General features: G+C 35.5%; 9 protein-coding genes and 1 non-coding gene across 15 annotated transcripts; 6 read left to right on the plus strand and 4 right to left on the minus strand.

The window, feature by feature from the left end:
• Window positions 1-7026: 7026 nt before the first annotated feature.
• LOC127975417 (G-protein-signaling modulator 1) lies at window positions 7027-12194 on the minus strand. The gene is made up of 5 exons (XM_052579461.1): window positions 11867-12194; window positions 11064-11576; window positions 8835-8991; window positions 8517-8755; window positions 7027-7466 (listed from the first exon to the last, which is right to left on the minus strand). The coding sequence occupies exons 1-5, from the start codon at window positions 11927-11929 to the stop codon at window positions 7332-7334; spliced, it is 1107 nt and encodes a 368-aa protein (XP_052435421.1). The 5' UTR covers window positions 11930-12194; the 3' UTR covers window positions 7027-7331.
• Window positions 12195-14123: 1929 nt separating this feature from the next.
• On the plus strand, window positions 14124-24444 carry LOC127974690 (pre-B-cell leukemia transcription factor 1). Of its 2 annotated transcripts, XM_052578146.1 has the most exons (9): window positions 14124-14606; window positions 15235-15308; window positions 17186-17430; window positions 18204-18394; window positions 19167-19302; window positions 19439-19580; window positions 20637-20731; window positions 20872-20922; window positions 22532-24444. In XM_052578146.1, exons 1-9 carry the CDS (start codon window positions 14362-14364, stop codon window positions 22610-22612), a joined length of 1260 nt encoding a protein of 419 aa, XP_052434106.1. In that variant the 5' UTR covers window positions 14124-14361; the 3' UTR covers window positions 22613-24444. The 2 variants fall into 2 exon arrangements, with proteins under 2 accessions (XP_052434106.1, XP_052434107.1); XM_052578147.1 differs by lacking the exon at window positions 20872-20922 and having other exon boundaries at window positions 14127-14606.
• A 2990-nt stretch (window positions 24445-27434) lies between these two features.
• Window positions 27435-37110, minus strand: notchl (notch receptor, like). The gene is made up of 11 exons (XM_052578144.1): window positions 36835-37110; window positions 35309-35453; window positions 34267-34599; window positions 33274-33500; window positions 31723-32035; window positions 31475-31611; window positions 30618-30676; window positions 30328-30457; window positions 29693-29790; window positions 28710-29044; window positions 27435-28631 (listed from the first exon to the last, which is right to left on the minus strand). The coding sequence occupies exons 1-11, from the start codon at window positions 36890-36892 to the stop codon at window positions 28115-28117; spliced, it is 2352 nt and encodes a 783-aa protein (XP_052434104.1). The 5' UTR covers window positions 36893-37110; the 3' UTR covers window positions 27435-28114.
• Window positions 37111-38455: 1345 nt separating this feature from the next.
• tap1 (transporter 1, ATP-binding cassette, sub-family B (MDR/TAP)) lies at window positions 38456-47547 on the plus strand. The gene is made up of 13 exons (XM_052579037.1): window positions 38456-38635; window positions 39144-39478; window positions 39597-39792; window positions 40543-40657; window positions 41039-41169; window positions 41275-41480; window positions 42386-42583; window positions 43009-43137; window positions 43347-43535; window positions 43805-43978; window positions 44289-44448; window positions 45108-45244; window positions 46640-47547. The coding sequence occupies exons 2-13, from the start codon at window positions 39152-39154 to the stop codon at window positions 46868-46870; spliced, it is 2193 nt and encodes a 730-aa protein (XP_052434997.1). The 5' UTR covers window positions 38456-38635; window positions 39144-39151; the 3' UTR covers window positions 46871-47547.
• A 792-nt stretch (window positions 47548-48339) lies between these two features.
• LOC127975327 (bromodomain-containing protein 2) lies at window positions 48340-62726 on the plus strand. 3 transcript variants are annotated; one of them, XM_052579290.1, is made up of 12 exons: window positions 48340-48480; window positions 50279-50585; window positions 51482-51619; window positions 52198-52345; window positions 52599-52774; window positions 54488-54919; window positions 55384-55512; window positions 56336-56587; window positions 56733-56977; window positions 58553-58869; window positions 60004-60132; window positions 61575-62726. In XM_052579290.1, the coding sequence occupies exons 1-12, from the start codon at window positions 48449-48451 to the stop codon at window positions 61703-61705; spliced, it is 2436 nt and encodes an 811-aa protein (XP_052435250.1). In that variant the 5' UTR covers window positions 48340-48448; the 3' UTR covers window positions 61706-62726. The 3 variants fall into 3 exon arrangements, with proteins under 3 accessions (XP_052435250.1, XP_052435248.1, XP_052435249.1); XM_052579288.1 differs by having other exon boundaries at window positions 48341-48480; window positions 56336-56599; XM_052579289.1 differs by having other exon boundaries at window positions 48341-48480; window positions 50282-50585; window positions 56336-56599.
• A 691-nt stretch (window positions 62727-63417) lies between these two features.
• Window positions 63418-67565, plus strand: LOC127975328 (H-2 class II histocompatibility antigen, A-U alpha chain). Its single transcript, XM_052579291.1, has 4 exons — window positions 63418-63802; window positions 63916-64173; window positions 66037-66321; window positions 67315-67565. The coding sequence occupies exons 1-4, from the start codon at window positions 63703-63705 to the stop codon at window positions 67446-67448; spliced, it is 777 nt and encodes a 258-aa protein (XP_052435251.1). The 5' UTR covers window positions 63418-63702; the 3' UTR covers window positions 67449-67565.
• A 3500-nt stretch (window positions 67566-71065) lies between these two features.
• Window positions 71066-166305, minus strand: LOC127974776 (raftlin). 3 transcript variants are annotated; one of them, XM_052578280.1, is made up of 10 exons: window positions 165879-166305; window positions 153710-153881; window positions 131473-131650; window positions 121592-121700; window positions 118023-118434; window positions 102927-103130; window positions 94083-94198; window positions 86373-86476; window positions 81503-81578; window positions 71066-77928 (listed from the first exon to the last, which is right to left on the minus strand). In XM_052578280.1, exons 2-10 carry the CDS (start codon window positions 153852-153854, stop codon window positions 77443-77445), a joined length of 1830 nt encoding a protein of 609 aa, XP_052434240.1. In that variant the 5' UTR covers window positions 153855-153881; window positions 165879-166305; the 3' UTR covers window positions 71066-77442. The 3 variants fall into 3 exon arrangements, with proteins under 3 accessions (XP_052434240.1, XP_052434241.1, XP_052434239.1); XM_052578281.1 differs by having other exon boundaries at window positions 118206-118437; XM_052578279.1 differs by having other exon boundaries at window positions 118023-118437; window positions 165879-166303.
• A 6597-nt stretch (window positions 166306-172902) lies between these two features.
• On the plus strand, window positions 172903-178399 carry LOC127974761 (cysteine-rich venom protein ENH1). The gene is made up of 8 exons (XM_052578256.1): window positions 172903-172980; window positions 174083-174086; window positions 174193-174293; window positions 174386-174476; window positions 176115-176257; window positions 177064-177149; window positions 177235-177317; window positions 177406-178399. The coding sequence occupies exons 1-8, from the start codon at window positions 172903-172905 to the stop codon at window positions 177546-177548; spliced, it is 729 nt and encodes a 242-aa protein (XP_052434216.1). The 3' UTR covers window positions 177549-178399.
• A 1647-nt stretch (window positions 178400-180046) lies between these two features.
• LOC127974713 (inactive phospholipase C-like protein 2) lies at window positions 180047-226559 on the plus strand. The gene is made up of 6 exons (XM_052578180.1): window positions 180047-180610; window positions 198382-200868; window positions 206193-206396; window positions 213630-213705; window positions 221582-221691; window positions 224161-226559. Exons 1-6 carry the CDS (start codon window positions 180386-180388, stop codon window positions 224371-224373), a joined length of 3315 nt encoding a protein of 1104 aa, XP_052434140.1. The 5' UTR covers window positions 180047-180385; the 3' UTR covers window positions 224374-226559.
• Window positions 226560-231941: 5382 nt separating this feature from the next.
• On the minus strand, window positions 231942-232105 carry LOC127975587 (U1 spliceosomal RNA). The gene has a single exon (XR_008157557.1). It is a non-coding gene; the product is annotated as a U1 spliceosomal RNA (small nuclear RNA).
• Window positions 232106-250530: the final 18425 nt, after the last annotated feature.

A 250530-nucleotide genomic window follows, 5' to 3' on the forward strand; every position in this document is an offset into this window, starting at 1 on the left:
ACCATATCTTGCATTTATGGGTAATTCATAATGAAAATAATGCAATATAATAAAAAAATTATTCTGGCAATTGACCGTTTACACCTGACAATTATTTATATCATTAAGGAACACTGTTTTCAATATACATTTGGAATATATTCTAATCAATATCGACAATATGGATATATGCTTTTACATAAATCTGTGTTACCTTGCTTAATGCAAAGTCAGAAACTGATTTTACAGTCGTTCTCACACAGCAGCTGTATCCAGACTGAAGACATTGATGCTGACTCTGAATCTGCTGTAAATCAGCAGCTGTGTTCACATAAATCCGCCTGTGATCAGTTCAGAGGCATGTAAATAAGCGGCAGGAGCTTTCATTTCTGCAGATTTACTGTGTGGTTTTGACATAGAGACCCGTGGCCACCGTCAGCCAGACATCAGAGCGCCAGACTGAGGATTTCATGAAAAATAGCCTGCAGTATGTTGGGATACCAGCAGGCCATAACACAGCAGGAAATCCAATCAAATACCTCACAAAGAAGCAGATTAATATCTATGTATGGAATATATTACTGATATGTGATCACTGCTGTAACCATATGGAGGATAGATTTCCTTTATGAATATAAGCAGACAAAAAATTGAGTTCTGTTTCAGAGAAAATTCAAAGTGTCATATCTTGCAAAAAAAAAAAAAAAAAAATGCTGTTTTGTGACAACATGCCCCAGTAGCAGCGATTGTCACAATGGAATATAATAAATATATCAATACATTTCCGACAGATTGATCAGTCTCGGATCAGTTGCTGGACTCTATTCTGCCTTGAATTTATAATTGTTAATTATCATATAATACATTCATTTACAAATCCGCATTAAAAGAAACATAGCAGGCAAATTGATTAAAATGCAAATACATTTATTTGACAATTGATTTATATATTTTATAAATATTTAATAAAATGTATAATTATAATATAATTATCTATTACATATGTTTAATATAATTCGCTGGATTGGATTCATCCATCAATTATGAACATTCAGCCGCAAACATGAGGTGCGAGCGGTCGCGACCGCGGATGGGAGAATGGAGGAAGTTTTTTTTTTTTTTTTTTTTGAGGAACTGGGATGGTGCCCTAGGCATATTGAGTCAGTTCGGGAGTTCGGAGCGGGATCGCGAATCATTTGAGTCAGTTTGGGAGTTCGGAGCGGGATCGCGAATCATTTGAGTCAGTTATGGGGTCGCGAATCATTTGAGGCATTTTGGGAGTTCGGAGCGGGCTCGCGAATCATTTGAGTCAGTTTGGGGATCGCAAAGCATTTGAATCTGTTCGGGAGTTCGGAGCGGCTTCGCGGATCATTTGAATCAATTCGAGAGTTCAGAGCGGGATCGCGAATCATTTGAGTCAGTTAGCAGTGGTGGACAGTAAAGGAGTAGCTTTACTTCGTTACTGTACTTAAGTACATTTTTCAAGTATCTGTACTTTACCGGAGTAGTTTTATTTTAATTAACTTTTACTTTTACTTCACTACATTCCAAAGCTTAAGATCGTACTTTTAACTGCACTACATTTCATAAAACATATCGTTACTCCCTATAATATATCATGTACACAGAAGCGGTGTCTGATTCATCATGAACAAACTGAGTCTTTTCAAAATAAACTTTAATCGGATCGCGAATCGCACCAAACGATTCGTTTACGAATTAGAATGATCCGATTGCAGCTGTTCTGTAGTCGAGCACTCACTGATTCAAATGAACCGTTTAGTGCGAGTCTCCAGAAGTAAGAACCGGGAGATCTTGTGAGCGTGCGTGCGTCTGAGGCCGGCGACACACTGGATGCGTGGCGCAAGCGTCTCAGCCGCGTGGCGTGTCGGTTTTTAATTCGGCTCCCATGTTAACAGGTTAGAGTTTACAGACCGCCTGCGTGAGACGCGCGTCTCAGGCGCGGCTCGAGCCGCGCGGAAAACGCTTGCTTGCTAGAAATAGAACCGACGCCTATTTTTACCGCGACGCGCGCGCGTGTTGGAAGCTTTCCCGATCAAAATATAATATGAAAATGTGTTTAAATCTCATTTTGTACACAAATACATATGAATTCCTGATATTTTGATATTTGAAAGTCTATAGGTTGACATAAATTCAGATATAAATGTAATTAAAAAAATAAATAAATAATATCGATTTTCAAATATTGCACCTATCAAACATAATCTATTTCGCCGTCAATACTTTTGTATCAGTAGTTGTAAAGTATATATTGTTGTAATGAAGACTGGTCTGTCAACGGTCTCCCTCTACAGCAGCAGCGCGCCAGCCTGATATTTGGTAGCACAACTATTAATAGTTCTAATAATAAATCATCATATTTTCATGATTTCTAAAGATCATGTGACACTGAAGACTGGAGGAATAATGCTAAAAATACAGCTGCACATCACAGAAATAGATTATATTTTGAAAGGTTATTAAAATAGAAACCATTATTTTATATATTTTATTTTGATAATTTAGAATTAGCCTACTGAAATACAACCTTTTTTGTTTCAAACAGTTCATTGAACAATAATAAATGAAGTACCTGAAGCTGACAATGAAGTAAATGTATAATAATTAGCAAAGATGATTAATTTAGCGCTGTAAAGGCGCGTTTGAGGGACGGAGACGCGCCGCGGAGCATCAGACGCGCGTGAGGACCAAACACAGCAGAATGGTAGGAAACTTCACTCCTCTTATTATTTCTCTTTTACTATAGCGATTTATTTTTCGATAGGTGATCTGAGTCTTCATAGATTTATAGAGTTATTAGCCTAGAGTATAGAGTTATTAGAGAAATGGAGTTATTTTTTACATTCTTTGGTCGAAGTTTTCAGATCGGCAATTCGGAGCCTGTTCGCGACTCTATTGATTCAGATCGGCACTTCGGACCCTGTTCGCGAGTCTGTTGATTCAGATCGGCACTTCGGACCCTGTTCGCGACTCTGTTGATTCAGATCGGCACTTCGGAGCCTGTTCGCGACTCGGTTGATTCAGATCGGCACTTCGGAGCCTGTTCGCGACTCTATTGATTCAGATCGGCACTTCGGACCCTGTTCGCGAGTCTGTTGATTCAGATCGGCACTTCTGAGCCTGTTCGCGACTCGGTTGATTCAGATCGGCACTTCGGAGCCTGTTCGCGACTCGGTTGATTCAGATCGGCACTTCGGACCCTGTTCGCGACTCTGTTGATTCAGATCGGCACTTCGGAGCCTGTTCGCGACTCGGTTGATTCAGATCGGCACTTCGGAGCCTGTTCGCGACTCGGTTGATTCAGATCGGCACTTCGGAGCCTGTTCGCGACTCGGTTGATTCAGATCGGCACTTCGGACCCTGTTCGCGACTCGGTTGATTCAGATCGGGACTTCGGAGCCTGTTGGCGACTCGGTTGATTCAGATCGGGACTTCGGAGCCTGTTGGCGACTCGGTTGATTCAGATCGGCACCTCGGAGCATGTTCGCGATTCGGTTGATTCAGATCGGCACTTCGGAGCCTGTTCGCGACTCGGTTGATTCAGATCGGTACTTCGGAGCCTGTTCGCGACTCGGTTGATTCAGATCGGCACTTCGGAGCCTGTTCGCGACTCGGTTGATTCAGATCGGCACTTCGGAGCCTGTTCGCGACTCGGTTGATTCAGATCGGGACTTCGGAGCATGTTCGCGACTCGGTTGATTCAGATCGGGACATCGGAGCATGTTTGAGATTTTTTAAAATTCAGATCTGGACATCGAAGCAGGAAGTGTTTGTCAAACAGTTAATTGCTGATAAATTAATATTTGGACTTGAGGCTTTTTTTACCTGTCAATTCAGCATGTACATTGACCCACACACAAAGGTGGACACACTCTAGACTTAATCATCAGTAGAGCTCTAAACTTTTCATCCATTGTTATTAAGGACGATATTCATAACCGTACTGAAAATAAGTAAATATTGTTAGCTGATGCTTGCTGGTGCTAACTTGAGGTAATTTTGATAAATAATGTCCAAATATTTTTATTCAACCACACACACACATCAATTAAAAAAATCATTATGAAAATATTATTGTATTTTCCTTAAAATCTTCAGGCCTTATTATCATGTCATATATAACTGTGGTGTTCTGTAAAACAACAAACTTTAAAATACTTTGTTCTTACTGGTGAAAATCAGATGGTCATCTCTGTTTTCTCTCAGGAGTAATATTCTATTAACGTATCTGTACTTTTACTCAAGTAGCTACTTGATTTGTGTACTTCGTCCACCACAGTCAGTTCGGGAGTTCGTAGCGGGTTCGCGAATCATTTGAATCAGTTCGGGATCAACACATAACAGTAAAAAACCCTTTTTGGTATTGCTACTCTTGCTTTTGTGTGTGTGTATGTTGTATGCTAAAGTCTGATTTTGTCTCTGCTGCTGATTTATCTGGTTGCTCAAGTATTTGTACAAAAACTAATGACTGTTTAGAAGAAACCATACTGAGTCCATGTTTCCTCTTCTCACACAAATACGGCAATAAATCATAATCACGTTTGGTTCAGGAAACACAGCTGCCGCTGACAGGCTCCGTCAGAAAGCGTGATTGTGTTCAGGGCCATCTAATCTTCCTGCAACAGATTTCTTTCATTTGAGGAAACATGAAGCAGCTGTAAGAGTCTGACAGAGCCTCCTCGACCGTGAGCACAACCCGCTCACTTATTTGAGCGACTGATGCAGGGGTTTGGATGAGGACAGAGCGTCCAGAACAAACCGTAATCTGATTACTGTCTGATACAGGGAACAATCTCAGATGAACTCTGACCTCAACATCATCTGGATTTAACATTTTTAGTTCCTTTTGTAATTCCCTTTTTTCTTTTTTCTTCTTCTTTTTTTTTAAATATAAAATGTACAGTAATAAATAAATAAAAATATATTGTATTATGGTTAATTATAGTTAATTCAAATGTATTTGTATGATAAGTATTAATAAATAAATAGTAAATAAAATTGTTATATAATAATATTGGTTTACAATTACATTTAGTCACTTTACATATGCTTTTATCCAAAGGGACTTACAACTGAGGGACACATAAAGCAATTCTTCTTTAAATTTATATAATAATATATTTCTAATATAGTAGTATCATATTTTGTATAAGAAATTCTACAATAATATAATAAAATATAATTTATTCATATATAGATAGATAGATAGATAGATACATTTATATACTGTTTTACTGAGCAAATTCATTAAGTGTTGCTATATATATATTTATTTAATATTTTAATTATTAAATAATTAGATATCAAATCAATAATAAAATAACATGCATTTTATAATTGTTATTTATTTTACAATAATATTTCTAATTTAATATACAGAATTATTTACTGAGCAAATTCATCGTATTTCTTTGACAGTTACAGTTATATTACAGCATTATTTTCATGAAAACATTATTTTAGCAAGCAAATTCATTAAGTGTGAACAACTATTTTGCAGGAAGGCGTGAAATCAGCGATAAGATTTGTGTAATGCAGGAGCAGTTTAATAAAGCGGTTTTAGAGCGCTTCATGAACGTGGCACAGATATCGTTGTGCTCGATTAAGCTTGTTTCAGTGTGCTAATATATTCAGAGCCAGTGACATTCAAAAGGATATATAAAACTGTGCATGCTAAAACAGAAAACTCATTCTAATGCATCTCTTACACCCCACTGACTCTCTCTCCAGCCGGCCGTCATGAATCCAGAGCCCTGTGGGACGCCACAGAGGTCACAGGTGAGCAGAGAGGTCAAAGAGGGTCAAGGAGGTGAGCTCAGGCCTGTGCTCTCATTTACTACAGGACAACATCTTCAGCACAAACGCTGACTGTGGGTCTATAGCGACTGAACTCAGTCAGAGCTTTCAGAGCGATAGAAATCACTGGTGTCCAGAATTCAGTGGAGGACATGTGTAATACATCCTCTTTTAGTGTTTCAGTGAAAATACCTAACATTTACATTGAAACACACTGAAAGCATTTCCAGAACCTGTACATAATGACCCTTTTTTCATGCAAACATTTTCTGCCTCATGATCTTGTAATTGAGCACAAATTGCTGGTAATGCGCAGACAGTGTCATGTTCACAAACCCGATCGCCGCAGGGGAAGCTCGTGTAAAACCAGGCATGAAAAATGCTAATTACCAATGTTAAGAGTATAGCTGGTGATTAGTGAACAACACCTGACAAGTATCGAATGTGTCTCAATGAAGCACCTCATTAAGCTGCAATCCGAAGAGAAGGAGCATCATGTGTGACCTTCAGCGTGTGCTTTAGTTTGAAGTCACTCTCATTAGCCTTCACGTCTGCTCACCTCCATCACCAGAGAACAGGAATCTAATGAGATCTGACTCACAGAAGAGGCCTTCATCTTTCCTCATGCCGCTCAAAACTCGCTTTTTGTCTTTGAACAATGCATGCACTGGTTTCAAGATCTAAAGCTTAACAAAGTTCTTTTATTTTCTGAAATACTTGGTTTAAAAAATTAGCTTTCTTTTAAAATAATGTCATTTTGTGTCCTGTTTTATTATCTAAAACAATCATTTTTAATTGTACAAATACTTTTTGGGCCTACCATTATAAGTGGACTCACCATAACTGATTATACACTAAAATAACACTTAATATTCCTCAATATAAAGACCCATATGGCAAAAAAATAAATATTTTTTTTTTTACAAATTATATAAAAAAATGAACCCAAAATATATTAATGATAAAATGTATTTATGATATATTTAAAATATATGATGCAACAAAATATATTGTAAAAATATACTGGTGATAAAATGTATTAATGAAACATAAACTATATATATATTTTTTGTGCAGTATGTGGTTTCTTCATGATACTCAAGTGAGATTAATATTGTTAGTCTCTGTCGCCATCTGGTGGCTGAATCTGGGATGTAAAACAATGGAACTACATCTGAAACATCTTATGGCCCTGATTATTTCTTCGTAATAAAATAAACTTTATAATTCACATTTAAACATTTATTTCCATATTTTTGCATATACATATCAGGCAGAGGCAGAGATCCTTCAAAATGACCTTTATGTTTAAAGCAAGAGATATTCTGTGAGTCTCCCATTCATTATAGAACTATGAATTCAAGCGCAATGAATGCAGCAATGTTGAGAAGTAGTGCAAGTGTTCTTATACTGGTAGTCTGATCTTAATAGATACTTGTACAGGAAGAGTCTGACAGGATAAACTCACACACTGTAACAGACCCAGTAAAGCAGGAACCTCCCGTTTGATTCTCAGCTCATCAGAGCAGCTATTAATGACCAGGTTTGAGCTCCGTTCTCTGTTCATCCATTCTTCCGCCCTGGACCTTCAGCAACAAAGAAAAGAAATCTTCATCGTCCATCGGTCCTGGAGCTGCACTGCGCTGCTCCTCCAGCCGCCCCTGGGCCTGAAAAAAAAAACAAAAAAAAAACTGTTTAATAATATAATAAATCTAATGATAATAACATTAGCCTTTACCAATCTTACATTAGTGACCAGAAATAATTGTACTGATTATAAATGTTTTGTGATTTAAAAAAAGGGGCAAAACAATACTTTTTAATATTATAAATATTAATAATTCTAGTAAGATTAGTATAAACAGTAGTATTAAAAAGTTAATAATATAACAATAATTTCAGAAATCAAAAACATTAACCAATTTGACATTACTGACCACAAATTATCATAATATTCATGAACATTTTGAAATTATTATTGTTCAAATTATTATTATTGTAATAATGATTCTTTTTTATGGAATGATATATAATTATAATTATTTTAGAAATCAAAAACATTACCCTTTACCAATTTGACATTACTGACCGGAAATTATTATATTGATTACAAACATTTTTTTATCTTAAAAATTATATTTTTTGCGTTATAATAAATTATTATTATTATTAGTAGTAGTAAAACTTAAGACAATAATAATAAAAATAATTTTAGAAATAAAAAAAATGTGCTTTTACCAAGTTGACATTACTGACCATAAATTATTATCTTAATCAAAAACGAACAATTAATAATCATAATTATAATAATAATTGTACAAATTAAAAATATTTAATATAAAAAAATAAAAAACATTTACTGATTTGACATTACTGAGCAGTAATGTTATTCATTGTCTTTTTGTATTGAGTTTTCAATGGCAAGAAATAAAAATAAATAAACAAAGAAACAAATTAATTCATAATAATAATAAATAAATACAAATCTAAAATAATGTTTACTATTTTTCTCACACATGCAGTTTAACTGTCTTTTTGCACATATACAGCTGCCTATGTAATATATATTTGGAACGGGGTTCCTCAGAAGAGGATTTGAGGCCCTTGGCATCATCAAGTTTGAAAACCTCTGTGTTGACACACAGACAAACATGCCAGTTACAGACTGTGTCTGTTCCCGCACTGTTGAACAGCGTCTCATTCTCAGCAGCGCTCACTTGTGAGTTGACGATCATGTGGTAGAAGTCCTCTTTGGGTGTTTGCACGGGGGCGGCCCGGGTGACCTCTGGGATCTTCCAGCTGCTCTTCCTCTGTTTGGCTTTGGACAGCGGAGGTGGGGGGGCAGAGGGAGCGTTCTGGAGCTCTGCTCGCTGGTCATCCAGTCGCCGACCCTGAGAGGTGGCCAACAGATCGAAGAACTCCTCTTTCTGCAGGGACGTCATGGAGGAGAACACCACTGTATGGAAAGACACGGTTCATGAGAGTTCTTGTCTGTGTTTATGGTGAGGAGATGCATTCGGATGGTGTCTCCTCACCTCTCTGGCTGTGGCGAGGTGTGCCTGGCTCTGAGTAACATCTCCTGCGGCCCTCCAGACGGAACGAGCAGCGCTGGTCATTGAGCCGCCGGCCCTCTTGTAACGCGAACAACAGCTCACACAAAGCGTCTGGGAAATCTGGAGATGTCCTGTGAAGCTGAGCACATCATCATCATCATCAAATCCTTTCACCCAAGATGAAAATTCTGTCACTGTTTATCCATCCTCGTGTTGTTCCAAACCTGTATGAGTTTCTGTCTTCTGCTGAACACGAAAGAAGATATTCTGAAGAACGCTGATGGTAGCCATTGACTTCCATAGTATTTTTTGGCTTCTGCCAACTGTTGGTTACCAATTTATCAAAATGTATTTTCTTTCATGTTTAACAGAAGAAAGGAGCTCATACAGGTTTGAAATGACACACAAGGATGAATGAATGGTGACAGAATTGTAATTTTTAAGTGAACTATACCTTTAATTCAAAAGAGTCCATCCATAAGCATCTAAATATGGCTTAATTTCCAAAAGTCAGATGCTTAGAAAAGTAATATTGTCTCCTCAACACAATCAGTTCCTGAAGGATAAAATCAAGGCCCTTTTCTTGATGAATGTAATTTTTCACTCAGAAATGTTTACGGAAGAATATTGTATTTATATTAGAAATATTAGAAGTATTACAGAAGTTGTGTAGACTTTTTTTATGCTGATTTTAAATTCTTAATGAATAATTAGATATGTCAGTTTGCATGTTTCAGGACTAATCTTTTGTATTTTTGTCAATAATTTTTAAAAGAAAATAATCCCATGTAATTCCATGACAACCAAAGTAAAAATCAGTATTATTATGTGAAGCTTTTTAAATAATATTAGTCCATGCCTGATAGCTTTAATGCTCCTTTACAGTACCGGAGTTAACGTTTGGAGTTAAAAAAGTGTATTATTGTTATTATTATATTAATACTTTTATTCAGCAAAGGTGCATTAAAATATTTTAAAAAGTGAGTATCAATGTTTCCACCAGAATATTTTCTTTCTCTTCGGAGAGTCACAAATTCTTGGTGCAAAAGGAAGATCTGTAAAGTTGCAAAGACTAAAGTCTCAAATCCACAGAGATATTCTTTATCAAAGACGAAAGCAAAATAACTTTTTTATTTGGTCTTCTGAAAGTAAATGCATTTAGGAATCTTTAAGAGCAATGCATTTTATGGACGACTGTTTTGTGAACCTAAGAGACAAGGTCATTCTGACTTTGCTACGACAATCTGGTGCTTCTGAATCAGCTTCTGTATGTATGTTTTGTTATTAGTTTAAGTATTTTGATTTTTTTTAAGTTTCAGAGTTCTGCACGCCGCCGAGATGGTCACACAGTGGAGTCAGCTGTCTTAACCGTTCGTGACTTGTGTACTGCAAACACATACGAGCTTCATCACTGTGTCTGTCACTCCTCTCTGTTCCTCTTTTGAGCTTGAACTGATGGTAAAACTAAGGACATTTACATTTATTTTGAAAGATGAAGCTTGCAATTATGGAAACGGGCATTACATTTTCCAATGAGTGCTTGCAGTGTTCGGCCAATCAGAGCGGACTTTGTAGAAAATGACACGTTTGAGAGAGGCGGGGCATAGAGGACCTACAATAATGTACAGTATTAAAAAAAATATGTTTTGTGAACATTAAAGCATGTAAGCATATTCTGTTACACCAAATACACAAAATAAGAATTTTTTAAAAGGCATCACATGACCACTTTAAGCTGCAAATCAGCATATATTAGAATGATTTCTGAAGGATCGTGTGACACTGAAGACTGGAGTAATGATGCTGAAAATTCAGCTTTGCATCACAGGAATAAATTACATTTTAAAACATATACAGACAGAAAACAGTTCTCTAAACTAAAATAATATTTCACAACTTTACAGTTTGTACGTTATAAAAATATTCAACTAAAAAAAAAGTAGTGTGTATGCTAATTAAATAATAAATAATAAAATATTTATTTAATTTTAGTACAATTATTAAAATTTCTAGAAGTAAAATTCCCTAGCTGTAACTAACACCTATTGGCTTAAAACTAAAAAAGAGGAGAACTTCAAAGGTCCCGCCCACTTAATGATTCAATAGGAAATACATCAACATAGGAATAACTGCACTTGTTAAGCCATTTCATGGTGTCTTCTCAATGCAATTAGACACACTATTAGATTTGGCATAATTATTAAACGTTACCATTAGTTTTGCATCGTCAGGGCTGAGCCTGTCTTTGGGCCGCAGTTTTACTTCTCCTTGAGTGCTTGGTTTGTCTTGAGTCTCTGCTTGTAGCATCTTCTCTGGTCCCGCAGCCGTCCCGTCTGATGATCCCTTGTCCGTTTTCGCAATATTTTCACAGCCTGCGTGATCTTTCACCATGTCCTCTTGTTGATTTTCCAGAGTCACATTCCTCTCCTCATCTAGTTCGGCCTGCATTGCTTCACTTTCACCTTTTCCTACTTGGACACTGTTGTGATCATGTGAACTTCCCTCTGTGGCTTCTCTATTGCCATCTTTTGTGTTTTCATCAGTCGTTCTAACTCTCAGTACGGTCCTCTCTCTCTCTATGTTGTTTATCACATCCGAAGTTTCATCCCCCTCTTCGAGGATGAGAAGAGGTTCCAACTGCTTGTCCACCGAGGTTTCAATGTTGACCTCTGAGCCGTTCATCGTAGCTTCTGCCAAGCCGTCCGTTGAAGAAAATATGAGAGCCTATAAAAAGTATGAAGTTAGAGATCCCTCATTTCCATATATTGACCAAGTCGAGAGACACTGAACAGTCATGCATGTAATCAGCATATATATCTAAAGTGTGCTTATCATTTATAATGCCACTTTTTATCGAGCAATCAAAGTGTAGCCTGTAGTAGAACGACACATATGACAACTAATCTTATATAACACGTTTTCAGCACACAACATAATTATTAAAATATAGTTATAACATGTAACTGCACTTATTTCGATTTAGATAGTGGGTGACATTTTACAGCCCTGCTTACCTTCTCAAACTTAGACGAGTTCAAATGAGGTCCTCTCAGCGGAATGTCAAGTAAAGCCCACATGCATCTCACCTCCGTGTACGGACATGCATTAACTCCCACATATCTCGGCTAAACTTTGAGTGTTTCTCACAAACGAATCTGAAAAGAGCTAAAAGCTGACACGATGCATCGACAGCTTTACTGCTTCACAGTCTGCTTGCTCTGTCTCTTCCTGTTCCTCTCTTATGGCCCTGATCCACCCCTATTTATTTGGCATGTTTCAGTTAATCTAGTGAAATAGGTTTATGTATAGAAATGAACTATAGAAGTGCATGATGCAATGTGCTTCATTTGAACTCACTTTTATTCAAATGCTAAGCTATTTTATAATCGTGCGTATGGGAAATGCGTGCTGCTGACGCTCAACAGCTCTGAAGGTCTAGCATGTTGAAACTGGCTGCCTGTTTGTTTAACACAGTATGTGGTTTTGCAGATTTCCTGTTGACTACCAGCAAAACGAGAAGTAGACTTGGTGATATACTTGAGCACAGAGGAGAAGACGATTGAGCGACTAGAATTTAAAATAAGACACTTGACATTCAAGAAACACGTCCTGTTTCTCCCGCTGTTGATTATACTCCAGACCTAAAGCCTCCAGGCCGTGACATGATGACATGTAAACTGTGCACTTGCAGAAAGGAATTTTGTATATGTTGAGCAACTCAGTGCATGCAAGAATATCACATTTCATAATTCAGAAGTAAAACTGTGCCTTAATAATAGTGAATATCATGAAAATGGTCGAGAACATGACCAGACTTCACATTTCACCCTTAAAACAAACAAACTAATGAATGAATGAAATAATTAAAAAATAAAAATAAATGTAATTTATTTTATACTATTTTTATTATAATTAAGGCAGTTTCTACCATTTTCATTTAAATAATCTCAATGTTTTACTTTTTTTAAATACATTTTTAATTTAACTTATAATTCACGTCATATCATTAATGTAATATGTTTTTCTTCTTTAAATTGGCATAAATTAAAGCATAATCACATTTACATTTACCTTGGTATTTTTTCCTTTAGATTTCAGAATGAAATGTAAACTGAACACGTTACTGACATGTTTTGTGAGATTTATTCACAAAACCCCTGAGGTTCATATTTGTGCATTTAGGCTGCATTTTCATGGAAGCATAAATCCATGTTTCATGGAATTGGTTAGATGAGTTTTCATTTCATTTTACCTCTGTGTGTTGTCATACTGTTTTTGACCCATGCAACAGACTGTGTGATCACAATGTAGTCATATCTTGACTTTTGCATTTGCAGAATGTCTATTTCCATTCAAGGGCACGTTTTTTTATGTGTCAATCGCTAGGGGACTCTAGAGTGGTGATGCATGGACACACACTCACTCACTCACTCACAGTCACACACACACACTCATCTAGATTAGTGATGGGATTTATGGCTCTTTGAGGGGATCCGGATCTTCGCGATCCGTTCCTTTCAAAGAGCCGTTCAAAAGAATGGCTCTTTTGGCTCTTTTTAAATATTTAGTCAGTTTTAAGAAGCCAGCTTGGGAGCATCTCAGTTTATCCTGGAAATAATCACTGGGAGGTATTATGAGGTGAGATTTGTAGTCAAATAATTAAAGCTCAGATATCACACACCAATATCTGAGTTTGAATTATTCTGAAATATTGATTATTACCTCATTTCTCATGTGTCGACTATATTCCATAGGGTTGTACAAATCCCTCTGCTTAGACAGTGACATCATTATTTTGATTTACCTTTAGTACAAAGTGTGTGTGTGTGTGTGTGTGTGTGTAAAACTACGTTGACTTATGTTATTCATACAATACCTACTCACAAATAAACATAAAAAACAAAGCCGGCTGCAATGAATTTCTGTGCAAAACAGCTTTTACTACAAACACTTCCACACAAGAACATTGTTATCACACAAGAACATTTTGATAGAAAACTAATTTTTTTTTTAAGTAGATAAAATTAGAATAAATAAAATGGAAATGTCTACATACTACATACTATTACTACTGTAAACTTTGCAAATAGGACATCAGCCCCTTCAAGTCAATGAACAATAACAAAGTGGGCTGCAATGAATGTCTGTGGAAACAGCTTTTAGTGAAACATTTCTATACAAGTACAGTATCACAAAAGAACATTTTTAATGATTTTAAAATAAGTTTTAAATGAACACAAAATGCATTGTAAATGCATGCACAACTAATAACTAATATCATCACGCTATAAAGGGTTGGCCTGCGCTGGGTGCGCCCCTCCCCCTATAACTGTTCTGTCTCCTGGAGGAGCTCATTTGTATGAACACGCATAGGAAAAAAGAACGATAGAAAGAACGGCTCCTCTCCAGTCGCGACTCGGCTCCCATCGTTCATGTTTATGAGCCGTTCAAAAGAATCGGTTCGTTCGCGAACGTCACAACTCTAATCTAGATTAATGTACAGCTCAGGATGTTGCAGCCACAGCAGCCCATCACAGGCAACGGGCCCAGCGCAAGCCGCGGTCTCGGGTTGAACGTACACCCTGGAATGCATCCCCTTAACCCGGTACACCCGACTTCTCAACACCGCCCCGATGGAGACCCCGCGGGCCTCGAAGGAACCGAAAATGGACACAACAACCGCCGAGACATCGGAGATATCCTGCAACAGATCATGACGATCACCGACCAAAGTTTAGACGAAGCGCAAGCAAAGTTCGTTATTTAAAATGATTTATTTGAAAACTTACAAGTTTAGCATTTAGCTAACGGTCGCGTGAGACATGGGTATGCTAAAACATAGAAGAATACATTTTAAATATCTTTTTAATGACATTATTGCGTCTTTAATCCACCCAAATACATTTTTATTTTATTTAACAAAACCTAAAATATAAAAAAGGTATCACTCTTAAGATAATTATTAGACTGTGTGCTGAAGTTCACGGGCTTAGCTGCTATTGTTTACGTTTTTCTCGACTTCAAACTAACTCTTTTTCTTCGCAATATATACGTAGCAGAACAACGATTCGCTATTAGATATACATAAATCGATTTATTTTTATTTATCTTATTACAGGAGTAACTTTATTTTTATTAATTTCACAAAAACACAAATCACTGCCTGAAGCTAAGGTGAAAGGCAAATGTGTCATCAAAATAGAGTATTTATTACTTTGAAACAATCTAAGTATTATAAATTGTGAGGTGGTTAAATATTCTATTTTCACTAGCAACGCGATTTCAGCCTTTTATGTATTTAATACGAGTCTTATTGTCTGTTACATCGGTAGCATGCTAATATTAGCCAACTGACTTGCTTTTGTATGTTATTTTGTGACAGAAAACACGCTTTAAACTGTCATCGGATGAAACCGGCTTTATTCAGCGTCCTGTGCGAAATTAAGGAGAAAACTGGTGAGTAACTGGCATGCATTTTATTTTAGAAGCGGTAAATATCATAACTTCAACTTTATAATTGGCTTAAAAGTTGGCATTGGATTTGACACAGGCGCCATGTTCTGCAAGAACAAAGCCAGAGAGTGTACACCTAATAAAAACACAATCATTAGATTTTTTTTTCTTAATAATCGTTTATATTTTATTCTAGTTCAGAAATATATTTCGAAAACAATGTCGTTTACATGCAATTTTGCATGGTTTAACAGCACGTTTTATTCAAACAATAGCATAATGATTATGGTTTTGACAAGGTTTGCCGCTTTTAAAAATAAAAAAAGTTGCTTTCAAATAATAGTAATAATCTTATACCAAAAAACTGTCTCAGACTGTGTTATTTGCATGCATCATTCTATTTGCATGCATTACTATTATTTATTTTTTTAATAGCATAGTAAGCACACCAATAACAAATGGTTTCTGGTTTGTGTAAAGATCACATTTGCAGTTCCTGAATACCAAATGAAAATTTTTCTCAGCACTATTTTAGCATTTTGCATTTGCATGCATTAGGATATCAGTGCAACAATAAAGTCGTAACTTGCTTGTATGAGAAGGTAAATAACCATCCAGCATATTAACACAAACCTTTTTACACGCATGCAGCTTCCTATTATTTGCATGGAAGAATTGAACTATTAATAATTGTGCAATGTCTTTTGTTTGTATGGAGACTAAGTGTAGGAAGTCCCCTAAGGGGACTGTAATGTTTACTGTGATGGTTGGTAATTAAATGGCGTTGTGCCTAATGGAGTCTTTTAATTTTCGTGGTTTGGCATGCTCCCTTACATCCCGTGGTATTGAATGCTGTGCACCATTAATCAAACAGTACTGCCCTGCTCTATTCACTGTTTATTGCACAGTGCTGTATTGAACCATTTTGTAAAGTACATGAATACAAATAAAATCTCTCCTAATCAGACTATGTATAATAGAATAAAGCATTATTTAGGGTGGTTGCAATGTTAAGCAGTGATGACACAGGAACTGTCAAAGTGAGTCATCCTGCCTCATGTTTTGCCCTTGACTGAAGCACTTAACCTTGTGTTGCTTCAGGGAATAAATTAAAATAAATTCAAATTCATATTTATCTTGTAGGTCATTGACTGCCATTACAGTATCAAACATAATGGATTGTAATATTTCTACTCCTCTGAGAAAATCGATATAGTGTTGACACCCATAAAAACCCAAATTTAGTTTTAAGAAATATGGGTCTTGAATATCTAATTTTTAATGTTTTACATTTTAATAACTCCAAAGTAGTTTTCAGTATGAACATAAACAAATAATTTGGTATTGCCTTCAAATAAATAATGTTATTACGGAAAAATGTGTAAAATTATGTTTTTATTATATCTATTAATGTTTTTTATTGTTATGCATACTATTCATAGGCACAATTTCTTACATTTGAAGTACTAATACCAGTGTTGTACAATCTGTATTATTAAATGTAAACATAATTTGGTGAATATTAAAGTGGTAATTTTTATTTTTGAATCATGATGCATGACTAAAGGAACAGGGCAGAGATGAAAAAAACATGGAAAAACGTCATTACCCATAATGCATAAGTTCGATCAGACGATTCCTTAATCAGGGATACAAAAATATGAAAGTACAATCTGTAGTTTTCATAAAAGTTATAAAACTTGTTATACGGCAGACCTTTGCTGACAACTAAAAAGTGTTTTTTTTTTTTTTTTGGTGTAGGCAACACATAAAAACAATACAAAATGTTTTATTTATACTTCCGACATTCTAACAATACAAAGCTGCTTGTAAATCAGTGAGTGGATGAATCCTTTAATGGATTAATATCTTATTTGCAGGTCTTGCCATGAGAAATGCTCAGGAGGAGGAGCCTCCAGACCCACAGCTCGTACGATTGGACAACATGCTTCTGGCAGAAGGTGTGGCCGGTCCAGAGAAAGGGGGCGGGGCCGCCGCCGCGGTCTCTGCCGCGACCAGCTCTGGCGGGATGTCACCTGACAGCTCACTGGAGCACTCCGACTATAAAAGCAAGTTGAGCCAAATTCGGAACATTTACCACACAGAGCTGGAAAAATACGAGCAGGTACATATCACTGTCATTGTGCTGGGTAGCCACGCCCACAGCAAAATCTCATTGGTCCAGAATTCTGAATCACAATAATAGAGTGCAGCAGTACACACACACTTTTTTTAGCAGCTTTCTTTCTGGAAGTATTTTTCTCATTCATTTTTTTCTCATAATGAAGTAAAAGTAAAAAAAAAAGTCTCCCATTACAAACTTTGATTTGAAGAAAAAAGTATTTGAAAATTGGACAAAAGACTAATGACATTAATGAGGAAAAGAACTGCAAGAACTATTGATTTAAAGATGTTGATTAAATGTAAAAAAAACTATATATTCATTTTATTGCAAAATAAGGATATTATGCTTACAAATATTTTAAGGTGCAGTAGGACATCTTGGAAAATGCTAACTTTAGCTTTCCCACCCGCCTTCCAAAGCCACACCTCCTGAACACCTGAACGAGAACAGATCAGACGACTAGAGACAACATCAATACAATACCTCATATGTCGTTAACGAATAATCGAAAGAGTATACCAATGATTAACAATCTCACAGTTCACAGTAGATCTGACTTTAATGGTTCATAAGTTATTGTTCAAAATCAGTTGTTTTATGGAGAAAATGAATGAGATTCTTACTTCTGGAACCTTACTGATGCACTCTATTGAGCCTGAAATACATCTTGACCTGTTGTTTGCACGGCATTGTGGACAGAAATGTGTGTCTGACACAGGAAGACACAGGCTCTGTGTGTCCTCAGCTGTTTTCTAACCTCAAGCTGTTTCCAGGCCTGTAGTGAGTTCACTACCCATGTTATGAACCTGCTGAGGGAGCAGTCTCGCACCCGTCCCGTGTCTCCGCGCGAGATCGAGCGCATGGTGGCCATCATCCACCGCAAGTTCAGCTCCATCCAGACGCAGCTCAAACAGAGCACCTGTGAAGCGGTCATGATACTGCGCTCGCGCTTTCTGGATGCCAGGTGGGATTTGTGATATGACATCTTTGCTGTAGTGCACTAATGCATCAGTTTCAGAAAGTGCAATTTGTTTTAGGGACCCTAATAAAAGGTCTCGAATTAGAGCAGAAAGTCTTAAATTCATAAAGTCATGGCATGCATTGCAAACTTATTTTTCTATGTAGTTTTGTTTCCAGATACAAATATTTAAACATACTCAGGAATTACTCAAGACGTCTTGAAAAACTGAACAAATTTAAGTGAGTTCATGCTTAAAGCAAGAACAAATATATGTCGATAGGAAACGAAAACTTGCTTCCTTCTTTGAATTAAATAGATTTTACATTAGTTTGTATTTTAGTCATAAACTCACTTAATTTTGATCAGTTTCACAGAAAACAAGACTCCTTATGTCATGTCGTTTTTTCTTCTCAAGTTAATGTTTCGTGATTTGAGAGAACAAGACAAAAACACTGTGGAAAATTTTTGTTTGTTTGTTTTTGCAGTCTGATCAGAAAGTGCAGTGTTCTATCTCCATGTTCTAATCCCAAACACTTTTTATTTTTGATAAACCAGTTAAAAAGAGATCAGCTGGGGTTGGGTGTTTTCAAACTTATACAACATATTGTTAGAATGTACATATTGTGTTCCCTACAATTTATTCTTTACTTGGTCTTAAAAGGATCTTTAAAAAGTCTTAAATTAACTTTATAAAACCTGCAGAAACTTTGTGTTCTTCACGTGGATGCTGATTGCACTTTTTTTTTTTTTCTATGATATTTTCTTGTTTTGTCAGGCGTAAACGGCGCAATTTTAGTAAACAGGCCACAGAGGTCCTAAACGAGTATTTCTACTCGCATCTCTCGAACCCTTACCCCAGCGAGGAGGCCAAAGAAGAGCTGGCCAAGCAGTGTGGTATCACTATGTCTCAGGTACCAGCTCCTCTATCAGATCTATTTTCTCTATCTAATAGACCTGTTTTCTTTTGAACCTGGCTCTCAGTCCACTACGGGAGCGTCCGGTCATCAGAGACGGATCAGTTTCATTCTGGCTCTGAAATCATGACAGGTGTCCAACTGGTTTGGCAACAAGAGGATTCGCTATAAGAAGAACATTGGGAAGTTCCAGGAAGAGGCCAATCTGTATGCCATGAAGACGGCCTTAGGGGCGACACAGAGCGAGGAATCCCCCCACACTCCAAACTCTACTGGTCAGTTCAAGTCTTTAGCTCCGACAGGGCATTTTTACACTAGTTTTGGAGATTTTAAATAGTCCTGAGCGGTATATATTGTTGGCCACCACTGTATGTAAATGTTTATGTATTTGCAAAGAAATACTCTTTACAGTGGCATGCGAAAGTTTGGGAAACCCAAGCTTTCCAAACAAGATGCATTAAGAGCTGGGGGGTGAAAACTTTTGAACATGATGAAGATGTCCAAGTTTTTCTTATTTTGTTGAAATATATATTTTTTCCGTTTAGTTCTGCCCTTCGTAATCAACAGAAGATACTTGTATGTTTCCCGGAACACCAATTAAGTAAAATTTAGCTTGATCTTCAAATTCCAAAAGTTTTCACCCCCCAGGTCCTCCTTAATGCATCTTGTTTCCTTCTGTAGCATCAGAGAACGTTTGAACCTTTTTTAATAGTTGTGTTTGAGTGCCTCAATTGTCCTCAGTGTAAAAAAAAATGGATCTCAAAATCATGCAGTCATAGCTGGAAAGGGTTCAAATATGCAAAGATGCTGGAAAACTGAAGAATCTGCAGGACCTTAAAGGTTTTTCTGAAAAACAGTTCTCAGTTTAACTGTTCAGAACAAACAAGGGATTCATGCACAACCATCACAAAACAGAAAAACAGTCGAGGATCATCAGGTAACAGCACACAGTATTAACAACCAATAATTTCAGCATTTTTTTTGTCTTGTGGTCTATATGCAAAAATCTTTTATGTAAAATATCTTACTCAGGACAGTACTAAATAAAAAAATAACATGCATTTAGTAAGATCTCTCTTATTTTGTTAAAATGATTTACATTTTCACCGATTCTTCAAGGGGTCGCAAACTTTCGCATGCCACTGTATACTACTGGTAACACAGTGCAAAAACCTTCTTAATTCATTACAGTTTATATAAAAATTGTAGTGCTCGAATACAGGGGTTCCCAAACGTCTCAATTCCACAGTACAGATTGAAAACCCGTGCTCCAGTAAAAGGCATTGTAGTAATGTTTTCCAAGGGTTTTCATATACGACTCGTTCTTCCAGGCTCAGGGTCGTTCTCGCTCTCAGGGTCAGCTGACTGCTTCCTAGGAGTTCCTCCAGTGAACGGAGAGCAGCCGTCCTATCACATGGGAGCTCAGGTACGACTCTCTCACACTCGATCAGCATTCCTGCGACCCGCTGCATGTCTTCGTCTCTGTGCATGAGTTTGGTTCTCACTGTGTGTTTGCTTTGCCATGCAGCTCTGCCTAAATGTCCTTCTCCTCTCTCTCTCTGGTAGGACGCTCAATCACGCTTCTCAGAAAGACTCTGTAGTACCAGAGAGAGCCGGGTGAGGAGCTCATCACATGCTCGCTCGTCTCTGCCGTCTATCAGTCTCGCTCTTTAAGTGACTTCACTGTGATCTTTACCCGGTTTTGCTTTTATGCGAGAATTCAAATGCTCTTCTGATTATAATTAAGGCCTATTCATATCAAGAGCGATGTGTGAAGTGGCACATGAATTTTTATGAGAAGCATTCGCACAAATGAACAAAGGTGAATTGTACATATGTGGTCTTACATACAGAATATACATTTTCTAAGCTCTTTGAGTAATTTTTTTTATTTAATTTTTTTTAATTAAATTTAAATCTGCTAATACAGATTCCACATAATAAAATATTTCAAATGTTCAAAATATTATTATCTAATAATACAGATTTTAGGCTACTTCAAATAAATGTGAAATGAATGTATCTTAATTATAAAGATATGGTCTATTATCAGTATAGTAAATAAGGTGCTGTGGGAATGTTAAAAATAATTATATTTATTATCTAATAATACAGATTTCACTTCAGTCAAGTGTGAGATATGAATATCTTTGTATAATGATAATAATAGTGTTTTATTATTAATAATATAAAAAAATAGATAGTAATAAAACAATTTAAGTGCTTTATAAATGTTTCAATTATTATTATAAAATGTGTATTGTTGTTAAAAATGTTCATTTATATCACAATTTAGATTATTATCAGATTTCACTTGCTTTAAATAAGTGTAAAATAGCAATATATTGGAATAATGATAATATATTATTAGTAATAAAAATATAGTGTGGTATGAATGTTGAAATTATTATTATTATATTTATTATTTAACAGTATATTTCACTTGCATTTAATAGGAATATATCTTGATATAATGATAATAGTGTTCTTTTGTAATTAATAAAAAAAAAGGTAATTTTACAAAAACTTTTGTTTATTAAAAGAATTTACAATATGGCTTCTGCAGTGAAATCACAATAAAATATGCCAATATACCGTATTTTCCGGACTATAAGTCATACTTTTTGTCATAGTTTGGCTGGTCCTACGACTTATAGTCAGGTGCGACTTATTTATCAAAATTAATTTGACATGAACCGAGAGAAATGAACCAAGATAAATGAACCAATAGAAAACATTTCCATCTCCAGCCACGAGAGGGCGCTCTATGCTGCTCAGTTCTCCTGTAGTCTACACTGAAGACAGAGTGCCCTCTCTTGGCTGTAGATGGTAATGTTTTCTCTTGGTTCTTGGTTCTAAATAAATGCGACTTATAGTCCAGTGCGACTTACTGTATATATGTTTTTTTCCTCATCGTGACGTATTTTTGGACTGATGCGACTTATAGTCTGAACAATATGGTAAAAGGTGAATGCTTCTATGTTACTTTTAAGTACAATGCGAACAACATTGCAAAATCTACAACAAACAGCAAAATGTGAAAAAAAAATGATCTAACTTTAAGCCGGATCATTGTAAATAACATTTTCAGCATTATAAGATGTTTTTTTTTTTCACTCACTCACTGTGAATAGGCCTTAAATTCTGGCACGTATGCTAGTATTTTATCTCGGTACTGGACGACTTGTGTTGTTCTGGTCTGAACAGCAGTTTTCTTTGTCTGCAGACTAATGGTAGCTGGCAGGAGCAGAACACGCCACCCTCCGCCACTTCACCCAACAGCGATCACTCCGACAACTCGGACTGATGAGCTCCTTCCGCTCAGATCCCGGAGGACACACGAAATGACGAAAGAATGATCACTCTTCTACCCAAATGCAGTTTTAGTTTTTCGCATTTATTTAGTTTTTAGAAGCTCATTATCAGACTCTACATGAAACACGAGCAGAGATCTTCCATGTACACCGTTCATAAAGCTGAGCATATGACAATTGTCGTATTCCATTCAATACGGTAATTTACCAGAATGGGCCTCATTCATGAAGCATGATGTAAATTGTTTGCAAAATCTTAAAAAGAAAAATGCATTCAGTGCTGTGCGAGCAGAACAGATTTCTGTCCAAATGTCTCGCACACACATATATATTATATATATACATTTGTGACCCTGGACACACGAAACCAGTCTTAAGTCTCTGGGGTATATTTGTATCAATAGCCAAAAAAACATTGTATGGGTCAAAATTATCAATTTTTCTTTTATGTCAAAAAGCATTAGGATATTAAGTAAAGATCATGTTCCCTGAAGATATTTTGTACAAGTTGTCACGATCATTAGCTGGTGCACCCATAAACTCCAATAGAGGGCACTTTACTCAGGGCTCTGACATTTTTTTTTTGTCATCCCCTTTTTCGAACTCCATTTCCCATCGTGTCTCATTCCTGGGACTGATTGCACACACACACACTTATAAGCAGCACAATCACTCTCAGTCTGGGCGAAGACTTGTTTAGCCCCGTCTAGCAATTCAGAGCATTTTTCCTGTGTTTGTTCTTCCCGTTTTTGATTTTGGATTGTGTATACCGCCTTTGCTTCTCTGCCGCCTGCCCCGACCTCTGCTTGTGACTGTTGATTATTGATTCTGGATATCCCTGACGCCATTCCTGATTAATGCCTGTCCGACCAGTCTTATATTAAAGTTCTGCATATGGATCCGAACATCTCCGACTCTCCTTGTAACAGAAGATTTCGCCCAGACTGAGAGTGATTGTGCTGCTTATATGTGTGTGTAATTAAATTAAGTTGCATCTCTGCCAAATATTGTCCGAATCGTATAAATAAATCATCCAAACATCAGTGGAAAGCTTATTTATTCAGAACTTATGCTTAATCACACTTAAGACTGGTTTTGTGGTCCAGGGTCACATATATGTTACAGTTAATGCATACATATGTGCATGTGTGTGTGTCTGTGTGTGTGTGTGTGTGTATATATATATATATATATATATATATAGGCACACACACATGCACACGTATATGGTGTTAGAAAAAATGCTAGCTAATATTAATATACATAAGTTTTAGTTTTGCAAACAATTTATGTTTTTGTTGAGTTGTATGTTTCATGAATGCCCTTTTCTCCGTTTGGATGAATGAGTGTGTTTGTGTGAGAGAGAAGAGTTGGATGAGTTTGTGGCGTTTAGTTGCCATCATGTATTTTATTTGAGTTTTATTTTCACTTTTCCACTACATTACAGCTTCCACTATTTGTTACTGCAATATCTGGATGTTGAAAGGGGAACTTTTTAAACTGCATTAAGACTGCTTTCATTATAGTTATTATATTATTGTTATCACTGCTCTATATTGTTTATTCAAAGCTCAGATAGAATTGGCTTGGGTGACGGGGGCAATAGAGAAAAATCCAAAGATTGTTTGTTTGGCTTTTTTGGTGTGTGTGTGTGTTTCTCTTTTGTACTGGGTTTGTGTATGTTTCAGTTATATGAATGAGGTGTGTTTGCTGTCTTTATTTCTCGTTTGAATGAGTATATCAACAGTGCTGTCTTTTCTCTGTACAGTGAAACACCTGTATTCTCTACCTCTTTTACAATAAAGACTGTCTGTGTACACATTCACCATTTGCGCTTTAATATTGTTTTTCTAACCTTTATTTTTATCACTGAAAAATGTTTACTCCGTTATCATAATATGGCACTTGAAGCCTATTTTACTTTAGTAATCTGGTAAATGTTATTTGGTGGGACTGAATGGTATTTCTGTCAAGTCAGAATCTATGGAAGTAGCATCTAACTATATGTATGTGTGTGTATATATATATATATATATATATATATATATATGTGCATGTGTATCTATATTTGTTATGTATATATAAATACACGTACAGTATATAATTAGAAAATACATGTGTTAATATATATTCATAAGTTTATATTAATATATTTAATATTTATATTAACATTTTTATTGAAAATATACATGCATGCGTGTGTATTTATATAGACATAATAAATATATACGGTACACAAAACTTGGATGCAATTAATCGTTTGGATGAATATAATATGTTTTGTCAATAGCATGTATAAATTGTGTTTCAACTCTAGATCAAAATAGGTCACGGTCAGTTTATTTATATAGCAGATTTAAAATAAGCTAGTGTATGCAAAAGTGCTGTACATAATACAAATGAAGTAAACATAGATATTAAGAGAATAAAAAGAAATGACTTTTCACAATCCATACAAAAACACATTCACAAACATAAAACATACATTTCATCCAAATGCCAAGGAATACAGATAAGTCTTCAGGCGGGATTTAAAAACAGGAAGGGAAGCCGCAGATCTAATGTGTAGAGGTAAACTGTTCCAAAGTCTAGGATCGGCCACAGAAAAAGCCCGATCCCCCTTAAATTTCAAGTGAGAGTGATATGCAAGAAAAGTTGATCAGAGGATCTGAGGGAGCGGGAGGATTGCTGATATCTGAGTTCGGACAAGTATGATGGGACTAAATCATTTAGTGCTTTATACCAGTGCTTTAAGTGGCCCAAAAGAGGTGCCGGTACTCTATTATAGCCCCCCCCCCCCCAAAAAAATGTTTGTTTTGTTTTGTTTTTGTTTTTGATGACTCCCCTCATCCCCTGAGGTAACAACAAGTATATTGAAGGGGTTTTATATACAGCAGTCAACAGGCGCCCTTAATAATAAATACTTTTATTAGTTTGTGGATTTGCTTGAGCTAGAAAGAACTACTGAACATAAATAAAATATGCAAAATTATTTTTAATAACTCCCGAACTGATTGAAATGATTCGCGAACCCCCTACGAACTCTCGAATTGATTCAAATGATTTGCGATCCCCAAACTGATTCAAATGATTCGCGATCCCGTTCCGAACTCCCAAACTGACTCAAATGATTCGCGAACCCGCTCCGAACTCTCGAATTGATTCAAATGATCCGCGAAGCCGCTCCAAACTCCCGAACTGATTAAAATTTGCGATCACCAAACTGACTCAAATGATTCGCGAACCCGCTCCGAACTCCCAAACTGACTCAAATGATTCGATCCCCAAATTGACTCAAATGATTCGCGAACCCGCTACGAACTCCCGACCTGACTCAAATGATTCGCGAACCCGCTCTGATTCATCGAACTGATTCAGATGATCCGCGAAGCGGCTCCGAACTCCCGAACTGATTCAAATGATTTGCGATCCTCAAACTGACTCAAATGATTCGCGATCCCGCTCCGAACTCCCAGACTGACTCAAATGATTCGCGATCCCCGAATTGACTCAAATGATTCGCGAACCCGCTACGAACTCCCGAACTGACTCAAATGATTAGCGAAACCGCTACGAACTCCCGACCTGACTCAAATGATTCGCGAACCCGCTCCGATTCCTCGAACTGATTCAAATGATTCGCGAACCCGCTAAGAACTCCTGAACTGACTCAAATGATTCGTGATACCGCTACGAACTCCCAAACTGGTTCAAATGATCCACTGCTTTATACAAAAATAATAAAATCTTAAAATGGATCCTATGTTGCACTGGTAACCAATGAAGAGATGTCAGAAGAAAAGCTTTCTTTCCTCTTAGTACCAGTCAGCAACCTCGCTGCTGCATTCTGGACCAACTGCAAGCGATTCAGCGATGAATGCTTGAGACCCATATAATGTCTAGAAGTGATGAAGTCATGGGTAACTATCTCTAAATCCTTAACCGAGAGCATAGATTTTAATTTGGCTCTCTGCTTTAGTTGAAAATAGCTGCTCTTCACCACAGCACAGCACTCTATTTTTCAAAATTAAGATCAGTGTCAAAAATCACACCTACTGTTTTATTGATATTGATATCTGAGACAGCGCCTGGGGGTCCAAAGACAACAATTTAACTTTTGTTCTCATTTAGTTGTAGAACGTTTCTGCCAGTCCAGCCATTAATATCTTCATAGCAATTAAAAAGATCAGAAGCGTGATCAGAGGAATGTAGATCTGAATATCATCTGCATAACAATGATATGAAATATTATATTTCCTCATGATTGAACTCAAGGGGAGCATATACAGACAAAATAAGATAGGCCCCAAAAGGGACCCCTGAGGTACTCCATAAGTGAGCGTTGCCGAAGAAGAGGACGAGTGTGTCCAATCATCACCTTAACTGATCTATCGGAGATATATGATGAGAACCAATCCAGTGCTGTGCCCCTAATGCCAACTTCATCCCTTAGACGATTAAGAAGCGTAGCATGATCAACTGAATCAAATGCAGAACTAAGATCGAGTAGCATTAAAATAGCAGAATCAAAATAAATAAATAAAAATTTCCTAGAGAAAATTAAACCAATTTTGAGTTTAAGATTTTATGATTATATATATATATAAATATATATTACACAAAAGCCTATTTTTGCATCAAGGTTTCATTAGGATATTGTATTATAAATATTATTATTTTTTTTTTTCCCACAGAATACATTTTTTTTTGCATCTAGGTTTCATTATATTGTAATACAAAATATATTATATAATGTCACTATTTTCATGAAAATGTCCTATTACTGTAGTTAAAAAAATCAAGTTCTCACTGCTGTAGGGATAAGATTAGTTTTTATTTGTATATTTTGTGTTGTGTTAGAGTAAAGTAAACCCTAAATCACAATAAAGCAAAACATCCAAACATTCAACACTTATGTACGGAGCCCTGCACACGACATGCAAGAAAAAATAAATAAACTGTTACTTATTCGTTCCCTCAATGTACTAAAACGTGCACTCGATTACTATTGCATTCCCTCGATTTACTATTGCGTTCGCTCGATTAGCTAAATTTTAGCAAAACGGGGGAACAAATTAGTAAATCATATGCACAATTTATAAATCGACGCAATAGTAAATCGAGGGAATGCAATAGTAATCGTGTGCACGCTTTAGTACATTGAGGGAACAAATTAGTAACTTGTGCGCACGATTTAGCCTTATATTTTTTCCTGCATGTCATGTGTGGGGCTCTGTACTTATGGGGGAATAATAAAAAATATTCTTTATTGTCCTGAAAATAATGTCAAAATGCAAAGTGAAATGCAAAAAGAAGATCCAAAAAAAATTTCTAAATATATTTTATTTTCTTCATGCAAATTTTTATTGCTTTTGATTTTGGGGGCGAGGACAAGTTTTCCTGAGATTCTACCAATAATATTAAATGATCTTAATAGTCAATAGAGAAATTGATGCATTTTTGAGTTGCCTAATTTCTTTTCTCTGTATCTTCTCTCACATGCTGCTTTGGATGATGATGGGAAGCTCATTACTGACCCTCTCACTCATTTTAGAGTTGATGTTCCTCATACTTTCCCTCTCAGAGTCCATCTGAGCTGCACTGAGGCTGTTCCCTGTGGTTTTGTTCTCTGATTGGTTGGCTGCTTCTCTTGGGTGTGGCACGATCACTATTTCTACATGCTCATTGGCAATTTTTTCAGCTGGCACAGCTACGGACAGCTCTGGTTGGTTACCACTGGAGCGGCGGTTCAGTGCATGCTGGGTACAGGAGAACGAGCGCTGTCGAGGTGCGGGTTGTGGAGACAGGAAGTAAGGCGTTGCCGCTCGAGTAACGTCATGGTTCATCTCCCTCTCCTCGTCCTCCGCTTCTGATGTCACTTCCTGTAGAGTGCTGATAGGCCGAGATGGGCGGCCTAGGATCCTGGGGGTGACCAATGCCGTTGCTGACTGGTTGGGGGATGGACGCCAGTTCTGGGGGGAGGAGCACTGCGTTCTTCCCATCTGCCAATCACTGTTGAGAACAAAACATTAGAAAATGCTGGTAAAATTGTATATGCAAATGGAAGGAACAGCTGCAGAGCTGACTTACACAGGCGGAGGTGTTGACATCCCCCTGTGGCTGATCACTCCTGAAAATGAGGCACTTCTTCCGGGTAGACATGGAGGTGAAGCGACCCAAGGAGAACAGACATACGTGCGATCGTCCCAGAGCACCTCAGTGCTGGGATCTAGAGGAACTGGTGCCCTGTGAACTCTGTGAGCCAATAGGAGCTCGAGGACCTGATGACGTAATCCCTCTCGAGCCACATCCAGTGGCCGCCGCCCCTTGCAGTCAGAGAGATCCTGATTGGCCCCGTTGAGCAGCAGAAATCGTGCAGTGTCATAGCAACCGTGGAGAGCCGAGAGAAATAAAGCGGTTTCACCCTATCGAGAAAAATTGAATTTTATTCCATTATTATTGGTGGATTATGATAAATGATTCATCAACTTATTGTTCATTCTCTCTGTCATTCAATCTACAGGACAATCTATCTATCTATCTATCTATCTATCTATCTATCTATCTATCTATCTATCTATCTGTAGAGCCCTGGTGGTAGATTTTCAATGTTGAAGCTCTTTTCTTACAGCCACTTTCTATTTTGTGAAGCGCAACAATCTTGTTCTGTACATCATAACTATATTATTTGGTTTTACTTGTGATGTCCTTTGTGTTCCTCATATTGACAATTCTGTGGATAAATATGAATGGGAATATACTTCAGAGATAAGAATTTCTAAGGGTGCCAATACTTTTGGACAGCATGCAATGGAGAAAAACATTTCTTTCATCCTAAAATATTCTCCCCACTTTAAATTGTTTTACTTCAATGAAAGGTTAGAATATTTTGAATGAAAGATCTAAAAAAGATCAACGATGCAGATTTATTTTCACAGCTGTCTTTGCTCATATTTACCAAGGGAGCCAATAGTGGAGAGTACTCCATCTATCCATTCATCTACCAGAATTCAAATTCTGAATGGTGCATAACCCTGGTTTATTTGATTGGTTACAGGTGACTTTTTCTTTACCTTATGGTCCTGTAAGTCCACTGCAGCACCGTAGCGAATGAGAGTCCGTGCCAATGGGAGGTGGTTTACTGAGCATGCCCAGTGGAGGGCAGATCTCCCTGGATGAAGAGAACGGAGAGAGAGAGAGAGAGAGAGAGAGAGAGAGATGCAAGAAGGAATTGACAACAAAGGGCAAGGGTGATCAGGAAATGGCGTGTTGTGGCGCACAGAGGGGCCAGAAAGTAGAAGACGAAGCCAAAAAAATGGCATGCAAGTGTGTGTTATGAGAAAGGAAAACAGGAAGCAAACATTCAAGACAATAAAAGAGGGAAATTTAGAGAGATGGAGAGAGAAACAGAGGCATGGAAGGTTAATACATTATTTCCACATTGACCGGGCGCTACAGCACATTAACTGTGTTCTGAATCAGATGTGTTTATCAGGGGTGCTGGAGTGATGTGAGGGAAGCAGGAGGAGGAGACGGAGGACGGCAGTGGGGAGTTCAGGACAGGACAGAGACAGTGACAAAGACAAAACCAGAAAGGACAAAACACATTACTCCCCAACTGCAAAGGAAACAAAAACTATTCCTGTAATGTATTTCCACTTTGACTGAAGGGCCTCGTTGCACATGCAAGGGTTAATGGTGCTCTTACCCGTGTGGTCGGTGTTGTTGACTGGCACTCCGGCTCTCAGGAGCTCCAGAACCACTCGGTCAAGCCCACTTCTGACAGCTCGGATCAGCACGACCGAGCCGTCCGGACCGCACCACTGCACCGGAGCGGCCTGAGAGAACACATTACAAATGATCAGCTCTACAGAGAGAATTCTTCATATGCATAATGATGCAGCATGCAGAAATCCTTTTAATAACAGATATCATGAGAGTTGTAGTATAATAGGTTTTTAAATGTGCAGGCAGATTGTTAAAATGAGATCAACTCACTGTTCTTGGTGGTCTTTGAGGTGTAGGAACCGCATTTCTTTCCCATCCTCTAGGGGGAGCTAAAGGTAAAACAGAGAAACACAACTGAAGCACAGTAGCTGTGTAACATCTCTCCTCCTAGCTGTGCTGAATAGTATGCATGATTAGAATTGGCACTTTTTCCATTCATGATGCATTGAAAATAATATGCAAATGTTATTCAGATGCGCATGATTTTCAAAGGTTATTCTGGGGATGTAAAACAGTTTTTCAACATGAATCTGTTGAAAGATTTGCTTGAAATATCACTAGGAGATGAAGTTCCCACATGGCATTTACATACTTTTAAATGTTTAAGTAAAAAATAATGTATATGTTTATATAGATACATTTAATATATTATCTAAATTAATCCAAAAACTATGCTTATTAAATCATTTTTATTAATTGAAATTACAAAAAATATTATTTATTAATTAAAATAAAATATAAAATATATATTATTAATTAAAATAAAATATAAATATTAAGCTTAACATTTGCCTTTGCAACTAACTAAAATAAATTAAATTGAAGTAAAAAAAATAAATAAAGTCTAATAAAATATAAAAAATTACAAAAGGACATCAGAATTACAGAAAAAAAACTAAAAACTAAATTTAAAATGGAAACTGAAAATCTTAAAATAAAAGCTGATTTAAAATAGTAGTAGTAGTAGTAGTAAATAAAGTAAAACTGAATTAGTCACATTAACTGCTGTAATCTTTTGAATTTGCTTGGCTGTTCCAAAAAAAAAAAAATATATATATATAATTATAATATTTATAATACAATAACAACATATATATATATTGCCCTCTCATTCCAGCAGGTCTCACCCAGCATGCGAGGCTGTTGGTGGGTGAAGTGTTTTTGGTCTGGTGATCTGTGGTCACAGATGGTCTTGTTGATGTCCTCCATGGAGCTCTGGGTCACATCGGTGTCACTTCCGATGTCCAGTTCCTTCCTCAGGGGTCTATAATCAGAGTAAAGGACATGGACAATTCCTCCCCATTAGTGCGGTTTCCTCACTCACAGTATGAAAACTCTTCAAAGACCCTCGAGTTCCTCTGAACATCAGACTCACCGCATACGGATCGCATCCTCACCGAGGGGCTCCTTGCGTCTTTTTCCTGACTCCTTTCCTTTCTTGTTTTTCTTCGTCCCATTTCTGTCTTTATCTCTTCCCGATCTGCTTCTTTTCTCCTCAGAACGGCGGCTCCAGGCCTTGCTGCCGTTATTGCTGTCGGTCACCGTGGATCTGTGACGCACTCGCTCTCCTCTTTCTCGTCTCTGTCTTCTTCTCTTTAACCACAGAAACACCACAGTGATGATCACGGCAGCCGCCACACCGAGTCCCGCCGCCACACCGACCACAGGCCACATCCAGACAGGAGAGGCTTCAGGAAACAAAACCTGACATTAAGCAACTAAATAATGCTTAGGAATACAAGAAAACATTTATCACAACTATAAAGTTTTAAAACTCTCTTATTTTTTTGCAGTGACTTTAATCAGCAGGAGATTACTAATACATATTTTAGTGCATGGAGGGGAGGATGATTAGTGAATAATGATTCAAATTTGAGTTAATTTCTCACACAAAGCTATCATGTTGTTTCAGAAGAGTACTTTTATGGTGCTTTGTTGTTAGTTAAAAATAGTGTTAAAAATAGTGCTGATTTTTTGTTTGACAGCATTGTTGTTCTTGTTGAAATAAAGCTGAAATAAAATAAAATATCAGATGAACAACTTAAAAATAATTAAATTAAAAATTGTGTTGTCTTGGAAGTTGAAATTTGCTTAAATTGAAGTACTAAAAAGGAAATAAATATAAAGATATAGATTTTTTTTTTTATTCTTATAAAAATGGAAAAAGCGCAAGCACAAATAAACAAACAAATAATACAATCTCTAAATATTAAACCATACTATGATAATAATATGTAAATAATAAAATAAATAAATTATTAACATTTAATTTTGCAATAAAATAAGTCAAATTAAAGTTTAAAATGTAGAATATTGCCTTAATTATTTTTTTTTTTCTTTTATAAAATAAGTAAAATAAAAGCTTATAATGTAGAATATGGCCTTAATTTTTTTTAAATATAAAATAAGTAAAAAATACAACTTAAAATGTAGAATATGGCTTCTTAATAAAACTAAGTAAATATAAAGGTGGATAAACCTAAATATGAAAACTTAAAAATGTATTGTCTTAGCAACTAACTGAAATTTGAAGTAATAAAATTACTAAAACTGAAATAAAAATAAACCTATATAGAAATGAAAATTAAATGGAAATGTAAAAAATTTTTTTATCTGAAAATCAAATAAAAGTTAATAAAAATGTTGTTTAAATAAGTAAATAAAATATATAAAACAAACATTTAAAATGTTAAATATGGGCTCTTTAAATAAAATTAATGTTACATGAAAAACTTAAACCTAAAAATAACCCTCAAATAATTTCAAAATCAAAATATCATACTAATACTAAAATAATACCTTATGCAGATAAAATAGTATAATGGTTTGAAACAATAATAGTAAGTAAATAATAACAGAACTAAACAATTTTTGTAAGTGTCTGAATAACATGCTTATGTTTTGGCAAAGTACAAAGAAAACACACCCTTGTGCTCCTCCTTTGGTAGTTTCACCTCCTCTCTGTCTCCTATTTCCTCATCGACTCCACGTACACTGATCACAGCCTCCAGGATCTCTAGGATCATGGGAAACGAGGCATGATTTTGTGCCAGGATGGCATGCAGGAAGTGTGCCGCCTCGATGGCATACTGGAAACAGGTGGAGGGAAGACGGGAGCAGGGTCTGTTATCCAGCTGCAGGAATAACACTGACCTGTGATACAAAAAAATATGCATGCAGTCAGCACACGTTTGAAAAACAGACCACTGATTATTGAAAAATACCTGTATGATATCATTACTGAAGGCTGTCACAAATAATATCTTACTAACAGTAAAACAAAATGGTCTTAAAATCAAACACTGAATTGTATTAAATTAAATTAAAATAATCTAAAAATAGTCCCAAGAGAGGCTCATAGAAACGGTGTAAAATAGCTGTACAAATGTTTACATTATTATGTTTTTTTGTTTTTTTTTTGCCTTTTCTTTATGGGTTATTTATGTCATGAATATTTTTGGTGCATAATCCCTTGATTAACATGAAAAAAAAAATGTAGGATCTTTTTTTTTTTGATTTACTTTACATTACTTTTAATTATATTTTATGCTTTTTACAGTTTATTTATGAGTACTTTTGATGCATAAACTATTTACTAACACGGACTATATATATATATATATATATATATATATATATATATATATATATATATATATATATATATGTATGTATGTATGTATGTATATATGTATATATATACACAAATAAAGAGAATTGACCCTTTTTTATTATTTAAGTATATATTTAAATTTAAATATAGTTTATAGTTAGATATTTTTGGTGCATAACCCCTTGATTAACATGAACTGTAATTATATATATATTATTTTTAAAAGTTACTATTTCAAAATTAAATGAAAGCTTGAAATGTAGAATATGACTTCTTCAAATGAAAACACGGGACAGTATTGCTAACCCATTGCTGTCATAGGATGGTGTTTGAGTGTACAGCTTGTCGAGCTGTTGGGGGTCCAGTGAAAACAGGTCTGTGGTGGGCAGGAGAGGGGCCGTCCCTCTGAGTTTGACGCTGGTCTGCAGGACAGTGCTTAAGGGCCATAACAGAGAGCTGTTCTGGGGCTGACCCCTCTGGAACGGGATTCTAGTGTGCAGTATGAGGCTTCCTTTGGCCCAGACGGGGTAATGCTTTTTTTGGCAGTCCGAGCCGTCCCACCCACAGGGGGCGGTGTTGCATCCCTGGTCGCAGTGGCCGTTGTCATAATGATTTCGGCAATACTGAATATGCCCTAAACTGAGAAAACAAAACATTTTACTTCAAGCATGCATATAACAAATTATAAATATTTGCGTTGCACTGCAACAGATTAATATGCATATCAGTGGTAGGTTCTCGTGAATGGTTTAATAACAACTGCATCCTGTTATGCTTTATACTTTTTAAGGCGTGCAATTTGATGCATTGTAATGGTTACAATTATTCATGACAAATATTGAGTTTTCGAAGGCCGAATTATTTTTACTTCGTTATTGTAGACCTAACGTTACTTAAACATTTTTCAAGTAGGCTTATCTGTAGCCTGAGTATTTTTTATTTTGAGAAACTTTACCTCAGTACATTCCAAAGCATGATATTGTACTTTTTACTCCAAATATTAGTATTTAAGCTGTTATTGTAAATTAAAATCACATTTAGGTAACGACTGAGCTGCTTGTGAACTAAATATGCTGTAAAAAAGTGAGCCATCTATATATTTAGGCCCACCAATGTATGAAATGCACACATTTGTTTATCACCATCTCAACGGGGTAAGTTTTCCTTGCTTTTAAAAATTTATCATTTATTTAGATTTTTTTTTTTTCAATTATTTGCACATATAACATATCAGGAACCTAAACTGATATTTTAATATATTTTTATATATTTTGATATATTTTAATATAAATTGAGTAATTTGTATTTTTAAATTGTTTTATGTGATTTTAGCATGTTGGTTTCTTACTTGCAGATGCGTTTGTCTTTGAGGCAGTCGAATCCATCTCTCAGACAGTCAGAAGCGGAGCACTCCTCATCACAAACTCCATTCCCAAACTTGGCCTGGCACATTTTTCCTGACCTACAGTTGCTGTATGGATCACTAGGGGAGCCTTTTTAGGAAAACCCAAAGTAAGTATGATTATCATGTCATAGAAAAGCTTAGAGTAGCAATGTCGAGCATATTTTTTGAGCTATTAAAAGGGCCCACATCACTAAAGAGGTTCAGCATCATCCTGGCTGGAGGGGGCGGGGCCTTGACCTGAATTCCAAGAGAAACAGGAAACGAGGAGCATGACACAAACAGGAAGTGTCCAGAAGAGTTGAACAGCAACAGGAAATGGGGTGGAAGGGGGGTGGATGAAGGCTGAGGGCATAACTGCCGCGATGAGGGATGTAATAGAGAGGGACAATAGCTTTGACAGGTGTGTGAAGCAAAATCAAGCCATTATGGCTAAACAATAAACCAGAATTTTGTAAAACAAAACACAGAAAGTATAAATGGGTTTAATTTTACACTGTATATATTTTTAAAATCATACCATATGTGTTTATGGATTGCAGTACTGCAAGAATTATGTTGAAGCAATTTTGACATGACAACCCTTATCACACAAAAATCTTCTCTTCTCTTCATTACACATTCAATATCAAATTTTTGTTGTCTGCTAAAAATCCTGTACATTTAGCATTTTCTCTATTAAAGATAGGCCATGGACAATACCTTTAAAAAAAAAAAAAAAAAAAAAGTTTGGGTCTGTAAAAAATGTTCTATTCAAAATAGAAAAAATTAATATTTTTTTTTTACTTTCTATTCATTAATCAACTTTTTTTTCTGTACAGCAAAATACAGAAAGTACATATGGACAAATGGACATATCAAGTAGATAGATAGATAGATAGATAGATAGATAGATAGATAGATAGATAGATAGATAGATAGATATATAGATAGATAGATAGATAGATAGATATAATAGATAAAATACAAATAAAATACTGATGGGTTTACTTTCACACACACACGCACACACACACACAATAACTTTCTTTTTTTATAATATTCTATTTTTCAATACAAATATATTTACTTTGCGGGTCTGAGATTAAAGTTTGTGAATTAAACCTGAAAGTAAAAAAAACAACAACAACAAAAAAAACTTACAGTCGATACATATTTTTGATTTTATACAAATATTACACATAAAAAACATAAACGAATAAAACTAATAATAATAGAACTAAACTAAACTAAACTAATAATAATAATAGAATGTTTAATTAATTTGCTTGTTTGTTCACGTCTAATTTAATAAAAATGATATACATATAAAATATCTAATATCAAGTTTCTATTCATTTGCCTTTAAATTCAAGTTCTTGCAGCTAATTAGTGGTACAGTAGATAGTAGACAGTGCTATTAACCATCACAATATCATGCAGTTATCTGTGTCCATCCATTCATCCATCCATCAGTTCTGAATTTGACTCACCTTGAGATAATCTGCAGAGAGTCCATATGATGAAGGAGAATCTCACAGTCAGGTGCATCTCTGAGCACAGAGACGAGTCAGGAGTTAGTCAGGTTCCTCTTGATTGGACACAGCAACCCCCTCGAGTATGAATCACCAAGACCAAGAGCTGGTGTCTTCTCATTTGAGGCTGCTCTTATGTCTTCAGGGAGTCTTGGATGGTTTCTTCAGATGGATGCAGCATTATCCGTCCAGTAAGACTGTGTGAAGTATGTGAATGTTCATGGCTACACCCTCAGCAGCTCCCTCCCCAAATTTGTCCCTCATTCTTTTTCAGAAGCAGTGCGGATATCTGGACGACTTCCTGCCTCTGTGTGGAAAAGAATAGGAGCGAGTGTGTGTGTGTGTGTGTTTGAATCTGAAAGGTCGGTATTATCGCAGGAGTTTGACCTGATTATGAATTATTTTACTGCATGAATTGTGTTGAAGGAAATTTGACAGGACAATTGAACAATACCACACAAAAAAACCTTTACTTCCTTGTGTTCAAACTAGACATAATATCTCATTTTTTATATACCTGCTAAAAGTCCTGCACATTTGTGTTAATTTTTTTTCAGTAGTTGAAGACGGTTATACACTACTGATTAAAAGTTTTGGATCAGTAAGATTTTTTTATGAAATTCATACTTTTATAAAGCATCAACACATTAAGTTGTTCAAAACTGTCAGTTAAGACATTTATAATGGTATAAAATATTTATATTTCAAATAAATGCTGTTCTTCTGTACATTCTATGCATCAAAATATTATAAAAAAAATTGTTTTTAGCATTGATAATTGTTGGTAATGTTTCTTAAGCAGTAAATCAGCACATTAGGATGATTTCTGAAAATCATTTAATAATACTGAAAAAAAAAATCAATGAAAAAAAAAAAAATATATATATATATATATATATATATATATATATATATATATATATATATATATATACCTTTTTTATATATATACCTTTAAATAGATACTTTTTTTTTCCTGCAGTCATTGCTAGCAAGACACAGAGAGACAGAAGGTAGTATTGCAATATATATATATATATATAGGCCTATATAGAGAGAGAGAGAGAGAGAGAGAGAGAGAGATTACTCTCTCTCTCTCGCTCTCTCTCTCTATATATTATTACAGTAATTACACTAAATATTTAGGAATATTAATTAGGTCATGCTGACGTTGCTCGGTAACATGTTTAGAGATGTGCACACAACGCGCAGCGAAACGTGTGTAAAGAGACCAGAGACGGGTTCCTAAATGCTGAACTATTTTTAAATAATTTAAAAACACAGCGTCTTAAAACTATGCACTCAATACGCCAGAGCCTTAATAAAACAGCGATATGAGTCGCAGCCGTCAAAGACGCCTATTTACATAAGGGGACAGAGAACAGCGAAAACCGACGTAAAATACGTCCTGTGCGGGATTTGTACAGACGTTCAACGTTATTAATATGTAATAGATGCGCCCTCCTTGATTGGCCAGTTGCCTACCAACGCCTGCCTACCAGCCAATGAGGTAGGACAACGTCGTTACGTAAGTGACTTACGTAATTAATATTCATGAGTGGATGGGGTTTTTCCTTGCAGTTAATACTTTCGGTTTCAGGTGTATAGCCCCTGTGCAGGCTACACGAGCCGCACTCTTATTTATCGTCTTCATTTTCAGTTTTTAAACTATGCTGTATTAAATTAATGTGACGTCGACACTGAAAACATTACATTCTTACATTTTAAAGCAGATTTTCAGTCGTCATCTACTAACAAGGTACGTATTGTCCTTCTTTCTGTCCATTGACGTCAACATACAGTGTTGGACACTCTTTAATCTTATTTTACACAATACTTAAATAATTTTGTACAGTCAATAATTATTCACTAGGTTTTTATGAAATGGAGTAAGCTAATACTTATTAAACATAAATGAAAAATTCTTTTAGAGTGAAAGTGAAAGTTAGTTACACGAAACCAATAGCAAAAAAAAAAAAAAAAAAAAAAAAATACCATTGTCTTACGTTGAACATGGCAACATGATGATAATGACATGTTGTGGTTTAATAAAAGCTGTTTTTTGCACATATTATCCTGGGATGCGTTTCCCAAAATCGTAGTTGCTAACCTGTTAATGGGAAATTGCATTGCAACCAACAAAGTTGCTAACTTAGTTAGCAACTATGGTTTTGGGAAATGCACCCCTGGTTGTTTGTAATAGCCAATGCATTTGTTCTGTGATAATACTCAGATATTAGTTTTAAATGCTGTTTTCTCTTTGCCAGTGCTGGAGATGAAGGATAAGATGGCCATCCCTCTGTTCGCTCTGTTGGCTGTTTGTGTGGACGTGAGTGCCGTGATGTTCATCAGTGCCATTCAGCTCTCCCCGTCCTTCATCAATAACACCTTCATCCTGCTGTGGGCCGGTGGACTGCTCCGAACATGTCTCCTCCTCTTCGTCTCCTTCACTTACCCTGGCAGCCCGGCGTGGATGAAGGGATTCGAGGGGGTGCAGACGGCAGTAATTCACGGTCTTCTCTATCCAGTGTATATTTCTGTCCTCTCGGCTTGCGAGAGATCTACAGTGGAGCTGGTGTGGGGCTGGCACACCTTTCAAGGGGTATGTTGTATTTTAACTCGTTTGGTAGTACAGTCACCTGGAAGAGTACTTTTAAATGTCAGGTGTGAAGATACAGGGCTATTTTGTGTGTGTGCATTAACATCTAAGTATATTTCAGCTCCTGCAGGGCTACGCGGTGTTGGCTTTGTCTCTACTGCTGTGGAAACGCCATGTTCCCACTCTCCTCCCGACAGCCAAAAAGCAGAAAACAGAGCAGAAGGGCCAGGCTTCACTGCAAAGGCTGCTGGGATACATGAAGCCTTATAGAGGACGTTTTGCACTAGTCTTCTTCTTTGTGGTTATTTCTTCATTAGGTAAAAACGTGCTTATGTATTGTGTCATACATATAAATACACTTCTTCTGTTTAATTTTATGAGTCAAAGTTGGATTTGGAAATACTTTTATAGGCCACAGTCCCCCAATATTAAGATTCTTCTTCAAATGACTCCAATTCTAAAATTAAAAAGGCAGCTATATTTTTTTTTTATTGTATAAAGACCCATTTTATATAGAAAAAAATAATATTATAAATACGTCTAAAATATTATTTGGCAAATAATTACTTTCTATTACTATGCTGTTAGATGTACTATTTATTAAATCAGTTTATCAATTTATTTATTATTATAATCTACATTTTCTCTCTTACTGGCCATTAAAAAAATAATTTCACATGACATGTCTGTTATGGCTTTATGATCTGTAAATAATTTCCTTGAAATCTAGCCTACGGTGTCATTTAAAACTATAGTCTGACAAATGAAAGAAAGTTAAATGAGATCTAATGTTACTTTTACTTTCACTTTGGTTACGTCTCGTCGGATAATTGTTCAGTACACAAAATCATCCCAGGTTTGCAAACACAGTAAATGTTTCAGGACTTTTCTGCCACTGTGTTGAACATATTGATTCGTCTCCACAGAGATAAGACATTTTAATGTTTTGATTGCAGAATAATGTGGGCCACTGATCATAAATCTTATATATTTTGTCTGTAAGCATATCAGAAGATATAGACATGAATGAAATTAACATGCACATTTGCATACATATTGTCCTGCAGGTGAAATGGCGATTCCTCATTACACCGGTAAAATGACAGACTGGATCATGAACGAAGATGAACCCGAGGCCTTTAACCATGCTATCACTGTCATGACACTGATGACCATTATGAGGTAAAACCAGAAGAAGGACAATCTTTCACACCACTGTCAGGACACTGCAAAGAAAAAACACATTAAACTGATAGAAAGTGACAGTAAAGACATTTATAATGTTACATGTTACATATAATGTTACATTTATAAAGTTTGCACAAAAACATTAAGCTTTTTACAGCATTAATGATAATAAGAAATGTTTCTTGAGCTGCAAATCAGCATATAGGAAAGTTTTCTGAAGGATCATGAGACTTTGCATTACAGGAATAAATTACACTTTGAAATATATTCAAGTTGAAAACATTCCTTTTAAATTTTTCACAATAATACTGTAAAAGCTTCTCCAATGCATTAAAGAGAAATGCACATCTCAGGATTTCTGCCTGTTTTCTGCAGCGCTGTGTGTGAGTTTGTGTGTGACCTCATCTACAACATCACCATGAGCCGAATACACACGTCCATCCAAGGACTCGTCTTCCAGTCTGTGCTGAAGCAGGAGATTGGGTTCTTCGATAAGGCTTCCACAGGTAAACCTGCAAACATATTCAATAAGTGCTGGATTTTTTGAATACACTGGTGTCTTTTATCATAGAACTGTTGCTATTCTTTAATGCACGCTGTTTCCTGTTCAGGGGACATTGTATCTCGCATCACCACTGACACCAACACCATGAGTGAGTCTCTGAGTGAGAAGCTGAGTCTGCTCATGTGGTACTTCATGCGTGTCATCTTCCTGTTCGGCTCCATGATGCTGCTCTCCACCAGGCTGTCCTTCTTCACCGCACTCGGCCTCCCCATCATCTGGATCATCCCAGAGTTTTCCGGACGGTTTTACCAAGTAAGGTTATTATATATGTAAACAGTGTGAAGAGTTTTAATACACAGTAGTTATTTCTTCCATACAAAATATGTCATTATTTGGTCAAAGCATGATCATTTTCAGTGATAAACTTTCATTTGAATAATAATTGACACTGTTAATATATAACTATGTTAACCACAGATAAATAGGTTAATATTTAAACTAATAGATATCACCATTTTTACTCAGTTGATTATTAATCATAGTATAAGGCAATTATTCTTTGTATTAAAAGTTTTCTGAAATGGTATGTTTAGATTTGAAAAGGGGTATTGTGTAATTAAATATGCCATAATTTACATACATCTAAAGAACAATAAAATAATATTGAATAAGACAGGTTTATAATTTTTATTTCATTTTGTGTAAATAATCCACAGCAGAAATCTTGAGAATATGGAATAATAATAAAGATAAATAAAACTGTAAAGTTCGGTGTATGTAAGTGGCTGAAACTGATTTATGTATGTGGGGAAGGTTTTCTTTTTCATTTTCAGAAAATAGCCTTTTAAGATATGTAATTGAAATTGACTGACGAAATAGAAAATGTAGTAAAAAGGCATTTGTTTTAAATGTTTTCTTTTCAATGGTCTGTAAGAATACTTGTCATGGAAGCAAAAATGAGAAGTGCATGAAAAAACTATGGTTTTATCTGTAGGAAATAAATGTTCTATGGAAAAAATCATGCACCAAAAGACAAAAGAATGTGCATTAAAAATAGGTTATTTTGCTTAATTGTATCGGAGTAAAATAAAATGAAGCAGCTTTTTCCTAAGGTTGGGTATGCAGATGTTTGTAATGATGCTTTCAGATTTGCTGTTGGTTTTTTTTAGTGCATCGAGAGCATTTGTGTTGATGTGTGATAATGTTTTTCCCCATAGAAACTTTCTGTACAAGTGCAACAATCTCTCGCCAAGGCCAATGATGTTGCCACGGAAACCTTTTCTTCCATGAAGACAGTGAGGAGCTTTGCAAACGAGGATGGAGAAACCGAGAGGTACAGGAAGTGCTTAGAGGACACATATGCCCTGAATAAAGTGGAAGCCGCAGCTTATGCTGCCTCAACTTGGACCAACAGTGTAAGTGTTTTAATGCTACACCGATGACCATATTACAAGAGGAGAGAGAAAATAGTAATAACATTTGCCATTGAAGCATATCTTCATTTATAATGTAAATGTTTGTTTGAACCTTTTCGTTTAATTTTTGCATTAAAATGTAAAAAAAATATTAAAAAAAAGCAATATAAGTGAATTTGATGAAAAAAATATTTGACCATTTTCCAAAAATGTATATATTTTTTTTTATTTAAAATGATTCAAAATGTAATATATTTTAATATTATATATTTGGTTATAATGCAACATGTACAATTGACCCAGCGGTGCTCAGTCAAGTTTGATTATTGGACTTTTTGTATTAAAAAACTTCAGAAAACTGCGTTGCATGAATATCCACACTACATTTCTAAGTCAATGTTTGAAATCAAATGTGCATTTTTCAGATGTCCAGTCTGGCTTTGAAAGTCAGTATTCTGTACTATGGAGGGCGGCTTGTGACAGGAAGTGATGTCAGTAGTGGTGATCTGGTGTCCTTTGTGCTGTATGAGCTTCAGTTCACATCAGCCGTGGAGGTAAGACTTCAGATGCTGTCTGTTTGACTGCAGGCATCATGTTAAACAAGTATCACTGTTTAAGCAAACCCCTAACGCTTAGTATTAAACTTTAGGAATGCTCTGCATATACCCCAGACACCCTAACATCGTTGTGGCAAATTTTGCAAGGGAAAACACCACTTTTAGTTTGCTTTTGTGGCTTCAAACCAATGCTTGTTCAATCACAGGTACTGATGTCATACTGGCCGCATGTAAAGAAGGCAGTCGGTGCTTCAGAGAAAATCTTTGAGTATGTGGACCGAAAGCCTGAAACTCCTGATGATGGATCCCTCACTCCTCAAAAGCTGGAAGGACATGTGCAATTCAAAAATATCACATTTGCTTATCCAACACGACAGGACACAGATGTGTTAAAGGTATGTATCGAAAGTCTCTGTAAAAAACTTATATTTCACAAAATAAATGCAAAAATAAGAAATCATGCTTTGATCAAAGAAAAGGAAGTCTGTTTTGCATTGTGACAATGCAACATATTTTTATTACTTTATTGCAATTAAAAATTAACATCTTCGTACTGTAATGGCAAAAATATGTGTATATTAAAATTGTAAAATATTTATACAATATTTATAAATTTTATGTATTATATATTTATATATATTTATGTTTTTGTTGGTCTTTCTAGAACATTTCTCTTGAGCTGAAGCCAGGTCAGATCACAGCTCTAGTGGGTCCATCAGGTTCGGGAAAAACCACTATTGTGAGTTTGCTGGAGAGATTTTACCAGCCTCAGAACGGGGAGATTTTACTGGACAAGAAGCCACTGCTGGACTACAAGGACCAGTATCTACATGAGAAGGTAATCTTATTCTTATCTATATACTCTCGGAGAAAAGGTACAATAGCTGTCTCTGGGGTGGTACCATCTGAAAAGGTACACTTTTTTACCTTATTTATGCCTAAATGATGCATATTAGTACATTATAAAGTACGTATTTGTACCTAAATGGTACATTTTAGGAGTCTTTTGAAAGAGTGCCACCCCAGTGACAGCTTTTGTACCTTTTTTTTCTGAGACTGTTATAATAGCAGCATCTACTGTATATAAATACTTTTCCTTTGTCTGAATTCTTTGTTTGCCGACCTTGTTTAATCTCCACCCTCTTCAGATTAGTGTGGTGTCACAGGAGCCGGTTCTGTTTGCTCGGTCGGTGCGGGAAAACATCAAATATGGCAAAGAAAATGCCTCGGATGAAGAAATGCGTGCTGCTGCCAGGCTGGCCAATGCAGATGACTTCATCAACAGTTTACCTAAAGGATATGACACAGGTGAGTCTTGAAGTCATAGTCCACCCAAAAATTACAATTTGTGGCAAATGTATTCACCCTCAGGTCATCCAAGATGTAGATGGGTTTGTTTCGACATTGGAGCAGATTTGTAGAAATGTAGCATTACAGTACATCACTTGCTCACCAGTGGATCCTTTGCTGTGAATGGGTGCCGTCAGAGTTTTTATTGGTAAACTGGTTGCTTCTGGCCAAAATACAAGTCCATAATTCAAACCAACACTTCATCCACTGAAAAAGTTGATTTCCTGTTGTCCTCTCACATCAAAGTCCTCCCAACATATTTGTTTAGAGCTATTTTGGACAGTTTTTACATGTATGCTTTGTTTTATCTGTGCATATTTCTCTCCTGATTCAGAATTTTTCACTGGAGAAGGCACTATTATGGATAGAGGACTCATATTTTAGTTAGAAGCAACAGTGTAAATGTTAAAAGCATCTTAATTATATATTTCTCTCTTTACAAGTCATTAACTGATGGACTGGAGTGGTGTGAATTTCTTGTGGATTATTGTGATGTTTTTATCAGCTGTTTGGACTCTCATTCTGACGGCACCCATTCACTGCAGAGGATCCTTGGTGAGCATTTCAAGTTGAAAAGTTGTTTGAGAAAGTAACACATGTTGTTTTGTGTTTGTCAGAGGCTGGAGAGAAGGGCGGTCAGGTCTCCGGAGGTCAGAAGCAGCGTATAGCCATCGCCAGAGCTCTGATTCAGAAACCACAGATTCTAGTGCTTGATGATGCTACCAGTTCCCTGGACACTGAGAGTGAACACAGGGTAAGAGGCACACTAATTGCCACCATGAAAACACCTGATGTGTATATTAGGGCTGGGTGATGTATTGAATATTCACGGTACAAGTGCAATAACTTGCATTACACTTAATTATGAATAATCCAGTTACTTTTTATTGGAATAACTTTTTATTTTTAAATTTGTCCATCAAGTTTACTAAAGAGCATATCACTATTAACAAATGTTTGTGATTTACATCTGATTTTAAGTTCAATAGTAATAAGCTTAATTCATTTTTGTGAAACGGTTCAGACTGCCTTAAAATATCCATTCAGAACTCTGTTTAATCAGTAATTTGCATCATATTAAATGCAAATGTTTGTAAAATAAATGTGGGTATATATATATATATATATATATATATATATATATATATATATATATATATAGTCCAAAAATACGTCATGATACGTCATGATGAAGAAAAAAACATATATAGGTCACACTGGACTATGTCGCATTTATTTAGAACCAAGAACCAAGAGAAAACATTACCGTCTCCAGCCTCGAGAGGGCGCTCTGTCTTCAGTGAAGACTACAGGAACACTGAGCAGTATAGAGCGCCCTCTGGCGTCTGTAGACGGTAATGTTTTCTGTTGGTTCATTTATCTTGGTTCATGTCCAATTAATTTTGATAAATAAGTCGCACCTGACTATAAGTCGCAGGACCAGCCAAACTATGAAAATAAGTGCAACTTATAGTCCGGAAAATACAGTTTATATTTGTTGCATCTATTTAGAAAAAATGGCCAGATGGTTCAGATGGTGGTTCCTCATTAAAAAAGGCCATTTAAGAGCAAAAACCTAAATTATAAATGCATTTATACCAAATATCAGCTAAGTTTGAAAAATATTGAAATTGATCTGTTTAATGATGAATTTGCATAATATTGTTAGTGAAATACATGTAAGTATTTTTTTAGTTTTAAGTTTTATTTCTTACAGTTGAAAATATACATTTACATTTATTCATTTAGCAGACGCTTTTATCCAAAGCGACTTGAGGACAGTGGAAGCAATCAAAAACAACAAAAAGAGTAATGATATATAAGTGCTACAATATAACACTGAATCTGTTTATAACTGTTTAATTATTATTTTTGATCATATAAAATAATTAAAACACTTTTTAGCTAAATATATGTGGGTCAACAAGTCTTTTTGAGGTTTTATTTTATAAAACAATTTTACAATTTTACAAATGTCTGCTTGGTTAAAATGATGACTCCTCTGAAGGAATGAAAAAGGCATTTAGGAGCATATTAATAACTATGTATTTATACCAAACATCACCTAAGTTTGAAAAATATGGAGATGCTTTGTGTGTTCTTGGATGTGATTTTCCCTGATCTTATGTTCTCGTGCACTTCTTCTCAGGTGCACAGCGCTCTGAAGGAGCTGAAGAACTGTACGGTGCTGCTCATCTCTCACAGACTGAGCGGCGTGGAAAAGGCAGATAAAATCATCTTCCTTCAAGATGGTAAAGTGGCCGAGGAGGGGAACCATGAAGAACTGAAGGCCAGAAATGGACTCTATGCAGAGTTCGTGAAACAACAGAATACTTCAATCCATCGCAACACAGAAGACGTTACAAACTCTAGCCAGTGATCTAGAACAGCTGCTCTACGTTTAATCTCAGCCAGCACAATTCAGATCACAAATCTATGCATTCTTTTTCCATTAGCACATATTTCTCAGCTTTTCAGTTATGTAAATGCTACTAGTGTTTTTAAATTAGGTGTAAATATCACAAAAAAATGCAAGAAAAGATATGGGTGAAAAATATTTCCAGGTCTCGTACTACATCAAAAGAATAGTATCTGATTGAAATTATTTGTTGCATAAATTATTTTTAATCTATTTTTAGGGAACTGATTTGACTATAATGTGGTTTACTTTTGAGCTTCGCATTTCTCATTTCTCTTGTTCATGTTTCTCATTGGAGAAGAATGAACAGAATGATATACAGTGCCTAACAAGCATAATATGCACAAAAAGTAACTAGTACACACATATTATTTTTCATAGTGTTTGTAATAGTAACCACTGGACATGTATTGTATTTCCCATGTATTATGTAATGCTTAGCATTAAATTACATGGATGTATTTTTATAAATGTATTGCATTTGTTTAAATTATTTAAAAATAGGATTAAAATTAAAATTTGGATTATTTTCTCCATAATTTCCCCTATCATTTCTGGATAAAATATGTCCTGTTCTTGACATTTTTCCTCACCCATATACTGTTAGCCAAGGCTTAATAAATCACTTTCCCAGCAAAGTTCTTCATTCATGTCTTTATTTTTGGGGGTTATGGCATTTGTGTTTTTCTAAGGTTTAAATTGTCATGTAAATAAACATAGTGCTTTGTAACTTACAATAATATGGTATTTTAATAAACATTATTGCTTTACAGATGTTGATTATAGACATTTTATGTGTTTACCCAATAATATTGATAGATGTTTGTCAAAAAAATTATAATTATCTATAAATGAAAATTTTAAGAAAGTCCTAACAATTCACTTTTTTAAAGACTGTCCATAATCTTTTACATTTTGCTGTTCATACTCTTCTAATATTTCTTGGGACCATTGATCATTGAAAAAAATCCTACAGTGCAAGAATAACACACGCTCAAATAGACTTGCAATGTAGCACACATCCATACAAAATAAAAGTTTAAAGTATTTTACAGAAAGAAAAACATTTTATTATTTAAAAGGTTGAAAAAGCTTTCGATATCAGTAGGAATTTAAGGGTTATGGGCCTTAATTAACATGCTAAATAAATTATGTAGTGGTTTGTATCATAAACTTTATAAAAATATTATAAATAACGTTTTTAATTATTAAAAAGATTCGTTTAGTTCCTCACAAATTCATCACTAGATGGAAACCGTGAATCATATATAATAAATTCTCTCAGAGCACATTTGTACATAGGCGGTTCTAGCGCTGCTGAAGGACTTGACCCTAAACCAATAAGAAACCAGCTTCGGAGGAGGGACGAATTCTGATTGGTCAGTGGCGTTCTTATATAAAAACCCTGGAGCGGAAATTGAAAGCGCCATTTGCTTGTTGGACGGCGCTGGGAAGATCAAGCACAAGGAGTTGAATGATAAAAAAAACAGCTGCAAAAACGCAGGATTCCGTGTCGCAAAACAACCCCAATCCATCCGAATGGAGGCGGCCATCAACCCGTCTCTTGACAGGTATTATCGGCGTGCCCTCGGAGCCTATAAACTAATCCTGTGTGGCTATTTAATCACAAAGGATGAGCAAAAGTGAATGAAACGTTAATTTTCCTCCTCAAAATAGGGATGTTACTCGTGTTAAAACAGCCTTACGTCTTTTTAAATGAGTTCCAGCTATTAAAACAACAGAATGCAGCGAGCATCTCTATGTTGTGGGTCTGTACTGCATCATTTTTCAACCGCCATCTTCAGCGTTTAAAGGGCTAACGTTACACTATAACACACATACACACACACACACACACACACACACACACACACACACACACACACACACCATGGTAAAAACTTAATTTTTGATATAAACGGGCATGTAATTATGTTAACTTGATATTCACACGGTTACAGTGTCATCTCGTATCAATAAAACATTGCTTTATTTAGTAACTGTGCTATTTGGGTGCAAACTGTTTACATTGTCGTACAGTTTTAGTGCTCTTTACATGCATCTCAGCGTTTTGCATGGCTTGCATCTGTCTGATGGTGCTTGTGCATGCAGTTGATGTTTGTGTTTGAGCTGTGTTGTTAAATGTGTGTGCAGGGATAGGGAGGGGTTGATGATTCATGTGGCTGCTGTCCTGTGCTGATTGGGCTTGAATGCACTGGACGCTTGTTTACAAACAGAGCAAAGGCGGGACAGACTTACAGTGTTTCTTACAGTGTCTTTTATCATGCATTGATGATATCGTCTTGCTGCTATTGCACAATTTCCCTCATGAGATAAATTGTCTACTGACTGAATGTGTTAGTAATTATTTTCTAAATTGTCTGATCCAGTTCATGTGTTATTATTCATTGTAAACGATTAGTTGACTTGAAATAAGGACAGTGATATTGGAAGAATAAGAATCGAATGATAAACAAATCAGTAGTGTTCAATATTGAATGTTATTGTTTTTCCGTAAAGCTAGCATGGAGTTAAATAAGGATTATTATTTTAATTGTTGTGATATGATGCAGTATTACTCATGCATTTTAATACATTTTGGACAATGTTCTTGAGTTTCAAACATAAATGCCTGCATTTGACAACATTTGTGCTGACCATGTTATAAAACTGTTGTTAAAACTGTTGGTATATTTTCACTCAAACTTAAAAATATTGCTATTTATTTCTTACATGTTTATTTTATCCGTGTGTATATAACCAGTTGCATCTATAATCAAAGGTTTGTGGTCAGTATTTTATTTATTTTTTTATAAATTAATATTTGTAATCAGCAAGTAAATGAACGCGCCAAATTTAGCGAAATTGACAGTAGATAGGTACCATCATAATGTGACATTAAAGATTTGTTTTAAATGATGTTTTTTAAATCACATGAATAACTTAAAAAAAATCTACATTCTTCAAAATATTAAATTTGTAATTTTAAAATGTAATAAAAAAGAAAACAGTTTTGATATATATTGTAACAATATTTAAACATTCTACTCTTTACTCTATTTTTTATCAAATAGAGGCAGTTTATTGTTGGCATGTAAAAAATATGGAGATTATTTTATTATACACAATACATAATATGTAATAGCTTTTGAAACTGACATGAAGTTTATCACTACTGGTATATACCATTAAAATTGCCAAATATTTGATTATTAATTCACTTAGCCGATATGTCAGTCTGGTTGTAGATTATGCATGTTTTATGTATCTAATGTAGATTACACGGTTTGTGCAGACACAAAACAATGCAATATCTGTATATCTCAACACTAAATTACATCTTTTGTGTTTTGTTGATGACTCCTGCAGCAGCTCTGTGGGAGTAGGGCTGTCTGTCTTGGGTGGGATGGAGCAGAGTTCGGGCAAGCGTATTCGGAAACCCTCGCTGCTCTTTGAGGGCTTTGAGAGCCCGTCTCTGCCCCATGTGCCTCCGCCCCACGTGCCTCTTCCCGGACCCCCTCCGCCCCAGCAGCCCCCGGTGACAGACCCCAGCCGACTGGGACGCTCCACCAATCAGCTGCAGTTCCTCCACAAGGTCTTGGTGAAAGCGTTGTGGCGCCATCATTTCGCATGGCCCTTCCATGAACCTGTGGACGCGGTCCGACTCAACTTACCTGTGAGTGAACGCTTACTTCCTGAGAATAACTGTACGCTTGATTGACTTGATGCACTTTGTTATAGTCACACACCACTGACGAACTGCTCTTGATTGTAATGTAAAAACATAATTTTTCTGTTAAGCTGCTTTGCAATGATGTGTTGAATGAAAAGTGCATGCAAAATGAATTGTCATTGTCAAGTCAATCAAATGTTTTGATTTCGCTTATTTTTTCTCTAGAAAGACAAACATAAGTAGTAGTTATGAAAGCCTAAATATTAAATGTCATGGATGTATAATTACTGAGTAATCCACTATTTTATAGAGTGTCAATTTTCACCTGAAATTCTTTTTGGAGACAAATTACAGGGGGGTCAAAATTATTTTAGAAAGACGGCAGAAATGTTATGTTATTTTTACAGAGAGATTGATATGTCTATTGTAAAACCTGTTGACTTCAGCAGTCTTGGTTGTATTATATGCCAATGGCTACAGTTCAAAAATGGAAAAAATGCACTTTTCAAGTTTTCTTTTACAAAGTTTGCCCACCAGTAACTCAAGAAGTATTAAAGATATCAAAACCCCCTTTTAGACGCTGGGTCTTAGTTAACTTTTCTTTTAGTATCTTAGTTTGTAACGCCCTGTGTGGTTCAATTGCAGTGATATTGGGATCTAAATATGACTCCAAGAGTAAATTTGTAACTTTCACAACCTTCAACCTTTGCTTTTATTTTTTCTTTGGTATTGCATTAATGCACAAAGACTTTCCAGTTGGAAGTCTAAAGCATGTTGTTGTTGTCTTGTGACAGAGCATCTCATATTACCAGTAATCTACAAACCTTGATCTTGCCTATTATATTCTTATGCACAGATAATATGATCTCCAATGACACTATTTCCTGTTTTGCCTTCAGGACTACCATAAGATCATCAAACAGCCGATGGACATGGGCTCAATCAAGAAACGACTGGAGAATAACTACTACCGCAGCGCCAGCGAATGCTTGCACGACTTCAATACCATGTTCACCAACTGCTACATCTACAATAAGGTGTGCTCCTTTGGCATTTCCTAATGGTTAGAGCACAAACATAGTCATTTCATATAATTCCTGTGTTATTAAGCACAAAAATTAAATGTGAGAGATTTAAATGGTTGTAGGTGACATATAAAGAACATGCATCATTTAGAAATATGATGTTTAAACAGATGTCAGAACCATGCATGTATTCATATTTATATTTCTAATGCTACAAAATATTACATAAATAATACATGCTGTTCTTTTGAAATTACTATAAATAGTTTCCACAAAAAATATGAAACTGCGTTTTCAACATTTATAATAATCGGAAATGTTTCTTGAGCAGCATATTAGAATGAAGGATCATGTGACACTGAAGACTGGATTAATGATGCTGAAACTACATTCAGATTTACTTTTTTTTATTATTATAATAATATTTTACAACTTTACTGTATTTTGATCAAATAAATGCAGCCTTGGCGAGCATACCGATTTCCAAAACCTCCAAAACCTAACTTTTGAATGGTAGTGTACATTTACATAGCAACTGTTGGGGCTGTTCAGGTTTACTACAGAAGTGTATAATGTGAATTGTCTTTCAGCCTACAGACGACATTGTGCTGATGGCACAGTCTCTGGAGAAGGTCTTCTTACAGAAGGTTGCCCAGATGCCCCAGGAAGAGATCGAGTTGCCTCCTCCTACCCCTAAAGGCAGAGGAGCAAAAACAATCAAAGGACGTAGAGGCAAAGGTGAGTTACACAGTCATATAGGCTTTAGTGTCACATTTCAAGTCAAGTCTGCTTTATTGTCAAATCTTTCACATGTACAGTACATACATACAGAGAATCGAAATTGCATTACTCTCAGACTCAAATCTAGATAATTTGTAGCTAATTCTGGCCAAGAACCACCTATTCAGACTGGAAGATCTCACCTAACTGTCATGTAAAGCGATCAGAACCAGTTCGCCACTTTTGTAAAAAATATGTTTATATCCACCAGGAGGAGGAAGTGTTACATCTGCGCACCAGGTGCCTGCCGTGTCCCAGTCAGCGTACTCTCCTTCCTCACCCGACACTCCAGATTCCCAGTTTTCCACCCCACCACAGACCCTACTGAGCAACAGCGGCCCTCCTCCATCGCTGATGACCCCACCACCCACCCAACCCACTGCAAAGGTACATACACACTCGATTCAGAGCATCACTCTTACATGGCTGAGCCTGACGCTGGGCATTCATCATCATCTGGCTCACCTGGAGTTACTTGTTGATCTATTATATTATATTATATTATATTATATTATATTATATTATATTATATTATATCATATCATATCATATCATATCATATCATATTATATTATATTATATTTTTTTTTCTTTGTATATTTAATATATATATTTAATATATATTTTTGTATATATATATATATATATATATATATATATATATATATATATATATATATATATATATATATATATATATATAATTATTTTTTTACACACACAAATAATTAAATATATGCACTTATTTGCTTGTTTTTTCTGTTCAGTTTTTTTCTGAATGAAATGAATATTTTTGTTTATCAAGAATGCATTGAATTGCTCAAAAGAAAAGTTTTAAAAAGAAGTGGTTTCAAATAAATGCTGTTCTTTTAAATAAATAAAATAAAAAAGCACAAACTATCATAATTTCTACAGAAATATTACAACCATAATCAATAACGGTTTTCAACATGTATAATTATAAAAAAAACTTGTTTCCTGAGCACTAAATCAACATATTTATCAGCATATATAGGATTTCTGAAGGATCATGTAACTCTGAAGACTGGAGTAATGCTGCTTAAAAGCTTAACATTTAGCTTTGAATCACAGGAAAATATGACATTTGAAATTATATTCAAGAAAAAACATATGTACAGAATGTACATCAGTAATCGTAACTGGAAAGAGTTTGACTGGAAAACAAAAACTACGTTTTTTAGAATACCATTGATGATATCAAAACGTGTTAGCAGTCCAGAAACAGAAATGTTGGAGAAAATAGAAGATCACACTCACATTTTGGGAATGTCTGAAAATATCTACATTTTGGCGAGGGGTAAAGGTTGAGATTAGGAAAATTTTACTCACCTGTTTTTATAGCCTGAAGGGATATACCCCAGGATTTGTGTAAAAACCAGAGGTATATACTGTATATAATCTAATTAAGTGCAAGAAAAACCAAAACAGTTAACTGGATGAAGCCACACCCTCCAAAAAAGGAACCTTGATTTATTCCCCGTTGTATTATTTGACAAGTTTGTATGTGTTTACTTTCTGCTCCTCTTATTTGTATTTTTTTTTCTTTGAGTCACTGCTGCTGTCAAGGAATGTTTTAATTCATTGTTTGTAATTTGCTTTAATGTATAAAAGTAAAGAAAAAAAGAAAAACGCATTCAAATAGAAAATGGTTATCTTAAATTAAAATAAAAGATTTCACAGTATTACTGTTTTTACTGTATTTTTTATCAAAAAAAAAATCACAATGTTGGGTGTTGTATATGTAATAAATAATTATGTATTGTGTATATAATATGAATTTGATGTGTTATATATTTCTATTTATTTAATGAATTAACTAGTTTAATTAACATATATATATGATCAGTATTTAATGCACTTGCATATTATACTGCACTTAGTCTATGCTACTTGTGGGCACTACTCCAAGTCTTCTGAAGCTTTTTGGTAGAAATGTGTGCGGAGCAGACTGAAATTTAATGAATTATTCACTATAAAATGTTGCCTTCTTCAAACATTTCCAGCTAGTGGTAGGTTCAGTTGACTATGTAGTTATAACTACCTCTAACTGAAAGCCTTATGTCTCTGTCCTCTCTGCAGAAGAAGGGAGTGAAGCGTAAAGCCGACACCACCACTCCCACCACACTCGGCTTCCCCGTGAAGGGAGGCATGGGGAAAGGTCACGGATCGGCCGGAGAGATGCCCCACTCGCTCTCCTCAGTGCCCGTGGATTGTTCACCCAGCATGGGTGTGAATGAGCCCACAAACCTCCAGCCCGTCTTGGGGCGACCGCTGTCTCGTCGTCCAATCAAACCTCCCCGTAAGGACCTGCCCGACTCAGTGAGGCCCCATCAGCGGCGGGGAAAACTAAGCAAGCAGCTTCGCTACTGCAGCGGCGTCCTTAAAGAACTGCTGTGCAAAAAACACGCAGCGTATGCCTGGCCCTTCTACAAACCTGTGGACATATCAACACTGGGCCTGCACGACTACCACGACATCATCAAACACCCCATGGACCTCAGCACCATCAAGGTGACTCACATGAACTACACACACAGTACTGGTGCTGTTTGGATGGTCATGTATTCATGGTTCTGCTGCAGTTTTATGACTCTGGAAAAGTCCTCTGCACAATCTGACTTTGCTGCAGCCTGGAATTGAACTACTGGTTTGGTCTGGCCAGAGGAGACCTGGTTCCCCAACTGAGCCTGGTTTCTCCCAGGTTTCTTTTCTCCATTATGTCACCGATGGAGTTTTGGCTTGCTTAGTTAGGGAAATTTAACATCCAGCAACATCGTCGACTTGATTGCAAAGATAATATTTAAACTAAACTAAGCTGGATGATGACATCACTGACACACTATTTTTCTTATTTTAAACTGTAACGTTGCTTTGACACAATCTGTATTTTTAAAAGCACTTTATAAATAAAGGTGACTTGACTTGACACTAAAGTAATCTGAGGTAAAACTGTGCCTGTGCTTTGTGTTCTTCAGAGGAAGATGGATGAGCGTGAGTACAGAGACGCCCAGCAGTTTAGCGCTGATGTCAGACTCATGTTCTCTAACTGCTACAAGTACAACCCACCTGATCATGACGTGGTTGCCATGGCACGAAAACTGCAGGTACATGAACTCAACTGCATCTGCTGTTTTATATAAACATACACCTATATAGAAATGCTTAATTCTGCTTAAATTTAAATAATAATAAAAAAAGTAATGTGTTTTTTTTAATGTCAGTTATTTTTATTATCCTTTTTTTATCGTATACTATATATTTATCAGTATTACTATCTATTTGCGTGTAGCTGTTACTTTCTTTGACCTTATCTATGTTGCATGTAAAATTTAAATATGTAATGTAAAATTAGGGGTGTTTCTGAAGCCGAATTACATATTCGGAATGGCACGGATAATGACTTCAAAAATGCAATTGTTGCATACGGCTATGAATTAATAAGCGTTTATTGATAAAAAAAAAAAAAAATACAATTTAATGTCTTTTCATTTACAATAGCATGAACCACAAGTAGTGAGTATTTTTTTTTTTTAATTCGACTAGTAGAAATCAGTAGTTGTGCACCCTAATATATATATATATATATATATATATATATATATACAATTTAAAATGTTTTTTTATTTTTTTTATTTTTTATAATTAAGAATAATTAAGAATTTTAACATTTTAAGATTCTGGATAATATCAGTTAGTTTTACGTTTTAAATTTTAAATAATTTTAATAAAATAAAATAAAAATTTACTGGAAAAAAATATTATGATATTAGCTGCCTAGTCAAATAATTGTAAAATAAATTTAAATAAAGCCAAATCTATAAATAAAAAAAGATATACAGTAATTAGATAATAAAAATATTTGTATTGTATTTTTTCTTTTTTTTCGAAGTGTCATTCTACAGATGTAATATTTTTCACTTTCCACAGGACGTGTTTGAGTTCCGCTTCGCGAAGATGCCTGACGAGGTTTCAGAGGAGGAATTGTCTCCAATTCCATTAGGTCGGAATATGGGCATGCTGGGAATGCACCACTCCTCCTCTTCATCCTCCTCTTCCTCGTCCTCTTCCTCCTCGTCGGAGAGCGAGCCGAGCAGCGACAGCGAGCCGAGCAGCGACAGCAGCCCGAGCTCAGACAGCGAGGAGGAGAGAGCTCAACGCCTGGCCCAGCTGCAGGACCAGGTGTGTACTCAGGTACACAGACCTTCCTGTTACTCCCTACTTCATACATGAACACAAAATCAAAGACCCTTTTTCTTTGATAAATCTCTCTAGTCTTACTGTGCACGATTCATCCATTCACACATAGAATATGCCTGTGTTTTAGCTCAGAGCGGTACATGAGCAGCTGGCAGCCCTCTCCTCCGGCCCGATTGTCAAACCCAAAAGGAAACGAGAGAAAAAGAAAGACAAGAAGAAGAAAAAGAAGCCAGAGAAACGCAGAGGAAGTCGAAGTGTGATGAGTGATGAGCGGGACAAGCCTGCCAAACTGCCTAAAAGCAAATCCAGCCGTGCTTCACTGTCATCCACACAGAGCAAGAAAGGCCCCGCGAACAAAAGCAGCAAGAACAAGTTCGTATTTTTCACTTCACTTGTTCTTGTTGGGAGTGGAGTAGCTAATATAAGCCCTAAAGAACTTAGCCAAACTAGTGTTGTAACTAAACTAAGAATAAAATCAAAATAAATCTGAAATACAATACAAAAATAGATATTCGATGAAAAAAAAATAAATCTAAGAAATGAGAAATGTTGCCTCGTCAACTAACTGAAATAAGTTTAAGTACAAAATTTATTAAAACTGATACAAAAATAAAGTTGTATAGAAATTAGGGGTGTCCATGGTTAACCGGTTAACCGATTAACCGTTAAAAATCGTGTAACCGAGTGAAACATTTTGCTCGGTTAAGTGACGTCAATGGCGTGCATTGAATTTAGTTGTAATACATTTTTGCACCACCAGAGACCGCCAGAGCGCTCCCAGACATTTGTAATGTCCACAAGAAGAAGTCATTTTTCTAATATGAAGCGGGCTAATACGAGTGACGGGGCAAAATGCAAGTATTGCAATACAGTGCTTAGATATACTTCAAGTACAACCTCGTTGTTGTAATCTCAACAGCCAACACCCGGGCATCATTAGGCCGGTCAGGACACACTGGATGCGTGGCGATGGGCGAAAGCATCTCAGCTGCGTGGCGTGTCTGTTTTTAATTCGGTTCCCATGTTAACAGGTTAGAGCTTGCCGACTGCCTGCGTGAGACGCGCGGCTCAGGCGCGGCTCGACGCGTGCATGCTAGAAATAGAACCGACGCCTTGTTGGAAGCGTTTCCAGGCAAAGTATAATAGGAAAATATGTTTATATGTCATTTTGTACAAAAATACATATTAATTCATGACATTTTGATATTTGAAAGTCTATAGGTTGACATAAATTCAGATATAAATGTAATTTAAATAAATAAATAAATAATTATCGATTTTCAAATATTGTACGTGTCAAACATAGTCATAGTCATAGCCTTAGCGAGGCGGCCGCGGAGTCTGCTTGTTACCTTTTGCCTTATACATTTTAGGCTTATTCTCAAATTCAGATTGTGTTAATGGGCGGCATTATTAGGCAGTTTTAATAGGACAATTTGACCGGAGAGATTACATTTTGTCGGACATTCCTTTTTTTTTCGGCCAATGTCCGGAAATTACTATGGTTATGGTTACTATGGCACACTATGGTTAACCGACTATTAACCGCTAAGGGCCTCGGTTAACGGTTAATGAAAAACTTGAGAACGTGCAGCCCTAATAGAAATATTTAAAATAAAATAAATTTCAAATATATTAAAATATACAAATTTTAATACAATGTACCATTGTCTATGCATTTCATTTTCTAAACTATCATTTATCTGAAACAAAAAATATTTTAGCCAAATATTATAAACAACCAGTTTTTCACTCTGATTCTGACCTATTCAGTTTGGGAGTTGTTGGATTAATTCAGTAGACTGATTCAACACAATAACCTGAGATGTTGAAGTACCATAGAAGCATTTAGTTAAGATCTATATAAGATATCTTCACTTTAACCAGTAGCTTCACCCTCCCTCTGTTCAGCATTGCAAGTCTCTCTTATTTGATTTACTCTGGCAGGAACACAAAGAAATCATCCTCACCTTGTTTTGCGGCGGCTGCTGCCGTCTCCTTACCGCACTACGACTCGGAGGAGGAAGAGGACGGTCTTCCCATGAGTTACGATGACAAGCGGCAGCTCAGTCTGGACATCAACAAGCTGCCCGGGGAGAAACTGGGCCGCGTGGTGCACATCATCCAGTCACGGGAGCCCTCGCTGCACGACACCAACCCCGAGGAGATCGAAATCGATTTTGAAACGCTGAAGCCGTCCACGCTGCGTGAGCTGAAGCGATATGTGATGACAGTTCTGCGCAAGAAGCCCCACAATCCGTACGGTGAGCAGAGAGTTAATGCTATAACCTATGACATCCCAGTCAGATGAGAATGCTGGAAAATATCTACATGTCATGGCGACACACACACACATGTTTGTTTTTGTGAAAAGTGGGTTCATCCCATAGGCGTAATGGTTTTTATACTGTACAAACTGTATATTCTATCGCACTTCACTAACCCTACACCTAAACCTAACCCTCACAGGAAACTTTGTGCATTTTTACTTTCTCAAAAAAACCTCATTCTGTATGATTTATAAAAGTTTTGAAAAATGGGGACATGGGTTATGTCCTCATAAGTCACCCTCTCCTTGTAATACCTGTGTCATACCCATCTCATTATACAGAGTTGTGTCCTGATATGTCACAAAAACATGCCCACACACACACACACACACATTTTATATATTTACAATTTATTTGTAATTAAGTAAATATAATGCAAAGTAAATATACTTTTAATTTACGTTTTACTTTATTTTTGCTGTCAAACGATTAATTAAGATTTATTGCATACAAAAAAAGGTTTTTGTTTGCATAAAATGTGTGTTCTGTGTATTTATTATGTTTATGTAACATATATTATAATACACACACATATAGAGCATATATTCTGAAGATATTTACATGTATTTGTATGTCTACATTTATATGCAAATAATCTAAACTGTTTAATTGTTTAAATACATTTTTTTTCTGAAATGTGTGCGTATTTATACAGAATAAATATACTCCGCACACATAGATGTATTATGTAAACAAAAATGGTTTTGGATGCGATTAATCATGATTAATCGTTTAACAGTGCTAATATATACATAATAGTGTACAATATGGCATCGACCATCAAAAAAAAAATTATGATAAATAAATTCTTAATTTGCTGCTTATTAATAGTTAGTAAGGTAGTTGTTAGGTTTAGGTATTGGGTAAGATTAGGGATGTAGAATAAGGCGTTAATATGTTCTTAATTAGCACTAATACATGGCTAATATTCTAGTAATATGCATTCTAATAAACAACTAATACTGTAGGTGTTACCTATTCTAAAGTGTTACCTAAATCAACAGTAGTTATAATGCATGTTTTAGCTAGAATTATTTCAAGTGTAATCTAGATCTGTCCTGTGTGCAGTGGTGAAGAAGGGAGGAGGTGGGAAGAGCCGAGAGGAACTGGCTCTGGAGAAGAAGAGGGAACTGGAGAGGAGGTTACAGGATGTGAGCGGACAGCTGAACTCTGTCAAGAAACCCCAGAAACCTAAAGGTAGGGCTGAGAGCACTCTTCAGATTGCTCTATTATGTCTCTGTGTTCAGGACTCAACAATGAGTCTGGTCTGATGGCCCGAGGCTGGTGTAAGGCCAGTGTTGCCTTTATGGGATCCATTTATATTGTGTATAGAGCTGATGCTGAACAAGCACACAACCACAGAGCGAGCACAGGTGAAAACAGTACAGATGAGATCTTATGCTCAGTAACTATTAGAAAGAAGGGGGGAATGCAACAGACATGCTGCAAGATACTCAGGGCTGCATGATTAATCAAAATAAAACCAAAATCGTGATGATTATGGTTTTGTGATTATGGTGTTTTTCAACAGCTGAGAGCGGCTTGGTTTCTAGTTAATGCCACGCCATACAAACGTGCAATTTGGGAACGAAACATGCAGCAACCATATTTCTCTGTAATGAGAAGTGCTTCTAAACCAGCTGTCGTCAACAAAAGAAAAGGCTTTAAGGGCGTCCTGTGGTTTTACAACAAAACAAAAAAGCTTGATGGTTTAACGTTTGAAAATGAAAAAATTTAGACCGCGATAAATATAAGTATTGTAATGCTACAGCTGTATTGTAACATAAATTATAAATTTTTATTATTATTAAGTACATTAAAACAATGAATATTTTAATTGTATTAAAAATAAGAAATAGTGAAAAATAATTATTACTATTATTAAACAAATTATTAGGAAAAATGTATTTTAATAGTATTAAGAAAGAAATAGTACAAAATATTTATTACTATTATTAAATAACTTATTTGGAAAAATATAATATTTTAATTGTATTAAAAATGAGAAACTACATTAAAGAAAATATTAAAAGTATTTATTATTATTAAATACTTTTTAATACTTTTTTTGTTAATTGTATCGCAGTAGTCATATTTCTTGGTTTAATTATTTATTTTAAACCAGTTTTAGAAGTTATTTGCTAATAACAACAACAAAAATAATAAGTAATTATTATAGTCATATTGATATAGACCTGTTTTCAAATCACTTTTTAAATCATAGTTGTTGTTTTGTTTTTTTTAATTGCTGTTAAATTTTGTTCTTTCCCAAATCATGTAGCCTTACAAATGCTCCAGTATAATACTGAATATTGAAGTAATATTAAATTACTCTCAAGTGCAGACAGATTGTATACATCCGGTAAGGATTTATATAAAATTCTAGCAAAAAAAAAAGCTAGGTTTTCATCTCTTGTATTCTTAACCCTTTATGAAAAGTATTTAACCTTTTGAGAACAAGTTATTTGTTTGTAGTCATTTTAAAAATACAAAACCTACTTCCAGTCTTCAAAAATATCTGCCATTGTTGTCTTTTATCTGGCCAACCATCCCAACCAAGACTGTTGAGCCCTGCTGAGTGACACCCGCAAAACCAGTTTCCTTCATGAGTGTAAACCGGTTTGGTTTTTATCTTCCAGTGGAGAAGCCCAGCGGCTCGGAGCCTCAGGCCATGGCGTCACGTCTCAGCGCCAGCAGCTCCAGCTCAGACTCTTCCTCATCGTCCTCCTCCTCATCCTCATCTGACACCAGTGAAGATGACTCCAGGTGAAGAGGACTCTGGGAAGGCACAGGAAGCGGGCTCTCTGGGGCGCATTCACAGTGCCTCCTGAATCCAGGAACTCTGTTTACTTCAGTGTAAAAAATGTATATACTATCATTTTTTTTCTTTTATAAAGAAGACTTTTACCAAGATGCCCATAATGGGAAAGAGTGTGTAATCATAACTACTTTTCTTTGTTGACTGAATAGCTTATTGTTTTGTTTTGCATCCATTTTGACCATTTAGTTAAGTCTTGAAACATTTCTTGCTTCTTTTTGCATTGCTTTAAAGATCAGGACTAGTATTTAAATCAACCAAAACTTGTATGAAGGACCTTCAAAGGGGAAATTAGAGAATGAAAATTAAGAACTACTTTGCATTTGCATCTGCTTTCAAACGTTTAGGCTTCCATGCTGTGATGCACTGGACTGTTTTGGGATTTGTTATGTACGTATGATATCATTCTGAATAGTTCAGTAACTTTCCATGTGGCTTCGCAATATGCTCTCTAGTTTCATTTTGCTATTGCGTTGATCTGTAAGAAATGGATTTGACTGAATCCATGTTTAATGACACTTTTTGTCATAAATCTTTCTGATTAGGCATCTGTTAAAATTGTAGTGATCATATGCATTGAAAATATCAGCCATAATAACGCCTCACCGGACTGGAGGAGATTTAATGAGCATACATAGAGAAACGCTGCTAGATTGAGTGGTTTGAATTAGTTATTTAAGTTGAATGTTAACTTGAGAGATCTGGTTGTAGATGAGACTAAAGGAATCACATTTAAGCAATAGACTGTCATTTATTTCTTGTATATAGAGTCCATAATACCATGCTGCGTTCTCGGTTGTATTTATTTGCATTGCTCTAACCTCTCTCTTTTCGTGAAAATTCTTTTTTGAATATGTAAGACACATGGCAGACTTAATACTCCATATCTGCAGTATTATAAAGAGTTTATGCGCTCTGGATTATACGTTGGTTTTTATTTGGATGGAAATACAAATACAACAAGTGAATGGTGTGAAGTGGTGTTTCAATGTTTTATTTCATATTTTATTTCTTGGTTTGTTGGTGCAGCTCAGTAGCATTACAAAACAGGATATACTTGGTTGAACAATGTGAGTGTTTACAAGTGAACTTAAAAAACAGCACGAGTGCTTTCGGTTTAGCACAAGGACATGAAGAAGATCTGAATGCTGGTGTTTTATGAGCGCAAGGTTCCTACACTCATGTAACATTTCAATATCAAGGGATTTTTATTTTATTTTAATTTTTTTTATGGATTTTTTGGAAATTTGTGCTGTAAAATATCTCTATGGCAATTTACATAACTAATCCATCCGCCAACTATCCTATCAAATTTAATAAGAAGAGCTTCTAAACCAAGCTTTAAGGACTTCCCATGTTTTTTTCCCCCAACAATATAATATTTTAAAAATTAAGATAAAATTATCATTATCCCTTTATTAATAATAATTTATAAAAAAAAAAAATTAAAAATAAATAAATAAATAATAATGTGTGTACGTGTATGTGTGTGTATATGTATGTATGTATGTATGTATATTATGTGTGTGTGTATATATATATATATAATTTATTTATTTTTTTATTTTATTTTTTTTTATGTTCAACTATATATTTACCTTTTACATTCCTGTCATCATCAGCTGGAACCAATCATTGAATGATGTGTTGATCGGTTTACTGATCATGTAAAAGACTAGTAATAATGTCATTTGATTTACTGGTTCTTAACAGATCTTGGTCCGAGCATGTTCTAAATGAATTGGACACCATGTGTTTCTATTATCATTGATCCTGTTGTTCAGTGCACTGTGGTTATTACAGAAACAATACAGTGGCTTCATGCATCACAAAAGAAGTGAAACCTGATTAGCTGGTGGAATCCAGTGCTCCAGTTTCTCTCTCAGGCATGAGGAAATCATATTGTGCACAATAATGACTTGGGATGAGGAAGTAAATATTACCAGTAAATGCCCCATTCGTGGCATTCGGCTGATGGCCTTGAAATGTGGCGCTTGTTCCCTCTCTTTTGCACGTTTGGCTGTTTTTGGAGTTTTTCAAGAGCTCAAGGTAATGATTTCATCTTCCTAGAACTTCTTTTAAAGCCTGCTGGACTGAAATATGAGTTGTTGACGTTGTGTTTATTGTTTGTAATCCTGAATGTTGATGGTTTTCTCTCTCAGGTGTGAAGCATTCAATGCGTCAGCTGACATACTGTCATATAGAGATGATGGACGCTGGTTTTGAGCTGGAGTTTGACGGAGAGGAGCTCTGGCACGTCGACCCTAATGATTACACAGCAAAGCAGCGTTTGCCGGAGTTCGCAGGCGACTGGACCCTCGACCGCAATCTGCCTTCTCTAGCGCACCTCTCCATCGGCACCTGCTTCTACAATATTCCCCGCTGCATCACAGGAGAGAAAAATCCCCCCGAATCCATCGGTAAACTCTCCATATGAATAGAAATCCTAATGAGTAAAATCTGGATTCAATTATTTAATGCATTAGTGTGTATATATTTCTGGTTTTTTTAAATAAGCCTATCAAAACATGTTTAAGGCAACTTTTATCTCAAAATCAACAGAAAATGTCACCTATTTTATGGCTGTTTTGTATTCTGATGATTTATATAACAACTAAGCACATCTTGCCCTAAAATTCTTATTACTTATATCTATTGCAAAAATTTATTTTAGTTAACCCTAAAGCTAAAACATAAATAAGTTAACCATACATAGTAATATTTACTATAAAAAGAATCTAATAAAAAGCACACAACCGCATGAAAAGTAAAAAAGATGCAAAGATAAAAGCAATAAAGTTATATAAATAATAGAGACTTATAATACTATATATGTACATATAATATATATACAGTTATTATTATAATATTATTAATAATAAATATTTTCATAATTAAGCAAACTTTGCTCTTAATTTCTCATTAAATAGAAACTATAATACATATATAAAATAACTGCTAATTTGTCTGTAAAATCATTACTTTTTTCAGTTAATTTTATTATATTTTATTACAGCAATATAAAAATATTTAAATGTATTTTTTTATACATAATAGTATTTGTTGTAGTGTGTTTTTAATAAGACTCATCATTGAATTAAATCACCATTAGAATTACACACAATAAAAAGGAAAATAAATTAACCTTAATTGACCCTAAATAGTAAAATAAATTCATTTTAAAATACAATTAAAAGAAGAAAAAAAGACACTAAAAATGAAAAAGTGAAAGTATAGAAATAAGCCAATTCAAAATATTCATAAAACTATAATATTATATAAATACTAAAATAACACTTCTCAGTTGTCATTTAAAATCATGATGTATTTAAAACCCATTTTTCTTCATATTTTCTTAAATCTACTATTTATTATTATTTTTTTTTTTTTGGAATGGAAAAGATTAATACTCTCATAATAAGTTGCTTGAGTCAGTCAATCAATATACTGTATTTTTCGGACTATAAGTCGCACCTGAATATAAGTTGCATCAGTCCAAAAATACGTCATGACGAGGAAAAAAACGTAAGTCGCACTGGACTATAAGTCGCATTTATTTAGAACCAAGAACCAAGAGAAAACATTTCCGTCTCCAGCCACGAGAGAGCGCTCTGTCTTCAGTGTAGACTACAGGAGAACTGAGTAGCATGGAGCGCCCTCTGGTGGCTGGAGACGGTAATGTTTTCTCTTGGTTCATGTCTCTTAGTTCATTTCTCTTGGTTCATGTCAAATTAATTTTGATAAATAAGTCACACCTGACTATAAGTCGCAGGACCAGACTCTTGTCTGCCATTGGTCGGCCAGACAAGCTGTTTCCACACACCTATTTTTATGCACATTTGGGATATAACATAAAAAACGCTGGATGAAAATGCCAGGATGTGCATACATCCTAAAAAATGCATAAAAACATATGCGCTCAACTAAGTAGGATAAATGTCTAATCCAGTTAGACAACATGCACACAAACTATGGTGGAAACACTTTTACCAAATAATGTTGGGACAGCATGAAACTGGACAAAACAACACATTTCATCTGTACACTCTGAAGCTCATAATTTACTATATATCAAAATTATTATATATGCATCAACTCACTGTGTGGAAACAGTGCTTTATTCGCAAATGTTTTATCCAATATTCCAATTTTGCACAAAAGCTTCATTCGTAACTTTGGATGGAAACGTAGCTACAGATAGTCTCGTCCTAAGCTCAAACACACAAACTGTGCTTTAAGTTTTAAGCAGTGTTATTTCATATCTCACCTATATCTGTCCACAGTTCCTCCTTCCACACAGCTGTACTCCAAGAGCGACGTGAAGCTTGGTGTTGAAAACACCCTCGTCTGCTCAGTGACTGGCTTCCACCCGCCGCCGGTGAACATCTCCTGGACGAAAAACGGTGAGCCGGTGAGTGAGCAGGACGTCAGTGAGACGCAGTATTACTCCAACCCAGACTTCAGCTTTCGCCTGTTCTCCTACCTGAACTTCCGTCCTGAGCGGGGAGACATCTACACCTGCAGCGTGCGACACAGAGGACTGGAGCGGGACATCACCAGGTTCTGGGGTGAGCACTTCTCCTTTGTGGGAAAATCAGATGTTGGGTAAAGATTTCCAACCGCTTTCAACTATGATCTTAGTGTGTGAGAATTTTCCACAGTCTGTTCCTTTTTTAACCCAATGAAATTGACTTTTTAAAGGAAAGTTTGTGAATTTTTTATTAGTATTTCTGTGCAGCGGGAACAAAGGAATCAAGTCAAAAATTAATCATTAAGAACTAATATTTAATGTTTTTTTTTCTTTCTGTTTGTAATGTTTTCAAAATTCTTTACTAAATACTAAAACTTATACTCATAATAATAATAATAATAATAATAAAATAATAATTATAATACTTTCATACCTTTTTTAATATAATAAATTAGTAGTAGTAGTAGTGTTTTTTGTCTTTTAATTAACAGAACATTAACACCCAAATGAGTTAAAAATGCGTTATTGATGCCTTTATATTTAATCAAAAATTTTACTTATTTATTATTAAATATAAATCATTGCTTCAGAAGTATTCAATAAAATATATCGATAATATACAGTTTCACGTAAGACAATTTTGTGAAGCAAAGGAATACTACAATCCATATTATTGTTATTATTTACACACTTCTGAGCAATAAGAACAAAAACATGAGTCAAAAATTCATCAATAAGAACTAAAAGCATGCTAATTTTTTTGTTTTTATATTATTTTATTATTATTATTTAACTAAAAGGACATTTTAAGACCCGAATGTAGTATTAAAAAGACCCCCGTAATGACTTTACATTTGCATGATATTTAATAAAAGATTTCACTATTTTTTTAATTTAATGCTTCATTGGTAGTCGATAAAAATAAACAGACTTTATACATGGACAATAATGCACAAACATGAATTGTGGAGTAAAAGGATGCTAGAACGTATGTTGTTGTGTTTTATGTCTAATATGAATCTTTTGCTGTATATTTGAGATGTTTGGATGCTGTTTAGTGTTGGTGATGTGCTGTTGTCTGTGTTCACAGAGGTGGAGGTGCCAGAAGACTCTCAGGAGGTGGAGACAGCGGTGCTTGTGATCGGAATTCTTGTGGGGTTTTTGGGATTTATGATGGGACTCATTATAATCGTAATGAGCAAGATGGAGCTGCGGGCTGTATGATCTCTCACAACATCACAGAAACTCAGACAGCCTTCTGTTCTTCTAGCACAAACTTGACTGTAAATCATTTGTTTATTCTGATTTTTTAAATTAATAAATGTAACTATTTAATATTGAGTTTTTTGTTATTTGCCTCTTAATTTTAATATATGTATTGTATGCATGTATTTTATTTTATTTATTATTAATTATTTTTATTATTATTATTATTTTTTGAATAGCTCTTTCAGGTGTTATAAGCAAGGACAACCTTGCAAAAGCTGAGAATGGAAAAAAATACTATGCATACAGGATGAACCTATAAATTTACCATTTTAAACATTTTCTTTATACGTTTAGATTATAGAAAGAAAATATATAAAATAAATCACCGGTTTAAGGCATCTGTGCATCATCTAGTACATAAAAAAAAAACTATTTCTTTTTCAAAAAACCCAATTTTCACTTAAAAGTATATTGATTTTTTTTATATATATTTCCATTATTTAAAAAAATGACAGAGGGAATGACCCATTTAAAGACTCTTACTCCTGTAGTGATTGCTGTTGCACTGATGCATGTTCACACTGCCGTTATGAACTAAGCAGATCGAGGTAGTTAATTAATTTACAGTTTGGGCTCTGACAGCAGCAGATAAGCAGGCATGTGGGGAGAGCAAAGCTTAATTGCATTAATTAAATGAGGGTTGGATAATCCGCCTAGACTGTGTTTACGTTTGCAGTGATTCCTGATGTGAAGTGCTGCAAAACTTCAATTTTAACAGAAGATTTAAGTGCATATGCATGCATAAATTACACACTGGTGGCATTAGATGGAAATACTGTAATGTGGTCGTTCTTTTGAATGATATATATAATAATATAGTAATGTTGTATTTACATGAGCAGCTTTTATTTTGTTTCAGGTGAAGTGCTGACATGCACGAACCACTAGATGGCACTGTGTTCCTTCAGTCAGGCTTTGCATGCTAAGATACTTGATTTGTTACCTGATTTGGCTTGAGTAAACAAACCTAACATGTTAATCCAAAGATCCAAGGTTATACGGTCGTTTTGTTTTTTATCCCCCTTAATCTAAATCCTAAAATGTGGCCTGTTTTAAGACAGCACGGGAAGTTAATGGTGCTCTCTCTGATGTTGCACATGAAACGTCTATACATTATTCATTGTCCTCGTCTCTCTACATCACTGAAGTGTCATTAGTGTTTTCTGGTAATGGAAGCCGCATTGATTTCATGTGCTGTGGGAGTCTCTGCGTTTGTGCTTGTAGTCTGTGTCTCAAAGAGCTTCACGGAGGTCATTTATACACCATCCGATGATTTCCTCACATGTGCTTCTGGTTAGTCTGACAGAGCTGTTTAGGACTGAGGCACTGCGTACCTGATACCATCTGTAATGCCATATGTTTCAAGGTATGGTATGTTGTTGAATGGGTGCCGTCAGAATGAGAGTCCAAACAGCTAATATAAAAAACGTCACAATAATCCACAAGTAATCCACATAACTCCAGTCTATCTACTAACATCTTGTGAAGCAAAACGCTTCATGTTCAACCAATTTGATCATTAAAGGGGGGGTGAAATGCTATTTCATGCATACTGAGTTTTTTACACCGTTAAAGAGATGGATTCCCATGCTAAACATGGACAAAGTTTCAAAAATTAAGTTGTACGTTTGAAGGAGTATTTTTGTTCCCAAAATACTCCTTCAGGTTTGTCACAAGTTTCGGAAAGTTTTTTTCGAGTATGGCTCTGTGTGACGTTAGATGGAGCGGAATTTCCTTATATGGGTCCTGAGGCACTTCTCCCGGAAGAACACGCGCTCCAGTATAGCAGAGCACTGAGAGCACAACAGACTTCGCAGGCTGAGCACAGACCATCACTGATCAGAGCGAGAGCGTCCCGAAATGTCACAAAAGGAGTGTGTTTTTGGTTGCCAGGGCAAGACAACCCTGCACAGATTACCAAAGAAAAAACAGCATTAAGGGACCAGTGGATGGAGTTTATTTTTACAGAGCATCAACGGAGTTGTGCAAGTGTTTTTGTTTGTTCCCTGCATTTCGAAGATGCTTGTTCACAAGGCCCAGTTTGACGCCGGATTTGCGTATCGTTTATTTCTTAAGGATGATGCAATCCCAACGAAAAAGGGTCACGATTGTGTGTTGGAACCGCAGGCGGTGAGTAAAACTGCTTCAAATATCTCTGCCTCCTTGTTAGTGCGTCCCCTCCCATGCCGGAGACCCGGGTTCGAGCCCCGCTCGGAGCGAGTCCTTGCTGCTGCTGCTCTCGTTCAGTTTCAGCCTCGGGATCTGATTCTGGATCATAAATAAACGGCTGAATCTGACTGTAAGCCATGGTTTGTTTTGGATGATGGTTTTTCCCTCACGATAATGTCACAGCTTCCAAACGCTCTCAACGCAAAAAGCCTACTGGCGCTCGTGATTCTTTAGCTCCGCCCACACGTCACGTCACGCCACGGTACAGACTATCTTTCTCTTATGAATATAATAAAACTAAAGACTTTTTGGAGTTATGAAGGATGCAGTACTACTCTATAGGTACTCAAGATTAACAGGAGATTGAGTGAAAAGGAGCATTTCACCCCCCTTTAATGTGTTTTAACTTTAAAGTTAAAATAGCCCTCTGTTCATAATATTGCTTTGTCCAGTGAAAATGACATCTCATGTGAATCAGGAGAAATATACAAAAATAAAGCATGCTTTAGTCAAAACAGTTTCAAACAAATATGTCCGTGGATTTTGATGTGAGAGGACACAAGGGGATGGATTTTATCACTGGAGGAATAAGCGTTATTATGGAGGTAAATTGTCCAGAAGCAACGGTTTAAAGTTAAAACCATTTAATGATTGTTTTGTTTGTTGCAAGCTCACAGCTTTTACTTCATAAGATGTTGATTGATAGACTGGAGTTGTGTGGATTACTTGTGGATTATTGTGATGTATTTATCAGCTGTTTGGACTCTCATTCTGACGGCACCCATTCACTCCAGAGGATCCATTGCTGAGCAAGTGATGGAATGCTACATTTCTCTAAATTCAGTTCTGATCTGCATCTTGGGTGGCCTGAGGGTAAGTACATTTTCAGCATTATTTATAGATTTTTTCCCTGAAAATCTTAAATGTTATGTGCCATTAATGGAGTTTTTAAATACAGACTAAAAGCATATAACTTCCTGTGGAGCACATGCTTCACCCTAAAATCATGTAATTACAACTTGCATGAAACAAAACGCATATTTTAGGACCATTAAGATTTTTTGCACATGGTAACAATTAAGCAAATTCCCTTTACCTTAATTTGTCCAGACATTTTAAGTTTTTTGTAATTAACATTTTTCTTAAAGATGATTCTCATTAGATTATCATTTGGAGAAATGCACCAAATTCTCATGAAATTAGTGCCTTGATGCAAAAAAAAAAAAAAAAAAACCCTTCATGATCCTAAACACAAGTTTTCATTTTCTTAATTGCTAAATATAACTTAGTATTTTAAATGAAGTCTGACCTGTGCACTATTAGAAACAGTAGCTTTATCTTGAGACTTTTCAAGCAATAAAGAAGCTAACAGATAATACATCAAATAAAACCTCCAAAACAAATCAAATATAAATCATATTTATTATATTATACAAATTGTACAGATGACATTATTATGTTGCTTGTCCGTACAAACGATGGAAAACATTGATCAATGTTCACAATGGCACAACAGTGGCTGACAATCAAAGAAGCGACCTGCAAAAATATGGAGGCAGAAATGGCAAAATCCTTTGAGATATACAAGCAGAAATGCAGCATGTTTGACTCTTTTGTTCTCTGAAAAGCAAGAAAACCGTCAGTAAATGGACCACAAAATGAGGTGCATGTGCTTAAGTGTGCATTAGTAGCTACAAAGATCCTCCCCTGCCACTGCAGGATATTAAAATCCATTATATAACTAAGAAACTGGCACATTTCTTAGCAAAACAACAGCGGACCAGGTCAACCGCTGCATGAGTCACGGGTCACCCTGTCAATACTAAGGGGAGGGTAAATATTACTCGGCATCAGTTTTGCTGATCCTGCCTCACTTTCTTCCACAACCTTGTTTTTCTCCAACAGCTCGTTTGACGTGGCTTCGCCAACCGCTCCGACTGACCCTGTGGACCCAGACCGGACTTACCGTCCATAACTTGCTGACGTCATGCCAGCTATTGTGTGTATTTGAATCTACACGGTGGAGAGTGGGTGGTAAAGACCGTGCATGCTACTTTCACACACTAACCATTCATCACTGCCAGCTAGTTAAACCACATAAAGTGTGTCTACATAGAAATAATAATTTAACCTTCAAAACCTTTAAGAATTGTGTAGCTGATGTGTGTATTTGTTTAACAGGGTTTGAGTTCGGAACAAAGGCTGTGTTTGAAAAAGCATACTATTATACTAATATTTTTATATAATTATCTGGATGCACGTGTATATACAGTACATGGATATGCATGCTACCATACTGTTCAAAAGTTAGAAGATTTTTAAAAATACTTTTAAAAGACGTCTATTACGTCTACACCAATGCTGCATTTATTTTATTAAAAATAGAGTTATATTGTGAAATATTTGTACTATTTAAAATAAGTATTTTAAAATGTAATTGATTCCTGTGATGCAAAGAGGCATTTTTCAGCATCTAAACTCAGTGTCACATGACCCTTCAGGAATCATTTTAATATGCTCACAGAACATTTCTTGTTCAAATCAATGATAAAAACAGTTGTGCTGCGTAATATTTTTATGGAAACCATGATAGATTTAGTTTTTCTGAATTCTTTGATGAAAAGAGAGTTCAAGAGAACAGCATTTATTTCAAATAGAAATCTTTTGTAACATCTTCTACTGTCACATTCGATCATTTAATGTGTCCTTACTCAATAAAAGCATTGATCTCTTTCTACTGGACATGAACTTTTGAACAGTAGTGTCCATAATGCATATCCCACCATGCAATGCACTTAACTCGATGCCATAAATTTACATTTCCAATGAGTCATATTAATAGATGTTACCAAATACTGCTGTTGACAGTGATTTTTGCTCTTGTAGAAGCAGTAAGTCAGTCAAGTTCATGTGTAACTGTGATTTACCTCACTATAAGTCAGTTTTTGCTCTGAAGCTTCTGGCGTACAGCTTTATTTTCTGCTGTTTGCAGTAGATACACTATGCAGTATGCACTGCAGTACACTAGTATTCCATTCCGAACACAGTCGCAGAACTCAATCTAGATAAGCCAAGCTTATCAGAGCAGATGCTGACAGCAGAGCTATATGCATAGCAGCACATACTGTAACATAATTGCTATCCGTCAGTGATAAGCAGGCCCACACACAATCAGCGCCCACAGATGCCCGTCATTCACCAACTTCTACAAACGGTCTGTTTCTTTATTAAGTGTTTTGACTAATTTGAATGTTTTTGTAGAACTCTCTGCTATTGTTCAACACCGTCCACAGATTTTACCACCTCAAAAAGTCTACAGATTCCACCTGTGATACACAACAAGTGATGCTTGAAAAATGCATCTGAATGTCTTTTTGTCTCTAGTTGAATCGTCAGCGCAGCTCTGTCTTTCCCCTGTATTAAAACAATAAACAAGGCCTTTCCCCTGCAGCTACAGTCTAACAACAGCACTGTGACGAAGCACAATTATAATGACAATGTGTCAGAAACCGCTCGGAAAAAGAGCGAGAACCGCTGTCGTGTAAGACGGAAGTGCAAAATGAATTTCTTTTAAATGTACGTGGACAGATTGAAAATGGCATCTTTTATTAGGGAGTTGGGATGTTGATGTCCTTTCTGATGTTTGTCCCAGCAGGAGGGGGAGTGGGAAAGCCATTATGATTTTAAACGTGACCCCTCTGGCCATTAGAGCTAATGCAGAACCACACATACACCGTCCCTCAAGACCACATGCTGGAAAACCCTGACAATGCGAACCCAATATTACAAATACGGCAAGACGCCAACACAACAATGCTGACTTAATGGAAACACAGATGTTGCTCAGGTGAGGTGTAGAGTGGGCAAAAAATTCAGCATTAAACTCAAAATGACCATGTTTGTATTTTTAAGGTGCATTAGTGAAATTTTGTGTGTATAAAGGGGTCCATTCATTGTAAGTAGCGTAGAGATGAGTACGTATTATTGCTTACACAGAAGTCACTTTAACTTTTGAGCAACCAACTTGATCATGAGTAAAATCTGTGTGTGAAACTTTTTCACTCTTACCTAAAACAGCTGATCATTTGATTCCTGAATTTCATATGCGAATTTGCGTTAATATTAAAGGGTTAGTTCACCCAAAAGTAAAAATTAGGCCATAAATTGCTCACCCTCAATTCATCCTAGGTGTATATGACTTTCTTCTTTCAGATTAATCCAGTCAGAGTTATCTAAAAAAAAATTATTTCATCTTTTTAATTTTTGTAAGAAAAATATCCATTTATTATTTTTGGGTGAACTAACCCTTTAATGCTGCCCGCACCTTAATGTGCATTTCTTGATGTGCATGATGGATTCGACCCACTAACATTTGACGACCAGAAAGTGGTTTTGAATTATTGTTTTGTCAATTCAAACATCCTTCTGTGAAATATTTTGCTTGTAAAGATTGCATCCCTGGCTAACAAAGTAAGTTCTAAGAACATTTTTTAATGGTCTCATTAAGTTATGAATAATTAATTATTTTTATTGGAATGTTTCCTGAACATTCCGAACATCCAATTTATTTATTTATTTTTAATGTTTAAAAACATTTTCGGTAATGTGAATGTTAAGGGAACATTTTAGCATTTTACAGACATTATGGGAGTCACTTTTGAATGTTTGCTGAAGTAGTAACATTTAAAAAGGTTAAATTAACATCCAACTAAAAGGTTTTCTGAAAAGAGATCCATAAACAATGTATAATGTTTTTGCACTAACATTTTGAGAACATAACATCACCAGACAACTTAGAACGAACTTTCTATTAACATTACTGGAGGAATGTCAGTTCATATCATTAAGTGAACCTTGCCAGAACGTTTTGATAACGTTCCCTGTTAGCTGGGTTCTTTTGTTTAATATGAATGTCAGTTAGTTTGATATTTTAACTAATGAAATGAAATTTAAGACCTTTTTCGTGTTCACGTTCACTGTTGTTGACTAAATTTCCCTCGCAAAATCCAGTCATTTCAACAGGATTGTATGCGATCAGGAATTACGTGTGAGGGCGAAAAATTTCCACATGCAGAATTCAACGGGTTCAAGCACAAATATTTTTTTTTACCTCCTTTTGTTTTGAAAGTGACTTCTGTGTGAGCTGGGTTTCATTGGGGCGAAATGCTATACTGACCGAAATTTCACTAATGTGAACACCTTTAAGTGTCAAAATGCTTTTTGGCCTATTCTGATATAAAAACACGATGTGTTACCAAGTAGTTGTTTATTGGACAAGTAATACGTCAAATAATACTTGAATATTAATTTCTATGAAAAGCCTTAACCATTAATCAGACAGGATAATACTTTCTATCTGAAATCATAGTCTTGCGATTCTGCTGCATTAAGAGATCTGATTTCTAAAATACAAGACATTGGCCAAAGAACCGTGTGAACCGCATTATCATTGTCATGAAGTAACCCCTCTATCCCATCACAACATTCTGTTACGGATTATCCACGTATCCGTTTATTTTCTTATGCAAATTGAAAAGCGGTCTGTATAATAACACCATGAAGTTTCACTCTCATATTACGTCCTCCACAGAAAATGCAATTTTCGTAATAAAAACTGTCAGTATCTTTATGAATTCTGTGCAGTGAAATATTCTAAAAACACGTTGTTGTTTTTTTCATTTCGGGCTGTAGGCACATATGTGCACATCGGTGGCATGTTTTTCCAAGTTTATTTCTGTAATTTGATGCATTTTTAACTAAATTGGGTCGATTTTGATTTCATGTTTACTCATTAGTTACAAATCAAATTGCTGACTGTTTTAAAGCATGGCCATCGGATGAATCAGGGGCCAGAATGAACGTCTTGAGGTGAACATTATCCAGTGTCTGGGAGTTCATGTGCATATAAATGGACCTTCTGTTGTTTTTAATACAGGAGAAAGGTCCAGTGTGAACAGCCTCTTAGTCGTCTGCTAATTAAAACAGGGAAAGGATCTGTTCATGAGCGTATCTCATCTTTCTGGTGTTGTCTTTCTCAAGCAAAATCACTTGTGATGTTTTATTGCCTCTGAGAGCAATGTTGAAAATGTTTGAATTAGAGCTAGAGCAGATTGTCTCCAAGAAAAAGTCAACTGAAGCCCAAACAGACACTTATTTTGCCATCTGCCTCTTTTAAAAGCAATAATACACCCTGTAAATGATCATTCTGTCATCATTTAATCACCTTTTTGTTGTTGTTGTAGCTGTTTGTTTTTCGCACATATTCTATGCCCACAAAAAATGGGCAAATAATATATTTCTAATTAAATGGGCTACTTTTCTGATGCTTTTATGGAGTATAGTCAAAAGTATAGAAGCCCATTTCTGCAGTTGGAGAAAAAAAATGCTTTGGTTATTATAATTGTCATCATGACAAAAAAATAATATCAGAATTATGGGTTTAAATTGACATTAAAAGACATAATTATGAGATAAAAAGTCAAATTTATGACACAAATCAATTATGAGATTAATAGTAAAAATTATGATATACTAAATAATAATTAAGATTAATGTTGAAATTATGGCATAAAAAGTCAGTTATTTGATTTTCTACTCTATAATATAATAATAATAGTTATACATGGTATAAAATGCCATCATACTTGTGAGAAGAAAAAAAGTTACATTTATGTCATAATTATGACATTTTATCGCATAATGTCAGAATTATGGCTTTATTAATCTGTGTCGACTTGAATGGAAAGTTCTTCTATTTATCTCTCAGTGTGTCAAAATGTTGACTTTTTATGAGTTTTACCTTTCAATGGTGATTTTTGTCAATTTCTACCCTTTATCTCATAGTTATGACTTTTTATCTAAGAATGATTTTTATTTACTAATGCATTATTGTCTGTTCTTTTCTTATGTGGCAGACATTGGCTTCCATACAAACAGCCTTCATTCGTGTATTCTACCATGAAGTCATACATATTTGAAACAGAATGAGGGTGAGTAAATGATGACCGAATTTTCATTTCTGTGCAAGTTACTCTTTTAAACCAGTGGTGGATCTGCTCCGAATGCTAACAACTAAACCAACAAAAAGTCGCCCCTACTCCACAACAAACTTTTTAAATAGTAATATCCCAGTATGTTTCTCTGTCAGGTGCGCTTCTTCCCCTAACTTTTGAGAATCTTTTGTTTGGACAGTGTCATGAAATATTCTTATAAACGTAAACAAAAACATACACAAACATATGCACCTTCCATCACAATAGATTGCTTCTCGCAGCAGTGACCTTCTCCTCGGAGCGCGTCTGAGATGCCGTCTTTGAGTCTGTCTCGGCCCTCAGGGCTCATTGAGTTAATATTAATGTGGTTTTCCCATCCAGTGCATTTACTGATAACAATCTCTTCTCATCTCTCCTCCCTCTTCCTGGATACCGGAGTCCTTTCGGCTCATTGATGGGGAAGGGATGTTATCGCCCGCTCACCGGCGGTGAGTTAAATGTTCAGCATTGGTAACAAGAGGTGGAAATGTCAGGTGAGGTGTTTGTGCGACAGTTCACTCGTCTTAAACCATAATCTACAGGACATCAGCCAGTAGTTTTGTCTTGGGCATCTAAAGATCAATAAAACAACTCTTGCTTCCTTGTTTTCTATATTGAACTTGTTTCAAGGATGTTTAGATACTGGAAAACAAGACACAATATTGATAAGCAAACTGATTTTTTTGCAGGGTAGCATTAAGAACATTCAGATGTCCACTTCCATTGGCTCGGTGGGTATGAGTGCATCCTCAATCCTGATTGGCTGAGCTGTCTTCCTGTTTGTCCACCTCTTCATCCTGTCGTCCTGTTTCTTGTGCTGTAGGTGAAGGCTTGTCTTGACACGACCCCAGTTCAGCTTCTGTTTTCACGCCACACTCTTCCTCTTTAACATCTACCTCATCTTGAGCACTTCCGTCTGTCTTGCTATTTCCGCCCGCCGCCTCTTGTTTTTCCCTTCCTGCTCCTAGCGTCCCTTCCTCTGTCTCGTTCCCTTCCTCTCTGTCCTCTTTCTGTTCACTCTGCACTTCAGCATCAGTCTCATTATTCTGGTTTTCCTCCTGTCGTTCACTCACACTTGTATTTGTCTCTTCGGTGCTCTTCTCAGCTCCATCACAGGGCTTTTGATCACTTATCTCTTTCTCTACGGTGGGTGTGGAGTCTTTCTTCTTCTTGTTCTTTGGTGCGTCTTTGACCGAGTTCTTGTTGGACTTGTTCCTTGCTTTAAAGATGACTTTCTGAAACAGAAAATGTCGTCATGGAGTCTTAGTCCATTTTATGGATATGCAATGAGATACAGATAACAGTTTTATGGATTACCCTTTTTAAAATAAAAGTATGCTTGGTTGTAATGCTGCTTCATCATTTGATCATTTTATGAATCACTGCTTCCATGATAAATAGCATAGTTTAAACGTGTTGTCCCTATTCTCTTAATGAGTAATGGGTGTTTTTTGGGTGTAACGTGCAATAAACCAATCAGAGTGACATCGCCCATTCCCTTTAAGAGCCAGTTGCACTCACTCCATGGTGGATTTGCTGTTTACATGGCAGGATTTGCAAGCGCAAAGACCGAACGCGTCTCCAGAGATGAAACAGAACTGCTTGTGCGTGAACCAATAGCCTAATTCTGATACATACAATGGCCATTATGACACGTAGGCATTTTTGTGACTTGGGACACATTGCGCGGGGTGTATGATAGGGCTCTATGTAAGTTGAATTATAACTAGGGCCGGGACTCGATTAAAAAAATTAATCTAATTAATTAGAGGCTTTGTAATTAATTAATCGAAATTAATCGCATTTTAATCGCATATAAATATTTTACTTGAGAACAGTGAGAAGTAATTTTTTTTTACATGGATTTATAGTATACCATTGAATAATGACTGAATACATAAGCTTAAGCAACAAAATATTGTTTATTTTTGTTCAACCAAGTCTAGCAGACCAGTGCAATTTTTGCCATGAAGTGTAGCAATAGCATATTTAGAAACAATTTAGAAATAGTGCATTTCAGAAATTCAGGAAGCTTATAGGTGCTGGAACCTTCTGTAAAGAGTTTTTTTTTTTTTTTTTTTTTTTTTTTTTTTTAAGTAAAACACAATACTGTCAATTACATTCAGAACATTGGAAACACTGACTATTAGAAAACATCTCTCTGTTGCTTCAGAGGAAATAACATACTCAAGTCCAACTCTCAATAACCTTGGCCAAAACAATAAAGAGTTCAACATAAACTTTTGCACCAACAAAATAATACATAGTTCAACATAAAGTGTAAAGTCCACGCTAGCTGCTATATGTTTTGTGTTGATACTTGAGGTTCGATGTGCTGCGGTGATATGCGAACGCTAGATGGTGCTTCTGTATAATCGGTCCGCCGAAACTCATCCAGTGAGAAACGTTCCGTGGTGCAAAAATAAGTTATTAAAAATGCGGGAAATTTTTTTCTGTAATTAATTCATCTTAATTAACGCGTTATTTTTTGTGTAATTAATTAATTTCAATTAACGCGTTAAAGTCCCGGCCCTAATTATAACTAACTGGAACAAATGTAAAAATGTATAGATAAAAGATGATTTTATTTTAGTTTAGTTTTTGAATTTGGCCAGCGGTTATGAAAACCGCTTGTCATTTTGTTAATGCGTTGTGCTGTCACCCTTTCTATGAAAAAAAAAAAAGAAAAGTCAAATCATGCAACCTCAATGTCATTCAGTGTCTTTAATTGAGACAAAAAATATATATATATAAAAAAAATTGAAAGCTGACTGCCTCTGAAAGATGAAGGAGATTTAAGTTTTGCGTTGGGCACCCAGAAGTCTAGGATCGGCACTGATAGCAACACACAAATGTATATATATATATTCCAGTAACAAATGATATAACTAGATTTTTTTTTGGTATTTGCAAAAACAGTGCAGTAATATCTATATTCAAGTTACCTGAGGTACATATATATGTAGTGCCAGTTTCAGTTACCCGGATGAACGGATGACAGCATTCCTACAGACAACAGCGACATTTGGGTCTTTTTTTTTTTTTTGCATTTATTTGAATTATTATTTTTTTTTTAAATATATTTCACCACTATCTGAAAGCTGAATTAATAATAATATAATCAGCTTTCCATTGATGCATGGTTTGTTAGGATAGAACGATATTTGGCTGAGATAAAACTATTTTAAAATCTAGCTTGTCAGTGTATTGTATCTTCATGGAACATGATCTTTACTTAATATCCTAATGATTTTTGGCATAAAATATATATTTTTTTATTTTGGCCCATGCAATACAATGTTGGCTGTTGCTACAAATATACCCATGCTACTTGTGACTGGTTTTTGTTCTCCAGGGTCACATATTTGGAAACTTCTGATCATTGGATGCCACGATTAATTCATTAAATTGAAAATCTCCAGAGAACCGTGTAACAAGGATGATTAGACGTGTTATGGTGCCTCAGCAGGTGCTTTCATACAGAAACACTGGCAGCAGCACCTTCGGTCATACCGCCTGTGAATGAGTTTGTGCCGCTGTCAGTTAGGATGTACTGTGTGAAGGAAATGTCAAAAACCTGTCATGATTCACCATAACTAACCCAATGTCAGAAGACCTTCACCCAGATCATGTTTGATCACTGATAAACAAACTGAGGAAGCATGAACTGTTCACGGAGAAACTATAATCACCTGCATGAAGTCTTTGCTTTTTATTTTTGTGCAAACTGGTAGATTGCCATTCAGAAGTTTTGTATAAGTGATTAAAAAAAAGAAAAAAATTAATAGCTTTATTCAACAAGGATTTAATGAAATGAATGCAGCTTTGGTGAATATAAGAGACTTCTTTCAAGAGTGTGGGTGTGTGTGCATTTCAAATCTGAATTAAATATAATACTATATAATCAAATGCTTTATGCTTTTTTAATCTTTATTAAACCTGTTCAAACAGCAAACTGGCATCATCATTATTAAACAAACTGACAATAAATCCATGTTTATCCATTTAAGCACTGAAACTCCAGGAGTAGAAACATTTCTGACAGACGTCACTGCCTCTCCTCACAGTGATTGGCTGCCACTTTTCTGTTCTTCATTTGCATTAAGTATTTTTTAACTTTAGTTTTTAACCCTGTAAATGCCACTGATTGTTGCCGTATTGCACTTGTAAAAGTGAGAGATGATGCTTACATGACAGAGTACTCACAAAGCTGTGGTGTCCTCATGCAACCACGAGATGTATGAGACAGGAAGCTCAGGGCTTGCATGCCACATGACATTTTTGTTTTCGGAAAAAAGTTAATTTAGATTCTCTCCTCTGTTATGGTTGTGAATACAAATTCCCATACTGAGTTACATATACAACTGATGACAAGTGTGACAGGTTGATTAAAGCTTAGCTCAGTTCATTTGCTTTGGCCCTTTCTTCCCAAAAAAATGTAAAAAGTCTACACTGGCGTGTAAGTAAATATCATCAGGAAAGCCAAACACGCAGTAACACCCACTAAGCGCACACTCGCTCTGGTTTTCTTTGAAGTGACATGGAGCTAAATCTTTGTTTAAATTATGCATTGTTCTGTTCAAGCATCTTGTGCTTTCTGCCCCATTTTATCTGGTGCTTTAAAGAAATGCCTGATGCCTGTACTGAACCCTGCAAAAACACTTGTGTGTGTGACTTTGGCTGTTAACATGTTTCAGCCGGGAAGCAAAGAGAATGTGAGGAACATGATATTAACCGTGTGTGTGTGTGTTTGTGTATGTATTTGACAGCTCTACGTCAGTAATGCAGCTGGAATAAGAGGTCACACACCTTGGATTCCTTCTTCTTGCGAGCCAACATTGGTCTTTGGAGGAAAACGATCTGCTTGGTGGCCAAACTTCCATCACTGGATAAGAGAGACGAAGCATTTTAGATTGTGAGGTATGATCATAGGTTAAACAATAATAATCTCACTTCCCGGTCCATGTCCAACCATTTTGACTAGAGGTGGACAAACTTTTACCCAGAGGTGTAAAAAGTACAAGTACTCAGTAAAAATTTGACTCAGTGAAAAGTACAAGTATCTGGTCAAAAACATACTTAAGTAAAAGTAAAAAAAGTACAACTTTAAATGGTACTGAAGTATTAACACAACTTTGCGACCTCAATATGCTTCCTCAGAATTGATGGTGAACTTTCGAAGCCAGACATTTACCTGATGAAAGTCATAACTGAAGTAGAAATGTGTGTGTTCTCACGTCAGGCATACACGTTTGAGCTTCTGTTTACCATATTTAACGTGCATAAGATAAAATAAAAATATAATGTACTTTTCAAGATATAATAAAATTTGTAATGAGTAAAAAATAAAAAGTTTTTTTCTTCAGAACTTTAATCAAGTAAAAGTACAAGTAGTCAGTTTAAATTGTACAAATCCCCCAAAATAATACTTGAATACAGTAATAAAGTAAAATTACTCAAGGACTTTACACCTCGGCTTTTACCAAAAAAAAAGTTGTATAAAAGTTCTATACATTTATTTTACTTTTACTAAAGAGAACCAAAAGTCACACTTGTATTGTAATTTAATTCTGTAAATAATAATAATAATAAAAAAATCCAATATATGTACATGGACACATGTAACATTTATTTTATAAATATATAATTTATATATATTTTTTATTTATATTATTTACACTCAATACACACATACGTGTGTGTGTGTGTGTGTTTGTGTGTGTGTGTATACATATATATATATATATATATATATATATATATATATATATATATATATACACACACACACAGGGAGAATACAAGTACAAAAATATAATTATTTAATATTGCACATAAATATATTAAATATTTGAAGATGTGTATGTATATATATATATATATAAAATGTATCAGTGGCAAGTTTTTTTCCCCCCATTTCCCCCCTTTTAGTGAGTGGCATGGGTGGCCCTGGTTTGGGCATCTCTGATCTAAACCAACTTTATTGACCAGCTAGTTTCAGTTTTTTTTTTCCCATCTTGCCCGAATCTTTCCAGAGCAGTCGCTTCATGTTTATTAGAGTGCGTTTGGATATTCAGCATCTTATCTTGTATTTATAGCTCAAAAAATGCTGGATGGTGAAAAAAAAAAAAAAAAAAAAAATCTTTGGAGATCTGTTTAAATTTTTAGCTGTGAGCGCTGTGGGAACATCCGGCTTTGAAAGGGATGAACAAAATATCTGTTTTGTGAAATCCTGTGAAGACTAAATCTCTCTTTCTTGCTGTCTTGTCAGGGTCTTATCGCAAATATATTTAGAGAAGGAAGTTTCACATCATGGAGCAAACACAGAGTGCTGTGAGTTTTGGGTGTTTGGTGTAAAACCACGTTTAAACCGTTCAGATAAGCCGTTTAATCTTCAGTGGACATGGAGTTGTGTTACTAAACAGTCTCAGTCTCTTTCTCTCTCATGCTCGCCGTTTCTCTTTACAATTCTGCTACAAATCTCTTACATCAAACGGGCCTCTGCATCTCCGGTATATGCTGACAATCAATACCAAATGTCTAATTCCCCCTGCTTTTTGTTCCCACTTCTTATTTTCTTGCTTGTCAAGGAACTGTATATTTATTCAAGTGCTTCCTGCTTAAATCAAAGAGGCAAAAGTGGATTCCTGCAAGCCTCGGTCCATTAAAATGTAAACGAGTGGCTGGTCGGTGAAATTACAGCTCTGGTCTTCAGTCTCGCCAGCATCCAATCTAGTCTGTGTCTCTGCTTTATAGAGGACAAGACACCCCCATCATTAAGGGCTTAATTGAATGGTAACTTTTTGGCAATTTTGAGAGTAATGAATGTACAAGCCTTCAGTACGACGTGCTGCATAGCCGTGAGAAGTGTGTGGAAATACAACAAACAAACTCATCTGCTTTCAGAAAAGTGCTGTTTGTTTGGCAAGACGACTTCTAGATGATTGTGATTACTAGAAGACTTTTTAGTCATTTTCTAGACTAGAGATTATACTTACAAAGAGTGGATTTCTAGCTCATCAAGAATTTTAGATCTTTGCATAAAAAGATTCAGTATAGAAATCTCGTTTGCCTTTGCCATGACAGTTTGTGGTGAAACACTGCTTGTAAAATAAATGGCAAAATATTCAATTAAGTGCAGGTACAATTAATTGCAATTAAATAAAAAATGAAAAAGTTTTGTCTGTCATAATTTTTTTTTTTTTTGAAATCACCAAGGCTGGGTTTATTCGATCAAATATACAATAATATTGTAAAATATTGTTACAATTGTAAAAATAGCTGTTTTCTACATAAATATATATTTTAAAACGTAACTTATTCCTGTTATGCAACGCTAAATTTTCAGCATCTTCAGTCACATGATCATCAGAATTCATTCTAATATGCAAAAACATTTCTGATATCAATGTTTTGTCACTTGTTGATTCATATTTTTGTAGAAACCTTTATACTTTTATTTTTATTTTTATCAGGATTATTTGATAAATAAAAATGTCAAAAGAACAGCATTTTTTAAATATAATTTTTTTTACACATAAATATCTTTCCTGTCACGTCTGATCAATGCAATGCAACCTTGCTGAATAAAAGTCTTAATTTCTTTCAAAACAAACTTACAGACAATTTGAACGATAGTGTACTTTTTAAAATAGTAGCTTGTATTAGTAAATAGTAGTTTTATATCATGAATAATAAAACCGGATCTTCACTAACACTGGTATTCGTAGTACAGCGAGTTTTATATGTTACCATGTTATGCTCCGCCTCCCAGGAAAACAAGGCCAGCCGTCTCCAAGACATTGAAAAGTGACAGTTCTGTAGTATCTAGGACAGCGTTTTGATTAATTAGCCACATTGCTGCTGTTGTGTGTTGTGGTATTTTGTGAAAGTCTAAAATAGGCCCGTAATTAATCAGCAGGGGCTGCAGGACGGATAGAAACTACAGAGTGACGTGTGAGAGAAAGGCCGAGGCGGGATCGGGTATGACAGATGGAGATTACATGCTGAACCTCAGTTCGACATCGCCGGAAGCGTCCGCTCACCATTACAGGAATCATCAGTTAGCTCGTATTGACAATCCATTACAGCGAGCAAACAGTGGAGTTCTGTGCCGGTCATTACATCTGACTCCATGAGGCCCGCAGAGCGCTTTATACCCCGAGCACTTCGTCACAGTTGGAGTCTGGGACATACCCTTACTACGTGTGGGCTGTACCGTTTTTTTTGGTGATGGAAATGATGCCTCATGAGGTGTTTACACAAAATCAGTTGATGGTTTCATGTTTCCTCTAAAGCCTGTTCATGCTGGAAGACTTCAAACCTAGTCGTTTGTTGTTTGTAGTTGGTATATTTATTATATATATATATATGTGTGTTGTGTGTGTGTGTGTGTGTGTGTGTGTGTGTGTGTGTGTGTGTGTGTGTGTGTGTGTGTGTGTGTGTGTGTGTGTGGATTTTGTGTCCATAGAAAGCACATTAAATGTAAGTAAAATGTCTACTTTAAAGGTTTTAGATACGCTTTTGGAGAATAAAATGTCAAAATTTGGTTGAAATAATGTTACATTGTCATTCAGTGTAACAATATTTATGCAAAAATTCAAACAACATGCTTATTCTGACGTGTACATATTAAAATATCTAAAAGAATAATGGAGCATACTAAATTTGATTGTGTTTTAAAGTAGTACAAAATTCTTACTGACAAATGGGCAAAACCTAGGATAGTGGTAAATGTTAAAAAAAAAAGTAAAATTCAACTCATTAGTGTTTGGGGTGAAAGTAAGTAGTCTTTTAATATGTCAGTTCTTTTAAAATACAACAGTTTAAAGCAGTATTACACTTTTTTTTATGCTTGAAACACTTTTTCGTCTTTGACCCATATATATATATATATATATATATATGCATGTATATATTTAAGAAAAATATGTTACACTTACACATGTATAATTTATATGAATATAGATAAAAAAATTCTAATAATTTACATTTTTAAATACGAAATTTATAAATGAATATTAAGTCATAAATTAAGTCATGTATAATTATATTTTAAAAAATACATTTAAAAAAGTGAATTGGTTTAATATGGAATCGTGTATTATTGCCACTATGAGCATATTGCAGAGGAAAGCGTGTTGAATATAAATTACGGTAGTGCATCATGTCACGAACATGATTATCAATGCATGAATCAAACTCACTTTAATTCCTTGCATATTTTACCATGCTCTGCTTTTTTTTTTTGCCACACTTTTTTATCTCACAGCAGACGGATCACGTGACCTTTGCTGTCATCTCCATTGGTAGTTGTTGCATTGCTTTGCTGATCATTTGCAAAGTACATTTTTCTCTACTTTTTTGTTGAATGCCCAGTGATCGCGCATGTTTCTGCAGATCACCAGCTTTAATAGAAAATGCATGATTTTTGCAGTTAATCGCTGTCAGTAGATGTGAATTCCCGGAGTGCTAGAAGTCTAGCTGAACACACCACAAGTCTATGGCTGCACTCCAATTTGCATACTAATCCTAATCTCATGTACTATATAGTACAAATAGTGAGATTTGGATTAGTGTGTGCCAAATCCTTGTATAAGGGTGTCTGGGTAATATTTCCAGTGCATTCTCCTTAAAGCAAGAAGTTAAATAATAATGAACTTTAAGGCATTTACTTTACCTGTTAGTCTTGATGATGGGTGTAGGCAGCACACAAGTGAGTCTCCATCCAAATGAAGCCAGCGACTGCAGCAGGGGAATATAGTCTGTCTTGACTTGTAAACCCTGAAAATAAAAATGGGTTACCATGAAAAAATGCTTTCAAGAGAGAAAAGTCGAAACATATCGCAAACAGTTTATTTATTAAGGCATAAATTAAAACATTTTTATATGGTGACTCTGTTTATATGCACCCTCTATTGCATTTGTGTGTACGTTTTAGATACTTAAAAGGAGTCTGTTTTTAATCATTTCGTATATTTACAAGGTTTTAAAGGTTGGAAAACATAATTTATATATGAAAAAAACTGCTTGTCTATATTTGGAAGTTTCATAATAAAGAATGTATATGACTAAAATAAAATAATTTATCAGAAATGTGTCAGATACCGAGGATGTGGGTTTAGTATGATAGAAAACAAATCCTATTTACCGTAGTTACCCATTCACTTACTATGTGTATAAAAAAGAAAGCTAATTTTATAGAAAAAAACTTTACTTGAAACTTGGACCCCAGGGTCTCGTCTGATTCAATTTAGGTAAATTCAGAATGATAAAAACGAAAGTTTAATATCTGTTCTGTTAGTATAACAGATGTTAAAATAAAAGCAGTATTGTATGAAGAGCTGCTGAATGTGTTTCTGCAGCGTTAATCAAACAGGGTTGTTTTGAGCAGTTAGGGGTTGTACTGTGGTTTCAAAGAGAACGCTTGTCTCTCATTTCAGGAGGAGCATGCAGGAAGTCAGAGCGGTTTAACGGCACCTGTCCTCAAAAGGAAACCATGTCGCGTGTCAGCCATGTACACACTTATAATGATAACACAAGACAGTGCTACATGATAATGCTTCACTTGCAATAATGTGCCATGGGTTTTTTGGCACGATGCGCTGTACGTTATACATGAGTCACTGTGGAAAGTTGAGAGTAGATGGTAACACTGGAGAAACAGAATCGAAGGGCTCTGTTCTTAAAACAGTAAGCTGACTTCCTGTCCACTGCCTACAGAGGCAGCAGTCTTCTAAGGCAACAACTGAAATAATAAGTGGCTGTTTTGGACAACTTTTCATATGCATAAAAAGATAAAAAGTACACACACAATCATTGGGTAAAATTGGGTAGACTGGTTTAAGTATTATTATTTATAATTGTTTTGATGCATTCAAAAACTGTGTGTTATTATAGTATATTTATATCAAAATATCTATAATTGATATTTTAAAGAATTGAACATTTTTAATATGTATAATTTTGTTTGTGTGTATGTGTATGTGTATATATGTGTGTGTGTATATATATGTGTGTGTATATATATATATATATATATATATATATATATATATATATATATATATATATACATACATTATGGAATATATATAGATTATAACTGTTAATCATTATAATTCATTGTATTTATACATTATTTGTGTGTGTGTGTGTGTGTGTGTGTGTGTGTGTACCGTATAATGCAAATATTTTAATACATAAAAATACATATGTCTTATTGATTAAATGATACATTTTCATTTATTTCATTAATAAAAATAATATAATACTATATTACTATTATAATACTAATATATTACTACTTTATAAAAACAGAAGGAAAAAGTATTATATGATAAATTATTTTTAATTTGTTGTATTTACATATTGTCATCAGTTGTTGTTGTTGTTGTTGTTGTTGTTGTGTGTGTGTGTGTGTGTGTGTGTGTGTATTGACTTTTTTTCTCACAATGCATTGTGGGAATGCCCTCTTTGTGCAGAATACATGTGATGCTGCCTAAAATCTGCCTGCCTCTCAGAACTAGCCTACACAAACGCTGCCCACGTTGGTTTTGGGACAGAGCCAGAGTCTTAGTTTAGTCCTTTATGGAGGTTTTGTTTCACACCCTTCCTAGTTATGAAGCCCTTTTGCCCAGATTGGATGACATTGTTGTGGGTCGTGAGTGGAGACCTCTGAGGCCCAGGTTTCTGTTGAAATGGTTTTTGTGTATTTGTGTTGGCCAAGACCACAGCGGCAGACATTGGGGAATCCAGATATGTGAGAAGAGGTTTTTGTTGGAAGCGGTCCCAGTGGTGGACTCTGTAAGCGGAACCGCAGATTCAAAAGTGGAGGAGAATTGAGAAAATATGGCGTGTTTAATGGCTTTCCATTGCTGCGGGATTGTGTGAACTTCTACACTCTTTCAACATGGAGGACTCCTCGAGTAAAAGAGTCATAAAGTCAACATGAATGCCAGCTTTTGCAATATGGCACATTCCTGAGAAAACAGATGATTAGTTATAAAAAAAAATAAAAAAAAATAATAATTTTGGCAGAAACATCATCATATTACATCAATAATTGATTGGATTGTGACAGAGAAAATGGAGTCAGGTGGTTTGTCTTGATTTTACGTGTTGTTTAATCTATTGTTATTTTATTTTTTTCCAATGAAAATTGGTTGTTCTTTGTTTTAAAAGGACAACAAAATCAAGATCTTATGTGTGATTTTATTTATTTGTTAATATACAGTCTTTTGTATTAATTTACACTGTAATTTATATGTTGGTGGTGCTTACATATTTTGTAGGTTGGAGGAGTGTGGTGCTTTCAAAACCTGTAGAAAACATTGCATTTAGGAAACCTGTTCGATAGCAGTAATAGTGCTAAGTTTTAAATGCAAAAATGAAAGTTTTAAATGTTTGGGAAGGTTGCATTAAATTAAAGGAAACTTTTTAAGACATTTATAATGTTACAAAAGATTTCCACAAAAAATATATTAAGCAGCACATCAGTTTTCAATATCGCTAATAACAAAAAAAATTTTGGCAGTAACATTTAATAATATCAGAATATTAGAATGATTTCTGAAGGATCACATGACACTGAAGACTAGAGTTATGATGTTGAAAATTTAGCTTTGCATCAAAGAAATAAAATACATTAAAAATATATATCCAAATAGAAAACCAATTATTTTTATATTTCACTATACTGCTGTTTGTACTGTACTTTTGATCAAATAGATTCAATTTTGAGAGGAAGATACTTCTTTCAAAAACATTACACATCATACCAACCCCAAATTTCCTCTAGAGCATCATTAAAACATTTCTAGGGAAAAAAAAAACTAAAAACAAGGATTGCACCAGAAGATCTCAGAGATTGTATTAACCTTTTCAGACAAAGAAGCAGATTGCAGCTCACAGACTTCCATTCTCAACAACTAAAAATAGTCCAGCCTTATTTTACACCTATATCACACTTTTCTACCCAGGGTCTACAGAACGGCATATCTGTCATGGATGTTCGGCTGCCGCTGATATATATATCCTCACAGCCAGACAGCAACCGTCTCCCTGTAGCGTTAAAATCACACACACGTCATAAACTTACTATAAACTCAGTATACTGGAAATAGACTAATGAAAGTCACAGTTTTTTGGTTTCAGAGCCATGTAGTTCAGCCACATTCAGACAGACAAAGGGAAGTGTTCTTTGAAACGGCAGGTCGCATGTTTTTCTCACCTCCACAGGAACCATAAAGGTCACATTGCCAAAGGCCGTGTTTTAATGGTCTATCTACAGTCTACATATCACACCGCTCCACTGACTACACTGACCTTCAAACTTTACCTTCTACTCTAACTACATACTAAATATATATCACCCGAGGAAAATTATATTGCTCAGAGCTTGCTCGGGCAAGTTTCTCCTTTGATGCTTCTCCTGTAGCTACTTGAACTGACTTTGAGCAAAGTTTAAGACATCTTTGAGCTCTGTTATGAAACTCCAGAGTGTTTTTCTCATGCAAAACTAAACTTCGTTATTAGCATCCTGATGCAACCATGTAATAGTAATCTTATTTGAGCTCTAATTGGGTTTCTGGTAACTTTTTAAAACAGTTATGCAATGCTTAACTTGTTAACTTATTCTGCTTTGTTAGATCTCTCTCATCTCACCGATTCCTGTCCTTTATAGTTGAATAAATCCAATCCGAGCAGCAGAAGAACTGCGATCGGGGTAAAAGTGATTAGAGTTTAGACTGTAAGACGTCGACACGCTTCAAGACATGCGAGAAGAATCTGAGGCTGCTGTAGTTACACAAGCTTTAGATAGACATGAATAATTTGAAAAGGAGCTAGACAGGAAAACCATAACAAGATCGGTCTAAATTTCACATTGGGTCTTTAGATGCCACGGGCGAGGGATTGTTTTGAGCAGTCGTCCCCGGGCCTCGGTCTGTCTGTGTTTACTCACAGAATGTTCCTGAAATAGGACGCAGGGTTAAAGCACAGCGGTAACTGTTTTCATATTCATGTGATTATCATCCAATTTCCTTTTCTCTTAGTGACCAGACAATGTGCAGGACACTTTATTCAGTTAAAGCAGTGTTTATACTTCACAAACATCATGATTGTCACCACCTGTGGTTTTTAGTATTACACATCTGAAAAGCAATGCAAGAACACAATTAAAGCCAATTTTTCAACTCAGTTTTTGCCTCAAAGGATTTATTCTAATTAAACGAGTGTGTGTGTGTGTGTGTGTGTGTTTGGCTTAGTTCCTAGCAATGCATGTTACTAATCAAAAATTAAGTTTTGATATATTTATGGTAGGCAATTTATAAAATATCTTCATGGAACATGATCTTTATTAATATCCTAATGATTTTTGGCACAAAAGAAAAATATATAATTTTGACCCTTACAGTGTATTTTTGGCTATTGCTACAAATATACCCACGTTACTTATGATTGGTTTTATGGTCCGGGTTCATATATGTATGCCATTTATCTGTGAGTGGAAAAAGATCATTTATTTCTGTTTTTTTTAACATATAAATGCACTACATTTCTTGTAATTTCATTTTTTTCTTGTAATTTATATTTTCTTGCCATTTCAATTTTCACTTGTGCCTTCTCAAAGCTCTGACAGTATTTCTTATTTTAAACTTTATTTTGTCATCACATTTTACTTTATAGGTGCCTATATTTTTTTATTATTAATAATTATACAGATACATTTTAAAATATAGTTATTTCTTATATTTGGTCAATTGTATCTAACAGTTCTGACTCTCTTTTCTTTTAATGTATTTTTAAGGCAGTTACCTTTTAAAACATTTTTATTCAATGCGTTTCCATCTGAGAAAATCCATTTGACTATATGACTTTATATCTTTCAGTTGCACCTTTATTTCTCATAATTATGGCTGTATTTCTTATTTTAATAAGTCAGCATTACCTGTTTTACTTTATAGACATCCATACTGTACGTTCGAGTGTCGCCACTGCACTGCAGCTCTCTCTGAAGTCTGCTGCTCTTCTCTTAATAACACACCCTTATATACGGAGAGAGCTCACTGCGACTGATAAAAGGCTGTTAAGGCAATTTCCTTCTCAGTGGATCAAAACTAATAAGTGTTGCTGTGAGTAAATCTTCAAGGATTATTCCTCAAGGAAATCTAAAATGGAAAACAGTTTTTTTAGGTACGTTTCAGGGGCTGAGCTCTACCGACAGAGCGCCCTCATTACATTACATGTCCAAGGTTACACTGCCTATTGATTTTCCTTTACGACAAGAATAGAGTCCTCGCTCAATTTGACTCGTATTGAACAAACATGGCTGAGTAACTCCATACAAGTGCTTTGGAGATTTATGCGTGCAATTAAACATTTAATTAAAGGTATAATAATAAATTATATATTACATATATAATCAAATATATATACATTTATATATTTAATTACTCCCTTTTGATTATATTCATTAATTTAGTTGCTTTTTATGTATACATTGTACTGTGTGAAATTGAGTAAATAAATACATAAAAAAATTACTGGATTTATTAACTAACAATTTATTATGCAACTAAAAAACAACTTGTATAAACACTGCTTTATACATAGTTAAGTAGAAATAATATTAAATAAAAGCAAGAATATTTTTAACTATATATATATATATATATATATATATATATATATATATATATAAAATAAATTGTAGAATATTGTAATTGTAATAACTACATAAATAAATATATTGAATGATATCATACATTTTTATTTGTTGCACTACATTAAAAAAAGCATTTCTCAGAATGCCATCATTGAGTGAATGACTAATGTGCAGTGATTGTCTGATGCTGTTATAGAAACATATTTCTTGAGACGTTTGAAATAAACATGCAGGCTCATTGAAGACTATCACTGACAGAAAATGTTGAAGGCAGACAGTGAGTCAGACAGCAGCTGAACAGATCAATTCAAAATGTCTTACTGCATTAGTGAGAATCCCTTTCTGTCAGATGAATCTGTATGATTCTGGGGTCTGGTATATACATCAACCTGCCCTTACACAATATGAAAACTGAATACCATTCATGAAATCTTAAATTACAATCGTGTTGAATGCTGGGAGATGTGGAGCAGACTCGTAGATTTAAAAGAGGCACTGGATAATGCTGGACAGAAACAGAGTGTCCTTACTCTCCACTACAGAAACACCGTCATGGCCGAGTAGAAGAGAGGAAATGAGAGAGGACATCAGAGAGCGATTGAGAGCTGCAGGATTATAGAATAAAGCTTAAAACTCGATTACCCTGATAGCATCAGTACACAGTGCTAACTAACATGATGGTGCACGCTTTGCACGCTCCTAACACACACGCACACACACCTAGCCCAAATAAGCCCAAGCTAGACCAACTTGAAAAGAATCAATGGCAAACTGGCACAATATCTGATTTCAGCAAGCATGGCTAAGACTCTCTGAGCAGCAGGAACCATTACTGTCACTCAAACGGGGGTTTCCTGCTTTTTCTGTGCATTTCGTGCTGTGCTTCTAGACATTTTTTTTTCTTCCAGTTTTTGCCTAATCTAAGTTTGTGCAACAAATGAAAGGAAATAGTTCTCTCAAAAATCTAAACTGCACATTTCTTCACCCTCAAGACATTGAAGATGTAGTTTTTTTTATATACATCTGAACAGATTTGGAGAAATTTTGCATTGCATCCTTTTCTTACCAATGCATCCTCTCCATTATCTCTCCATGAACTTTCTTCAGTAAAAAAAGTCCAGAAATCCACTCTCGTTTCTTTAGCACTGTTTTGCTTGTAAACAGTGCTTGATCTGTGCATATTCTTTTCCTGATTCAGACCAGACAACTTTTTCACTGAAGAAAGCAATGTTTTTGTTTTTCATATTTTACCCGGAAGCAACGGTTTAAATGAAAACATCTTAATGACTGTTTGACTGCAAACTCACAACTTTTCACTTCATAAGATGTTAACTGATGGACTGGAGTGGTGTGGATTATTGTTGTTTTTATCAGCTGTTTAGAAGCCCATTCTGACGGCACCCATTCATTGCAAAGGATCCATTGGTGAGCAAGTGATGGAATACTACATTTCTCCAAATCTGATGCAGAAACAAACTCATCTTCATCTTTGATCGGCTGAAGGGGAGTATTCAATTCTAATACATTTCACAAATAATTACAGTAAAATGAAAAGTAATGCATTGAAATGAAATAAGAAATTCTGAAGTAGAAAGGTTAATATAGTTTTTTTTATTGTAAAACATTCTCCAATTACCTTATACTCTGAATAATCATTTTTACAGTGTACATGACAAAAGTATTCTGAATGACTGAATGCAAACGTGTTTGAGTGTAACTCACATCAACGATTGTCCATTGTTCCACCACTATAGCGTCGTACGCAGCAGCTGCATTGGTGTCACTCTCCATCCCCTCCTGGAACACAAACACACTGTCCACAGTCTTGACGAGAAAATCTGCAAGAGATAGAGGAGAAATCAGTCAGTGTTCTGGGTTTAATATGATGGCTATAGAACATCAGTTGGGTTCACTCTTGGATATACTTTCGCTTTAACATCTATTATATCCAGAACATTCCATGAAAGCTAAATGTACGAAAGCACAGGAAGAAAAGGGACACCAACTATAACTGGAATTCTAGGTGATAAAAATATAACTAGAGAGAGAGTATGTGCGGATGGGGAAGTCATTTGAAATATTTCCAAGTGTCAGCAACAAGACAGACAGAGACTAATGAATGACCAGCCTAATTAGCCAACACATCCATGTTGGAATGTAGAACATTTCGGGCGAAATAAATAAAGCTCTTTCAAATGCACATTTTAATGGCCTGATGTCGCTGCCGCCCCATGTGGTTCCTGCGTTTGGCCCTGTTTTAGAGTGATCTTTATATATGGCTGGATAATAAGCTCTGCTGAGTATTGAAGACGAGCACAGGGGCATCTGGGAGCCGGCTCACATCCCGTGTTATTTCTGCTCTGTGTCCTCTCATGGCTCAAGAGCTTCCTCCATTTACACACTAATACTGTTTGTGCTGCCCCTGTCTGCTCTGGGAGACACTCCAGATTACATTATAGGGGGACTGAGGGATGGGCGACCGTGGGCCGGCCCCGATGGGAAAGGGTTTTTTCTCGGGAAAGGGAGGGGACCGGTGTCTGTTGCCTGCATCCTTCCATCAAAAAAACCCATTTAAGACTGCACTTACTCAATTGAAGGCATCTCACCGGCCTTTCAAACAAAGCCATTGTTCTGGCCACCTTGCATGAGATGTTCCCACTTGGGATAGTGATTGGAAAAGTCAGAGGGAGATTGCCTCAGCTGTCGAGTCTGTCTGCGGTGTCTCAGGTGAGCGACTCCGACAGGGAGACGCACCAGACATGGGCTCAATAAGCCGTCGAGTCTGCGAGAGGACCGTTTATGGAGATTGACAGAGAGAGATTGTCCGTTTGATGGAGTGAGACTGTCGGGGGTATGTGGAGTTAGTCTGGCCAGGTCCTGCTGACTGATAGCGGTCAGGTTTAAGGAGCTGCTAATGCTCAAGACAGCTTATGTATATTTTACGACGTGGGGCAGAAACGGGCCGAGACAGGGAGGAGGATGTGAACATATTAAATGTCAGTCACTTGAGCAGACAAACTACTTCAGAGAAGCTTTACTGTCCTGACAGTGATGTTGTCTTTGTTAAAGGTTAAAGGCTACCAGCACCAAACAAACGCAAAACTAATGATTAACTAACATTCTGTCTATCAGCTGTTCTATAGTTCTATCTATCATTCTGTCAATCTGTATCTCTCTCCATAAATCTGTCTTTATCTATCTATCTATCTATCTATCTATCTATCTATCTATCTATCTATCTATCTATCTATCTATCTATCTATCTATCTATCTATCTATCTATCTATCTATCTATCTATCATTTTTATTGTTCTGTTATTCTATTGATTTGTCTGTCTTTCTGTTCATCCATCCATCTATAATTTTTTATCAATCTGTTGTTCCATCCATCCATCCATCCATCCATCTATCTATCTATCTATCATTTAATTTTTCTGTTCTATTTGTCTGTCTGTCTTTCTGTCTATCCATCCATCCATCTATCCATCCATCATTTTTATCGTTCTGTTTTTCTATCTATCTATCCATCCATCCATCGTTCCTGTTTTTCTGTTCATCCATCCATCTATAATTTTTATCATTCTGTTGTTCTATCTAACCATCCACCCATCCGTCCATCCATCCGTTCTATCTATCTATCTATCTATCTATCTATCTATCTATCTATCTATCTATCTATCTATCTATCTATCTATCTATCTATCTATCTATCTATCTATCTATCTATCTATCATTGAATTTGTCTGTTATTCTATTTATCTGTCTGTCTATCCATCCATCTATCCATCTATCCATCCATCCATCCATCCATCCATCCATCATTTTTATCGTTCTGTTTTGCTATCTGTCCGTCCATCCATCCATCCATCCATCCATCCATCCATCCATCATTTTTATTGTTCTGTTTTTCTATCTATCTGTCCATCCATCCATCCGTCCATCCATCTATATATCCATCCATCCATCCATCCATCCATCCATCCATCATTTTTATCGTTCTGTTTTTCTATCTGTCTGTCCGTCCATCCATCCATCCATCCATCCGTCCATCCGTCCATCGTTCTATATCGATCTATCCACTGATCTACCCATCTATTTATTTGAAATATACTTCATGACATTCACTTTGAAAATTGAATTTTGCATTCTTTTTATAGCCATAATTCAAATTCACAATCTAAATTGGAATTTCAAAAGCATTTTAAATTCCATTTTGAATGGCGCCGATGTTCAGAATAACACTTGAACAGTCAGAAGAGGAGTGACATCCGTATTTAGCTGCAGTGTGAATGCGCTCCATAAGACCAGGTACGTGTATTAAGAAACTAAATAGGATCAATTTGGATTTCATGTTGACTTTAACATTTAAAAAATGACGCTCTTCACTTTAATGCCGTGAATAGGTATGTCTGTCATTCTCTCTCCCTCATGGACCTGTTCAAATACTTCCATTCATTCTCTGATTCTTTTGTGCATCAGGAAAATGACAGTGGAGGTATCTCCAAAATCCCTTTCATACCGAGATAATACCTTATTGGAAATTCATCCGCTGAATATCTGTGCCTTCGTGCATCTGAATATAGGCAGAACAGCATGAATAGTCAGGCGCATGAATGTGTCGCAGCTGCGGGTGGATAGTCTTTTCTGAGGAAGGGGAAATTCAGCACCGGAGCAAAAGTCAGACAAAAGAAACCTTTTAGTCAACATTGTTGGCGTCTATTCACCGGGAGCTAAACCTGGAACAGTGATGAACCTGTGGACCACCGTGTTGCTTTCCTGTGGAGCGCATGAATCTTTAATAACGATGGCGTTGAGCTGCAAATTCAATCCTGGCCTGATGGGCGGCACTGGCATGCCACACCCATCACATTAATCCCCAATTCCTGCCTCCCACCTTCTCTCACCATGGAAACCCGTCTCTAAGGGCGAGAGAGGCGAAAGGAAAGCTTCCTTATAAAGGACATTCTCCTGGACAACTCCAATGTCAGTGAAGCAAAGCTAGACGAGGACACAGGCGAGGTGCACAAGTAAATCAGTGGAGCAGAACGCCACACCAACAGCATCGACAAAGAGCAGAATCCATCAGGAGACTTTAAGCCGCCACAAACCCCCTTCCACCCCTGCACCGGTGGATAAACTCATATCAAAGCCACCTGGAGGGCAGTTTCTGAAGACGGAGGAGGAGGAGGCCGTGCCACCGCTGATCTCGAAGACTATCATTTTGATCTTCTATAAAATAGGACCACAAATCTCACAAAACCTGTCAAGAACATGTCCTGGTCATTTTTCACCTCCAAAATCAATACAAGTTTTTTTTTTTTTTTTTAACAACATGGTGACTACAATATTTCAGAATCATCCAGTACTTTACATTTGACAAATATTCGCGAATTAAACATACTTTGCATGCAAATACTCATTACCATAATAATAATAATAATAATGATGTTTTTTATTATTTACTATTATAGTATTTTTATATATATATATATATATATATATATATATATATTGAATTAGCTTTTATTTTTATGTATTCAGTTTAAGGTTACACTTTATTTTAAGGTGTCCTTGATACAGTTTAATTATAAAATTGAAGTACTGAGTAATGTTAATTAACTACATGTATAGTTAGGGTTAAGGATTAGGGTTTGGTTTAGGGTTACTTGCATGTAATGATGCATAATTTATTGTTAAAAGAATAGTTTTACCTTAAACACCTTAGAGTTTATATGATTTATGTTTTTATGATTTTTAAAGTCTCTTGCTCACCAAACCTGCATTTATTACATACAAATTACGGCAAAACATTACATTTTTATATCCATTTTGCTATTTAAAGTAAATATATACATATAAACATTACATTTTTATATCCATTTTTGCTATTAAAAAAATATATATATTTTTATATTTTTATATATATATATTATGCTTAACTTTTATAAAAAATTGTGTCATAATGCAAAACATGTTTACAGTCTTAAAATGAGCTTCATTATTTTTATGCAGAATATGATTAGTGTAAATACATTGTGAAGGAAAGCATTGCTATTAGCCTTGCGAGGTTTGTGGCATGAATATGACTATTATTTCCTGTTGATTTTGGGGTGAAACGTAACCTTGCCATGTTTTGGAGAGATTCTCCCAGAGAATCTGTCTGGGATGGGGTTGTGTTATGATTGTGTGCATCCCTCCTCACATATTCCGGACGTGTTGATGTTTACAGCGAGAATGAGAAGACACTGTGGGAGTGCATCACCATGGAGTTCTCATTATGCATTCGCAGGCCAGACTCAAAGTGGAGCTAAATTTGGAGAGATCTGGCCCATGTGCTCACAGGCCTGATAATGAATGCGTCTCCAGCCTTTCATGTAATCAGACACTTATGAAAAGTCTACATGCTGCTGTTGCTTTGATATCACATTGTTCCCGGTCTCCACGGGGCTCTGCCAGCACCTCGCCGTCCTCCTGCTTTAACACGGCCCTCACTTCCTGTTGTTTTTCTTTCACACGTGTGGTTGACATGAACACCATCATTTGTCTCGACTCATGAAACATATTGTGTTTTACTTTACATATTAATTTAGTGCTGCTTATGAGGTTATATATTCTACTTTTATTTATTATTATTATTATTTTTAAATATTTATAAAGTCAAGTTTTGTATTTAATATCCCATGCATATATATATATATATATATATATATATATATATATATATATATATATATATATATATATATTCTTTTTTTTTTTAACATTTTTATTAGTGGTCTTTGTAATAAAAAATATATATATATATATATGCACACAGTGTTATTGTAATATTATATTATGCCCTGCTGTAGCATTTATCAACATCTGAATTTTATATTTATATTTTCTGTTAATGTTTTAGTAAATTTGTAATGCAATTTAGTCAATTTTTTTGTGGTATTACTGTTTAGCTTTATTCTTTAATTCAGTTTTACTAGTACTTCAAATTATTTATTTCAGTTTCTAGTTTCATCTAATTTTATATATTTGATTTTATTTGAGACTGATTTAATAGTTTTCTTTTATTGTGTCCTACTTTGTTAGTTATTCCACTTTATTTCCTTTTTTAAAATTGTATTTTAGTTTATTATGCATTGCATTTTAAAATATTTTTGTTAGTATTATTTGAAAAAAAAAAGTTTTTCATCTAATATTTAGATATTGTTTTCTTTATACACTTTTTAATAGTTTTATAAATATTTGTGTTCTACTTTACATTTTTATTTGGGTATGTAATATACAGTATTCCACCTTTTTTAAAGTCATGTAAACGTAGTTTTTTTTTTTATAGTCATTTGTACAGTCACTTTTTTGTGCATATTTTTTAGTTTGTTTATTCATTGAGAGTATTACATTTTTAACTCTATTTATTAGTGGCTTTTGCAAAGTCAAGCATGGGTATTATTATTGGCCATAGTCACGGTTCGTATTAGTAGTTTACAGTGTTGGGCAAGTTACTTTTAAAAAGTAATTAGTTACAGTTACTAGTTACTTCTTCCAAAAAGTAACTAAATTAGTAACTCAGTTACAAATTTTTAAAGTAACTAGTTACTTAAGAAAGTAACTATTGCGTTACTTTCAAGTAAAATTAAATTTTAAATGCTCAAACGTGACCCCACCTCTACCCCTCTTTAAAGGAACTTAAAATACATGTGCATGTTCAATTATTTATGATAAATCTGAATATTATAATGAAATGGACACTTAATACAATACATTATTAACAGAAACATGAAACATTGTACACACATCTAAAAAAAAAAGTTGCTGTGGGACAAAGTGAGACTAGCCTCCAATCAAATGGCATGTATGTAGATATTATGTTTATATAGTGGATCAATGCAAATAACACGATAGATTTTTGGGAACTTTTGATATTTCCTTTTATTGTTTCTTTAATTTCTTGAAGGAAAAAGTAATGTATATACTTCTATTTAGAGAAGGCTACTTTTGGATTATTTGGGCTCGTCGCCATACCTGTCTCTCGTTGACTGACTGGCTTGTGTTGTTCGTTGTGTGTCCTGTCCTGTCCGATGATGGGTCGTTCGCGAATGAGCGTTAGTGATGATGGATCGACTCGTTCGCGAATGAGCGTTAGTGATGATGGATCGACTCGTTCGCGAATGAGCTTTTGAGGAGTCGTTCGCGATTCGCGAATGAGCCGACTCTAAGAGCCGGCTTTTTTAGTTGAACTTCGGGAGCTGGCTCGCATATCTGAAGAGCCAACTCTATTTTTTCAAATTTAGCCTATAGAAATTAAATAATTATGTAATAAAAATTGAAATATTATAGTCAAAGTCATTTAAAGAGCCGTTTGTGAGCCAAAGAGCCGGCTCTTTTCAGTGAGCTGAGTCAAAAGAGCCGAATTCCCATCACTATGCGTGCTTTCGAAAACCCGCCCAACTCTACCTCTGATTGGCTTACAATGAAATTTTACTCTACCTCAGCCAATCGTCAGCATTTATGCGCTTGTCTCGTGCTCTGCCCACTAACCAAGGAAGAACAGTAAAAAAAGTATTTGCCTCTCGCTCAGAGATCTAACGTTAGTTGGTCTGATGAAAAAAAAAAAACAGCTTCATCATCAGTTATAGTAACGCGCCGCATTTTTTGGCAGTAACGGTAACGGCGTTATTAAGATGAGAAGAGTAATCAATTAGATTACTCGTTACTGGAAAAAGTAATGCCGTTAGTAACGCCGTTATTTATAACGCCGTTATTCCCATCACTGGTAGTTTATTAGACTTGATTGCTTGTCCTGCCTTTGTCTTAAGGACACGAATAATGTCTCAAGTCGTGTTATTTGGTAAATAGATGTCTGCTTTTACTGTTTCAGACTTGGGTAGAGATAAAACAGGCAATTTGTATTGAATGAGGAACTTGTGTCACATCTAGAGGTCAGAATACAGACTTTTGTGACATTGGGTATTGCACAGGCCAATACCACTCTTATTTTCCTCAGAAAATATAATAATCAAATTAAATCTGCTTTTGCTCAGTAATTACCTCAGGACGTCTTCCCTCAGTAGAACAGCACAGAACTTGGCAGGGGTTTACTGACTATACAGGGGAGTCATTAAAGAAAATTAATTAACTAATAAGAAGCTTGGGTTTTGCATCATTGCTATCACTGCACACGTTCTCTTGCCACACCATTACCACCTGAAGACCCAGAAAGCTCTAAATGATGACAAATACCCTCCTCTCCCCATGTCCCCGATGTCATAACCCAGCCACAAAACGGCGTATATTCAGTTAGCCATCAAAGAAGAAAGCGCAACTCAAAGCACCAGTGCATTTCCCTCAGTGCTGGAGATCCACAGCACAGATCTCTACTGCGCTTCCTGAAAATGCTTTCAGTGCACTCAAGTGAGCCAAACCAATAAGCTGTTTTAATAACATGATTAATTAATTAGTCAGAAAATAAAATATGGCACCCTAGTATAATATCAAACTAATCAATTTTCTAAATAATGCTCATCCATTTATTAGAAGACGCATTTAATTCAGTCATTTATCATCTATAGGATGAACATATATTAATATTAATAATATCGTAACACTTATTTATAACCTCTATACAATTACAAATGGTATATAATATATATTAGAAAAATAAAACAAGTTTTTACCAAATTGTATTATTTTATTTTTATTATTTTTAATTTTTTTGAACTGTGTTATGTTTGTGATTTTATTTCATCTATTTATTTGGTCAAGGTTGTCTTGAGTTATCTGCCAGTAAATATATTAAAACTGTCACCCCATCCTGAATACGGGACGCCTACATTTACTTCACTATATTACAATAAAATCTAATCTAATCTTGACAAACTATATATAGTTGGAAAGGTCTAAGACTCCAAAGTATATAATTGACCAATGTTTTTTGTTAAAAATTATGTAGCAAAAGTAATAGATTAATTTTTGACAAGAGTGCACCTTCAAAAATTTAAATTATAACAGGAGTTTTGACCTTTTTTAAAAAAAGACTTCTTCGTTGACTTTTTTTCTCATTTGAAATTATATATCACCTGAAAACTTAAAATCTCAAAATTAATCCTTTAAAACCCATTTTAAAATCAGACATTGCATTACCATGTAAATGGTACATCATTATCATGTTACAAAATGTTTTCAGTCATGAATTATAAAAAGTTAGTTTTGTATCATGGACATTCAAGTCTTCAAAAACGTGAGTGACCGTTAAGGGGTTAATAGATTTGAACTATACTTAGTATGAAATAAATGTATTTTTAATATAATTATTATTATTTTATTTTTTTACTAGGGAGGTCATGTATTTAATTTTATTTTTGTCAAAATAAATATATATGTACACACACACACACATTCCACCATTTAATAAGTTTTTAGAAAACCATAGTAATACAAAGTTTGGCTCTGATCACTTTCACCATGTAGTATATTTAGTGATGGGATCAAATGCTAATAGCATCACTGAATCATGGTACTACCATAGTATTTTGTAAAATACACTAGTGTGATGAAGTATCAGCACTAACTCACCGTTGTCTCTGGTCAGCTGAAAGTATCCGTCCACTAGTGAGGCTCCGTTGTTGAAGTGTTGAGTCATGTGATCGAGCCAGTTGGCCTCCATCGTGCAGATGCCCTCGCCCTGCGGCTGAACTCGAAGAGGCACTTTAACTGTGTAGTACTTCAGCTGACCCTCACGCCGACCCGGGTAGTTAAACAATCCAAAGAGCTCGGCTCCTGTGCAAATAATAAACACTGATTTTAATGAAATACATAACAGTTACTCCCCCAATTTAATATAAAATATATAATTTTAATGGCAGAGTAAGTTGTAATGAACTTCTCATTAAAACAGGAACTGGCAATGATGAACAGTAGATATATCTATTTACAGTATATATATATATATATATATATATATATTAGTGCTGTCAAATGATTTATTGCGATTAATCACATCCAAAATAAAAGTTTTTGTTTGCATAATATATGTGTGTGTATTGGGTATATTTATTGTGTGTATATAAAGACACACACACACAGTATAAATTTTGAAAATATTTACATTGGTATAATTTATATATATATATATATATATATATATATATATATATATATATATATATACACATACATACATAAAAGTAGTAAAGTAATAGCACAAATTTGAACCATTAAAATTTTTTTATATGTATAACACTGTTTTTTAAAAAATAATAATTTGATTTAATGGACCTTGAGTGAATATTTAGTCAGAGGCTGAGACTAAATTTGTACTAACCTTCCAGAGACTAAAATAACCGACCATCATAACCCAAACTCAGACTGGTCTCATCAGCACGGTTATGAGATTTGTTGCTGCCTGTTCCTACACTGTGGCCCTTCACACTTAATTAATTAGCTTGTAGATGGGCTTAACAACTAATTAGCTGGTGTCCTGGTCTAGTGGAGGTGAGTAATTAAGGAATGATGTAGTGGTAATCTGAAACGAGTATTTAGGACCATCGTTTCTCACTAGACCGGTCCCACTAGAGAGAACTGACCATTCGTTCTTCTCAATGAGATTATGTTTGGCTGGAAAACAAAACACAATTTACATCTGCCACAAAGAGAAAGAGTGCAGACCTAATGGATTACGATAGTCGAAGATGAATTTGTTTGTGTGCCTGCTTTACCCAGTAAAGCCTCCCTAGTTTCGGACCTATATTAGAACTAATGGGAAATTGACCGAAAAGATAAATATGGATGCACTTTTGTTCTGGCAGCGATCATTTAGATTGCTGCTGACTGCATTGAGTCATTAACCTCCTCTGACAGAACCAAGAGAAGCCAATGAGAGAGCGATCTCAACGGCTTGCATTTACAGCACAAATCTCAGCAAGAATCAATCATTTATTGTTGTTTTACTTCAACTGGGGTACAACAGGTTCTTCCTATAAACACATTTCCTGTTCCATTCACAGTACATGTGCATCACTTTATTACAGACTGATTTTTATTTCGGCCATTTTTATGAATAGAAGCCAGAGCGAGAAGGAGGATCTGCATCCACCACATGAGGAGAAAAAGGTAAAGTCAACTCATATTTGGAATAAATAACAATTTTATATATATATATATATATATATATATATATATATATATATATAATATAATTTTTTATAGTCTCAATAAAAAATGTTTACTAAACTATTGTTGCTATTGTTGTTTACTTAGAATATATATATATATATATATATATATATATATATATATATATATATATATATATATATATATATATATATATATATAAATTTTTTTTTTTTTTTTTTTGCGACTCAGTTGATTCAGATCGGCACTTCGAGCCTGTTTGCGACTCGGTTGATTCAGATCGGCACTTCGGAGACTGTTCGCGACTCGGTTGATTCGGATCGGCACTTCGGAGCCTGTTCGCGACTCGGTTGATTCGGATCGGCACTTCGGAGCCTGTTCGCGATTCGGTTGATTCGGATCGGCACTTCAGAAGCCTGTTCGCGACTCGGTTGATTCGGATCGGCACTTCGGAGCCTGTTCGCGACTCGTTTGATTCGGATCGGCACTTCGGAGCCTGTTCGCGACTCGGTTGATTCGGATCGGCACTTCGGAGCCTGTTCGCGACTCGGTTGATTCGGATCGGCACTTCGGAGCCTGTTCGCGACTCGTTTGATTCGGATCGGCACTTCGGAGCCTGTTCGCGACTCGGTTGATTCGGATCGGCACTTCGGAGCCTGTTCGCGACTCGTTTGATTCGGATCGGCACATCGGAGCATGTTCGCGACTCGGTTGACTCGGATCGGCACTTCGGAGCATGTTCGCGACTCGGTTGACTCGGATCGGCACTTCGGAGCCTGTTCGCGACTCGGTTGATTCAGATCGGCACTTCGGAGCAGGAAGTCTTTGTCAAACAGTTAATTGGTGATAAATGAATATTTGGACTTCAGCATGTACATTGACCCACAAACAAAAGGTGGACACACTCTAGACTTAATCATCAGTAGGGCTCTAAACTTTTCATCCATTGTTTGTGTGTTACCCAAATAAAATAATGACTAAAAGTAACGTAAAGTCTTTGAGAACTGGATTCTCAAGACAGGTGGTGCATTAGACCAGGGGCTCATCTCCTGTTTCCAAAATATGACGTTATTTTATGGCGTTATTGCCCTGTCAAATGTCGAGAGCGCAGAATTGTTGCACGAAAGTACATTAATATAATGCGCAAATCTCTGTCCTCGAGCCCGGAATATAATGTGCAGAACGCGAATGTCTGGGCTCGCTCATCAGAGAGTGTTGCTCTTGTAAGAATTTTCTCTGGGCTCGCTCATCAGATAGTATGCCTGCACTTAAAACTGAGAGCGTGCGCCCAGTTCCCGCGCGCAAGCAGAGAGATTTGCGCTCGCGCATTATAGGCTAGTGACAAATGGTCAAAAAGTGCTTTAGTTTTCGAGATACCCCTACCGGAGGTAGAACTAAACCCAACAATGTTTTTCTTCATCTCTAAGGTCTCCCATATATGAAATGGATTCTTGGCTAAAAATATTTTACTGCTAAGATTGTTAAATTTAACAGATATTGTTATACACCACAAAACCAATAAAGGACTAAAATATAGCCTGTCCGTATGGGAGTTAAGGCATATAAACTAATGCAGATCAATCGCACAAGCTCTGAGAGCTTTGAAACTTGAGATGTTTGTAGTCAGGAAGTTGATTTAACTACTAGAAAAGACTGGATGTGAATATCTTGATGTATGGAATAAATAGATCCATGTAAACACATATCTAAAATAAGCGGACATGCACAAATTTAATATCTATGCAGAATGTTTTCATTTACTTTGTGCTTGCTTTGCCTGGCATTATCATAGAAACACATATGATGGCTTGACATTATCAGTGGTGAGAAGAATGTTGACAAATTCATGGTTACTGCAAAGTAACTTACATTAGGTAAGTGCTGATCTATATTTATGATACATTTAATAATGATACATTTCATAAGGCACAGTATATTATACAATTCATATGAACCACAGATCCAATTGAATCAGGTTAACATTGGAATGGAACACCTTTATTAAAATATCGTCACTGACGGGCAGAATCTTTGCATGTCCAAATTTTGTCTATTTCATATTTTTTCACAATTCAATGCTATTGGTCAAACAATCTAAAGTGGTAAACAATCTAAAGTGTTTAAAATAGATTGAGAGCAAATCTCTTAACTCCACTGGACACTTCAACTGTCTGAGAATCCTCGTAACGCCACCTCTTCTTTTCTCCGCGGCAAGAAGTTCCACGGCATTTTGTGTCCTCAGGATTTAAAGTCGCAACGATTGAGAAATCATCATCGAGCAACACATAAAGCAAGCCTTAACTCTGATTTTATCTTTTTTAAACTATGATATCAGTTATTGATGTATTTTAAATGTTTACTTATTACTAGGCAAGGCAAGGCAAGTTTATTTATATAGCACATTTCATACACAATGGTAATTCAAAGTGCTTTACATAAAATAAAGTAAAATAATCATGAATAAAAATAATAAAAATAAAGACAAGCAATTTTAAAACTTTTAAAATTATGAAAAAAACTACTTTACTAAAATGAATTTAAAAACAGTTAGAAAATGATTTTACATAAAAAAGGTGAAAATATAGTGCAGTCAGTTCGGACATTGCACAGTGCTCATTTAATAAATGCACAGCTAAACAGATGAGTTTTGAGTCTAGATTTAAATGTGACTAGTGTTTTAGCACATCTGATCTCTTCTGGAAGCTGATTCCAGCTGCGGGCAGCATAGTAACTAAAGGAGGACTCCCCTTGTTTTGTGTGAACCTTCGGTATTTCTAACTGACTTGATCCTAGTGATCTGAGTGCTCTGTTAGGTTTATATTCAGTGAACATATCTGCAATATATCTCAGTCCTAGGTCATTTAGTGACTTATATACGAGTAAAAGTACTTTAAAATCAATCCTAAATGTAACTGGAAGCCAGTGTAAGGACCTGAGGACTGGTGTGATATGCTCAGATTTTCTGGTTCTAGTCAGAATCCTGGCAGCAGCGTTCTGCATGAGCTGCAGCTGTCTAATGGTCTTTTTGGGAAGGCCGGTGAGGAGCCTATTACAATAGTCCACCCTGCTGGTGATAAAGGCATGAACAAGTTTCTCAGTGTCTTGGCTGGAAACAAAACCTCTAATTCTTGCAATGTTTTTGAGATGATAGTATGCTGATTTAGCTACTGCTTTGACATGACTACTGAAACTCAGACCGGTCTCCAGAATCACACCAAGATTCCTGACATGATTTTTAGTTGTTTGACCCCTAGAGTCAAGGTATGCATTCACCTTGAACACTTCATGTTTGTTTCCAAATGCAATGACTTCAGTTTTTTCCTTGTTTAGCTGAAGAAAGCTCTGGCACATCCAGCTATTAATTTTATCAATGCATTGGCAGAGGGAGTCAATAGGCGGATCTTTTTGTGACATCATTGTTTATGTTTGTCGCGTTGCATCATGGGAATCGTGTGGCAGGAAACACCGCTAGATACCTGTAATTTGATTGTTTTGCACGTTTGGAGGAGGATTTAGAGAAGAGGATGGTTCACTCTTGCTGTGTGGTCGATTGTACGGTTAGTTGGGGGCCTGATAAAAAGTTTTTTCGAATTCCCTCCGAAAAGGATAGCGAAAAATGAAAGAAATGGTTGCGTGCAATTAGGCGATTGAACCTGGACGCTCCGAAGAAAGCCTGCAGCTTCTGATCGAGTTTGTGAGGCACATTTTGTTCATGGTAAGTCTTAGTGACTATGTATTTATAGAAGATTGAATAAAAATAAATAAAACTGAGTCAAATCAACCGAGTCATATGTTTTCGCTTTCTGATTCAGGTGTCCCAAACCGCAATCCACAGCACCCAGACTATGTTCCTCACATCATTCTGTAGCTGTGCTTTGCTGCAAGCCTCACTAGTACATGCAGCATTTGTAAGTCCTATCCTGACAGCTGCTTCTACTTTAAACATTAAAGCTGCTACACGACTGCATGTTTCTCCAAGACTGGATTTGAAAGAAGGAGAAATGTGTAAGCTGTGATATACAATTTTTCACCATTAGTACAGACGCCATTGAAAGTCTCACACTGAAAACAATTGAATTGGTACAACAGTCACTACATTTTCAGTAAATAAATAAGTAAATAAGAACACTGATCAATGAAGACTTACCCGGCTTTGCAGTCGCAGTGAGCAGTGATTATTTCGCCGTTCTCTCTGGCGATCACCCACGGGAGATGCGAATCATGCTGTGACTCTGCTTGGCCAGGTCTAACCTCTGCTTTTAGCATGATCACTGCTTTCTGTTTGGCAGAAAAGATTGGCCCAACTTTTCGAGAAACAAAATAATCATAGGCCTTCAGACTTTTGAAAGCCTTTAATCTTTCATGAGTGAAGGGTCCAGGGGTTTCTATTAAATAAGAATAAATGTCTCCCCAGCAGATTGGTGGCCAAGACACGGGCGAGTCGGACCAACGTTTGGGCTTTGAATAGCTTCGATTTTGTCACCAATACAAATTTTGAGCTTCTCTCCAAACCTCCTCCGGTCTTCAGATGTTAAAGTGCTTATATATTGAGGATTTTGCCCACTTAAGACCCGTTCACACCAAGCACGATAACTATAAAGATAACGATAAAGATATAGTTCTAAAAATCGTTCTCAATATTAAAGAATAGCAGAGTCCACACCATAACTATAACGATAAAGGCACAGAGAAACGATATCGTTGGAATCACTTTCAGAACGATTTTTCCCCCTGATGAACGATAAAACATTGCCAACCAATCAGAATCAATCCTGCTGTAATGAGCTCGAGAATTTAAAGCAGCAGACGTGCCGCGTCCGCTTAAAATACACAGACAATATCGTTCGCTGGTGTGGACGCTAATATCGTTATCTTTATAGTTATCTTTATAGTTATCGTGCTTGGTGTGAACGGGCCTTAACTCACTTGAAAGTGCTCATTGCGTCTTTACAGCCCGCCATACTGTTTGTTTTGTTGCCACACAACCACTCGCGTGTGCGTACAAATATGTCATCAAAGATCCTCCTATTGGGCTGTAGTAATTTGGAGATAAGGCTAGGTAAATCTGGGTATCATCAGCATAGCTGTGATAGGCAATTTGGTTCTTTCTCATTATTTGACTTAGTGGAAGCATATACAGGCTAAACAAGAGCGGTGCAAGAATTGACCCTTGTGGCACTCCACATGTCATGGACGTCCACTTAGACTTATGCTCTCCTAGACTCACATAATAGCCTCTCCCTTCTAAGTATGACCTGAACCATTTGAGTACCATCCCAGAAAGCCCAACCCAGTTTTCCAGTCTCTGTAGAAGTATGTTATGATCGATAGTACTAGAGTTATTATTACTAGGCTTATTATACATGTGCATTGAAGTTTTAAAATGTATCTAATTTCTAATTCTACTTGTATTGAATTAAATGTTTTGGATACCAGCATTAAATTATTGTTTTTATTATTATTTTACTGACTCAAAGTTGGCACTGTGCATGTAAAATGCCCCAAGTAGGCTAACGGGTTTTATTTATGGGAGAAAAAAGGTCTGTCTACTGGCGCCAAGTAAGCCTATTTTTGCATAACTCTTTTTCATTTCTTACAATAACAAATGAAAATCGTTAGGTTAGATACATTTGAGTAGGCTTGTTTTGTTAAAAATCCATAGCTGTAATGCTTCGGTAATGCTCCACACAGCTGTAATGCTCCACAAAGCTCACGTGGAAAAGTGATGCAGTGCCTTACTCGGAGACTGGCCCCATTCTCTCTTGCACGGCTGCTTCGCTAGCATCATCGGATGCCTATCAGAATCCGGGAGTTAAGACCGCAGTTTGAGCCAGTGGCTTGAATTGATATGGCTCAGGCCCTGGCCCTGTGTTTTCAGACACCTCGACATCCTCCACTTCAGGTGAAGGTGGGGGAGAAAAGTTGTCTACTTCAAATGAACGCTCTGTTGCAAAACTACTTGCGTCACTAGAGTCACTCTCCATTTTAGCGACTCAGCAGCTGTAAATTAATCTGTCACTGAGGGTCTCAGGTTCACGCCCCACCGGCTCAGCCCTGCCCTTGGTTTGTCCCCTCTATCTCCGCTGTGCTCTGCCCACTTTTCAACATTTTTCAAATATTGCCAGTGGGCGGAGTCAGGCTCTGACCAGGGGTTTAGTTACCCCTTAAAGCCTTATCTCTTGTCAAAAGGCTCGACACGACCGCAGACTTTGATGAACACTGCTGGCAGCAGCGACATCTGTGTCTGTATCATTCTTATCAATGAGTGCATAACCTCGTATCTCCCCGCTCCCAAGTCATAAAAATCTCGTATCTCAGATTAAACATGATTTTGTCCCACCCTCTTTGTTTTTTGATGATGGAAGCATAAAGAAGACAACAGCAGCTGCCAAGTGTAAAAGAACCATCAGCATATATCATTGATGGCATGGATCTTCTTCAAATGCTCAATGATTCAGCCTTTCAAACGTTCAATGACCTGGGTGAGTGTGTCTGGAAAAAGATCGCAACTTTAATGGGAAAGGAAGGTAACATCTGTGTCGTTATAGTTTTTGATAGATATGACCACCAACACTCAATCAAAGATCTTGAAAGACAAAGAAGAGGCACCAAGATGGGCATCCTAGCACCAACCTGGATGAGCTGAGGTGTCAGCAGCAAATCTACCCCCAACAGAAGATGGCTTCCAGCAACATGTGCTGAGAGCCGTGTACCAAACAGCAGTGTGGCATCACAGCCACCTGGCCAAAACTCTTCTCTGGAACCCAGTTGGTAGAGGATGGAGGCTCAGAGAAGGTGGCTGCATTTAATCTGTGATGTTCCAGAAGGCACCAGCACCTAAAGGAGTTAGAGACCTCACCCACCTCTACTGTAAAGACGGAAACTGCACCGATGCCACCAAATGCCAGTGTCTTTCTGTGGGCTTGACCTGCACAGGGTTTTGCTCTTGCCCTGACTGTCCAAATATGACCCACTTTGTCTCAGACTTGCACACTCAGACATTTGCACTTCCGCTAGTGACATCACTTGCAGTCTTTATTTTTTCTTTTCTTTATTTTTTTAATTACTTTTCATTTGAATTTCCCAACATTTTATAAAGCCAGGTGGTGAAGACAAGAAAAAATAAACTAAATTACAATGTCACTTGCAATCGCTACTTGCACTCTCCGCTACCTGTGACTTCACTTGCAATCAACACAAATCGTGCATGTTGCCAATGGAGACAAGACGCTGTGGTGGTGATTAAATTATTAAAACTAATTTAGTACTATAACGTACAGGGTCCTGCAAGAAAAAGACAAGATCGGCAAATCCATGGCCAGAACAAACCCAACACGCCCAGAATAAACGCAACACGCAAAGTTTCACATTAAGCATTTTTCCATATAGAATAAACTGTCTACAACTTGTTTATATCACTGTCTTTGTCCATTAACCTACATTATGTGTTTTATTTATAATGATTTTCTATAGGAGGAAAACGTTTAATGTACAATTTAACGCACTGCGTTCTGTACTCGTCTGCTTGCCTGTACGGAGTTGATCCTTTTAAAATCACTTAATGCATAATGCCCGTTCATATTTGCTGGTCTGTATATACTTAGAGTCAACAACAAGACATATAGGCTAGGCTAGGCCTACTAAATTGTCTTTATCATCTTAGTCTGTTATTAGGCCACATTAAGCGTTATGTTGTATGGGAGGACAAAGTTTGCACATTGTGTTCATAGCCATCTGCTTGCCTTGCAGTACATTGAATAATAACTATATATCGAATTTGATCTTTTAATTGAACTTAATGTGTCTGAATACATTATGCCATATTAAGTGTTAGTTTTTTTTCTACAGGAGGAAAACGCTTAACGAAAGACTTTGTGCATTGCGTTCATATTCTGCTGTTCTGTGGCCAAGGTCTGTGCTTGTCTTTTTCTTGCAGGACCCTGTACGTTATAGTACTAAATTAGTTTTAATCGTTTAATCACAACCACAGCGTCTTGTCTCCAGTGGCAACATGCAAGATTTGTGTTGATTGAAGTCACAGGTAGCGGAGAGTGCAAGTAGCGATTGCAATTGACATTGTAATTTAGTTTATTTTTTCTTGTCTTCGCCACATGGCAACTGTTATAAAATGTTGGGAAATTCAAACAAAAAGTTATCAATAAATAGAACAAAATAAAAAATAAAGACTGCAAGTGACGTCGCTAGCAGAAGCAGTGTCTGAGAGTGCAAGTGCAAGTCTGCAGCCAGACCTTTCTCCAATGGTTACCAAAAGCAGTTCATGTTCCAAATGGTTGCTGCTAGAAAATCAACTAAACAGCCTGAGAAGACAGGGCTCATTTCCCCGAAGAGTGTTTGTTTCTTTAGTTAGATTGCCATTTGTTTTATTTAAGACAGTAATTTAAGTTGTATTGTGTGAAGTTAAGTTATAGTTTTATTAAAAAGTTCATTAAGTTAAAACTCCTGGTCTCCTGTTTGTGCTATGGCAAGGTGTTATCTTTCTATTTCAATCTTTGTTTCCATATAGTACAAGGTAACATATTAAATATTTTTTGATGTCTCTTATATTTGAATTTCTCAACATTCTTCTCACCACTGATAATGAATGATAATGAATGGGTTTGGACTCAATTATGTCAGTGTTCCATTTTCATTCATTTTGGACACCTCATACATTGAGTGACAGAACACTTCTCTTTTATCATATATTTACATATATGTACATATATTTGGTATTGCTGGATTCAGCACAACCCCACCTTTCCAACAAGTCATCATATGTGTTTCTATGATAATGCCAGGCAAAGCAAGCACAAAGTAAATGAAAACATTCTGCATAGATATTAAATTTGTGCATGTCCGCTTATTTTAGATATGTGTTTACATGGATCTATTTATTCCATACATCAAGATATTCACATCCAGTCTTTTCTAGTAGTTAAATCAACTTCCTGACTACAAACATCTCAAGTTTCAAAGCTCTCAGAGCTTGTGTGATTGATCTGCATTAGTTTATATGCCTTAACTCCCATACGGACAGGCTATATTTTAGTCCTTTATTGGTTTTGTGGTGTATAACAATATCTGTTAATTTAACAATCTTAGCAGTAAAATATTTTTAGCCAAGAATCCATTTCATATATGGGAGACCTTAGAGATGAGGAAAAACATTGTTGGGTTTAGTTCTACCTCCGGTAGGGGTATCTCGAAAATTCAGGGGCATTGTCACTAGCCTATTATATTAATGTAGCCTACTTTCGCGCTACAATAATGCGCTTTCGACATAGATGAAAGTCATCATTGCTCGCGTAGTATAGACCCAGCTCCCAACCCAACTTTGAGAATAGATTAACGCTACTTATTTATTACTAATATATGTTTACATTGTAAAATATTTATACATCACATATTTTTTTCTTTTACATTAAAATTTCCAAATTCCCCAAATTTATGCAAGTTGTCTATAGACAAAAAAAGAGTACATACTAAAAAAAAATAAAAAATAATAAAAACATTTTAAAAAGAAATATTTTAATTAAATAGGGTCGAAAATCTATATTCTTCTATTTTTTTATTTTATTTAAATGATTGCATTAATTTTTTTTTATTGTATTTAGTGTTTTTTTATTATTATTATTCATTTGGAGAATTTAAGATCAAAATGTGAAAGAAACAAAATGTTTCTTTTACGATGCAGGGACAGTGAAAAAGTTTTAGGAGAGATGTTTAGATGAAATCCACTTAAATATTAAAGCTGTATTTGTTCATATAATTAAATAAAACTGGCTTTTTAAACGCTAGCACCATATAGTTTTTTTTTTGTCCAGGTCAAATATGATTTAAATAACTTTTATGTATGTTATATGATATATTATGTAATATCATCATAATTTTTTTTTAAAAACTGCTTTCCTTCAAAGTCTCATGGTTCATCAAATGCTAATCACTACCACCGTAGTATTTTTATAATGAACGAAATCTAGTTTAAACAGTTTCAAAATTAATTTTCACATCAATGTCATACATTTGTACTGTTTAAAGCTGCATACATTTTCAGAATTTGGGGAGGGAAATGGGATTTAATTGTAATAAAAGTAATAAACAAAACATATTCTTTCTGTATTTAAGGTACAAACTAAAACTGACTGGTTGCAGCATTACATACAATTCATTAGACACAAAGTCAAGCTCTCCACACATGATGAAAGTCGCTGTGTCTGTGACATTCTCTAACTTCCAGAGGGTTTTGGTGAAGCGTGGGACATTTAGTTGGGAAACAAGCACACAAACAACCCTGTTACAGGCCTCCAAGCTCTGTGTGATCAACCCTTTTGACAAGGTCAAAAACGCTGGATATCTACAGTTAGCACTGCCAAGGAACGCGACGTGTCATCAAGTGTTTGCCTAATCCACATTTGAATTGCATCATATCAACACACAAACACAACCCCACAAGTCCTGACCTCCGTCTTCACTGGAGCCCATAACTATGGAAATATTCAGATTGTGGATTGCATCCCACCGGCTGATTGCCAGAGTTACTGCTCAGATGTAAATAGAAGTTTTTTGACTCAAAGGAGCAAATTCTCGAAGCACATCAAGACAGCGTGTCTCTTTTAGCATTGCAGGCGCTTTCTGATGGATTCCCTTAGTGAATTGTGTCTTAAAACAACACAGACAGTATTGAACACGGTCCAAACAGACATCGCTATCAGTGGAACCAATTCATATTTAGTTAATTTCTTAAAAATAATTGTCACCTACAAGTGTTAGTGCTATTTTAGTATCTTTGAAATACTTTTTTAGTTTTTATTACTATTTTGAATTAATGTCTTTGAAGACACTTAAGAAGTAATCCATTTATTTATTTATAATTTGCATTTTGTTATTGTTGTTTGAATACTTATATATTTATGTTTAATCATTATGGATATTTATTTATATTTCTTCGGCATTTCATCGTTGTGTTAGGATAGGAATTAATAGTTCGAAAATGAGAAAAAAGTAATGCCTTTGCAAATGCTTACTGAACAATTTAATGTTTTGAATTGAATTTGAAAAACAAATACAAATATTTTTAATGAATGTATATTTTATTTTTAAAGTATTTGTAATTTTGTTGTGTATTTTGTCAAGTTTTTGTTAATTTCTATTTAAGTTTTAGTTGAAATTTTACATCAAGTTCCGAGTTGAAGCTACATTTAATCTAAATTATTTTGTTGTTAATTAAGTCAAATTTGATAAAAAAATAAATTTTGTAAAAAAATTAATTATATATATTCAAGTAATGAACATGATATGGTTTTAGTTGACTGTAATATCACTGACCATTATACTGCAATGCATTTGTTTCTCTTTTTCTTTTATTTCAAATAATGTGCATATAAATAAAATAAAATTTCTTTAAATTATAATTTTTTTAATTCCTATAGAAATGTATGACTTAAGTTCTTTCCCACAATTTTAGAACTACAACCTGAACAACCTCTCATTAAAACAATGACACATGCTACAATGCACTTCATTTTGCTTTTTCACATTCTCATTTCTTTTTCATATTGGTTTAAAATGCAACTTGCGAGAATAACCCAGAATACTGGCCTTTTAAAATTCATTTTACTATGTAAAGCGCTCTGAATTACTGCTGTGCATGAAATGAACTATACAAATAATCTTTCCTTTTCTTTCTGAAGGCAGGTTTCAAGTCTTTCCAGCTGCACGGCGGGATGTAAAAACCCTCTGACAAACCTGCATCTGAGCTCTGAGCATTTCACACTGCTGACCAACGCCATGATGTTTTATAGATGTCCACCCAGAGCATTAGAGGGACTTGTGCAGGGAATTACTATATTTAAGTCATAAGGACACAGCGCTGTGCAAAAGACTCCTGGCAGCTGTCATTTTGTGGCTGAATGAGAGAAATTGGTGTAGCGTGAGGCCACCGATGGCGACAGTAGCATACTTCCACTGCTGACGAAGTCACTTCCACATCCAGATGGAGACTCCCAGCATGCATCATTCACAGGGTACGGCGATCTCCGTGCACAATGCCACAGTTTTTGCAAAAAAAAAAGGCTCCCTAGCTAATGTTGAGAATGAGGTTTGCCATCTGGTTACTGGCGGAAAAACAAGGGTGAACAAAGCCTAATCTAGCACCCGCTGTGTGGGTTTTTGTAAATGCCAAGTCTGCCCAATCCCATACGCCAAAGCATTGCTTAAACACTGTGACAATGCTTTTCTGCAGACAAGAATGACAAAATCAGACAAGTGAGATGCTTTCACAGTGTGAGACACCCAGAAGACAAATGAGTTCTGATCTTTCTAACTGTCATCACCACTTAAAGAAAAAACGCTAGCTTTATGTTGTGCTGTCAATACTAAAATTAAGTGATATTGTGATTTTAATGCATTTTATTTCACCAATGAAGTGTCTTTAGACTAGCTCTGGAAAAAATTATAAAAAAATCTGCAAAAAGACAAAATACAAGAACAAATTATGGGATTATGTTAAGTGAGATGGAAATAAAATGGACAATATGTTGACTTCTAAAGGCAATTTTTATAATGTCTATTAGATTAATTGTCTGGCATCATTTTGGGACAAATATTGATATGCAGTTACTCAAAATAATAATGTGATTGAATTTAACTGAATTTGTTATTGACTGTCTACTCTAAAAGCAAAATAATTAAATACTCATTGAGTGTTGAATACATTTGGATTATTTTAAACTAGAGATGAATCTGTTTTTGTTCAATTAAATGAAACATTGTAATCACCTATTAACCCATTCAGTTAGCAAATTAAATCAACATATATAAAATAGCAATAAATACATAACTTTTTCGAAATTGTAGGGCCAGTATTTTTTTTTCTTTTCATTTTAATATATATACACGCATGTAAGAATTTTAGTATATTTATTCAGCAAGGATGCATTAATTTGATTAAAAGAAACAGTCAAGACATTTGTTGTGTTACAAAAGCTCTCTATTTTAAATAAATTATATTCTTTTGAATTTATATTCATCAAAGAATCCCGAAAAACTACATTATCCGATTCCATACAAATATGAAGCAGAAAAGCTGTTTTAAATATTGATAATAATAATAATAAATTTTTCTTTAGCAGCAAATCAGCATTTTAGACCGATTCCTGAAGGATCATGTGACACTAATGATGCTGAAAATTCAGCTTTGCATCACAAAAATAAATTACATTTTAAAAATATATCACAATAGAAAACAGTTATTTTAACTTGGAATAATATTTCAGAATATTGCTGTTTTTACTTTAATTTTAATCAAATAAACGCAGCCTTGGTGAGCAGAAGAGTCTTTTTAAAATACAAAAAACAAAACTTTTTGAACCGTAGTGTAAACACTTATCTTGAATATTATCAAAATATCATATACCGAAAAGCATCACCCAGCCCTGGCCAGCATCATGTGTTGGAAATAAAAGACACTTTCTATCATTTTCGTAACATAGTTATGTGAGTTTTCGTTTGATCAAAGGATAAAGACGATCAACCCACCACTCTTAGTCAGGGCCAACCTGCTGGGTTTCTCGGCTGTGTCTGTGATTTTGGCCGTGTCGTTGTTGTTGTGTGTTAGTGTATCTCCTTGCTGTGTTTCACCAGATCCTGATTTCTCAACAGAGAGATCACATCCACCGTCTCCACCTTCAGAAGATTTCACGTCTTCTCTCAGAGCCTCACCTCCCCTGTTTTTCCCTTCGTTCTCTGCTCCGGACTCGTCTCCCAGCTCCGGCTCCTCCAGGGGACTGGGGCTGGGCGTCAGCCCCGAGCCGTGCAGCGAGCTGGGGCTGGAGTGCAGGGAGAGGGAGGGTTCCTCTGGTTCTCCGTGCCGGAGCACGTGTGGGCGTAGGCCAGCTGGCTCCTGGATGAAGCCCACAAACATGATGCCCTGATCCGCAGCATCCTGGATCTGCTGAGAAGAGAGATATGAACAGAGTATGACTATATATTTTGCTTGCCAGTTTAGACAACATGAATTTCCGTGCTGGTCTGGTTTATGCTGCTTAAACAAAAAGCTTGTTTATTGTAGCTGACGATAAACAACTTGAAATCCTTAAGCCGTCTTCCTCGTGTGCTCTGAGAACAAAACAAGCACGTAACCACCAGTCATTAACATATGAAAAGCCTTCGCACACAAGACAGAATTGTAGCTTTGAATTATCAAGGAAACTTTACAAATTATTGTCTATGAGTAACATTTTTGAAATGAAAATGTTGTTTTGTTTAAAAAAAGTTTCAAATTGGGAAATATTATGTTTTTTCAAATGGCTGTTTTCTCTTTAAAATATGTTAAAATGTATTTTTTTCCTGTTAATTTTCAGCATCATTAATCCAGTCTTCAGTGTCACATGATCTTCAGAAATCATTCTAATATACTGATTTGCTGCTTAAGTAACATTTCTGATTATTATCTTAATCTTATCATTATTTCTTCTTATATATTATAAATATGTTGAAAACTGTTTAATAATAAATTGTTTTCAAAATAGTTAATATTAATATTTTTGTGGAAATCTGGATGCAACTTAATAATAACTTCATAATAACTACCCTTTAAGATTTTGGAGCAAGATTAAGAAAAAATTAATACTTTTATTCAGCAAGGATGCATAAAGTTGATCAAAATTGACAGTAAAAACATTTTATAATGTATAAAAAAAAAAAAAAAAATCTGTTCATCAAAAAAAAAAAAATGATTTCCACAAAAGCAAAAAAAAAAAAAAAAAAAAAGATTTTTGCAACACTGATAACAATTAGAACCATTGTCAATAAGCAATAATAATAATTTACCCCCAAGATTTCTGAATTATCATGTTGCACTGAAGACTGGAGAAATATTGTTAAAAATATTTCAGAATATTACTTATTTCAATCAAATACATGCAGCCTTGGCGAACATCAGAGACTTTTTTTATTTATTTAAAAACATATGAATTATTCCAATCCTTGACCAGTCGTGTACATCCTCCAAATGTGAGATTACATGGTTTACTGTGCCTTCATGTTTTTCCATTTGATTTCTTGTAGATCTTGTTTTTTGGTCCAGCTAAGCAGATCTTTTCAAATCTGTTTATATTTTATTTTAGCATTCCTTGACAGTTAATTTTCAGTTCAATTTGGTTTGATTATTATTATGATGTTATTGATGTTGGGCAAAATTTGTCAACATGGACGATCAGATAAACCTCTCGAGGGCTTTGCGTAGCATCGTGTTGGTGTCGTTGAATGAGATAAGAAGTTTCATTTCAAAAAAGTAGTTTCATTAATTTCCAGTTTCCTCATTGGCGGAACATTAAAACGATTGATGTGCCACATTACCCAGTTCAAAACAATATATTGCAAAAGTGGCTTTCTTTCTTCCACACCATCAGCTATTTGAAATTAGCAAGCGCTGATTACAATGGCAGCGGTCCACCATCGACTGCCCTCTGCATCCCAAATCAGTCGAGCATCTACCACTTTATTGTCAGTTCGCGTTTGAAAGCCAATATTTGAATTCTCATCAAACCAAATTGAATCGTTAACTGTCAAGGAATGCTAATGATGCCATTTTCCATTATGCTGCTTTAATAAAGGCCACCCCGAGGCCTGCCACCGCTATCTTCGCCTACACCGGCCGAATCAGTTTCCGTGAGGTGCGCAGGTTATTTTCTCTAAAATTAAACTGGGAACAAGCCCGTCCTTTCCAGTCACATTGTTTAATGCATATTGAACGCTGACGCCGGGAGTCCTGTCATTATATTTGCAACAATGATGCAAATGAAATTGCATAGATAAGAAGCCATTTTTCTCGCCGGGTTCCTCCGTCGGTGAAGGGGCACTGAATAATTTCCGAGTTTGATATGACGGGGGGGATCATTGTCGTGATGGATCATGGCGATTAATTGCGTCCGGATGTGTGCCTCTACAGATCTGTGATCTCCAAGAAGTATACAGACACAGGGAGAGTTCAGACGAAAGTTTAGGGTCGGTAAGATTTGTAAATGTTTTTTAAAAGTCTCTTACGCTCACTAAGGCAGCAGTATTTGATCAAAATACAGTAGACACTGTGAAATATTATTACAATTTAAACAGTATATATATATATATATATATATATATATATATATATATATATATTAAAGTGTAATTTATTTCTATGATCAAAGCTGAATTTGAAACCAATTTAAACGCCATTTATCTTTCTTTTTTTTTTTTGACTATTTTCCAAATACTTTTTCATGTTATAGAACAAAGAACTCCTTGCCAATATTACCTTCAAAATACTATAGTGACTGTGGTATTTTGCAATATGGACAACTTTAAAGAAAGATCCTGAAAGCCTTTTACATGGTTTCAAGGTGTTGATTACGTATTAATATTAATTTACGATCTTGTATTGGTAACAATTACTCTGTTCAAAACCTAGTGTGCTTCCTACATATGCAGCATTTTAAGGCATCATAAACACACAAAGGTTGTTCCAAAAGTAGGATTATCTTGCCTTATAATATACTTACAAAAGTATATATCCTGCCTGGTTTTCTTATGTTTTATGTTTGATAATAATTTTTATTTTCGAGAATGAATGTAATTATTTGTACTGAGATATATATATATATATATATATATAATTTTTTTTAATTTAAATCTCTCTCTAGCCAACCCAGATAAGACTGCCTTATAATAAATTAATTAAACTGTTGCAGTCAATAAAAATATCATTAGGTTTCACATAAAAAAAATATAAAATAAAAATAAAAAACTTAAAATTAAACTAGAGAAGAATATAGTTAATAAATGCCATATTCACAGATATCAGAGTTTATTTATTTAGGCTTGGGCCATATTCTAAGGCTGCACTGCATAAATCCTTCATGAAGAAGTCAATCCCATAGTGCATTGCAACAAGCTTAGTGAAAAAAAAATCCATTTAATATCTACCTTACATGATACGTTTCAGGCAGAACTGATAACTCTACTAAATTTAGGAAGAAATGTTTAGCAACATTGTAATATGTGCGAGTAGATATAAAAATTAATGATTCAGTTATGTGCTCTGAAGAAGCTAAACGGTAGGTTCTTACTTTCTTCACATATCCTTGGATGTGTTCTGTGGTGGGAATCTGGTCTGCAGACATGCATTCCTCCAGTTTGAGATGGTAAGGCTCAAAGTCTGCCGGATTCTTCTCCCAGCTGAAGAGAGAGAGAGAGAGAGAGAGGGGAACACCGCTTTAGTGTCAAACATGCCCTTAAACAGGTGCAGAGCAGCGATATATCACCCACAAACTCGAACAAGTTCATTTTAACAACCTGATTATACATAACGTTAGTGAGAAGATGGAGAACATCTGTTCACAAGGTTTATTATTGGAAACATTTTGCACAGCGTTGGCTGGAAATGAGTGCTAGAAAGACACATTTGTACTAAATGAGCAGGTGTAATACTTGAGTTCTGCTTTCTGTCTCTGAGGTGATTTCCTCGGGCATTGTTAAAGGTGAAGTGTGTCGTTTATTAGATGTTAAAATACTTTCAGTCCCAGTTTAATATGCAGAGTCAACTGTAAGTAAAATACTTGTAGGTTTATTAAAGTCTTCCTGCTCGCTTTCTACAAAAAAAGGTACAAAAGCTTTCACCAGGGCTTTACCATTTCAAAGGGTACTAATGTGTATCATTTGGGAACTAATATGCATCTTTACTGTAGATATAAGAACAGTTTACTTGCTGAAAATTTATCCGCAGACCGTCCAAGGTGTAGATGAGTTTTCTACATTATCAGAAACATCATTCCATCACTTGCTCGCCAGTGGATCCTCTGCAGTGAATGGGTGCCGTCAGAATGAGAGGCCAAACAGCTGATAAAAACATCACAATAATCTACACAACTCCAGTCCAGTCCATCATTTAACTTTTTGTAACTGTTTGGAATCTCATTCTGACGGCACCCATTCACTGCAGAGGATCTATTTTGTTTTTTCTGAGAGTGTGGTGTTGCACTCGACCAATAGCATGTGTTGGGGGTGTGGTTATCTCTTTATTATTATTATGAATGATCCGATCTCAAATGCTCTTTTTTTCTTTCTCCAGTGGAACCATGCAGAGATCCCTGTGAGATGCTGATCTCAGGGACACCCATTCCAGTCTCTTCTCTTCCCATCTTCTGTGTGCATGTGACATTTGGGACAGAGATTAAACCCACTAACCCAGAGCTCTATCCAACCACACAGTCGCAGCGCAGCAGGGCCCTGACTCACCTCTGTCATGCACACACACACACACACACACATGATTTCACACTTCCCGCCAACACACGGCCATCTGCTGCCTGAACACATTCCCCTCATGGTGTTCCTGCAGCACTAACGACTGGATCCTGCAGTCTGGCTTTAACATGAAGATAAACAAATCTGAGCAGCGTATGAGCGGCAGAATGAAAGGCCTGTCTATTTAACAAGTTAATTTAGTGTGATTAACAACAATAAAAAAGGAAAAACATGCTTTCTTGCAATTAATCACGGCCCCTGACATGTTGGTGAATTTTGTAATATAAATAAGATTTCCTACCATCTGAGCAACTGCGAGTTTGCAGTCCTGTAACCGCTTGTGATAACATGCAAAAAAAAAAAAAGCTGTCTTTCAGATATACTTTAATTTGCAATCTCATTACAAACATGACTTTTTGAACTAAAGGCCCTTTTTTTCAAGATTTTTGATGCTCCCTGAGTTTTGGTTCAATACAGTCTTGCATTAATGCATTAAATCCATTTAACTGATAAAAATGTAAACATTTTTAAACTTTCTATTTACAAAAAAATCTAAAGAAAAATAAAAATTTCCACAAAAAAATCGAATAATCAAAAATGTTTCTTGAGCAGCAAATCAACTTATTAGAATTATTTCTGAAGGACCATGTGACATTGAAGACTGAAGTAATGATGCTGAAAATACAGATTAGAATCACTTAAATTACATTTTACAATATATGAAAATAAAACATGGTAATTTTAAAGTGCAATAACATTTTATAATATTACTTTTTTCACTGTATTTGATCTCAACTGATTTATTATAAGAAACAAACTTTTTGTTTAGTGACCCTACACATCCCGTGGTCACTGAGTTTTTCATTCAAAAGACCCACGCACTGATTCTTCTTTTGTGTTCCACCTAAAAATACACCAGCATGAAGATGAGTAAATAAAGATTTTTCACTTTTGCATGAACTTTTCCCGTAAAGAGATTACATTTGTGATATTTCCTTCCTACAGGCCTAATGCACATACAGAAGAGCGATCCTCCTCAGTACTTGGCAGCACTGAGGCTGTTTGTTGAAACGCTTTAGCGAGTTAAACAGCAGTAACTTTGACAGGAAAGATCTAGCCGCTTGCTCACACGAGTGCCGCTTCTGGGAATAAAAAGCTTTAAGCAACACTGATCTAGACTTCCTTTAGAAACAGTTCGCTCAAAGGTTTCTCTCAGACACGGATCTTAGACACAGCTGGGTTGCACTGTTGGCAAACGCCTGTTTGCCTGCGGATCATCTTAGTTGGTGTGTGTGTGTGTTTTCACCTCTCTCTATCAATGCCCACAGGAATGCTGATATCACTGGTGCTGTCAGATTCAGTGTTTCCTGGTCTGGAGGCTACATCCAGCTGTGTGCGTGTGCAATTCTCGGTGGCATTGCCATGACAACAACCTTCGATGGGATCCATCAAATCTAGGTATCCCCATCTTTAATCACTGCATTAATAATGGATCACATCTTTCTTGATGTCAGCTTATTTACCAAGCTATGAATAATGTTATTCAAGCATATCGGCCTTAATGGTTTCTGGTCTGTACCGGTACCCCTGCGAGGTGCTCGGCAATTATCAAAAAATGATGCATAAATCACCCACCCTCGTCGCTGAAGTGGAACTGTAACTAAAATTGAACATGGGGGGCCTGACAGTTGACATTTGGAATTCTACACACAGTCAGCCACCGCACACATTCACTGCTAGGTTATAAGTAATGCCCGACAAATCGCTTTAAAACTAATCCCGAGATCCTGCTTCACAGTTGTGATGTCTGCATCTACACGGGCCAGAAGTCAGGAGCAGCTCCTGCTTCAGTGGTGTAACGTTTCGGAGGGGAAACTGTAGCAATGTCACCTATGAGCTCCACACACAGCGGCTAATCCTGATGTGAGAGAGCTGGGTCTGCATCCAGAGACACTGGGTGAATATTAAACATGTGACTGACTGATGTCTGAACTCCATCCCATCTCTTCTGTAGCTTCTCTACTATACTAGAACAACAACAGGTGAAGGTGTCCAGTCAGATCCCTGTTTAAATTACTTAGAGGGGCGCGATATGATCAGAATCTTACCACAATGCAAGTCATTTTTAACTAAAATCTGAACTCTGTATCAGTCATTTTTAACAGCGTCTTTATCACAATACAACACATTTTTTACCAAGATCTTTCCTACATTATTGAAATGTCTTTCCCTCGATACAAGTAATTTTAAACACCTTAAACACAATACAGGTAATTTAAAAAAATATTTCCCTCGATAGAAGTCATTTTTTAACAAAGTGTAATTTTAAGTAATTTTTAAGCAACATCTTTAGCGAGATGCAAATATTTTTTAACCAATTTCTTTACCACCTTTAAAAGTCATTTTTTGCCATTTTTTTTTACCCTGATAAGTAATTTTTAAGCAACTTCTTTACCTCAATAAAAGTAATTTGCAGCCAAAATCTTTACCTCAATACAATCTTTACCACAATATGATACATTTTAACCAAAATCTTTACTTCAAGATCTTACCACTGATATCAGTCATTTTTAACCAAAATCTTTACCCTGATACAAGTCATTTTTAACTGAAATCAGAGATGCTACTAACTGAAACTGAAGCTATACACTGTATTTCTCAACATCAAATTAATAACATTTGGGAAATTTTCAGCTCAAATCAGACTTTTTTACAACCAGCTATTTTTTTACTTAAGACAACCAAATGGTATTGGTACTTTCTAACAATTTTCTCTTGCTTACAACAAAATCACCTATTGTCCAAACGCCTTCTTTACTTGCATCTCACTGATGTGCTAGACAACATTATAGATACATTATTGATAGCCCTATAACTGTTCAGTGTAAACACATCGAGGTCATAACTGAAACTGCTTTGAAACTGTGTATTGTGAAAAGTGCTTTACAGAGAAATTTAAATCTCAGCATTGAAGATCCGAACCCCTTTTCACATGCATTTTACATCTCTATATCCTTGTAAAGATGGAACACCACTGAGATGAAACCATATCATTTACCTCTAGAAGGTCTTCAACCAGTTTTAATTAGCTCGATCAATACCAGCCGATCAACCATCTAAACCAATGACCAGCTCAGACCATCAGAAGTTGCTTTTAGCTGGGTTTCCCGTCAGATCCTTCTTTCATCTCTCATTTTGTTCCGTTTCCTCCTCCTCGTCCCCTCTCCAGCTCTCTCGTCTTCTCCTCTGGACGTGTTTGGGTCTGTTTGTTTTGGGAGGACGAGGAATGGCTACATGAAGGTTTTCTTTCATCTGCACTTTTCCTCCCTCTCCTCTGTGATCGCTGGGATTGGCAGTGGAGGAGCAGAGCTGTGCCCTGTTTGATATCTCGCCTCTCTCTTGCTTTTTTTCGCAGGTTTATCCCTCAGGGCCGCTGCTGATGTGAGCAACTGTCTCCACGGTGACAGACGCCAAAGATAAAGCAAGGCAGCTTTGCCGAAGCTATCAAAGGTTGGCAGCCGCCTCTATACTACAATTCCCCCCAACACACACACGTGACAGAATCCAAGTCTGATCTTTTTTCTTCTTGTTTTGCTCTCGGTCTCTTGAAGTCTTCACTACATTGCATGCACATCACCCTAACATCACGCCTACTCTATGAATGAAGCTTGACTTCTTAAAGGAAGAGTTCATCAGAAAATTCTGTCATTATTTACTCACTCTTATGTTGTTCTGAACTCATATGACTTTCTTTCTTCCACTGAAACCCAAATGTAATCTTCAGAGGAATATTGCACACTGCCATTTTCCATACGACAGAATCATACAGTTTCTAGGAGCTCCCAAATGACAAAACACAAAAAGGTAACTGTAAAAGTAGTCTATATACCTACAAATCATCTGATAGCTTTGTGTGAGGAACAGACAAGTCACTACTCAATAAAAAAGTTCCCTATCCATCATTTAGATGCAGGTTTGGCATCAATGATATATATATATATATATATATATATATATATATATATATATATATATATATATATATATATATATATATGTTACATTTAAATAGTTTGAATATATAATGTAGAAATATATAATATAGAAATATACAGTACAGACCAAAAGTTTGGAAACATTACTATTTTTAATGTTTTTGAAAGAAGTTTCTTCTGCTCATCAAGCCTGCATTTATTTGATCAAAAATACAGAAACAACTGTAATATTGTGAAATATTAACTTAAAATAATAGTTTTTCTATTTGAATATACTTTAAATAAATAATTTATTCCTGTGATGCAGCGCTGAATTTTCAGCATCATTCCTCCAGCCTTCAGTGTCACATGTAACATCAGTCGATCACATGATCATTTAGAAATCATTCGAATATTCTGATTTATTATGAGTGTTGGAAACAGTTCTGCTGTCGAATATATTTGATCAATAAAAGGTTAAAAAGAGCTGCATTTATTCAAAAGAAAAATTCTAATAATATATATTCTAAAAATATATTTTCTTTACTATCACTTTTTATCAGTTTAACACATCCTTGCTGAATTAAAGTATTGATTTTATTTAAAAAAAGAAAGAAAAAAAAATACTGACCTCAAATTACTGACCAGTAGTGTATATTGTCATAAAATATTTATATTTAAAAAAAAATAGCTTCTTTTTTTTTCCATCAAAGTATCAGAAAAGAGTATCACGTTCTGAAAAAATATTAAGCAGCAGAACTGTTTCCAACTTTGATAATGAATCATATTAGAATGATTTCTAAAGGATCATGTGATAATGATCCTGAAAATTCAGCTTTGCATTCACAGAAATAAATGATACTTTAAAGTATAAAACATTTAAAAACATTTTATTTTAAATTGTAATAATATATCACAATATTATTTTTTTTCTGTATTTTTGATCAAATAAATGCAGGCTTGATGAGCAGAAGAAACTTCTTTCAAAAACATAAAAAATAGTAATGTTTCCAAACTTTTGGTCTGTACTGTATATATTTAGAATAAAATATTTAAATATATACATCATTTAAATGTTTGGGTCAGAATGTTTTTTTTAAGGAAATTAATACTTTTATTCATCAAGGATATAAGAAAATCATTTAAAAAAAACAGTAAAGGCATTCATACTGTAACAAAAGCTTCTGAATGTTCTATTTTAGAATCTTTAATATACAGTATATCATGGTCTCCACAAAAATGTGAAGCAGCACAACTGTTTTCAACGTAGATAATAAACAATATTAGAATGACTCTGAAGATCATGTGACACTGAAGACTAGAGTAATGATGCTGAAAATACAGCTGTGCATCACAGGAATAAATTACATTTTAAATTGTAAATTGTTTTAAATTGTAATTAGATTTCACAATATTATGGTTTTTCTACTGTATTTTTGATCAAATAAATGCATCCTGCATGAGCTTGATTTTTTTTAAATATAAATATACGTATATGTGAAATTATATAGGAATACTGTGATAATTCTTTAGCTAAACCATCCAGCCGTTTTTGACAGTCACTGTAAGTTGTTGTTGTATAGAAACAAGGAGTGTCTAGCTTTTCTTGAAATGTCTCCTTTTGTGTTCCACTTTAACAAACTGGCAGCATACACCATGGGTTTGAAACTAAATTGTCATTTCTGGGTCAACTGTTCCTTTAAGATGAGTGATGGAGTGTGTATATGCCTTTAATAATGAGTTTTTGTGTGAGCATTCTTGCTTTTCAGCGCATGACACATTACCGTGAGGGGAGGTCGAGCTAAGAGTTCATCCTGACATCCACTGAACTGTGTAATGTTACAGTACAGTTTACAGCTCGAGTCATACCGGCCCTCACAAAGTGGAAAATGACACTCGGGTGTAAAGGAAAAGTGGCCAGAAGATCAACAGTAATATAGAAAGGAATTTTTCCTTCTTAATGTTTTGTATTAAACCTTAATTTGCCAGGAATGTGTTTCAGGATTCCTGGAGGCGTCCATGATAACAGAATAATTCCAGGGCTTTTGAGTTTTGAGTTGTGGCACAGAGTCCACACTGCATCTCAGAAGCCACTTTTTCCTTGCACAAAGTGCCGGTCCCTAATCGGGAACTAAAGGTTCATTTATGTGCAAAAATGGGCTCTACATTGGCCCCTGAAACCTGCTGGTCTTAACCCTAACATAAGAGGCCAGGGGTTGGGATCATTTCCACAAAACATCAAGGTAAATTAAATTGCTAATGTTATACTTGTTAAATATCTTTTCAATTAACTTAGACACTGAATCCAATTCTTGTGAATATAACAGGACATAAAATTCATCTTATAGTTGACATAAAATGAAAATGCAAATTAAATTCCTAATGTTTTGAAATGCATTTTTGAAGGAAGTCTCTTTTGCTCACCAAGACTGCATTAATTAATCAAAAGTACAACACAACAGTGAAACATTATTGCAATATAAAAAACTTATTCTATTTTAAACTTCAGAAATCATTTTAATATGCTGATATGCTACTGAAGAAACATTTCTTTTTGTTAACAATATCATTTTTCAGTTAGCTTAGAAAACATTTGTTCTGCTTTTAGTTTCATAACATTTCGAATGAATCAATTGAATGCATCTTTGCTCCAATCAGGAACCAGTGGATAAAACCAAGCCCTGCCCTACATGTGTTCTTATTTTTCAATAGTCTATATTCTTATTCAGTTTGGTTGAAAAAATCACTAGTGTTTCATTGCAACTTTAACCATTTTTTCCTCCAATGTCAACTTATACTGCGACAAATAAACAGGATCTTTTGCAAACCTGAAAACAGTCATCCAGACACTAATATCACTATCGATCTCTAAATGTTTTTAGACTTAACAAAGTTAACAAAGACTGTGATGCCGTATGTTTGTTTGTTGGCAGGTTATGCAGCAACACATCCAGTTACATCATCATCGTTCCACTCTCGAATCAGTGGAAACCTGAGGCTGAATCTCTGCCCCATCATCACCTCACTTCCTTCCTCCAGGGAATCTCCTCTAAGAGGTCAGAGGTCAGCGGGGTCAGATGGAGATGTGGGTGGACGTCAGCTCAGTGTCTCCCGCTCAGTGCCCTTTACGCCGGTCTGGACGCTGTGTGACGGCCATCCAGCAGCGCTGCAGGCAGGAAGTGGATGTGACTTTGAGTTCCTGCCACTGTTTTGCCAGAGGATTATCGAACCGCTCTTCAACCTTCACCAGCTCTGTGTGACAGACTGTAAAGTGTTGGCCTCATGCAGACAGACTTTGGACTAACAGCATGAAGGCTTACACTGTCCACTGCTTGACTGACATTTTTTCAGTAGTATGTATCGTTTAGCGGTGCTTTTTCTGAAAAGGTTTCAAAAACTGTAATAGACTGTTACATTTAAACGATTGCACGTCTGCTAGCAGTTGTACTAAAAAACACCAAATTAAGTCACTTAAGCTCACAAGGGCTTTATTTATTTGATAAAAAAATACAGTAAATATTATTATACAGTAATATTATTACAATTAAATGTAATTTATTCATTTGATTCAAAGCTGAAATGTTCCGATTTTTTTTTTGTCGAAGCCATGATAAGATTTTTGATGACTAAAAAGCAGTGTTATTTTGTATTTTTGATAATATTATGGTTTAATATTTAAAATTTGATTTTAATAAAATATTTATATTTTCTGCTTTTATGTTGTTATCTGTAACTTTTAGTTAAAGTTTTAGCAATTTTGTTTCTATTTAACTTTTTTTATATGCCTTTATACATTTTTAAATAATTGTAATTATTTGTTTTAATAATAACTTTATTTTTAAATTTAATTTTTAATTATAGTAGATTTTTTTTTTTTTGTTGATTTAGATATTTTAGTGCTTCAACTTAGACTAAAAGAAAATAAGAAATGTTGCCTTGATTCAATGTTTATTTCAAGTACTTTTAGTTAAGGATGATAAAAAAAACAGCATTTATTTGAATTTTTTTTAATCTTGTCTTTTACTTATATATATATATATATATATACACACACAAACTTTTGGACAATATAGTAGTGTATGTACATCAAGAAGTCATAAGTCAGGTTTTTCTTTTTACAGATAAAGCTCAAACAATAAAGCAAATATGCAATAGTTTCATGCTGTTCATTTGCTACTCATATTTTGATGTCACTAATCTTGTACATTTGGCCAAATTTGTTTATTAAATCTTCCTCAATAGCTTTTATTCCATCAACCTGATAACTTATTCACACATCTACCTTTTCATGTGGACTAAACATATTCTTATGCTGGATGATGTCAGAGCGAGCGGATTTTGTCATCTGGCGGTCGACAATGGGTCGTGAAGGGCAGGGTGGAGAAAATTTTATGGTAAGTGGCTGCAATCAATTTATTTTAGCTACATTTAAATAAACATATTTTACAGTACAAATAAAGTTTGTGGCAGCACCACATACAGTACATCTAACCCAACTGCAACACATCTTAAGTCTTAAAGGTACAGTAGCACCACAGCCAGCTGAACGATCAGATGGAGGATGGAAAATGCTCGTAAACACTACATTATGATGTTTTGTGGTGCAATAAATGAACATTATAGAGACTATAAAAACATCATAAAGGATTTGAGGCATAAAGTGAAGATATTACCCCTGTAATAAATGTGAGAGCAGCTGTCATGTTTCCATTAGGCGTGTTGTGACCCACCTGTCTGAGACTTTGATGAGCACTGCCCGGTAGAGCTGGCGCTGGACGCTGGCGGGCTCGGGGCCACACGGGTGGACGAAGGGGTGCACAGCTGCTAGAATGAAGCCCTGCTGGTACAGATCCTGCAGCTGAGACGGCAGCTCCCTCACCGAGGACAGACACAGCGTGGACGTCCCATCTGCCAGAGGACACAGAGGGGTGAGAACAGCACTCACTGGACCACACACACTTCCCTTCAGGTCTGCACACTAGCAAATATCTCCATATCTTTCAGCATATACAGTATGATGTATTTATTTATGACTGTTCATATTTAAAATTGTATAATATGGTAAGCACACACACACACACACACACACACACACACACACACACACACACACACACACACACACACACACACACACACACACACACATATATATATATATATATATATATATATATATATATATATATATATATATATATATATATATATATATATATATATATATATATATGTTTTTACCATTTTAGCCAAACAACCAAGTAAAGGAAGGAAGAATATTTAATTCACAGATTTATTGCATCCAAAATAAAAGTATATTTATTATGTATATATAAATACAAACACATGCATGTTTATATATTAAATATATTTATTTATAATATAACTTATATCAATATAAATATATGTAAATACATGTAAATATGTTCTGTATGCTGTATGTGTGTCTTCAAGCTCATGAATCCTGGAAAGAAATATATATTTTTTTTTAAACTTTCTTTTCAAAATGAACATTTTAACATAAAACATTTGAATATATGAAAAATATTATTATTATTAAAAAAACATTACATATTTTTTTTGTATTTTATATATGTTCAATTATTATATTTATACTCTTTGTAATGTAAATATTTTAGTTTTAATATATTTACATTGTTTTTTAATTCTATTTTTATTATGTGTTTTTGTGTTAATTCTTTATCTTTAGGACAGTAGACAGGAAAGTTGGACATATTGGATTTGAACCTGAGTCCCCGTGATCAACAGCTCTTATGTGCTAAAGATGTGCGTTATATAAATCAACAGCCAAATCATTGCAGCTATGAATCTTTAATATAACACCCAATCTTTTGAGCCTTACATCCAATGGACGGTCAAACACAGCTTGTTGTTTTTCCATTGCTTGGAGTCGTTCTCCAGGAGGATTTGCTAGTTTGTTTGCGACGAAAGCCAGAAAGACTCAAGGGTTGCTTTAGCAACAGTGCCTCACTAACCTTGTCTATGATTTAATGGGCCTGGTGAAAAATCCAATTAAACCTGATTGTTTAGCTGGTGGTGAGACGAGAGTGTTTTACACAAGAGCTTTGATATCTTTCTGACAGCCCAGTCACACCCAGCTCTGGCTGTAATGAGATACACCTGTGGAGTGACCAGACATTTGGAAGTGGGAGGAACACCTTCCCCGTTTTAATCTAAAGTCTTGTCTGGGCATAATCGAGAGAGAGAGAGAGAGAGAGAGAGAGAGAGAGAGAGAGAGAGAGAGAAGACATGCTACATAACAGCAAGAAAGTGTCAGAATCACCCAGCTGTGCGACAACACAGCAGATCTGTCTCACAACGCAACCAAGACCACAATATGTTAATGAGAAGACATCGACCACGAACGCATTCTATGCACACTAATGCAGACGTGAATGATCGGCTCATGCATTGTTAGTGTGGGGTGCAGTTGTGCATACTTAGTTATTACCCAATATAGTGCACATTTTAAACAGAATGTTAATTCTGTAATGGGCCTTACTTACAAGTTTGAATGACATTGTGTCTGAAATGGCATGCTAGCACACTACACTCATTATTTCTGCAGTATGTATGTGAAATTTATATATGCGTGCAATACCCAGATTATATAACATTTGGCAAAATGCAGTATGCAACTGAGCAGAACACTGTATCCCACAATGCAAGGCGTTAGACTTGACATCCTATTCAAGTGTGACAAATGATTTCACTTCAAAATGTATATTTTCAGACTATTTTGGTCTTCTTGTTTTTAATTCCTGTATCTAAACAATCTTAAATCAATAAATATTTGCTTTATGATGCAAAAAAAGTGAGTTTAGTTAGTCATTTTATATTTAAAACATGAAAAATATAAACAAATCAAAATTATTTATTTTCATTAATTTTTTAAAAAGTCAAACAAAAGGTACAAAAAAAATATTTATTTGGATATTAATTGTAAGATAAACATTAACTATAATCCCGATTGTTTGTAATCTTGTAAAAAAAAAAAAACTTTTAAAAACAAAAATACTTACGTGATTAGACTGCCAAATCTTAAGACATTTTTTATATATTAAATATGTACAGTATGCATTGTGATAAAGTGACCTTAATGTTGCCTGCTAATGTTTAAATACATTACAAAATACACTTCAAGATAGTGAGTAGTACGTTAGTTTTCAAACAGAGCCAATGACTCATCTGAAATAATCAGCAGTGCACACTGGACCTGGTTAAGTTGGTTTGTGGGTGGTTTGTGAATGAGACACATGGCTTTGCACAACTATTTGTGAATCGTCCCAGAGAGAGAAACAATCAGAGTTCGTCTGTCTGCTCACAGACGGCTCTGTGCCCATAACACTGTCATATAAACCAACCCAAACAACTGCCTGGAGTGAGTTCTTCCAAAATAAGCACAGTCAGCTGTGCCTCCCATATACTGTATGTCACATGTGTGCAGTGAGCTGGAAGAGGTCGACTTCAATACTGAACTCAACCTTAAGATCAACAGGAAGTCGAGCTCTAGACCCTTCTTCTGCTTTTTAATCTTAGAACAACTCTAAATTTATTCCGAGACGAAGACAGATGTGTGTGTGACTCGACAGCAGTTTTGGAAAGCAGTACTGTGGTGTTACACAGCTAAAAATGTCTTCCTGTGAATACCAAACAAACAATAAAACCCTCATATTTCCAGATAAGAATTTCAGATCCAGATACGCTTGCAGATTTATCATGGTCTCTTGCGAACTGTGCAATATTTATGTTCTTTTTTGCTGTAAATAGGGCACCAAAATTGATTTTGGCACCATCTTCCAATGCCAAGAGGAGGAAATTGAGGAAATTTACCTGCCATTAAAAGAAAGAAATAGTAATAATCTTAGAAGCCTCTGTTGATCATTTTTCATAATTTAAATGTTTTAAAAAATAATTTAAAAATAATGTAAAAATATATAAGGAATATAATTCATCAAAACATAATAAATAATATATATATATATATATATATATATATATATATATATATATATATATATATATATATATATATATATATATATATATATATATATATATATATATATATATATATATATAAATATTTTTTTTTTATAATCATAGAAGCCATAATCAAAGATGCCACTTTGCTAGCAGTTAGACATGATTAACTTTTAGATATTTTAGTATTTGTAACTTCATTTTAGGTATACTATACATATAAATCAGTCATACTGTACTTACACTTCAAAAACACTGTGTCCAATTGTGCTGTATTTACTCACAAATGGTGCTTCAAAACAAGTTTAGCCTCTTTGTTTTGCGCTTGGCGAGTGTTCATTTTGGCTTTTGGTAAAAAGGACAAATGGAAGATAAATCATAAGATGGAACTGAAATAAAGGGCTGATTGTGGCTGGATGTATTTTCTTCTTTTCTCAGGCGTAATTCCAAAGCTCCATTGTAAAATAGCACACACACAAAAAAGCAAAGGGCGCTTGAGGCAAATCATTGGCCAGCTAAAAATATCCCTGGATTGCTCAATCATATTCTCCACAAGCCGTGAGATAAAACGAATGATGAGAAAATAGTCCACAGATACAAAAGCCCTCTAAGCCGTATGTGCACGGTTGGATCTGTTTAAGTATAATTAATCCTGGTATGTTTGATTTGATTTTTTGCTTTGTGTGTGTAAACAGAGATTCTCCCCAGAGGCAGATGCATGCTGGGTTTGCCCTCTCACAGTCGATGCTATGAGCTCTCTCCGGTATGTGCTTTACTTTCTGTGTCTTGTAGACAAAAATAAGCAAGATATTTTAGCACATGCCACTGGGAGAACACATATTAGGATGTTGCTTAAGTTGGCCTTAATCACCATAAGAACTCCCAAAACACCCAAGTCTGTGGCAGCCAATATAGAAAAGCCTTTATCAGACCCGTGAACCGGAGCAGATCAGCCTTTGATAACATATGAGATAGCTCATCCCATAGGAAAGACAAATCACTAAGGAGCGCTCTATAATATCTCAACTCTTTCTCCCAGACAGTAATGAGAACAAATGGAGAGCAAATGCACAAGCCTTTCAGATTTCATTTTCTGGAGAAAAAGACCCCAGTAACCTCACATACTGTGTTTTTTTAAATAAAGATTTTGCAATCAAAAATGTGAAACATATATTTATGTCAGAGATGCCCAAACCAGGGTCTGTGTGCTAAATATATGCCATGTCACAAGAATGTGCCATTGCAGCTTATATATTTAGCTGCAATTATTTGTAAAAAAAAAAAAAAGAAAAAAGCATTTTTTTTTATTTAGTCATTTATTTATTGCATTAAATGTGAAAAGAAGTAAGTGTAAGTATTTAAATTATAATTTTTTTAACCTTTTTTATTTAATGCATTTTAATATATTATAGTTGGGTATAATGCAACATTGTTATTTGTATAACATTGTAATGTTATTTTATTGTTTTATTTTTACATTTAAATGTTACAAAAATTATTCATGAATTTGATTTAAAAAGATTTTGAAAATGACAGAACATTTAATTTATTATAAATGTCATATATATCATATAATGTTGTATTATATGGATATAATAAACATTAATTTTGCCCTACGCCCCTCAAACAAGGTACATTTTTGGCACTCTGTCTTAAAACGTCTGTGCATCTCTGATTTAAACATATTTTATACTAAAACATCTGAGGACTGCATTATTTCTCACAGCTGAGCAATAAAGCTGTCTGCTTAGTGCGCATTTCTGTCTTAGCTTTAGGTAATATTCATTAATGTCAAGACATTTTTAGCTGGAAGAATTATTATTTCAATTATTTGCAAATAACAAAGCGTAGAGGTGAAAATGTGACATTTAAAGGTTTAATAATATTATTTTGCCTGCCAAACTCGCATCTGAAGTCATATGCCTTGGTAAAAGTTTATTTCCTGTGATTAATAATGGTAAGAGTAATAATGGTAACCCTTGCCCAAAGACATTAGACACAAAAACTCAATTACAGCAGCAGACTGTGGCCAATGCCGCAGAGATTATTAATAAGAAATGTAATTATTTTTACATTAACTCTAATATGTGACCCATCCGAGAGTAAATGATCACTCAAGAACACATACTTTAGGAGCAGTATTTAAAAAAGATTGCGTCAGACAGCCATGTCTTTCCACTCACCGATGCTCGGTTCTGTGAAGTGATCGAGTCCCTGTGCCCTTTAACCCGGCACTGACGTTACAGATCATTCACAAGCCAGTGCATTTAAAAAGAAACGAGGATGAAATGAATTAACCCAGAGATATGGAGAGAATGTGGTGTTCTGCCGCTGGGGAACAGAGTTCAATCCGATTTGCATGAACTTTGAGAGAGGGTTAGAATAAAAGATCTGTGGGAAGGAACTGCTTATGTCTTACAGTTCCGCACCATTTTATCTCATGACTATTAACAACATGCATGTGCTGGAGCGTGTTAATAACTCATCTGGAAAGTTTTGCACTAGATCTGAGGCACTTGCAATGATCAACACCACATGCAGTGTTAAAAATAAAGCTGTGATGCCACAGAAGAACCATACATGGAACCTTTCAGTAAACAGTTCTTAAGAAAAGAAAGAAAATTATTCTAATCTAAAGAACCTTTTTCTTTACTCGAAGCTCATAGTACCAATACCAGTAAAATTTCATGGTTAACAATTTTGGTAACATTTTATTTTAATATAAAAGTTTAATCATTTTTATTTAATTTTAATTTTTATCATTTAAATGTAATTTATATTATTGTTTTTCAACTATTTAACTACAAAAAAACTTAACTGTGACTATTTTTATTAAAAGTCATACCTATCATTCAATATTGTTAAATGTTGCCATCAAATATTCAATTATGTAAACATTGCATTAAAACTATATATTTTAAAGTTAGTCATGAGCACATTATAGGTACAGATTTATTTTGACATAATTTTTTTTAAGTCATTGTTGTAGTTATCACCATGTCAATCATTGTAATTTCATTTTAAATCCTGCATGTTAATACGGTTGTCAATCTGAAACTTTGCAGTGTAAAATATCAAACTTTTATTTAAATTATGATTGGGTAAAGAATCTGAACAGATAGCACTCCTTTAGAAATTAATCAATAGCTTCATTGATTATATTTATAACCAAAGATCGGTTCACCCGCAGTGCAAGATGACTGAGTGAAAACTATCGTTATAATAATAATAATTAAAAAAATCTCAGTATTGCATAATAAATCTCTTCTTTACATCGTGTTTAGACGATGAGCGTGTATTGATCTTGTATCTGATTTAGAAGCCTCTGATTGGCCACCGAGTTCACGCGCTCAACAAACACGTCTGTGATTGGCTACAGTGCTCAACGCTGCAAAAACATGTTGTAAATAGAAACCTTTGACGTTTCTCACAGAGTGCCCGCACATAAATACACTGGAACATTTGAAAGCAGACATCTATCAGTGGGAACCAAATCACCACAGTACTCTGTATCATTATGTTTTTAAAATGTAAATATCGAATTGCTACCGAAGTACCTACAACACTATTTTCCACTGTAAAGAACCTTTTTTGGATGTTAAAGGTTCTTCATGGAACCGTTGATGCCGATAAAGAACCTTTATTTTTATGAGCTGGGGCGTCAGTGAAATATGTTGTCTGTGTGCCTAATGAAAGAGGATTATTTGCAGTGTCGTGAGTGGAAGTGTTTCTTCGGGCTAGGATCCGTGGAAGACTGCTTTATGTCATTAGTAGTCATTGCTCACAGTCGGCGCACGAGCCCCAGGGCACAGCGGCACGCGTTAATTACTTCACTAATGACCCTTTGTGAGAGAATCAAGCTGTGGCTGTGGAGCGGTTCTCAAATCTCTCTCCTCCCCTCATTCTGCCTCTCCCATCATGGCCTCCGCATCACTCCTCTCATATCTACTACCTCTCCATTGACTGGCTTCTTTCCCTCAACGGTTTTTAAACATTTTTGTGATGTGCAATTGCTGTTGCACCACTCTCTTCCAAATAGATGCAGTGCAACATGTTTGCATGCACATAAAATAAATAAATGAATAAAAAAATAAAAAAATCAGGTGGAGGGTTTACTTTGAAACAGCTTTCATTTATAAATTGCAGTAAATTGCAAGAAAACATCATGCAACACATTTAATTAAATATGAAATTTAGAAGTAGAAAAATTTAAATATATTTGTATCAATAGTGAACAATACACTCTATGGGTCAAAATTATTGATTTTTATTTTATGCCAAAAATCATTAGGATATTAAAGATCATGTTCCATGAATATATTGTGTAAATGTCCTACCGTAAATATATAAAAACTTATAAAAAGTAATTTTCATTGCAAAGAACTTGTAAAAGAACATAGAAATTTTATTATTATTTTTTTAATAGTTGTAGCTCAGCCAAATATTGTCCTGTCCTAACAAACCATACATCAATGGAAAGTTTATTATTATGATGATTAATTTTGTTGTCCATGGTCACATTCTGTAAAACATCCTGCAGTTTTCAGAGCATGAAAGATGGCTGACTACCAGGTCTGCATGCGCCAATGGGAATGCTGACAGATAGTTTTCTCCAGACATGAATAGGCAAATGCAGAAATATGACAACTATTTCAATTTTACTACTACAACTTATTTTTTCACTTAGTTGCAATGTACCATTTCTAGGTTTTAATCTAATGTTTATGTTTTGAGTTTCATTTCAATTATGTAAAATTTTTATAAGGTACTTTTTCGCAGACTGTGATGACATATTTCCACTTTTAATAACTGTAAATATTTTTTATATATATATATATATATTAAATGTATTTACAAATATAATGTTTTGTAGGTTTTTAAAGATTTTCATCTAATATTTATATTTTATTTTATTTCAGCTTCATTTTAGTTAGCCTACTTATTTATTTTTATTTTTTGTTCTGGTTAACAATAACATTGTTTAATAGATTTGTTAATATGTAGCTTTTATTTTTATATTTTATTTCAGTTACTAACAATGATTATTAATGGTTTAAGTTCTAGTTAACATTAGAAGCGTTTCGTCTCAGGTCACAATGACGGCCAGGGAACATGCACCTGGATGCTCTTTTCTAGCTCTTAGACTAATCTTCTAGAGACTGTTAGTTCTAAAGTACTAAGACACAAACAAGAGGTGGCAGCTACAGCTCCCTAGAGACAGAATCATTCTTCTAAGGCCAGATTGAGTGTTAATGACTTGTTTAACCACATCCACATCTTTATAAACACTACAGCATCTCTAGTGGGAACAACTAGCTATTCCCTCCTAGTCAGATCAATAGATGGAGAGACATATTTTGTCATTTGAGCTGGAGACATACAGTATGCCACAGAGTGTGTTTACCAGTTTATTACCCTGCACTTGACACACTGACACTCAAATATAACCTGGATGCAAATCAATTTATTGGCTGTAAAAGTTGCAGTAAACGATTACAGATTCGTATATCTGTTATTGGACATTAAAACTGAATCCCTGTGATGTGGAACCACTGCACAAAGACAAAAGAAATACATCAAGTGGTTAGTCATGGAATATTGCAAGTTAAAAATCCTTTGATTTCATGTGCAGCACTAAAAATGAAACAAAGGTAGAGGCATAGTTCAGCATTGAATCAGAGCGCTGTCATCGTTTACTCACCCTCATGCCATTCCAAACCAACTTCCTTCAGTAGAAAAGATTCTGCAGCATTCAGAGTTGAACTGAGTGCATTTAAAAATCCAATTCTATTCCTGAATTTGAACTGAGGTATAGCGAACAACATGAAGAAGTGTGATTTGAATTTGAAATTGGGCTAAAATGTTAAAGCTGGGCAGTTAGAAGTTGTAATTTGAAAATAAGTAGAATTAAAATGAATAAAAATATAAGAATTTAAGAAAATGAAATTTAAATGACAAATTTTTACCTAAACATGCAATGTTAGAACAAATAAACGATGATAGATAGATGATAGACAGATAGATAGATAGATAGATAGATAGATAGATAGATAGATAGATAGATAGATAGATAGATAGATAGATAGATGGACAGACAGACGGACACACAGACAGACAGATAGATACATGGATGGACAGATAGATGGACAGAAAGATAGATGGATAGAACGATAGATAGAACGATAGATAGAACGATAGATAGATAGATAGATAGATAGATAGATAGATAGATAGATAGATAGATGGATAGATGGATAGATGGAGAGATGGAGAGACAGACAGACAGACAGACAGACAGACAGATAGATAGATAGATAGATAGATAGATAGATAGATAGATAGATAGATAGATGGAGAGATGGAGAGATGGAGAGATGGAGAGATGGACAGACAGACAGACGGATGGACGGACGGACAGACAGACAGACAGACAGACAGACAGATAGATAGATTGAGATAAAGAGAGATAGAGAGATAGAGAGATAGAGAGATAGAACAAATGATAGATGGGGCTTATTTTCAAATGAGCCATTGCTTTAAGCCATAGAGGAGTGCAATTTTCTGGCGACTGAGTTTTCCAGACGCTAATCAGACGCTACAGTCTATGTCTGATGGGATGCATTAAAGGTGATTTGTTTTCCAGGTAAAAAGGTTTTATTAATAGCCTTTTAGTGGAATTCAGTCATTTGCTTGACAGGACATCTCAGATGCCCAGGAGTCCACTGACGGTCCTGTTGCTAAGTGACAGCTCTTGGGAAACAAGCTCTGTTAAAAAGAGGAGGCTCGTTCATCAGCGTTATTTCTGTATCCATTGATGAGCGTCTGGAAAAGCTAAGAATATTACTCCGTTGCCATTGTCAGAAAGCTTTATGGGCCCAGTGCAGCAGTCACACTCAATCTAACAATCAAGTGCTATTCAACCCGTGCAACAGTCATCACGGCACAAGTGAAGAAATCAATTTGATGTACTCTGATTGTGGCTCTTTTTTTGACATGATATAGGAGCCGCCGGGCTGTTAATTCATGATTTCACACTGCTGTTCCATGCCGCTGTGTTAGATGATGCTGTCGTTACTCCTTTATTATTTAAGCAGCAAATGGACGGCGGTTTGTGTGGGCATTAGTCAGTGAAACTCGGAAAAGAAATCATAAATAGTATGTAGTTATTGATAGAGCGATGAGATGCTCGTGATGCAGTTTTCTGAATTTCATTTAAATCTCAAGCTTTCATAAGAAGTGACACGAGGGCCTGTTCACATCAAGCCTGATGCAACATGAATTGCAAATAAAAAAAAAACATAATTCAGAAGTTTTTTATGCGCACCAGTGATGCATTTATTTGATTAAAAATACAGTAAAATTCTGAAAAATGTGAATCTTGTGTGTGTGTTTGTGTAGCGTGAGAAACAAGGACCCCGAGATCGTGATCCTCATAAACAGCCTTAGAAACTTCGGCATTCCTCTGGGATCTGTACTTGAATCAATTCATAATGTACATACTGTACATACAAACCCTCTGTAATTGCTACCAGAATGCAATGGGGCCGAATGCAACTGCACACAATGGCACTGCGTTGCAATTAAACATCTGCATGTCCTCCCCACATGTCACTGCATGACAAGATTATTTCAGTATTTACAGTATGAGAGTAAGTTAAAAGGTCACAACCTCAAAACAGCTGACAACATACAGGAAGTTCGTTTTTTTCTCCACGAATTATTATTCTTAAGAAATCCGTTTCAATTCTAGAAAGGAAATTATCAAACTTGCCGAACTTGCATTGTTTAAAAACGCTTTTTAGGACTTTCCTCTCATCAATGAGACTGAGAAGGACCAACATTTCACTCGAGTCCTTCTGACAGCAATCACCGAGGCCATTTTTGAAATATATTCATCATTCTTGGGACTAAAATAAGCACTACATTATTTTAACTACATGAAAGGAGGCAAAATCTGTTTGTAACCTTTAACACATAGATGTGAAAATGAGACACTGTAGATTTGATGCCTCTTAATAAAAAATGAACCGTTTTAATTTATTATTCCCAAGTGTCAATCATCTCATGGCAGACGTGTGAAATGAACGGAACAACAGGTGGTGGATTGTCATGGAAACTGCTCCACGATTCCAGCATGGAGGCCGATTCCATGGAAACACAAGTCCAAAAATTCACTCAAGTTGGGTGTGGAAATGTGAGAAATTATAGTGTATTTGAGAAACGCCATGAAAAGTCAGTCTGCAAAAACAACCTGACAATCTGACAAAGATCTTCATCACTGAAGAGAAAGAAAATTGGTGGATGATAGTCGAGCTGCATTCAGAGGCACAAATATTCACTTCAGCTCTGATTAGAGTCCAATCAAAGAATGAATGGAGATTTATGAGTCCTATAAAAGGGTTCAGTGTTGAATAAGATGTCCTAGATGATGAAAAGAAACTAATTTATGTCTAATTTAAAAATGTTATTTAAAATGCATGTGCCGAGTTCTTAGAATTGATAAAGCTGATTGGCACACACTCAGTAAACAGCAACAGCAGTCAAACACTGAGCTCATCAATTCCAAGAAGAAGCTTTTGTTTGCGATGTCATTTCCCTTTCATTTTCATTTCATCTGACATCATTTCAAATCAAAACTTTCAGAAGACGCATATCTTATTTTTCAGTTAATATCAACATGCTTTTCACATATAAGCCTGCTTATCAACAGATTCCAACTCAAGGTGGTACACAGTGCTAGAGAAGACAAATAAAGAAAAAAGTAATTGAAACTTAAAAAGGTGGCTTTGAATAATAATAATAATAATAATAATAATAATAATAATAATAATAATAATAACATTTCTGTTTTTCTGTTTTCTTATTTTTGTGTTTTCCAGAACCCAAAGAGACACCTCAAAGTCAGATGAAGCCACAAAACAAAATTAAAGAGAGTAGCCGCAGATGCTATATACAGTATATATTTATTCTGTTTTATATATATTTATATGTACACACACCCACACACACACACACACACGCGCACACACACACACACACACACACACACATATATATATATATATATATATATATATATATATATATATATATATATATACACGTGTGTGTGTGTATACATATAAATATATATAAAGCAGAATAAATAAATTAATATATATAGGGAGAGTGCAAAACCATTTGGGTCATGCACTGTATTTTAAGTTTCTGAAGTTTATATATATTTGCACGTGTGTGCATAGCGTATGGACTGCTTTTAGGGTGTTGTTTATTATTTCTTCTTAAGGCTTTTTCAGCTGTGGTCACCATCTATTTTTAATAGACATAGCAACGCTGCAAATCCCCTTTTGTGTTTCACAGAAATGATGCAAGTTTTGGGTGACTACTAAACGATTGCATTGGCCTCAGTTACATCAAAGCCATGAACATGATTTGCAAATTTGAAATGAATCAAAAGAGCGTTTAATTATATAAAAATATGTAGTGCATAATACTTTTTTTTCATAAGAGAAAAACTGTAAATGTTAAATATGCATATCAAAGATTTTTGTATACAATCCTCAAAACTGACAGAAAAGTCAGTTTTTGATTGTTTTTTTTTCCTCTTCTTTTTTTCTCCCTTTCAAAATGAGATCACAGAAAACAAGCTCCTTTGTTAAATATTTGTTGTTTACTCCACCGCTGGAAACTTGATGATTGCATTTGAACGGAATCAATTCTACCGGGTCTGAAGCGACTGTGATGCTGACGGAAGATGATTGGCTTGTAAAAGTTCAATGTGTTTCTTTAACGCAGAAGCCCGAACAGATGCTGTGATGTAAAGCAGACACTCGGGGCCGAGGGCAAACATCTGCACGTTAGCACCGTAAAGCAATCCAGCTTTATCAAGCCACCGGAGGGAAGATCAATGCAGAGGCGACCTATTCTCCCTCATAGTGACAAAGTGGAGATGTGCACCAATAAATGGGCTTTACTTTGACATTATACTGAGGCAAAAGCCATTTAGACGAAAGCGGCCTGACACAGGAAAGATGTTGAGCAGAGTAAGACGAATTTCTTCCTCTTCAAGCAGCTATAATCTGAAACAAACTGCAGCGAGCAGAGCTTCGCCACTGACTCTGTCGAAAAAGAGGAAGGAACTTTGCAGAGATCTGCACTTCCTGTTTATAAGAACGCTGTCATGCGCTCGCTTTTGACAACACGTGATTTTACTGATTTTACACGTGTGACATAACCACAACAATAGACCTTGGTGACTTGGTGTTAGTTTCTTTAATGCATCAGAAGCACGATGCCATGAGGTTTTGTTTTGAACATGATCAGATAATAAAGCATAATCTAACATTAAAATCATTAGAATGAAAAATAATGGTCTCCTGTCAGATATCTTGACTTCTCTCAATTCTGACCTCAGCTTAATATTTAAATAATTAAAGGAATAGTTCACCCAAAAATAAAAATAAAATCTGAAATTGTACCCATCCTCTGGCCAATCAAGATGTAGATGCATTTGTTTCTTCATCAGAACAGATTTGGAAAAATTAAGCATCACATAAAAAAGTCAAGCTGTCTGAATCAGGAGAGAAATATGCAAAGACCAAACATAATTTAAAAGGAAAATTAGACCTAAACCAATATACGTGGGTGGATTTTTGATGTAAGAGGACACCAGGGGATGTACTTTTTCACTAGTAGTAGCATAATTATGGATTATGGACTGGTATGCAATACTTTAAAACAATAAAGTTGAAACCCCTTGATGATGGGGTTGACGACCCCTTGATTTGTTTCTTACAAACATGCAAGTTTTGGCATCACAAGACATCAACTAATGGACTGGAGTTGTGCGGTTTACTTGTGGATTATTGTGATGGTTTTCTCAGCTGTTTAGACTCATTCTGACGGCACCCATTCACTGCAGAGGATCCATTCGTGAGCAAGTGTTGATTTCTCCAAATTTCTTCTGATGAAGAAACAAACAGATCTGCATTTTGGATGGCCTGCGGCACATCTTTTTTCAACAGTTATAATAATCTGAAAAGTTTATTGAGCAGCAAATCAGCATATTAGCATGATTTCTGAACGATCATGTGACACTGAAGACTGGAGTAATGATGCTAAAAATTCAGCTGCGCATCACAGGAATAAATTACATTTTAAAATATATTCAAATTGAAAATTTTAATTTTAAATTGTAATAATATTTCACAATATTTATCTCTTTCCTGTATTTTAATCAAATAAATGCAGCCTTGGTGAGCAGAAGTCACTTTTAAATTTCCCTGATTGCATCACTCGTGTTTAACCTCAACCTCAGTCCAGCAAATTCCTCTTCGTGTCATTCCAGTTTAACTTCCTGTGGGATGTGACCGATTCAGATTCCACATCGAGAACCTGAATTTTGCACAACCCTGACGCAGGCACAATTTAGATTTGTCTGTGAAACTAAAGTGAAGCATTTAAGCACAGTCCTGTGGATGAAAAGTAAATGCTATTCCACTAGAAGGGCTTTGCATTGTCAGCATCTCTATCAACTTTAACCGAATAGCCCATTTGATCTATAATACAGGTCCATCTCGGTGAAAAGTTAAGGAATCTACGCGTCCACATCAGAGAGAATATAACATAGGTTAACCTGCCTTTGTGCTGAAAACCTGAACTTGACAACAGCAGAGAGGTTTGAGCTTTGGCTCACTGGCAGGGTGCGGGGTCTGGGGTCCGGGGTCCGGGGCCCAAACTCATCAGCGCCATTGCAGCCCTCCGCACATCGAAGATGAAATAAGGGAAGGTAATGTGGGGAAGCAAATGGCTGTGAATTCTCCTCTGAATGTGACTCCCGCGGCGTCCCTCCGACTCAATTTTCACGCTGCTTGGCTGCAGAATAAAAGCAGCAGTCCCTGCATCCACCTGCTCTAATCCCCTACACAACTACAGCTCCTTTAACCCCGTGCCGACTGTCCTCGCCTTCCCTTTCAGCTGCTTAGCAAAAAGCCCCTCTTGTATTATTGACTGACAGGTTGAATAAATGTATTAGGTATCACTGCATTTTAATAATCTGCCCTGTTCGCTGATGATATCAGGGTTGCGAGCGTGATTTGGAGGGCGGCGTGTGGCCGAGAAGCCGTCCGTAAGTGTGTTTTCTATTCCTCTTCCTCTTGACATTTTAAACATTTGAAATCACATTTGAGGGAAATAAAAAACGTGCAGGGCATCTTAAGCACCACGCGGGCGTATTTCGTGTGATGGGTTTTTCGCCACACAACTTATTACAAGGCTCATTCGCTTGCCTAGCAGGATGTTTCTTTGTACACCAGCACTGGAAAAAATGGATTTAGACAGAACACAGTGTTCATTTGGTCTAATTGGTGTTTTATCCCAGAAAATACTATTATTGTTCAGAGATTTTATTATCTTTTTAGTATCCAAGATGTCCTTGTCTGAACCACACAGGAATTTTCCTGTATTTAATTTTTACAAGTGTTTTATCAGGATTTTGAATCTTACACTTCATTGCATTGTTTTAGAGTAAACCGAAATGTCCATAAAATTAATGGATAATGTTGTGTGTAATGAGCTGCCAGTATTTTTTCTGTTATTTTACGGGTTTATTTTTTACAGTGCAGGATGTTATTATTATTTAAATACAGAAATGCATAATGATTTCAGGTAAACATCAGACGTTTACAAAAATTAAAACAGACACCAATGAGACAGTGAAGCAGTGCTATTTCCATACTATTTAAGTGAAGTGAAGCGAAAGTGACCCATACTCAGAATTCGTGCTCTGCATTTAACCTATCCAAAGTGCACATACACACACACACACACACACACACATACACACACACACGGCAGTGAACACACACAGTCACACAGTCAAACTCTCTAAACACTAGGCCACGACTTTCATGGAGAAGTCGACTTTACATACTATTTACATATTTTAATTATTCTTTAAAATATACTTTATTATTTGAATTATAGTTAAAGGATTATTAATTTAGTTATGTTATTTAGTTGTGCATTTTTATTAGTTATTATGTCTAAATAATATATTTTATTCATTTTTATTTTTAAGTTTGAGTTATTTTAGGCATATTTAAAAGTTCAATTAAATGAAAATAAATGTTGCATTGGCACTAAATAAAAATAAGTGTAATATTTATAAAGTAATAGGTTTATTTATTCACTTAAGTTACCATTTACTTTATTTCAAATAACATTTTTTTTTTTTTTTTTTTAGTTATCCGTGACATTACTGTAGAAATATAACATGAAATAGCTATAACATGAAATAGCACTATAACATGAAACTGAATAGCAGATAATTGTTTTGGGAGGATTTTGATCACAAATGTTTCATATTGAAACTATGTTTTTATTGCAGGTTCTTCAGATCTAATGATTTTGAACATCTTGTAAGAAACTAGAAAAATTGATGTGATTTGAGTTAAATCTCAGAATTGGAAGACTTCTGCAAGAGTCTTGGTGACAAAATTATGTGTGATTTTCCTATTTTGTATGATTAGAGCAGTCAAGTAAGTTAATAATGTAGATTGCTTGGTGCCTCGTCTTCCACGCAGTTGCAACATCTGTCTCATGTCACAATATCACCATAACATCCTAAGATAGATTGATGGGTTAAGCACCACGCTGGCATATTTCAACTTAAGAGACCATTTACTTGCCTACCATGTTGTTTCTTTGTACCCCAGCATCTGGGAAATTTTGATTTAGATTCCCCTCATCCCCTGAGGTAACAACAACTATATTGAAGGGCTTTTATATACAGCAGTCAACAGGCAACCTTGATAATAAATGCTTTATTAGTTTGTGGATTTGAAAGAACTACTGAACATATATAAAATGTGCAAAAGGATTTTGAAAAAATACCCTTAGAAAGAGCTACTGCATTACTGCATTCAAACTTCCAAACTGACTCAAATGATTCGCGAACCCGCTACGAACTCACGAACTGATTCAAATGATTCGCGTTCCCCAAACTGACTCAAATGATTCGCGAATCCGCTTTGAACTCCCGAACTGACTCAAATGATTCGCGAACCCGCTACGAACTCCCAAACTGATTCAAATGATTCGCGATCCCCAAACTGACTCAAATGATTCGCGAACCCGCTTTGAACTCCCGAACTGACTCAAATGATTCGCAAACCCGCTACGAACTCCCGAACTGATTCAAATGATTCGCGATCCCCAAACTGACTCAAATGATTCGCGAACCCGCTTTGAACTCCCGAACTGACTCAAATGATTCGCGAACCCGCTTTGAACTCCCGAACTGACTCAAATGATTCGCAAACCCGCTACGAACTCCCGAACTGATTCAAATGATTCGCGAACCCTATACGAACTCTTGAATTGATTCAAATGATCCACGAAGCCGCTCCGAGCTCCCGAATTGATTCAAATGATTTGCAATCCCCAAACTGACTCAATGATTCACGAACCCGCTCCGAACTCCCGAACTTACTCAAATGATTCGCAATCCCACTCCGAACTCCCAAACCGACCCAAATGATTCGCGAACCCGCTCCGAACTCTCGAATTAATTCAAATGATCCGCGAAGCAGCTCCGAACTCCCGAACTGATTCAAATGATTTGCGATCCCCAAACTGACTCAAATGATTCGCGATCCCGCTCCGAACTCCCAAACTGGTTCTAATGATTTACGCTCCATACTCCGAACTAGGAAGAATTAGGAAGCGTGCATTGTGAAGGGCGCTCTGAAAAGCAGTAGTGAAGGTAAAGGATTAAAACCTCTATTAAAACAGATGTCCAAATGAACGTACTGGTACGCTAAAAGCACGTTCTGGGCGCACAGAGAGGGGGTGGTACGCTCAAGAGCTATATTTGGAAGTGGCGGTATGGGTGCGTACCAGTGTTGTGTAATATTCGGTTCCTGTGAAAAACTGTTCCCGTGGGTGGAGTTTACATGAATATTCATTAGTTCCCTTATTGTGGGCGTGTCCTTGAAAAAACGTGCAAACAAACGGAAATGAAAATATCAGTGCACGCTCTCAAATCGCTACTTGGATTAATGATTTATTTTGAACAGGTAATGATTAAGCACTGAAGTGCTTAAAACACTTCAGTGTCAAAATAATGCAGTTTGTGTAATATAAATCGTCTGTAAGCTGATTTGCTTGATTGATTGCAGGCACACAGAAAAACAAAAAGTGAATAACCTATGCTAACCTTGGGATATATAGTTTCTTAATCTTATTTTTTTTATATGTTTAGCTTTTTATACATTTCATTTGTGGGGCATTAATTGCTGTTTGAACAGTATGATTAGCTAAGTTAGGCTACTGGTGACTATTACTGCAGTGTATTCATGACAATGCTTGAAACAAATATATCTGCCGCCTAATAAATATAGCTATAGGCTAGCTGTCCTGTGTCATTTATAAAAACTTTAGTTTGTATGTAGCCAGTGTTTCTGTTACCCAAATAAGTCACATACATAGGCTACTGAACACTATTTTATTGCAGTGAAAATGTTAATATTGTAGTCAATCTAATTTGTAATTGGTTATATAAAACGGTGCATAAACCTTAAAGTATTGTTCTGATGCAGTCTTCTTGGACATAGGTCAGCAGCTACTCCAAGAACATTATTTTTACATTTGGATAAGAAATCATGTGTCTCATCATCACCAATGTTATAATATGGCTTTGATTTGCATTTGTGATGTTTCCACATATATTGATCATCGTGTAAAGTCACTGTCTGTTTCAGACTGGATGAGAGAGCTGAAGTCACTGGTACAGTAGCTGATCATTGTATGAACTGGACATACATGAGGCTGTTCTCATCCAGAGACAATAAATATCTCAGACACTCACCTCATTTTGCATTGCTTCATTCCATGCATACTTTCACACAACTTTCCTTGTCTTTTGAATTTGAGTTATATTCATAAAGCAATTACTTCTGTACTTGTCATAGTAACATTTAATGAATGTAATATTTATGTGATCTACAATATTTTAGAATATCATTTTATAATTTTAAATAGTAAACATACTTAAAGATAACATGTTATTTGTTAACCTGCATGCCATGTTACTATTAATACACATCAGAGAACTGTCAACATTTAAGAGTGTTGTTCAATTATTGAAATATTAACTTTAATGAATCTCAGAGGATATAAATTTTCGGTAAGCGACAGGAGAACAGAGTTTGGCTGACAAAGAAACATTTGGGTTTCATTGTATGTAATAGTTGTAAAATGTGAAAAACAGTTTTGAATAAGATGTTCAAATGTTAAACATTATTTATATCACCACAACATCTCAAGATAGATTGATGGGTCAGATCTCTAAAATAGACGTGGCAGTTCACACAAAGCCTAGCGAAGAGAAGCAATGGTACAGGTTGACCATGGACACATACATTGAATTAAGGCGATTGACAAATGTGCAGTCCAATGTTTCCACCCATGTGGCTTCAGGGAACATTAAGCCAGCCGAGGCAATCTTGCATGAGAAAGTTTATTGTCTTCGTCTTGTAGATGAGACATTTGCTGCTCGTTCTCCCCCTCCTTTAAAGTGCTTTGCAACTACTCCTTTATGAATAGCAATATATTTGCAATAATAGAGTAGAGGCAGTGTGGAGAAATGAAGCGTAGTAGGGGATGTGAGATATGGGCCAATACTGCTAAACATAACAGAGTTCTCGTATTGCGGTGCTCACTGCAGTGCACATATGCACCCATCTTGCCAAACTCAAGAACATATAGAGCAATCGCATAGCTAGGCTGTTTTATTATAGTTATTACCGTAAAAGCGCTGGCAAACTGTCATTTCAGATGTCAGTCATCTGGAACGTTGATTTGGCCCAGGTAATTTGCAGAGGTGAGCTCAATAATGCCTCAAACTGTGCTCAAGTTTGCAATCAAACATCGAAAGGTTTCAATTTAAACTCAAACACATTTCATCAAATTTTACCGTGATATCCACAAAACAATGTTCTGTAGTCTTACTCTAGTCTAACGGTGTTGTTGTGTCTATTTTCTTTGCTTTAGAAACATCTAAGACTTTGATACTCGGACAAAGCAATAATTTCGTTTCTGAATTTGAATTTAGTATTGTGGAAACAGGATGTAGAATTGCAAGTCACATTTGAATGTGTGAAATTGAAATAAATTAAAATTAAAAGAAAATCAGTTTAACTAGAAAAGAAAGGTTTTTTTCAACACAAACTTTGAGGGTCCTTTTTTAACGATCTAAACGCAAAGTGTAAGCATGGCTCGGTGCACTCAGGGCGTGTCCAAATCCACTTTTGCTATTTTAACGACGGAAAAAACGGTCCGTGCACCAGGGCGCATTTTGGTACGGGTTGTCCCTATTCTCTTAATGAGTAATGGGCATAACGTTCAATATTCAGAGTCAGAGTGTCATCTCCCATTCCCTTTAAGAGCGAGATGCGTTCTCGCCATGGCGGATCGCTATTTACATGGCGGAAACTGTTGGCAGAAAAGCTGAATGCTTCTCAAGCAAAGGAACTGATCTGCTTGTGTGTGAAGTTAAAGAAGATAATCTACAGGACAAGCAGGAATCTACCAAAGCAACGCACGATGAGACAGTTAATATGTGCGTGAGTTGTGTGTTGAACGATTGTTCAAGTAATTCGCCAATTTCATTCATCATTATAAGTAGTAATAGGCTGAATTGCAAATAGGTAGCCTAATTCTAATACATGCAATGACTATCCATCATTACATTTTTATATTTATCTAGCCTACACAATAATATTATTTTACACTGTAATCCTTTTGTTTTTAATATTTGGCATGTTTGTGTAATGCGCATCCCTGTGTGTAATAAGCAAAGTCAACGCGCACCATGGACCCGCCCAGAGGCGCATTTTCTACCATTGCGCTCTTTTAATAACAAAAACATATTGCGCCATTGACTTTAGACTTTAGACCAGGTTTGAGTTGGTCTATGGCGCTGTCTTTTTTCAGCTCCTTAAAATAGCAATGCACCAGCAATGCGCCTGAACACACCTCTTTTTTAGACAAGCACGCACAAATGGGTGCAAATGCATTTGCTAATTAAACGACGTGGCGCTGGATGGAAAAATGCGAATGGCACCGGACTGAAACTAGCAAACAAACTTGCGATGCGCCTTGCGTCGCATTGCGTCGGGTGTATGATAGGGCCCTGAATGTTGGCTTGAAAGACTTGCTTGAAGGTTTAGGGGAAAATATTTAGTTTGAAGGAGTTTGAAGGGTTATATCAACATAGATAGATATATAGATAGATAGATAGATAGATAGATAGATAGATAGATAGATAGATAGATAGATAGATAGATAGATAGATAGATAGATAGATCTAAATCCTCCTTACATGATTATTCTGATCTGTGGGGTAAGATGTCAGCGAGACTTCTGGCTCACACTACATCTCATCACCCTCTCTCCGAGCCCAAGCCGAGCACCGTTAGTGAGAAATAACAACACTGACAGCTATATTTAGCCAAGGCCCTCTGGATCTTCCCCCATTAGCCACCTCACAGCCCGCAGGCTCCAACATCTCACCGGCAGCCACCTCACAGATCACAGACACCTTGCCGTGCACCTGAAAGCCTCCTCACAGGAACACATCGACTGCCAGAGAGCCAGGTACAGTCTGTCATGGAGCGCGTGCTGCGGTATTAGCAGGCAGCTGTGATTCACAGAGAGAATTCTGGGAGGATTTGGGGATTGTCATTTGCAAGTGTCATCACTTCGGGGATTTGCGGAGCAGCAAAGAATCAAGGAACATTGTTGGAGAATCTCCATATGCCACGGTTTGATTTCTCCTTTCAAAAGTTCCTTGCAAATTATCCTTACCTCAACATTTCTAACTCTGCCGATTGTCCCTTTTAAAAATCACGTGTGAATATCAGAGTAAATTTACCAGAGATAGGAGAACGGCTGACAGCTTACCATCTTTCCCCACCAGGAAGTCCACGTGGTGGTACGTGTATGCAACCCCGACCTTGGTCTCCACCTGCGGTCTCTTGAGGGTGGAGTAAATCTTTCCCGGACTGTTGTCTTCCGTCTGACGGAACTTCCTCAACCCGCAGCCCATTTCTGCCGAATGAGTGCGCACTTAAGCCTGAGATGAAAAAGATACAGTCAGAAAGACAAAGAGGTTCAAACAATGTCTTCAGCATTCACAACAACACTCATGTAGATGCATGTGTAGACACAACAGAGCTGTCCTGAAATTCAGTGCACTCTTAAACTTCGAGGGTCCAAAAAGGGGTTTTCAGCGATACCACAGAAATCCATTTTGGGGTCCATAAAGAGCCTTTCAGTGAACTGTTCTTAACCTATTTGTTTTTTAGTGTGAAGATCATTTTAATAATCTCAAGAACCTTTTCAAACTAAAAAGAACCTTTTGTGCAATGGAAAGTTCCATGGATGTTCTTTATGGAACCATAGATGCTAATAAAGAACCTTATATTTTAGGAGTGTTAAATGCTTTGATGGATAAATTTTTTTTTTTTGGGATTATATATATTCAATAACTTACTATTTACTGTATGCATCATCACCAAAACAATGTTCGATAGAAACAATGACTATATTCTGAAAGCATATTAAAGTGCCATTCTTACTGTTTCAATAGAAAGCTTATCTTTGCACATTATAGAATACAAGGATTATCTGCTATATTTGCCAAAATGTGTTGCCAACAGAGATTACTGCATGGAATTTATGTCACACAATGCAATGCACTCAATCTGACCTTCCAGTTGTCACAAAATAATATTTAAAAGAAATGCAAAATATCTTTATTTAAAATTAAATGTTAAATCGGTGCTAATAGTCTCATGGGATAGCACACTGACATATAGCACCATAGTGTTTTGGGCGTCGTTAGTTCGAATCCCGGCTTGTGGACCTTTCCTGATAAATTATTCATTATTTATATATATGTATATATATTTAATCGTTTTTTAAATTATTTATCAACATTAAATAATTATGTAAAATTATGACAATAATTGGTAAATTGTATTATTACGCTTCATTATTGTTAAAATCAATATTCATGTAATAGTTTTAATAGAAATTAAAAATTATAATACATTAATGATGCTACAAATTATACAATTTAAATAAAAATGTACAAGTAACAAATTAGATATTTAAAAATAATAATGATTCTTTTTGTTATTAAGTTTTTAAATGATTATTATTACCACTAATAATAAGATAATTATATTATTATATTGTATATTTAATTTCCAAGATGATTGTACACCACTTATTAAAACATGCAGTGTAATGTTCGAACTTCTGTTATTGTTAATTAATTTCATAATGCATTCTGTTTCACATGATATTATTCAAACAATAGTAGGCCATAAACAGTATATACTGCAGAGTATTCAGTTCCAAATATAGTCCATCGTTTGTACTTGTTATTGCTTGTCAGTGGCAGGTGGTGCTAAAGGGGAGAGACATTCTCATTCTGTTCTCATTCTATTTTATAATGACATTCACTTTTTATTCAACAACAATTTGCATATGCTGTAGTCATCAATACTTTTAGTCACTGTACACAGTATGCAAGGTCCCGCTTTGTGTTTAATATGCTTAGGGCTTCATCTGTCTGTCTGGCACATTTTTTAAATATTGCATATATCTTTTTAAGGTTTAGATGTCAGCTCAGCAGTACACTAGCATATAGATGACCTTAAACCTAATAGACAAGGACTACAAAACCGCAAAACTCCAATTTCGATTTCAATCTCATTACGACTAACTCCATTCACGTTCTGCTTTCTTTCAGGTGTTTCCCATGTGGAAAGTAATCTGTCCGTTTTCTCACGTACCACATTAATTTACCCAGGCGTGCACTGCAAAAAACTGCACGCTGCTGTTCTACAGTTCCTTTCAGCCAGGTACTGCCTCATCCTGTGCTTGTTTGGCAGAAAGCAAGCAGAAAAAGACCCAATTAAGGGCACACTAGATTACGAAATCAACTACTAAATAAATAAATAAGAGGCATAAATGGGCTTCAGCACATCATGGGAGCCCAATCTTTCAGCTGGCAGGCTGGGAATTAACACGTCCAGCCAGCGAGAGGCCAAAAGTGCTCTCTGTTCATCAGCCAAAGCACCTTCCTTTTCCAAATCTAAAGTGACAGCCGCCGACAGTCGCAAGCGGATCAGAAGGGTGCAGGTAATATCCCATTGTGGCCAGCTGATTAAACCTAGGGTGGGCCATTGATGAAGAATACTCTCTATTATGTTCCTGTCTAATTACAGCGGCCGGGAAGCATAATCTGAGAGGCGGCGACGGCCGAGGGTTCTAGAGAATACACGGTTAATGAGGTGAGCCGCTCGAATGAAAAGGTGAGAATCAATCACAGAAAATCAAGGAGCAGATTGCTCATTAGGAGTCAGGATAATGCACAGCGTGCCGGAAACTCCAGCGGCTGGGCGACTTTAATTAGGGTCCAGACGAGAGGCCATGCAGATTTATGAACGCTGTCAAAAGAATCACTGTTTCTAGTGACATGGACGTGAATGGATGTGTTCGGCTATCTGTGGCTGAATCCAATCGGGGAAATGGCATCTCAGGTACAACGGTCATGCATCAGCAATTGGATTTTTCTAATCTGATCAATTGAACAAATGAAGTGCGGGAAGATTTTAGACTTGTAGTGATTTTTTGGCTTGGGGAGTCAACATGAAATGGGTGCACGACTGATTTTAATTCGGTAATGGCACGTTTCTGAGTGAAACAGGCTGTTTAATGAGAATTAAATGAAAGGTAGGACTTTTTGTCCATTGGTAATTGATTGGATTGTGAAAAGTGTGCTTTTTTTAAGCTGATACTTTTATTCAGCAAGGATGCTTTAAATTTAAAATATATGAAGGTAAATGTATTTATAATATTGCAAAATATGCTTTTCTGACTTTCTATCCATAAAATGTTCATGGTTTCCACAAAAATATTAAGCATCACTTTTTAAACACTGATAATAATAATAAAAAAATGTTTCCTGTGCAGCATATCAGAATGATTTCTGGAGGATCATGTGACACTGAAGACTGGAGTAACGATGTTGACAATTCAGCTACGCATCACAGGAATAAATTACAAAATAAATTGCTATAAGAAATTGCTATTTGAAATTGTAATACTATTTCAAAATTGTACTGTTTTTGCTGCATTAAAAAAATATATATGCAGCTTTTGTGATCAGAAGAAACTTCATGTGAGTTAAAATGGAAAGTCACTTTAGAAGAAGAGCATTTTATTAAATTGAGTTAAAAGGATTACAAGTTTTTTATCCAAAATCAATCAATCAGTTATTGATATATAACCCTGGACCACAAAACCAGTCATAAGTCACATAGGTATATTTGTAGCAATGGCCACATTAGCCAACAATACATTGGATGGGTCAAAATGATAGATTTTTGTTTTATGCCAAAAATCATTAGAATGTTAAGTAAAGATTGTGTCCCATGAAGATATTTAGTAAATTTCCTACCATAAATATATCAAAACTTAACTTTGATGAGCAATATGCATTGCTAAGTACTTCATTTGGACAACTCTGAAGGCCATTGTTTGCCCCTTTAGAGATGTGAGATTTTCAAATAGTTGTATCTCGGCTGAATATTTTCCTATCCTAATGAACTATATATATATATATATATATATATATATATATATATATATATATATATATATATATATATATATATATATATAATTGCATTATATATTACTATTTAAATTTGCACATTAGACCAGGAATATTCATAAAAAAAATTCAACTGTCAATTTTGATTTTATGTTGGATCATGATAATTCATGTATTATAGAACCTGAATGTTAAAGATGTTTTGACTCGCTAAACAGTATGTTTGTCCTAAAAGGCAGGTCAGGTCTGTTTCAAATATCACTCTCTTCTGATATTTTTCAATCAGATGGAAAAACAACAGACTGCCCCTAAAATAGCCGTCTTTGACATTACCTCAACAAGCACAAAGTGGCTTTTTCAGACATCGCTCCATGTTTTGAGCTCACACATGCTCTCTCTAGAGGCAACAGGCGAAGCGTGTGCTCCGTCAGAGAGAGAAACCAAGCAAAATAAAAAACGAGAGGGGTGGTGCGGCGCGTGAGGAAAACAAAGTTGGTTGGAGGGTCTGATATTTGCATAGCTGATAGAGACGAGGAGGGGGGCCATGAACGAAGAGGCGAGGTATTTTTAGAGCTGACGGAAGAAGTGGGAGATGTTTATGATTTCAGAGTGACTACTCCCTCCCGAGGCTCTGCTTCACGCTACAAGCTTTTGGCAGAACTGTCTCTCTAGTCAACCTGGCAACAGCTCCCTCATGCACTGTAGACTGACAAGAAAAGAGTTCACTTCCAGTATACCATTGCACGGTAGTCTAAATTGAAAGACCAAAAAAAAAAAAAAAAAAAAAAAACGTTCTCCTGTGACTTTTCAGAACGTGAAACTGATGAAAAAGAAAATCCTGGCAGGCCTTTTGATGAACGTTCATTTGTTCCTCAACCTCTCTGTGCTTAGCAAGCGCCTTATATCTTGAGCCTCAGGAAATGTTTGCAAAAAATTATAATTTTCCCAGCAACAACCCATCGGGGAGAAGCGATGAGCCGTCTGTGATGACCCCGCTCGGTTTCAGCATTCCTCACTGCTCTAATTCAATAACTGTCTGCAAAGGACACAACTTCAATGTCACGGTTTGCGGCTCCGTTCAAAGCTGCGGTTCAGCTCGTGTTTAGAGATGCATTCCCTCAAAGAGAGACTCACAAACACTACTCTCCATTTGACCCATTTTCTTTAATGTGGCAAATCAAGCACAAGGCATGGTTTCCTGACTCATGTTTTTTGCTCTCCTAGGGTAGGAATGAGGCCGTCTCCCTGTTTGGACTTCCTCCTTCCTTCCTGGACGTCCTGGTCTCAACAAAGACCCCTCACCTGAGCAGGACATTGTGAGGGAATGTGAACACACTTGAACAGACAATGTCAGTGTCAAGATCCAAACAAGACAGAAGACACAGTAAAAGCATTAGATTAGTAATCTAAATATGCTAAAAACAGATAGAGGGATTTTTTTGAGGGGGCAGATGAATTAGGGAAATTTTTACTTTTAGCCCCATATGAACCATAATGGAAAATGTTACTAAAAGTTAAAAATAATTATATGTGTGTGTTTAATCAGTGGCACTGTTTAATATCATCAGGTATTTGTTTTTATATTTTATGATGTTTTTTTTTTTTTCAAACCATTTTTTTTTATTGCAAAAACATCTTAGTACTTCAGTTTTTTTTTTTTTTTGCATTTTTGTCAGGTCATTTGTGTCAAAGGTTAAAAGGTTCAGTCAAAGCTTATAAGCTAGTTATTAAATGTCTTATTTTCAATAATTTTATTTTCATAGGAGCCTGATAAAAATGCTAGTCTCAAAGTAAAATCTTTGTTTTACAAATAAACTGTATATAAATCATCATAGTGTTATTTATGCATAAATATACTTATATCATGGTAAACATAATATATACTAAGCAATACTCTCAAAAAATTCCTAATGAAAAAATCAGAATCAGAATCAGAAAGAGCTTTATTGCCAAGTATGTTTGCGCATACAAAGAAATTTGTTTTAGTGACATAAGCTTCCAGTACACAGAGACACCAACACACAGACACAAAAAAAAAAAAAAAAAAAAAAAAAATTGTAGCCAAATAAATAAGTGTATAAAAAATTGTGCTATAAATGATAATGGGATAGGATTGAAAAAGATGCAGGGATGTACTAGGATGGAGGGGTAACAAATAAATATAAGGATGTTGCACTTTTGTTTGCATAAGCATAAGTGGCGAACATTTAACTGTTCATGAGGTAGATTGCCTGGGGGAAGTAACTGTTCTTGTGCCTTGCTGTTCTGGTATTTGCGGCTCTGAGACGCCGGCCAGATGGCAAAAGTTCAAAAATGGGGTGACTTGGATGTGAGGGATCCAGAGTGATTTTATGAGCCCTTTTCCTCACTCTGGATGTATACAGTTCTTGAAGGGTGGGCAGGGGAGCACCAATAATCCTTTCAGCAGTCAGAACACTTCTGATGTCTGATTTTGTAGCTGAACCAAACCAGACAGTTATAGAAGTACACAGTACAGACTCAATGACGGCTGAGTAGAACTGCAGAATTGTTATAATTTTCTGTTAAACTATGTTAGATAAGGTTGATCAGTTAGCAAAAACATCTAATTAACTTATCAAAGATTAAAATAAATAAATAAATACAAATTATTATGCACTTTAAGATTTTCAGAAAATGTTGCCTTAATTTTCTGTATTCCTTCACAAAGCTATCGTATGCCAAAATACAGAAGACCAAGCTTTCCTCTGAGGACTCACTTCCCGGGTAAATATAATGTCAAGTCTAAACAAAATGTCACAGCAAAATTTAGACAATAAAACTGGGGTTAATTGGTGTCTTGGGAAAGCGTTGCTACTGTATGTCCTTACAAGCTCCAGAACCTTGTGTTCCTGGCCACTGCTTCACTGCTTGCTCATAGATAATTAGAAGAAATAGGAACCCAGGTACAATAAAAGCCACAATTATAGATTGAATCCAATTTCAGACACACTGCAACTCGTCTGACAGATTGTCTCTTTAAAATCCCTTTCACTGCAGCCCTTCGGATGGGGGGTTTGAGGGAGGAGGGTACTTTCCCTTTTGTTCAGCATGAACCTAGAAAACCCATCCGCTCAGCGTCCAAGGTCTGGGCATGGACTCGCTGGAAACCCAGACACAGCGGATGGAATTGCCATGGGAACGGGCCCCTTGACAACGATTTCATACCCAAGAGAAGAAAAGAGAGCAATATCTCCCCAGTCTGTTTCTCTCCCTTTATTCGCTTTCTTTGAGATTCTCTCTCATATTCTCCTTCTCTCTCATCTTCGCTTTCTCTTGCTTCCACTCTTTCTCTGATTCTAATTTGGATTATATGCCTTTTCATTCTTACCAATACAAGACCGATACAATTTGATTTATTAAAGAGCTGGGCGATATCACAGTGATTGTAGAATTATGTCACAGATTTTTGCTATAGACTTTTTTATTTATTGCATTAGTCGATATGAGTAGATTACATGGTTTATATAATTATATTTTGTGAAAAAATTAAATAATTATGTGGAGACAAAATAATTATGGGGAAAATGCAGAGCAACGTCAGTTAAAATGGTCAGCAACTTTATTTTAAATAATGTAATTGTTTCTTAATTTTAGTTTTTTTCTTGTCCGTTTTTTTAAGGGATAAAATAAGATATTTTTGAAGAATGTTGATCACCAAACAGTTGACAGTAGCCATTGACTTTCATAGTATAGAAAAAATGGAAGTCAGTGGCTAAAGTCAACTGTTAGGTTAACAACATTCTTCAAAATATCTCCTATATTCAACTATTCCTTCAAGTGTTTCATAATGTCACATTTCTTTTAAACTGTCACACTTGTTCATTTGTTATGAATAATCCGATTTTTCGGTTTATTGTGTCCTTATAAAAAGAGAAAACAGCTAAATACTTCTGTTGAAGTATTACATTTATTATTTTTATCCTAAAATGGGCATTACCTGTGGTCACTGAATGTATAAACCATTTTTATAATAATAATAATAAAAAAAAATGAATATATTGTGACTGTACACTTAAAATCAAATGTTCCAAGGTTTCTACAGCAATGCTAAAGAACCGTTTGTGGTTCCCTAAAGTTCTTAAAAGGAATCATTTGAATAATCAAATAAACATTTTCCTATTACCCAATCTTAAAAATAAATGTTCTTTATTGAAAAATATTTAACATACATGGAACCTTTCGACTGCACAAAAGGTTCTTTAGATTTTTTAAATGTTCACACTAAATGTTGTTTTAAGAACTGTTCAATGAAACTTTAGGGAACCCAGAATAGTTCTTCAATGGCATCACTGCAAAACAAATCCTTGTCAGTCTTTATTTTTTTAAGAGTTTAAAGAATCTTTTGAGATTCTATTGATGTAAAATGTTCATGGAACTCTCTATGCCAATAAAAACCTTTGTTTTCAAGAAAAAAAGTGATATTTTCTGTCCTAGCACCCACCCCAGTGCCCATATGTGAGACAGTATGCTGTGAAACGTGTGAGACTGTTTTCAATGGAAACAATCCAGTTAATTTGTAAAGTGAGAATTAAATCATTTAGTCTCTTTTGAATCTGTTCCTCTTTTAAAACAAAGCTCAACTTCTGTTGCACTCGAGCAAAGTATCGACATGTCCTTCCCGAACACGACTCAATCAATATCGCTGCAATTTTCCCAGCCACTCGTTACCAAGCGAGACGATGAGTCTTCAAGAAGTATTAAAGCTGTTTTATTCTGCGTGTGTTTTCCTGCAGCGCTTGCATTTTTCCTGCTTTGATTGCTCTGTGTTGTGCCTAGGCATCGCCAGCGGCCTGAATATTTGTGGCAGGAGCTCGTCGCTGCGACAGGAGGGAAGAACCTAATCTACGCTCACATTCAGGAAGCGTAATCTGTTCAAAGTGGCACCTCACGCTGGAGAAGAACAAAAATTACCATTTATCTTCCATCAAGGCGCACAGCTAAAGCTGCGTTTCATCTCCTCAACTGACTCAGCTGCGGAGAAGGTGCCGAATGCGCGGCACAGACAGCGAATGTGACATCTGATTTGTAGGCTGTCTAATCACAGGAGAGGAGATGTACATTTTCTCTCAGAGAGAGCAGAGGAGAGCCTGCCCTAATTGAACGCGAGGAGAAGCCGTTCAGAGATCACAGGTACAGCCAGGCGAATAACACACCGGGCTTTTTGCGCGTCACGTCTCGGAAGGATGTCGTAATTAAGTTTCGAATGCACTCGAAGCGTTCCAATTATCTAAATTAGATTTAATTGAGCACAAGAGAGGATTCTCTGTCCTAATTAGGTTACCAAAATATTGAAGCTTCACGTGTATTAATCATGTTCCTAAAACACCAGCCCAGCTTCCGATGATGATACAGGTAGAATACACAGCTGCAGGGGTCATAAAGATGCAATTAGCTACACTTTTGCTGCGTGCGACTTATAAGGTGAAGGAAATTACAGATCAAGTTGTTATTCACAAGATTTTCTATGAAAAAGGCCGCCACTGTTAAAGCCAGTCTCAAACATTCCCAGTCTACTTCCAAAAGTCCCAAACATACATATTTTTCATCAAAAACCTAATTATGTTAATTATGCCTTCCACATTAATACCAGTATTATTTAGGGTGACTAGTACATCATCTTAGTCCTGGCCAGGATTTCTAAATTGCCAAAAATGTCCGGGTTTTGGCTTTGTTTTCATATTTGTTGAAGGTAATGAGTAAAAGAAGTCTGAGCAATAAGGCATTATACATAATCGAACAATCGTGACGTGCGAGAAGGTGGGATTTACAGAGAACAGACTCTAGAGAGCATCTCTGTAGGAAAATAAAGCCAAAATCTGGACATTTTAGGCAATTAAAAAAATCCTGGCAGGGACATGTGTGGGGAAAAAAAGCATGCATATGGTAATCTGATATATTTGGATATATATTTTACATGTAAAGAGTAACTAATGTTATTAATAATAGCTCTGTTCTTATTGTCTAGTCACCAATAGTCTCATTAATGTTTAGTAAGTCAAGCACCACTAGTTACTTTAATACTAAACTTAAATATGTTATTTGACCTGTGATGTTTGTTGCTACTCTTTTGCATGATACAATATTTACTTTTTTGCTATACGTTATAATATATTTAAAATTGCATTAAATGTCCTGTTAGATTTACAGTTTTGCACTGTATATGGTAAGGGGACTTACAGTTAACGACTTAACAGGTTTTCATCATGGCATTTACAGCCTTCTACTGTTAAAATTATGATCATTTTTAATGTGCACTTTTTTTTTATCAGTAGTGAGCAAACTTTGAAATGTCACAAGGGCACAGTAAAACAGATTTAAAATCTTACTTTGTTGTTGCAGGTTGTCTACAGAGCAGCACCCAGCTGGAAACAACTCACAGCACCCTCATTGACACTGGCGAGTACCATTCATATTTCTTTTTGAAATTGCACAAAATCGAGTATTTGTTTTCTCTCCCAAGGAAACAACCACTGAGCTGTAATAAAAAGGTCCTGCTGATGCACATATGACACTGAAGTCAGCATTTTTCTCCAGTAACTCGCTAATAGCGATAATGCGTGGGGTCGGAGGTGACTAGCCTGTGATATGATGCACCAGATTCCTCCATGACAACAGCAGCTCTGTGTGTCAGCTCCTGAGGCGCCCGGCACAGCACAACTCAATGCACACAGCCTCTGAACCACCGTCTGGAATTGATTAATTCTTTTTTCTTACATTCCTTTCTTAAAGGGCGTTCACACTGACAGCTATTTGCGTCTGTAAGACATTCATTTATAATGAGAGTTGGCAATTTCTGGCAATATGACTGACAGGGACTGTTAGCGGGACCGCCTACTAGCATCAACAGCACAATTAGACTGTGTATAGATTAGCATACTAACACACTACTCATACTCTTTCAGTAAAATTCAGTATGCATGCTGTGTTCAGTATGCACATGTTCTATATGCATGTAAGAATTATTTGATAAACTAGTACATGAAAATGAGAAGTACTCAAGAAAGAACAGTGCAACAATGCAATGCACTCATCTTGACCTTCCAGTTTTGGCTTTGATTTGTAAAATTTTTGTACAATTTGTACAATTTTATTATTTGATCAGACTGCCAAAGATGTATATACAAAATTTCAACATTTTAAATTAAATAGCTATTTTTAATTTAAAAAATAGTTATATAAAAAAATAGTTATATAAAAAAAAAAAATATATATATATATATATGTAAATTAATTAAATATAAATAGAAAATCCAATGGCAAGTACAAATGGCACAAATAAAATGGCAAGTACATACAATTTCTAAAATAATTAAATTATAAAAATAAAATTTTATTAAAAATAGCAATACTCAGAAAAACTACAGTTACATTAATTAACACTAAAATAACAATAAATATTTCATAATGTATAGTTAATATCATAGTGTAAAAAAAAATGATTCCCATAAACTAGCTTTTTTAGAACATGGCAGGGAAATTTTTGTGCAAAAGCCTAAAAAAGCTTAGAATATTCTCTAAAGGTTATTTTTTTATGTTTTATGCTATGATCAACAGCAAATTTTGTTGGGCTGTTGGTTTATATTTCGGCACTGTTGTTGTATAAGGAAGCCCCACCTACAGTGTAAACTCATTGGTCCAAAAGTATGCTACACATAACAGTAGCTGATAGTAAACTTGTGATAAAACAAAAGTAGCAATAGATATGTTTTTCTTTTGTTGTGATGTACCTCCAAGAGAAACAAATTAACGAAATAGAAAAAGATGTAGGGTGGGGACTTGTTTCTTTCCATCTGATGTTGATTGGATGGTGGATCTGAATGTGAGCTTGCAGCTGACTTAAAGAAAGGGATTTATGCACACTAAATGACTGGAGAAATTTTTTTGTTTGACCACAAGACATTTTGACTAAGAGGTCAAAAAATAAAATAAAAGTAGAAATAAAAAATAAAACATGCACAAAAGTACAATTTAGAGAACAGCTGAATTTTAATTGCATACCGACTTTAGTTTAGACATCAAATATCTTCAGATTCAGCATTTTCGCTTTCAGTGTGAGCACAAATGATGTTACTTAATGCTGATGTTTGACTTCATGTAGGACACAGTTTAATGCTATTCAGGAGTTCTCTCACCAAAATCTTCTAACACTTCTTTAAAAAAGCCAATGGTCAAGCATCGAAGGCAAGTCTGCAGTTTTCCTGTCAGTATCACACTTTGTACATGTGACTCAAACTAAACCATTGATCTGTGTGATTACAAGCAGCATGCTTTTCGCTGTAGCGCATCACACAGTGGCAAACTTGTGGCTTGTGGCTTTCCATGTTTGATTCTTTATCACAGCACTGTTGTCATGTTTGCTTTCCTCCTAGAGAGGCAGCATGCTTCATGAAGCGAGAAAATCAATGGAAACAGACCGCTTACCTGTTGTGGAGCTGTCGACAAGCAGAGGCTGCAAGTTTGAGTCAGCGATCCACTGTACGCCGCTTGAACCAAGAGAGCAGCTCTACGTTTCCCTTTGGATGTGACGGCACAGTAATAAGAAGAAGCGAGGATCCCGATCAGATCAGTCCTCCTGCGGCAGGCAGCTAGTGGAGCGCAGAAAACACACTTTGTGTGCTGCCCTTAGGTCATGCTCAAAGTATGTCTGTGCAATGTTCTGCAAGCTCAGGGAAACCACATCCTCTGACATACCTCCTGTATCCTGCTGCCTGCGTGCCGTCTGTTTCTCTCTCGCTCTCTCTCTCTCTCTGACTGTCTGAGATGACCCAGAGACAGTTCACGCCCCCCTCTCTCTCTCTCTATCTCTCTCTCTGGGCTTCTTCAGAAACCGACACAGTTCCTGCCCACCGACTGAAGAATCCAACTGAGGAGAAGGAGATAGAGGAGGAGGTGCTGAGTACGAGAGAGAGCGAGCGAGCGAGAGAGAGAGCGAAGGCGAGGGGAAGGGAGATGGATAAAAGGGAGAACAAGAGAGCGGGAGCAGTTATTTTACAAATTACAGGGACATAATAAAGCAATGATAAGAGCTCAGCATGTGGAGGACTGAAAGAGCAAGGAAATAAGCAAAATACTGTAAACAGAGTGAAAATTCTGCAAGGAGATATCTGTTGTATCTCAATTGTTTCTCCAAGACCTCAAAGAGGTTGAATGGAGAGCAACTTAGTTTGTACCCTCCAAACTGATTTATTTTGTGGAACACTTAAGAATAATTGCATAGCCTTTTTATATGTATCAACGATTATGTGCATGAGCTGCATGGCTGTTGAGCTCCAAAAAGGAAACAAGAGTGATCCATGCAACAGAAAATTCAGGTTTGTCATCACAGGAATAAATTAGATTATTAAATATATTGAAATAGAAATTAGTTATTTTAATTGAAATAATGTTTTACATTTTTACTGTATTTTTTACATTGTGAAATTATTATTTTAATAAAATGAATGGAGAAATTTGTTGTTTGACCACAAGACATTTTGACTAAGAATTATGAGGTCAAAAAAATTTAATAAAAGTAGAAATAAAAAATAAAACATGCACAAAAGTACAATTTAGAAAACAGCTAAATTTTAATTTCATAACGACTTTAGTTTAGACATCAAATTGTTGAGCTCCAAAAAGGAAACAAGAGTGATTCATGCAACTGAAAATTCAGGTTTGTCATCACATGAATAAATTAGATTTTTAAATATATTAAAATAGAAAATAGTTATTTTAATTGAAATAATGTTTTACATTTTTACTGTATTTTTTACATTGTAAAATGATTCTTTAAAAAAAAGTATTATAGAATATTTACACAGCATCTTTCTGTATATTAACAATTATTTGCATGACTTGCAGGACTGTTGCGCTCCAAAATGGAAACATGAGTGAAACAAAAGTGATCCATAAAAAACATATCCTAAGTTTTCTGTTGAAGTTGACTAAAAAAATTCAGCTTTTCCGTTACAGGGGTGAATTACATTTTAAAATCAATAAAACAGTTATTTAATTGTAATAGCATTAATAATTATTTATTTAACAATATTAACATTGACAATACTATAGTAAATTCATTTACATGATATTACATATTCATAATTGTAATAATAATTATTATTTTATAAATGACTGTTTTATTGTATTTTGATCAAATAAAGGAGGTCAGTATACTTTCTATTATATTTTGTAATATATAGTTCATTCAAGAATATTTGCATGGCTTCTTTCTATATAACAAGTGTCCATGACTGTAAACATGCAACCCATGCGTTATATTCTAAATCTACTGAAAGATAGCTTTGTGTAAGAATCAGTATTATGAATACATCTTTCTGTCTACCAAAGCTCACGAAGTCACTGAAGGAGAAACGCCACCAGTTCTTGTAAAAGCAATGGTCCGGATTGAGTACATGAAACAGAGGATGACATTCGAGAGCTTCAAGGAGGTGAGGAGAGACCATATCTCAAATGTGCTCAGATTTGCAATGATACCAAAGCATGCACTCAAAATGACCCTAAGCTAACTTAAATGATCCAGATCACTTGTGCTCTTAGTGTAAGAAACACTTCTCTCTTTTGCTTCTGTTTTCGGAGTTTTGAGAGAAACAAAGCGGGCTTCAGTGAAACGTAGCTGAGCAGTGAAAGAGTGACCTGTGAGCATGCACATTCTCCTCTGGGGAGGTTTTGTGGCAGTGGCTTGTTCTGGGGTGAAAGGGCCTGTATTTTTCATGAACCCCAGACACGGCCCCCCATAGCTGTGAATCCATTATTCAGACCGGTCTGAGAGAAAGGAAACACGACGGCCCCGTCAGAATCGCACCATAATCAGCATCATTTTATCCATCACATCTCTATGATGAAAATGACACCGCTGCAGCATTTCATCAGAATTGTTTTAATGGGAAATATTGTCTTTAAGGCACTCGAGAAGATTGACGTTCCCGTTTCAAAGACTGCTGATAATGATTTTATGCACAGCCGAGAACACAACTGACCCCAGGACACAAATTAATGACATGAGCCGAGACGAAAGAATACAAATCTTTCTGAAACAGGAAATACTTTTGGTGACTGATCCTTGTCTCAAGTACAATCGCTGATAACTACTCATCATGAGGTATGTTGAATTATTGATTACAATATCTGACAATATAATACTTTATATAAAGGGGTGCGTATGTTTATATATACTATATATTCATGTCTGGATAAACAATTTATATTTAAAATTTGTTATAAATGTTTATATAAAATGATATTGTAATGTCTATAATTATAATATAATTAATAAGTAATGTAATAGTTTGTGTACACACACACACACACACACATATATATATATATATATATATTAGGGGTGTAACGATACGCGTATTCGTATTGAACCGTTCGGTACGACGCTTTCGGTTCGGTACGCGGTACGCATTATGCATACCGAACGGTTCGTTGGACTAATTAATTATATTTGGAAAAAAAAAAGAGAAATATAATGATATGCGTTCAACAAGGTAGCCCAATAACCCAAACGACGTAACAGGCAACGCCCCTGACACTCCCGAAGAAGAAAAAAACACCAACTTATGTTTATGTTATGTTATGACTCAGTCAGGCGCTCGCTCACTCAGTACGCGCTGAAGGCTCGTTGCAAAATGGCCAATGCGTTTAACAGACTAGAAAAAGAAGATGACTCTCAAACATATTGTTTGAGATGCATGATTCCATCTATGAGCTGCTCGATCAGAGTGACATGAGAGCCCCTCCTTAGAACATTATTTGTAAATCCATGTTATGGTAAGTGTGCACGTGAAGTCTTTGCACACTTTCTGAAATCCACACTGTGGTAAGTTTGCACACTACACTAGTGCTCTGCATTCTTTCTAAAATCCTATATAGTGAGGGCTTCGCGCGGTTGCTTCATTGCTTTAAACAAAAAAAAAAACACCAGCGTGAATACTTGAAACATGTCAACTCATTTACGCCGACATCACCTTATTGTGTCAGTATCTGGGAAAAGACGAAAAAAAGGAGAAACATGCACGCAACAAACTATGCCTGCAGCATTTAGACACCAGTATTATAGCTTACAGGGAATCCAAAGTGCACCCAAACATCACACCTGTTGGTTATTTTAGGATCTTATATTTCTGGTCTGTTAAATGCATTAGACATTTTGCAATGAGCCTTCAGCGCGTGCTGAGTGAGCGAGCGCCTTAGGGTCCGTTCACATATCGCTCCTAAAAACGCGTGGAAAACGCTAAGCGCGTCTTTCTCCTCCTTTCCAAAGCGCTCGGGCAGAAGCGCTCATGAGGCGTCTGTCTTTGCTAAGCAACAATGACGTGCTCTCTCCATGAGACGCGGAAATTTCAGCAAAGGATAAATGGATTTGCAGCTCTAAAAATCGCTTGCAGTAGCTCTGCTACTAAATTTATTTCAAAATTGCAATCCATATACAACTATGATCAGCTGTTCCTTCATCTTGGCTGAGTTTTCAACGTTGTTATGGGAAAGGATGAAGCTGATTGGTTAGTTCTTGTCACATGACCCGCGGTGCGCTTGCGGCATTCTGAAAAGTTGAGATGTTTTTGCATTTTGCTGTATCTAAAACGTACCGAACCGAACCGAACCGAACCGTGACATCAGTGTATCGTATCGAACCGAACCGTGAATTTTGTGAACCGTTACACCCCTAATATATATATATATATATATATATATATATTCTTTTTATTAGACTAGATGGGTACACGTTATACTTGCAAATAAACTGAAATACTTTGATGCATTTTCTGCACATACTGTAAGTCACTTACCAAAGCAAATTTTCACAACTAATGAAACATTTTGTAGTAATTATACGAAATGCTCTCAGATTCCTGGACCCCATCGTATGTCAAAAACCTCACAAAAAAGCTTGAGATGTTTGATATGTCGACCAGATTGAAGCTTGAAGAGAGGAAGGAGAGATGGTGGAAAATGAGAGCTCCCACTGTGTAATTACCGCTGCGTTTATTGCGAACTAATCACTGCGTAATCCCTGTGAAAATAAAGAGCACTACGGCAACACTGAACACTTCACTGACTGCATCGTTAGAGGAAACCCAAAAGTGTGCCGAGCAGCAGAAGACGAGGAAACTCACTCCTGCTCTGCATCAGCTGATGCTGATGCTCTCTCTGGACCAAACCAAGCTTTCCACACAGGAGACACGCACTGCATGACCTCTGATGACCTTTCGTCTGATGCTGAGGTCATCTGAGATCATGTCTGGATTACAGTGATGAACCCATATTTCAGACAGACTCATAATTTGGCTTTTTTGAGGCATCACTCTGATAAAATGTCTTTCAAAACCAAACTATTAATACTATTTATTAGGATTATACAATATGGATATTGTATACAGTACAATATGTTGTTATTAAATATTGCATTTAATATTGACCCTAGCAACATCAACATCAACCTTGCTTTGAAAACCACTTTGATACCAAATGTATAAACACACATATAAGTCCAGTGTAAGACATCCTGAAGAAAGTTTGTGTGTGAAATCTATTTTTGGTTCCACAGTGCCTCCTACTGGTCCTACTTGGCCTCGGAGCTCATGTTCATGCAGGTGCTTTGTAGTTTTTTGATTTTTATATATATTCTTTCAGAATCCTTTCTGAAAGAAGTGTAACCCTTTACTTTATTGTTGACGTGACAATTCGAGCAGTGACTTATTATTGTGGAATTATTATGCATGCCATTTCAGTGATTTTAAAAGAGAGACTACATGGGTTAATTGTACTTCGTCATGCAACAAGAGTCTTTAAGCAAACTGCAAGAAAGCTCACATGGTTGTTAGAAATGGTGACACGTGTCAGCATCAAACATATACATTTACCTTTGAACTGTTACTTAATTTTGATGTTTAAAAATCTATCTCTGTCTATTTATATATCTATTTATAATTTAATATACCAGTGTAATACTGTAATTTATGTATATATTATAATGTGTATATTTATTATACATATTTATAATGTATAAATTTATATATTATTTATTTATATTTAGGTTTATTATATTGATAGATATTATGTAGATAGAGTACATGGATAATATATGTGTCCAAATGAAAAAAGTTAATTAATACTCAAATTTTCATTGATATTTCTTAAACATGGAAGTAGCGACCTGAATATATACCTGAAAATATATTTTGCATTCTTTCCAAGTCACAAACCAAGGAAAATTATAAGTAATGAAATAATTTGTATATGTTTTTCCATTTGATTAATTTCTTATGTAATATATATATATATATATATATATATATATATATATATATATATATATATATATATATATATATATATATATATATATATATATATATATATATATATATATATATAATATCACTCATAAAGCAAATGCTATTTCAAAGAAATGGCAAGTAATACTGAATTAAATGTGAAGTTTAGAAGTATAAAAAACTTAAATAGTTTCATTTACAACTTCAAAATACTTTTTGAGGTTTTTTTAAGTGTGTGTGTCTAACGAAGCCTATGTAAATATAATATGTAACGTATTCCAAATGCCTAATTATGGCTCATTGTGAACGGTTTGCTTTACCTAACATCTGACATCCAGTCTGAACGCAGTGATCTTTATGGCAGATTTGCTCAGCCTGCTGTAAATCCAGCATTTATCACTCAGTGACTGTACTCATGAGGAGCATTGTGATCGTCACTAACTGCAGGAATATAAACCTCTCACTCCTGCAGCAGAATAATGCCATCGAATACAACAACTCATCCAGCTGAGACAAGGGAATGAATAGTTCAATTGAAATCGAAAGGTCTTATGATGATGTAAAAATTGTCAGTTCTATGCAATAGACTGATTACCATCCATTGCATTATAACCCTCTGAAAAACCAAAGTAAAGGCCTGGAGACACATCTAATGTGACAGAGTGCTTTAAGCTTTAATGTTTTTATCTGATATAGCTCTAATGTTTCTGTTTGTTAATGATCCAGGTCAAGTGTAGGGTTATTTTGCTCAGTCAGACTAAACCTGGTGTCAAAAATCCCATGATGAAATACAGTACACAATAGCAGACGTCACACTGTAATAGTCTGAATTCATGAGGGTGATTTACAGAAAGTAAAGTCTACAGTCTCTGTTTAATTCTGACTAATTATCCCTCTCAAAAAGAATTATAATGTTTATTCTTTAGCTGTAGACTCTGGTCCATTGCCACGTTGTCCGTTCGATTTATCATTGTTGCTTTGTTTGCAGGTTCTTTAGACATCTTGCCTCATTCTTCTGTGGGTTAATTCATGCTGTTCTTTAAACTAAACCTACACCCTCGTGTTTGCACTCTCATGTTTGCTTCTAATATTAACCTCTCAGGTTTTGTATTGTTTTGTGAAAATATTGCTCAAGTGGTGTCACATGTCACTGCTGACATGGGAACATGTTCCTGAGATCATTAAGATGCTGGGAATATAAAGGGAATAGTGTGGGACTTGACCACAACATCTCATATGGGCAGGTGAGGAGCAGGTCGGATTCCTATCAACTATATTTGATTTAGATTTTATATAGCATATATCTGAAAAAAGACTACAAATGAAGCTTTTAGAACTTACATTTTCAAAAAAAAAAAAAAAAAAAAAAATCTAAATTAGAGTTTATCTTTAAAATATTTACAAATGCATTATAAAATTGTTTTTTTAAATATGAAACAGTTTTCCCCCTCTATTTTTAATCTTTTTTAGGTCTTTATATTTTATAAGAACTACAAAAAGAGTTTTCAAAATTGAAACTGTAACTGTTGTTTAAAAAAAAATCCACAATATTCAAAAATGTTTATTTAAATTAATTTAGCTTTTATTTTTATTTTTATTACTATTATTATTATTATTATTATTAGTGTTATTATTATTATGCAGCTTATACTATGAAATACACTTTCAAAATTTCATTTTTAATGTGATTGTAGTAAAAAATATATAGATTTTTAAATATTCTAGATTATCTTTCTTACGACTTGTATTTTATACAAAAAAATCTTACTTTTTTTACTTTAATTAAAAAAAGTTTTACATTATATATATATATATATATATATATATATATATATATATATATATATATATATATATATATATATATATATTACACTTTATAACCTTAAATCATGTGTGTGTGTGTGTGTGTAAATGAAAGAATTAATATTTTCAAACAATAATTTTGAATCATAAATTTTTTCTTCTTTATGTTATTTATTTATTTTTACACACTGCCTCTGCAATCTGCTGGACAGAAGGACGCAAAAATGTTTGCAGTGACAATTTGTATCCTGGGGTTGCTCCATATGAGCGCTGCCTGCAGCTTGGTGAGTCTGATTTAACAACAACAACAACAAAAAAAGGCTATTTTGCTTATGATACTGGTAACTTATTATTTGTTATGAGTAACTTTTGACTAAATTTGTTTCTAATGATTTTAAAATGTCACGAAACATGCTTGAAATCAGTTCTGTAATCTATAGATACAGTAAAGCATAAAGATTTGTTATAGTTTAATTATAGTTTTGTTATCAATAATTGAGTCTTTCATATTTGTCTCTTTTCATGTGGTGGGATTTCCAGTCAGGTAAGCTTATATTACCGTACTGCCTATTATAAATCTGGTTACTATGCATTAAAATGCATCATCTGAAAATACTTCTGACTGATTGTTCTGTCTTTTGCCCTCACAGGCATCTGTACGGACCTGCCTTCTGTCCAGCAGGAGATCGTGGATGTACACAACGCCTTCCGAAGGGCTGTGGTGCCGACTGCCAGCAACATGCTCAAAATGGTAATTCATTCCCTTATAATACACATTTTACACATGCATCTTAGTGAAATTCTGCCATATGCTGAATGGAAAGAGTTTTGTGTCATTAATAGAGTTGGAGCGATGCTGTGGCACAGTCAGCTCAGAGCTGGATTGATCAGTGTAACATTACACACGGACCACCGAGCAGCCGCATGATTGACGGTATGTCTCCCACAAACACAGTTAGTTCAGGTCTTTTATTTTTAAAGCACTTTTCATAGTACGTGGAGTTCTAAAGCAGCTTTATAAAGCTCATAATGCCTCCAAATAGCAAACCAATGGTGAAACCCTGAAGTATTTCAGTACTTTAATATTTTAATGCTTTAATATTTATAATATTTTATGACAAAGATATATGTGTTTGTGTCTGTGCATGCATGTATTTGTTTACATTGTACATTGAAAGTTGAAACAGTTTTTTAAAAGTCTGTAAATAAACAGAAAGACCTGAATCTACAGTACTGTGCAAAAGTCTTAGGCCACTAGTATTTTCACCAACAAAAAATAGTTTTAAGTCAGTTATTTCTATCTTTTGCTGTAGTGTGTCAGTAGGAAATATCAGTTTACATTTCCAAACATTATGTTTACCCTTAATTGTAATAATCCAGTGAGATTTTTTTGTTTGCAAAAATAATGTTTGGAAATGTAAACGAACATATCCTACTAACACACTACAGAAAAACAAAGAAATAACTGACCCTTTTTTTGTTGGTTAAAATACTAGTGGCCTAAGACTTTTGCACATTACTACTGTATAAAATGTAACACATTTTATGGAAGCTAAATTCTGCCTTGGAATAAAAAAATTAATAAGTAGATAAATGTAAAATAATTATTTTATTATTTATAATTATTTTTATTTATTTTTTAATCAAATTATTTCAATTAATTTAACATTTGGGACGATCTTTTTTGGCATATTTAAACAAATTGGAAACTACATTGATCCCAAAACCAAATCACTAATAACAAATATTAATATTAATGCATAGATAATAAATCTTTGAACAAATGAACTTTTTAGTGCATTTTAATTAACTGCTGTTTAGATGATTTTTTTTAAACTACAGGTGTGATACATCACAAACAAAAAAGTCACACAATACTTCCTTCATCTTCAACACTAGATCCATTGTTTTATATATATATATATATATATATATATATATATATATATATATATATATATAATTTTTATAAGTATTTGTGTACTATATTTCTTTTAAATAAACATCTTTGCTTCAATATTTTGTTATGATTATAGTTAAAGTCATACATAAAAAAAAAAAGTGGCTTAACTGTCCAAATACATTTTGAGGCCACAGCCACCAAAGCAATTCAGACCTGAGAAAACAGAAGATTTCTTTCATCAACCCACATGCATATAGACCCAATATTTATACAGGAGGATTGTGCAAGTGTTGACATGCTGACTAGTCCACACAGATGAAGGAGGAAATGACAGTGTGTGTCACAGTCACATGCAGTGCGTTCTCGACGGTTTCACTTCAGCGAACCATTACAGCACTGAAGTTTATTACTATACACTGTAAGAAAAACACATTGAAAAATGGAAAGGGATCCATTGAGTTGGCAAAGCATAATTCAAAATACTGGTAAAAGATCTCTGAAAATCACTTTGTATTAACACAGTACATCAGGCCCTCTTTTACATTCTTTAGTGTCCAAAATAACAAAAGGTCCTTTAAATCATATCATTTCATCATTTCAAGCAGCCTGCAGTCCATCAGATGCAGTGCTGCAGTTTCCCTCATCGAATCTTTTCTCTCTAATGCACAGGATATGAAACGGGTGAAAATCTTTTCAAGGCCTCTGAGGATTATTCATGGACCAGAGTGATAAATGCCTGGCGCAGCGAAGTCAACAATTATGAATATCCCACCGGATCCACCAACGGTCTGTCGATTGGACATTACACACAGGTGACGTTCATATATTTCAAATGGCAACAATTCATCTTTTTTTTTTTTTTTGTAAAAAGCCAGTAGCTCTTAATTTATATTTCAGTCATGTATGATATATATATATATATATATATATATATATATATATATATATATATTACGAAACATAATTTTTTTAAAGAGTGCTGGTGACTTCACAATTTTTTCCATACAATGGAAGTCAATGGCTACCGTCAACTGTTTGATCACCAGCACTCTTCAAAGTATCCTGTTTTGTAATATGTATTTAATTAGACTTTAAAAATACATCTATTTACTGAAAATAATGCTGTATACTTTAATAGATAAGTGCAAACCTTAACTGCATGTTATTTTTACAATGAACTGATTATAGTGTATTACAGTGAAGCTGAAGAGTGCTTTTTAGACCCACTTTAGTAGGACTTAATATATGATTTCATAGTTCTAATTTCTGAAATATGATCAAAGTGTACTGCTGAATGCATTTATGGTAAACTAAAATATACTTTAATTTATATTCAAACTCGTGTGTTGTCTATTTAAACGTATTAGCAATTATACATTTGTAATGATGAAGATGCAATTTAGTATATTTACTCTACTGTATTTTCCTAGGGGTTAAGTTTGAGTAGTATTTAGTAGTATATAGCACACTTTAAGTGTGTTAAGAAAGTGTGGCGTGTAAGTGCACTACAGATGCACATTTAATATAATGAAACACACTTCTTTTTCGGCAGAATTGCATTGCATGTGTTTGTAGTATGGTTAAGTGGCAGATTGTAAGATGTAGTGCTTGTGTTCAGGTGGTGTGGTACAGCTCGTACGAGGTCGGCTGTGCCGTGGCTAAGTGTGGAAACTCCTACTTCTACGGATGCCATTACTACCGCGCGTACGTCTATGTGATATTTCAAGGTTTTATTCCTAAAATAAAACACAATTTGAGGTGTTCATCCATGTTTCTTCTTCCATTTCAGAGGGAATTTCAGAGGAGTCCCGCCGTACTCGCAGGGCGAACCGTGTGCCGCTTGTCCAGGCAACTGTGAAGACGGTCTGTGCAGTAAGTGCATTTCTGTTTTTAGTTGCACAATGATGAGTTGAATGCGATTCTGAGAAGACTGACTTTCAATTCTCAATTCTTCTTCTAGCTAATCCATGTCCGTACATCAACACGTTCAGCAACTGCGATGAACTGAAAGAAATAGCCACTTGTGACCACTCCTTCGTGAGCGAGTATTGTCCAGCCAGTTGTCTTTGTGAAGACAAAATCCACCCTATTGCAAGGAAATGAAATCTTATATGGCCATATTGCATGAAGTGAGGCCTGTTTTGGATAGTTGTAGCACATATCTCCTATAATGTGATATATATACATATTCTTACTTCTTTCTATTTCTGTTCTTCCTATATGTGGAATACCTCAAATGTGATGATTATTCAAAATCAAGGGTACTGTACTTTAATAATATGATGAAAAATGCCAGTCTGCATTGCTTTGTATCATTACCTCAACCTTTTTTTTCAGTAAGGCCTATACAATCACATATAAGTAAAGCCATTTGTGTTTTATAAGCCTTGTAAACCCACATACTGAAAACAATAGCTGCTGGAGAAAGCTCAGCTTAAGACAGGATACGTCACAAAAGACAGACTGAGTCCATGTAATGATATTTTCTGCAATACTGCACCCTATTCCTGCAGTTTATGTAATAACATCACTTTATTAAAATCATTCAAGTGATTTTAGATCATGTCATCATGCTTCACTGATCCATGCAAGTCCACATTATAAATCAATAAGCAATGTTAGGCTGTAGACAGTGCTTTCACCCTGGCTAAAATAATTGCACTTTTACCTAGGTGTCCAGCAGGTGACGCTGTTGCACACTATATGATCAACACAAACATTTCCTGCTTCCTGTCAGAAATTATTAGAATACTTGTCTTTTCCTTTCAGCTGATGATCTGTGTTATATGTGTATAACCACACATCCGTGTCTGGCGTGTTTCTCTAGCGCGTGCAACTTTCATCTGCTTGAAAGCTACTTGTTGAAATGTGCATGTCACGTGTATGAGAACACAATATGAGGAGGCGGGCTTAAACTGCTCAGGGTGGTCAAATAAAAAGCAGGCTTTCATGTGTCAGTGATTCAGTGCTGGGGAAATTAAAAGAGCAAAATCATGCAGTCATGTGTGTCCAGTCTCTCCATTTGCAGTTAGAGCCGCGTAAAATGTACTCACAATCAAGTCATCCAAGATTTACATGAGTTTACTGGTTTATCAGTGGATGCTCTGCAGTGAATGGGTGCCGTCAGAATGAGATTCCAAACAGCTGATAAAAACAATAATAATCCACATCACTCCAGTCCGTCAGTGAATGTCTCGTGAAGTGAAAAGCTGCGAGTTTGTAAGAAACAAATCCATCAGATATTTTCAAACCTTCAAACCATCACTTCTGGCCAAAATGGGTTCATAATCCGTAATAACATTTCTTCCAGAGAAGAAAAAAAAGTCACATCAAAATCTACATTCATATTTGTTTTTCAATCATATTTGAGGTTTTATACAAAAATGTACATTTGTTTACCAATCTCTAGGTTATTCTAATCTTCAGTACCAAATTTGGCATAGATCTAATCTGATGTGTCATTACTAATAATCATCATAAACATGCCAAACTCTGAATTCAATATGGCTACCTGAGGCCAAAGACTATGGCAGGGTGTAGCACTGCCATCATTTACTCAAACAGTCTGAAATCCTTTGAAAATTTTGAAAATCCTTTATGAATTGTATGAATCCTAAATGGGCTCAGACACTTGATGATGATCTATTAATGGAACATGTAAACAATGCAACAGATAATACTGATACTCACTCAAATAGTTTAAATATTAAACTATTTAAAAGTAACGTGTGTATTGCTTCATCTCCGAAGTCATCAGAAAGTACTGCAAAAATAATAAATGCACAATTAATAATTGTAATATGCATAAATATTGACACATAATCTCTAATAACTGAACTAACATACTGTGGCTTGTGATGTAGCAGAGTTTTACAGTCTGGCTAACGCACATTAACTACTACATCTTTTCATGTTTGTTGAGATGATTTCCTGCACAAAGAACAGATTTTTCAGCACATTTTTGACTATTAAGCAACAGCAGCAAGTTGTTAACAGCCATCTGTCTTGACATGCATGCATGTTCCTCTGAAAACATGTTTAATTGTTGTTATGATTATTAAGTAATTGCATAAATTCAACTACCTTACTGTACTGTGGCTTAATTTGATCACTTTCAGAAAGAAAAGCATATCTAGCAATACTGGTTAACTTACTATACGCACATCAACAACAATAATAATACATATATTAAGATTACATTTTTCTAGGATTTAGGGGTTTATAATTAAATTGTCAAAATGTGTGTTTTTTTTTTTTCCAGTTTATAGCTTTTAAATCAACTTGCTTAAATTTAAAATGAAAAAAGTATCAGTCGTCTGGGGAATCCACCCTCATTAGTACAGTGTAGTTGCCGTTTGTTCTAATGTATGACAGAAGTCACACAAGTTATCTTCAAGTAATCAAGTTTTAAAGAATGATTCTGAAACCAACGTGCTTGCCATCAAACATTTGTTGAATTTTGTAATAAAAACTTCTGACTCCTAACAGTTATTGAGGTAACTTAGATGGAGAAGCGAGTTTCCTGTGAATTTCCCCATCATGTGACAACATGCCCCGGTTTGCCTGCAGCACATATGTTCTGACATGTAAAGCTCTATCTGATCACGGATCTGCTGCTGCGCCGTGTTTCGAAGCAGCAGCCTAGTACACCGATGCGAAGTGAATTCAGCAGATGGCAGTATCTGTCAAACCCGCGCGAGCGCCTCAACAATGACACTTGCAACATTGTAACATTAAAACATTCGAACGCGGTGCGCGCAGATACAATGTATCGAACGCGGCAGAAGCTGCCGAGCCCAAGCAGAGACGCCGACGAGGATTAAACCAGCGATGGCTCTCCATTTCTCTCTCACGTCTCTCGGGGAGCTCCAATCTCTCGATACTCGAACCGACAGCTAATACTGCCAGGCACAGGCGGCTGCGTGCGTTACACGGGGCTCATGGCGGAGTTTGTCGCCGAGAACTGCGGGGGCTCATCGCCGAGCGCTGGCGGGAAATCCGCCCAGCCTGGTGAAGATGCGGACGGCAGTGCTGCGAGCGAGGTGTCGGTCTCAAACGGTGACTGTGGACTGTGTGCGCCCGAGAACCAGGGGCTCGAGACGGCCAACGCGTCTGTGGTGCTGGACGGCAAAACCGGAATCCCACGGAAGGCCAGTATTATTAAGGTAAAAACGACCAATGCATTGGCGCTTTTCTCATTCGTGGGCTCGTTTGGTGTCAAACCTCGCCCTCATGCACGGCTAAATCCACAGGTTTGGAGGGCTTATCTTATGGATGAATGCACAGAAATCACAGCCCATCTTGAACATGTCTTTGCTGTTTCCTCCAGATCAGATCATGAGTGCTTTTCGAGTGTTTTGGGATTTCATGCTGTGCATCAGTCAAGATGAAGTCACGTGCGCTCCTCTACATGCTTCTCTTTCCTTTCAACTAACTAGCATCTGCGTGTTTAAATGACTAGTTAAGCAATCGGCTGTATCCTTTCAGAGATCTGAGGTTCACAGCAGGTCAACAGTTCACTCTAGCTGTTGCTTCTAATCCAATTACTGTATTTCTCTGTTTACAAGCTTAACCAATACTTGTTTATGAGACAAATAGCATTAACCCAACTGATATCTTATGTCCCCTACTGATTGCTTGTGTGCATGTCATCATTAATAGTGAAAGTGAAATATTCATCTGCAAGTAGCTGAGTGAACAGTGGATTTCTGAACCACATATAATGAAAGGGTAAACACTGGTAATCTGTTACCAGTAGCATTTCCTAATTAGTTACCAGTGTGCTAATGACTGTACTAGTAGCTAATGAATGTTGAAATGGCCTCACCCATCGCATTTTATGCCAATTCTCAATGTCCGTGCCGTTCCAGACTTGTTTAGTTCAGATAATGTCAGTGTTATTGAATCATGGGTAACATGAGCCCTTCTGCTTATTTAACACATATTTATTGTGTGTACGCCATGATCATAGGTAAAAATACTGTTTAGGACTGCAAGTCTGTGAATTTGTGAAGCGTATTTATTTATTTGGGGGTTTTTATGGTTCATTTAGCAGTGTCACATCTTCAAGGCCACTACTGCTTTAAATGTGTTTTTACAGTCTCTAGCGAGAGAGAAATTCACCGCCGTGCATTTGAAGTCTGGGATGAATTATTACAGTCAGTCTCGCAGTGGCTTCTAGCGAATTTGTTGTGCGTTATTGGGAAATTTTGACCGTTTCCTGTAGAAAGCTGTGACAGGAAATATTGCTCTACTTCCCCATGTCGACTGCTGTGGCACCATTTTGTCAGTTCCATCGAAAAATATATATACTTTAACCAGCACAAGTTTGTCCAAACAGACAGACCGATGGCATTTATATGTAGGTCATATGTTTACTGAGCAGAAGCGGTCATCTGCTGTTGCTCACTAGCTTTGAAACAATCTCTTCTTTTCCTCTGATTTAGTTCTGCTGGCTCTGTAGCGTTTGTATTTGTGCCATATGTGGTCCAAGTCCTGTGCTGAAGCTGGCAGAAGGCAAGAACGTGACAAATGTCGGATGACTTGTTTAGAGGAGAGTTTAGTTGTAGAAGAGGAAATGCTTTCCCTCAGCTAAATTAGTTTCACTATGCGTTGATTTTAGTTCCTGTACTAACTACAGTGTTTCCTGTGGAAAGATTCTTCATGGGTTTTCTAGCTCAATCAAACCATGTGGTTAGCACGATCATCTCAGGTGAACCACGGAGATGTGAACAACCTTCTATGAGCAGAAGAAGACTCGGTGTGTTTTCACAACACGAGGCCTTTTTTGGGTGTGACAAGCTTGCTTAACAGTGGCAATCCTTTGTTTTAATTAGAGAGAAAAAAAAACTTTATTTCATATTTATTTATTTAAAAAAAAACGTCTATAAATTTAGTGAATTACATTATTGGACTTCCTTATGATTAATATAATATTATAATTATTAGTAATGGCATTATGATAATTATTATTACTGAAAATAATTATTTATTCTTAGTAGTAGTCCCAAATAAAAACATTTTTGTAATATTGTAATAAGACATTTAATATTTATTTATCTAAATCTAGGAGTTAAGGATAAATAATGATATAATACTCGGTTTACAATATTGTAAAAATTACAATATTAATATTTGTAATTGTCTTCATTTCAATTTCAAAACCTAAATTATCAAGCTTTTATTCAGGCTGAAAATCACTTCTCTTTTCTTAGCAACAGCTGGTTTATATACACTTCTCACACTAAGCCATATCACTATTTCAGTTTTGTTTTAAGTAATCATGCAGCACGAAGTTTATTTTGGTAAAAGTATTAAAACATTTATTTTGAACTTGTCATGGAAAACCAGTATGATTTTAGATTTACTAATTGGGAACATTTTCATTTTTAGCCAGTTGTTAATTTCAAAACATACTGTAAACATTTTAAATCATTTTGAGTCAACTAACCTGCAGTTCAGTGAGTCGTTTGAGATGATTCTGTAAGGCAGTGAGTTGTTTGACTGATTCGTTTTGGTTTGATTCAAACTGATTCACCAATAACTGATTCAGTTGATTTCATGGCTCTTTTGAATTGTGGTGTATACGAAACAGTATAACAGTCTGACTGTATCAGACTCTTGTATTGTCACAGATTTGGGTCAAAACCCATCTGTGTTAATCTAAAGATATTCAGTCAAGTGTAGATGTTTTTAACCCAGTGATATAGATATGGATATATAAACTGTACAAGTACAGTATTGAGGCCCGTGCTCTTTTGTGACTGTTGGCACTGAACTTTGAATCTCAGTCCACAAGCAGATGGATAGTGAAGCGATTTACATTCGTGTCGTGTAGAGTTGAGGAAAGCTCTGACTGATCTTTAACCTCACAATAGCCTGTCACGATGAAGAGAACAAAGTATAGACTGTATCATTCTTGCAAAATTTTTGTATTGACCGCAAAATCATTGTATGCATATATTTATACACACACACACACACACACACACACACATATATATATATATATAATTATAATTATATAATTATTTTTATTATTTATTGTCCAGCCATAACACAGGCATGAAATGTCACATTATAAATTTAGCAGAAGATTCTCTCTCATCTTGTTTAGTAGTCTAATTAAAAATCCTTATTAGCTAGATGTGATTGTTAATATTCAGAGCATCCCAGAGAAAGAAGGTTAAGCAGAGCTGCTGATTAATTTGTGTCATCGCCATAGGATGATTCAACGTTACTATATCTACAATTGTTCAAACTCACCAAAATCTGTCGTGTGTTGTTCTTTTAGCTGTTTTAATGATAGGGATAGTTCGAGAGCCGACAGGAAATGACAGGGAGAAAAGCAGGGAGCAGGAAATCAATGACATAAGCTGGATTCAAACTTGTCGCCCACATAAGCACCACTGACAGTACTGTCTCTCTCTTTTGTTAATCATTTATTTCAGAATAGTTTATTTGAATATAAGGCTGCATTTATTTGATCAAAAGTACAGTAAAAATGGTAACATTGGCAATGTAACCAATTTCTATTTGAATATATTTTAAAACTTAATTTATTTCAGTGATGCGCAGCTGAATTTTCAGCATCATTCCTCAAGTCTTCAGTGTCACATGATGATCCTTCAGCAATCATTCTAATAGGCTGATTTTCTGCTTAACAAACATTTTATATTATTATCATTGTTGAAAACAGTTGTGCTGCATCATATTTATGTGGAAACCTTAATATTTTTTAAGCATACTTTGTTGACTAGAAAATTCAAAAGAACAGCATTTAGCGTAATTGTAAGAAATGGTACTACGGATTCCTTTCTTTTTTATTTAAAATAACTTATGAAAGTTCCAAAGAACTTGTTTTGTCGAAATATATTTAGCAAGATCTCAAGAAAAATCTGTCTTGATCTCAAGAAAATAAGGCTGAAAAAAAATGTCTGAATGTTTGAAAACACTATTTTTACTTTTCTATTTAGTCCTGCAATGATCTTGTAAATCTCAGTGCTGTTATTTGACACCGTCCTTATCTGACGAATGAATCAGCGCTTTATTCACATTCAATTTCTCACAGCTTCCGTTCCATACTGGAAGCTGACAGACACGTGAGTGGCATTGAAACACTGCCCCGTCATTACACTCTGATCTGCACGTGTATTGTATTTCAAATGCATTAACTGCCACGTCTCCATCAGGATCCACCATGATAAGTTGATAGCAATGGTAGTTTACTTAAATGATGGCGAGACTGTTATTATGCTAATTTTCTCTGTTTAAAGATTGCAATTTTACTTTTCAAGATGTTGCAGCTTTCAAGAACACATCACCACTGGTGCTTTTGTAAGCTTTCAACAGAATCATTTTCTACCAGATGCAAAGAATCAAAATTAAGTGCAGTTTGCACAAGAAGCAGAAAGCGAACAAAAATGTCCAGTTGCATGCATTTCTGTGCAGCAGGTACAGCAGATCGAGACAGTACCCATGAGTAATTGCATGTGAATTATTGCTGATGTCCTAATCAGCAGTTTGGTATGGCATTTTTTCTTCATTGCTGTCAGAGGATGTGGTTTCATCATTAACGTACGTGTTCATTTCGGCCTGTGAAGGGAGGTCTCTGAGGGGCGTAGGCATACATTAAGGCTGGGGTTGAGTTCAGATTTAGAAACTAACAACACTTACGTGCATAGGTTAAGTGCTAGGCTATGAGAAAATTAGTGTAAATCTCTAATTTGAGATTAAAACAATGACCTGACAGTAATTTGAGGGCAACCCCTGTTACTATAATGAGTTGCTATTTTTATTCTTCAGCGGTAAACGCCCTCATCCTTAATTTAAAATGCTGCTGACTGATAGCAGGTGCTGATATGAGTGTTGTTCTTACACATCATCTCTGCTTTGTTCCATAGAGCCATTATTCTTTTTTGTTTGACTAAAACAGCAGTTTTAAATGGCTGTTATTGCTGATGTGGGTATTGTGACAAAGAGACGATTCAGACCAGCCTGTGCCCTTAAAACATTGCCTGTCAGCCTTTTTCTCATGCGTTCAGCAGAATGTAATTGTGAAGATGGAGACTGCCTCTGATCAGCAGCTGAAATCAGTCACGATCCCGCATCAGCGCACAACAGATGACAAAATTTGACACAAAAACTTTTGAGGCATATTGCACAAATAAATCAGTCTAAATCGAGCTTTCATGAGTAATTAGAATTTTCAGAACAAAGATTTTACATTAGAAATTAGCCTAGATGAGGAAGAACTATGGAATAAAACACATTATTATATTCCCTATAAAATTTTTAAAATATGAATTATTTTATTAATTAGAAAATTAGAAGCACAAAACAAGGATTTGTGAAGAAAAATATCAGAGGTTTTTTGATACAGGCCAAGAAGAGACTGGTTTTCCTTTGCTAAAGTAAGGAAACTTTGCTTCCTTTGCCCCTTTAAACAAACTTGCGAGACTCATATCCCCCAGAACAGCTTGCACGTTTGACAGTCAGCAGAAGTGAAAAGAGAAAAAACATATAAAATATGGGCTAATTTTCATTTTTGGTTGAATTAACCCATTATTGTTAATGCTTTTGACAGTGTTAACCACCATACCTGTCAACCCTATTGGCATAGGGCATCTCAGGAACTGCACTCCAGTGATTTGAGTCTTACCTCTCAAATAGGTCCTTCAAGGTATCTTGGAAAGGTTAGGTGTCCAAGTCACAACATCTAACTACTGGGATGCCTCAGGGCTCAGTTCTTGGACCATTTCTTTTTTCTGTCTACATGGCATCACTAGACTCTGTCATTCAGAAACACGACTTTTCATATCACTGCTATGCTGAAGATACTCAACTCTATCTCTCATTCCATCCTGATGATCCAACAGACATTTCTTGCTGGGTCAAGGACCATCACCTTCAACTCAACCTTGCCAAGACCGAACTGTTCCAGAAAATTCATTGTTTCACCACAGTTACACCATCCAGTTAGTTACATCAACCATAACCTTGGAGTTATGATTGATGATCAGCTGACTTTCTCAGACCACATTGCTAAAACTGCCTGGCAGATTTGCAGATTTGCTTTATTTAACATCAAGAAGATCAGGCCCTTTTTTTTCAAAACATGCTTCACAACTCCTTGTTCAAGCTCTTGTTCTGTCCAGGCTGGACTGTTGCAATGCTCTCTTTGCAAGTCTTTCATCCAGTTCTATCAAACCTTTACAATTAATCCAGAGTGCGATTTTTAATTAATTTTGTTATTTTTCTAATGAGCCGAAAAGAATGCATGTCACACCTCTGTTTATCGATTTGCACTGGCTACCAATAGCTGCTCACATAAAATTCAAGGCATTGATGTTTGCCTAAAAAAACTACCACTGGCTCTGCACCTCTTACCTAAATTCATTACTTCAGACTTATGTACCCTTTAGAAGCTTGCGTTCTGCAAGAGAACGTCGTTCTCTACTCTATCTTTTCCTTTTTATTTATTATATAATAAAAAAACTCTTGCTACATTTACTGTGTTAAGCTAACTGAGACTTGTTATAGCATGTGCATTTCATTGCTCTTTTGCTGATTTTGATTGCTTCTGTTGTCCTCATTTGTTAGTCGCTTTGGATAAAAGCGTCTGCTAAATGGAAATGGAATGTTATCGCATTGGACTAAAACTTGCTCAAACCTTTCTCACACATAGTATAACAGTGTCCAGAAATTTCATAATTTTTGTGCTTTGTTTTAGAATTTTCAAAAAATTACTTATACATTTCCTGTTAATCTATGTTGCTACTAAACATTAGACTGAATCTTTTCATCAATTTGTTTACTTTCCATTAGCACAGGTCTTTTTTGGAACTGATTGATTGTAGACCTCATTGATCTGAGTATATACTCCTCCATTTTTTTAGTGAATATTGTCAAAATTATCCACAAATATTGCTTTTTTCACTCAAAAACTGATGTGCATGAGTTCAGATCATTATATAGTAATCCGTATGATGAGAAATGTACATGCCTTTTTAAATAAAGGATTTTCAGCACAGCCAACTGTTAAAAATACAGTAAAACTATTTTTACAAATTAAAATAACCATTTTCTATTTGACCGCATGTTAAAATGTAATTTATTCCTGTAATAAAAGCTGAATTTTCAACATCATACCTCCAGTCTTCAGAAATCATTCTCATATGCTGATTTGCTGCTTAAGAAACTTTTCTGATTATCAATGCTGAAAACCGTTGTGCTGCTTAATATAATTGTGGAGAGCTCAAAAGAACTGCATTTATTTTAAACTGCATCTCTTTAGTGTCAAGCTTCATCAATTTAATGCATCCTTGCTGATTAAAAGTGTTAACTTAAAAAAAGTACTACTGACCCCAAACATATTAATTTATAAAGTATATATTTGGTCATTCCATCCACCTCTGAGTAGCACAAGCTAGCAGTGGTTTGTTGGTAAAAGTGTCACTGTATCCGTTATTAGGTGTGGTGCACGTTAAAAAGGTCAATGTGCACTTTAACTAAACACTTGTGTGTTAAACGAGTGAATGATGCAAGCTCTGCCACGTTGTTCATGGTCTATTCATTGAATGTGGCGTCATTCAGTCTCACTCTTTATATAAGCCACTTGATATGGATTAGATAGAAACCAGGCCTAAACGGCATTGCAGAGACAGATAGCGGTCGGGTTCAATTTGGCGTCCACCGAATGCTTAATTTACATGCTCATCAGTCACTAGAGCAGAGATCTTAACTAGGTGCTGTGTTAACTGAGGTCACACATTCAGTGCTCGGAGCTAATGCCTCTTGCTGTATTTGAATAAATCAGTAGCTCGAACTGCTATTTATACATGACACATTTTTGTAAATGCACAGATAGTGTGGCCACTTTCCTCGGCCAGTGACACTTAAATGAAATATTTATATATGTGCTGGAAATAAATGTCCAGATTTTCCCCCCGTCTGCTTTAAACAGCTTTTAAAAGTAGTTTTTAATTTTTATAAGAAAGTACTTGCAAGACTTTTCTTTTTAAAGATTGTATGCAAATGCAAAGACTGCATAATTTTTTTCCCCATTAGTGATTTCTAATTAGAACATTTAATGTTTTATATGAAAAATACAATGTTTTATTATGTATATCAGCTTGAATTTAAGACCGTACAGAAAACACTGCATTAAAAAATCTTTTAAATCTTTTTACTTTTTTTTTTTGATTCTTTTATAAACATAAAATTCAAAAGAACATTTATCTGAGAAAAAATATTTTAATGTCTTTACTGTCACTTTTGATCAATTTAATGCATCCTTGCAGAAAAAATATTAGCACAATGCACAAATACTAACAGTCCTTAGAAAAAACTTATTTTTTAATGCAATACATAATTGCATATACACTTCCTTTTGCTTTTTAGGTGTAAAATGACACGTTCTTGACAGGTTTTGTCAGTCACCCCAACACATGTCTTTACATGTATTCTTATTCAACTGGTGAGAAATCCACATTGTAAAAGCCTGCGTCAGTTCAGAGGGCAAAGAATAGCCACCCAGCATGGTGCATTCAGATTTGATTTTCATATTCATCAGGGAAAACTTTAATTGGACACTTTCTTCACAGGTAGCGCACTCGTGTGCGAAAAGGGACAGCCGTGATTGAGGTGCAATAGCCACCCTGACAATTCTTTAGTCTGTAATGCAGGACTTAATTAGCAATCCATGCCACCATTATTGAGCTGAGAGGAACACTTCACATGTTTTATGAGCGTCTTGAGAAGAGCCCTGCTGCTTTGCGGTGTGCGTAGGAGGTTAAAACTTGATCATGATTCACTGGACGCATCCTTTCAGCCGAGAAGGCACAACTTTGGAAAGTTTGTGTCCTCAGATTTAGTTAATTTGAGATCACTGTTGAGAAGTTCAATCAAAAATCCCCTCAGAAGTGATGCTTGAAAACATGTGGTCGACTGATATTGATTTTTGTGATGGCTGATGCTGATAACAACTGTCAACCATGTTGGTATGCAAATGAGCGGTTTACCCAGCGTCTTTTTATTTTTGGTTGTGCATGCACACAGAAGCATAACAATTGACTATCAGTTCGCAAAGAATTTGATTGACAGGCAATCTGACCAATGATGTGTTCAAATGGCATGTTCAACGGTTGAAATAAAATACTTTCTGATGTTCATTCATGCTCATTTCTAGTGGCTGACCGATATTGTTTTTTATTTTTTGACAGCCGATGCCAATGCCGATATCTTAGAAAGCAGGGTTGCCGATATAAAGCCAATATAATTGTATTTATTTGAATTAATATTCAAGACATTTGATATCATTTGATAAATGTGTAAAATAGACATAGGCCTATTTATACTTTAGATGACCATGTATGTTTCACAAATAAATAGAAATATAATAAAAAACGAAGTAAACACTATGACCAACAAGGCACTAAGTATTCTGGGAAGTTTATGTGCATTGGTAATAATTTGTTTTATTTTATTTAAGCATTTTTATGGTTAACTGTATTGGTAATTTTCAAAAACGATTTGCCGATAAAATTGTTTAAAATCGTAAAAAAAAGCCCTTTTATTTTTTAAATTCATTTTAATTTTTACACCAGACATATATATATTTTCAAAATATCAGTTATTGCTCTACTTGATCAATAATCATCAGCATCAGCCCTGAAAAAAACATGGGTTAAAGCATTTTCAGCAATGACAAAATAAAAGTCACATGTGCTCTCAAAATAAAAACTTAAACAGAAAAGCCGACACATCAGCTAAAGAGAAAAACTCGTCAGTGATATCAATAATTAAAAACGCCAAATATCCAATACATTAAAATGCTGTCTACTTAGGCAGCTCATTTGGTTTTGGTACAGAGCTGTAGATGTTTTACAGTTTATACCGCACTGACCAGTTTTGCATAACGGTTGCAAAAAAGTGAAGTTGGTTTTGAGAAAAGCTTGTGCAGCATTTGTTTGCTCATGCTGCTTCGTTCTTTTTCTATGCTGTTATTTAATGCGTGTTTTGGTGGCAAATACTTTTCAGGGTTTTTTGTACTTTTCACTTCGCTGGAGATGCTTTTTAAGCGATATTACCCGGATGTTGTCATGTAATTGTGATTAGTGTGTGGAGTGTATTAGAATCCAGCAGATGTCAGCCCCTTTTCTCAGTAAAGCACTACAGTCTGTACAGCAGTGTAATCACAAAAAGTGACATATTGAAGACTAGCGGATAAATAGCATCTCCCCGGTGGATATCTGTGTGGGACGTACAGTTCACAACGGTGCAGTCAAACAGAAAAAAACGGCTTTCAATCCATTAGGGACTTCTAATCAGGTGGGAACGTGGAATGGTCCCTTATCAGACAAACACAGAGGAAATTGAGGCAAAAATACACTGGAAATCCTTCATCTTAATGACTTTGTCCCTCGTTCTCTTTAATCCCTCAGTTAACATGTGTGCGCTTTTATCTCTCCAAAACTTTGTCGCTTGTGTTTCAGGCAACTGAGGAGCTGGCAGCAAATAGAGCGACAACCAGCTGCTTCTGAATCGTTTCTGTACTTGTAATGTGATTTGAAACGCTTAATTTAATTAATGATTGCACTGGGCAAAATCCCTCGCAGTTGTTTTTTTCTTTAAAGTAACTAGTTCAGTTACTTTGTTTGATGCTGTTTTAAATATTAATACTGTATTACATGGTTAATGACAGAAATGAGAGGTTAATAGGGTAAATTTTGATTAATACTATACTTTTCTTAGTTTATTAACCACAGTACATTTAAGACAATTGTTTTATACAAGATTTCTGATGACATGTTTGGATTATCTAATTAAATATTACATTAATTTGAATGCATTAACAGAACAGAAATCTGAATACTAGATAAAACCAGGTTCAGAATTCTTGTTTAAGAATTTATTTTTTAAAGAATTTCATTTAAATTTAAATCCGAAAATACAGACAACATATATATTTTTTTATGAAATGTGAAATAAATCAGCCTAGTGATACATGAACAAACTCCTCAAACAGAAACCTTCAGAATATGGATAGATAAAACTATAAACTTTGTTGTATCTAAGTGCAGAAACTAATTTTGAGAAAACAGCCTTTACATGTACTTTAATTGAAATCTACAGATGCAAATAGATAAACTGTAATATAAAATAGACACAATAAAGTCAAATTAGCCCAAAATCAACCATACATTTGAAAAATAATATTAAGATTGTGTTTAATATGATACTATTAAATTCACATGAATTATTAAATTCACAAAATATTAACATTCACATGAATTTAAAGTAGTTAAATGTAACGTAATTGAGATAATAGAACTCCCAAGTCTGCTTGGCTACATTTTTATCATAATAATGTGGTTGGACATGGGATGTTGGCTTTCATGTGAACCGTAATCAAATTGTGTGTGTATTAAAACAATGAAACGGCTGACCTGATCCCAGCAGGCCTGAAAAGAACTCATTATGTAACTGGCCAGAAATAGACTTTTTAACGGAAATAATAAAACGGCTGTTGAGACGCTGGGGAGGGTTTACAGCATTGTTTTTCTAGCCCGGGGATGTGAGGGTGTCCCTTACTCGCCGTAAGGAAATCCTCGGGAAGGACGCTTGGCCTTGAAGACAGAAACCTCCCCCTGAATGAAACCACACCTAAAGGTCAACGCATGTGTTCCCAGACAGGACCTTCGGCATTTTTCCCCAGATCAGGCGGATTATATTTAGTCATGCGGTTCTGCTTTTCCTCTGAACGTTTAGGTTAGACTACATTCGGTGGCTGGCCACGGAGATTCCTTCATGTTCCCAATCTAAACTATTTCATTAGTCCTGTTTGTTTAAACTGGTTTCACTTTTAGTGCTGCTTGGAAAGGGACTTTTATAGGCCTGTCAAACAGTTCATTGCCAACCAAGTGCCATGTGGCCAACCCTGTAGAGCCGCAGGAAAAGTGACGTCATGATTGGCTGATGGCAGCACAAGAACGCACACAGTCCCGAATCTTTCACTAGTCACTATCCTGAAGCATGAAAAATGTCATGATTTAAGAGCCCTCCAAAAAACTAGTAAAACATCTATTATAAAATATATTACGTATTATCAGTGGCTGCTTACTAGCGCAAGTGAAAAGTACTGCATATGTGATGTTTTGTTCAAAATATTGGTTTCAATGTTTTTTTTCTCTCAATTTGTTCAGAAGAATGCATTCAATGAATCACAAGTGAGATTAAAGACATGTTGCAAAAGATTTCAATCTCACATAATTGCGGTTCTTTTGAATTGTATATAATTTTATATTCATTAAAAGAATTCTGAAAAAATGTATCCACAAATATATAAAGTAGCACAAACCTTTAAACATCATATGTGTTCTTTGTAGCGCTGTCAAACGATTGATGGCAATTATCGCATCCAAAATATATTTTTGTTTACAGAATATATATGTGTAGTGTGTATATGTATTATGTCTATATAAATAGACATACATACAGTATATATATTTTTTTAATATTTACATGTGTTTATATATTTATATATATTATTTTATATATATATATATATATGGAAACATAACATATTTTTCTTAAATGTATACATGCATGTGTTTGTATTTATATGTCCATATTAAATATGCACTGTGTAATGCAGTAATGATGCTGAAAATACAGCTGCGCATCACAGGAATAAATTACATTTTAAAATCTATTCAAATGGAATACATTTCACAATATTACTGTTTAATGCATCTTTGGTCAAATACCTATGCGAGCATAAAAGACTTGGAAAAACATTTAGAAATCATGACAAACCAAACTTTTGAACAGTAGTGTACCTTATTTAGTCTTTGACTTGACCTAACCGAACAAGGAAAAACTATAAAAAAGTGGATAAGATGATATTCTTGGTCTCAAGCTGAGTGCTGTCTGAAGAGACCTGAAGCGACTCCAGCCTCAGATGGTGGTCTGTTTCTCACGATTGATCTTGCCAAAGGCTGTTATTGGTTGTAGATGCGGTCAACGGCACTGTCATGTGTGACATGTTATTTTTGTTGCCGTCTAAAAAAATTATTATTTTTCCTAGTCAGTCATTTCCTGGACGTGTCAGTCATTCAGCATGAACAGAGGAGGTTAAAGCGTAAGATAATATTTCGACTAATTCCTCAAATGTCTTCAGTGTTTTTCATAAGCCTTGAAGAATGTACTAGGGATGCACCGAATGTTCGGCAACCGAAATTATTCGGCCGAAAATAGCCAAAAAAGCACTTTCGGTGTTCGGCCGAATAAGTAAAAAGGCCGAATAAATTTTGCCGAACAATGACGTTTTTAATGACGCAATCAAATAACCCGCGTGGAGTGATAGGCGCGCGCTTTATGCAGCAAACATGTCAGCAGTGTGGAAACACTTTAAAAAGTGTCAGATAAAGATGCAAAAACGGCCGTTTACAGACATTGTTCTGGATTTGGGAGAGCCGCTAGGTGATGGAGACTGTCAGGTGATGCACAGCGCAGGAGATGAAAACAGCTCAGAGAGTAAACTGGCTCGTACTACAGATGAGCCGCGTACAGTCTCGCTGTCTGACATGTTCGATGAGATCCTCCAAGAGAATAACCCATTTGCAAGACAGAGGACAAGCTCGACTGCTCAACAGTTAGATGGGCAGTGTTGTGCCTGAACGCGTTCATTGAACGATAGTTCATGAACTCGTTCATATTTTGGGCGAACGTGAACTGAACGTGCTGTATTACTGCCTGATGAACGTTACTGTCAACTCGTTCATTCTGGTGTCTGTGAACGGCACGCTCTCTCAGGTTAACTTCTTTCAATAGGGTGCCAGATTTCAATAGAGCCTTCCTGGCGAAAGCCCGGCTAAAACACACCGTAAACGGGTCTTAATATGTAGCGAAAAAACACCCAATCTGGCAACACCAGCCACCAGTGGCGCACAGTCGTCCGCCGCATGCGCGACGCGTCATCAAAAAAAAAAAAAAAAAAAAGGCGACAGCAGCATGTAGCAAGAAGGTGTATGATCATTTAAAAGAATTTTTTATGATGTTTATGACAATGTCGGTGAGAATGGGAGACAAAGCATTAAAGCAACAATGGGGAAATGCTGTCCCCTCAATCCTAATGTAAACCCTGGTTGGATAAGGATTCAAAATTGGATATTATATGAAGATGAAATCTGACGCATAGCTTCATTGTTAAAACTGATAAAATAATTGCTGTCTGTGATTCTATATGGGCTGTGGCAATAATTGTGAAAAATAATAGCTTGCAGCAACATATGGAAAAAAAGAACTATGAACTAGTTCATTTTTGGAACTTAGTGAACTTAGTTAAAAATTTTGTAGTTTGAACTATGAACTGAACTAGTTCATTTTAAAATTTGTGAATTGAACTTTGAACTAGTTCATGTAGAAAGTGAACTTTCCCAACACTGTAGATGGGTATCTCTCAGAAGTCCCCATCCCCAGGAGCAATAACCCTCTCGAATTTTGGAAGACAAATCAAGGCCGCTTTCCTGACCTGGCGCAGATGGCACGCAGGTAGGCTCCTTGTATGGGAAATTAATTTAAGATTTTATTTATATTTTGGATTATGGTAACACTTTATAAGTAGTTTCTATTTTTAACATTAACTAACAATGAAAAACCCTTATTAAAAGCATTTATTAATCTTAATGTTAACATTTACTAATACAGTATTAAAATTAAGTATCACATTTGTAATTTCTGAATTAAAAAGTATCAAAAGTGGTAGGCCTATTTGTTAAAATAGTTAATGCACTTATACTAACATGCTAAATAACATACTAAATATTTTTTATTATCTTACATTAACGAAGATTAATAAATACCATAACAAATGTATTGCTCATTGTTAGTTAATGCAATAATGTTAACAAACATTATAAAGTGTTACTACCTATATTTTATATGTATTTTGTGAAAATTCTGAACTATTTTCAGTGTAGTAAAATAGTGGGCCTACACTGGGTTTCAACCATTTCATTATCTTGAAGACATTGTTCGTTTTGAAATGAGCAACTGTCAGAAAACTGCAATAAAATGTTCAACTATTCTGCAAGTACTCGTCTGCTCCATGCACAAGCACCAACAGTGAGAGACTGTTTAGTGCTGCATCTCATGTCCATACCTGCAAACTCAGAAGGCCTGAAAAAGGTGACAGATTGGCAAAATAAATGGAAAAAATGCGAAACACCGCGTTCGGTATTCGGCCTTCGGCCAAGCATTTCATTATTATTCGGCTTCGGCTTCGGCCAATAATTTCATTTCGGTGCATCCCTAGAATGTACATTATGTAACAGTTGACCGCTGTTTCTTCAGGCCTCCGGGTCTCCTGCCCCTCACATAATACCCGGTCAAGTCTAGCAGAAAACACACTTTTGTGCTGGATAATTAAGTACATACACACAGACTAAATACACACTAAAACGGCTGACTGCTTGTTAGTAAACTGCTTTTCTAGCAGTATGAGTGGTGTGAGTATGAAGTTAATTACACTAGATCGTAGGATGAAAAAAAGGAGATCAAATGCATTTTAAATAATATATAAAATGATTACAGTTGTTTGAACAATATTACATTTGGTAAAGGATTTTAGAAAGCTCTTTTTTTTAGTAATGACATTGATGTTTTATGATTACTGTGGGCTTATTCCCTCCAACCAGAATTTAGGTTAACCTCCAAAGCTCAGTTCTTTCCAACAGGAAGCACATTTCCTTTGACCCAGCTAGAATAAATTTCCGGTGGACCAAAGCCATTGACATTCACATGGGCCATTACTCTCAGTAAGTGCTGGAGCGGCATCATATTGGGAGACGGTCAGATGGATGGGGCCAGATTTTGGCTTGACCTCTCAGGAGACATGGGGTTACTTATCATGGGACATTGGGAGTGCCTGTGTTTACTGACGGGTAACAATCCATTGAACTTCTGGTGTTTTGGAGCAGGTAGAGCACCACTAGGACAGAGATGTTCAGGAAATTATGTGCTGAATACTGGAGAAATGAATAGGAATTACTGAGCTTTGGAATGTTTTGCCATAATGTGAAAAATCCTTTTATGGACAGATACAGCTTAGACGTTTACTATATAGTTATTTTATGTGTAGATCCAGTTTAAAGTTATCTCATTAAAATCAATGAATGTCTGTTAATTGATGTGACTGTCACAGCTGATGCAATCTGTTATATAAGAGACTCATGTGAAACTCTGTGTTTCCGTGTCTCTTGGGGTCACGGTCCCTGGAGCAAACCATACAGTTTCTGCTCCACCTATTATTTCACATATTCTGAGCATTACACATGCTTAAAAATGGGTGATATGACCAACATATGTTATTTTGCTATTTTATTCATTAATGTTTAAATAATCTGACTCTGTTGTGGTATAATGTGCCTAGTTTCACCATTTCATATACACAAAACCATAATTTTCCCTCACTGATTATCTTTTTCAGTTGGAAATAAGTCATGTTACAGAAGGTGTGTGGGATTTAAATAACAATGTGAAGCATGAATGCCTTTTTGTAGATAATCCTATGAATTCAGCCACTTGTTGCACACTGCTTTTTTGTGTGTTTTCTTACTCAAAGTACTTTTATTTAATTGCAATTTTCCACTTTATAAATAAGTGGTTTTCACAAAATATAAATATGCATAAAGTGTCTATAGATATAATAAAGTGATATTGTTACTTGCGTGGTGTATTTGACAGCAATGCTATGAGTTTATTATATCCGAAAGAACTTGGAAGTACAGAATGTAATTTAAAGTCTGTATGTGTTTTAACCGTATATCCTAATGCAGTTTGTTTGTTTAATAAAAAAGGAAAAATAGCTGTAAGCAGATATATGAAAGAAATGGTGCCAAGAACATTTAAACTTGTATTGCATTTTTCTTAGGCCTTAGTGAAGACTTTAGTGCTCTCTCATGATGAAACGGTTGTAATTATTATTTCATTAAGCCTGGTTTAGCTCAATATTTTCCTGCCTGTAGGCTCAGGGTGTTATAAAAGTAAAGGACACGTTGATGCTCTTTTGTTCACAACACCAGCAGTGATTAGAGATGATCCAACAGGAAAATTCCAGTTTGTATTGTCATTTTAGCCATTTTGTTACTCCTTCAACATATTTGAATATGCAAATTCAGTAGTTTATATTTTAAGGTCAACATCAAATTACTGTTATAGACATTACTGGTCTTAAATATGCAAATGATGCCAGTGTTTCCCCTGCCATTATATTAGGGGGCGGTGATATTAATGTATGCTGTCACACTAACGAGGACATAAATACATGAACCACATCTCCAGAGCTGCTCTGAGAGTCCATTTATGTTTCATTTGAGTAAAACTATCCTCATGTCGTATACACACAGAAATGTAAAGGTATTCACGGCAACCTGTCAAAATTAAAGTTCAGTTTAACTCGAATATATTTTGGCAGAAATATATTACTATTGTTCAGTAGAATGTACAGTACGTAAGGCTACTACTCCTAAAATGATTAAAACCTTATTTTTAAGGAATAATCATACAGTATGTCTGTTTAAGTGTAATATTAAATCCCCTTTGTTTTCCCAAAAATAACATTTAATTTTCATTAATTAAAAGATAAATTAAATGCAAATGTACAACACAGAATTGTTACGGTAAAAAAAAAGAAAAAAAAAAGGCTATTTTGAATTTGGTAAAATAAAAAAAAATTCTAAAATAATACAACGTTTGACTGATAATTTTTCAACTGTTTGTGCTGATAACTGATAGCTTGTTTTCTGTAAATTTGGGGGGAAAAATTGGGGAAAGTCAAAATGTTATGCCTATGTATATCCATATATGTGTTTATCATATTATAGTGTAGTTATCCAGCGGTTCATTACTGATGATGAATTGCTTTATTTTCCAGGATGGTTCCAGACGTTGCAAGGAAAGGAAAAAGACAGTGTCCTTCAGTAGCATGCCAACAGAGAAGAAGATCAGCAGTGCAAGTGACTGTATTAATTCTATGGTGGACGGGTCTGAACTGAGGAAAGTACGCTCCAATTCCAGAGTCTACCACCGATATTTCCTCCTAGATGCAGACATGCAGTCTTTGCGATGGGAACCATCCAAAAAGGAGTCGGACAAGGCCAAGATAGATGTAAAATCGATTAAAGAGGTGCGAACCGGTAAAAACACGGACACCTTTAGGACCAATGGAATTTCAGATCAGATTTCCGAGGATTGTGCATTCTCTATAATCTATGGGGAGAACTATGAATCGCTTGATTTAGTGGCAAATTCACCCGATGTAGCAAATATATGGGTGACTGGACTCAGGTACTTAATATCTTACGGAAAACATACACTTAACATGATTCAGAGCAGTCAGGACAACATGCGTGCGTCCTGGGTGGGCGACCTCTTCAACGAAGCGGATGTCATTGGTGGAAAATGCATTAGTCTTTGTTCGGCCGTACAGCTGATCAAGAATTTAAGTCCTGGGCTGAAAAATGTCAAGATAGAGCTTAAGTTCAAAGAGTTGCACAAAGCAAAAGATAAAATCAGTTCTGATGTGATCAAGGAGGAGTTCATCGAAGTCTTTCACGACCTTTGCACAAGACCAGAAATCTACTTTTTATTGGTCCAGTTCTCAAGCAACAAGGAATTTCTTGACACCAAGGACCTGATGATCTTTTTGGAGGCAGAGCAAGGCATGGCCAAGGTGAGCGAAGACATCAGTGTAGAAATTATTCAGAAGTATGAACCCTCGAAAGAGGGGCAACTCAAGGGATGGCTCTCCCTGGATGGGTTTACCAATTACCTCATGTCAGCAGACTGCCACATATTTGATCCTGAACAAAAAATAGTGTGCCAAGACATGAACCAACCCCTTTCTCACTATTACATAAACTCTTCCCACAATACCTACCTGATTGAGGACCAGTTCAGGGGTCCGTCAGACATTACAGGCTACATCCGTGCCCTAAAGATGGGCTGCAGGAGTGTGGAACTTGATGTGTGGGATGGGCCCGATAATGAACCGGTCATTTACACGGGCCATACGATGACCTCGCATATTGTCTTCCGCAGCGTCATTGACGTCATCAACAAGTACGCTTTCGTAGCCTCGGAATTTCCTCTGATCCTGTGCTTGGAGAATCACTGTTCCTTGAATCAACAGAGGGTAATGTTTCAGCACCTGAAGAAAATACTCGGAGACAAAATTCACATGGATCCTCCAAACCTTGAGGACAACTACCTTCCGTCCCCTTCTGAACTAAAGGGCAAGATTCTTCTGAAAGGAAAGAAACTTGCGAGCAACTGCACCGGCTCCGAAGGCGAGGTGACGGATGAGGATGAGGGTGCAGAAATGTCTCAAACGACGAACAACGAAGGTGGTGAGCAGCAGACAGTTGTTCAACCTAAAAAGTTCCAGCTTTCTAAGGATCTCTCGGACTTGGTGACCTTATGCAAGTCTGTTAGGTTTAAGGATTTCCAGACGGCTTTCCAGAACCAGAAACACTGGGAGCTCTGCTCCTTCAATGAGGTCTTTGCCAATCGGTGTGCCACTGACCACCCTGGTGAGTTTGTTAACTACAACAAGAAGTTTCTAGCGAGGGTTTACCCAAGTCCAATGCGAATTGATTCCAGCAACATGAACCCACAGGACTATTGGAAATGTGGCTGTCAAATAGTAGCAATGAACTATCAAACACCTGGTCTCATGATGGACCTCAACATCGGCTGGTTTAGACAAAACGGGAACTGTGGGTATGTTTTACGCCCAGCGATCATGAGGGAGCATGTGTCTTATTTCAGTGCTAATACTAAAGACTCTGTTCCAGGAGTGTCTCCACAGCTTCTTCACATCAAGATAATTAGCGGACAAAATTTCCCCAAACCCAAGGGCTCAGGCGCCAAAGGCGATGTGGTAGATCCCTACGTTTACATTGAAATTCATGGCATTCCTGCAGATTGTGCAGAACAAAGGACTAAAACGGTCCATCAGAATGGCGACAACCCCATCTTTGACGAGAGTTTCGAGTTTCAGATCAACCTTCCGGAACTGGCAATGGTGCGCTTTGTTGTTCTGGATGACGACTACATTGGGGACGAGTTTATCGGTCAGTACACAATTCCGTTTGAATGCATTCAACCAGGTTTCCGCCACATTCCCCTCCAGTCGCTGACGGGTGAAGTCCTTCCACATGCCTGGGTCTTTGTGCATGTGGCCATTACTAACCGTCGTGGTGGTGGTAAACCTCACAAAAGGGGGCTTTCGGTCCGCAAGGGTAAAAGGGGTCGTGAGTACGCCACTATGAGAATACTTCTCATCAAGGCTGTAGATGAAGTCTTTAAATCTGCTGCGCTGCCACTTCGGGAGGCCACTGATCTCAGAGAGAACATGCAGGTGAGATAACGCATACCTCATTGAGAAACAAAAAGTTGTGACATGATAAAGGCTCTGGTTGAATGCAAAAAATTAAGGTGAATACTGTAAAATCATTCCTAATTGAGATTTAATTAAATTTTAATGTTTTGTAAGATTCACCCCATTCAGTATGTGCAATCTCAACTCCGCAGCAAAATGTTCAGTTTGCAGCTTGCCCGACTGTATTTCAGTTGGGCCAAATACCTTCTTTTAGTAGCAGGGGCGTGTCTAGGGGGAGGCTGGGGGAGGCAATGCCTCCCCTAGGATAAGCCCTGCCTCCCCTGAGAAATGATCTGTCGCTCTGATGATAAATTAAAACTTTACAGTGGATTGTTTTGTGCATATTTTTTTCATAGCTTGCAGATGGGTCTGATCCAACAAAAATCCAGTTTGGCGCTGTTTGACATTGCGCGCGCTTCGGGGGTACGCGCTCAGAAAAAGTGCATCATGTGAGAACAGAATGCTAATAGAAATGTGGCGTGTCCAGAAGTGTGGCAAAAAATTAGATTTGCCAACCCAAAACAGCGTATGGGATCGAAGTGCATTGACAGCTGAACAGCCTGATTTTGTCCTCGATTTCTGCCGAGGGTAGGATGTTAATAGTTTTGGTTGTGGGTGATAAAAATGTCTCCACAATCTGCTTTCGAAGAAATATCGTTGCATTGTGTGCTGCGCACATTCTATCAGCTGCAGTTCTGGCCCAGCGGGATTAATATACTGCAACATACATTAACATCACAGTTAACTCATTCACATTTTTTTGCATCTGTTTAAATCCTTACTATTTATTTAAACGTTTAATTCGTGTCCTTTTCTGACGTGTTTTTTTCTGAGCACAACGCGCGGCCCGAAAACGAAAAAGCCCTTCGAACTGTGCCTGATTACTAAGTTATGTTTTGTGCTAATACTGTCAAAACACACAAGGTTTATGTATAGACTCATATGTTTAAAATGAAAGTAAACAACTGAAAGAAACAGGTCTGAATATTAGAGGCGCGCAGGTCTTAAAGGGCCAGAAGGCTACATGCTGCCGTGTGAATTAAAGGGATAAATCACCCTAAAATTTTATTTCTGTCATTGTTTATACACTCACATGTTGTCCAAAACCTATATTAACTTCTTTCTTGTGCTGAAAGCAAAATAAGATAACCAAACAGTTGCTGGTCCACATTGACTTTTATAGTAGGGGGGGAATTACTCTGGATGTCACTGTGAACCAGCAACTGTTTGATTTTCCACCTTCTTCAAAATAGAGTTTATGTTTAGTAGAAGAAGGAAACTCATTCAGATTTTTTTTCTTCACTATTTACATTTTTGGGTGACTTATATGTTAATGAAACAACAAACACACAGAGAAAAATCAATACTCTATACTCTTGACTGAAAAACTTTAATTCAGTTGCTTTAATAGGAATCAGTGTATATAGTTTTTATTTGTATATTTGTTCATTACATTTTTTTAATGCTCCTGCTAAATACACCCCTTGTACCTGAAAATTAAGCACTTTATTTGTATAATATCTGTATTTGTAATGTTTATTTTTTGTTCTCATTTTTTAATAACAAAGATAAAATAATGACAAAGATTTTAATCCATGCACTTTGGCCTAAATATCGGCCACACTCTTTCATATTTTGTTGCCTTAAAAGGCTTTAAATAGGGAAATTAGTTTGGCTGTGATGCTCAAACAGCTTGCAAAATAGAAAAACCAACATGACAAATATCATGATAAAATCATGGTATTTCTTAAAAAAAAAAAATTTGTTCGATTTTTATTACATCACCCACCCCTGAGGGAGACCAAACCCATACAGACTCCAACCCCCCATAAAATAATAATAATATTTGCCTATGGCAAGCACCACTAATAATAAATAAAAAAATAAAACTATATTTAAAAAAAGTTATGTTGCCTCTGCTAATCATATCATTCTTGAAATTGTTATAGGTTTACAAAAATAGCTTTTATTTCAACTCTCTAAATCTCTTGACACCCTGTAGCCTAATATATTTCTAGGCCTACGTGTTTACATTTATTCATTTAGCAGACACTTTTATCCAAAGCCACTTACAACCACAGAATAACATTCAAATAATGTTCTCATACTGTTCAAATGAGCATATAAAAAAAATGTTTTACCTGCATTCACAAAGAAACTTATAAGAGGCTACAAGTAGCTCCTAACTGGCGAATTTAAGAGAAACTCCTGCAAATAATGACTGCTAATGTGTTTTACTAAGAGTAATTCACGAAGCATTTCAGCCCTAAAAGTAGCATCTACTTCTGGACAAGCTTAAAAGAAGAAACAAATTAATTAACCTCCTGTCTATACAAACGTGAAGATTCATTTAAAGAACTCTCTTGTCCTTCTCGGTAACCTACTTGTGTAACACGTCTTCTCACAAGCAAACACCTGTCAGTCATTATCAGGCAAACACCGTGATCTGTTATATATATGAATCTGTCATATCTGTTGACCTGGTTTTAACTTTTATGTGACAGCCCTATAGTCTAATAGGGGCCCTGTGCCTATCTCTGGGTTCCTGGATTAGAAAAAGATATGCATTAAAAAAGATTGTGTGTAATATAGCTTAATTTTGTGCCAATATTTTCAATTGTCTATGTTGCCCCCCCAAACAAGCCAAATGCCCCCCCAAACATAACATCCTGGTAACCCCTCTGTTTAGTAGCATGAGAAAGTTTCCTCAAATTAAACTTCAGAAAGTTGACCTTGAGAAGGAAGCACAGCTTACAGGACATTTCTCTTCAAAAGACCAGGAGCATTTGAACTGAAATCTCTCTGGCACTGATAAACAAAAAGTGCTGATTTTAATCAGCTGCAATTGCTTGACGTTGCACAACAAAAAACACCTTAAAGATCGACTGCAGACCCTTTTTTAGCCATCAGAACTGAAAATATTCTCATATATAGGCTACAGGTAGGAGATCAGCCAAATTCCTTTTAATATTTGATGTGGAAAGTGTTATGTAACACAGGGTTTGTATGTCCTGAGGCATGTGTCGATTATATCCCTTTAGAAGAGATTAGGTTGTCTCATGGATAAAAGGGGTTAGCATTACTATAACAAGAATGCACTGAGAAGATTTTGAAGTCAGGAAACAGTTTTTTTCTTCTTAATAAGATTAAACCGCAGATTGGTTTTTGGGTGGTTGCCTTCAGAATAAACAGCAATCTTGTCAGAACGACCTTGATTCATACTTCAGGATCAGTGATGATCAAAAGAATATTTCAGTGCAGCTTCTTTATATTAATTCTTTGTGGGGCTGGAAAGCTTAAAGAAATGATTTCTCAATATTTTTCACAATAAATAACTTCCGGCTAGTAAAATGTTTATAAACAATGGTCAATTATGTATTGGCTCATTTTAAATGAACATTCTGAATTGATTAAGAGAAAACATTTGATTTTTTTTCTTTTTAAATGCACAATATTTAGTTTTATAGTATATTGCCAGCAATTACAAAATGAATGCATAAATATAACTCATATCCCTAATGTTTCAGTTATCTCACATTTAAAGGCTTAAAATCAGAGAACGGAGCAGTATATGTGGTCTCTGGCTTTGGTGTTTTGTTTATTTCAGCATAAGCTATTCTGTTCATAACATGCATTAAGGGTATTTTAATTATTCTGTTTACATTGGCATTCTCGCTGTAAAAACAATTCCAGGCTGTGATGCTTCTGCTGCATTCAGTCGTAAGCGTGGGTAAATTTGTGTCTGGTAAATATTGCTGTTGCATGTCTTTTAAACTTGACGAAAAATGACGTCTTCCTCCCACATTCAGAGGAGTGCTTTTGTAGAAAACGGGCTTTACCAAAACCACTTCCTATCGCATTTCTTGTTAATGGACGTTCACTATGGGGAAGTCGGCACATTGTTACCATTGTCTTGGTTTTTGTTTTCTCGTCACCACCCACAATGAGGTCACCGGTTATGATCAGAATAGTATGCTACTATAGTGCTCTTGCTATTTCCGCTGCGTGTTATGTAAATGCATACACAGTATATTAGGTGTAGCATGCAGTATGCATACAGTACATTATCCCATGATGGAATGCACTCAACATTCCCAATGTATTGTAAATGATTTTGTCAGCCTTGATTTTTTTTTCTTTAATTTATTAATTGATTAGACGGCAAGTATAAATGTGCAAAATACTGTGTATTTTGATATTATAACTAGAAAGCATTTGCTGAATTACTCATGCAAACTGATAAGCTGATGTAACTTTTAAGGTGCAATGCAATTATATAAAATTGCATTTTAGCAAATTCTATGCACAGATGCACACATGCAGTATGTTAATATTCCATTCAGATCATGATAGCAGCCAGTCAGTATTGTACTTTGTCATAGCATTTTAAAATATGTTTGGTTATGGATGTAATATTTGGGGAAAAATCAAGTTGTGACTTTTATTTAATAAATTGTAATTCGATTTAAATGTGTTTAAAAAGAAAAAAAAAATGCATCCAGGTTTGCTACATTATGCTTCCTTTAGTTGCTGCACAGTTTGGCCAAAACTCTCTGATGATGTATCAGTGTGACTATAAAATAATTACAATAATAAAAAAAAAACTTAACGATAATGGAATCTAATAAAAATAGATTTAGAAGAAAAACAATACTTTTTAAAAAATATTAAAATTATACTACTACTACTACTAAATATATTACAATTCTAAAATAAAATAAAATATATTACTTTTGTCATGTATTTTACTGAAAAAGTGAAGAAAAATTATTATTACAAAAATTTGTAAAACGTCAGACCTTTTGAAAATTATTCTTGATGGAACACCACATGTAATAACCGTAATGTAGATTTTTTATTATTATTATTACTACTGTAAAATCTTGATTTCTCCATTTTTCAAATGTCAAACCATAGAAAACTTTTGGGCGGAAAACCACAGGGTTTCTGTTTGGTTGATAAACGCTTCTCATTTCACGTATAAGAAGATGGTTGTTGCATGTTGCGTTCCCAAAATGCACATTAAAGTGACCCAAAGAGCAGATACAGAAAGGACGGTCTCGTGAATCGCTCGCAAAAACCCTCAGAAAATGAGAATCTCGCGTGTAAAAGAACACAGCGCTATGCTTCACTTGAAGCTCACAGCGCATATAGATATTTATTAAATTGAAGCCATATTGTAATTTTGGTTTCGTTTTGATTAATCATGCAGCCCTACATTTGGTGTAGATAATATCATTAACAAAACAACTTGTTCTGTCCTGCAAAGCACACTCACTCTTTGACGTACATGTCCTCCACAGAATGCCATAGTGCCGTTTAAAGAGCTTTGCGGTCTGTCTGCGGTGGCCAACCTGAAGCAGTGTATACTAGCGCTCTCCCCGCGCCTCATCGGGCCGGACAGCAGCCCGCTTCTGCTGTTTAACCTCAGAGATCAGTATCCCACCATGGAGGCCCAGGGCCTGCTGCCTGAAGTCCTGAAGAAAGTGGTCACCGCGTATGAGATGGTGAGTGCATTTCTTTAAAGGAAGAGGTCCTCCAAAAATGAAGAAAATAAAAGGTCTTGTGTTTCCAGACCTATGTGTGGTTATTTGTTTTCACTGAAACACAAAGAGAATATTAACATAGCTGTTTTTAATAAAACAGACTGTATTCAGAGTGTTCAGGTGCCACAGAATAGCTTTGTTTGGCTGAAATCTATTATTCTGGTCCATACACTGCAAAAAATGATGTTCTTCAATATTTTTGTCTCGTTTTAGTATCTAAACATTCTTATATGTTTACATTTAGAAACATGAGAAGCAGAATGAATTTCAGAAAACAAGACTTTATATCAATCAAAACTAACACAATCTTGTGTAAGACACAAAAGTTAATTATACATTTTAATCTTTAAAAATATTTAAACCTTTTTTTTAAATGATGTTCCTCCTCAGTGCTGTTTTTTCTTGTTTTCCAGTACAAATATTGAAACTGTTTCATGTTTATATTTAGATACATTTATTTGAAGCGAAAATACTTCAGACATCGTAAAGAAAAAAAAAACATCTGCAAAGACAGATTTTTTTCCTGTTTGAGAAGCTTATTATGTTTAATTTTTATAATATTTTCTAACTCCTTTGGCAGATAATCTGTGTTTTTATGTGTTTAATTATAAACTACATCTTAAAGAACTTAAAGAACATCTTAAGTATTTTTGATTCTCACATAAATATCTTGCTTTTAAGAATGTTTAGATATTTATACTACAAAACAAGGCAAGAAAATATTAAGAAAACCATTTTGCAGTGAATTTGTGGAAAATTAAATAATTGGAAATGGCTTGGAAAACTTATTGTTGCTGAAATGTTTAATAACCAAACAAACAAGTCCATGTCCATGAGCTTTCCGAAAAATTCTGCAGGCACACACTTAGTTTGCATGATTTTATGTAACCTGACGTGAAATAAAGTCTTTTCGGATACACTGTGACTCAGATTTGATGAGTTGCGATGATGCAACCATGAATAAAGCAGGTCTGTATCCATGGGTCATGATAATGAGTCGCAACAGTTTTTGTTTTTGCTTATTTTTGAATAATTCACCATCACAAATTGTAAATTCAAACTCCTGGGAAAACTGCCCAGAGAATAGCCGTGTTTCGCGGTTTGATGAGCAGGAACAGAATGAAAGTCTCCAAGCTCTGGTTTCACGAGGAACACAACAGATCCATATGAGACCGAATTCCTCATATCATCAACATGTCAAAAAAGGGGCTTATTTATCATCGCATTGGTTTTATAAAAAGTTTGCAACAGCATTGTTCCAAAAACAAACACAGTTATGAGAATAATCACAGAAAAACACATTTTTTGGCACACATGAATGAGCTGAACGATACGCACACCCCTGAGGAAACGCTGCGCTGCTTGTGCAGTTGAACAAGGGGCTGCTGTTGTCCTCCTCCTGGTCCCCCGCTCTATAAATACCCCCTACAGTGGTTTGTCTGCCACCAAGACTGTAATTTCTCCAGCCATTAGTAATGTAATGACAGTGGGCTTGTCAGCGATGAGACAGCTGCTGCAGCTGTGCGCACATGAGCCTCTGATAGATACACCCAAAAAGATGTGCTGTGGCCTAGAGATTAAAGATCCAGTCATGGAAACCCAAGAAACATCAGCCGATTTGAAATTATTTTGCATTTTGAATTTTCAAAAGTGCAAAATTGTTTCTAGTTACTCTCTTCTCTGATTCACAGTTTCATTCAGGCTCTCCTACTCTCAAAGGCTGCTTTTATTTCTTGCAAAAAAAGCTGTAAAAAATTATAATTTTGTTGAATATTATTGCAATTTCAAAAGAACATGTTAGTTTTAATTATCTTTTTTAAATGCAATTTATTCCTGTGATTCAAAGCTGAATTACTCCAATCTTTAGTGTCACATGATCCTTCAGAAATCATTCTAATATGCTGATTTGCTCAAGAAACATTTCTTATGAATGTTGTCTTGTTGTTGTTTGTGAAAACTGTGATGCATTTTTTTCCAGGATTCTTTGATTAATAGAAAGTTTTACAAAACAGCATTTATTTGAAATAAAAACCTATTGTAACATTTTATATTATAAATGATTTTACTTTTGAACAATTTAAAACATCCTTTCTGAATAAATCAATAAATGAGTAAATAAGCAAACAAATACATTTGTAGTGTATGCCTACAAATGCATTCCCTTCAAAGCACTTCTGTTAATAATAATAATAATAATAATAATAATAATAATAAAAAAGAAACATACCAGATCATCTGTGTTGGCTCTTGGGTTCTTAAACAAATAATAAATATGTCGGAAAGATTTTGAGTGAATCGATCTGATTAGATTTTTGGATGATTTAAATGAAGAGCTAGTTTGATAGATTGTTGATTAAAATGCATTCATGAACTTTCACCAGTGTGCCATTGATCATAATTTGTAGCTTTAAGTTACTCTAAATGTGGTTGCTTCTATAATGTGTGTATTTTCTGTAGAGGATGTGAGTGGTATTTGCCTGTGCAAGCCCAGATCTGGTTCTTTCAGTGATGGTTTTGGTTGCAGACGAAGACGGCGTCTACATGGATCTAGAGGGGTGTGAAGAAATAGTTTTGACACTTGTGTACTGTTAGCGTTCCTGTCTGCATCTGTCAGGTCTGGGCGACCGTCGGCACGTGGCGAGGCCATCAGAAAGTGTGCGTTCCGACCCCACTTCCTGGAAAGTTGCCACAGCCTCGTGATCGATCTCTGTGAGAGCTTTCTGAGCACGAGCCATCAGAGAAAGACGCTGAAGCAGCAGTTCTGCTTTTTGTTTCCGTGGAATGATTATCTGAACCCAGCAAGTGACCCTGCCATGCTTTTGGCCACTTTAGGGATGTACGATTCAATTAGACTGACCTGCGGTACATGAGGACCTGTGCTGATAACAGTGCATTCAGTTAAAGTTTCTGCATCACAAGAGCCAGTCATTTACTTAAGATTCATTGTCATATGAACGACAGCACAAACTGGTTTGCGAAAATCATCATCCTTTTGTAAGAGTCACATTTCTGTACTATAACAAAACAACAAACTTTTTTTCAGCAAGATTTTTTCAAATAAATAAACTTTGTATTAATTAGTGCTGTCAATCGATTAAAAAAAATTAACTAATTAATCGCACAATTTTTTAAAATTAATCGCGATTAATCGCAATTAAAAGACTGAAACTTTTTGGATATGTAAATGTAAAATGTAAATAATTAATGTAAACTCAAGACAAAGAAACTATTTAAATTCAAAATATGATTGTTTATTGGAATTTTTGTTTAACTTGTAACACAGATTTTCTCATGTAAACAACATACCTGCAATAAACCATCAATATCTTCCAAATTAACTGTTGGCTTGAAAGCCATATTTATTACAGAAATAAAAACACAGGCATGTAAGTACCATTTGAATTTCAAAACAATCAATGCCAATAAAAAACAAAAATGATTTCCATGTTGAATTCTAAGTGGACTGCAAAAAAATTCCAAAGTATAGTCATTGCCAGTGCTTTAAGTGGGCCAGTACACACAGGTACTCAGTACCACCACTTCCAAATATAGCTCTTGAGCGTACCGCCACCTCTCCGTGCGCCCAGAACGTGCTTGTAGCGTACCGGTACGCTCATTTGGACATCTGTTTTAATAGAGGTTTTAATCTTTTACCTGCACTGCCGATTTTCAGAGTGCCCTTCACAATGCAAGCTTCCTAATTCATCCCACCCAGAGCAGAAACTACATTACCCATTCACCCTTAAGTTATACAAGTGAATAGCGCATGTGTCGCTTTTCCCACTGTTAAGTGTCAACAACTCAACGTGGCCGGAGAAGGTGTGTGAAACTCGTTGTGAGTTATACTAAAGCAAAATCTTGAGTATTTATTTTCTGATAAACATTAAAAACTGTCTGCGGAGGTTGAGTCGTCCTGCAGCCCCCGCTGGCTGCTCATTGGCTGCAGCATCTTTTTTCTAAGTTCTAAAAAAATACTGTAGACGGCAAGGCACAAATTTAGATATTCATTTATCGAATTAATCTATAGCCTATGCACAAAGACAATATGATCTTTTTGTCCCCTTTTTGTTTTAAAGCTTGATGAAGAGAGAGAGCGCAAGTTGCTGCAGCTGCGAGGAGGACAGTGATGCACGCGCACAGGAGTGATTGACAATTCGCGGCACTGTGTACAAAAAATACTCCGCTACACAATTATTTCGTTATTTTCGTTTAAGCTTATTAACGTTAGCGTTACAGAAAGGTCTGATTTACGCACTGTTACAGTCATTGTTTTTTTTTTTTTTTTAAACAATGACATTTGAGTTCATGATTTTAATGTTGCTGTTTCTTGTGGCAGACTGAAGAGTAATCCGGCAGAGTTTTATACTGAAACTTTCCGTCTAAAAGTCCTTCCTTGGTCTTATCCATATTTCTTTGCACGTTGAACACACATGGAGCACACATGGAGCACGAAGCAGCACAAAATAGCATTAAATCAGCACATTAATGATTTCTGAAGATCACGTGATGCTGAAGACTGGAGTAATGATGCTGGAAATACTGCTTTGCATCACAAAAATAAATCACATTTTAAAATAGATTCTAATAGAAATCAGTTATTTTAAATTGCAACAATATTTCACATTATTACAATTTTTACTTTATTTTAGATCAAATAAATGCAGTCTTGTCGAGCATAAGAGATTTTTTTAAAAATAATAATAATCTTATGTACCCCAAATATTTCAACAGCAGTGTACTTTATCATAAAACATTAATCATGATATTTATGCATTTGCTCTGAAGTGATTCGAACGAAGGGAGTTTTTTAATTTAATCAACCATCATTTCTACAAAACAGCCGTTGTTTCCAAATAGATTCAAGGAATTAAATGCAGGAAGTTTCAACAATTAAAGCATGACTTCACATTTCCCACTCGGTTACGTTTTGTAATCTGTAAACCCTTCCCAGAGGTCTTTGTTTTTATGATACGGGCCAGCGTTTCAAGAGTCTAAAGGTCAGAACGTGCATATGCATAATCTGCATGAATAAACTTAAACCGAGGCTTGAGACTGAGATGAACTCTGCTGTAAATTATGACATATAGATCATTTACATATATTAAATATACAGTAGCTAAAACATTAATTGTGTATTTCTAAGTGTCTTAGAGAGGGTAGAGAATAAACATGAAAAACAACTTGTAAGAAAGCTAGGTTAGCTTTATGAGTGAACTTCAGCGAGGAAAATGGCCTTTAATAAATGCAACTTCACTTTGTCTTTCTTGGCAGCATGCATCGCATACGAGAAGGTTTTTTGTCTTTCTGATGTGGTTGGTGTTGTGGCGCCGCTGGCCTGTGCTGAGACGTCGGTCTGAATTAGTTTTAGTGTGTGTCTGAATGGTCTGGCGTAATTAAATGTAGGAATCTGCTCACCTCATTAGAAGGGTGTTGGTCCACGTTCCAAAAAAGAGCGAGCATATCTGTTACATAATCTGGCCCACTTTCTGTCCTGCTGTGACTTTCCTCATTAGGCCACCATGTACTTCCTGTTTTGCATTGTAGCTGCTAATCTTACGTTATTCAGAAGGTTAAAAATAGTGCTCTCAAACCATTTTTGCGATTTTAATCGGATACAAAATAAACATTTTTGTTTGCATATTATATGTTGTGTATATGTATTTATGTATAAAGATACACACTTGCATTATATATTTTGAAATATTTATTTCCATATTTATATTCATTCATTCATTCATTCACTCACTATATATATATATATATATATATATATATATATATATATATATATATATATATATATATATATATATATATATATAAACAACATATTTTTCTGCATTATACATGCATGTGTGTATTTATATATTCATAATAAATATACACAGTACACACATATATATTATTTGATTAAATATAATACATAAATACCTTTAATTTTAGATGTGATTAATCTCATTTAATCTTTTGACAGCACTAGTTAAAAAAAAAAAAAAAAAAATCCCTTCAGACTCCATCAGGCCATTTTTATTTTATTAAATTTGTTTTTTTTTTAAATTGTGTTTTTCATAAGAGAATTTTATAAATTGTATAATGGTTTAGATTTTTAAATAATATCTGTGAATTATACAGCCACTAGCTACTGAATAATTTTTCTGTTTAATGAATATCTCTATACAGACCCATATTCAGGCTTAAATTCATAATCTTAATTATCTTCTTGCCTTTTATACAAAAGTACCCCAGGAAAGGACTTTTTTAAATTTTTATTTATTTATTACTTAATTATTATTATTATTATTATTTTAGTTTTTTTGGTGAATGATTGAAATGTCTTTTTGTTTCATAATAAGATCTAAAATTCTTAAACTTATCATCTTGCCTTTTATATAAATGTAGCAAAGGATGCTACTTTAATTGACTTTTTATTTATATTATTTATTTTATTACTATTTGTATTACTATTATTAATTTCATTTTGTAAAATGTTTATTTTATTGTATTACATTTTATTTATTTTTTTGAGGGGGTGGGGGGTGATTGCAATGTATTTATTATGTTTCATATGACCTCTGATATAATTTGCAATATTATCTAAATTAAACAGCTACTGTACGACCCATATTCGGGTACAAATTCACAAACATAACGTGTTTTCTTGCCATTTATTCAAAAGTAGTGCATTTGTTTTTATTTTATTTTTTTATTTATTTTATTTTTTTCAAACAAAATGACTGTGTTTCATATGACCTCTGATATAATTATACACCTACTAGTCTATATGACCCATATTCAGGCATAAATTATAAACAACTGAACTGTCTTCTCATCATTTAGACAGAAGGAGAAAATAATAATACTTATTTATTTTAATACTTCATTGCCATTTCTTTCTTTCTTTTGCTTTATTTTACTGATGACTGGAATGTATTTGTTTTGTTTAATATAACCTTAGGTGCAAATTCATGGATATGACATTGTGCAAAAGTAGGACACAATTTGTATTTTATTACTAACTATTGGTTGTAGGCTATTCTTTTATTTTCTGTGTGACTGGAATGTATTTGTTAAATTCTGATGACCTCTGAATGTGCACGAGTATCTGCAGGGCACAGGCCACTCCAGCACACTACAAATGAGCTTTACAGCAACCACACAGATGCTCATTAATGTCCCTTTCTCCCGTGTTCACAGATGATCCAGACCAGCCAAACGCTGCTGGAGAACTCGGACGGTGTGTACGAGCGAATACTGCAAGTCCAGAAATCAGGTAAGAATGAAAAACCGCAGAGATAAGGCAAGCGAGCGAGAGAGAGAAAGAGAAAGACACGGGGGGACGTGTGTTTCTTGGAACACAGTGGATCGACGCGGTCCTTCGATCGCAGCTCCCTCTGAAATAGACAGAAAACACAAGTACGTTCATACTAAAAAAGCTCAAAGAGAAAGAACTAATTATGCCACGCTGTGTTATATAAGGCTCATTGTGCGTTTCTCTTCACCTGTGTGATGTCCTGCTTTTCAAACGCCTTTCAAGTAGGGTTTTTTGACTCTCAATAGTGTCATTTGCTCTGTTCTCTAATTAACGGGGACTAAAAGGGGAAACATCTATGGCCTATCAAAGCCATGCAATCAATGTGACGCCACCAGCTGCACGATGCAATCGCCGAAGATCGGCCTCAGTTGCATTCACTCTGAAAATGAAAGAGAAAAGCCGAATGCAGAAGAAAGGCAGTGTGTTTTAACAAGCGTTGTGTAATTTTAAGTTGCATCTGTGGCCTTTTGAAATTGAATTGATTTTTTTTTTTTTTTTTTTTGAAGTGCACAATGTAGCTTCACTTCTGATCTCACAAATCAAATCAAATCAGATGGAGGAATCAAAATGTAATCTAAATGAAATTTAAATATAGCCAGGCAAATGGTGCTACTTCAAGTTTTGCTTTTTTTATAAGTTAAAAAATAAATGTGCATCATTCCTGCTGTGATGCATATTTCCATATCTGTGTCCGATTGCGTTCATAAAACCTTGTGATGCGGGGTGGAAACATTGATAACCATTTAGTTATGTTGCTGGGAGTCAGTGATTGGCAGGTGATCAATGCGGGAGGCTGGCAGTGTGTTTGATTGATCGCAGCTGATGGAATCTTGGCACAGGAAGCTGTTCGAGTTCATTAGATGTTCTCTCGATGAACAATTATCAGCCGCACCTAAACGCACACACTACACTTCTGTTTTGTCAAGCCAACACTAAATCAATAAGCTTGCCGATTGCTTCAATACCGCATGTCATTTTCTGTCCTGTTTGGCTTTAATAATGGCCAAATAAATCTTGATGCACAGTGGTTATTAATGCTTGTTAACGCAAGTTACACGATTACTGTTGCTCATACATCCAAAAAGGAACATTTGCTGTTCATTTAATCATCAAAAATGTAGTTTTTTTTTCTTTCTGAGCATAACAGTAAAGAAGATTTTTAACTAAAACTGTGGTCCTTTGTGATTCATAAAGGTTTGATCTTATGATGAAGGAATCATTCAGTGCTCTAGTTCTTCTAATAGTCACTGAACAGAGGAAACAATTTAGACTTGGATCGGTGATATGCGCATACATGAACTGAACACGTTTTTATGGTTTCTCATGGTTCATGTAAAAAGAGGAGCTAATGAGAAGCAGTTTATTCACTTTACATACTTTCAATGTGTAAACATCCACGTTTCACATCATTTTTGGGTGCTTTAATCATGTAATTGCATATAGGTTGCGTATATTGATTGATTGGCTAAAAAAAACGAATGAATTGAACCAGTCCAAAAGAACCATTTCACCATAAAGATTCAGATTTCCGTATTTGCTTGAGGCTCTGGATTATGAAGTTCAGTTTCTTGCACAGACCGGTTGTTTTGCTTCATAAGAAATCAATATATCATAAGGAGCCATGGGTATTCATTTTGTGTTCCTTGATATGCGTTTTTTTATTTAAAAAAATGCTATCTTGCATTAATGAATCACCAAAGACCAGGGTTTCAGATAAAAATCTTCTTTACTCTAATCTTGGATTTCCTGAATGGGGGGGTGGGGGGGGGGGGTAATATTACAACAAATATTCCTTTTTGGGGGAACTATTCTTTTGACCCTAAATCACAAATGTTAAAGTGCACAGACGTACATCCTAGCAACTGCTGAGTTGTAGCTTTAGAATGAACTATCTTTAGATTTTCTGAAGAAAGCGTGAGTGTTGCTTGCCTTTGATGCTAGAGTGTGGGTGGTTGCCAAGACATGGCTATATGCTTGCTAAGTTTTTCTGAGATGCGGTTAACATGTAAACAGCAGCATTAGATGAACTTAGAACAACCTAGCAACCACTATGAACATGCTTCATAAACATACAGAAAGAACCAATCGCAACAGCTTGCTTTCTTCAGAAAATGTAAAGATGACGTTCATCATCAATCTATCACTCAGCCGCTTCCATCTTTGATTTCTTCTGCTTAACAGTCATTTTCTACCACTTTTAATGCAGTTGAATATCCTGCGTCAGAAGTGAGACGAACCACAAAGCTTTAATTGATTTCCAGAGTCTGTGGCCACATCAAATATTCATCCTCTTTTGTCCCGGCACGAGCACACAGAGAACGGCTTTGTCTGATCTGCAGTAAACACTGTAAATCAATCTCTGCGGTTTCTTGCCTCTCTTAAGAAGCCCATCTCTGCCTGGTGCACTTCAGGGTCCCGTATGAACACATTAGTTAATGTGGATGAACGGCCCACCGGCAGCAGCTTTGCTTCTCTTGAGGTGTGTTGGAGATGGACCGATGGAGCTGTATGAGGAGCTCGGGCTGCTAACAGTGAATAGGAAAAGTGGGTCAATGCTTGGCCGTTCCCATGTGGAATCCAGTGGAAAACTCCGGCATCGACAGCACTGAATAATCACTACTGGCCACTGTAAAAGAGCGAGCAGGTATTGATCCACACGCAGAGTAAATAACATGCTGCCTTTTGAGTAAAGCCGTGCCGGCCAGTGCTCCAAGCATCTAAGAGACCTATAGAGGGTATACCTTTGCTGTAAATATTAGAAAATTTGTGCACTAACAATCACCCTGATGCCAGCGGGAGTTGGTTGCTTGTAAGGAGGCTGCACTTATGATATGCTTTGGATTTGATATACTAGTAAAGCAGATGCATGGCTTGCATGCAGACCAAGATAAAACAAATACAATCCCCTGAACAGTGTAAAACTAAGATTATTCAAATATACATATTTTTGTAATTAATATACAGATTAAACAAATAATATGTTGAAAACTTTCAATTAAACCTTAAAGCATACATGAAAATGTGAAATGTTGCCTTGACTGCTAACTGAAATAAAGAAATGAATCTATTAAGCAATATTAAAAAACAAAAAAAACAAAAAAACTATTGAAAATGACAAGCACAGAACAAAATTTTAAATTAAAACTAAAAATATAAAAATCTAATTCTTAGCTAATAATATACACTATATAAATAACACTGCATCTACTGTAAGACAAAGATGTATACAAAAAAAAAAAAAAAAAAAAATCTTGGCCATAGATGGACACAAGTCAGTTTTCATGCTGTAAAGAGCCCTCCATATATATAACATACACACACACACACACACATATATACTATTTGTTACCATGGAAATAAGTCTCCACAAAAATAATGGGAAATTTAGATCCATTTTTAATTTGGTGATTTCTTTTAATAAGCTAGATGGAGCGCAGCAGAGTAGAACCGAATTCAGGGGCTTGAGAGGGTCTCAGCTTGACACGATGTAATAAAAACATGACCCTGTGTGCGGAAATGAAAATACAGGGTCAAAGCAGCTGACAAAAACAGAGGTGCATGCTTATTAAGATAATTACGATAATCTGCAGGACGAGCGGAGAGAGAGCTTCTCTGAGTGTTCTTTAATTGAGTTGGACAGCGAGACTTCACATACTGCAATGACAAAACATGATGCTTTATGTTTTGAATTTGCTGTTTTTGTATGTTTTCAAGGATGCAGGGTGCTGAAAACAACGTGATGCAGTGCAACAGTGTATTTTATAAAACTGAAATACCGTAAGCTATAGTTAAAGGTACTATTATAAAGTACTGTAAACAATAAAACATTTCCAATACCCACCAGTGTGTTGTTTATGATTACAACATTAAATTTAAATATTAAAAGTCTTAAAAAAAATTAAATATCACATAAGGAGGATAACAGACTGTTTTTGTACATCTAAACCAATTGGAAGTGAAAGTGAAAAACACCAGAAGTCTCATATTGAAGTTACAAATGTCAAGGTGGATACAGTATAGAGGATATTGTTTAAAGATATAGCTCACCCAAAAATGTACATTTGCTGATAATTTACTCACCCTCATGTAATCTCAGCTGTAGATTAGTGTGTTTCTTCATCAAAACAGATTTGGATAAATGTAGCATTCTATTGCTTGTCCACCAGTGGATCCTCTGCAGTGAATGGGTGCCGTCAGAATGAGAGCTCAAACAGCTGCTATAAAACATCACAATAATCCACAAGTAATCCATACCACTCCAAACCATCAGTTAGCATCTTGTGAAGCGAAATTTTTGTAAGAAACAAATCCATCATAATGTTTTTAACTTCAAACCATTGCTTCATTTTAAAATACCAGTCCATATTGCAAAATAATGCTCTCTCCAGTGACAAAGGCCTCCAATCTGAATCAAGAGAGAAATCTGCACGGATCAAGCACCATTTACAAGCTTAAACAGTTCTGAACAAATATTCTGGTGGATTTTGAAGTGAAAGAAAACAAGAGATGGACTGTTTCTCTGGAGGAAGTGTTATGGATTATGGACTTGAATTTTAGCCAGAAGCAACCGTTTAAAGCTGAAATGCTTAATGTGTTGCTGTTGATGGTCTGGAGTGGTGTGGGTTGCGTGTGGATTATTGTAATGTTTTTATCAGCTGTTTGGACTTTCATTCTGACGGCACCCATTCACTGTAGAGGATCCATTGGTGAGCAAGTGATGCAATGCTAAATTTCTCCACATCTGTTCTGAGAAAGAAACAAACTCATCTTGGATGGCTTGAGGGTCAATTATTCTTTTAATCCGTTTATGTAAAGGTCTATTAGTGCATCCAGAAAGCTAGTTTAAGTTGCCAGCATGCTAACCCTCGTTACTGTGGTTGATCGGCGGTGCATGAGGCATAGCAGCATGCCAGACTACGTGCATTTCTGTAAAACGAAGTAATTTAAAGCACATAAAAGGCTATGAAGTGATGCACCGGTGTCTTAGAAGCACGCTGCCGCCCTCACACGTGCATTGGGGCGCTGCGACGTTCTTTCATGTTGTCTGCGCAGTGTCACAGAGCTGGCATCCACAGAGACGCAGCGCGTGTGGAATGACAGCCCGGGTTTTCCCACTCTTCCTACAGTATGTTGCTAGGCAACCCCTGCCACGAAGAGCTGTCGGAGTGCCATTGGCCGCCTTCCTCGACTCGATCACGCATCATTAACCCGACAGCACCTCTCCTTGCTTACCGCCCGTCAAATCCGAGGGGCTCGCAGACGTGAGAGCCCACCACCGCTGAGGTTAACAGAGTGTGAAAGTAACGCCAGGAATGAATACAAATCATCTTGAAATATGCTCACGCTGCTCGCGCTAATGGCTTCCCCCTCTTGAGCATTATTGCTCTATTTGTACAAAGTCTTCCCAGGCTTGTGTGCTGCCTCATTGGCCAGCGATCTGCATCTAGAGACCGTCGTTTAAGCCGTGATCTCCTTTCAGAGAGGTTTTTACAGCTGTGGGAGCGTTTGAACACCTAGATGTCATCGCTGAGAATGTGAGACGGAGCGCAGCAGATGCACAGTTATATTCTCTCACACGCTGTTGCTACTGTACACAAAAAGACCGAAACAGCACAGGGTTTGGTGGACTTTCTCATTGTCAGTCATTCAGGGCTTTTGGAGTAACACTAACTGTCCAAATTCCTCTTCATTCCCTAACTGTGCTTTGCCAAGTTGCTGATCACCAAATCTGCAAGTTGATGCATGTAAATATGCGGCCATTTCCAGTAAAAACTGAAGTTTTTGATTAGTTAAGTGTTTTTAAACAGAAAAATTCCATTTGGAATATATGTCAATTTCCAAAAAAGAACCAAATAACCATAAAAACAAGCATAATAAATTTCAGTCTGTTCCTCACACAAATTGTTAAGTATGATTAATAGTTTTATAGTTATTATATAATTATTATATCTATACAAAGGGAAAGGAAAACTTTACAGGGCTCATATGATGCGATTTCAAATGTTTCTTTCTCTTTGGATTGTTACAAGCTGTTTGTGAATAGATAAGATCCCTGAAGTCTCAAACCCAAAGAGATATTCTTTATAAAAGTTGAGACTCATTGCAGATTTGTTTCCTGGCAGCTTGAGTCCTGGAAGTGGCATTGAAACGTTGCATTTTCACCCATATCTTGTCACTGAAAAGAGATGTTTCCTCTCTTCAGTGGCCATTCTTTAGATCAGTGCGAACGAAAGAAAGACAAAGACAGAAACAGAACGGTGCAGTTCTTTGGTGACAAATCTCTTCAGTGTTCTTTGCCTTGATGCTAATGCACGCTGAAAGGAATTTATGTCTGTCTGCTGCGCCCACGCTCACATCTCCTCAGCTCTGCTTCGTCCCTTCTTTCTTTTCTTCCTCTTTTCTCTTTCTGTTTTAATATTGTTATTAGCCACCTGTTTTCTGATCGCTTCTCAAGCGTTTATCATCCTCCTTTGCGCCACGCGGCTCGTAATTTACTGCAACAAGCCGCCAGTCTGGACGATGAAAACACTAAACACAAAGAGATGGATCTGCTGTCTGTGACACAATAAGCCCTGTCCCCGCGTCTCCCACGAGGCTCACCTCGTGGTGTGTGTTGAGATGACAGGAAGTGACTGTGTTTGTTTGAACCGTGCGCCCACATCCCATCGTTTCTTTGATCCTGGTAACTAAAGTTGTCAAAGCTTATGAATGCATGAAAAGCTTGACTAGTTGCATGGATGTTGTTGCTGGTTTAGATGGCTTGAATCTCTCTCAAATTGGCCACGAGCCATCCTTATTGTTTAACCCGATGGGTGAGTTGTGCATATTGATCTGGGATGTCCAACAAACAAAATATTGGACTATTATTTGCAGCACATTTTATGTTCTTTTAGACCAGTTTTACAATTGTTCTTTTTATCTCACAATTCAAGAATCTGAGCACGTTTTAACTGATATATATCTCTGAAATGCAAGAAGTAGTTAATGATTAATTCAGATTTATTGATTCAATTCTGAACTCTGATGGAAATAAGCTTTCATATATTAAAATGTGTAGGTAAATATTGTTGTTTATTATAAAGTATTGTGATATTTTGGTGCATATAAATGGAAATATATAAATATTTTTTTTGCTGATTCAGCTTTTAAATTAGTGTTTTTTGAAATAAACTGTTAATTGGTTGGAGCCATGATTTCTCATATTTAATCACAAACTGCAAATACATTAATGTGGAAATTTACACTACTGTTCAGAAATGTATGGTCCGTACATTTAAGAAATGAATTATTAAATTATATTTAGCAAAGATGTGTAAAAATAGTCAAATGTGACCGCAAAAACATTTAAAATATTTCTGTTTCAATTGAATGCTGTTATTTTGAACTTGTTATTCATCAAAGAATCCTGGAGAAAAAATGTATCAGGTTTCAAAAATGTGAAATGTTGTTAAAAGTTTTTAATATTGATAATAATAACAAATGTTTTTTGAGCAACATATCAGCATATTAGAATGATTTCTGAAGGATCATGTGACACAGAAAACTGGAGTAATGATGCTGAAAATTAATAAAAATTTTCAAAAAATATTTTGAGAAATATCTCAAAATATTAAGGTTTTTTTTGTCTCTTTTTATATATATATATATATATATATATATATATATATATATATATATATATATATATATTGTCTCTTTTATATATATATATATATATATATATATATATATATATATATATATATATATATATATATATATATATATAACATTTGGACATAATTATGGCCATATTTGCCAGCTTTGATCTGAACTTCTGAATGTGTCGTTTCAGCGATGGAGTTCCATGAGAAACTACACGACCTGGCGGTGAAGGAGGGACTGAAGGGAAGAAAACTGCACAAATCTGTAGAGAGCTTCACCTGGAACATCACCATTCTGAAGGTGATCACAGCTGTTTAGCACCTGTGAACAATTCTGCTTCTACATTTGAGATGACGATTTGCATATATTTGACCATAAGTAGATTTGAACACTCAGATGTGCTTCTTACGATTTAAGATGCTGTGATGTATAGCAGTTAACATCTTGAATACTTAATGAGTATTAATACTTTCTCTACCAATGTGGCAGTTTTGGGACACTGACGGTTTAATTCGGGGTTGCACAATAGCCTGTAATAGAATTCAGAACAGCACCGTTAACTAGATTTGCATTTCCTGAACGAAATACCTTGGTGCTTACACAAGGCAGTCAAACAATCATATATGTTCAGGTGTTAGACATTTGGTTCAGCATTAATGAAATCCTTCTGTATAAAGGTGGTTATTGATTCATTATATTCAGTTCATCAAAGCATGTGTTCATCATTATAACCGGATCCTAGATTTTGCATATGGTCTCAACCATTCACAAGAAGCACTTAGAAGCATCAGTATTTATACAAGTTTATTATTTATTACAGAAAATTAGTAGCACCTTAGGTTTCGAACAAAAAAAAGCATTATTTGTGGGTAATTTTGGCAGTGTTCACACAGAAAGTGTGTAAGCTCAAATCAGTGAGGCCTGTATAAAAAGTATAGTATAAAAAGAAAATGATAAGCAATTTTTTGAATGCCAATTCTTTTTGACCGGGAACACCACAAGTGTATAGTGTATACAAAAAAATATATATTTATTCACTTGCATACATACACTTATTTATATTTTATTTCTTTTTTTTTTTGTAGTTGATATAATGTGTAAACAAATTCAGTATGTTTAGTCCAATGCAATAATATTAACTTTTTCAGGTAAAAAACAACATCAGGGTTCTACGTATTTTTATAGAAACTTTTTTTGATTTACAATTTTATTTTGTTTACAGCACATTTGATATTTTAATAGAATTGTGTTGATGTTGCATACTTCATCTTTAAGAAGTCTGACATTTTCATGTCCAATAGAATCAAATGTGAAACATTAGCTGAGTATTTAGGTAAGTTTAAGATTATCTGATCATTTCTGGTTTGCTTGGTTGATGGTTGACGAAAAGGTTTTGTGCCTTCCAGTGCCTAAACACACACACACACCATTGGAATAAGATGGAGGTCATTTCAAATTGAAGTGCTTCAGCCGGACAGAATCGATTTGAGCGACATCATACCATTAAAAACCATTTGGGTGGCGATTTAGTTTGCTTAAAGAGCATCAATGATAGAGTAATTAAACCGTTAATGTGTCTGTGATTACACAAGCCTGTTATTCCAAACCGATCCATTGTGTTAAAAATGACTAGTGTTCATCACAGCCATGTTTCTTTCTCATTTCTTCTGCACAACACAAAGGACAGTGTTTGCTGTGGCCAAAACATTTACATCTGCTCTTGACATCAGTGTGTGACGTATCACTCTAGCACTTTGATGAAGCTCAAAAAATCCCTCCAGATATATGCTGTACGTTTTAAACTCACCACAACTTTGACTAGCCTTATTTTATGTACTGTTTTTAAATTGTGCCTGAGCTGGCTGTGCTTCATGTGTATTGATGTCAGGCAAATGTGCAAATATAATGAAGTATAACAAAGTTAAAAACTATTGATAAGACGTATTGACCAGGCTTAACCAACCAATATTTACCCATGCTGAGGATATTTATGAGCAGTAGAGTTAGTTTCCTTTGTGCAAGTACATACTTCACATACACATCAGCATTTTTTTGTCAATACAAACATTTAGTGAGATATTGTTTAAAAGAAATGTTTATACGCATATATATTTGTGTATACAGAATGCTATTACAATATTTATTCAATAGTATTTATTAATTACATTTTTATTTTAATTTTTGTAATTTTGTTATGCATTTGTCACTTTTTGGCTTTTTTTACTATATTTTGTCTGTAGCTTTTATTTTATAGTATTTAATACTTTTTATAACATTTTTTGTATTTACATTTTATTTTAATTTAGTTTGCCACTTATCAATATTTTTTCTTTTGCTTTACATAATTTAGTAATACATAAGGTTTTTTTTGTGAATTTTGTCTAATGCAAATATATTATTGCATACTTTTTATAATAATATGTTTTAAATCCCTATATATATATGGAGAGAGAGAGAGAGTAGTGTGCTATTTTAGTTATTATAGTACTTAAATTTATATAATATTCACATTTTGAATTTTCATTTAACATTTTATTTTTATTTATTTTTAGTCATTTTAGTAATTCAACCTAAACTTATTAAACATATGTACGTATATGTTTATATAAATGTTCATCTCTCTCTCTCTCTCTGCAGCTGATTGTATGTAAGTTACAACCGTGATAAGAACAAGTCTTTGCATGAATATGAGAATATTTTCTGTGAAAAGTACTTGTATCCAGTTATTAGTGACGGAGACCCCTTGTCTCTGCTTGTGTGTGTTTTCAGGGCCAGGCCGATCTGCTGAAACACGCTCGGGCAGAAGTGCTGGAAAACGTGAAACAGATCCACTACGCCGCGCTCACCTGTGACCTGGCCAAGGGAGGAGTGCGACCCTCATCCGGGTCGGGCTCCAAGATCCGCCGCAGCCTGGACGCCATCCCGGAGTCCATCGCAGAGAAGGCGTTCAGGGAGGACGACATCACAGACGAGGAGAACTGAGTCGAAGCGTCCCGCCAAATCCCATAAATCCTCTCCCAGGGTCGCCGTGTACCGAGAGAACATTTCACAAGATCTCAAAAGCGTGGATTCAGAATGAAACGGAGCCAAGGCGTCCTCAACTTCCCGTTCCCGTCCCCTGTCCGTGTCTCTCCGGCGTCAGGTGGGTGTCGACGAGGCCGAACTTCGCTCCAGGGCTTTCTACAAGCACAAACTTTGAGTATTAGGAGGAATTAGAACTGGAGCCATGAATGTAACGAGACGTCGTGTGCGAGGAAAGAAGGAAGCTGTTTACAATAAAGAACTACTTCGTGTTCTGTCTGCCAAAATCATATGTGTGTGTATATACAGTATAAATATATATATGGAGATCTGTTACCTTTTTTGCTATGTGAACTTCTAATGGATCAGATTATTTTGTTATGAGAAATGGATGTTTTAAGAGCTCATATTTTATTTGCTTGTACAGAACTTGAGATGTGGATCTTGCGAGACGGCCCTGGCCCTTTATGGGCTTTTTTTAAATTACTTGTATAAATGCAGGAGGATTTGGAGGATGTGGTTCGAGAGAGAATCAAGATTTAGATATTACCAGCAGTTACTGTACATGAGAGTCTCTGGATGATGGTTTTGTCTCTTTGGCCACGTGCACAATGCAAAATTGAAATGCACTTACATGTAATCATTTAGCAGATGTTTTTATCCAAAGCAACTTACAAATTAAAATTTACTAAAGTTGTCATTCTGTGTGTGTACAGAATACAGGCCTAAAGATTTTGCATAACGTGTTCCTAAAAAAAAAACCACGAAAGCCAACAGTTTAGCCCAGTGGTTCTCAACCTTTTTACCTCCAATGCCAACGCTATCTCACGGCCAATTCGTACGTATTTTACGAGGTGGCTTATTCGTACGAATTTGTACGACCTCACTCGTACGATTTTATACGATTTGTCTAAACCCCAATGACGGTTGGGTTTAGGGAAGGGGTTAGGTGTAGGTCATACGTACAAATTCATACGAATTGTTAAACTCATAAAATACATATGAATTTGTACGAGTGTGGTCGTACGAATAAGCCACCTTGTGAAAAATGTACGAATTGCCGTGAGATCGGGTTGCCAATGAACAATATTTGAAGGTCCTGCTTAATTTAAGGGATTAAAAATTGATATTTTTACTCTATTCTTTTAAAATCTATTGGAATATGACATGCAAAAAAGAAAAGAAAAAATGCTTGTTTTAGGATTGTATTAATTTATATGACTTTTTCAGGACTAGCAATTAAAATTAATTGAATTAAATAAAATAAAAAAATTTGAAGGCCTCACTTAATTTAAGGTCAAGATCAAGGATAAGGATTTTAAAGGATTTTATTCACAAATAAAAATGTGAAAATTCTTTATACAAAATATGAATTATGCTATAAAGTTTTATTAATTGACTTTTCCAGGTCTAGAAATTTTAAATGAATTCAAATGAAAATTCTAATCTTTTTAAGTCATCTTGAAGCCCCTCTGGAGGATTTGCTCATGTTGAGAACCATTGGTTTAAATACAGTAGCTTGATGTTAATTGTTAGAACTGTTCTAGTCTTTCTACTTTAAAATGTAATTTAATGTTACATTAAATGTTACAAATTTGACTCCTAAACTGCTGGCGAATTTGAAATTTATTACCAAGTAGATTTCTCTGAGTGAATGAGTGGCAAGCATATTTCCCTGCAGTGTGTCGGTGGTCTTTGAGAGCGGACTGAATACTGTACGTCAAGTGTTAGGATTACTGCTTCTCAGTCATTCCTGGAAACAAAGTAGTTCATGTGTGTTCAGATGAGATCCTGCCTTGTTGCTGAAGTTGTGTCTTACATTGCCTTTTTTAAACCCAACTTCTCGTTGCTTCTAGTTTGTAAAGTGTTTGTTTCCGGCTCATTCCGTTGGTCTTCTCATTGTGCCATTCTACTGTTGGACCCTGTGAACCACTTCCATTGGATTTTACATGTTGTGACCAGAGATTAAACTGGACATGAAAAGAAACTAGTCTGTTTATACATTTCAGTCAGTGCTGTTATTGTGTATTTATAACTATAGTTAACCATTTATACCAGTAAAGAGTGGATGATAGTTTCTAAGAGAATATCACTTTTGTTTAATTCTGTTAAGACCCAGTGCTCTGAAATAAACCATGTTAAGTACATTCTTTAACTGTTACGAGTTTCTTAAGGCACTCAAACCAGTTATAAAAGATTTAAATGCCTTTGAAAGAAGTTTCTTCTGCTCACCAAGCATTTATTTGATTTAAAAATACAGTAAAAACAGAAATACTATTGCAATTAAAAAAATAACTTTTATATGTGGGGATATTTTACAATGTAATTTATTTCTGATCAAAGCTGATTTTTTAGCATCATTACTTCAGTCTTCAGTGTCACATGATCGTTCTGAAATCATTCTCAGATCATGATTTGCTATCAATGTTAAAAACAGCTTTTTTATTCATTTTACCAAGAATCTCTGCTGAATACAGATATATACATATATAATATAAAGTTGTAAGATATACAAAATTTTTAAAAATGATATACACTAGCAATTCTCAGAAAAAGTATTGCAAAATATAGTTTTTTTTCTCGCAATTAAGAGAAAATGTTTTATATTTTGCCTTTTTTTTTATTATTTATTAGGTAATGAATATATCCGCTAATTGAGGCTTATTTCTGAATTTTCTCAAAATTGTAAAAAAAAAAAAAAATACACACAATAGTGTTATATAAACTCAGATTTGCATTTTTTTTTTTTTTTTACTTGTGAAATAATACGCAGCGCTAACTTATTTTTAACCTCTGGTGGAAACGAGCTTCTATAGTTTAATTAAAAAAAAATTAATAAAAAAATAAATAAAAAAAATATATAATATATATAATAATTAACACCAAACTTTATGCACCCTTGGATTTCCTGAAAGGTTCTATACGTTATCAGTTACATTGGATTTGCAGTTATCTTATTAAACTAAATCTAGTTATCTAGACTTCATCAGTTCAAGCGATGTCCTTTCAGCATAAGAATGTGTCCAGGTAAGACCGACAAAGATTCAGTGAATGCAGGATCTGTCGTGTATGTGAAAGATCATTAAATCACTGGCCTCTAAAGTGTACAGTAATGACACCTGAAAGAGACGCTATACGCTCTCTATCTCTGTTTACCTTCCAGCCATTAGATGAATCACACTTGGCTCGTGCTCATGAGCTTGCATAACAGCAATCGTAATCATTATTGCGACGAGAGTCTCTGGTGTTATTACCCAATAGATCTCTCTCAGACGGCTGCGTTTGAACACGGCCCATCCTGAGAGATCTATAGCGACCCCAGAGAACCAGTTCAGATTTATCACTCGATGACATGATGCTCACAGACTGAAGGCATTACTATTGATTACATTACAATTTGTAGAAAGCAATGGAAAAACCCCAGGGACATTTGGGATTGCTGATAGCTGGAAAGGTTTGACTGGAAATGGGACAAAGTTATTAATGTTTCAAAGTCATTTATGTTTCATCCACTCTAATGTGACATTATGAGAAAACTCTTCCACAAGACCTGTGTTTGTTTGGTCTAGATTTTTAGAAATGTCTGTGAAAAATGTGATTCTCTCCATCAAAATGCAACATAGATAAAAATGTTGAAGAAAATGCTGCTTTTTTCTTACATATTATGCAGTCAATAATTTCAGTAAAGGAACATTTTTTTTAAAGTCGTACGTGAATTTGAATTTTCACATTTATGTTTGGTAGAAGAGTTTGTTTCTTCATCAGATTTGGAGAAATGTAGCATTACATCACTTGCTCACCAAAGGATCCTCTGCAGTGAATGGGTGCCGTCAGAATGAGAGTCCAAACAGCTGATAGAAACATACAGAAGTAACTTTAAATGGTTGTTTCCGGCCAAAATCTGACAAGTCCTACATGTTTGTTCCTACTGAACTCTTTTTGACTGTAAACAGTGCTTGATCTCAGCATATTTCTCTTCTGATTCAGAGAAGATGACTTTCTCACTGGAGAAAGCAACATTGCTTTTATGACTAGAGGATTCATATTTTAGCTGCAAGCAATTGATTGAATTAAATGATGGAGTGGAGTGGATTACTTGTGGGTTATAGTGTCTTTATCAGCTGTTTGGACTCTCATTCTGACGGCACCCATTCACTGCAGTAGATCCATTGGTGAGCAAGCGATAGAATGTTACATTTCTCCAAATCTGTTCCCATGAAAAAAAAAAAAAAACATCTACACCTTGGATGGCCCAAGGGTGAGTAAATTTTAATTTTTGGTTGAACTCTTCCTTTGTTCCTTTAATGACAGATGCACTGAAGAAACAAATTAATCATTTACAAAACTCTAAAATGTATTTATTTTGTGTATTTTGTTTAAATGGCAAAAATGTCTGTACAACAAACACCCCAAATCATGTGGAAACATCTGCATCACCCATGATCTTTCCTTAATATACTAATGAGTTTTGGCATATAATAAAATGATTAAAAAAAACAGTAATTTTGACCCCTACTATTGCTTAAAATATACTCCAGCGACTTAAGACAGGGTCACATATAAGGGGATTTTTTTCTGTATTCTTCACAAAATGTGCACAGAAGAAATTGTAGAGGCACCTTTACAACTACAAATGCCAAAAAAGAAAAATGGAAGAAAAAAAGAGTTTTCCAATGGTGATTAAGACAAGGTGGTGTGCACTTATCTAATAAATATAATCACTGCTTGAAGGCAGAAGAAGCCACGACATGCACACTAACAGTAAATCACTGCTGTCATGTATCTTCAAAGATTCACAATCCTCTTTGTTTGTACTTTTACAGAAATTCAGACAGAATGTACTTTTGCTACCTCACAGAAGTGTCTTGTTAGTTTCCATTAAAGAGTCGATGCCTACTGTACCACGGGGTTCAAGATCTGTGTTGGATCATTGTGTGGAGTGAACAGAACCAGTCAACACTCACAGAACAAGATATACAAACACATCTGAGAACATCAGCCCAAGCCAAATACCTGAGTTTAAGTTAGTTCCAAACAGTCCAGGCCTTGCTTGATTCATATCATCTTCAAAATCGAATTAAACAGAGTGGTTTTAGTTTTTATGTTATTGCTCTCTGGGCAGCTGCAACAAAGCAAAAGAAACAATAAAGCTCAAATGAGGCCGTCAAATGGAAGCCAAGCTAGATGCATTTACTCACAGCCATTTCTGCAAAGCAATCAATCTGTTCTCTGCAAAACAACAGAGTTCATCGAGTTCCCTCGCACAATGGACACAATATCATTTTCATGGCAGGTTTCATTCGGAGTGAATCTGAGGCCTGTGTACTGACTCCATCACTGACCTCTAATTCACTGCGGCTTTGATCTACATTCACAATCAGAATAAAAAGCTCCTCTAAGTCTAGAGCTATTTTGACCTCCCAGAGGAAAATGTTATTGCTCAGAGTTGTTCTTTCATAGTTCATGAGATGAGCTCGCAGTTGTTTCAACTTTTTTTCTCATATGTATCTCGTAAAATTCATTTGGAGAAATAAACGTAATTGAGACAATTATTTACACACAGTAAATGTATGCAGCTTTAAAGGGAATGTGAATAAAAGCTTCGATCTTTTGGTGCATTCAAATCATTTTCATATACTGTGTATTTCAAGATCTGCAGAACAATGTAGCTAGCCTGTGTGTTTATGTTTCAAAATATATTTACTCAAATATATTTTCTACCAGTTTATCATTTGGCCATCTTTTTGAAAATGTATTTTAAAAATATAAATATATTTTCTTGCCCCTGAAATACATTTTGGTATAAGAAGTTGAAACTGTAGGTGTTCTGTTAAAAATATATAAGCATGGAAGCCTACGCAAATAATGCTATTTTGACCAAAATACAATATATGTTTTCTTTTTCAGCAACTTTTTCACCAAATTTATGTTAGTGTTCAACTTGTAAATACATATATTTCTCACATCTAGATGAACCAAGAAACAAATCTGTTTGACACTACAGTTTGTCAGTATTCAGACCAAATGCGTCATTTAGTGTCCGTATTGTGACATGAAATGTTTATTTATATTTATGCTAATATACCCTTCTGCTAAAGACATCAATATTTTTAGGCTACGCATTTGTTTTGTTGCATTTAATCTGCTGCTCTTATGGAAAACTATTCAAAGTCTTATAGCTTTGTGAAAAGAACGTTAACGGTGTAAAACGTAACGGTGTAATTGTAAAAAATCCCACTTCGAGGAATTGCGGGAACACTCACTCAAAACATAAACCTGAACTCTGGAACGTCGCAAGACAAGCAAGAGCCAATGGAAATAGACCATTTTCAGAAAACTGATGATGCATTTCAGCAGTCATTAGCATCGTAAATCTTTGTAAGTTTTTTATTTATGTATGTATTTAATATATGTATATAATAACACTATACTTTGTATTATATCACTTTATTAAAAAAAATAACACCAATGGGAGGGACAGTAAATTTGACATCATTCTCTTTTCTGACTGCCTTTGTCAGTGTCTCAATTTTTTGAACACTAGCGTGGACTTTTTCTTTTGCTGTTCGAGCAAATGGGAATGCAAAAAATATTATATTTGTGGTAGGCTACTCTCCCATTCCCTGCTCTCGAAGTTTAGGCTTCCCCAATATGAAGACTTTCACTGCTGAGAAATGTAAAAAACAGTTATTAAAAGTTTATTCAAAAGTTTCAATTGTTCTACTTATGGCAGATCGGAATGACGATCAAATGTGAGTGGGCTGCTCACAGAAAGAAAGAAAACGTTTTGCCTTGGGTAAATTAATATTTTATAAATATGTATATAGGCTATATATCATGACTAACTATATATATGGGGTGAACTCCGGTCCGAGAGAGCCGCAGCCCTGCGGGGTTCAGCTCCAACCCTAATTAAAACTCACCCGCCTGTGGCTTTCTAGTAACTCTTTAGCCCTTGATTAGCCTGTTTAAGTGTGTTTGATTAGGGTTTCAGGAAAACTCTGCAGGGGTGCTGCTCTCCAGGACCGTGGTTCGTCAACCCAGCCTACATACACACATTTCTGATAGCTTCTCTTTGAAAAAGCAAAAGCCTTATTGGCTCACGGAATACATTTTTTTAACAAAACCATTTTACCCTTGCTAATTAACAGTTAACTTTGCGAGATGTAAACTCAGAACTCAGAGGTTAAATTACGTACGTTTTTTTTTCATGGTGGAAATGGGCTTCCGTAGGCCTTGTGTCTTGGGAGTGAAAATGCTTTCAGTAGCTGTGTGATATTCAGAAGCTTAGCAAATCTGAGCAGAGTTTGAGTCCGTGTTTACATTTACATATTTAGCTGACGCTTTTATCCAAAGAGACTTACAATTGCTATATATATATATATATGTCAGAGGTCGCACGCCTCTGGAGCAACTAGGGGTTAAGTGTCTCAGGGACAAATTGGTGCCACACAGTGGATTCGAAACCGGGTCTCTCACACCAAAAGCATGTGTCTTATCCACTGCGCCAACACCACTACATACAATTTCAGCGGAGAGCGCGAATGCAGTCCCCCACTACCATAAATAATGCAGTCGAGATTCCTGCATTTGGGGAATTCGCAGGGGTCAGCATGACCGGAGTGCAATGGACAAGCCTCACCCTGGGTGAACCGCCTTCTTGATCATGGTGTCTCCCCTGCCAGGTAAGTGTTTAATATGTGAAACTCTAGAGGAGACATTTTTCTCAGGAGAAAAAAAAAAAAAGAGTGTCAGTGGCATGTTATTTAAAAGCCACCTCTTTTCTGCGGGACTGAGCGACAGCCAGAGGGCTTCGGCATGTTTTCTCTCTCTTTTCACGTGTCGAGTCAAGCATTCAGTGCTTCATGCTCGGCTTGCTTCTTAACTAACCCTCCGAGTCCCTCTGTCCTATAACAGGCTGTTTTGTTGTGGCACCTCCTGCACTTCAGACGCAGATTGTGTCCCTGCTGGGATCATGACCGGGACACAGACCTCGAGGCTGCACAAAAACAGCCAGCGAATAGCTTCCATAAATGCATACAAGCTGCTTAGATGGCTAAACGTGGCCTATTTCTCCAGTGTTAAATCCACTCTCCCCACACAAAGGCCATTGAGAATACAACCGCTCTCTCCTGAGAAGGAGTCCAAAGACTCTGTAAGTGACCGTTTATCACAAACACCTTGCTTTCTTTCAGTATTGTTTATTCTAGTGTCTTGTTAAAGGAACAGTTCTCCCAAAAAGGAAAATTCTGTCATTGTTTACTCACCCTCATGTCATTCAAACTCAGTTTTTCTTCTTCTTCCATGGAGCACAAAAGCAGACTTTGTAAAGAGATTTCCTAAGTCAAAAAACAAGGGTCTGAAATAATATGGTTTTAGATTGAAGAGGGAAACTTCCAGCAGACAGAAGAAACTGGAACATGCTTCTGGTTTTGTTTGAAGGATAACACAGGGTGTGGATCGTACCCTGATGGATGCATGTTTTCAGTTTCTGAATTAAATGTGCTCTAAACCCAGCTGTCGTGATTTATTTCCCTCTTAATCATGAGGAAGTGTTTATGTAAAAGCGTACCTCAAAGATTAAAACATCACCTGACACCGAATTCAATTTCACATTGAGATGAGCCAAACTAAATACACGGGTCAGTGAGTGCTTTGAGCTAAAAACAACTTCAAACTATTTTATCTGATCTAAGAAAATCACATCTCAGCTGTGCAGATCTGATAATAAATTAAGAGCTGAGAGGTTTAAACATCTCAGAATTTGTTTTGATTTGCCAAGATGTCAATCTGCAATCAAGTCAAAATCAGATCTCAAGATCAACACTCAGTAGATCCAAAACCAAGTGTTTCGAGCTGTTCACATTCAGTTTAACATGTATGACATCTATTATCATCATAAATGTTAATTCAATTCTAAAGATTTTTAAGAGAATCATTTGAGATTAAGATGATACTTCCTTGAAATGCCATTAAGTCTTCTCAGATATGAAAGAGCAAACTTTGATTCCTCTGACTTCACAGGATATTGAATTTGTTGACTGCTGACAACAAAAAGTAGTCACCTTATATTTTCCAACAGAAAATAAACATTTCAAACTGATGTCTGTTTAATTTCTGTATTGCGTGTCCTATAAATAAATTAAATTAAATTGAGAAATTAAATTGAGATGTTTGACCTATGGAAACCATGTGATAAAAAGCAATTGTGACTGTTTATCTCACAATTAACTTTTTTATTTTGTCACAAATTAGAATTCTGAGATATTGTTTAGAATTCTGAGAAATCTGAACTGTGAGATATAAACTTACAATTGCAAGAAATATCATAAATGTAAGATTCATTATTTTCATAAATAAATTAGAAAAAGTCAGACTTGTTAGATGTAAACTAATTAGTGAGAAAAAAAATCACATTTACCAGTTTCATTCTTCATTTTCATTTTATGCCAAAAAATTTTTTCAAAAATGTCAACTCAGAGATTTAAAAAAATAAAAAAATAAAAGCCTGGGAAGGAAACGTGTGAAAAGTAAACTCAGAATTGCAAGGGAAAAAATTCTGAATTCTGAGTTAACATCTAGAAAAAAAAAATTCTCCAAATTGCAAGTTTATATTTCAGAGTTTTAGTTTTTTTTCAATTCCTAGTTTATATCTAGGCTCCATAGCGACTTCTCAAAACCTTTGCAGACATCTGAAAAAAAAGAAAGAAACAAAACTAACAAAGAAAAGTAAACTCGGAAATGCAAGAAAAAAAAAAAAAAGCAGAATTCAGCGTTAACATCTAGAAGAAGAAAAAATTATCCAAATTTCTAAATCAGAGGTGTTTTTTAATTATTTTTTATTCCTAGTTTATATCTTGCAGTTTTGAAAAAGTCCAAACAGTGAGATTGAACGTTGCTATTCCCTTAGGTTACCTTAGGCCCATTAACAAAGTCACAAGACCTTAACAAAACTAACAGCTTTTCTCATTCACTTACACAATGACTGCTTGTTCTGGTCAACCAACAGTGTGGCCCTTTCTTCAGCGAGGAACTTTAGTCCGAGAGTGTGTGTGTGTGTGTGTGAGCTTGTGTCGCTCCCCTGTAATGATGTGTTCTTCAATCTGCAAAACTGGAACAACAATAGAAATGTTTGACCCCAGAGCACCCAGTGTTTTGTACAGTTACGGAGCACGACTACATAATTACTCATTTAATTCGCCTCTCAAGATGCTCATCTTTTGTGCACGCTGAATGCTAAATCACGCTCGAGGGGCTCGTGTCTGAATGGCTTTGCTAGAACTCACTAAATTCAGAGAAAGTCTGTGCAATAACACTTTTATTAGACTATCCATGACCACTACTGTCTCAGTGGTGTTTACTAAAGACTGTATCACTGTAGCATTGAGTTTTGCACAGGCAAGTATCACTCAGTATTCAGAAAGTGTAAAAATCTAAGCATTCGTCAGCCTTTCAGTCTCATAAACAACACAGTGTTCATAATCCTTCCAATTAGTTGCAGCTTCTCATTACATTTTCATCAGCAGTTCTCTTCAGGACAACTGTAGTCATTAAAAAACCTCACCATTAGTTTGATTAGCTGATTTGTTTCGGATCATCTCGTAATGTCTAAAAATGAAACACTGCAATATTAATCCATATTCTCCGCAAGTTAGCTTCTTTCATTTCACTTCATCACGTGCCAGGTCAGAAGAGGAAAGTTAAATTGATTGCAGCGTTGTTACTGTTAACTAAAACTGAGAAACTAAAACAAAACAAAAAGTTTGAAACTAAAAACGCTACTTTTTTAAAAGTGTTTTGGTCATTCATTTACATGAGTTTTATGGGCCAAAAATGCTTTTGATGAGCAAGTTTTTAAAAACCTATAAAAAAAAAAAAAAAAAAGAAAAAAAAAGTGAATTAGTAAAAACAGTGGCGTCATTCGCATGTGTATTATGTATTCAGTTTATAGAAATGTGCAAAAGCATATACAAAGTGGCAACTCCATCTGGAATGCGTATTTATTTATATCAGTGTGAAATAAATTACTAAAGTTGAAATAAACAATTAGAAATAGCACATAATAATATTAAAATAAACTTAAGCTAATAATAATAATACTAAAAATAAACTTAAATTATAATGAAAACAGAAAATAAAAATAAAAGCTAATTCAAGATATCAATAAATAATATACTGTAGTAGTATATAAATAATGCTAAAATAACTGTGTGGCTGGCATTTATTCAGCTGAAATAAGATATGACCACTGATCTATATATATAGCACTTTCATTTGCTTCATGAACATTCTTAAACATTCATAAACTTTATCATCTTTACAGGTTAGTGATGAACTGTTTATTTTTTTATGCATTTAGTTATTCATGAATTTACTTTTTTTTTTACCTTATATATAGCTGTATGCGTTTTAATTGTACATCGCCTTTTCTAGTTATTATAGTATATGTTTGTTTAAAAGACAAGTGTGTGTGATTATTCTGCAACCAACTATTTGTTGAACAAGTGTGAGGAAATCTTCGGAGCCAGTAGTGTCACAGAAATTCACACTTGTCTTACACTTACATCAGATACACATTCTGTTTGCACCAGTTCCAACCGTATACAGTTTTATGAATAGGTTTGACCTGCCCACATTTGTAAAAAGTCTCAGCAGCACGCGGCACACAGAAGGACAATGCATTCCTAGTTGCATGCTAAGAATCCTAAATAGTGTGCAAGCTTACAAATAGTACATTCAAAAGCATTCCATATGTTCACGTGGATTATTCAAGTCTTCATCTATGACTTTTAGTATACTTTAAGTGTAACAGTAGAAAACTTTGAATACCCACAGCTACAAAGTACATAATGTATATTTCTAAGAAGTAAAATAGACTGAAAGTAAAATAGACTTATTTTTAGTTTAATAGATGTAGCACACTCGAATAAAGTTTTTTTTTTTTTTTTTGTAAGGGCAGCAGAAAAACATTCTTTTAGTGTATAAGATAGGTTACATAACTGAGACGTAGCCTTAGGCTATGATCATGATGGCTTCTCTCTGAATATCGCTCAATATATTCCATATGCTGCCTACTGCTTTTTAAAAATAGCAAGTGTACTGTTGGTAAGAAAAATGCAACGATGGTATACAGTCACATTATTTCATTACATTGCATGTTTAATTCAGTCAATGACATCCAGCTGTCATTTCCAAAGTAGAAAGTTTAAATCCAAATCTGTTTAGCAGTCAATCAATTATAACAGTCAAGACAGACCTGTTAAAACTGAAGGTAGAGTCAAGCGCATTTGCACTGTTGGATATAGAAATTAATTTGAATAATATGCATTCAGTGCACTGTATGCATACTATATATATTGTATGTTAGCAGCAGGCTATTGTGAACATACAGTAGCAGCCTTACCATGTGTCAGTGATGATCTCAGACTGCACTCTGGTGGTCACTGAGGGCCCTGCAACATATCAAACATATCAAAGGGCATAGATGATTATCAGCAGCTCTGATAGGCTTTTTAATTAGAACAAATGCAGAAATATATGCATAAATCTGAATAATATGTACAGTATATATACAGAAACTGAATATATATCTGAAGATTTGCACAATAAATGGGCCATTGAGATGTTTTGATACGTTTTGGTTAATTAGTATGTATTTGTAAACATGAACATTAATAAACTAAATCACAAATTAATTCAGACAATTGCTACAATTATGTAGTTTGGAATGCAAGATTATGCATGAAATGATTTTGGCAAATGTATGTTTAGTTGCACAGTTTTCAGTTACATTAATATGGTGAATGGATAGATGGATAAATAAATACCACCTAAACAAACAATAATTTTTATAGTGTTACATGCTGAAATTGAATATTTATAGAGTGATATAATGAAGTTACACTACTGTATTGTATTGACAGTATGTTAACACTGGCTGGTTCTGCTATATAACCCTGTTGGGTGGGGGGGTGTTAGAGAGAGAGGGAGAGAGGGGGGGGGGGTGCGAGAGAAATCACAGGTGAAATTTTGTTACGAAGTCTCAATTTTCTCATAGGGAAATAACTAATGTATCCTACATTTCTGAAGCAAACAACCTGCGAAACTTACTATATTTTTAAACTTTGTAGTTTTGGTAAACTATAATAACCTTGGTTCTGATAGGGATTTGAAAGAGACGGCAAAAGAAAAAAAGAAAAAATTGAAACTATGCATAAAATGCTTTACAGTTAAAGATAGCAAAACAAACAACCACAACTGTAAAAGGAGAAGTGAACATATTTCACATTTCCTTTATTGTCATTTGGTAGAAACTGCCAAACGCATGACGACAAGAACAGGTTGTGTGACATGCCCTCACCCTCAGTAATGATTTAAAACAACACAAGACCAAATCAGATGACACTGATTAAATACAGATTCATTTGCAACAAAAGTAACTATAGATTGAGTATTATAATTTATAATTCTATTTATTTGCATAAATTATTTCTTTAATACATTTTTATTTCAGTATTAATTATAGATATTTTAGTATCAAGTTCAACTAAATGAAAATGATTAATGTTTTCTCGGTATACATTTTTTTTTTCTCAGTTAACATTTATCTCAAGTCAAGTCACCTTATGTATGTGTATATATATATATATATACACACTATACAGATTGTGTCTTTAGTATTAAACAGGACAATAGTGTGTTGATAATGCAAAAGGACAATAGTAAACAGTCATTTGTGTTCATTTAAAGTCAGTTGATCATTGATTCAGTGATTCAAATGAGCAGAAACTACATTAGCAGAAACATCTGAGATCAGGAAGACAACTTCATAAATTATTCTGAGCTTTGAAAGGTCAACAAATGAGCAATGCAGTTTTGCAATCAATTAAAAATCTTTTACATTTTGGAATAAAACCTAAACAATGTAATGACTCACTAACTTGACAGTTCTCTTTATTGTGAACTAGAACTGATGAAGATAGTTGGTTTAGTTTGTGCTCCACTAGAGGGCAGGTGAAGCTCAGGAAACCATGTGTGTTTGTGTATGTGAGCGTGTTTGCATGTGTGTGTGTGTATCTGAAAGCCCTTCTGAGTGTTTGTGTGTATGTAATTATGGCTCCGGTCCCCGGGGGGCCAACAGAGGGAGCTTGAGAGTACGCTGACACCTGTCTGTGCTTACTCTCAAATCATTCCCAGCCCGGACCTCCGTTCACTAGCACCCTAACATGCCACGTCTGCAAAAAACCCTCATAGAGTAACCTTTCCCATGATTCCCTCAAGCTGTGTGTGTGTGTGCTGCTCGACAGAGCGTTTAACAGCCTGTGGCATCTCCTGAGGACAAACATCTCTCTTTAGATGGTGACCTTTCACCTTTCAGTGACACTTCTACCTTGAGACGCTCGATTCTGTCTGAAAAAAGAAAAGAGATGAGAACTTAATGCATCTTTTTAAGATGAGGAACATGAATTTAGACCGGGCCTAAAGTACAGCAGCTCCGACTGCTTGGTTTTCTGTCGTCTAGCTGCTGATGCAACCGCTCGGCTGTTTACTCGGATATAAAAAACAGCCCACGAAGTACATTAAAATGGAAGGCAGCGTCGAGGTGACTTTAGCGGCTAATTAAAAACAGATGTGTCCATTTAATATTCTTAATACTTGGAGGGAGAGAGACAATCACTGCAGAAATATCTATTTGCCTCATTAAATTGAGAAGCTTGATCATGATGAGGGATGAAATAATGAATGAAGACAGGCATGTTTACCAGGTTGTTTAAATAGAGTTTGCCAGAAGAGACGAGGAGAACAAAACCTGCTGGCTGTGGGAGCGTTCGCCTCGGCTGATGCTTATTATGACTGACGCGAGCAAAACCGAGCATGGTGGTGCAAACAGAAAGGACAGGTTTAGATAAATCATACGGCTGTCAACACAGCGTCAAACGCCTACTGCTTATTTTACCCACAGTGACCATTAATAGACACGGAGGAGTGCGGCAACAGACAGGTTCTGCTTTGCAACGTTTACATCACAAAAACAGTCACGTTGCATCAATATCTGAGGCGCTGGGTAAAACATTCAAATATACAGATGCTTTATGATGACATCATATGCAAATCTATCTATCCATCTTGTCTTTTCACGTCTTACATGACACCTTTGTCTCAGTTTGACAAAGGCCTGAGAGTGAAATTTCTGAATTAATGAGACTAATCGCTGATCTTTTATGAGGGATAATTAGTCCAGCAGATAATAGTGACACACATTCATTCCCATGTCTTCCCAGGTGGTCTCCCTCTCTTTCAGACACAAAAGAGCACAGGACTGTTGTGCTCGGTGTCTAAATGAACATCTTGCAGATGCTAGAATGGTGTCCTGTCACACCTGATTTGTTAAATCCAACAGGAATGTTTAAACCACTTTAACTCACACACTATTAAACTCTGAGGTCATGTTACGTTACAAAAACCCTCTCCTGGTCTCAGGACGAGCGATTCCATTACCACTACAGTGATAAAATCATCAAACTATCACTCACAAAGCATCACATCCACATCCGTCCGTCCGTCCTGTTGTCAGTCGGTGATCCTGAAACACAATGTCACAATGTGTTAAAGAGTCATGTGGAAATTTGGGTTTGCATAATTGGAAGTGATCTACAATAAAGGCCTTGATGTCTGTTATACTAGTTCCTATGACAACTATTTATCCATAAACGATTAGTTCTTCATTTGTGCAGTAGAAGGTACTTGCTGGAAGCCATTGACTGCAAAGAGAACTGATACTAATAATAAACCAGTAGCAAGCAGAGTACACATTATATATCAGATAGTTCTTCTAACTTTCCTGGAAACACATTCAATGTCATTGACATTTCTGATAAAAACACATTATATCAATTTGATGCACTGACTGGCATCCGTTAAAGCCTCTACTGAACAAGTTGTTGATTCAGATTATTATAATTAATAAACACAGCTGTGCTGTAGTCAAATTTTATAGCTACATAGCTATAGACGGAGCCTGGTTTCTCCCAAGATTTTTTCTCCATTTCTGTCACCGATGGAGTTTTGGTTCTTGCCTGCTGTCGCCTCTAGCATGCTTAGATGGGGACACTTCATTTCCAGCAATATCATCAACTAGACTGCACAGATATTATTTGAACTGAGCTGGACGATGACATCATTGAATCAATGATGAACTGCCTTTAACTGAAAACTTGAGTTTTTACTTTTGTCTTTTGTGCATTATTACACAATATCTTTCCTGTTTAATACGGAAAAATAAGCTGCTTTGACACAATTTGTATTGCTAAAAGCGTTATATAAATAAAGATGACTTGACGTAGACAGCAACTCACACCAACACATGCTTTTAAAGCAAAAGCGCTCTTTAAACACAGGCCTTGTGTGGTCATATTAGCAACATTTTGGCAGAAATTTCGGTTGTCAGTAGTGTAGCAAGATATGAAAATCAGCTCAAACAAAAGTCATGGGTCAGTGAGGTGAATATGCATGACCAATCTGAACATGAATGAAATCTGCATGGGGAACTTCTTGCCACAAAACTTCCTTTCCTTACGGATTCCTAATAAAATAAATGGAATCCACCTATGACTAAGGGTCAGAGTGACTGCACCTTACAGGGTTAGCCTTTCTTTAACATAATCTATCACAACAGCTATAGGCTAGATATAGATTACTGCAAGATGATAAAACAAAACTAGAAGTTTAGCCAAGATTCACTTCAAAGTAGGTTGAACAGGTAGTTTACGTTAATGCATTAGCACTACCAAGGACAGTCTATGAGTTGAAAATTCCTGACATTTGAAAAAGTACTGCGTCATGAGTAGGGACTTTTTCAGGGGCAAATTTTTACCCTGGAACTTTATTTAGATCCTGGTTTCTGTGATCCCACATGGAAAGAACCTATATGTGGATATATGCGCATATATGAAACCTATATGCAGTGTATATGCAAATATATGCTGCATATATGCACATATATATGCCGTATATATACTACATATATGCATGTATATGCCACATATAGGCAAAATTGAGGTGCATATATGTGCATATACAGGAAATATAGGTCTCCTGTATTGCTTCTTCATATCCACATATAAGCCCTTTACATACACGATATGTCTTCTATATAGCTAATGGCACATATATGTACCTATATAGGTATATGTACCATATGTGTAAATATGTGTGTGCATATATGTGTACATATGTGTGCATATATGTACACATATATATGTGCATACATACCTATATAGGTACATATACGTGTACATATATATGTGTGCATATATGTACATATAATATAGGAAAACGGCCAATTTTATGTCAATGTCACATATATTAAAACCTATATCAAAACCTATATTGAAACATATATGTTTATATAGGTTTTTTCCATTTGGGGTGGAACTACACAGAGTACCGGCCCGAAGATCCTAGTTCCTGGGAAAAGTTCCTGTGATGGAAACAGGGCTATATATTTTCTAATCTCTACATTGGTATTGTCAAAAATTACCGTATGAAAATGTTTACGTTTTTCTCGTTTCTCATAAGCCTAATAAAAGCACACTTATGAATTACAAACTAACCACAAAAGCATTAACACTGATGATGATAATACTAACAATGGATTTCTCTTCTCCTGACTGGAAACAAAACCTGAAAGATGGAGAGAATGTTTCTCCCAGAGGAGAGTTTCAAGCTCTCACTCAAAGGAGTCCTGCAGGACGGTGTGCGTCCCTGGAGCCGAATCCGCCAGCTCACAGATCCCACGATGGGACAGCTTCATTAGCGAGCCGACGACAGGGGAGTTATTACCAGCGGTCCTTCTCCATAAACGCCTCCACGTTTGACGCCAGGTGGGCTAGTCTGTTAATACCAGTGTTAATATTCAGCAGCGAGATGAGCTGATGTCCACAGAGAGAGAAGCTGAGACAGGAGAGCGGGGTAATATCAGAGAGCAGGGCCGCGGGGTCGAGGTGGTCTGGAGAGACACTGAGCTGCAGTGCCTCAGGCTGTAATTAGTAGCCGGAGACAACACGGCTCACCAGAGAGAGAGTTTCAGCGAGGTAAACAGGGACATCAGCACTTGAGACACAACAATAATTATTAATCATGAAAACAATCATCACTGCATTTACTTTTCTATTACGAAGCAGAAAGTGAGTGACCAGAGATCCTCAGTCAGCGTTAGAGGCTTTAGGGCCTGTTGAAACAAAACAAAAAAAAAACATGCATCTCAGGTGTCAGAACTTTTTCTGAAAAATGTGCGATCCGATTCAGTTTACAGATATTTACTTTTCTATTATGGAGGAAACGGACCTAGAAAAAATGTAAATAATATTATTTCTTCATGCATATGACTGGTTTTCAGAGCCTAGTCACTGCAAGCTCTGATGTTTCTATGAAAAAAACATGCATGACAAAATACTTTCAACAAATACTATTATTTATTGGATGTCCATGTATTTTCATTTATATATATATATATATATATATATATATATATATATATATATATATATATATATATGTATATATATATATATATATATATATATATATATATATATATATATAACTTTTTAGGGTGGTGAACAATTAATCTCAGTAAATTTTCAGCAAATAGCATATATTCAGCATTATACTCAATATAAATATAAAATAAAAGTATATATTTTATACTACTACTATTACTGATAAAAAGTTGTTAGGTCTTTTTTTTACTTTTTTAGCTTAAAAACATGATGATAAAATATCAAATAAAATAGTTTTAAAAATATATATATTTCATAAAAAATATATATAATAATATATAATTATAATACAATAATATATAATCATTTATAATACATTTACATAATTCTAAAATAATATTTTTATTGTTTGGTATTATTATTAATTTTATTTTGGTGCAAAAAATGTTCAGAAAGGAAACAAAGTGAGTAGGGATTGTCAGAAGTTTTGTAGTCTTAGCCTTGTTATTTAGTTTTGTCCTACAAAAGTTATCATAGTGGCGGTACATTTTCAGAAGGTACTTATATGTACACTTTAGGTATTAATATGTACTTTTAAGGTAACAATATGGACTGTTTAAATGCAAATGTGTGCCTTTTGAAAAGGTATCGCTCCAGTGACAACTTTTGTACCTGTTCTTCTGAGAGTGTGTGAATAGCTTCTACAGTTTTGTATTATTAGTTGCATCGGACATGATGTGAACAGGTTTTAGAATCCTAGAACATTACAGATTAAAAAAAATAAAAATATTTCCTTAAAAAGAAATTGAAATTTCCAAATAATTTTTAAAAAGAAAATATCTAAAAGGATTTGTTTTTTAATCATTGTTGCCACTCATACACCAACAATGTGGCCTGAAACACTACAAATGCTTGTCATTTGATCCAGTGTAACTGATGGAACAAAACCCCCAATTAATCACCAAACAATACTCCATTTTTCAAGACCTTTGGGGAGGTGTATTTTATCCACAAAGTCCTGATATTAGATACTCCACTCACCCCAAATGGCTAGATAAACACGCCGCTTCAGAATGACTTCTCCATATAACCTGAGAGCGGCAGGCAGAGATAGACAGCGAATCCCTCTCCGCTGGGAACTCCAGAGTCACTGCAACACAGTATCAAACGCTGAACCCTCGGTGCGTTGTGCCAAGGGGCTGATGGGATATCTCTGGGGAGCCATTAGCGCTTCGATCTGTGGTAAAGCGCTGGGGAACCAGCACAAGTCATGAGAGAGAGCAGAAAAACTCACAACACACTAACAACACCTGTCACCCCTGCGCCTAATGAGAGACACAATTAGCAATTAACAGTGCGATCTGTCAGCACTGATACCTGCCTCCCCGAGCTCACCTCGGCCCAGCTGGGACAGACGGAGAGAGGGAAACATCCCGAGCTCTTAATCAGCAGAGAAACACACCCAAAGAATCACTCTCAGACCAAAACTGGTGAAAAATCACTGGCTTCAGGCCTGATTTGATTGAGCTTGAGCTACTTTAATCATTAATTGCGGTTTTAACTTATGAAACTAAATAAAAAAATTAAATCAAGAATGAACTTGAAAAAGTAAAAAGTCAGAATTGCGAGATATAAACTTGCAACTGTGAGGGGAAAAAGAAAGTCAGAAATGTGAGATATAAACTCGCAATTGTGAGGGGAAAAAAAGTAAGAATTGTGAGTTTATATAAACGGGCTTCCATACATTTGTCATTTCATACAAAAATTTTATAAAAAACAATTTCATTCTGAAATTGCTAGTAATTTTCACAAATAAATGCTGAAAACAGCAAGTAACACATTATACGTATATATATATATATATATATATATATATATATATATATATATATATATATATATATACTTCAATAATCTTTATTTACAACTTCAAAAATATTTTTTACTGTGTAATTTTAATGACGTTACTATTATTCTCAGATGCAAAAATATAAAGTGTCAAATTAGGTGAAATACTTGCATAGTGCTTTTCACAATACACACTGTTTGAGAGCAGCTTTACAGAAAAATCATGATGTTATTGTTTTTAATATCTTAATATCTTCAAGCCTAATCATAGCAGAATGAATAAGCAGGTGACAATATAGCTAATATTTTGCGACAATACAAGAAATTAGTAGTATATATCACTCTGTACTTGAGTATACTGTATGTGCAGGGCAAAAATATAGTTTAATTTTGTGACATCAAAAAATGTCAGTCTGGATTTGCTATATACTGTATATAGTATATGAGTCAAGATCTGCAAACGTGTAAACAATGGAATGGAAATGGAACAATAGGATTTTTTACTATTATTCACAACACAATCTGCATTTTCTTCAGGTTACAATAAATAGTTTTGTTATAAGAGACAATATATTTCCTGGTAAAAAAAGAAAAACAACAACAACAACGTGATTTTCAAAAGTCAATGAATGTGAACGAAGCATTTTTGACTGGCCAAACATCTCAGTGTCTACAAAACATGTAATTTATTTAAGCTATGAAATAAACTTAATTGCATAAAATAAGCACGATTAACTCAACAAATAAGCATTTTTAAGAATCTCCAGTTACCCAAAAATCAAATATAGTTCCCCCTTCTTCCCCATCATATGCTGATGTACTGAATTTGAACAGGCCTTTTTATAAATATAGTTCGATAGTCAGTTGTAAAAAAAATTTTTTTTGTGTTTTTATAGGCCACCTCAGAAGTTGACATCTAGTTCCCTCTACAAAACCGAACAGGATTTTTCCATTGGCTGTTATATTTTTGCAGAATATAAGCTCTGTGACCAACAATCTGCCCCTACACATTTTACAAACATTTGATGATACAATTTGACGACTTTTTAAAAAGGTGCCACCTTTCGTTTTGGAGGTTACCCCGACTCCAAATTTTCCTTCTATTATATGATTATTCTACTCTGTCAAATAAAAGACTGTTTACATGCATAGCCGCTAATTATTGACAAGGCTGATAATAAGCAGAACATATACTTGTTTAATTAGGGACACTTATCCTGCATTTTTAAATCTTTATTTGAATGTGTCAATTAACTTGAATACGGCAATATATATTAATTAAAATGAACTTTTATTTGAATGCAACAATATACAATGGTGCTCTACAATATTTCCATGAATAAATCTCTGTCAGAGACAACCAGCCAATCACTTAGTTAGAAAGCATGCTGACATCATCCACAGCAGCGAGGTCAGCCCCGTCCCCTTACTCCTAGCTCAAGACTTGACTCTATTCCTTAATAAAAGTCTCCGCAGCTGTATGAATAGATTTTAAGAGAAAACTCTTAGCTAAAATTTCTTACTGCTATTTATAAAAACTCTTAGTGGTAAGATAAAATGTTTTGTGAATACAGGCCCTGAAGCCTGAATACAATTACCAGAAGAAAAGAAAAAAAACTAAAGTTAGGCTATAAACAAACTACAACATCACATGATTTGAGGACGATAGAACTGTTAAAACTAATTTAGACTCATTCCTAAAGGATTATATACACCTAGAGTGATTTAGTCCCGAAACAACATTCCCTATTACCCCATCGTCAACAATCCTCACAAACTATCGCTGTCACCTTACAAAAACAGGTGCTGCTCAAAGAAGGCTTGAACATATGCAAAGACACCAAACAACATCAACCGCTCTACTAAAACACTTCAGCATCAGACGGGAATTACTGCTATTTCTTTAGGCTGCGAAAAGTCCAGACTGGGACAGATCTGTGTGTGGAAGTGTCACGTGTGGATCGCAGCTATTGTAATAAGATTAGACCTGCCTGATACACCTCCAGGATAGTAATTGTGTCAGCCCATGAGGTCAATGGGGAATTGGAGTGTTAAATCCAATTTTGAACTTGTCTCTCTCGTTCTGCGGGGTGTACAGGAGTACCAACCATATGCCACAGTCCCCGATTTCACAAGATGAATATGGATGAGAGCCGAGCTGCTCTCACATCTCCGAATAGAAGCCAAATCTACCTGTAGGACTGGGAATAACCCTTTGCCCTGTTTTACAGTCAAGCTAAGTGTGTGATAACAAACCGTTGTGTATAGCGGCTCACTCCATGTCTATGAAGGGCATCCTGCTATTGTCGACAGAAAAATTAATAAATGATACCGGCTGACAGGCAGATTAGAGTCATTCTTGATAAACAATGTTAGCAGAAGGCCATTGTTGAAGCTAAATAAGTTTTTAACTCTGAAATTAATGAAGTATGAAGTGTAAACTGTAAGGTAATAGTGTAAATATTAGTAGATGAATAAATATTAATCAATCAATCATTCTGACCAAGAGGTGCATTTGTACCGTCAGGCATGAAACAGCATGTTTTTATTTTGAGTCATTTCCATGACTTTTCCAGTGACAATGGGATTTGTAAAAAAAGAATAATAATAATAATAAATAAATAATAATATTCATTATATATATATATATATATATATATATATATATATATATATATATATATATATATATATATATATATATATATATATAATATTTATAATATATAATATATAATATATATTATATATATATATATATATATATATATATATATATATATATATATATATATATATATATATATATATATATATATATATATAATTGTATAAAAATCACATCAGTGCTATTTCAATATCACTGATATACTGTTACAGTTTTGTTGATATTTTGTTTTATTAATTGTTTTTTTAATCTTAATTGTATTCATTTTGAAATGATTTGTTTTTATTTTTATATTTATATTTTCTCTTTATTTTTTTATTTGTATTTTTTAATATGTCCATACAGGGTTTGATCCTTTTTATTTTTTTGTTTATTTTAATATTTACATTTTTCTAAAAGTGTTTTTGTTTTTTCATATTTCAGCTTATTTCAGATAACATTTTATTTCACGATTTATGACTTTTGTTTTAATTAACCATATTAACACTGGATAACACCCACAATATATATATATATATATATATATATATATATATATATATATATATATATATATATATATATATATATATATATATATATATATATATATATATATATATATATATTATTTACAATTTTATATATATATATATATATATATATATATATATATTTGTTTTTTTTTTTTACATTACAATTATATATATATTTTTCTTATTCAGGCTTGGAAATCACACTTTTAAAATATCCAGACTTTCTGGATTCCTACTGTTCTGGCCACTGACCACTTCACAAGTTATTTCTACATTTAGTGAAGTCAGTTTTGTGATCTGACAATGTGTTCACTGACCTACAGTATAAGGGAGCTTTTCAATTCATTCTGCAGATTTTCTCTTACAATCAGTGTAGAAATAGTGCAAAAACCTTTTCTGACAAATTAAGTACTATATAAAAATTATTGCAAAAAAAAAAAAAAAAGAAATATAACTTGTGTGGTTATCAACAATGCATATATCATCAAACCTAAGCAAAGTTGTCTCGTGCAAACAGTAAATCAACCCTGTGCTGTGGTCAGTGAATCATTCATCTTTGTTACGGTATTTACGCGTGTCGGGGTGACATCTCACGCGATGCTCAGGACAAATCCTCGTCTCATTGAGAGGAACGTTTGCCATCTAATCACTCACACACAAAAGATGTTTAACAGCAGTAAACAGAGGTGCAGCTTTGTGCTCACCATTTGAGATAGAATGGAAATATTGCATTGTTGCATAACTGGAAATATTGTTGACTAAAGATGAAACACAAAGCAGAGAGTCACTTCAGAAAGTAAAGCGCACAGCCAGCAAAGCTAAGGTAAGAACTTACAACGTTACAGTTACAGAAAAGATGACAATACCTTGGTGGTGCATGATGGCCTTATTTAACCACATCCTTTGGCAGCTTTGCAAGTATCTGTGAAAGAAGAAAAAATGAAGTGGCAGATGAAGTGACAGAATAATATATCAGAAAATTATTATACTTCAATACTGAAAAGTATATAAAAACACTTTGTATTAGTGCTGTCAAAAGTTTAATCTCGATTAATCGCATCCAAAATAAAAGTTTTTGTTTACATAGTATATGTGTGTACACTGTGTATATTTAATATGTATATATACATATATATAAATATATAAATACACACACATTTCAGAAAAATATGCTATGTTTATAAATATATTTATATATATATTTATATATTTTTATATATAAATATACATATAAATATATACATGTAAATATTTCCAAAATATATACATGCATGTGTGTGTATTTATATATACATATTAAAAATACACAGTGTACACACATATATTGTAAACAAAAGCTTTTATTTAGGATGTGATTAATCGCGATTAATCTTTTGACAGCACTACTTTATAATTAATTAAACTGATTTATTTTAATATTTAAAAAAATTGAAATGAAATAAAAGTATTAAGATATTAAATATAAGATTAAACTTAAAAAAAAAAAAACTTATAAAGGTGGCCTTGGCAACAAAGTTAAATAATTAAAATAAATACTAATAAATACTAACAAATAAATAAAAGCTAAATAAAAATATTAACGCATATAACAATTACCAAAAGTAAATAGGAATACTAGTTGTTGTTTTTTAAAAACAATTAAAAAACACATTTTTATTTTATTTCACTTGCCAAGACAACATAAATTGTAGCACTAAAATTAAAACTAAAATAAAAATATACCAAAAAAATTATAATAATAAAAATGACAAAGAAATTAAGTACATCTAAAAAGAAAACTGAAAATAAAAGTGAATTAAAAATATGAATAGGTACCATAACAAAGCATAATAGACCAAAAAACACTATATCAAACAAACTAGCAGTCAATATCTGGACATACCAGATTAAATATCTTATGATTTTTGATGTCTTTATAAAAAATTGCTGTAGTCAAATATAAAGTGTGAAGGAAAAGCATCCTGAAGTGCTCATCATAAATGTTCCTCCCACACTAATGTTTAAAAGCATCCCAGGATCCTCATGAAGCTGGTTGATGACTATCCAGCCCATGAATAAGCTAAAATATAAGAGCAGTTTCATCAGTTTAACACATTTGTTTGCTACATGATTCCCATGCGGTGTCCTTTCACAGTTTTGGTGACAATAATATTAATCTGAAATGTGGAAAACAGTCCGTCACGAATGAATAGATGCGTCCAAACTTCTCCACGCAGCTTAAGAGAAGATCAACTCCTGTATTATCTCTGAACGACTTGAGAGCGATATCACACTCACTAAGGACAAGATGGCATATTTTGGGTCAGCATCGTTCCCTGCGACAGATCCCACATGAGATGGATGGTTTTGCCCTCAGGTTGGCTCGGCCTACCGGGAGCGTGGCGTGCTCTGTTGAAACGCAGTGATTCACTCCACACAGAGCATCGGTGATAAATCTCTTTGTCGCTAATGAACTGCATTTAACAATAAAATGCAGCGGGAAACGGAACATTTCATTTATAAGAAGATCAATGACACTGACAGGCCCTTCTTCGCTCGCTTTCGGAGAAGCGCTGGCGGGCTTGTGCCGTGCAACAACCGCCATCAA

Source organism: Carassius gibelio, chromosome B16 (assembly GCF_023724105.1).
Source record: "Carassius gibelio isolate Cgi1373 ecotype wild population from Czech Republic chromosome B16, carGib1.2-hapl.c, whole genome shotgun sequence".
Classification (NCBI taxonomy): Eukaryota; Metazoa; Chordata; class Actinopteri; order Cypriniformes; family Cyprinidae; genus Carassius; species Carassius gibelio.

Coding starts and splice junctions, on each gene's coding strand:
- LOC127974761 (XM_052578256.1), top strand. CDS start 172,903: ATGTTCCTGAGATCATTAAGATGCTGGGAATATAAAGGGAATAGTGTG. Junction 174,477..176,114: donor GAGCAGCCGCATGATTGACG/GTATGTCTCCCA, acceptor TCTAATGCACAG/GATATGAAACGGGTGAAAAT. Junction 177,318..177,405: donor CTGTGAAGACGGTCTGTGCA/GTAAGTGCATTT, acceptor TTCTTCTTCTAG/CTAATCCATGTCCGTACATC.
- LOC127975417 (XM_052579461.1), bottom strand. CDS start 11,929: ATGTGGGCTTTACTTGACATTCCGCTGAGAGGACCTCATTTGAACTCG. Junction 8,756..8,834: donor ACCTCGCCACAGCCAGAGAG/GTGAGGAGACAC, acceptor CTTTCCATACAG/TGGTGTTCTCCTCCATGACG. Junction 7,467..8,516: donor ACATGATCGTCAACTCACAA/GTGAGCGCTGCT, acceptor TTTTTTTTTCAG/GCCCAGGGGCGGCTGGAGGA.
- notchl (XM_052578144.1), bottom strand. CDS start 36,892: ATGCACCTGACTGTGAGATTCTCCTTCATCATATGGACTCTCTGCAGA. Junction 34,600..35,308: donor AAAGACAAACGCATCTGCAA/GTAAGAAACCAA, acceptor TTGTTTTCTCAG/TTTAGGGCATATTCAGTATT. Junction 29,791..30,327: donor CAACAACACCGACCACACGG/GTAAGAGCACCA, acceptor CTCTTCATCCAG/GGAGATCTGCCCTCCACTGG.
- LOC127974690 (XM_052578146.1), top strand. CDS start 14,362: ATGTTGCAGCCACAGCAGCCCATCACAGGCAACGGGCCCAGCGCAAGC. Junction 19,581..20,636: donor CCACACTCCAAACTCTACTG/GTCAGTTCAAGT, acceptor TCGTTCTTCCAG/GCTCAGGGTCGTTCTCGCTC. Junction 20,923..22,531: donor GTAGTACCAGAGAGAGCCGG/GTGAGGAGCTCA, acceptor CTTTGTCTGCAG/ACTAATGGTAGCTGGCAGGA.
- LOC127974776 (XM_052578279.1), bottom strand. CDS start 153,854: ATGGGCTGCGGGTTGAGGAAGTTCCGTCAGACGGAAGACAACAGTCCG. Junction 131,651..153,709: donor CTTCCTGGTGGGGAAAGATG/GTAAGCTGTCAG, acceptor GTCCTCTGGCAG/ATGGGACGTCCACGCTGTGT. Junction 118,438..121,591: donor TCCAAGGATATGTGAAGAAA/GTAAGAACCTAC, acceptor CTCTCTTCTCAG/CAGATCCAGGATGCTGCGGA.
- tap1 (XM_052579037.1), top strand. CDS start 39,152: ATGAAGGATAAGATGGCCATCCCTCTGTTCGCTCTGTTGGCTGTTTGT. Junction 39,479..39,596: donor GCTGGCACACCTTTCAAGGG/GTATGTTGTATT, acceptor AGTATATTTCAG/CTCCTGCAGGGCTACGCGGT. Junction 43,138..43,346: donor AGTTCACATCAGCCGTGGAG/GTAAGACTTCAG, acceptor GTTCAATCACAG/GTACTGATGTCATACTGGCC.
- LOC127974713 (XM_052578180.1), top strand. CDS start 180,386: ATGGCGGAGTTTGTCGCCGAGAACTGCGGGGGCTCATCGCCGAGCGCT. Junction 206,397..213,629: donor TGGTCACCGCGTATGAGATG/GTGAGTGCATTT, acceptor CCGTGTTCACAG/ATGATCCAGACCAGCCAAAC. Junction 221,692..224,160: donor GGAACATCACCATTCTGAAG/GTGATCACAGCT, acceptor GTGTGTTTTCAG/GGCCAGGCCGATCTGCTGAA.
- LOC127975327 (XM_052579288.1), top strand. CDS start 48,449: ATGGAGGCGGCCATCAACCCGTCTCTTGACAG. Junction 51,620..52,197: donor ACTGCTACATCTACAATAAG/GTGTGCTCCTTT, acceptor ATTGTCTTTCAG/CCTACAGACGACATTGTGCT. Junction 52,775..54,487: donor CCACCCAACCCACTGCAAAG/GTACATACACAC, acceptor TCCTCTCTGCAG/AAGAAGGGAGTGAAGCGTAA.
- LOC127975328 (XM_052579291.1), top strand. CDS start 63,703: ATGCCCCATTCGTGGCATTCGGCTGATGGCCTTGAAATGTGGCGCTTG. Junction 63,803..63,915: donor GAGTTTTTCAAGAGCTCAAG/GTAATGATTTCA, acceptor TTTCTCTCTCAG/GTGTGAAGCATTCAATGCGT. Junction 64,174..66,036: donor AAATCCCCCCGAATCCATCG/GTAAACTCTCCA, acceptor ATCTGTCCACAG/TTCCTCCTTCCACACAGCTG.